Consider the following 246,329-nt stretch of genomic DNA (forward strand, 5'->3'; position numbering starts at 1 on the left):
CAGCACCCCATCACTCTCCTTCATGGTCAAATAGCCCTTACTTTCAAAGTTTTCCCAATTTTTCGGCTGACTGACTGACCTTCATTTCTTAAAGTAATGATGGCCACTAGTTTTTCTTTACTTAGCTGCTTTTTTCTTGCCATAATACAAATTCTAACAGTCTATTCAGTAGGACTATCAGCTGTGTATCCACCTGACTTCTCCTCAATGCAACTGATGGTCCCAACCCCATTTATAAGGCAAGAAATCCCACTTATTAAACCTGACAGGGCACACCTGTGAAGTGAAAACCATTCCAGGGGACTACTTCTTGAAGCTCATCAAGAGAATGCCAAGAGTGTGCAAAGCAGTAATCAAAGCAAAAGGTGGCTACTTTGAAGAACCTAGAATATGACATATTTTCAGTTGTTTCACACTTGTTTGTTATGTATATAATTTCACATGTGTTAATTCATAGTTTTGATGCCTTCATAGTCATGAAAATAAAGAAAACTATTTGAATGAGAAGGTGTGTCCAAACTTTTGGTCTGTACTGTATATCTCTCTCTCTCTATATATCTCTATATATCTCTATATATATCTCTCTACATATATATATATCTCTATATATATATCTCTCTCTCTCTACATATATATCTCTCTCTCTATATATCTCTCTCTATATATCTCTCTCTAAATATCTCTCTCTAAATATATCTCTCTAAATATATATCTCTATATATATATCTACATATATATCTCTCTACATATATATATATCTCTCTACATATACACTCACCTAAAGAATTATTAGGAACACCATACTAATACGGTGTTGGACCCCCTTTTGCCTTCAGAACTGCCTTAATTCTACGTGGCATTGATTCAACAAGGTGCTGATAGCATTCTTTAGAAATGTTGGCCCATATTGATAGGATAGCATCTTGCAGTTTATGGAGATTTGAGGGATGCACATCCAGGGCACAAAGCTCCCGTTCCACCACATCCCAAAGATGCTCTATTGGGTTGAGATCTGGTGACCGTGGGGGCCATTTTAGTACAGTGAACTGATTGTCATGTTCAAGAAACCAATTTGAAATTATTCGAGCTTTGTGACATGGTGCATTATCCTGCTGGAAGTAGCCATCAGAGGATGGATACATGTTCTCATTCTGTTTACGCCAAATTCGGACTCTACCATTTGAATGTCTCAACAGAAATCGAGACTCATCAGACCAGGCAACATTTTTCCAGTCTTCAACAGACATATATATATATATCTCTACATATATATATATATATATATATATATATATATCTCTATATATATCTCTACATATCTCTCTCTCTCATATATATATATATATAATATATATATATATATATATATATATATATATATATGATTTGGTTGGGAGACCTTTCTTTAGTTACTGGGGATCTCGTGGATATTGTGTGGGAACTACTGTCTGAATTCAAGGGTTGCTGCTGAGCGAGAGGTTTTTGATCAGTCACTGCAAAAAGGGCTTTGTGTGCTGTTCAGCTTGACTATATAGAGTAATATAGGCAAAGGAAAGTGAGTTGATGAGCTTTTTTTAAGGAGACAAGGTGATATATATATCACCCGGGCATACCAATAGCTGTGTGAGTAACCCTTTTTCCCACAGGAGTACTGTGTGTTTATTTCCTGTGCGCCCCTCGTCCCCACAGAATATACTGTATGTTCTCTGTGCACCCCTTTTTCCACTCCAGGTCAATTGGAAGCCCTATCCTGTGGTCAGGTCACTATTCAGAGCCAAAACCGAGGCTGGTATATCTAATTAAGGGACTCTGAGGGCCGCCGTGTGTCGGCGAGAGCCCTTTTCCTCACACTGTTACTCCTTTTCCTGAGGTCTAACTAGGGTGAACGGAGTCCGTGTGTCGGTGCCAGAAACCCTAGGGCAACTCAGAGGCGAACGAAGGGGAGTAGCAGCCGTCCAGGCGTTTGTCGCGGGACACTGGAGGTGGACGCACCTATTTTTAGAAGGCTCGAGCATGGGTTTAGGGAAATCTAGGAAACAGAAGGGTACCACTTCTGACTATAGGACAGCCAAGCAGCACATGAAATCCATCTATGGAGGAGGAGTTGTTAAGCCCCTCAAAGATTGGCACCAATGGACTGTAGGCTCAGAGTGGACCATCCCCAAAGAAGGGACCTTTGAGGTCTGGATTTGGGAAAAGTTTGTCCGTGAATTCCCCACTAGACTCCAAAGCCATGGTTCCCTCCAGAAGGCAGAACTGTGGCTGCACGAATCCATCGAGCTCCAGCAACAGGGCATTCAAAAGTCCCAGACAGTGCGAACTAACACTGTCATGTACTCCCGTCCAACTAAAACTACGGAGTCCAATAAAACCAGGGATGAGACCGAGCTGCAGGCAGGCTTAAACCTACTGGCTACACAGGCCATACCAGCAGCCTCAGCCGCTCTGTCTCCATCTCCACCACCAACTCAGGGACCGGCAACCGATGTCTCTGATAAAACAGATTACCGACACCTTGGGAAATCCGATTTAGTCACACTATGTGAAGCCAGAGGCATCTCCATAATCAATAAACCCAAACCAGAGTGCATAGCGCCTTTAGAAAGGAATGATTTCCAACAGAGCCCGGAGGGGGATAATAGGCGCTATCGAGAGGAACAGTTGAGGGCCAGACTCAGGGAGGTTTATGGAATCACGTTTGATGGTAGTCGGAGACTACTCATTACCAAATTGTGGCAATTAGATGCAAGCCTGAACAGGCAAACACCTCCAGTTGAACCGACTCCTAGAGCCCCGGACTCTGAGCCAACAGCTGTTAGCTAGTCCTCGAAAAAATAGAGCCTTTGTATCTGTCTTTAGCCAATCTGGGGGAAACGGTGACTGTGGCAGAGCCTCTCCAACCCCCTTCCAGCGACTTACCACCTTCTAATAGGCCTCCCGCTGAGGCTGTAACACCTCCCGGGGTGTTTCCAGTCCGGGTACAAGAATGTGAGAGACCCCCTGGACAAAACACTACGAGCCGTATCACCTGGCACGTACCTTTTACCGCAGGGGAGATCAGGGAGATCTTAAATGACCTCCCGGGTCACAGGACTAATCCGCGTGGGTTTGCCAAGAAAATGAATGTCAATCAGCTGAGCTATGGGATGAGTGAAGCAGATTGTGCACGCATCCTCAGAGCCGCTGTAGGTGAAGATGTTGCAGATGACATCATTTCCAGGTGTGGTATGACCACACATGAGCAACTCACGACGGGGGGTAAGGAATTTTGCAAACACTTCCACTCACTCATGGCAACGATCCAGGCCATAGAGCTGGACTTGCATGCAAGGAAGGAGACCAAGTCGGCCAAAATCATGACAGCGTTTGAGTTAATTGCCCAGAGTAGCCATCCTAGGCAAAGGAGAAACAAAGGGAAAAAATATCCTACTCCTGTCTGTTTCCTTTGCCGTCAGAGAGGTCATGTAGCATGCCACTGTCCAGAGGATGAGGATGAGGAGGACCAGGATTCTCCCAAACCTCATAAAACCACCGCTGACCGGCCCTATGCACATAAACCAAACCCAGGGAAATCGTACCGCAGTACGGATGGCCCTCCGGGAATCTACCATTTCATCCCCGATCCCGTACATACACAGAACATCAGAGCTGTTACACAGCCCAACAGCTCAGCCCGCTAGGGAAACGGCAAACCGGTGTCAGCTCATGTCTGTAATGACCGACGTCACGCACAGGGAGGATAAAAGGGAAAGCCCTGCCCAAGGGAGAGCGAAAGGTGGTGACCCCTAACTCACCTTGCGGCTGGCACCTGACTGCCCTGACGTCCCTAGACGGGTTCCTCATCCGTGCGGCGATCACGTGCCTAATCCCTGGCTTTCCCTAAAATGAGCCCTAGATAGTGAACGGGCCGGTGGGATCGCTAGTCCGCACCACTATCACTAAGAGGGAAACACCAGGGAGAGGACAGACAAAACAGACAAACAGATACACCCAGGTGGGCGATCACAATTGACCACAAAGGTCCAACAGGGATCCGGAGGGTAGCGTTCTGGACCAACTACCAGAGAACGCAGCAACACAGCTCCAGAAGGTCAGAATAGATGTCCAGGCAGGAAGTTCTATCTCTGGCAACCAGAGAAGTGTGAGAGAGGCATATAAGGAGGTTTGGGAGTGCTGGACAAGGAACAGCTGAGGAGAAGGAGCTACGGATCCCTGAGTGAGCCAAAAGGGTTTGCAAAGCAAACCCAGAAAGCTACCATAAGGAAAACAGCCCTATCTTAAATAGAGCGTGCAGCCAACCGCTGCGACTTCCTGACCCCAGGTATAACGGAGTCAGGCGTGGTTCTCGATACCCTCGTGAAAATGTCAATCTGTTTCTTGAGGAATTGCCATACCCTCTATCCTGCCTCATTGACACCAGCGCTGCCAGAACTGTCTTAAAAACCCAAGACCTCAGAGGCAGGATTCCACTTTCTGGCAAGACTACCCCCACCGTTGGAGTTACAGGTCAATCAGTGACTCTCAGAGAGACTAAACCATTGCACTGTAAGTTAGGCCAACACACAGAGGCAGTGATGCCCCGTTAGTGCCTAATCCTCACTCATTACTTGCTTCCATCCCCCTCCTAAGGCTTCGTACTTTAGTGTCATCGACTTGTCCAATGCTTTTTTCTCTGTACCACTGGATCCCCAGTGTCAATATCTCTTTGCTTTTTCATTCCAGGGTAAACAACTCACATGGACCCGGTTACCACAAGGGTCCATGACTAGCCCGTCGGAATACAGTTGTAAGCTAAAGGTGGTATTAGATCAGTGGGTGCCAGAGGATTCGGAGGTCGCCCTGTTGCAATATGTGGACGATTTGTTGCTCGCATAAGGAGTCATGCTATAGGCATACCATTTTGTTGCTTAACCATCTGGCATCCACTTGGAATAAGGCTAGCAAGGAGTAATTGCAGTTTGTTTGGAGAAGGTTACTTTTCTAGGCCACTGTATCTCAAAAGGAACCCGACATTTGACAATGCAACGGATACAGACTCTCAGAGACTTTAATCGACCTCGTAATGCCCGACAGTTGAGAGCCCTTCTAGATCTAATCAATTATAGCAGAGATTGGATCCCTAACATCTCATCCAAACTGGGTCCTCTCTATACTTTTCCGTCACAAACACCATTTCAATTAACTGCTGAAAACTGGTCAACCCTCCAGGATCTGATCCAGGAACTTTCTAGACCCCCGGCACTAGGTATTCCCAACTACAACCTACCCTTTTCCCTTTTCTGTCACAAAAGTAAAGGGCATGCCACTGGGGTACTGACCCAATTACACGGATCCAGGTATAGACCCATCATGTACATTTCAACTGAACTGGATCCGGTCATCAAAGGCTCACCTGGGTGCGCCCGAGCTGTAGCCGCCTGCGCTGTACTATTGCACAAAGTAGGTGATATCGTTTTAGATTCCCTTTTCACCCCACACTCTGTCCAAGAGATCCTTAACCAGGTCCAAACCAAACATCTTTCGGCCGCCCGTTTGACCAAATATAAAGTGGCTCTCCTCACCCTTACTAACCTTACACTAAGACGATGTACCATCCTCAATCCTGCATCTCTTCTCCCGAACTAATCAGACTCGGAAGAAGAGAGGGAGGACGAAAGGATTGCGACCGACGCTTACACGACCATGACTGAAAACTCAGAAGATCAAGGAGACATGTGAGGCTCTCCACATCAAATCAGGGTCTCCATAATCCTTACCATCCTCAAAGCAGTGGCAAGGTGGAGAGACTAAACGGTACTATCAAGAACAAGATTTCTAAGATCTCTGCCGACGCGGGTAAACCATGGCCCGATTGTCCATTGCTTTCTACTCTGTGCGCAATGCACCAAGATGGCCTCATGGGCTGTCCCCATATGAGATTCTGTTCGGGAGTACACCAAAGACAGGGTTGTACTTTCCCCAGCAACTGTCATCTTTACACTCTCAGCTGACAGGGTATGTGCAGTCTCTTCAACGGGAACTCCAAAAGATACACCAGAGAGTTTATGAATCTATTCCTGATCCAGAATCTATAACTGGTTTGCATTCCATACAAGCAGGCGATTGGGTGGTCGTTAAAAAAACATCAGCGCCAGGGACTGGAGGCGAGATATACCGGGCCGTACCAGGTTCTACTTACAACACCAACCTCCCTCAAGGTCGAGGAACATGACGGATGGATCCACGCCAGCCATTGCAAGAAACTACTGGACCACAAAGCGCAATGATCAGGTACCTCGTATTCCTTTATTCTTCCTGTCTAATGCACTTTGGAAAATGTTATGAGGAGTCACATCCGAATTTGTCATTCAGAATGCATTTGCAGTTAGCAAAGACTGCAAATAGATCCAACTTCTAGGTGTGCTCCAAACCACCTCTGGGTCAGAGCCTCCCGGCCATGGCGGCAGTTCATGCCCTTTATGACATCAGGGTGGGCATGAGAAAAATCAACCCTTTAGGTTAATCTATGGAGCGTCACCTATCCGTAGAGTTCAACCATGCATTCTTAGATGGTAACGTCACTTATGGTCTTGATTTCAGCCCTGAGACTTGTAGTAGGCTTAGTAGACCCGTGTGGGTATCCGGTCAATTAGGGCGACCCCAGATTTGTTTTAATATCAGCTCTGGATTTGCAGCTAAGTCCATGGGTCGAACGGAGTGCCCATCTGGGATTACTGTCCAGATCGACCATAGAATCCCTGATCGTAACAACCTAACCACCAGACACGACTATATCTGCTGGGGGGGAGGGTGTGACATTCAGGACGGTTCAGCAATCCCTTTATCCATCCAGCTGTTGCTCAACTCCCGTAACCGGAACCCTAATGACCTTTGTGTCTCTCTAACTGGGCCCTATTACTTCTTGTTTGGGCAGGCTGCTTACAGAGTCATTCCCACGAATGCTAGAGGGTCATGCTCCTTAGTCAGGTTAGTCCCCGCCTCCTACATTGCTGATGGCCACGAGGATCTGATGGTGCAGATGAGGGTGAGTATGTGAAGAAGGACTAGGAGGGAGATGTTCTCTGCAGGGGACCGTGCTTGGGCATGGTTTCCGGCATGGACCGGATGGGGTATAGAACTTATGAAGAGGCTGAACAAATTTTCTACCATAGTGGATGAGATGTTCAATAAGACAGTCGAAGCCATGAGAGAAGTCTCCTCCGAACAGCGACAGTTAAAAACTCTTCTCCTCCAGGAGAAGATGGCTCTCTAACTATCTTTTAGCTGAAAAGGGGGGTTTCTGTGAATTCATCGGGGAGGACTGCTGCACCTGGGTGGAAGATACTGGTGACAAGGTTCAGGCCCATCTAGATAGAGTTAAGGCGTTTCAGGGGCAAGCACGTGTGATTGCAGATGAAGGTTGGAACCCCTTTAAAGGTCTGGGGGGCTTCGGTGATATGTTGTTCTCTATAGGATCATGGCTTAAGGAAATAGGAGTGTATGTCCTGTTACTGCTGTGCTTTCTATTTTTTTTCTATGTGGCGGTGAGAATGACCTGCTGCTTGATGAATCGAGTCGCGAGGAGCCGTTCAGAGGACCACGTTATGATTGCAGAGAACCATCGCCTGGAGCAACCGGATTCTTACTCCAGGAGGACCAACCCAAGAAGAACCACCGCATTTTAAGGAACCGTCATGGAGAATCACCCTTCCTTTTGAAGGCATTTCTTTATTAGAGACACTTTAGAGACTTTTCTTTGTCACCACCCTTACCGGACGTCGCGGTCAAGCAACCGAAGAGGCCCAAGAATGATAGGCCAGGTTCTTCTTGTTAGTTCATCTGTAGTGTAGCATGTCCCCCTTTTACATGTTTATTCCCTTTAGAGGTCTAGTTTGAGTGATTGTAGTGTTAGGAAGCCGCTGAAATGACGACATATGGCGAAAAAGGGGGGAACTGTTGTGGAAAAATTATTGTTCGCCGTATGGTCGCCATCTATCCTATGGAGATGCGCAGATTCGTTCACATTCGCATCTTCGCAGAGACTTTCGCACAATGATCTGGTCGTCCCGACCTGTAGCTGATTTGTGCCAGGCCTGGTATTACTGCAGGATACCAGTGTCATGGCGCCGGCTGAGGAGGGAGGGATGGGGACCATCGAGCGGGGGTTTCTTCATCCACGAGGATAAGCGCGGCAATGGAAAGGGCGCGAATATGTGTGTGAACACGCGAACATAAGTTTGCGCGATCATTCACATCTTTGCCAGCCAATCACTTCATACCATAACCTGTCTCCTCATTGGTCATGATTGTAAGACCGCCTTCCAGCCAATCACTTCATACCATAACCTGTCTCCTCATTGGTCATGATTGTAAGACCGCCTTCCCGCCAATCACTTCATACCACCTGAAACATACTTGAGAACGTCTCTGTGATGTTATTTTGGAGGAATTGCGCACACATCGACGCACACTACACCAGGGATTTCCCGATTGTACTTCTGGCGGTCGTTTTCGGTGAGAACGAGACAAAGGAGCACACGGCAACATCAATATATATATATATACAATACACATGTGATCTGTATATATATATATTTTCAGGGATACCTATATTATTTATGAGTATTAAAAGTTACGTTTTAGACCTAACATATTCCATATGATCACCGTCCCAAGTTGTTTTGACAGATATTAGGTGATCCAAAGTGATTTCTCATCCCCTTTAAATTTTTATTTTGCCTTTTGTAGGACACACTGTACTTTTTATTGGTACTATTTTCGGGTACAGAAGACTTTTTGATGACTTGATATAATTTTTTGGGGTGGGTGAGGTGACAAAAAGAAGCTGTTTTGGCATAATTTTTATTTATTCATTTTTTACAGCATTCACCTGATGGGGTAGATCATGTAATATTTTTATAGAACCACTATATTTTTAAAAGTTTTATACCATAAGAGCATTTTAGGAAAAAAAATCATGTTTTGTGTTGCAATTTTTCTGGCTATGGTCTTGTGTGAGGCTTGTTTTTTGTGGAATGAGGTGATGTTTTCAATGGTACCATTTTGGGGTACATACGACTTTTTGATCGCTTGATATTATGTTTTTTGGGAAGCGAGGTGACAAAAAATAGCTGTTTCGGCATCATGTTTATTTTTTTTTTACACAGTTCACCTGATGAGATAACTGATATTTCTATAGAGCTGGTCGTTACGTTTTATTTTTTCTATTTTTCACAATTTTTTAATTAACTTAATTAGGGAAAAGGGTGCTTTTTACATGTAAAACCTTTATTTTTTATTTTACACTTTGTGTCCCCTATAAGGTCATACAAGACGTCTGGGGGACATTTAACATCACATTGTCTTTTTTTTTTACTATTGATTTCTCCTAAAACTGGGGCTGACATAGTAGTCCCAGTTACAGGGGGAATACAGCCCCCAGAGTCTTACAGCACTATACAGCGCTGTGCAGCCTTACTGCAGGGCTGATTGAGGAGCTCCTGCTTCTCCCGGCCCCTGCGGTCACATGACAGCCGGGCCGCAACAGGAAGTGGCATATTGCTTCCTGAGCTGTATACACAGCCTCGTTCAGCGCTGTGTATTCAGTGATCTAGAAGGCAAGGACATAGAGAAACGGTCCCTGCCTTCTCTCTGGGGAGCCATGCTCTCACGGACAGTAGGATACTGGTTGGCCTACATCTATTCCTAGAGGCCATTTTAACCTTCCGATGCATCTATAATAATAAACTGAATAGTCTAGCCAGTTTTATTTTATATTGATATAGGTTATTTGAGATGCTGAGCTGGTGGACTGGGTGCCCACCTTTCTCAGGGGCCCACCGGGGGATTCCCCTGTTCCCCTGTGGGTCAGTCCGAGCCTGCCTGTGATTCTATATCCGAAACTACATCCCCAAGGTATTTTGAGCCAACAGGTGTCTTCCAGAAATTAATAAGCAGGAGACTCTGCAAAAGTTTTCCACAGATAAGGCATTTCAGTGCCCATTATGTTGTGCCCAGAGCATGCCATCTGAGACACAAAAGCCTTTAAATTGTTAGGTGGGTTCTACTTGGGGCAGAAATGCTATAAATGTGAACATAAACTTCTGTTTGGGTACGCTGCAGCGTTCAGAAGAGAAAGATCACCAATTGGCATGGGTGCAGGCTCTTTTTTGTTAGATGAGTTGATACTTTTATTAATACCATTTTGATGTACTTAGTACTTTTTGATCACTCAGTATTACACTTTTTGTGAGGCACGGTGGCACTGTTATTAAGACGTTTACCTAATGGGTTAGATCATGTGATAATTTTATTGAGCTGCTCGTTACAGACACGGCAGTACCTAATATGTCTATTTTTTTTAATTAAAAACGGCTTGATAAGGTGAAAGGGGAACTTTCTTTTTACTGGAATATTTCTTTTTTTTATAAAACACTTTTTATTTCCTTTTTTCAGTTTTTATTTGTGTCCCCCTATGGGACTTCAACTTTTGGGCGTCTGATCCCTATTCCAATGCAATACAATACATGCTGTATTGTACTGCATTGAAACTGTCGGTTTTACACTGACAGTTGTCTATGAGAGGCAGCCTGGCCTCTTGTCTATGCCAGGCAGCCTGGCATGTTTAATATCTTCATAAGTGATATTGCAAAAGGCCTCGATGGTAAGGTTTGTCTTTTTGCTGATGACACAAAGATATGTAACAGGGTTGATGTTCCTGGAGGGAAACGCCAAATGGAAAAGGATTTAGGAAAACTAGAAGAATGGTCAGAACTCTGGCAACTGAAATTTAATGTGGATAAGTGCAAGATAATGCACCTGGGGCGTAAAAACCCAAGGGCAGAATATAGAATATTTGACACAGTCCTGACCTCAGTATCTGAGGAAAGGGATTTAGGAGTAATTATTTCAGAAGACTTAAAGGTGGGAAGACAATGTAATAGAGCAGCATGAAATGCCAGCAGAATGCTTGGATGTATAGGGAGAGGTATAAGCAGTAGAAAGAGTGAAGTGCTTATGCCGCTGTACAGAACACTGGTGAGACCTCACTTGTACGGCATACATATTAGGACATCGTCAGACATCATCCACAACTCCATCCTCCGTCAGGCAAAACTCCCTCCTACCTCAGACTTTAGACAAAACTCCGTCCTCCCTCATCCAAAACTCCATCAGACCTCAGACAAAACTCCGTTCCCCCTCATTCAAAACTCCGTCCTCCCTCAGACATCAGCCAAAACTCCATCAGACCTCAGACATCAGCCAAAACTCTGTCGTCCCTCATCCAAAACTCTGTCGTCCCTCATTCAAAACTCCATCGTCCCTCAGCCAAAACTCCATCGTCCCTCAGCCAAAACTGCGTCGTCCCTCAGCCAAAACTCTGTCGTCCCTCAGCCAAAACTCTGTCGTCCCTCAGCCAAAACTCAGTCATCCCTCAGCCAAAACTGCGTCAGACATCAGCCAAAACTGCGTCAGACATCAGCCAAAACTCCGTCAGACATCAGCCAAACCTCCGTCAGACATCAGCCAAAACTCCGTCAGACATCAGCCAAAACTCCGTCAGACATCAGCCAAAACTCCGTCCTCCCTAACTCAAAATATCCCCTACTACACACACTCTTCACCTGACAGAGCTGCTAGCTGCTGGAAAGGCAAAGGACCTATGATGATGTCATGACCATGTGACGAGTCACGTGTGTGGGAGGGGTCAGATGTGCACAGCAGCTGGTAGAGTGTACAGAACTGTAGCCATCAAATAGAGCTCTGTACTAGAGATGTGTGTGTAACCTGCATGTAGCAGTGTTGTGTACTGTGTAGCAGAGCTGTATGTGTAACCTGCATGTAGCAGAGCGGTGTACTGTGTAGCAGAGCTGTATGTGTAAGCTGCATGTAGCAGGGCTGTGTACTGTGTAGCAGAGCTGTATGTGTAAACTGCATGTCGTAGTGCTGTGTACTGTGTAGCAGAGCTGTATGTGTAACTTGCATGTTTCAGAGCTGTGTACTGTGTAGCAGGGCTGTATGTGTAACCTGCATGTAGCAGAGCTGTGTACTGTGTAGCAGAGCTGTATGTGTAACCTGCATGTAGCAGTGCTGTGTACTGTGTAGCAGAGCTGTATGTGTAAACTGCATGTCGCAGTGCTGTGTACTGTGTAGCAGAGCTGTATGTGTAACTTGCATGTTTCAGAGCTGTGTACTGTGTAGCAGGGCTGTATGTGTAACCTGCATGTAGCAGAGCTGTGTACTGTGTAGCAGAGCTGTATGTGTAACCTGCATGTAGCAGTGCTGTATGTGTAACCTGAATGTAGCAGAGTTGTGTACTGCGTAGCAGAGCTGTATGTGTAACCTGCATGTAGCAGAGATGTGTACTGTGTAGCAGTGCTGTATGTGTAACCTGCATGTAGCAGAGCTGTGTACTGTGTATTAGAGCTGTATGTGAAACCTGCATGTAGCAGAGCTGTATGTGTAACCTGCATGTAGCAGAGCTGTGTACTGTGTAGCAGAGCTGTATGTGTAATCTGCATGTAGCAGAGCTGTATGTGTAACCTGCTTGTAGCAGAGCTGTATGTGAAACCTGCATGTAGCAGTGCTGTGTACTGTGTAGCAGAGCTGTATGTGTAACCTGCATGTAGCAGTGCTGTGTACTGTGTAGCAGAGCTGTATGTGTAACCTACTTGTAGCAGAGCTGTATGTGAAACCTGCATGTAACAGTGCTGTGTACTGTGTAGCAGAGCTGTATGTGTAACCTGCATGTAGCAGAGCGGTGTACTGTGTAGCAGAGCTGTATGTGTAAGCTGCATGTAGCAGGGCTGTGTACTGTGTAGCAGAGCTGTATGTGTAAACTGCATGTCGTAGTGCTGTGTACTGTGTAGCAGAGCTGTATGTGTAACTTGCATGTTTCAGAGCTGTGTACTGTGTAGCAGGGCTGTATGTGTAACCTGCATGTAGCAGAGCTGTGTACTGTGTAGCAGAGCTGTATGTGTAACCTGCATGTAGCAGTGCTGTGTACTGTGTAGCAGAGCTGTATGTGTAAACTGCATGTCGCAGTGCTGTGTACTGTGTAGCAGAGCTGTATGTGTAACTTGCATGTTTCAGAGCTGTGTACTGTGTAGCAGGGCTGTATGTGTAACCTGCATGTAGCAGAGCTGTGTACTGTGTAGCAGAGCTGTATGTGTAACCTGCATGTAGCAGTGCTGTATGTGTAACCTGAATGTAGCAGAGTTGTGTACTGCGTAGCAGAGCTGTATGTGTAACCTGCATGTAGCAGAGATGTGTACTGTGTAGCAGTGCTGTATGTGTAACCTGCATGTAGCAGAGCTGTGTACTGTGTATTAGAGCTGTATGTGAAACCTGCATGTAGCAGAGCTGTATGTGTAATCTGCATGTAGCAGAGCTGTGTACTGTGTAGCAGAGCTGTATGTGTAATCTGCATGTAGCAGAGCTGTATGTGTAACCTGCTTGTAGCAGAGCTGTATGTGAAACCTGCATGTAGCAGTGCTGTGTACTGTGTAGCAGAGCTGTATGTGTAACCTGCATGTAGCAGTGCTGTGTACTGTGTAGCAGAGCTGTATGTGTAACCTACTTGTAGCAGAGCTGTATGTGAAACCTGCATGTAACAGTGCTGTGTACTGTGTAGCAGAGCTGTATGTGTAACCTGCATGTAGCAGAGCTGTATGTGTAACCTGCATGTAGCAGAGTTGTGTACTGTGTAGCAGAGCTGTATGTGTAACCTACATGTAGCAGAGATGTGTACTGTGTAGCAGAGCTGTATGTGTAACCTGCATGTAGCAGAGCTGTGTACTGTGTAGTAGAGCTGTATGTGTAACCTGCATGTAGCAGAGCTGTGTACTGTGTAGCAGTGCTGTATGTGTAACCTGCATGTAGCAGTGCTGTGTACTGTGTAGCAGAGCTGTATGTGTAACCTGCATGTAGCAGAGCTGTATGTGTAACCTGCATGTAGCAGAGCTGTGTACTGTGTAGCAGAGCTGTACACTGCATGCAGAATTATTAGGCAAATGAGTATTTTGACCACATCATCCTCTTTATGCATGTTGTCTTACTCCAAGCTGTATAGGCTCGAAAGCCTACTACCAATTAAGCATATTAGGTGATGTGCATCTCTGTAATGAGAAGGGGTGTGGTCTAATGACATCAACACCATATATTAGGTGTGCATAATTATTAGGCAACTTCCTTTCCTTTGGCAAAATGGGTCAAAAGAAGGACTTGACAGGCTCAGAAAAGTCAAAAATAGTGAGATATCTTGCAGAGGGATGCAGCACTCTTAAAATTGCAAGTGTGATCATCGAACAATCAAGCGTTTCATTCAAAATAGTCAACAGGGTCGCAAGAAGCGTGTGGAAAAACCAAGGCGCAAAATAACTGCCCATGAACTGAGAAAAGTCAAGTGTGCAGCTGCCAAGATGCCACTTGCCACCAGTTTGGCCATATTTCAGAGCTGCAACATCATTGGAGTGCCCAAAAGCACAAGGTGTGCAATACTCAGAGACATGGCCAAGGTAAGAAAGGCTGAAAGACGACCACCACTGAACAAGACACACAAGCTGAAACGTCAATACTGGGCCAAGAAATATCTCAAGACTGATTTTTCTAAGGTTTTATGGACTGATGAAATGAGAGTGAGTCTTGATGGGCCAGATGGATGGGCCCGAGGCTGGATTGGTAAAGGGCAGAGAGCTCCAGTCCGACTCAGACGCCAGCAAGGTGGAGGTGGAGTACTGGTTTGGGCTGGTATCATCAAAGATGAGCTTGTGGGGCCTTTTCGGGTTGAGGATGGAGTCAAGCTCAACTCCCAGTCCTACTGCCAGTTTCTGGAAGACACCTTCTTCAAGCAGTGGTACAGGAAGAAGTCTGCATCCTTCAAGAAAAACATGATTTTCATGCAGGACAATGCTCCATCACACGCGTCCAAGTACTCCACAGCGTGGCTGGCAAGGAAGGGTATAAAAGAAGAAAATCTAATGACATGGCCTCCTTGTTCACCTGATCTGAACCCCATTGAGAACCTGTGGTCCATCATCAAATGTGAGATTTACAAGGAGGGAAAACAGTACACCTCTCTGAACAGTGTCTGGGAGGCTGTGGTTGCTGCTGCACGCAATGTTGATGGTGAACAGATCAAAACACTGACAGAATCCATGGATGGCAGGCTTTTGAGTGTCCTTGCAAAGAAAGGTGGCTATATTGGTCACTGATTTGTTTTTGTTTTGTTTTTGAATGTCAGAAATGTATATTTGTGAATGTTGAGATGTTATATTGGTTTCACTGGTAAAAATAAATAATTGAAATGGGTATATATTAGTTTTTTGTTAAGTTGCCTAATAATTATGCACAGTAATAGTCACCTGCACACACAGATATCCCCCTAAAATAGCTAAAACTAAAAACAAACTAAAAACTACTTCCAAAAATATTCAGCTTTGATATTAATGAGTTTTTTGGGTTCATTGAGAACATGGTTGTTGTTCAATAATAAAATTAATCCTCAAAAATACAACTTGCCTAATAATTCTGCACTCCCTGTATGTGTAACCTGCATGTAGCAGAGCTGTATGTGTAACCTGCATGTAGCAGAGCTGTGTACTGTGTAGCAGAGCTGTATGTGTACCCTGCATGTAGCAGAGCTGTATGTGTACCCTGCATGTAGCAGAGCTGTGTACTGTGTAGCAGAGCTGTATGTGTAACCTGCATGTAGCAGAGCTGTATGTCACGGCCACGGTTTTGGCCGTGACTCCTTGGGAGCCACATACTGTTGCCCGCGGTTTTGGGTTGTAGTGTCAACCGCAGCTTGAGGCATAAGGTTGTTAGCCTCAAGTGCGGTTGCCGCGGACAACAGCTATGTGTGCGGTTCCCTCGGAGTTGTGTGCGCGTTTGTAAGCACTTTTGTATGTCTGTGTGCACTTTGTTTATGTTTGGTGTGCACTGACATTTTCCCTGCACTGTGGCTGTCCGTGGCAACGTTTGGTGGTATGATGTACATGTAATGGCAGTGTCCCGGCCTTCGGGCTGACTCCCAGGACACGCTTGCCACCCATGTCGTTGCCTGCGGCAACAGCCACAGTGTGTTTGTTGTTTGGACACTTCCCCTTTAAGTTATGTTTTCCCTTCTGTGGTTTTGGAAGGGTTAACTCCCTTTCAGTGTGTGTGAGTCACGGGGTGTGTCTGATTGTTGGGTGTGGCCTCTTGGCCCTATAAAGCCTCAGTTGTAGGCAGTAGCCAGAGAGGGTGTTTCAGCCATGCTGGCTGTAGACATCCTCCTGGTTACTTACCAACTGCCAGTGGGGGCCAACAATCTGGTCATAAGCTAAATATATGTCCTTTGGTGTCTGGAAGATGTGTTTGGTTTTATGTTTTTTTATTGCACCTGTGGTCCTGGGTTCCCGTGTGTTGTGTGTTTGTGTGCTGAGTCCTGCTGTCTGAGGGCAGTACATCCACATGGGTTCCAGGCTTGGTTGTCTGTGGTAGGTCTCTGCTATCTTTGTGGCAAGTACCTGCCATTGCCATAGGTTGCATTTGTTTCCCCTTGCTTGCAGCTTGGCCAGTGAGACTCCTGTTCCTCCGTATCCAGAAGGAACAGGATGTCTTACTCTGACTCCTAGCCCAGGGACCGGTCGGAGGGTAAGTTAGGGCTCCGAGGTTCCTGCGCATGGGTCCGCCTACCTTCAAGGTCGGCCCATGCAGGTAGGAGTTAGGGTCAGGTTAGGGACGCTGTAGGAGGTGACCTGCTCCCTAATCCTGTTTGTCCTGGTCAAGCAGCGACCATCATCCTTCGGCACACGGCTGAGGGTTTCCCCCATCCTCAGCCGTGACAGTATGACCAGAAGGTTGGCCCCCACTGGCAGTTGGTAAGTAACCAGGAGGATGTCTACAGCCAGCATGGCTGAAACACCCTCTCTGGCTACTGCCTACAACTGAGGCTTTATAGGGCCAAGAAGCCACACCCAACAATCAGACACACCCCGTGACTCACACACACTGAAAGGGAGTTAACCCTTCCAAAACCACAGAAGGGAAAACATAACTTAAAGGGGAAGTGTCCAAACAACAAACACACTGTGGCTGTTGCCGCAGGCAACGACATGGGTGGCAAGCGTGTCCTGGGAGTCAGCCCGAAGGCCGGGACACTGCCACCACATGTACATCATACCACCAAACGTTGCCACGGACAGCCACAGTGCAGGGAAAATGTCAGTGCACACCAAACATAAACAAAGTGCACACAGACATACAAAAGTGCTTACAAACGCGCACACAACTCAGAGGGAACCGCACACATAGCTGTTGTCCGCGGCAACCGCACTTGAGGCTAACAACCTTATGCCTCAAGCTGCGGTTGACACTACAACCCAAAACCGCGGGCAACAGTATGCGGCTCCCAAGGAGTCACGGCCAAAACCGTGGCCGTGACATACAGCTCTGCTACATGCAGGTTACACATACAGCTCTGCTACACAGTACACAGCTCTGCTACATGCAGGGTACACATACAGCTCTGCTACATGCAGGGTACACATACAGCTCTGCTACACAGTACACAGCACTGCTACATGCAGGTTACACATACAGCTCTGCTACATGCAGGTTACACATACAGCTCTGCTACACAGTACACAGCTCTGCTACATGCAGGTTACACATACAGCTCTGCTAAATGCAGGTTACACATACAGCTCTGCTACACAGTACACAGCTCTGCTACATGCAGGTTACACATACAGCTCTGCTACATGCAGGTTACACATACAGCTCTGCTACACAGTACACAGCACTGCTACATGCAGGTTACACATACAGCACTGCTACACAGTACACAGCTCTGCTACATGCAGGTTACACATACAGCTCTGCTACATGCAGGTTACACATACAGCTCTACTACACAGTACACAGCTCTGCTACATGCAGGTTACACATACAGCTCTGCTACACAGTACACATCTCTGCTACATGTAGGTTACACATACAGCTCTGCTACACAGTACACAACTCTGCTACATGCAGGTTACACATACAGCTCTGCTACACAGTACACAGCACTGCTACATGCAGGTTTCACATACAGCTCTGCTACAAGCAGGTTACACATACAGCTCTGCTACACAGTACACAGCACTGCTACATGCAGGTTATACATACAGCTCTGCTACATGCAGGTTACACATACAGCTCTGCTACACAGTACACAGCATGGCTACATGCAGGTTACACATACAGCTCTGCTACATGCAGGTTACACATACAGCCTGCTACACAGTACACAGCTCTGCTACATGCAGGTTACACATACAGCTCTGCTACACAGTACACAGTACTGCTACATGCAGGGTACACATACAGCTTTGCTACACAGTACACAACTCTGCTACATGCAGGGTACACATACAGCTCTACTACATGCAGGTTACACATACAGCTCTGCTACACAGCACTGCTACATGCAGGTTACGCATACACCTCTGCTACTCAGTACACAGCTCTGCTACATGCAGGTTACACATACAGCTCTGATACATGCAGGTTACACATACAGCTTTGCTACACAGTACACAGCTCTGCTACATGCAGGTTACACATACAGCTCTGCTACATGCAGATTACACATACAGCTCTTCTACACAGTACACAGCTCTGCTACATGCAGGTTACACATACAGCTTTGCTACATGCAGGTTTCACATACAGCTCTAATACACAGTACACAGCTCTGCTACATGCAGGTTACACATACAGCACTGCTACATGCAGGTTTCACATACAGCTCTAATACACAGTACACAGCTCTGCTACATGCAGGTTACACATACAGCACTGCTACACAGTACACATCTCTGCTACATGCAGGTTACACATACAGCTCTGCTACGCAGTACACAACTCTGCTACATTCAGGTTACACATACAGCTCTGCTACACAGTACACAGCTCTGCTACATGCAGATTACACATACAGCCCTGCTACACAGTACACAGCTCTGCTACATGCAAGTTACACATACAGCTCTGCTACACAGTACACAGCACTGCTACATGCAGTTTACACATACAGCTCTGCTACACAGTACACAGCCCTGCTACATGCAGCTTACACATACAGCTCTGCTACACAGTACACCGCTCTGCTACATGCAGGTTACACATACAGCTCTGCTACACAGTACACAACACTGCTACATGCAGGTTACACACACATCTCTAGTACAGAGCTCTATTTGATGGCTACAGTTCTGTACACTCTACCAGCTGCTGTGCACATCTGACCCCTCCCACACACGTGACTCGTCACATGGTCATGACATCATCATAGGTCCTTTGCCTCTCCAGCAGCTAGCAGCTCTGTCAGGTGAAGAGTGTGTGTAGTAGGGCATATTTTGAGTTAGGGAGGACGGAGTTTTGGCTGATGTCTGACGGAGTTTTGGCTGATGTCTGACTGAGTTTTGGCTGATGTCTGACGGAGTTTTGGCTGATGTCTGACGGAGTTTTGGCTGATGTCTGACGGAGTTTTGGCTAATGTCTGACGGAGTTTTGGCTGAGGACAGAGTTTTTGGCTGAGGGACGAGGGAGTTTTGGCTGAGGGACGAGGGAGTTTTGGCTGAGGGACGAGGGAGTTTTGGCTGAGGGACGAGGGAGTTTTGGTTGAGGGACGACGGAGTTTTGGCTGAGGGACGACGGAGTTTTGGCTGAGGGACGACGGAGTTTTGGCTGAGGGACGACGGAGTTTTGGCTGAGGGACGACGGAGTTTTGGCTGAGGGACGACGGAGTTTTGGCTGAGGGACGACGGAGTTTTGGCTGAGGGACGACGGAGTTTTGGATGAGGGACAACAGAGTTTTGGCTGATGTCTGAGGTCTGATGGAGTTTTGGCTGATGTCTGAGGGAGGACGGAGTTTTGGATGAGGGGGAACAGAGTTTTGTCTGAGGTCTGGTGGAGTTTTGGATGAGGGAGGATGGAGTTTTGTCTAAAGTCTGAGGTAGGAGGGAGTTTTACCTGATGGAGGATGGAGTTGTGGATGATGTCTGACGATGTCCTAATATGTATGCCGTACACTTGGAGTATTGTGCGCAGTACTGGAGGCCATATCTCCAGAAGGATATAGATACTCTAGAGAGAGTTCAGAGAAGAGCTACTAAACTAGTACATGGATTGCAGGATAAAACTTACCAGGAAAGGTTAAAGGACCTTAACATGTATAGCTTGGAAGAAAGAAGAGACAGAGGGGATATGATAGAAACTTTTAAATACATAAAGGGAATCAACTCGGTAAAGGAGGAGAGAATATTTAAAAGAAGAAAAACTACCACAAGAGGACACAGTTTTAAATTAGAGGGGCAAAGGTTTAAAAGTAATATAAGGAAGTATTACTTTACTGAGAGAGTAGTGGATGCATGGAATAGCCTTCCTGCAGAAGTGGTAGCTGCAAATACAGTGAAGGGGTTTAAGCATGCATGGGATAGGCATAAGGCCATCCTTCATATAAGATAGGGCCAGGGACTATCCATAGTATTCAGATATATTGGGCAGACTAGATGGGCCAAATGGTTCTTATCTGCCGACACATTCTATGTTTCTATGTTTCTATGTTTCTTTCTTGTTATGGGAAATTTACACACTTGGTCATTTCTTTGACTGTTTAAAATTCTTCACCAGGAAAACCAGTATGCCTATGTGGTCTCTGTTTGTCTCATTCTCCTTGGACTGCAGATTATGTCAGAGGTTCTGAATGCTCATTCCGATGCACAACTAGAGGCAGGAATGAATAGAGATACTATAGCAAAATGTGCTCGACAGGCTTGTGGCATGATATATCTTTCTCAGTTGTACCCACAGAACATCCTGCCAACCCCTTTTCTATGTAATGACGTTAGACAACGGGCTTTTCACATCAGCTTTTCAGCTGCTTGTGCCACTGCATGTTCTTCCTCTTTCTGTTCTGCTGAACAACAGAAACTCTCTGCAGAAGCTCTTCCTTCACATCTTCTTCAACAGACAAAGACGACTCCTTAAATCTTGGATCTAGGTGGGTGTCAATATTGAGAATGACCTGCAACTGTTACCTTTAATTTTTTTATTTAAACCCTTTGTTTTTCTCCGGCAAGGATGCTGTCAGATTCCTTCTCAGTTGTACAGCATATATTTTCCATGTCAGTGCAAGAACTGAAGACAGGATTAGGTCTTTCTCACCACTTAACGAATCAGGCATATAGTATGTACAGCAGTGTATTGACAGTTATGAGGCATAAATGACAGCTGCTGTATTACTATATATCTGTGCACACTGCATTTATTATACTTCGTACCTCACATATCAGTACACTGCTGTATATACTATATGCCTGGACACACTGCATCTATTATACGTCTTACCTAACATATCTGTACACTGCTGTATATAATATATATATATATATATATATATATATATATACACAGTACAGACCAAAAGTTTGGACACACCTTCTCATTCAAAGAGTTTTCTTTATTTTCATGACTATTTTCATCAAAACTATGAATTAACACATGTTGAATTATATACATAACAAACAAGTGTGAAACAACTGAAAATATGTCATATTCTAGGTTCTTCAAAGTAGCCACCTTTTGCTTTGATTACTGCTTTGCACACTCTTGGCATTCTCTTGATGAGCTTCAAGAGGTAGTCCCCTGAAATGGTCTTCCAACAGTCTTGAAGGAGTTACCAGAGATGCTTAGCACTTGTTGGCCCTTTTGCCTTCACTCTGCGGTACAGCTCACCCCAAACCATCTCGATTGGGTTCAGGTCCGGTGACTGTGGAGGCCAGGTCATCTGGTGCAGCACCCCATCACTCTCCTTCATGGTCAAATAGCCCTTACTTTCAAAGTATTCCCAATTTTTCGGCTGACTGACTGACCTTCATTTCTTAAAGTAATGATGGCCACTTGTTTTTCTTTACTTAGCTGCTTTTTTCTTGCCATAATACAAATTCTAACAGTCTATTCAGTAGGACTATCAGCTGTGTATCCACCTGACTTCTCCTCAACGCAACTGATGGTCCCAACCCCATTGATAAGGCAAGAAATCCCACTTATTAAACCTGATAGGGCATACCTGTGAAGTAAAAACCATTTCAGGGGACTACCTCTTGAAGCTCATCAAGAGAATGCCAAGAGTGTGCAAAGCAGTAATCAAAGCAAAAGGTGGCTACTTTGAAGAACCTAGAATATTACATATTTTCAGTTGTTTCACACTTGTTTGTTATTTATATAATCCCACATGTGTTAATTCATAGTTTTGATGCCTTCAGTGTGAATCTACAATTTTCATGGTCATGAAAATAAAGAAAATTCTTTGAATGAGAAGGTGTGTCCAAACTTTTGGTCTGTACTGTATATATATATATATATATATATATATATATATATATATATATATACACACACATTACAAGTATATGTAAAATGTATTGGGATGGCTCACCCTGCAAGTTGCAAGGAAAAGGGTGCTCCCCCTAAAAAGGTTACCCTGAACCTTTGGGGGGAAAAAAAATGTACGAATAAATAAGAGGGGCACACCTACACCTACATCTGAATTCACACTGGACACTAACCAATATTGCTAAAATATTTATTTATTATAATATATAACAGATAGGTACCTAATTTATCACACTAAAATAACATAATACATAATTAAAATATAACCATGCCAAAGGGTTAATATACTTGAATCTGGGATCTCAGTTGTAAATTCAATGTCTACTTCAAGATTTCTGAGGAGTCTCAGCCAATGGGTTAATAAGTGCAGTCTCTGTATTAGTCCGCGGTATGTCTGCGATTTATTCAATATAGGATGTTTTCACTATACTTAGTGATTACTGAATAGAAATGTTTTCCTTTTGCTTATGCTGCGTATGGTCTTTCACAGCTATAACTTTGTTTCACAGTTGTAGCTTTGCTAGTGCACGGTGATAAATTGTAACAAATTACTCACTGTTTGGAAGCGGTGGAGTGTTCGGATTTCTGTGCTTAGCATGGTGTCCCACATGTTTCAGCACAGGTGGTCTTACCTCCGGTCAGCTTTAGAGTGAGTGAAAATGAACTTGCAAGCAGGGAAACAGTCCGCTTATTTATAGTGGCTTGATGTCTATTGTGCAGGACAAGGCAGGACTTTCGTTTCTTTTCAGAGAATGTTCGGATGTTCTTGCAAATTCAAAGGAGATGCGCAGATGGTATGCTGCGGTTTTCTTCTTTCTGTAGAGACTTGTGTACACCAGACGCGTTTCGGAGTTAGCAGGACTCCTTCCTCAGTGGTCAAGTCTCGTCTGTTGTATGGGTGTTTATATAGGGCTGAATCCATTTACCCATTTAGGGCTACTACGTCATTTAATGAGAAACCAGAAAACCTGGATCTGGCTTGGCCAATCGTTTGACCTTTAGTCATGGTAATATACATATAGGGTTACTTAAAAATAATCTATAATATAGAATAAATATATATAAATAAAAAATAATAACAGCAGTAACAATGATTACTATATGTTGGCTAGATCTACTCAAATATATCTTTTTGACAGGTCTTATATAAATAAATTGCGGCATTTATGTATCTAATATTTTAGAACAATATAACCCTGCAGCTTAATTTCTGGGTAATATCTTCAATATACACATCAACAGCTTAAGGCCTCATGCACACAACCGTTGTGTGCACCCGTGGCCGTTGTTCCGTTTTCCGTGATTTTCTGAGGACCCATTGACTTTCAATGGGTCGGTTGAAAACTTGGAAAATGCACCGTTTGTCATCCGCCTCCGTGATCCGTGTATCCTGTCCGTCAAAAAAAATAGGACCTGTCCTATTTTTTTGACGGACAACGTTTAACGGACCCATTCAAGTCAATGGGTCCGTGAAAAAACACGGATGCACACAAGATTGGCATCCGTGTCCGTGATCCGTGTCCGTAGGCTACTTTCATACAGACGGATCCGAAGATCCGTCTGCATAAAAGCTTTTTCAGAGCTGAGTTTTCACTTCGTGAAAACTCAAATCCGACAGTATATTCTAACACAGAGGTGTTCCCATAGTGATGTAGGGGACGCTTCAAGTTAGAATATACTAAGAACTGTGTACATGACTGCCCCCTGCTGCCTGGCAGCACCCGATCTCTTACAGGGGGCTGTGATATGCACAATTAACCCCTCAGGTGCTGCACCTGAAGGGGTTAATTGTGCGTATCATAGCCCCCTGTAAGAGATCAGGGGCTGCCAGGCAGCAGGGGGCAGACCCCCCTCCCTCCCCAGTTTTAATTTCATTGGTGGCCAGTGCGGCCCCCCCGGCCCCCCTCCCTCTATTGTATTAATATCATTGGTGGCACAGTGTGCGCCGCCCCCCCTCCCTCCCTTTATTGTTTTTATCATTGGTAGCCAGTGTGCGGCCCCCCCCCGGGCCCCCCTCCCTCTATTGTATTAATATCATTGGTGGCACAGTGTGCGGGCCCCTCCCCCTGCCCCCCACTCCCTCCCTTTATTGTATTATCATTGGTAGCCAGTGTGCGGCCCCCCCCCCAGCCCCCCCTCCCTCTATTGTATTAATATCATTGGTGGCACAGTGTGCGCCCCCCCGGCCCCTCTCTATCTCTATTGTAATAATATCATTGGTGGCCAGTGTGCGGCCTCCCCTCCCCCCCCCCCCCCAATACTTAGCAATATTAGAAGCATCATACTTACCTGCTGCGCTGTCTGTGACCGGCCGGGAGCTCCTCCTACTGGTAAGTGACAGATCATTAAGCAATGCGCCGCGCAGGCCTGTCACTTACCAGTAGGAGGAGCTCCCGGCCGGTCACAGACAGAGCAGCAGGTAAGTATGATGCTTCTAATATTGCTAAGTAACCATGGCAACCAGAACTGCAGTAGCGTCCTGGTTGCCATGGTTACCGATCGGAGCCCCAGCGATTAAACTGGGACTCCGATCGGAACTCTCCGCTGCCACCAATGATCGGAGGGGGAGGGGAGAGGGGAGGCCGCACACTGGCTACCAATGATATTAATACAATAGAGGGGGGGCCGGGGGGGCGCACACTGGCTGCCAATGATAATACAATAAAGGGAGGGGGGGGCCGGGGGGGCGCACAATGGCTACCAATGATAATACAATAAAGGGAGGGAGGGGGGGCCGGCGGGGGCGCACAATGGCTACCAATGATAATACAATAGAGGGAGGGGGGCGGGGGGGGGGCGCACACTGGCTACCAATGATAATACAATAAAGGGAGGGAGGGGAGACTCCGATCGGAACTCTCCGCTGCCACCAATGATCGGAGGGGGAGGGGAGAGGGGAGGCCGCACACTGGCTACCAATGATATTAATACAATAGAGGGGGGGCCGGGGGGGCGCACACTGGCTGCCAATGATAATACAATAAAGGGAGGGGGGGGGCCGGGGGGGCGCACAATGGCTACCAATGATAATACAATAAAGGGAGGGAGGGGGGGCCGGCGGGGGCGCACACTGGCTACCAATGATAATACAATAGAGGGAGGGGGGCGGGGGGGGGGGCGCACACTGGCTACCAATGATAATACAATAAAGGGAGGGAGGGGGGGCCGGGGGGGGCCCTCACACTGGCCACCAATTATATTCAAACTGGGGAGGGAGGGGGGTCTGCCCCCTGCTGCCTGGCAGCCCCTGATTTGTTACAGGGGGCTATGATATGCACAATTAACCACTTCAGGTGCGGCACCTGAGGGGTTAATTGTGCGTATCACAGCCCCCTGTAAGAGATCGGGTGCTGCCAGGCAGCAGGGGGAAGTCATGTACACAGTTCGTAGTATATTCTAACTTGAAGCGTCCCCATCACCATGGGAACGCCTCTGTGTTAGAATATACTGTCGGATATGAGTTTTCACGATGTAACTCAAATCCGATGGTATATTCTAACATAGAGGCGTTCCCATGGTGATGGGACGCTTCAAGTTAAAATATACCATCGGATTGGAGAAAACTCTGATCCTATGGTATATTAACTCCTGACTTTACATTGAAAGTCAATGGGGGACGGATCCGTTTGTAATTGCACCATATTGTGTCAACGTCAAACGGATCCGTCCACATTGACTTGCATTGTAAATCAGGACGGATCCGTTTGGCTCCGCACGGCCAGGCGGACACCAAAACAACTTTTTTTTCATGTCCGTGGATCCTCCAAAAATCAAGGAAGACCCACGGATGAAAAAACGGTCACGGATCACGGACCAACGGAACCCCGTTTTGCGGACCATGAAAAAATACTGTCGTGTGCATGAGGCCTCACACTGAATTCTGTCTGCTTGTTCTGCACAGGCATCTTCCTGCCTGCTGCCACTCCTGATTGGCTGATGAGGTTGTTTTTCCGCCTCTGAGCCAATCAGGACAAGCCCTCCCCCCTCTACTTCCTCCCAGGGTCATGTGAGCATTGTGGTTTTGGCCACCATGTGCAGTAAAATGGCACTGCGAGCCATTTTACTCTATTTGTCTGAAGCGAAGCTGAAAAGCTTTAGGTTCATTTGACGGATTAATTTTTGTGTAATTTATAACGAAACCAATTACGAATCGAATCACTCATCCTCAAACTGCCCCCGCCCCCATTATAGTCAATGGGGATGAAACGGCAGTCCGGGGGCACACGTGAACTAGCGGCAGGACGGATACGACAGGCTGTTCACCCACCGGAACAGCCTGACAGACTCCCCTGCCGCTAATGTGAAAGTACCCTAACAGTAACAGCTCAATAACAAATCCCCCACCCCACCTCCCACCCTCCCAGGTGGTATTTTACACTGTAGTGTTTCATTTTAAATGTCTGAAAAACATGGAAAACAGGAAATTTCTTTCTGCAGATACTCTTTCCCAGTTGTACCTTTAAAAGGATTGCTTAAATCAGCTAAAAGATCCCAACAAATCTGCCTTATGATACCAAACATTCTCTCGAAAGTGGGTCATCACTTGTTGGATTTCCGTGTCCGAGAGAAAAAACACAAATAAAAGACAACCACTTCCAAAAAAAAAACATTTTTGTGTTTCCATCCGTCTTTCGACTTCAATTCTTTCCAAGGAATGGCAATTTTTCATCAGCGCACCTACATCTAAAAGAGTGGGGCTATCTGGCTTAAGCCACCTACCTAGTAAACAGTGTTTAGTTGTCAATATAAGCAAATGTATACCTATTGGGAGAGGTTGGTCATCAACAGTAAGAATTATTCTATGCATTTTATCTGATAAGAGTACACAGTTGTTTTCCAAAGTGTCTGGTTGCTGGGCATGTCCAGAGGCCATGGTATAAGTCGATGTTGCCTAGGCCGCATTTACAAAAAGTCAGTTTCTCTTGTCCCTCTCTACTCTTATAGAAACTATATATCGCTCTATTCATTTTCAAAACTGTGTCTCATGCCACCCATTCAACACAACTGCTGATCGGTCCATGTTTGAGAAATCCGTCTTCTACTTTTTGAACAAGGATGTTGACAAGGATATTTTATGTCAAAGGCTACTATAGAGGGTAGTCAAGGTTTTTCTTTCTGTATTTGAGGCAATGAGTAAGTGAAAATCATTGGGATGGAACTCGTTCTAGCAATTTTGTAATTCTGCTCACAATGCACTAGTTATCTGATAATACGTAAGAAATAAAGCCTCACTGACCCTATATTTAGCTCTGAATTCCTGGAAGGCGTAGTATTGTCTTTCCTGTGCATTCCAGAAGTCTTTAGCTAAACATATGTCCTTAAAGGGGTTGTCCAACTAAAAATATTTTGTAGTTTTCAAACTAGCACCTGAATTGGAATATTTTTGTAATGGCATGTAATTAAAAATGTATTGTAGCCACTAAGTGTTTCAATGAAATATATCTGTAGAGCACCACCTGCTTTTTGCTCTTTTTCCAATTTCTCTGTTCTGCTCACTGAGACAAAAGCACATGCTTAGTTTCATCCTTGGACTGCCAACAATTGCAGAAGGGCACATCCCCTAAACTGCCAGCTTGAATTAAATCTAGTAGAAAAATTGGAACAATGCATGAGAAGATCTCTGGATCTATGTGAGGTACAGGGCTGATTCTAGCTTTGTTAGAAAGAGGTTGCCATGTACTAGATTATGTATGTATTTTCATTTTTTACATTATTAATGGAATAACCCCTTTAAGTGCCCAGGAAGTGCACAATCTGGAATGCGACCCTCCATTCATATTAAGTAACGTCAGCAGTGTAGATATTTAAAGAACAGAAACAACAAACCGTAACGCCGTCGTACTGCTTTCCAAGTAGCCAAGGAGTCACAGCAAAAGCATTTTACAGCAATGACGTAATTTTTTTTACTAGTAAATGCAAAAAACACAGGAGACAGAAATCTTACCGGCCTTTCCTCTTATCGTTATAGTGGTGATTTTAGGGGGGAATAATTGCATTACAAGTTTGAAACATGTTTCTAAATAGTGAAGAAAGTTCTTTTTTTAAACCTGCGTTTTTAAACCCAAATAACACAGTAGACAGAAATCTTACTGAACTTTCCTGCATTGCTATATTGGTGTGTGACGAATACCGAACCTCACGTCGAGCTCACGAGATACGGTATAGTTACTGGTTACCAAGACGTGACGTTACGCCCTCCCGGAGGAGCAGGTAAGGTAAGCTTAGTACAGTTTACAGATTGGAAAATAAAAAATAATAATCTGGACTCCTTATATGCAGTACTACTCAGTTACACAGTTACAATCGGGGTGATAGATTCCCTTTAAGTTACAGAAAACACACTTTCAATTTTGCTGTAACAATTCAATACTTGTGCCTATGTTCCAAACTTTTAGATTTTTTATTTAGGAAAATCGTGAGTATTCATATATAGTATATGCAGCAGTGTACTGATATATGAGGTACAAGGAATATTGTAAGTTACAACTCATACCTCACTGCTGTATATACTATATATCTGTACACACTGCATTATACCTTGTACTTCACATATCAGTACGCTGCTGTATATATTCGGTATCTGTAGCCACTGCATCTATTATACCTCACATATCAGTACACTGTTGGATATACTATATATACAGTACAGACCAAAAGTTTGGACACACCTTCTCATTCAAAGAGTTTTCTTTATTTTCATGACTATGAAGGCATCAAAACTATGAATTAACACATGTGGAATTATATACATAACAAACAAGTGTGAAACAACTTAAAATATGTCATACTCTAGGTTCTTCAAAGTAGCCACCTTTTGCTTTGATTACTGCTTTGCACACTCTTGGCATTCTCTTGATGAGCTTCAAGAGGTAGTCCCCTGAAATGGTCTTCCAACAGTCTTGAAGGAGTTCCCAGAGATGCTTAGCACTTGTTGGCCCTTTTGCCTTCACTCTGCGGTCCAGCTCACCCCAAACCATCTCGATTGGGTTCAGGTCCGGTGACTGTGGAGGCCAGGTCATCTGGCGCAGCACCCCATCACTCTCCTTCATGGTCAAATAGCCCTTACTTTAAAAGTTTTCCCAATTTTTTGGCTGACTGACTGACCTTTATTTCTTAAAGGAATTGCTGGCCACTTGTTTTTCTTTACTTAGCTGCTTTTTCTTGCCATAATACAAATTCTAACAGTCTATTCAGTAGGACTATCAGCTGTGTATCCACCTGACTTCTCCTCAACGCAACTGATGGTCCCAACCCTATTTATAAGGCAAGAAATCCCACTTATTAAACCTGACAGGGCACATCTGTGAAGTGAAAACCATTTCAGGGGACTACCTCTTGAAGCTCATCAAGAGAATGCCAAGAGTGTGCAAAGCAGTAATCAAAGCAAAAGGTGGCTACTTTAAAGAACCTAGAATATGACATATTTTCAGTTGTTTCACACTTGTTTGTTATGTATATAATTCCACATGTGTTAATTCATAGTTTTGATGCCTTCAGTGTGAATCTACAATTTTCATAGTCATGAAAATAAAGAAAACTCTTTGAATGAGAAGGTGTGTCCAAACTTTTGGTCTGTACTGTATATATATATATATATATGGAAAAAATGGTGGCACCAATAAATAGGTAATACGTTGGGTGCCATGTCCAAGGGTGTAGCTCCTTACCCAATAAAATAATCCCAAAAACGGACAGCACATCCAGTAAAAAAAATGGTGGTTTATTCACCCATGTGGTACACTGAGGCAATGTTTCGGCTCAAACACAGAGCCTTTCTCAACCACTCAAACCACCATTTTTTCTACTGGATGTGCTGTCTGTTTTTTGGAATATATATATATATATATATATATATATATATATACCAACTGCATGTATTATACGGTATAATAGATGCAGTGTGTATATACGCATATAGTATACACAGTAGTGTACTAATGTGTGAGGTATGAGTTCTAATAGATGCAGTGGCTACAGATATGTAATATAAACATATGTAATCTGTGAGGTATGAGGTATGCTAGATGCAGTGTGTACAGATATATAGTATATACAGCATTGTAATATGTGAGGTACAAGGTATAATGCAGTGTGTACAGATATATAGTATATAAAGCAGTGAGGTATGATGTGTAACTTATACCTCTTACCTCATATATCAGTACACTGCTGTGTATACTATATATCCGTACACATTGCATCTATTATAGCTCATACCACGTAACCAGCAAAACTTGTGACCTGTTGCATCACATCTCCTTTTGCCCACTCCAGTCTACTTTCTACCAGAAGGCTCTCTCCCTCCAACTCCAGCCTCACTGTTCCTGTCCTGCAAGTCCCAATCAGAGGTGAGACATTTAAATAGGGATAATGCTGTTGCCAGTGGGTAAGAAGTGTTCAGGGGACAATAATGCTGGGTATTTTGTACTTCGTGGTGGTATTTATTTAGTGCTGTTGGGGACATATTTTGTGCTGCAATGTGGTATTTATATGGCAAAGTTGGGATGGTATTTTGCGCTACATGCTGGTATCAGACACTGCTGGGGGGATACTTTGGGCTGCACACTGATATTAGATGAAGTGTGTACAGATATATAGTATATACAGCAGTGTACTGATATGTGAGATACGAGATATAATAGATGTAGGGGATACAGATATATAGTATATACAGCAGAGTGCTTACATGTGAGGTACAAGGTATAATAGATGCAGTGTGTACAGATATATGTGGTCAGTTATACACTGTGAGGTACATAAGGTGTTGGAGGTTGTAGTTGTCTGCAGTACTATAAATGAGTGAGCTCTGAGGTACTTGTCAGTATACTACTGGTACTTTTTAGGTATGAGGATCAATTAGGCATGATGTACTATTACTGAGTAGAGAAGGGGCTGTGGGGCGCATGGAGAGAAAAGGGGAGGACCTCCTTTTACCCGCTTTATTGAAGACTCAATGAGGAACTTCTCTTGCAGTTCTTTTATATGCTGTCAGGGGTTTAAGGACACTGTAAATGACATTTGTCCGAGTTTTAGGGATGAAAGCACCCTCCTGACTCTACAAATTTTGGGCGTCCTGTGTCGGTGTAACGTTACATTACCCTACTTCGTCAGATTTCCCTACCTCGTAACTTCCGGTCACACCGGAAATGACGTGAGCAGGCGTGCCGGAGTTGTGCCGATCTGCACATGCGCAAAACGACGGTTTAGGGAAATCTCACAGTGGAGTTCAGCTGGACAACGGGACACTGCACATGCGCCGGAGAGCCTCACCAGCCTTAGAGTAGGGAAAAATTACGGCCCAGTGCGCAAACGCGGCTAACTACAGAACATCCATCCGATCTCCGCGCCTGCACAGTGTGGGGGTAGGGAGATCTGATGGCCATTTTTTCTGTTAAATAAATATTTATTTAACTGAAAAAATGGCCATCATATCTCCCTACCCCCACACTGCGCAGGCGCAGAGATAGGATGGATGTTCTTTAGTTAGCCCCGCTTGTGCACTGGGCCGTCATTTTTCCCTACCCTAAGGCTGGTGAGGCTCTCCGGCGCATGTGCAGTGTCCCGTTGTCCAGCTGAACTCCGCTGTGAGATTTCCCTAAACCGTCGTTTGGCGCATGCGCAGATCGGCACAACTCCGGCACGCCTCCTCACGTCATTTCCGGTGCGACCGGAAGTTACGAGGTAGGGAAATCTCACAAAGTAGGGTAATGTAACGTTACACCGGCCCTGGGTCAGATGATCATTAGTGCAATTGTTTGGGTACATTAAACTTTCATTATTACTTAATTACAAATTCTGTCACAGTGGTTCATGCTGTTATGCTGGATGATACATTTGGCACACCTTTAGACACTTTTGTCTAACTTTATACAACCTATAGGTTGGCTTAATTCTCAGCAAAATTGTGCTTCAAAATTTTGTTGCATATTGGCACTAGTGATGAGCGGCAGGTGTCATATTTAAATTCGTGATATTTCACTAATATTTTGTAGAATATTCATCATATATTTGCAAATTCGTATATTCGTTATATTCGACATTCTTTTTTTTTTTTACAAATAAATCGGCAATGTAATGATCACGTAATATGTGAATATTACGCAATCAATACAGGCATGGGTCAAAAACGAATATATAGCACTATAGAATATAGTGCTATATATAAATTTTTTGAATATTCGTCATTTTTTCCATCTGAACACATGATTCCTCCCTGCTTCTTGCCTGTGGGCCAATGACTCATTGGCCCACAAGCAACTTAAGCTTGGAGGAATCATGTGTTTAGGTGGAAAAAATGACGAATATTCTAAAAATGAATATATAGCACTATATTCAATATAGTGCTATATGTTCGTAATGACGAATATTCGTCATTTTTTTTCTATATGAAATGAACACATGATTCCTCCCTGCTTCTTACTTGTGGGCCAATGACGTCATTGTCAGGAATCATGTGTTCAGATGGAAAAAAAATTACAAATATTTGTCATTACGAATATATAGCTGTAATGACCGGCGTCACGCACAGGGAGGGAAAAGGGAAAGCCCTGCCCAAGGGAGAGGGTAAGGTGGTGACCCCTGACTCACCTTGCAGCTGGCACCTGACTGCCCTGACGTCCCTAGACGGGTTCCTCACCCGTGCGGCGATCACGTGCCTAAACCCTGGCTTTCCCTGAAATGAGCCCTAGATAGTGAACGGGTCGGTGGGATCGCTAGTCCGCACCACTGAACTAAGAGGGAAACACCAGGGAGAGGACAGACAATACAGACAAACACATACACCCAGGTGGGTGACCACAGCAGTCCACAAAGGTCCAACAGGGATCCGGAGGGTAGCGTTCTGGATCAACAACCAGAGAACGCAGCAACACAGCTCCAGAGGGTCAGAATAGATGTCCAGGCAGGAAGCTCTATATCTGCCAACCAGAGAAGTGTGAGAGGGGAATATAAGGAGGTTTGGGAGTGCTGGACAAGGAACAGCTGAGGAGAAGGAGCTACGGATCCCTGAGTGAGCCAAAAGGGTTTGCAAAGCAAACCCAGAAAGCTACCATAAGGAAACAGCCCTATCTTACATACAGCGCGCAGCCAACCGCTGCGACCTCCTGACCCCGGGTACAACGGAGTCAGGCGTGGCTCTTGACACCCTCGTGACAATAGCACTATATTCTGAATATTCTTGAATTCTCGAAGCGCCGATATTCGCGATTAAAATTCACTATTCGAATATTCGCGCTCAACACTAATTGGCACATCTTAAGCTACTCTCTTTCCCATCAGGCCTCATCCATTTTCCACTAAGCTTTATCTGGTGCAAAGCATGTACATAAGTTTTGGCAAATTTTAAAAGGATTGTCCAGCCTTTACTAAGTGATGGCCTATCCTCAGGATCCTATGCCTCACGCCCCTGCTGATCAGGTGTTAGAGTGTAGCTTCGGAGACGGAACTACACAGGACCAACAACCTCGTGGTTACTACAGTGCTGCTCCCACTGATCATTAAATGCCGGACAACCCTTTTGAGACAGAATTCTGGCACATTTACCTTAGTAAATATTCTAGATTTTTAACAATGACTATTATCTGTTATTTGAAATGTATAGGTATGGCTAATACATTTTATAAATTTGATTAATAGACTGCCCACAGCATTAAAGATGAGAGTGCTTATTTGATTAAAGAAAGTATCCCATAATAGGGAAAAGTAAGATACGGCAGCAGTCATGCGCCAGGATGAGATTGGGGGAATGAAGTACAGTAAATTGTCAAGCTCCAGTTTAGAGAGTCAAATCAGGGGTGCATCTAGCCTTTCTACTGCCTGAGGCGAAAATTAAAATGCCTCCCACGTGCCAATTTCTTAACCTAACCCCATTGCCACAATGAAAGTGTTCATTGCCCATGGCCCTTCTACCGCCCCTCTCTTGCCCCTACCTGGTGCTGTCTGAGGCAATCGCCTCACCCGTCCTCATTGGTGGTGCACCCCTGTGTAAAAAGACCAACATCTTGCAGCAGAAAGAGTGCAGAGAAGACATTAAATCAGGGTTGACAACCAGAATTTTTCTTTTTTCTGGAATCACAGACAAATTGAAAAACTATAAGGAATGATAATGATTAGTAATTCATGTCTATAGTTAAACTCATTACCATGAGTTACTGAGCTGTAAAATGATAGTTACCACCAAAATAATGCAGTCAAGTACACAGAAATTTTACCAAGTTTTACGGACTATCCAGAAATTTGGCCACCCTGTATCAAATACTTCTCTGCATTATGTTACATTGTAATCAGACTGGTCTTTTCAGTTTCCCTTTATGATCTTTTCCATACTTTTTCATTTCTTTTTATTTGCCCGTTGCTAGAACCCAGCAGTGTACGTGCAGCTGAACTGAAATTCTATATACATAGCTTGCGTGATACTTCTCCTACCCACATTCAGTCACATTGTCTCGAATTGTTCGGTTGGTCAACAGGTTTTTCATGACAGCCTGGTTTCTACATGTACCAACAAAATAGGAAGTTTCATGATCTCAGCTTTCACTATTGCCATGTTCACACAACTTTATTCCTCATAAAGGAGAGGTGTGGAGTGGGCTCGGCATTGATGTTGGTACCTGCATTCCCTGGATATAATGGAGGCCATTTTGGCACCAAAGATGATAAAAATTAAAGTGGGCCCAGCATGCATGTGGAACCTACACTCCCTGAATTGTATGGTAGCCGTCATGACACATAACAGGTAGAATTTAGTGTTAGGTTCCCGTCTTACAGAGATCGCCTTGACGTGCGGCAGACGGGCTCAAATAATTTTGTACAAAATGTATTTGCCAAGCATCTCTAATTTATAAGCATAGCATTAGCAATTATAATGCATTTTTGTACTTTATTTGGTTTGCAGAGAGCTGTGGCATTGTATGTTTTGTTCTATTTAGTGTTTTCAGCCATAGCAACGTGCACCTGCGCATTGGGATGTGCTGACTGACCCCCTGTTTCTTTGCAGTTTATACATAAAATAAAGTATTTTAACATTATCTAATTACTAAGGTAATAAGGTTTAGTAATAAAGATTTTTTTAATCTAATATTTTAGCTCCCAGAAGGTACTGATTCTCTTTGCAGAGATCCAGCTTCTAGGCTCCAGTTTTTTAGCCTAGCCACCTATAGGTGTCACTAGAGACACAGTTTTCTTCCTTCTGGAGGACAGCAGTTTTGCGTATGAAATATTATAGTTTTCACACTAGTCACGGATGAAAATTCAATAGGCTACGACGTAATGTAAAACTCACTCACTAAACTAAACAACCGGTCAACTCTGCAGACAATGATAGGCTGGGCGGGCACTGCAAGTTATTTCCTGTTATTTCAAGTCTCTTGACTGGAGCAGCGTTGGGACAGCAGCAGCGAGGCATCAGTGGAGGTGACCTTTTTTTTAATCCTTTTTTGATCCATTTTATTGTTTAATCTCCCTGGAAATCTTCTAACACCTTAAAAGGATTGTCCATGGATATTTGATGGGTGAGGGTCCGACACCCTGCACATCCACTGATCAGCTGTTTAGAAGTAGCTCCGGCGTTATTTACTGCAGTAACCAGCTCCATCTACTAAAATGGACGGAGCTGGGTAGTTTCAATATCTACTTATAGGGGCTGAGCTACTTTGAACGGCTTATCGGTCAGAGATCGGTAGATCAGGTCAGATCTCGATGGCATATCCTGAAGAAAGGCTATGAATATAAAAATCCTGGACATCCCTTTTAAAAAGCCTCCGTCAGCATGATCAACCCTATAAACCAAGCCTGGTAAGGTTCATCATGCTGATTAAAACAATACTTTTCTTTTGTCTCTATGATAAGCAGCTTCAGAGATATCCGCATGTTTATTTATATGCAAATGAGTACGTTCTGGCAAAAAGGGGCTGGACTGAGTCCTTGGAGCACTGCTTTTGTAAGACCACGGTTCTCTGCACTCTCTCCCTGATTGACAGGGTTAGACATCATGCAATCAAGCATGGTAAGTGAAGAAGCAGCAGATGCAATCATGTTTCTCATATCTGTGACACTCAGCTCTGGCTCAAACTTTGCCATTAGGGTATGTTCACACAATGGATTTTGAAAATCCACCTTCAAAATTCAGCACATTTTTTTCCGTGCTGTTTTTGACCCGGTTTTGGACACTTTTTTTTAAACAAGTGGGTGTTTCCTTCAATATAAAACTGCATTTTCAGCTTGATGTTTTTGGCGAGGATTCGTGCTAAAAACCGAACAGAAAATGGGGAGCTGTTTTTTTATGCTTCCTATTCATTTCAATAAGAGATTCAGCTTGGATTCTGCTCCGTGATAGGGCATGCTGCTAATTTTAATGCTGTTTCCCATTGAAATGAATGGGAGGCTGTTTTGAGGCGTTTTTAGAGCAGATTTTGAGGCAGAAACACTCCAAAATCAGCGCCCTTCGGCCTCATGCACACGACCTTAGTTCTGTTCCGCATCCGAGCCGCAGTTTTTGCGGCTCGGGTGCGGACTCATTCACTTCAATGGGACCGCAAAGGATGTGGACAGCACTCCCTGTGCTGTCCGCATCCGTTGCCCCGTTCTGTGGCCCCGCAAAAAAAATATAACATGTCCTATTCTTGTCCGTTTTGCGGACAAGAATAGGCATTTCTACAATGGGCCGCCCGTTCCGTTCCGCAAATTGCGGAAGGCCCACGGGCGGCTTCCGTTTATTGCGGATCCGCAATTTGCGGACCGCAAAAAACAGAATGGTCGTGTGCATGTAGCCTTACACTGAGAAACAAATCTTGCACTAGATATGGGGGTATTATGTATAGGTATCAGGAAAGAAGTAAAATTCATCCTAGAAATGTGTCACAGTATGATATCATATACACTACTTACAGCCTAGCATTACTACAGCATTACTTGCATTAGGCCATTTTGCCATATACATAGGATTTTAAAGGGGTTGTCTCACTTCAGCGACTAGCATTTATCACGAAAAGTTAAAGAGGTTGTACTTTTGGGGCTCTAGGGGGAAGGTGCTTGCTAATGACTGGCAGCACAGGCCAGCCGAGCTGGGACGCTGTAATTCCCTTTACTGGCCTGTGCATGTACACTCCCAAGGCTGCTAATAATTAACCCTTTCTACCCCGGAGTTGTTTTTGCAATTTCGCAGAGCCATGACTTTTTATTTTATTTCTCCGTTCACATAGCTGTATGAAGGCTTGTTTTTTTTTGCAGCACAAGTTGTACTTTCTAATGGCACCATTTAATTTCGCATGGGATCAGGGGCGTAGCTTAAGGCTCATAGGGCCTGGTGCAAGAGTTCAGCTTGAGCCCCCCCTTCCCTCAGTGCTTTGTGGCCAGGGGCAAGCAAAAATTGAAAAAAACGAGGTGTAACTTGACCAGCATGCACTTTTCTATAATACTGGTGTTTTCTTATGCACCACAAGGGTCCTGGTCCAGGTAGTGACTGCTACCTCTGCACCCCCATATAGCTATGCTTTTGCCTAGAATGTAGTAGGAATGGGGAAGAAAATTCCAAATGGGGTGGAATTGGAAAATAAACGCAAATCTACCACAGTTTTACAGGTTGTTTTATTTATAATGTTCACTATGTGGTAAAACTGCCTTTTGCTCTTCATTCTCCAGGTCAGTACGAATCCAGTAATACCACATAAAGTTGCAAGAAAAAGTATGTGAACCCTTTGGAATGATATGGATTTCTGCACAAATTGGTCATAAAATGTGATCTGATCTTCATCTAAGTCACAACAATAGACAATCACAGTCTGCTTAAACTAATAACACACAAAGAATTTTATAACCCTCCAGTTGGACTCCAGTTGGCCTACACCTCACTCCAATTAGCTCTTGGAGATGTCATTAGTCTAAGGGTTCACATACTTTTTCCACCTGCACTGTGAATGTTTACATGGTGTGTTCAATAAAAACATGGTAACATTCAATTCTTTGTGTGTGATTAGTTTAAGCAGACTGTGATTGTCTATTGTTGTGACTTAGATGAAGATCAGATCACATTTTATGACCAATTTGTGCAGAAATCCATATCATTCCAAATGGTTCACATACTTTTTCTTGCAACTGTATGTATAGTTTTTCTTGCTTTGATACAAAAAAAAAATTTGAATATAATTTATGTGTGCGGAGTGTGTACGACTTTTTATTGAATTTTTTGGTGGGAGGAGTAGAGACCAAAAAACTGCGAATTGGCCATTTTGACACTTTTTTTCCGTTTCGCCTTTTTCCGTATGGGATAAATACTTTTATATTTTGATAGTACAGGCGTTTTCTCACACGGCAATACCCATGATGTGTTCTTTACTTTTTTTTATTCTCATTTTGGGAAATGGGGTGATTTTCAATTTTTGGATTTACATTTATTTATTTTTAAAAACTTTTTTTTACACTTTTTTATGGTTCCCATAGGGAACTGTAATAAGCAATCATTAGATTGCTATTCTCATAGACTCCAATGCATTAGCGACGGCACCTAGAGTGAGAAGAAAAGGGCAGCAAGATCACTAACATGTTGTGGAAGAAATAGCCAGTCGAAGAGCTGCCATTTCTAAATAAAAGGTGCATGGCCTTGCCTGCAGGGTGTTTTTGCCATCTGATTTGGTTAGAATTTGGGTGTTGCAAAAGCTAGTGCAACTGAGTTAGCTGCTGCTAGATGGCAGTGCTCCCTCCAACATGACAGAGCAGATAACAGAGGATGCAGAGATATTACAGGGAGAACATTCCAGTGTTGTCCAGCTGCCCACCCTATAGTGAAAGCGAGCAGGCCGGCAGCCGAACAACAGTGATAAATCCTCCCTTAACAGTAACTGAGCTAGCGTATGGTTAATCAGCCTTTGAAGGAAGAGTGGTGCCCTCTGCAGTAGGATGCCGCCCACCCATGGGTTAGTAGGCTGAGAGGAGCACTGTACAGAGATATGGCCTGGGCCTGGAATTCATCAGGAAGAGAGAAGCGGCAAACATCTGGTGAGTATGTGTGTGTCTATATGTACTGTATAGTCTATGTATTAAATACCGTTAGTAAACATCAGTTCTCATACTCAGGAGTTGTTAACCCTTTTCTTTAGACTATACATTAAAGTATTCCTTACCACATACGTCCAAGGCCATACAGTGGAATACATCAACTACTGGTTAGAAAATAAGAATACTGTGCTGTATACATTGCCTGCAGTGGGCCGCTGTGAAAATAACCGGTATTCCAGAACATCGAAAAAAAGAATATATAATGATACAGAAACATTATTAACCTGGTGTCCCAATCTGAATATAAATCATATACTATTCCAGAACATAACACACTTTTGGTGCCCGTTCTCACAGCGGTTTTTGCCAGTGGAATTTTGGCGTGGACAAGTGCACTGAAACTTTGCAGATGGTCACGTGGTTTCAGACGCCCATTTATTTCAATGGGAGGCAGCATTGAAGATCACAGAGGAGTAGCTACGCTGAGAACAGACACGTCCCTTGTCAATGCTTTATACTAAATGGGGGCGCTATTTCAGTGTCCGCCTCAGGCAGCAGGCCTGTAGCTTCCGGCAGTGCCGAATACAGAGAAATTCAGTAGGCTGTTCCATGCCGGAACAACCTGGCAGAACTGACAAGCGCTAGTGTGAAAACTAGCCTTAGTGGAATGATAGAAACCTAGGTGCAGCACTGTGGTGGATCCATAGGACATATGAGGTGGCCAGTGAAAGGCGTATCAGATACAGGCAATACAAGGTGGGGGATAGGAGCTAATGTGCGGGAGACTATGCGCGTGTAAAGTGCAGGACACATTCAGGAAACTAGAAGTGTTTTTTCCTTAAGATAGGATTTTACAGTACAACTGGCAGTAAATAACAGTTAACACTTAGAACAGAGGAAAGTAATATTCGACAAATAACTATGGGTTAACCCTGTCTTTGGCCGCACTTCTGTATAAGGGGAGTCTCCAACACACGTAGTTTCTCAGGTTTTACAATAATCAGACATTTACCTTGCCTTCAGCCGCACGTCTATGTAAGGGATGTGTCCCTCTCCCTCACACAAAGTCTCTCAGGGTTTACAATAATCAGACATTTACCCTGTCTTCAGCCACACGCCTGTATAAGGGGAGTCTCCCTCTCCCTCACACGTAGTCTCTCAGGGTTTACAATAATTACACATTTACCCTGTCTTTGGCCGCACTCCTGTATAAGGTGAGTCTCCCTCACAGGTAGTCTCTCAGGGTTTACAATAAGACATTTATCCTGTCTTCAGCCGCACGCCTGTGTAAGGGATGTCTCCCTCTCCCTCACAGGTAGTCTCTCAGGGTTTACAATAAGACATTTATTCTGTCTTCAGCCATACGCCTGTATAAGCAGAGTCCCCCCACACGTAGTCTCTCAAGGTTTACAATAACCAGACATTTACCCTGTGTAAGGGAAGTCTTCCTCTCTCTCGGAAATTGTCTCTCAGGGTTTACAATCATTATTTACCCTGTCTTTGGCTGCACAGGTGTATAAGGGGAGTCTCCCTCTCCCTCACAGATAGTCTCTCAGGGTATAGCAATGAACAATGTCTCTTTAACAACAAGTAAGACACTAGGATCTGATTTTGAAATGACAGTGTGCCTAACAAACTTAAACAGCATATATTCCCTGTCCTGGGGAATGCTACGCTCACCGTTGCTGCCTGCACGTGCGTCTCACTATGGATGACGGCCCTTGTTAGGTCCTCTCATCTCAGGACTCCCTGGTAAACTGCGGTGCGCACTACACGGTTCACCTGGTGGCCTCTGTCCCTTTGCGGTAAACCAGCCTCGGAATCTGCTATTGCGGCTTTCAGCCACGTCTGTGGCCTGCTTTGCGGCTAACATAGCCAGAGCCCCTTGAGCCTGCTCATTCAGCAGCTCAGCTTCCACTGCCTTATACAGCACACATCTACCTCTCTCCGCTGAGTACTGGCTTCTTCTAGGTTACTGTATACATCTCACACAGCTCCCTCTGCTGGCTTGGGGGTAATCCTGTGGCATTACAGGCGCTCGTTCCCGCTATCCTGTAAACCAGAAAACACAGCTTTGTTTCCGTTTAGATCGCAAGCAAGGCTACCGTTGATTTCAGTAGTGGCTGTATCTCCTAGTGAAGAGCAGTTTACAAAAACATAGAAAATTAGGAGCAGTAAGAGCAGGAGGCATTATGGTATCATAGATTATATTGGTAAATTATTTATATTAGGTTATTACACAACATAAGTATCACTTTATGAGATGAGACAACCCCTTTAATACAGGGCACTTACTAATGTTTTATGATTGTCCATATTGCCTTCCTTGCTGGTTTGAAACCTACTTAAAACCTACTACAGACCTCTAAATCATCGTGTCTCTCACTACACTATGTTGCCCTCAGAGAGGGAAGCATGAGGGCATCACGGGTTTGCTTTAACCTGTGCAGATTGTCATAGGTACGGTAAATAGGATTCTTTTGGCAGGATCAGGACACTATGGGGCAACTTTGCTAAAGGTGTCGTACTTTACACTGTCTAAGGGCTCATGTACACAAACGTATTTTTGGTCTGTGTCTGTTCCGTATTTTTGAGTCCTGTATTTGGAATCCTTAACTGTAATGGGGCGGCAATAAGAAATGACTCTGTGTGCATTCTGTGTCCATAGGTCTGCATGTCCGTTCTGCAAAAAAATAGAATATGTCCTTTTATTATCTGCATTACGGACAAGAATAGGACTGTTCTATTATGCACCAGCTGTTCCGTTTTGCAAAACGCAGAATACACACAGCAATTCGGGCACAAGTGTACATGGTACCAACACATATGCCTTCAGCTGCCAAGCACACATATAACAGGTCAGCCACAGGGGCGTAGCTATAGGGCAGAGGAAGGCAACCTCTGGCATTCTAGGTGTTGTGAAACTACAACTCCCAGCATGCATACTTACTCTGCTCTTCTCCGAACTCCCATAAAAATGAATGGAGCATGCTGGGAATTGTAGTTTCACAGCAGCTGGAGTGCCGAAGGTTGCAGACCCCTGCTATAGGGGATGCAGGGGAAGCATCTGCTTTGGGGCCAGAACTCAGAAGGAGCCAACTTAGGAGGAGGACTAAAAGATTTTATTGTAAGGGCCCCCTCTATAGTATTATACAATGACATTATATACATTGACACTGTAGGAAACGGACAGAGCGGCTGCCGGGCCTCGTCTGAGAACGTGATCTTGACTAGCCTCAAGAGAGGTGTTGCACAGGAGTCATGAGTTGCGAAGAAGTTACTGGGGGAGAGGAGCCCTTTCAAAAATTTGCTGTGGGGCCCAGTCATTTCTAGTTATGCCACTGGTCAGCCAGTTTCATAGGTACAAATCTGCTGACATATGCCCTTTAATGTTACACCATTACTATTCTGACACATGGACCTTTGTAAATTTGGAGTATCATTAATACCGCACCAGATTTATGCTAGAATTTTGTCAATGCGCAAAAAAAAAACAGTCTTGTCTAACTTCACTCCACCTACAAGGTGTCGTAGTATTACTTACAAATGTGCCAGCATTTTGGCACACAGAGCCGCATTTAGGCCACACCCACTTTCCTTTGAAGCCACACCCCTTGTCCTACGAGGCATAAAAAGCTTAGATAAGTATGTAAAATGCAAAATACAAATGCAATAGCACTCTGCAACCAGCATTCTGCCCTGCCTCCATGCTGGATGAGGCATTGGTGTACATTTTGGCCAAAGCGTAATAAGCCACTCACCACGTCAAGGTCGCCTCCATGGAGTGGTCCCTAACACTAGCTCCTACCTGTTTATGGGCCATGACAGCCACACAAAGTCCAGGGAATGCAGGTGCAGCATGCACGCCAAGCACACTCTGCTTTTAACCCCGTCCGGTGCCATTACAGCTTTCATCGGATCCAGGGATGCAAGTAACAACATGCATGCTGAGCCCACTATATACTTCTCCTGGAGCCAAATGGCTACTGGTAGGTGCTATATAAGCAGACTCAGTTTTATACTGACTTTAAAACCAGCCTCCAGGACAGATTAACTGGTCAGGTGTGCATGACTGCATGGAGATCGCCACGCCTCCAATATATACTACAAAGAAAAAATGTGGGTGATTCAGTCAGCACAACCCTGTATGCAGGTGCACATCACTATGGCGAAATACATATACAAATGCAAAATACAAATGCAATAGCACTCTGCAACCAGCATTCTGCCCTGCCTCTATGCTGGATGAGGCATTGGTGTACATTTTGGCCAAAGCGTAATAAGCCACTCACCACGTCAAGGTCGCCTCCATGGAGTGGTCCCTAACACTAGCTCCTACCTGTTATGGGCCATGACAGCCACACAAAGTCCAGGGAATGCAGGTGCAGCATGCACGCCAAGCACACTCTGCTTTTAACCCCGTCCGGTGCCATTACAGCTTTCATCGGATCCAGGGATGCAAGTACCAACATGCATGCTGAGCCCACTATTTGTAGTATATATTGGAGGCGTGGCGATCTCCTTTGAGTCATGCACACCTGACCAGTTAATCTGTCCTGGAGGCTGGTTCTAAAGTCAGCATAAAACTGAGTCTGCTTATATAGCACCTACCAGTAGCCATTTGGCTCCAGGAGAAGTATATAGTTGGCTCAGCATGCATGTTGGTACTTGCATCCCTGGATCCGATGAAAGCTGTAATGGCACCGGACGGGGTTAAAAGCAGAGTGTGCTTGGCGTGCATGCTGCACCGTGTTTTGCGGATCTGCGGTTTGCAGACCGCAAAACACACAACGCTCGTGTGCATAAGGCCTTTGGCTAAAAAGTGTCCCTTTTAAACAAGCTGGCTGCTCAAACACTGGGTCATTCATACACAGCCTCGTGAGCTGGCCTTTAGGAATGTTACAGAACCAGTTTGAAAGAGACAACATGTCATGTACAGTATAAGAAACCTTAGTAGTCCAATAGTTTTTGGTGGGTCTAACCACTTCCCAACATCCACCGTACAAGTGCGGCTGATGTCGGGTCTTTAAATATGGCGCCCGTTCATGAGTGGAGTGAGCGTAGGGTTGGACGATATCAAAAATATTCCCACGATAACGATATTAAGAAATTTATCGTGATAACGATATATATCGCGATAAATGCCCATTTAGAAGAAAAAAACACTTGGGGCCACAAGGAGACATTATACTGTATGGGGTAGCCACAAGGAGACGTTACACTGTATTTGGGGGCAACAAGAAGACGTTACACTGTATGGGGGGGGCACAAGGAGACGTTACACTGTATGGGGGCAGCCACAAGGAGACGTTATACTGTATGGGGGCAGCCACAAGGAGATGTACACTGTATGGGGCAGCCACAAGGAGACGTTACACTGTATGGGGGCAGCCACAAGGAGACGTTATACTGTATGGGGGCAGCCACAAGGAGACATTATACTGTATGGGGCAGCCACAAGGAGACGTTATACTGTATGGGGCAGCCACAAGGAGACGTTATACTGTATGGGGCAGCCACAAGGAGACGTTATACTGTATGGGGGCAGCCACAAGGAGATGTACACTGTATGGGGGCAGCCACAAGGAGATGTACACTGTATGGGGGCAGCCACAAGGAGACGTTACACTGTATGGGGGCAGCCACAAGGAGACGTTATACTGTATGGGGGCAGCCACAAGGAGACGTTATACTGTATGGGGGCAGCCGGGCAGCCACAAGGAGACGTTACACTGTATGGGGGCAGCCACAAGGAGACGTTACACTGTATGGGGCAGCCACAAGGAGACGTTACACTGTATGCGGTCAGCCACAAGGAGACATTATACTGTATGGGGGCAGCCGGGCAGCCACAAGGAGACGTTACACTGTATGGGGGCAGCCACAAGGAGACGTTACACTGTATGGGGGCAACCGGGCAGTCACAAGGAGACGTTATACTGTATGGGGGCAGACGGGCAGTTCCCCAGCCTCTGATCAGCTCCCCCAGCCTCTGATCAGCCCCTCATGTGCCTCCCAGCCTCTCCCTCTTATCAGCCCCCTCTGGTAACCCCCCCCCCTAGTATTAATCATTGGTGGCAGTGGCCACAGGGTCCCCCTCCCCATCATTGGTGGCAGTGCCCCTTCCCCCCAGTATTAATCATTGCTGGCAGTCGCCACCGGGTCTCCCCCCCATCATTGGTGGCAGTGGGCAGTGCGCCCCCCCCCCCCCCAGTATTAATCATTGGTGGCAGTGGCCACAGGGTCCCCCTCCCATCATTGGTGGCAGTGGGCCCCCCCTCCCCAGTATTAATCATTGGAGGCCACAGGGTCATCCCCCCATCATTGGAGGCAGTGGGCCCCCCCTCCTTCCCCAGTATTAATCATTGGAAGCCGCAGGGTCTTCCCCCCCATCATCGGTGGCAGTCGGCCCCCCCTCCTCCCTCCCTCCCTCCCCAGTATTAATCATTGGAGGCCACAGGGTCCTCCCCCCATCATTGGTGGCAGTGGGCCCGGCCCCCCCCTCCTTCCCCAGTATTAATCATTGGAGGCCACAGGGTCGTCCCCCCATCATTGGTGGCAGTGGGCCCCCCCTCCTCTCTCCCTCCCCAGTATTAATCATTGGAGGCCACAGGGTCGTCGTCCCCATCATTGGTGGCAGTTTGCAGTTCCGATCGGAGTCCCAGCAGTGTAATGCTGGGGCTCCGATCGGTTACCATGGTAGCCAGGACGCTACTAAGGCTCTGGCTGCCATGGTATGTTAGTGAGCAGCATTATACTCACGTGCGTCGTGGCCGCCGGGCGCTCCTTCTTCTGTCTGTGCGGCGCATTGCTAAGGCTTATAGCATTAGCAATGCGCCGCACAGACCTATGAGAAGAAGGAGCGCCTGGCGGCCACGACGCACGTGAGTATAATGCTGCTCACTAACATACCATGGCAGCCAGGGCTCCAGTAGCGTCCTGGCTACCATGGTAACCGATCGGACCCCTAGCATTACACTGCTGGGACTCCGATCGGAACTGAAAACTGCCACCAATGATGGGCGGACGACCCTGTGGCCTCCAATGATTAATACTGGGGAGGGAGGGAGGAGGGGGCACTGCCCACATTCCCGGCACCCGACCTCTGAGAGGACGCTGTGATCACCTGAGGGGTTAATTGCGTGGATCACAGCGTCCTCTCAGAGGTCGGGTGCAGGAAATGCGAGTCACAGAATTCCTTCCCTCCCCCACGCTGGCCGAACTGCTGAGAGAGCCGCCGCAAGCGGCCAGCAGGTATCGGGGGCATTTGCACGAGTACAAGTACTCTGCAAATGTCCCGTATCGGTTCATGCTGGGGCGGGCGGCCGCAGATTTAGAAGCGGTCAGCGCCCATGACCGCTTCTATGACGTCACGAAATACCGCGGTATTTACGAAACGGCGATATCGCCATATCGCCGTTTTTTTAATACCGCGGTATATCGTGATACCGGTATATCGCTCAACCCTAAGTGAGCGCCATAGCCGCTGGGTGCCTGCTGTTTCATACAGCAGACACCCACGGCTAATGTCCGCGGGCGACATTTAACTCCTCAGATGCAGCGGTCAAACCATGTTATAAGGGAAAATAATAAAATTTACACTACACCGATCCCAAACCCGAACTTCTGTGAAGAAGTCCAGGTTCAGGTCTGGGTACCAAACATGCCGATTTTCCTCACGTGCGCGCAAAACGCATTAAAACGCTTTGCACTTGCGCGGAAAAATAGCGCATTTTCCTGCGACACACCCGCATCCTATCCGGCCCTCACACGCGACGCCCTTGCTGCACTAATTGGGGATCCAAATTGCACTATATGATAGCTCAGTAATTCCAGCAAACCTTGCTTGTTATTGGGATGAAAGTGCTCTGTGATACAACCAGTTTTGGGTTGTATTAATAGGAAATCTAAGTATGTCTTATTAGCCATTCTGCGGTGAACTTACATTGTTATACAGCCATTTTTGGGGTGTTTTTATAGGAAATACAAGTGCATCTTATTAGCTGTTCTGCGGTGAACTTACAATACATTGTTATACATCCATTTTTTGGGGTTTATTTATAGTAAATACAAGTGCGTCTTATTGGCTGTTCTGCAGTGAATTTAAATTGTTATACAGCCATTTTTGGGGTTTATTTATAGGAAATATAAGTATGTCTTATTAGCCGTTCTGCAGTGAATTTACATTGTGACAGCCATTTTTGGGGTTTATTTATAGTAAATACAAGTGCGTCTTATTAGCTGTTCTGCGGTGAACTTAGTCATTTTTGGAGTGTATTTATAGGAAATATAAGTACATCCATTCGCCATTTCTCTGGTGAAATTTTCTTGGGATATAGCCTGTTTTGCGCAAATTGCCCGGTGAATGCTGAGTTTCTTCCGTAGGAACTGACGAATCGTTTATTAGCCGTTCTGTGGTGAAATATTTGGGGGATACAGCCTGTTTTGGGGTTTAGTTATATAAAATCTAAGTACGACTAGTAGCCGTTATGCAGTGAACTTACATTGTTATACTGCCATTTTTGGGGTGTATTAATTTACTTCTAATTTAATTTAATTCATTTATTTTACAGTATGTCAGACAGACAAATGACAGGCCCTTCATAGGGAACGGGCAGTGGACAAAATGTTTCTGGCACAGGCAGAAGTAGTAGCAGAAGAAGGAGGGATGGCAGCAGTAGTCATAGCGACAGGCCTGAGCTCCCAGTGTCATCTAGTGGTTGTGTTTTTACCAGCAACCCAGCGGTCCTTGAATGGTTGACTTGGTCTTCGACTTCGTCACAAGTGACATCAGACAACTCCAGCCAAGAATCAGTGGGTTCATCTTACACGACGCTTAGTTGGCATGGCCCTGTGCCCCCACCTGTCCTTAACCTTCCTCATCCTTTTCAGTTCCCTCAGCTCGAGAAGTATTATATGTCGCAGGCTCTGCTCCACTTCAGCAAGGACGAGCTTCTAGAGGAAAGTCAGCAGCTACTGCCCAGCCAAGATCTGGAGGAGAGATCCGCCACTTCCTCCAGTAGGCAGGCAAGTAAAAATGATGAGAGACGCATGGGAGCTGGTGTTGCGAGCGGTAAGACTCCTGGCCCTGAGACCATTGAGGGGGACATCAGTGACATGCAGAGACAGGGGCGTACATAGAAATCACTGGGCCCCATGGCAAGAATCTGAATTGGTCCCCCTTGTGAGTGACCCATCGCACCCCTTAGGGTACGTGTACATCTACTGCCGAGGCTCCATCAAAAGCCTTAGTTGCAGATTCTGGCAAAAAAACAAGGCAAAACCATCTTGAATGACCCCATTATTGTGAATGGGATCCGGCAGGTGCCAGCAGTGTTTGGCATATGCTGGATCTGGCAATTCTGGAATTCTGCTGGTGGCTGGAACAGAATACCGAAATCTGATCGCAAGTCATTACCTAGTCTTACCCAATGAACTGTGCCCGCTGCTGCTTTTTATATAGTGTGTCATCCTTTCCCCATGGACTGTACCTGCTGCTGCTTCACCTTCTCCTCAATGCTGACTTACTGTGTGTGCTGCTGGTAGAGCACGATCAGGGCCTGGGGCAGATCTTCACCGAGCTGGACTGGAGTCTGGACTGGAGACGCTGCTGGATCTGGTCAGTCAGGTCACAGTGCGACGCGTGCTGGCAAAGGAACAGGACAGGGACATTTTACAGAGTGCAGACACAGAAATCTTAAGGATTTTATCTGGTCACGACTGATGTTTCTCTGACTGCTTCAGAACCTCCTAATACACACCTCAGCTGCTGCAGAACCTCCTAATACACACCTCAGCTGCTGCAAAACCTCCTAATACACACCTCAGCTGCTGCAGAACCTCCTAATACACACCTCAGCTTCTTCAGAACCTCCTAATACACATCTCAGCTGCTGCAAAACCTCCTAATACACACCTCAGCTTCTGCAGAACCTTCTAATACACAACTCAGCTGCTGCAGAACCTCTTAATACACACCTCAGCTGCTGAAGAACCTCCTAATACACACCTCAGCTGCTGCAGAACCTCCTAATACACACCTCAGCTGCTGCAAAACCTCATAATACACACCTCATCTGCTACAGAACCTCCTAATACACACCTCAACTGCTGCAGAACCTCCTAATACACACCTCATCTGCTACAGAACCTCCTTATACACACCTCATCTGCTGCAGAACCTCCTAATACACACCTCATCTGCGGCAGAACCTCCTAATACACACCTCAGCTGCTGCAGAACATCATAATCTGATGCTAGAACATAAAAGGCTTTGGTCATATCTGTGTTGGGGCCTCATTCGCAGATCAGGTCATAAATGCTGGACACAATTTTCTAGTCTGGCAGATGGAACTCATCAGATCTCATCATAGTCAGAGGAATCTGTCAGGTGTTGTCCTCCATGAAGTGCCAGATCCGGAACTACAGTGATTTTAGTTGATTTGCTCCTATGATGACAGAACAGCAACCGTCACCAGCACAGATGTGAACAAAGCCTAATACACACCTCAGCTGCTGCAGAACATTATAATAATGACAAGGGAACTACAAGTCTCATCATCACCAGATTGTTAATATTGGAAATTAGGGAGCAACACAGGGAGAGGTAAAATGGAGAGAACTACAACTCCCAGCATGCCCAGGCTGTTATTATCGGATACAAGTGGATATTACACAGAGAGAGTATATGGCCGGGTTCACATCACTGTTTAGTTTTCCGTACGTCTGATCCGTCAGAGGAACAGAAAAATAAAGAAAAAAAACGATCCTGTACTTCCAGCATCAGTTCAGCACATTTGGCATCTATTTATGCCCTTTCTGTCTGAGATCAGTTAATTTTAAAAGTCCTACACGCAAAACAGAAAACTAAACGGTGATCTGAACCCAGCCAAAGAAGAGAGAACTGCAACTCCCAGCTGTCACGACTGTGACTGATCCAGACAGGTCTGGGAGGAGAAGGTCGCAGCGACTTGCTACTTGCGATAGCTTGTGAGTTTGCTCCATGGTTCAGGGTATGTCATCCGGGTTTTGCCTTGTGAACCTTTTTGTCCTGACTGGGAGTTTGTAGGCATCCTTCTCAGGTGAGTCCTGTCTGCCACTCCCAGCTACTATATTAGTTTCAGTTTCACTTGCAGTCATTGCCAGATATAGTCCTTACTTCCAGTTCTATTCTGACCTTTGAAGGAGATCGTTTGATGGTGTTGCTGTGGAGCTCTTGTCCGGCGTGGACTGTCGTGATTGGGATCGCCTTCTCTGCTCGTGACTGGATAAGTCTATCTCTGCTATAGTTTGTTTGTTGCTGTCTTCCCCTGCTGTTCTCCTAGACATGAGTGATGGTGACTAGTGCTCCCATCGGCCTTTCCCCACTCTAGGCTTGTTAGGGTGACTGAGGGTTTAGGCATCCTGCTCGCCGCACGGGTTCACACCCCGTCTAGGGTATCAGGGCAGACAGGTGCCAGCTTAGGGATAGTCAGGGGTGGCCATACTATTCCCATCCGTAGATAAGGGTCCCCCTTCCCCTCCGTCTGGTGCGACACGACTGCTGCTGGGATAGCGGTCGTGACAGTATATCTGACCTTTAAAAAAAAAAAAAAAAAGTGACATTTCTTTTTTTTTGCTTGCTGTTTTGCTTTGTATTTTTCTGTTCCACTATGGATCCGGTTACGGTTTTGGCGAAACAATTACAGGGATTATCCCTTGAAGTGGCAGGATTAAAAGCAACAGTGCTGCAGCAGCAGCAGCAATCCTTGGGTTCCACCGTTGCTACGGGAAACCAAGGTACTCCTGAGCCAAAAGTGGCTTTACCTGATAGGTTCTCAGGAGGGAGAGACCAATTTGTAACCTTCAGAGAAGCTTGCAAATTGTTCTTCAGGTTACGCCCTAGATCCTCCGGCGGTGAGGAACAACGGGTGGGCATTGTAATTTCTCTCCTGCAAGGAGATCCGCAGGCTTGGGCTTTCTCCCTACCATCAGACTCTCTGGCCTTACGATCAGTGGAGGAGTTTTTTGAAGCCCTGGGTCTCGTATATGATGACCCGGACAGGGTCTCACTGGCTGAGTCTAAGTTACGTAGACTTCGGCAAGAGAACCGGTCTGCTGAACTATATTGTTCCGAATTCCGTAGGTGGGCTACTGATACGTTATGGAACGACTCGGCCCTTTGGAGTCAGTTCTGCCAGGGGTTGTCTGAAAAATTAAAAGACTCGCTGGCGGTATACGAGGTCCCTGGGTCTCTGGAGGCTGCTATGTCTCTGTCCATAAGAATCGACAGACGACTCAGGGAGAGACTATTAAATTTTACGGAGGCCTCTATAGGGCAGGGATCGGTTTGTTATGATCCAGTCGAACCAATGCAAATAGGGGGCGCCACTAGACGGGTGAATCCTCCTAAGTTCCGCCGTAGGTCAGAGGTTTGTTTTCGTTGTGGGGGGAGGGGTCATTTTGTAAAGGTTTGTCCCTCAGAACCCAAGAGACCACAAACAAAGGAGCCGCCGGAAAACTAGAGTCCCCAGATTGTGCGGAGGATAACAGTCTCCTTTCCTCCATACGCATGTCTCAGTTTTTGTTGTCCGCTACCGTTGAGGCGGGCAATAAGACTGAGATCTGTTCCGTCTTTTTGGACAGTGGGGCGGGGGTCAACTTGGTGGATTCACGGTTTGCTCAGGCTCTGGGTTTTACTCCGGAACCGATACGCAGAACTATTCCTGTTTTTGCCATCGACTCCTCCCCTCTTACTCAGAGAGAGTTAACTCAGATCATCCATAATATCCATCTGCAGGTAGGGGACCTCCATAAAGAGCATATCTCTTTTTATGTCCTGGACGGTCTTCCGGCTCCTATGGTATTGGGGCTTCCCTGGCTGGTGACTCACAATCCAGTGGTGGATTGGCAGGCCGGGGAGATTGTGGAGTGGAGTGAACATTGTAAGGACAACTGCTTGAGTAGTAGGTGCTCTACACTCTCTGTAACATCTTTACCTGCCTTTCTGTCAGATTTTATGGATGTGTTCTCTGAGAAGGGTTGTCAGGGGTTACCACCTCATCGTCCATATGATTGCCCGATTAATCTATTACCTGGGGCAAAACTACCTAAAACCCGGTTATACAATCTTTCCGGCCCGGAGAGGAAGGCTATGAAAGATTATATTTCGGAGAGTTTGGCTAAGGGACACATCAGACCCTCTTCTTCACCTGTGGCTGCAGGGTTCTTTTTTGTTAAAAAGAAAGATGGGGGCCTACGTCCTTGCCTGGATTTCCGGGAATTAAACCGGATAACTATCCGAGATCCCTATCCTCTTCCTCTCATTCCCGACCTCTTTAATCAGGTTGCTGGTGCTAAATGGTTCCCCAAAATGGATCTCAGAGGAGCCTATAACCTGGTTCGCATCAAAGAGGGGGATGAGTGGAAGACGGCTTTTAATACTCCGGAAGGGCATTATGAAAATCTGGTCATGCCATTTGGTCTTACTAATGCGCCTGCGGTATTCCAACATTTTGTCAACGATATTTTTAGTCACCTTATCGGGAGATTTGTTGTGATATATCTTGATGACATCCTGGTCTATTCCCCGGATCTGGATACACATAAGATCCATGTGAGACAAGTGCTGCAGATATTAAGGGCCAACAAATTGTTTGCTAAGTTAGAAAAATGTGTGTTCGCCGTAAAAGAACTGCCATTTCTGGGGTATGTGTTGTCAGATTCAGGTTTTCGCATGGATCCAGAGAAAGTCCGGGCAATTATAGACTGGGATCTGCCTGAGAACCTGAAGGCATTGCAACGCTTCCTGGGGTTTGCCAATTTTTATAGAAAGTTTATAAAGAACTATTCCTTGGTGGTCAAACCACTGACGGACATGACCCGAAAGGGATCCGATTTTTCCAAATGGTCACATGCAGCCTAAACTGCCTTTGCATCTCTGAAGGAGAGATTCACCTCGGCCCCTATTCTCGTACAGCCAGATGTCTCGCTTCCTTTTATTGTAGAGGTTGACGCATCAGAGGTGGGGGTGGGAGCGGTACTATCTCAGGGCCCGTCCCCTGGTGAATGGCGTCCGTGTGCTTTCTTTTCGAAGAAATTGTCTACTGCAGAAAGGAACTATGATATTGGCAACAGGGAACTTTTGGCTATTAAGTTGGCTTTTGAGGAGTGGCGTCATTTTTTGGAGGGGGCGGTTCATCCCGTCACGGTGATTACTGATCACAAAAACTTATTATATCTGGAGTCTGCTAAACGTCTCACCCCTAGACAGGCTCGGTGGTCGTTATTTTTTACTAGGTTTAATTTTGTAATAACCTATCGCCCGGGGGCAAAAAATACTAAGGCGGATGCATTGTCTCTAAGTTTTCCTGAAGGGGGTGATGTTGAGGTACCAGAGCCCATTTTGCAAAAGGGGGTGGTGGTCTCTGCATTACACTCAGGTTTAGAGGGGAGGGTGTTGGAAGCTCAGGGGGACGCCCCGGCCTCCTGCCCCTCGGGTAAACTGTTTGTGACAGAAAATTTACGCCTGGAGATACTAAAAGAACACCATAACTCCACACTGGCAGGACACCCAGGTAGTAGGGCAACCTCTGAATTAGTGTCTCGTCGGTTCTGGTGGCCTAAGTGGCGCCAGGAGGTGTTGAATTTTGTGTCTGCATGTGCTACCTGTGCTCGTTCTAAGGTAGATCATACTCGTCCGGCAGGGCGTCTTTTACCTCTAGCCATCCCCAACAGGCCTTGGACGCACCTATCAATGGATTTCATTACGGATCTACCAGTATCAGTGGGGAAGACTGTTATTCTTGTAGTTGTTGACAGATTCAGTAAAATGGTGCACTTTATTGCTCTTGCCGCATTGCCTAATGCTAACACACTGGCTCAGGTTTTTATTGACCACATCGTGAAGCTTCACGGGGTCCCTTCCAATATTGTTTCGGATCGTGGTACCCAATTCGTTTCTAAATTTTGGAAAGCTTTTTGTTCTCGTTTAGGGGTTCATCTGTCGTTTTCTTCATCTTTCCATCCACAGTCCAACGGTCAGACTGAACGTACCAATCAAAACCTAGAGACATATTTGAGATGCTTTGTTTCCGAAAATCAGGAGGAATGGTCATCTTATTTACCGTTAGCCGAGTTTGCCATTAATAATCGTCGTCAGGAATCCACCGATAAGTCACCATTTTTTGGTGCGTATGGTTTCCATCCTCAGTTTTGTACGTTTAGTGAGGGGGGGGCCGTCTGGGATTCCCGAGGAGGAACGATTTGCGTCTTCACTTTATTCAGTGTGGCAGAGTGTGCAAGAAAGTTTGAAGAGAATTGGTGGTAGATACAAACGTGTGGCTGATAGGAGGCGCTCTGAAGGTCCGGACCTTGGGGTGAATGACTTGGTGTGGTTGTCTACCAGAAATATCAAGTTGAAGGTTCCCTCGTGGAAATTAGGTCCGAGATTTATTGGTCCTTATAGGGTAATTAAGATCATTAACCCGGTGGCTTTTCGTCTGGAGCTACCTCAGACTCTAAGGATCCATAATGTCTTCCACAGATCTCTGCTTAAGAGATATGTAGAACCTCCTGAACCATTGCCACTACCGCCTCCACCGGTGGTTGTTGATGGCAGTCTTGAGTTTCAGGTAGAAAAGATTGTTGACTCACGATATGTTCGCCGCTCTCTTCAGTACCTGGTGCACTGGAGAGGTTATGGTTCCGAAGAGAGAATGTGGGTTCCAGCTTCAGAGATAAAAGCGGACAGACTCATTCGGGATTTTCATAGCTCCCATCCGGAGAGGCCTGGTCTTGAGGGTCCGGGGGCCCCTCGTAGAAGGGGGGGTACTGTCACGACTGTGACTGATCCAGACAGTTCTGGGAGGAGAAGGTCGCAGCGACTTGCTACTCGCGATAGCTTGTGAGTTTGCTCCATGGTTCAGGGTATGTCATCCGGGTTTTGCCTTGTGAACCTTTTTGTCCTGACTGGGAGTTTGTAGGCATCCTTCTCAGGTGAGTCCTGTCTGCCACTCCCAGCTACTATATTAGTTTCAGTTTCACTTGCAGTCATTGCCAGATATAGTCCTTACTTCCAGTTCTATTCTGACCTTTGAAGGAGATCGTTTGATGGTGTTGCTGTGGAGCTCTTGTCCGGCGTGGACTGTCGTGATTGGGATCGCCTTCTCTGCTCGTGACTGGATAAGTCTATCTCTGCTATAGTTTGTTTGTTGCTGTCTTCCCCTGCTGTTCTCCTAGACATGAGTGATGGTGACTAGTGCTCCCATCGGCCTTTCCCCACTCTAGGCTTGTTAGGGTGACTGAGGGTTTAGGCATCCTGCTCGCTGCACGGGTTCACACCCCGTCTAGGGTATCAGGGCAGACAGGTGCCAGCTTAGGGTTAGTCAGGGGTGGCCATACTATTCCCATCCGTAGATAAGGGTCCCCCTTCCCCTCCGTCTGGTGCGACACGACTGCTGCTGGGATAGCGGTCGTGACACCAGCATGTCCAGATTATTATAGGGCATCATCCAGTTGTACTAAGTGAGATCTATAAAAGGAAATAACTATAACCCCCAGCATGGCCAGACTTATTATGGGGCATCAGTATATATTACAGAGAGGAGGTACAAGAGGAGAGAACTACAACTCCCAGCATGTCCAGATTATTATAGGACATCATCTAGTTGTACTAGGTGATAGCTTTAAAAAGAAATAACTATAACCCCCAGTATGGCCAGACTTATTATGGGGCATCAGTATACATTACAGAGGAGGTATAAGAGGAGAGAACTACAACTCCCAGCATTACCAGACTGTACTAGGGCATACGTTTAATATACATAGAGAGGGATATAATAGGACAGAACCACAACTCCCAGCTTTTATAGGACGTTATATGGGCTATCCCAGGACACCACTAATCTCTCCTCTAGGCACCAAACAGAAGCTCCGCCCCCTCACTGTGACATCCCACAGGTCTTTTACCAGTCCTCTGCACTGGTCACATGATGATGACATCACCAAAGGTCCTTCAAACTTCTGCTGCTCTGCTATTCCTTTGCTTCCTGCACTGGTCACGTGGTTGATGACATCACCAAAGGTCCTTCTCCACTTCTTACATTCTCAGGTAGCCATACAAGTGTAATTAGTGGGCGGGGACTATACTCCACTGCAGGCCCCCTTCCCTATGGGCCCCATAGCAGCTGCGTGGTCTGCCTCTATTGGAGGTACGCTACTGTGCAGACAGTAGTGGATGGTGATGTAGCCGATCGCATTTGGAAGCCGGGTGAAGAAGGGGCTTTATCATCCTCAGGAGAGGAGGGTGGGAGCTTGCACATGAGACAGCGGCTGAGCCAGCAGGGTGGTAGCGTGTCCGTGAGTCAGCAGGGTGGCAGCAGTGCAAGGTCGGGAGCCAAACGTGCCCAGGGTAGAGTGTGCGCTTTGCAGGAGCCTACTTGCCTGGAAAGTAGCGGTGCAGGGGTTCACGGAGGCAATGGTAACAGGCAGTCAGCGTGGAGTGTTGGGGGGAAAATGCCATACTCAGTGGCGTAGCAGTTTCTCATCAAACCTCCGATGATGGTGAACATGGCTATTTGCTGATTCTGTGGGCAGACAGTGAAGCATGGCCAGGGTGACAATGTTGGCACCACGGCCCTGCGTCAACACATGCAGCGTCAACATAGAGTGGCCTGGGAGAACCATGGCTCTGATGAAGTGATGCAGCCTGCCACAGCAACCGCTGCATCACCCAGTGGCCTGCACCCCTTTTCCTGCAGTCAAGGCTCCAAAGGGAGCTGTGTTTCCTTCCCATCATCTCCTGGTCCTGATGCTCCTGCTCCTCCTACTCTCGGTCAGTCATTTCATCAGCAATTGATCACCAAAGCGATTGCAAAAAGACAGCAGTATGCATGCACTCATCCAAGGGCGCAGAAGCTGAACATACTCCTGACCAAGTTGCTGGTGCTAGTCCCTCCCTTTCCAAGTGGTGGACTCTGCACCTTTCAGAGAAATGATGGCTTGTGCCGAGCCAAAGTAGAGAGTCCCAAGTCGTAATTTTTTTGCGAAAAAGGCAGTACCAGCCCTACACATGTATGTTGAACAGAAAGTGGGCCACTCCTTGAGCATGTCGGTGTCTGCCAAAGTGCACGGCAGTGCTGACGTGTGTATCTGTAACTACGGTCAAGGACAATATATGTCCTTTACGGCCCACTGGGTAAATGTGGTTCTTGTCCAGCCACACCAGCAACTTGGTGTTCTCAAGCTGTGGGTCCTGCGCCAATGTCCGCCTCTGCTTCATCATCCTCCACCGTATCCTCAGCCTCCACTGCAAGGACAATTCACAGTGCTCCTCCAGCACACCACGTGTGCAGGGCACGGTGGTGTCACGCTGTTCTGCACCTAGTTTGCCTGGGCAAACGGAATCACACAGGGGAGGAACTGCTCTGCGTCCATCAAGAAATTGAATCCTGGCTTTCCTCTCGCCAATTCAAAATCGGAACCATGGTTACCGACAACAGGAGGAACATGGTGTCGGTGCTACGTCAGAGAGGATTGAGCCATGCGCCCTGCATGGCGCACGTGTTTAATCTGATTGTAAAGAGGTTCCTGAAGTCTTCCACCCATCTGCAAGATGGCCAGGAAACTTTGCATGCACTTCAGCCACTCTTACACTGCAAAGCACACCCTCCTTGAGCCGCAAATGCAGAATGCAACGTTTCCACCTGTTGGAACTCCACCCTCCATATGCTGGACCGACTATATGAACAGAGAAAGGCCATAAGCGATTTCTTGATGATACAGGCGGACAGTGGTACTCCCCTGTATAGCTTTGATGTTAGCCAGTGGCAGCTCATGTGTGACACCTTCCGTTTGCTCGGGCACTTTGAGGAGGCCACTTTATTTATCAGTCACCAGGACTACGGGATGAACAACGTCATTCCACTGCTTCATGTCCTGGAACAAATGCTGCTAAATCTGGCTGGCTAGGGGACAGGAGATGTGGCACCTACATCTCACTGCCACATGAGCCTTGTGGGGGCTGAACTGGAGGAGGAGGAGGACATTCGCGCACAAGCAATGCGTAGAGAAATGGGTGTTTTTTCTGCACAGGTGTCAGGAGAGGAGGAGCACGAGCAGCCGGAGGAGCTACAGGGCGATGAGGAAGACGAGGCAGATGACCCAGACACACCATGGTGATGGATCATGTGATGGACCATGTGATTAGCGCAGTGACATCACCACAGGTCCTTTTCCTCACAGATGAAGGCAGAAGAGAAGCCGGGCTGCGCAAACAAGTGGATTAAGGTGAGTTACATTTTTATTTTTTAACCCCTCCAGCCCTATTGTACTATGCATTCTGCATTAAGAATGCTATTATTTTCCCTTATAACCATGTTATAAGGGAAAATAATAATGATCGGGTCCCCATCCCGATCGTCTCCTAGCAACCGTGCGTGAAAATCGCACTGCATCCGCACTTGCTTGCAGATGATTGCAATTTTCACGCAGCCCCATTCACTTCTATGTGCGTGAAAAACGCACAAAATAGAGCTTGCTGTGATTTTCGCGCAACGCACAAGTGACGCGTGAAAATCACTGCTCGCGTGCACAGCCCCATAGAAATGAATGGGTCCGGATTCAGTGCGGGTGCAATGCGTTCACCTCATGCATTGCACCCGCGCAGAAAACTCACCTGTGTGAAAGGGGCCTAACGGTTTCTTTTTCTCACTGAACCCTGCTCTGTTCTACAACTCAAAAGAACCTTGCTAGGTTCTACAGCCCATCTACTACAGCCCAACTCACAGCTTGTAGCAGATCAACCAATGCACAACTGATAATATAATAACCTCCCCATAGATTATTTTCCTCCTGCAAATGCCAGAGATTCCTTTTGGAGTTGCAAGACCTCTACTATCCTCTCTATGTATCACCCTATCAATAATAAGTGCATTTTTGTTGTTCACATCACACATTTTAACATGAATTCGAAGATTTGAGGATAAATTATTATTATTTATTATTAAAGCGCCATTCATTCCATAGCGCTGTACATATGAGAAGAGGTATACATACATAATACAGACAATTGCACTAATCATAAACAAGACGAGTTACAAACTGGTACAGAAGGAGAGAGGGCCCTGCCCGTGAGGGCTTACAATCTACATGGTATGGGAGAAGGACATAGTAGGAGAGGGTGAAGATGGTCATGACGGTATGGAGGCAGCAGGGTCACTGGTTGTAGGCTTGTCTGAAGAGGTGGGTTTTCAGGTTTCTTTTGAAGGATTCCACTGTAGGTGAGAGTCTGATATGTTGGGGTAGCGAGTTCCAGAGTATGGGGGATGCACGGGAGAAATCTTGGAGTCGATTGTGGGAAGAGGCGATAAGAGGAGAGAAGGAGGTCTTGTGAGGATCGGAGAGTGCATGTGGGGGTGTATCGGGAAAGTAGCTCAGAGATGTTGGGAGGGGACAGGTTATGGACGGCCTTGTATGTATTTGTTAGTATAGGCTTACACATGCTAAGTGACAAACAGACAAATCACATACAGAGTAGTAAAGGTAAATAATAATCAATCACCTGGCCTGCAATACAATGGAGGAGCTCCTGTCGCCACGGTACCCACGTAGCACATAACCGACACTTCATGGTAAAACGAGAGAGAGATAGTGAACTACAACATCCTACTATTAATGGGAGACCAATGTTTTTTATCTTGACATGCTTGTTATCTTTTATAATTGTTTAAGTATAATAAATATGCAGGATAACGTTTCTGCATTCTATCTCCATCCAACTATTATAGAGTTGAGTATGGAGATTTGGGCAGAAGCATTTGTATATAGAGCAGTGATTGACTACACCACAAGAAAGATCTTGGAAGTTTATGTGGTATCTACCCTATTAAGACTTGTTCAGAATAACTAGGAGCAGCACGCTTTTTTCTTTTGGACAACATCCTACATGGATGATGTTCTCATATTGTAGCTGAGGTCTTTGTGCACAAAGGTTTATACTTTTCAGCCCCTCCTGTTAAGGATGTCCAGCGTGCAGTGCTCATGTCCTGTGAGTTAACCACTTTGGAATGTGGTCTGGAAGTCATCTAAACAGAACAATAGCTTTGTATATGTTAACTAACTATCCCTCACTAACTACATTACATGGAATATAGAAGCTAATATAATAATTAAAGGAGAAAAAAACACCCAGTACTTAAATAAGCATGTCAAATTCAAATTCCATTATTTCTTGTAAAATACCCTAACATCACAATGAAGAATGACTGCAACAACCGAGAAAGGATGCTTAGCTTTTTCCAGGTCTCACATACAGAAAACTACATTTTTGCTCTGCTGTTCCTTTTAACCTTCATAGACTCCTATTGAGAATGGCATAAATGCTATCCCTTTTCTCCCTCTTTAGCATGAATTCAGTGCAGCAACATAGGACACAGGACCATTGTTCTCCAGTACGGTGGTTGTCCCAGTGGTCTTACCCACACCAATCAGACATTTTGTTGGATTATCTATAGAATTTTTGTGTGCACAGGCTTTATAACTTTCTTGTCAGTCTATTTTGTATTGCTAAACTTTTTTATACATGCTGTCTTTTTCTTACAAGTACATTTTTGGATTCATATTTTTTTTATTGTAGTTAATGGCTGAAGGTTTCTCAAGAAGTCTTCAGTGAAATTCCAACAGAAAAATCTGAATATATAACAATTGTGATGTACCAGAACAATGGCACTGCAGCAGCCCAACCAATCTTATGATGAGATAATTACAAAAAGTCGAGAAATATTGGTCAACCTGATAACAAACACCCAGTGCTTACTTGAGAATTTAGTCAACCATAAATATTTTTCTCCTGAAGATTCCGAAAATGTTATGCAGGCTTCTACAATAAAAGAAAGGGCAAGTACTCCCATTCATGTAAAAATTTAATTTTTCCTCACCTTCTGTTTATATTCCCCAAATGAAGACTTTAGAAATTGCTTTAGATTTTGTGTCACTGCATATCTAGTATAACACTTATTATATAGTCCATTAATTTCAGTCTAACTATATTTAGAAATAACTACTGAGGAGGACTAGCCTAACCAATCCCAGCCTTTGCTGTTCAGCTGCTGCTTCAATCCCCGCTCCTCTCCACTTTCTCTTCTCAGGCTTAACACACTGTAAAAGGCTTGACCTGGCCGCTAAGACAGCCAGTGGCTGCAGTATTGACGTGCATCAGCCAGTGATTGTCTGTGCCAGCAGTCCAAGCCATTCCCGGTGTGTCGATCCCCAGAAGAGTAAGTAGAGAGAAGCAGGGCCCATTCCAGTGGCCGAACAGGAGCAGCAGGGGATAGGTAAGGTAGTCACTATTTGCAAAAAAATATTGGGGTCATTTATCAAACTGGTGTAAAGTAGAACTGGCTTAGTTCCCATAGCAACCAGCCAGATTCCACTTTTTATTTTCCAACAGAGCTGTCAAAAATGAAAGGTGAAATCTGATTGGTTGCTATGGACAACTAAGCCAGTTCAACTTTACACCAGTTTGATAAATGACCCCATATATTTTTATGTAATAAAATGTAGGCTACTCACCTCATTAATTATGGACTTTTGCTCTGTGTGAATTTTCTGAATCATCCAGGTCATGATATATCAGTAGTAATAAGTCAGAGCATCTCTACTTGTTTCTTGACTTTTCATTAGTCATCTGACTGGCTTTCTCCATAAGAGTTCGAATGGAGAAAGCCAGTTGGATGACTATTAAAACTTCTTCAAGAATTTTAGGTAGTGTATTGTACACTGCTTTTCTTTAAAGGGAATCTGTCACTTTGATTTTGGACTATTAGCTATAGTAATACTTGCATACTTGAGATGAAGACTCCATTTTTATTTTCCTACTGCCCCCCATTACTCAGCTGTCAGCACTCAAAGCTGTACTGAAATACACAGCCCGGACTGCTGTGTTGTTCTAACATAATGAGAGGACTCGTGCACATGCGCAGCAGTCCTGACAATGTATTTTAATGCATCTGTGAGCACCGACCGCGGGGGAATGGGGGCAGTAGGAAAATAAAAAAATATAGTTATCTAGCCACCTCCGGACCGCTGTACGCACAGACGCGTCCTGGAGGTGGTTGATTCATTCCTCCTGGACGCATATACGCGTCCTCTCGCGAGACGCGAGATTTCCTGTGAACGCGCGCACACAGGCGCGCGCGCTCACAGGAACGGAAGGTAAGAGAGTTGATCTCCAGCCTGCCAGCGGCGATCGTTCGCTGGCAGGCTGGAGATGTGTTTTTTTTAACCCCTAACAGGTATATTAGACGCTGTTTTGATAACAGCGTCTAATATACCTGCTACCTGGTCCTCTGGTGGTCCCATTTGTTTGGATCGACCACCAGAGGACACAGGTAGCTCAGTAAAGTCCCACCAAGCACCACTACACTACACTACACCCCCCCCCCGTCACTTATTAACCCCTTATTAGCCCCTGATCACCCCTGATCACCCCATATAGACTCCCTGATCACCCCCCTGTCATTGATTACCCCCCTGTCATTGATCAACCCCCTGTAAAGCTCCATTCAGATGTCCGCATGATTTTTACGGATCCACTGATAGATGGATCGGATCCGCAAAACGCATCCGGACGTCTGAATGAAGCCTTACAGGGGCATGATCAATGACTGTGGTTATCACCCCATATAGACTCCCTGATCACCCCCCTGTCATTGATCACCCCCCTGTCATTGATTACCCCCCTGTAAAGCTCCATTCAGACGTCCGCATGATTTTTACGGATCCACTGATAGATGGATCGGATCCGCAAAACGCATCCGGACGTCTGAATGAAGCCTTACAGGGGCATGATCAATGACTGTGGTGATCACCCCATATAGACTCCCTGATCACCCCCCTGTAAAGCTCCATTCAGATGTCCGCATGATTTTTACGGATCCACTGATAGATGGATCGGATCCGCAAAACGCATCCGGACGTCTGAATGAAGCCTTACAGGGGCATGATCAATGACTGTGGTTATCACCCCATATAGACTCCCTGATCACCCCCCTGTCATTGATCACCCCCCTGTCATTGATTACCCCCCTGTAAAGCTCCATTCAGACGTCCGCATGATTTTTACGGATCCACTGATAGATGGATCGGATCCGCAAAACGCATCCGGACGTCTGAATGAAGCCTTACAGGGGCATGATCAATGACTGTGGTGATCACCCCATATAGACTCCCTGATCACCCCCCTGTCATTGATTACCCCCCTGTCATTGATCACCCCCCTGTAAAGCTCCATTCAGATGTCCGCATGATTTTTACGGATCCACTGATAGATGGATCGGATCCGCAAAACGCATCCGGACGTCTGAATGAAGCCTTACAGGGGCATGATCAATGACTGTGGTGATCACCCCATATAGACTCCCTGATCACCCCCCTGTCATTGATTACCCCCCTGTCATTGATCACCCCCCTGTAAAGCTCCATTCAGACGTCCGCATGATTTTTACGGATCCACTGATAGATGGATCGGATCCGCAAAACGCATCCGGACGTCTGAATGAAGCCTTACACGGGCGTGATCAATGACTGTGGTTATCACCCCATATAGACTCCCTGATCACCCCCCTGTCATTGATCACCACCCCTGTCATTGATCACCCCCCCTGTCATTGATCACCCCCCCTGTCATTGATCACCCCCCCTGTCATTGATCACCCCCCTGTCATTGATCACCCCCCTGTAAGGCTCCATTCAGACATTTTTTTGGCCCAAGTTAGCGGAATTATTATTTTTTTTTCTTACAAAGTCTCATATTCCACTAACTTGTGACAAAAAATAAAATTTGACATGAACTCACCATACCCCTCACGGAATCCAAATGCGTAAAATTTTTTAGACATTTATATTCCAGACTTCTTCTCACGCTTTAGGGCCCCTAGAATGCCAGGGCAGTATAAATACCCCACATGTGACCCCATTTCGGAAAGAAGACACCCCCAGGTATTCAGTGAGGGGCATATTGAGTCCATGAAAGATTGAAATTTTTGTCCCAAGTTAGCGGAACGGGAGACTTTGTGAGAAAAAAATAAAAAATATCAATTTCCGCTAACTTGTGCCAAAAAAAAAAAATTTCTATGAACTCGCCATGCCCCTCATTGAATACCTTGGGGTGTCTTCTTTCCAAAATGGGGTCACATGTGGGGTATTTATACTGCCCTGGCATTCTAAGGGCCCCAAAGCGTGAGAAGAAGTCTGGTATCCAAATGTCTAAAAAGGCCCTCCTAAAAGGAATTTGGGCCCCTTTGCGCATCTAGGCTGCAAAAAAGTGTCACACATCTGGTATCGCCGTACTCAGGAGAAGTTGGGGAATGTGTTTTGGGGTGTCATTTTACATATACCCATGCTGGGTGAGATAAATATCTTGGTCAAATGCCAACTTTGTATAAAAAAATGGGAAAAGTTGTCTTTTGCCAAGATATTTCTCTCACCCAGCATGGGTATATGTAAAAAGACACCCCAAAACACATTCCCCAACTTCTCCCGAGTACGGAGATACCAGATGTGTGACACTTTTTTGCAGCCTAGGTGGGCAAAGGGGCCCATATTCCAAAGAGCACCTTTCTGATTTCACTGGTCATTTACCTACTTACCACACATTAGGGCCCCTGGAAAATGCCAGGGCAGTATAACTACCCCACAAGTGACCCCATTTTGGAAAGAAGACACCCCAAGGTATTCCGTGAGGGGCATGGCGAGTTCCTAGAATTTTTTATTTTTTGTCACAAGTTAGTGGAAAATGATGATTTTTTTTTTTTTTTTTTTTTCATACAAAGTCTCATATTCCACTAACTTGTGACAAAAAATAAAAACTTCCATGAACTCACTATGCCCATCAGCGAATACCTTGGGGTCTATTCTTTCCAAAATGGGGTCACTTGTGGGGTAGGTATAATGCCCTGGTATTTTAGGGGCCCAAATGTGTGGTAAGGAGTTTGAAATCAAATTCTGTAAAAAATGACGAGTGAAATCCGAAAGGTGCTCTTTGGAATATGGGCCCCTTTGCCCACCTAGGCTGCAAAAAAGTGTCACACATCTGGTATCTCCGTACTCAGGAGAAGGTGGGGAATGTGTTTTGGGGTGTCATTTTACATATACCCATGCTGGGTGAGAGAAATATCTTGGTCAAATGCCAACTTTGTATAAAAAAATGGGAAAAGTTGTCTTTTGCCAAGATATTTCTCTCACCCAACATGGGTATATGTAAAAAGACACCCCAAAACACATTCCCCAACTTCTCCCGAGTACGGAGATACCAGATGTGTGACACTTTTTTGCAGCCTAGGTGGGCAAAGGGGCCCATATTCCAAAGAGCACCTTTCGGATTTCACTGGTCATTTACCTACTTACCACACATTAGGGCCCCTGGAAAATGCCAGGGCAGTATAACTACCCCACAAGTGACCCCATTTTGGAAAGAAGACACCCCAAGGTATTCCGTGAGGGGCATGGCGAGTTCCTAGAATTTTTTATTTTTTGTCACAAGTTAGTGGAAAATGATGATTTTTTTTTTTTTTTTTTTTTTTCATACAAAGTCTCATATTCCACTAACTTGTGACAAAAAATAAAAACTTCTATGAACTCACTATGCCCATCAGCGAATACCTTGGGGTCTCTTCTTTCCAAAATGGGGTCACTTGTGGGGTAGTTATACTGCCCTGGCATTCTAGGGGCCCAAATGTGTGGTAAGGAGTTTGAAATCAAATTCTGTAAAAAATGACGAGTGAAATCCGAAAGGTGCTCTTTGGAATATGGGCCCCTTTGCCCACCTAGGCTGCAAAAAAGTGTCACACATCTGGTATCTCCGTATTCAGGAGAAGTTGGGGAATGTGTTTTGGGGTGTCATTTTACATATACCCATGCTGGGTGAGAGAAATATCTTGGCAAAAGACAACTTTTCCCATTTTTTTATACAAAGTTGGCATTTGACCAAGATATTTATCTCACCCAGCATGGGTATATGTAAAATGACACCCCAAAACACATTCCCCAACTTCTACTGAATACGGAGATACCAGATGTGTGACACTTTTTTGCAGCCTAGGTGGGCAAAGGGGCCCACATTCCAAAGAGCACCTTTCGGATTTCACTGGTCAGTTTTTACAGAATTTGATTTCAAACTCCTTACCACACATTTGGGCCCCTAGAATGCCAGGGCAGTATAACTACCCCACAAGTGACCCCATTTTGGAAAGAAGAGACCCCAAGGTATTTCGTGATGGGCATAGTGAGTTCATGGAAGTTTTTATTTTTTGTCACAAGTTAGTGGAATATGAGACTTTGTAAGAAAAAAAAAATAAAAATAAAAAATCATCATTTTCCGCTAACTTGTGACAAAAAATAAAAAGTTCTATGAACTCACTATGCCCATCAGCGAATACCTTAGGGTGTGTACTTTCCGAAATGGGGTCATTTGTGGGGTGTTTGTACTGTCTGGGCATTGTAGAACCTCAGGAAACATGACAGGTGCTCAGAAAGTCAGAGCTGCTTCAAAAAGCGGAAATTCACATTTTTGTACCATAGTTTGTAAACGCTATAACTTTTACCCAAACCATTTTTTTTTTACCCAAACATTTTTTTTTTATCAAAGACATGTAGAACAATAAATTTAGAGCAAAATTTATATATGGATGTCATTTTTTTTGCAAAATTTTACAACTGAAAGTGAAAAATGTCATTTTTTTGCAAAAAAATCGTTAAATTTCGATTAATAACAAAAAAAGTAAAAATGTCAGCAGCAATGAAATACCACCAAATGAAAGCTCTATTAGTGAGAAGAAAAGGAGGTAAAATTCATTTGGGTGGTAAGTTGCATGACCAAGCAATAAATGGTGAAAGTAGTGTAGGTCAGAAGTGTAAAAAGTGGCCTGGTCTTTCAGGGTGTTTAAGCACTGGGGGCTGAGGTGGCTAGACTCCATATCTGCGGCAATGCTCATTTATTAGTGTAGAAAAAGGTCCAAAATTGGGATGACAGATTCCCTTTAAGTTAGTTCTATAGATCCACATACTTTAAATGACATGAAATGTAATATTACAAAATATTTATTCTGTTACAGGTTCGTAAGATTATTGATCTGGTAGAAAGTAAGAAGGGGGAAGTTGCTGAGTTTTTCATATATGTCCTTTATAAAATTCCGGAAGCCTACTATGACCTGGACTCCTGGTTAACAGAAATTGATTTTCATCCCTCAGAACTAATACAGAGTTTACCTATTACGAACAATGACCCTGGTATGAATTCCTTCTTACCCACTTATGCCAGTTATTGTGTATGCTATAGTAGACAGAAATGGACTCTAATCTTTGTCTTATTGTTCAACGCAATGGATTGCATTTTCTGTAATCTAACGTAAAAACAAGAACATTTGCTCCACTATGAGTCTGCTTTTGAATGTAGTTCCATCGTTATACAGTCCTGATCAAAAGTTTAAGACCACTTGAAAAATGGCAAAAAATCATATTTTACATTGTTGGATCTTAACAAGGTTCCAAGTAGAGCTTCAACATGCAACAAGAAGAAATATGAGTGAGACAAAACATTTTTTGAGCATTCAATTAATAAAAAATAACGATTAAACTGAAACAGGCTGTTTTTCAGCTGATCAAAATTTTAGGACCACATGCCTTTAAAAGGCCAAATCTGTGCATATATGTGGATTCATTGTCATTTTCTGTCAGGTAGTCACACGTTGTGATGGCAAAAGCAAAAAAACTCTCCCTTTTTGAACGTGGTCAGGTTGTTGAACTGCATAAGCAGGGTCTCTCACAGCGCGCCATCGCTGCTGAGGTGGGACGCAGTAAGACAGTCATTTGGAATTTCTTAAATGATCCTGAGGGTTATGGAACTAAAAAGGCAAGTGGAAGACCCAAAAAAATTTCATCAGCACTGAGCCGGAGGTTTTATTCTCTGATAAGAAAAAAATTAACCTTGATGGTCCTGATGGTTTCCAATGTTACTGGCATGACAAGCAGATCCCACCTGAGATGTTTTCTACGAGCCACAGTGGAGGGGGCGCCATAATGGTCTGGGGTGCTTTTTCCTTCAGTGGAACAATGGAGATTCAGGAAGTGCAGGGGCGTCAAACGGCCGCTGGCTATGTCCAGATGTTGCAGAGAGCATTCCTCATGACTGAGGGCCCTCGTCTGTGTGGTAACGACTGGGTTTTTCAACAGGACAACGCTACAGTACTTAATGCCCGCAGGACAAGGGACTTCTTCCAGGAGAATAACATCAATCTTTTGGCCCATCCTGCGTGCTCCACTGATCTAAATCCAGTTTACAAAAATGGACAACAGTTGCAGACAGTAGATGGCCTTCGTGCGGCCGTCTTCACCACTTGGAGAAATGTTCCCACTCACCTCATGGAAACGCTTGCATCAAGCATGCCGAAACGAATTTTGGAAGTGATAAACAATAACGGCGGAGCTACTCATTACTGAGTTCATGTTTGGAAGTTGGATTTCTGTTTTGGGGGGGTTTAGTTTTTTTTTTGGAGGTGTGGTCCTAATCTTTTGATCAGCTGAAAAACAGCCTTTTTCAGTTTATTCGTTGTTTTCATTAAATTGAATGCTCAAAAAATGTTTTGTCTCACTCCCATTTCTTCTTGTTGCATGTTGAAGCTCTACTTGGAACCTTGTTAAGATCCAGTCATGCTAAATATGATTTTTTTTTGCCATTTTTCAAGTGGTCTTAAACTTTTGATCAGGACTGTATATAGGAGGCAAATTTAATGACCGGCAGTTAAATTTGCCCACCCAGTGTTATAGGATAATGGGATGTCATAAAGGCTTCTGTAGATGTAATGTGTAGGTGCCCCAACACTTTTGTCCATATAGTGTATATGGGACTAATGAAAAACAGTACAGTGCTTGGCTATCTCTGTCATTATTATTATTATTATTATTTATTATTAAAGCGCCATTCATTCCATAGAGCTGTACATATGAAAATGGGTATACATACATAATACAGACAATTGCACTAATCATAAACAAGACGAGTTACAAACTGGTACAGAAGCAGAAAGGGCCCTGCCCGTGAGGGCTTACAATCTACATGGTATGGGAGAAGGACACAGTAGGTGAGGGTGAAGCTGGTCATGGCGGTATAGAGGCAGCAGGGTCACTGGTTGTAGGCTTGTCTGAAGAGGGGGGTTTTCAGGTTTCTTTTGAAGGATTCCACTGTTGGTGAGAGTCTGATATGTTGGGGTAGCGAGTTCCAGAGTGTGGGGGATGCACGGGAGAAATCCTGGATGCGATTGTGGGAAGAGGCGATAAGAGGAGAAGAGAGAAGGAGGTCTTGTGAGGATCGGAGAGTGCGTGTGGGGGTGTATCGGGAAAGTAGCTCAGAGATGTAGGGAGGGGACAGGTTATGGACGGCATTGTACAGGGAGTGCAGAATTATTAGGCAAGTTGTATTTTTGAGGATTAATTTTATTATTGAACAACAACCATGTGTCATGGTCTTACCTTCTTGCTGTTCTCCTTCGTTTGACATGTGCTGGCGGCCATCTTGGTTTCTGGGTTTCTTGTAGCCTTCCACCCTGCGGCTCCTCCTTCCCACTGGGAGGAGCTGGATGCCTAGCTCATATATATAGGAGGTCTGTGGCTTCAGTTCCTTGCTTGGTCCTCTTGTGTTCACATGCTTCTAAGACTGCTGCTGCTTCTGGTTCTTGATCCTGGCTTCGTCTGACTACCCTGCTGGTTCCTGATCCTGGCTTCGTCTGACTACCCTGCTGGTTCCTGATCCTGGCTTCGTCTGACTACCCTTCTGGTTCCTGACCTCTGGCTTCGCAAAGACTCTGCTCGGTTTCACCATCCGTTTGGACTTTTGCTTTACAGCTTTATTTTCAATAAAGCCTTCTTATTTTCACTTATCTCTTGTTGTACGTCTGGTTCATGGTTCTGTGACATTAGGACCAAGCCATGAATTCTGACGGTACAGGGCCATCCTCGCTACCCACGCTGGTTGCCAGACTTGATCAGCAGGATCACCTGTTGGGTCGGTTCGCTGTGGCGTTGCAAACCCTGCTTGAACGCACGGCTCATTTCGCTCCCGTTGCCGATGGGTCGGTTGTCGCTCCTGGGCTCGCTCCTACTGCCGCTCCGGTTGTTGCGCCAGAGTCTACCCCGACACCTGTTGTTGCGCCTGCGGTGTTTCGGGGTATGACCGGTTCTGCCCCTCTTCCACAGCGCTTTGGGGGAGAGCCAACTCAGTGCCGAGGTTTCCTTAACCAGGTGGGCATTTATTTCGAGTTGCTGCGTCATGCCTTTCCCACTGAGAGATCAAAGGTGGGCTTCTTGATCTCGCTGCTCTCGGACAAGGCCTTGGCCTGGGCCAGCCCTTTATGGGAGAACAACAATCCGGTGGTTGCCGAGTTTTCCGGTTTTGTTGCTTCTCTTCGGAAGGTATTCGATGTGCCGGCTCGTGCTGCCTCTGCTGCGAAGCTCCTTATGTCCATCAGACAGGGTTCACGATCCGTAGCTAAATACGCCATTGAGTTTCGTACCCTGGCAGCAAAGGTGGGCTGGAATAATGAGGCTCTGGTCGCTGCTTTCTCTCATGGTCTCTCGGATGCCTTGAAGGATGAGGTTGCAGCTAAGGACCTACCAGTTGAGCTCGAGTCTCTTATTTCTTTCCTGATTTTGATTGACACCAGACTCAGGGAGAGACCTTCCTTTAAGGAGAACCTGCGGAGGTCTTCTAACAGATTGGTGCCTACGTTTGCTGTCCCACCCGTGCCTCCCTCTCCTCCCACGCCTCCTGGGGATGACTTGTCTGGGGGTGAACCCATGCAGCTGGGGTTTGCTCGCCTGTCCGAGGGGGAGAGGGCACTCCGGAGACGCGAGGGCCGATGCATGTACTGTGGTCTCGGTGGGCATTTTCGGTTGGCATGTCCGAACCGTCCGGGAAAACGCTCGTACCTGAGATCCTGTCGGGGGCAGATCTTGGGTGGAGTCTCCTCGTCCCCGGTTTCCCGTGTTGACAAACCACTGATCACTGTTGTCCTCTCCTGGGTCGGGGGCTCGGTGACGACCCAGGCGTTGGTGGACTCTGGTGCTGGTGGTTTGTTCATTGATAGTGTGTTCGCTGCCGCCAATTCCATTCCTCTGCAGGCTCGAGGTTCCCCACTGGCTCTTGAGGCGATAGACGGCAGACCCCTTCTGCCGCCACACGTGACTCATGAGACCCTTCCAGTGGGGATAGCCATTGGTGCCGTTCACAGAGAGTCGGTCTGCCTCCAGGTTATTTCGTCTCCACACTACTCGGTGGTCTTGGGGTACCCCTGGCTCCAGAAGCATAATCCGACTTTTGATTGGAGATCGGTCGAGATCCTCTCGTGGTCACCGCAGTGTGGGGCTAGTTGCGTCCATGGGTCTGTCAAGTTGCTGTGTACTTCCTCGGACTCTCTGTTGCCTCCTGAATACGAGGAGTACCGGGATGTATTCGATAAGGTGCGCGCGGTTGCCCTACCTCCGCACCGCCCATACGATTGTGCCATAGAGTTACAATCTGGTGCCGCTCCTCCTCGTGGCAAAGTCTATCCACTGTCGGTAGCGGAGAATGAGGCCATGGAGGAGTACGTGAGGGAGGCGCTTTCACGCGGACACATTCGCAAATCTTCGTCCCCGGCAGGGGCTGGATTTTTCTTTGTGAAAAAGAAGGGCGGTGAGTTGAGGCCTTGCATCGATTACAGGGGTCTCAATCGCATCACGATCAAGAACGCTTACCCTATACCCTTGATTTCCGAGCTGTTCGATCGCCTTAAAGGGGCCACGGTCTTTACCAAACTCGACCTGAGGGCGGCATATAACCTGGTAAGGATCAAGGCGGGCGATGAGTGGAAGACCGCGTTTAACACCAGGACCGGTCATTACGAATCCTTGGTTATACCCTTTGGGTTGTGCAATGCGCCCGCAGTCTTTCAGGAATTCATCAACGATGTTTTCCGTGACCTGTTGCAGCAGTGTGTGGTGGTCTATTTGGATGACATCTTGGTATATTCTGAATCCATGGAGGCCCACATTCTGGATGTCAGACGAGTGTTGCAACGGTTACGAGAGAACAAGCTGTTCGGTAAGCTTGAGAAATGCGAATTTCACCGATCCCAGGTAACCTTCTTAGGTTACATCATTTCCGCTGAGGGGTTCTCCATGGATCCTGAGAAGGTTTCGGCTGTCTTACAGTGGCCCCAGCCCAGTGGTCTTCGTTCCCTGCAGCGCTTTTTGGGCTTCGCCAATTATTATCGGAAGTTCATCAGGGACTTTTCCATGCTGGCCAAGCCTCTCACGGATCTGACCAGGAAGGGCAGTAATTCCCAGGTCTGGCCGCTCGAGGCCATCCGAGCTTTTGAGGCCCTAAAGTCCGCCTTTGTGTCGGCTCCGATTCTGTCGCATCCCAACCCTGGGTTGCCCTTTGTCCTCGAGGTGGACGCGTCTGAGACGGGAGTAGGCGCCCTTCTGTCTCAGCGTAGAACACCAGAGGGTCCTCTGCTTCCTTGTGGGTTTTACTCCCGGAAACTGTCTTCCGCGGAGTGCAACTATCAGATTGGTGACAGGGAGTTATTGGCCATCGTGCAGGCCCTTAAAGAATGGAGGCACTTGCTCGAGGGTTCGGTGGTTCCGGTTCTCATCCTGACGGACCACAAGAATCTGACCTACCTTTCTGAGGCCAAGAGATTGACACCACGTCAGGCCAGATGGGCTCTGTTCTTGTCACGTTTTAATTACGTGGTCTCCTACCTACCCGGTTCCAAGAACATCAGGGCGGATGCCTTATCACGGCAGTACTCCGAGCTGTCCAGGGAGGAGTCGATTCCGACTTCGGTCATACCTCCGAATCAGATCCTGGCCGCCATTCGCACCAGCCTGACCTCTCCCCTGGGTGAGCAGATTTTGGCGGCTCAATCTGGTGCTCCCTCTGGGAGACCCAACGGCAGATGTTTTGTGCCTGAGGAGTTGCGCACTCGGTTGTTGCGAACCTACCATAACTCCAAGACCGCGGGGCATCCTGGAAGGAATCAGCTGTCCTGGGCTGTTTCACGTCTGTTCTGGTGGCCTTCCCTACGTTCCGACATCGCCGCATATGTAGCGGCATGCTCCGTTTGTGCCCAGAGTAAGTCCCCTCGGCACCTTCCGTTGGGCCTTCTGCAACCCATAGCCACCGGGGAGCGCCCATGGTCACACCTGGGGATGGATTTCATTGTGGACCTCCCTGCATCCCGAGGCCATACGGTCATTCTCATGATTGTGGATCGGTTTTCCAAAATGTGCCACTGTGTTCCTCTCAAGAAGTTACCCTCTGCACAAGAGTTGGCCACGATTTTTGCCAGGGAGGTCTTCCGGTTGCACGGTTTGCCCAAGGAGATTGTGTCGGATCGGGGGAGTCAGTTTGTGTCCAGGTTCTGGCGCGCCTTTTGCTCCCAGTTGGGGATTCATCTCTCCTTCTCCTCGGCCTACCACCCTCAGTCCAATGGGGCCGCAGAACGATCCAATCAGGCCTTGGAGCAATTCCTTCGTTGCTATGTCTCCGATCACCAAGACAATTGGGTTGACCTCCTGCCTTGGGCTGAGTTTGCCAGGAACACGGCGGTGAACTCTTCCTCTGGGACGTCTCCCTTCATGGCCAATTATGGGTTCCAACCTGCCGTGTTACCGGAGGTATTCTCTCCCCAGGATATTCCGGCTGTGGAGGATCACCTTTCCGTCCTACGTGCTTCTTGGGTACAGATCCAGAAGTCCCTTGAGGTCTCTGCGCAGCGCCAGAGACTCCAGGCTGATCGCAGACGAGCGCCTGCTCCTTCCTACCAGGTCGGAGACCGTGTATGGTTGTCCACCCGCAACCTCAACCTTCGAGTGCCCACTCCCAAGCTGGCGCCTCGCTTTGTTGGTCCCTTCCGAGTGCTTCGCAGGGTAAACCCGGTAGCCTATGCCCTTGCGCTTCCTCCTGGCATGCGGATCTCCAACGTGTTTCATGTCTCCCTGTTGAAGCCACTGGTGTGTAATCGTTTCACTTCCTCGGTTCCTCGGCCTCGTCCGGTCCAAGTGGGCAATCGTGAGGAATATGAGGTGAGCAATATCCTGGACTCACGCCTGGTCCGCGGTCGGTTGCAGTTTTTGGTCCATTGGCGTGGTTATGGTCCAGAGGAGCGTTCCTGGGTTCCCTCCGCAGATGTCCATGCTCCTGCCTTGCTCCGAGCCTTCCACGCACGCTTCCCTCAGAAACCGTTTTGTGCTCCGCGGAGGAGGGGCCCTTGAGGGGGAGGTACTGTCATGGTCTTACCTTCTTGCTGTTCTCCTTCGTTTGACATGTGCTGGCGGCCATCTTGGTTTCTGGGTTTCTTGTAGCCTTCCACCCTGCGGCTCCTCCTTCCCACTGGGAGGAGCTGGATGCCTAGCTCATATATATAGGAGGTCTGTGGCTTCAGTTCCTTGCTTGGTCCTCTTGTGTTCACATGCTTCTAAGACTGCTGCTGCTTCTGGTTCTTGATCCTGGCTTCGTCTGACTACCCTGCTGGTTCCTGATCCTGGCTTCGTCTGACTACCCTGCTGGTTCCTGATCCTGGCTTCGTCTGACTACCCTTCTGGTTCCTGACCTCTGGCTTCGCAAAGACTCTGCTCGGTTTCACCATCCGTTTGGACTTTTGCTTTACAGCTTTATTTTCAATAAAGCCTTCTTATTTTCACTTATCTCTTGTTGTACGTCTGGTTCATGGTTCCGTGACACCATGTTCTCAATGAACCCAAAAAACTCATTAATATCAAAGCTGAATATTTTTGGAAGTAGTTTTTAGTTTGTTTTTAGTTTTAGCTATTTTAGGGGGATATCTGTGTGTGCAGGTGACTATTACTGTGCATAATTATTAGGCAACCTAACAAAAAACAAATATATACCCATTTAAATTATTTATTTTTACCAGTGAAACCAATATAACATCTCAACATTCACAAATATACATTTCTGACATTCAAAAACAAAACAAAAACAAATCAGTGACCAATATAGCCACCTTTCTTTGCAAGGACACTCAAAAGCCTGCCATCCATGGATTCTGTCAGTGTTTTGATCTGTTCACCATCAACATTGCGTGCAGCAGCAGCCACAGCCTCCCAGACACTGTTCAGAGAGGTGTACTGTTTTCCCTCCTTGTAAATCTCACATTTGATGATGGACCACAGGTTCTCAATGGGGTTCAGATCAGGTGAACAAGGAGGCCATGTCATTAGATTTTCTTCTTTTATACCCTTTCTTGCCAGCCACGCTGTGGAGTACTTGGACGCGTGTGATGGAGCATTGTCCTGCATGAAAATCATGTTTTTCTTGAAGGATGAAGACTTCTTCCTGTACCACTGCTTGAAGAAGGTGTCTTCCAGAAACTGGCAGTAGGACTGGGAGTTGAGCTTGACTCCATCCTCAACCCGAAAAGGCCCCACAAGCTCATCTTTGATGATACCAGCCCAAACCAGTACTCCACCTCCACCTTACTGGCGTCTGAGTCGGACTGGAGCTCTCTGCCCTTTACCAATCCAGCCACGGGCCCATCCATCTGGCCCATCAAGACTCACTCTCATTTCATCAGTCCATAAAACCTTAGAAAAATCAGTTTTGAGATATTTCTTGGCCCAGTCTTGACGTTTCAGCTTGTGTGTCTTGTTCAGTGGTGGTCGTCTTTCAGCCTTTCTTACCTTGGCCATGTCTCTGAGTATTGCACACCTTGTGCTTTTGGGCACTCCAGTGATGTTGCTGCTCTGAAATATGGCCAAACTGGTGGCAAGTGGCATCTTGGCAGCTGCACGCTTGACTTTTCTCAGTTCATGGGCAGTTATTTTGCGCCTTGGTTTTTCCACACGCTTCTTGCGACCCTGTTGACTATTTTGAATGAAACGCTTGATTGTTCGATGATCACGCTTCAGAAGCTTTGCAATTTTAAGAGTGCTGCATCCCTCTGCAAGATATCTCACTATTTTTGACTTTTCTGAGCCTGTCAAGTCCTTCTTTTGACCCATTTTGCCAACGGAAAGGAAGTTGCCTAATAATTATGCACACCTGATATAGGGTGTTGATGTCATTAGACCACACCCCTTCTCATTACAGAGATGCACATCACCTAATATGCTTAATTGGTAGTAGGCTTTCGAGCCTATACAGCTTGGAGTAAGACAACATGCATAAAGAGGATGATGTGGTCAAAATACTCATTTGCCTAATAATTCTGCACTCCCTGTATGTATTTGTTAGTACTTTGAAGTGAATTCGCTGGGTAATGGGGAGCCAGTGAAGGGATTGGGAGAGGGGAGAGGCAGAGGAGTAATAGGGTGAGAGGTGGATTAGTCGGGCAGCAGAGTTGAGGATAGATTGGAGGGGTGCGAGAGTGTCATTTCCATAGATACGAAGTAGAGAAGCAGGGCACATCCGTGACCACTGTTCTATTAAAATGCTTCCAAAATGGGGGGTTTTAGTGGAGGTCCTAGAGGTCACACCCACAGAGATCATACATTTACCTCCTATTCACAGGTGCTAACTGTTTGTTGTGGGATAACCACATTCACCCCTTATTGCTCAGCTCCGTAATATGTTGCTGCAAACAGGCAGTTAGTACTTACCAATGTACTATTATGACACTGTGATGGTGCAGGCTCAGTTGATTTATTATACAACTGGCACCTGATAACTCATATCCTAGCATATTAATCCTCCAGATGCTAGGGTCAATAGTGACCGTGGCACCTCAGATGCTAGACGTAGGAAGAGGGCTCCGTCTGTCCTCTGATTGGCATCCCACAAATGCAATTGTGGTATGCTGAGCAGTTGTCATGGCAGCGGAGGGCCTTCTGAAGAACCCTAGACCTACTTGTTACTGCCTTTATTACACCCTGCCTCTAAGAGGATGTAATAGAATGGTGGTAAAAATCCCTATCCAATGTAATACAGAAGTATTGCAGTGTATTGTACAAGTGGTCACAGTTTCAAGTCCCCTAAGAGAACAAAAAAAATGTAAAAAAATATAAATAAAAAAGCCAAAAAAAGAATAATGTTTTTAAAAATATTACAAAAAAATATTAATTTTTCCCCCCATTTCTTATATGTAAAAAAGCTAAATATAACTGGTATCTCTGCATGTGAAAATGTCCAAACTATTCAAAAATCATGTTTATCAACATGTCATTTTTACCTCACCTCCCCCACAAAAATGTAATAAAAATTATCAAAAGGCTACATTTATCCCTATCTCAAGTTTCATTGACAGAAAAAAGCAATGAAATATGGAGACACAAAGCAATTTTTTCTTTTGAAAACTACATACATTTGGTATCTCCATAATCGCACTGACCCATAGAATAAATGTAATATTATTTTTGAGTACAGATGATGGGATTGCTGTGTTTTTTCATGCTGATGTGCCAAACATTTTTAAAAATGTATACATTAGATGTACCCCAAAATATTGCCATTAAAAAATTCAGATAACCAATTCCTCCTTAGAGGGAGAAAAAAAGCCTCTCAGTGCACAGACAAACAGGTGAGCAGGCATCCCCGAAGGCATCCAGCACTTATGTGATTAAAATCCAATAACTTTATTTAGGACACATTTTAAATCCAAGTTGTCTACATATTTTAAACATGCAACCAGGACCGCCTTTAATATTGATTGGACCCTTGGCAAGAATTTACTTGGGGCCCCTGGATCCCGCCTTCCCACACCCTAGCATGCAATCACACCCTGCACCCCAACACACGCACACACACAAAAAAATCCACACACCTCGTAGAGTAGTAAACTTTAATAATGATGAGTGGCCAATAGAGGTGTTCCTTGGCAGTAATGTAAATACAGCCTTTTTTTTTCTGAAAAGGCAGTGTTTACATTAAAAAGCTTGCAGAGACATGCTATAGACACCAGAACTGCAACATTTAGCTGTTGTGGTTCTGGTGACTATAGTGTCCCTTAATATAGAGAGAGAAAAAAGAATCAGCACAAAAGTATCAAATAAAATGGCTGTACCAGTATTCTAAAAATTAAAAAAGCACAACTTCTGACACAAATATATAGTATTTTGCAGATTACTTTTTTTTTTTTTTTTTACAATGTGCAGATAGTACTGTCCTACTAACACCTCCATCCACCCCTACATACAGTGTAATACAGCGCCACATACCTCTTATATCCAGTGACATCTATTTGATGTAGATGTTCTCTTCTTCTTTCAGACCTTCAGACCAGACCACCATTTGTCAGCCATTTCTCATCTCTGCAGTTTGACAAACAAAATCTTAGTTTACTACTTTTCCATCATCCTCCCATCTTCTGGACAAATCATCCTACCACCCCCAATACTGTGCCGCTGTGCTCTTCAATACTATACTGCAGAAACAGATAAAACCCCTGATAATAGTAGTACCATGCAGATAGTGCCCTTCAATAATTATTGGCACACAGTGCTCTAAAATAACTGCGCCCAGCAAATAGTGCCCCTGACACTAATAGTGTAAACATAACATCCCCCAGAAATTATTGTGGTAAGCTGATACTGTGCCAAGGTGCCCCCACAGTAAAAGTGCTCCCAAAAGTCCCACCAATAGGAAAAATTCTCTGCTAGAGCACATATGGTAGTAATAGTGCTCCTACAGTGCCCCCAGCATGTCCCCACTGTGCCCCAGAAATTATAATGCTCCCATAGTACCGATACTAGTAATCATGTTTCCCATAGACCCCCAGTAGTAATAAAGCCCTTCATAATGCCCCCAGTAGTAATAATTCTCCTTATAATGTGCCAGTGCAAAAAATACTTCCTTTTAATGCCCCCAGTTGAGCTAATGTCCCCATAGTGTCCCCATAATGTGCCAGTATAAAATACCCCTATATAGTGCCCCCGGTAAATGCCCCATAGTGCTCCTCTCCCCCCTTCTTCCTAGTGCCCCCCATAATGTACCAGTATAAAATGCCCCATATATAGTGCCCCGGTAGATGCCCTCAGTGTCCCCCATAATTTGCAAGTATAAAATACCCCTTCTTAGTGCCCCTCATAGATGAGCCCTTAGTACTCCTCTCTCCCCTACCCCATACTACCCACCATAATGTGCCCCAGTATAAAATACCCCTATACAGAGCACCCCATATAAAATACCCCTTCTTTGTGGTCTCAGTAGAAGCCTCCATAGTGTTCCTCTGGCCCCTTCCCCCATATAAAATACCCCTTCTTTGTGGCCTCAGTAGATGCCCCCAATAATGTACCAGTAAGAAGTGCCCCCATAGAGCCACCCAATAATGTGCCAGTAAAAAGTGCCACCAATAATGTGCCAGTAAGAAGTGCCCCCATAGATGTCCCCACAGTGCCCCTCAATAATGTGCCAGTAATATGTGCCCCCATAGATGCCCCCCAATTATGTGCCAATAACAAATACCCCCATAGATGCCCCCCAATCATGTGCCAGTAACAAGTGCCCCGTAGATGCCCCCAATCATGTGCCAGTAACAAGTGCCACTAATGTGCCAGTAAGAAGTGCCCCCATATATGCCCCCACAGTGCCAACCAATAATGTGCCAGTAATATGTGCCCCCATAGATGCCCCCCAATCATGTGCAAATATCAAGTACCCCCATAGATGCCCCCCAATAATGTGCCCCCATAGATGCCCCCCAATCATGTGCAAATAACAAGTACCCCCATAGATGCCCCCCAATCATGTGCCAGTAACAAGTTCCCCCAATCATGTGCCAGTAACAAGTGCCACCATAGATGCCCCCCAATCATGTGCCAGTAACAGGTGCCTCCATAGATGCCCCCCTAATCATGTGCCAATAACAAGTGCCCCCATAGATGCCCCCCAATCATGTGCCAGTAACAAGTGCCCCATAGATACCCCCCAATCATGTGCCAGTAACAAGTGCCCCCATAGATGCCCCCCAATCATGTGCCAATAACAGGTGCCCCCATAGATGCCCCCCAAACATGTGCCAGTAACAGGTGCCCCCCAATCATGTGCCTGTATCAGGTGCCCCAATAGATGCCCCCCAATCATGTGCCAGTAGTAGTACCATATAAAAAAATAAACACATACTTACCTCCATCAGGCTAGCAGCGATGTGATGCAGGCCTCTTTTGGCCTGTGTCCCGCGCTGTACGGCTCAGGCGGTGCGATGACATCATCTTCCATCTGTATCGCTGTCGTGAGGACAGCGATACATAAGACTATAAAGATGAGCGCTTCCACAATGGAAGCGCTTATCTCCCTGCGCCATGTCACTAGCCTTAAAGATGGCCCTGGATGCAACACACTATTAGCCATGGCATAAACACATACAGAGGTTATGGTCCCATAATAAACATGATTATATGTCTCCTTCTGGTTAATACCAGCACACCAATTATGTCCCCCTTATTGTAGGAGAGAAAGGCAGCTGGTGAATCTCCCTTACTTACATTGCTGTCTATGGAAAGAGGAAGCCCTGTGCTGCTGAGAGGACATGGATGACACCATTTATAGGGAGCCATTAGAGCTACATGGCTTGACCTTATGATTCATACACCTATGGTTTCTCCTAAGGCATACTGTGTATAAGAATTGAGGAAAGTAATGAGTGTAAAATGCAGTGAACTTGGAAAGGCAGTTATATAAAACCTCTGTGCAAAAAAAACGCATATAACAGTAAAGCTATCTCCAACTCTCTAACTGGATAGTGCTAGTCCCAACAAGTTGGCGTGAACATTGATTACTTGAACTTTAATAATATTCCTCAAAATGCTAAAAATTATTTTATAGCTATCGCCTTAGTTTTCTGTATACTATAATTATTCATTAATTATAATTAATATTTTTCTTCTTGAATCTTTCAGTTACTTTATACAGCAAGAAGCTCAAACAAGTGTTGTGTAATGATTCCACATTTGTACCGTCTTACTCCCAGCGTGGGGAGTTGGTGCTCCCGGAGACTTATGTTAATAGTGCTATGGAACTTGTTAGTGACAAAAATGAAAATATGGGACGAGTAAATGATCTAAGTTCCTTGTTTGATGACACTGGGGTGATCAATGAAGAAGGAGAAACTACATTTATCTATGGGGATGCTGGCATGGGAAAGACCCTTCTGATCCAAAAATTGCAAAATATGTGGGCGAAAGGAGAATCTTACTCTGATACTAGATTTTTTTTTAGTTTTAGTTTTCGGAGATTTGTTCTTTCTAATGCCAACACTCAGCTCTCACTGAAGGACTTGCTGTTCAGATACAACTGCCATCCAGACAATGATCCAGAAGAAGTGTTTCATTATATTTTGAGGTTTCCAGAAACTGTAATGTTTACTTTTGATGGCTTTGATGAAATGCAGTCCAGTTTTGATTTAAACAACATTCCAGAAGTTTCCTTACCTACAGACACTGCCCACCCTGCGGCCTTGTTGATACATCTACTGAGTGGAAAATTGTTGAAAAGATCAAGGAAAGTCTTAACAGCAAGAACAGGTTGTCAGGTATCAGGGAAACTTGTGCGGAAGAGAATTATGCTACGTGGTTTTGGTACAGAAAACCTGATGGAGTATACTAACTTATTCTTCAGGGATCCTAGCGTTCAGATGCATGTAATAAACCAATTAGAAGCCAACCACAACATCAGCAGCCTATGTTCCATCCCATTGTTTTGCTGGATAATATTTAAGTCTTTTGAACATTTTCACTCCATAAATGAGAGTCATACTTTTTCCAGTAGTTCTGTAACACTTACAGATATATTTTTACTTATAATTGAAGTTTATTTGAACTCATCTAACAGAGGAACGACCAGAAGTCAGGCTGAAACTTACAAGAAGGGTAGGGAGACCTTGCTGTTTATAGGAAAGCTTGCCTACAGTGGAATGGACAATTCAGCCTTCCTTTTTGACTATGATACCATCACATCTCTAAACATCCCAGAACAATATCTCCAATTGGGTTTCTTCAGAACTGTGAAAAATTACGATGGATGTGGTGGAAATAGCTCTTTTGAATTTTTTCATGTGATACTTCAGTCATTCTTTACTGCCTTATTTCTTGTGATTGACAGTGGAACTAGCACTACAGAGTTACTTAAGTATTTCAGTCATTGTGCATACTCCCCACAACAGGAGCTTCTACCTAAGCTAATGATGAGTGTTTGTGCAAAGAAGCACAAGCAGGTCGATCCTTTTGCAAATAATGATCACTTACAGTTCATCAACCTCTTTCTTTGTGGGCTGCTTTCAAAACCAAAACAAGTTCTCCTTGAACATCTAGTGCCACCTTCAGTCTTAAAAGTTAAGAGAAAAGCTCTCAAGCAACAGCTTTTCAAAAGTGTCAAATTTCACTTAAAGCACCTGCCCCGGTCATTGTTTATGGGATATAATTGTGTCCATGCATTGACTCACTTTATCTGGATGGCACGATGTGTATGTGAGACTCAGTGTGAGAAGGTGGGGAAGTATGTAGCCAAAGGAATATGTGCAGATTACATTAAGCTAAGCTTCTGTGGGGCTTCTTCTTCAGATTGTGGTGCCATCTCCTTTCTTCTTAATCAGTACCAGAAAGAAATTGCTTTGGAGTTGGACAATAACAATATCAATGATTATGGAGTGAAAGAGCTTATACCATGCTTCAGAAAACTCACAGTGGTTAGGTACGAAGACTTACATTTCCTTGCTTACATTTTGTTGTAGGAAATCAGATAAGGATCCATTTTCAACATACAGATGTAGTAGGGTTAACACACATGCTTTATGAGACATGTTATCTAAATGCGACAAGTTAAGAAATTTGAGTTAAGAGTTTGTGTGTTAACCCTGCTACATCTGTATGTGGCCATACAGTTGGTACTATATAGCAGGATATGAGAAAAGTTCTCCCCTTTAGGCCTCATGCACACGACAGTATTTTTTCACGGTCCGCAAAACGGGGTTCCGTTGTTCCGTTATCCGTTTCCGTTTTTGTTTCCGTGTGTCTTCCGTGATTTTTGGAGGATCACCAGACATGAAGGAAAGTAAAAAAAAAAAGTTGCTTTGGTGTCCGCCTGGCCGTGCGGAGCCAAACGGATCCGTCCTGACTTACAATGCAAGTCAATGAGGACGGATCCGTTTGACGTTGACACAATATGGTGCAATTGCAAACGGATCCGTCCCCCATTGACTTTCAATGTAAAGTCAGGAGTCCCTATTATACCATTGGATCAGAGTTTTGTCCAATCCGATGGTATATTTTAACTTGAAGCGTCCCCATCACCATGGGAACGCCTCTATATTAGAATATACCATCGGATTTGAGTTAGATCGTCAAAACTCAGATCCGACAGTATATTCTAACACAGAGGCGTTCCCATAGTGATGGGGACGCTTCAAGTTAGAATATACTAAGAACTATGTACATGACTGCCCCCTGCTGCCTGGCAGCACCCGATCTCTTACAGGGGGCTGTGATCAGCACAATTAACCCCTCAGGTGCCTCCGCTCTCCCCCCCTCCTAATTAAAATCCCCCCCCCCCATCATTGGTGGCAGCGGAGAGTTCCGATCGGAGTCCCAGTTTAATCGCTGGGACTCCGATCGGTAACCATGGCAACCAGGACGCTACTGCAGTCTTGGCTGCCATGGTTACTTAGCAATTTTAGCAGCATTATACTTACCTTCGCTGTCTGTGGCCGGCCAGGCGCTCCTCCTACTGGTAAGTGAAAGGTCTGTGCGGCGCATTGCTTATAGCACAGACCTGTCACTTACCAGTAGGAGGAGCGCCCGGCCGGTCACAGACAGCGCAGGTAAGTATAATGCTTCTAAATGGCCACCAATGAATGTAATACAGGGGAGGGAGGGAGGGAGGGAGGGGGGGCTGTACTGGCCACCAATGAATTTAAAACTGGGGAGGGAGGGGGGTCTGCCCCCTCCTGCCTGGCAGCACCTGATCTCTTACAGGGGGCTATGATACGCACAATTAACCCCTCAGGTGGGGCACCTGAGGGGTTAATTGTGCGGATCACAGCCCCCTGTAAGAGATCGGGTGCTGCCAGGCAGCAGGGTGCAGTCATGTACACTGTTCTTAGTATATTCTAACTTGAAGCGTCCCCATCACTATGGGAACGCCTCTGTGTTAGAATATACTGTCGGATCTGAGTTTTCACGAAGTGAAAACTCAGATCTGAAAAAGCTTTTATGCAGACGGATCTGCGGATCCGTCTGTGTGAAAGTAGCCTACGGCCACGGATCACGGATGCAGATGACAATCTTGTGTGCATCCGTGTTTTTTCACGGACCCATTGACCTGAATGGGTCCGCAAACCGTTGTCCGTCAAAAAAATAGGACAGGTCATATTTTTTGGACGGACAGGAAACACGGATCACAGACGCGGATGAACAACGGTGCATTTTCTGAGTTTTCAACGGACCCATTAAAAGTCAAAGGGTCCGCAGAAAATCACGGAATACGGAACAACGGACACGGATGCGCACAACGGTCGTGTGCATGAGGCCTTAAAAAGCATACAGTATCAATTTTGTTTTAAGAATTTCTACGTACAGTAAAGGATCCATTGATGTGAAATTAATTCAAGCACAAATCATTCCAGGTTATATCCTGCTCTGTATAAATAGTTTCTTCTGTGCGACTATTGCTTATGTTGACAATTTAGTGTTGAAACCAACTGTAATTAGGCTCTGTTCACTCTGTTGAGCAATTATGAGCACGTATAAGACTGTACTCATTGACTTCAAAAGCCAAATATATACCAAAACACTATCCTTTAGGCAGTCACATGTTTGGATTACCTTTTTTTCAAAGGTTACGTACATATTGGCAAGCAAACCTACTTAGTGTATTTTAGGGATAGATGGAAGAATGTATAACAGCAGGATCAGACTACACAGGGTTTGTCTATTAACATGAAGACAGTTAGGTCAGCATAGATATTGTAGTCACAGCATGATAGAATATTTGTATTAAAGGGGTTTTTCAGTACTTTGGAATGTTCCTGCCGTCCTTGCTGGAGTGCCATGGCCCCTTTAATCAGCAGATTGTCAGAGGTGCCGAGAATCAGACTCCCACTGATGTGAAATTGGTGGCCTACCCTGTGGATAGGCCAATAATATCTAAATTCCGGAAAACCCCTTTAACCTGTTTGCAACATCCACTGTACATGGACGGCAGATGTTGGGACTTTAAAGGTGTTTCACACAGCAGACACCTGCTAGTAATTCATTCATGATCAGAAATATGTTTACAATTTCTATTTTACTCCATTGTGGCCACATCACCACTAAAGCCAGTCATTGACTGCAGGGGAGCATGTGACTAAGCCCATGCTGCACTGCATGTAAACACTGAGGACCAGAAGATGGGGACAATGGCGGCAAAGCAAAGGGCCGAAGCAGCAGGGAGCAGGTAAGTATGAATCCTTAGAATAGCGGGATAGGTTGCTGGCACGACTATATGTCATTATTACTGGAGAAACACATGTTTTCAAATTTTCAGGTATGGCTGGCTTTAGATGTTAGAGGGTACGTTTTATAATATGTAATATAACCATCAAACATTAACTATTCAAAGTCACTTTGTACAACATCAATATTTTAAAAGAAATACGTTTATAATTTTTGTTTTACTCGGATTACAGATTAAGTGTCAATCAGATCACAGATGAAGGTGTTAGAATTTTGGCTGAAGAGTTAACCAAGTATAAGATCATCATTTATCTTGGGTAAGTATTATTTTATACCATATCTTGTGGTGCACAGTAGCAGATTTAGCATGTCTGTGGCTCCAAGTAAAGGGTCAAGGGCCCCTGTCATACCTCTAAACTCTACCCTGTTGCATAACTAAACTCGGTCTAATTTCTGCTATGCTCTGCCTCCAGCAGCATGCCAAGCCCCACTCTGCTTAGCAGTGAAACCTGGGCACTTCCGCTGCTGCTAGTCTACAGTTGAGAACGGCCTCCTTCCCCACTGGGCTCCTGTGAGCTGAGCCACCTGCACACATGGTATGCCCACCTCTGATGTAGTCTTTTTTTGTCAGCCAAGGCCTGTGTCTAGCAGGGCACCCCCTGATCTTTCGAGCCCTAAGCATTTGAGTGGATTGTGTAGTGTAGTGTTGAGCAAATCGAGCTTTTGATCCAAGATCAGAAGTCGACTTGTTCAAAACATCATTTGGAGATTCGTCTCTGTAGAACATACAAATGTATGGTCTCGGGCAAAGGAAATTAGTTATGACCAAAGTCTCGCAGGACTTTGGTGAATAACTTCAGAGTTCCATTTTTAAACTTGAAAACCATTTTAAAACTTGGTTCGCCTTCAGTACCTTTCTCAAATATTGGTATATGCCATCCTCCAGTCCTGTGGCACTGACTCAAGAGAGTTACAAGGGAGTCCAAGAAGATGAAACAATGCCAGAAAAGGGCAGTAGCACAAAGGTTAAGAAATGACAAGCTCAGAGTCTTGTCTACAAATGCTCGCAGTCTAGGAAATAAGATCAATGAACTTGAGGCTATAATGGCATCTGAGAATATAGATGTAGTGGCTGTTACTGAGACGTGGTTCAAGGGGAGTAATGACTGGGATATATCAATACCAGGGTTCTCTCTATACAGGAAAGACAGAGAAGGCAAGAAGGGGGGAGGGGTGGCCCTGTATGTGAAAGATAACCTAAAATCTAATTTGATACAAGTTAGTGAGAACAATTTAGAGTCAGTTTGGGTTACCGTGCAGCTTGATAATCATAAGGCAACTCGTGTAGGTGTGATATATAGACCACCTAGCCAAGTCAAAGAATTAGATGATCTACTAGTTGAGGAAATAGCTAAAATGACATTGAAGGGGGAAGTTATCATTATGGGAGACTTCAATCTTCCAGATGTAAACTGGAAAACCAAAATAGCTAGTTCTGCCAGGAGTACAGATATTCTAAATTCCCTACTGGGATTATCTCTACAGCAAGTAGTGGAGGAGCCAACCCGGAAGGAGGCCATTTTAGATTTAGTATTCACAAATGGGAATTTGGTATCTGATATTACTGTAGGGGAAAGCTTGGGATCTAGTGATCACCAGTCAGTGTGGTTTACTATAAGTACAGTGACTGAGTCACACCACACAAAAACAAAAGTTTTAGATTTTAGAAAAACAGACTTTTCTAAAATTAGATTACTGGTATACAAGTCCCTATCAGACTGGAACAGTTTCATTGGAGTCCAGGAGAAATGGGACTACTTAAAAGTGGCACTATTGAAGGCAACAGAAAATTGCATTAGGCTTGTCAGTAAAAGCAAAAAAAGGAAGAGACCACTGTGGTACTCAGCAGAAGTGGCCAAAATCATTAAAAACAAAAAGATAGCATTTAGGAATTATAAAAAAAAACAAAACGAGGATGACAGACAAATTTATAAGATTAGGCAGAGAGAGGCCAAACAAGTTATAAGAGCTTCCAAAGCACAGGCAGAAGAGAAATTAGCTCAGTCAGGAAAAAAAGGCCAGAAGGCATTCTTCAGATACATAAATGAAAAAAGGAAACTAAAACAAGGAATTACCAAATTAAAAACAAAAGAAGGAATGTATATAGAAGAAGATAAAGAACTAGCTGACTGCCTCAATGAATATTTCTGTTCAGTTTTTACAAAGGAAAATGAAGGAGAAGGACCTCAGTTAGGAAAGAAGACTAATGAATCTTTTGATGCATGTGTCTTTACAGAGGAAGAGGTTCTAAGTCAGCTGTCTAAAATTAATACAAATAAGTCACAGGGGCCTGATGGGATACACCCAAAGCTATTAAAAGAGCTCAGCGTTGAACTAGCAAAACCATTAACAGATTTATTTAACCAATCGCTGGCAACAGGAGTCATCCCAGAAGATTGGAAATTAGCAAATGTTGTGCCCATTCATAAGAAAGGTAGTAGGGAGGAATCGGGCAACTATAGGCCAGTAAGCCTGACATCAATAGTGGGGAAATTAATGGAAACCATACTTAAGGAGAGGATTGTGGAACATCTAAAATCCCATGGATTGAAAGATGAAAAACAGCATGGGTTTACTTCAGGGAGATCATGTCAAACTAATCTTATTGATTTTTTCGATTGGGTGACTAAAATAATAGATGGAGGAGGTGCAGTAGACATCGCTTATCTAGACTTTAGTAAGGCTTTTGATACTGTCCCACATAGAAAGCTTATCAATAAAGTGCAGTCTTTGGGCTTGGACTCCCATATTGTTGAATGGATTAGGCAGTGGCTGAGGGACAGGCAACAGAGGGTTGTAGTCAATGGAGTATATTCAGACCAAGGTCTTGTTACCAGTGGGGTACCTCAGGGATCTGTTCTGGGACCCATATTGTTTAATATCTTTATCAGCGAAATTGCAGAAGGCCTCGATGGTAAGGTGTGTCTTTTTGCTGATGACACAAAGATTTGTAACAGGGTTGATGTTCCTGGAGGGATACACCAAATGGAAAAGGACTTAGGAAAACTAGAGGAATGGTCAAAAATATGGCAACTAAAATTTAATGTTGATAAGTGCAAGATAATGCACCTGGGCCGTAGAAACCCAAGAGCAGAATATAAAATCAGTGATACAGTCCTAACCTCAGTATCTGAGGAAAGGGATTTGGGGGTCATTATTTCAGAAGACTTAAAGGCAGGCAGACAATGTCATAGAGCAGCAGGAAATGCTAGCAGAATGCTGGGGTGTATAGGGAGAGGCATTACTAGTAGAAAGAGGGAGGTGCTCATGCCGCTCTACAGAGCACTAGTGAGACCTCATTTGGAGTATTGTGCTCAGTACTGGAGACCATATCTCCAGAAGGATATTGATACTTTGGAGAGAGTTCAGAGAAGAGCTACTAAACTGGTACATGGATTGCAGGATAAAACTTACCAGGAAAGATTAAAGGACCTTAACATGTATAGCTTGGAAGAAAGACGAGACAGAGGGGATATGATAGAAACTTTTAAATACATAAAGGGAATCAACAAAGTAAAAGAGGAGAGAATATTTAAAAGAAGAAAAACTGCTACAAGAGGACATAGTTTTAAATTAGAGGGGCAAAGGTTTAAAAGTAATATCAGGAAGTATTACTTTACTGAGAGAGTAGTGGATGCATGGAATAGCCTTCCTGCAGAAGTGGTAGCTGCAAATACAGTGGAGGAGTTTAAGCATGCATGGGATAGGCATAAGGCCATCCTTCATATAAGATAGGGCCAGGGGCTATCCATAGTATTTAGTATATTGGGCAGACTGGATGGGCCAAATGGTTCTTATCTGCCGACACATTCTATGTTTCTATGTTTCTATGAGATACAATGGTTTATCAGTTACTGAGCTCAATTCCCATAGAAACTGTGGATGAACGCCATATTGGTTGGGTTTTATCAGTATTTCATTTGCTCAGATGCAACGGATAAAAACTAAGGGGGTCATTTATTAAGACTGGCATTTTAGGCGCTGGTCTTAATACCCCTTTTGTCCTATTTAGAAATATCTAGGAGCCTTGCTTTATCCCATTATTTGGAGGTATGCCAGAAATTGTGATGGAGTCAACACAAATTTACAACACAATTCCTAGATAGTGAAAGGTCCTTTTCTCCAAGCCATGCCACAAATCCTGTACTTTGTGTATGACTCTGTCCCTCTACTTCTGTAACTGCTTATTACACAAGCCCTCCTGGAATTCTGGGTGACCCCAAAGATTTAAATGTTTGGATAGTAGAAACGGTAGATTATACATCTTTCTGGTGGCCTTCCACGTGACTATATTATCCTTAAAGAGGACCTTTCATCGGTCCAAACATTGTGAACTAAGTATCATGATCTGTACAGCGGCGCCCAGGGATCTCACTGCACTTTCTATTATCCCTGGGCGCCGCTTCGTTCTCCTGCTATGCCCTCCGGTATCTTCGGTCACTTGGTTATAGTAGGCGGAGGCTTAGGGGACTAAATTATAGTAGGAGGAGACTGCCCTTGTTCTCCTGGGCGTCTTCTTCTCCCAGGCTGTAGCGCTGGCCAATCGCAGCGCAGAGCTCACAGCCTGGGAGTTTTTTTCTCCCAGGCTGTGAGCTCTGCGCTGTGATTGGCCAGAGCTACAGCCGGGGAGAAGAAGACGCCCAGGAGAACAAGGGCAGTCTCCTCCTACTATAACCAAGTCCCCTAAGTCTCCGCCTACTATAACCAAGTGACCGAAGATACCGGAGGGCATAGCAGGAGAACGGAGCAGCGCCCTTTCACCGAGGGCGCTCCCAACACCTCCCCTACCCACATCTTGTGCATGCATGCGGGAGAAGTCCTTCTAGATTTTTTTTATTCATTTATTGTTTTTTTAATCTCCCTCATTTAGCCTTACTATATTGAGAATAAAGGTTTTCTATGCTAAGGAAGCTAATACATATTATTGGTTTATTCACCAGATTTTTTTTTCAGCTATTGTTTTTTTTTTCTTTCTCATTTAACTCATAATAAAATGCTATAGCCTGACTAAATTGGAAATAGGGTTTTTTTACTCTTAGAAAGCTAATACATACAGTATTACTGGTGTCGTTATAATAATATTTTGTTCCTGTGAATAAACCAGCAATATGTATTAGCTTTCTAACTATAGAAAACCTCTATTGTCAATAAAGTAAAGCTATAGACTCTTATTATGAGTTAGAGGGAGAGAAAAAAATAACTGAAGAAACAAGTTGCTGATTTCTTTATAGTTATATATTATGCCTGTGAATAAACCAATAATATGTATTAGCTTTCTAAGCATATAAAACATATATTCTCCACATGGTAAGGCTTTAGTAAGTACTCTATATGATATGTACATGCTAGGACACACATCTAGGACACAGCTCTGCCTTCAGCATGCTGATGTCTAGCCCAGTCAGCCCTGCCCCCTGGTACTCCAATGTACTCATTTGCATATGCATACAATTGCAGATATATCTGCAGATGTTTAACAATAAAAAGAAAGGTATTGTTTTAATCAGCATGATCAACCCTGCCAGACAGTGTACCTGGTTTAATAGGGTTGATAATAAATTCCTACTTATTCTGGACTTTGAAGTCAAGGAGGTGATCCTATCAGTTGTTGGCAGCTATCTCTGTATGCTGGTCATAAAAATAAAGCTGTCAATCACTGGTAAGACCGCCTCCTTGACTTCAAAGCACTTCCGGGTCCGCATTTCAATTCCCGAAAAAAATAGAACATGCCCTATTCTTGTCCGCAAGACAAAAATAGGCATGTTCTATTAGTGCCGGCAATGTGCGATCCGCAAAATGCGGAACGCACATTGCCAGTGTCCGTGTTTTGCGAATCTGTGGATCCGCAAAACACACACGGATGTGTGAATGGACCCTAAGAATGAGTTTAAATGAATAAAATACAAGTCAAACTTAATATTTTTCAATAAATGTATATCAATCTGTTTAGCTCCTCCTGCTCTATACCATGGTGCCTGCAGCTCAAACACCATGTTCAACGTGACAGGTTACTTTTAATGTCAGGATAGTAAAATCCCCCCTTGCTTTGCACCTTTCCTATTAGTTGCAGCAATTCATCCTCGACCAATTCAGCTATATTAAGTGGTTTATAAACAGACAAACCCATAACCCTCTTTTATATTTTCTGTCTTTTCTAAATACAGTATAATCCTACCCATTTGATACCCAGTACTAATCTAAGCTTCTTAAAGTTAATGTGTTGAAAGTAGAAAGATGGACACATGTAAGGAAATTGTGGAAATGATACTCTATAATGGCAGTGACCTCTTTTAGCTGGATAATGTGCCTTCCCACCCTATAAAATACTTACCTGACTGGGCTCCAGTGAAACGAGACCCAGCTCCGGCACCCGCACCCGGGAGAGATGTACTGCTGAGCCACACACCCCAGTGATGCAGTTGCGTCCCTAGCAACAGAGTGCAATGCTCTGTTTCCCCTACAATGTATGCATGTGCTGGTGGAGATTAGCAGTGGGATGAATGACAACCCAGCTGCCCAGTTACTGTGTAGTGTGTATCCTGTCCTATGGAGCGCCAAGCCCATGGACCTATCAGGTCCTGAACCAGAGACTTGGCATTCTATTTAATCCTCTCCTGGCCTTCCACCTTTGCCAGTGATAGTCTTTGGACTCACTAGCTGTGTTCCTGGTTCTTGTTCCTGTGCTTCATTGGATTGCTCATGCTTCGGATCCCGACTTGTCTTCTGACCTCTCTCTGCCTCTGGTTTGGTAGCCCGTCTGTTTATCACCCATTTACGTATGACTCTGGTATTGTGTTTGTCTGTCTTTGTTTGTTATTCCGTCTCTGTCCCTAAACATAGGGACCGTCGACCAGTTGCAGTTTAGCTATGTAGGGCTTGTACTTCAAGTAGGTAGGGAAAGCGGGCTGGGTTCTAGCCTTAGGACTTACTGTCCTAGTCTATTACTACCTACAGTTGTTACACACCCTGCACAAACTGTTCAAGAATGGTTTCTAAGACAAATAGTTCAAGGTGTTGGCTTGGACTACAAATTTTGCAAATCTTAATCCAATGGAGACCTCAATTTGCAGATTACAGTTTTAAAAGATCTGTTAATAAAGTCTTGGTTCCAGATACCACTGGTCACCATCAAAGGCCTTGAAGAGTCCTTGTCTCAAGGGACCAGAACTGTTTTAGCATCATGGGGGGGGGGGGGAAGGGGGCATGCATCATGAGGGGTTTTAATATTATGGCTAATTGCTAAATATACATAGAAGCACATTAATAAGAAATACATTTTTTTTGTAGATTATACAAAAATCTAATAACAGACAATGGAGCCAAACATGTGGCACAAATCATTCTAGGATGTCCTTTGTTACAGCAATTGAAGTAAGCATGCAACATATTTCTGTGTATGTATTTGTTTCTAACTTTGATTTGGCCATGAGCATGACACTCTTAAAAGGACACCAATATTGACATGTGTAATTGAATGCCACATACATTATACTATAGGAGCTGATAACTACTTCTATTATACTAATCTAATGCATCTCGGGAGCTCTTGTATAGAAAAGAGAGCCTCCCAAAGTACAGTACAATAGTTTAATATACACTGTGTGCAGAATTATTAGGCAAATGAGTATTTTGACCACATCATCCTCTTTATGCATGTTCTCTTACTCCAAGCTTTATAGGCTCGAAAGCCTACTACCAATTAAGCATATTAGGTGATGTGCATCTCTGTAATGAGAAGGGGTGTGGTCTAATGACATCAACACCCTATATCAGGTGTGCATAATTATTAGGCAATCCTTTCCTTTCCTTTGGCAAAATGGGTCAAAAGAAGGACTTGACAGGCTCAGAAAAGTCAAAAATAGTAAGATATCTTGCAGAGGGATGCAGCACTCTTAAAATTGCAAAGCTTCTGAAGCGTGATCATCGAACAATCAAGCGTTTCATTCAAAATAGTCAACAGGGTCGCAAGAAGCGTGTGGAAAAACCAAGGCGCAAAATAACTGCCCATGAACTGAGAAAAGTCAAGCGTGCAGCTGCCAAGATGCCACTTGCCACCAGTTTGGCCATATTTCAGAGCTGCAACATCACTGGAGTGCCCAAAAGCACAAGGTGTGCAATACTCAGAGACATGGCCAAGGTAAGAAAGGCTGAAAGACGACCACCACTGAACAAGACACACAAGCTGAAACGTCAAGACTGGGCCAAGAAATATCTCAAGACTGATTTTTCTAAGGTTTTATGGACTGATGAAATGAGAGTGAGTCTTGATGGGCCAGATGGATGGGCCCGTGGCTGGATTGGTAAAGGGCAGAGAGCTCCAGTCCGACTCAGACGCCAGCAAGGTGGAGGTGGAGTACTGGTTTGGGCTGGTATCATCAAAGATGAGCTTGTGGGGCCTTTTCGGGTTGAGGATGGAGTCAAGCTCAACTCCCAGTCCTACTGCCAGTTTCTGGAAGACACTTTCTTCAAGCAGTGGTACAGGAAGAAGTCTGCATCCTTCAAGAAAAACATGATTTTCATGCAGGACAATGCTCCATCACACGCGTCCAAGTACTCCACAGCGTGGCTTGCAAGAAAGGGTATAAAAGAAGAAAATCTAATGACATGGCCTCCTTGTTCACCTGATCTGAACCCCATTGAGAACCTGTGGTCCATCATCAAATGTGAGATTTACAAGGAGGGAAAACAGTACACCTCTCTGAACAGTGTCTGGGAGGCTGTGGCTGCTGCTGCACGCAATGTTGATGGTGAACAGATCAAAACACTGACAGAATCCATGGATGGCAGGCTTTTGAGTGTCCTTGCAAAGAAAGGTGGCTATATTGGTCACTGATTTGTTTTTGTTTTGTTTTTGAATGTCAGAAATGTATATTTGTGAATGTTGAGATGTTATATTGGTTTCACTGGTAAAAATTTATAATTGAAATGGGTATATATTTGTTTTTTGTTAAGTTGCCTAATAATTATGCACAGTAATAGTCACCTGCACACACAGATATCCCCCTAAAATAGCTAAAACTAAAAACAAACTAAAAACTACTTCCAAAAATATTCAGCTTTGATATTAATGAGTTTTTTGGGTTCATTGAGAACATGGTTGTTGTTCAATAATAAAATTAATCCTCAAAAATACAACTTGCCTAATAATTCTGCACTCCCTGTAATGTGAGGAGCCCTCAGCAATTCAATACATAGGAGCCGCATGTTACATCAAGTTCCTGTAGGCTGCAACCAAAATGCTACAATATATGATCTTCTAAACATGTTAGGAAAGCTCACATTTTTAACATCTGTTTTTCATCTATTTCTTTGGCTTTTTTTTTAACCCCAAACTCTGCAGAGCCTTTAGAATATATTATGTCCCCCTACAGTGCCTTCAGTATATATAATGCCCTACAAAGTTCCCCCAGTATGAATAATGCCCTACAAAGTTCCCCCAGTATAAATAATGCCCATCTATAGTGCTCCCAGTATATATAATGACACCCAAAGTGCCCTCAGTATCTATAATGTCCCTCATAGTGGCCTCTGTATCTATAATAACCCCCACAGAGCCCCTAGTATCTATAATGGCCCTCTATGGTGACAGCATTTTATGTCCTATTTTTGGACGTTTGTTATTCATGGGTCATTAAAAAAGCGGCCATGTGAATAGCTACATAGACCAAAATGGGCCTGAAAATGGCCATGTGACAACCATTACAAAAATGGCCATCACGCTGCCATTTTTCACTGTAGTGTGAATGAGGCCTTACTGCAATCTTTAGTCCCCTTAGAGCAGTGGTCCCCAACTCCAGTTCTCAGGGCCCACCAGCGGTCACGATTTGAGTATATCCCACAGAATGAATGCCTGTGGTAAGTCCTGATGCACTAACACTAATTATATCACCTGATCAATACTAAGGAAATCCTGAAAACGTGACTGGCAGGTGGGCCCTGAGGACTGGAGTTGAGGAACCCTGCCTTAGAGGACTTGTGTATGCAATCTTCTAATTGCTTGTACCATAGACTGCAACAAAATACTATTGCAGTTCATAGGATTTTGACAGGCTTCCTATTAAGCCCTGCCACAGATCACTGCTAGGAGGTGTCAGCTGTATTACACAGTCAACACCAGGGACAAATGGAAAAGGATCCCCTTATAAGCCTACTCTTTACAGTTACATCCTGGTGTGGCAAGGGATTAAAATTGGGGATGGTGGTGGCACCAGGGCAATTAACCCATTTGCTTTCCCTATAATGCAGCCTTCATATACGTACATTACACCATTTATTTTAAGGAAAGTATATTTGCTGTGCATAAGAATGCATAAGTATATGCCTAGATCAGTTGATATACTGAACTGAAATTTTTGGGACACTCGGACATTGATAATTTTCATGCTTATGGATTTTATTCTCTTGTATATACAATAAACATGTCTGAATTGTTGTCTGGCAAGGAATTTCTCTAATCACTCCAATCATCATTGTTATTATCGTTCAGGTTAGGATACAATCAGTTTACTGGTGTGGGTGGAAGAGAAATTGCAGAAGCCCTACAAAGGAACACCAGCCTTTGTGAAGTGGGGTAAATAAAAATGTATCCTAAATTAAAAAAAAAATCATTCTGCATTTCATACAAATTGTTTTGAAAAATGCTGTTCAGATTTATATAACTTATGAAGTACACAGCTGTGTACAGTTTTTTAGCCGTGCAGTTTAGGGTGAGAATTGCAACTTTCCACACACAAGATTAGCCATATGCAGTATAATAGGCTGTGTCTCTATGTTCTACTATTGAATTCCACATAGATATGAGCTACATTATGCTATTTAGTGTATTTTTATTGATCACTGCTTGGTGCTATTGTTTTATTTATTTTTTTACTATTCGCTGGGGATTTGCTTCATTTTGTTTATGTGCAATGTGCACAGTTGGACCTCTGTCCAGATACTTCAAGGAGTTGTCTCAAGTGGATGAGGTGAGTTACATATTTTATTTTAACCCCACAATGGACCTTTTACTTAATAATAATATATAAAATATACAGAACACCGATCCCAAACCCGAACTTCAGTGAAGAAGACCAGGTTCGGGTCTGGGTACCACAGTTAGTTTTTTATCATGCGCGTGCAAAACGCATTGCACCCGCGCGATAAAAACTGAACATCGGAACGCAATCGCAGTCAAAACTGACTGCAATTGCGTACCTACTCGCACGATTTTTCCTGATCCAGACGCAACGCATCCGGACCTAATCCGGACACACTCATCTGCAAGGGGCCTAACAGCACCCGTTTCATGGATCTAACAGAACCAGTTTTTTTGTCTGTTTTCCTGGACCAACAGCACCTGTTTTAATGGATGTTTTTCAGAAAGGCATCCGTTTTAGTAGACTTTTTTTGTCATGTGAATGTACCTTAAGTCCTGACAAAACTCCTAGGAGAGACAGAGAGAGTCCTGCTTACCCGACCTACCCACAACAATTGACAGCTCTCCCTGTATCAGTGGTTGGGCCCCCACTGATCACATACAGTACTTATCCCCTATGCAGTGGATATAAGATAAGTTTGTATCTTGGGATAACCCCTTCAAACTTATAAGCCCCTATTCAAAGAAAATAAAGTTTTACTGCAATTGCCTCATCTGTTACATGCTGTCTTACAAGGAAGCACTGAATGTATCTATTTGCAGGATGTGGGGAAATCATATTGGTGATGAAGGAGCACAAGCATTTGCGGAAGCAATAAGAAATCATTCCTGCCTGGAAGTTCTCAGGTTTGTTTTAAGGTTTACGTAACAAAATATTGTCATTCCCTATTTATATTTAAAGAGTCATTCCCTATTTATATGAAAATAAGATTAATCTTAGGCCTCATGCACAGGACCATTGTGTGTTTTGCGGATCCGCAAAACACGGATGGCGTCCATGTGCGTTCCGCAATTTTGCGGAACGGCCTGGACAGCCTTTAATATAACTGCCTATTCTTGTCTGCAAAGCGAGGACAAGAATAGGACATGTTATATTTTTTTTGCGGACCACGGAACGGAGCAACAGATGCGGACAGCACACGGAGTGCTGTCTGCATCTTTTGCGGCCCCATTGAAGCGAATGGGTCCGCATCCGAGTAGCCAAAACTGCGGCTCGGATGCGGACCAAAACAACGGCCGTGTGCATGAGGCCTTACAGTTACAAGAAAGAGTGAGTGAACCCTTTGGAATGAGGCTACTTTCACATCTGCATTTTTGCTGGATCTGGCAGGGGTCAGCAACAATTCTTCCATTAGGATAGTACAACCGGCTGCATCTGTTATGAAGGGATACAGTTGTATTATCTCTAAAATTGCCAAGACGAATACGCCACTAAAACCATTGGAAGTCAATAGGCGTCGGATGCTTTTTCTTTTGTGTCCAAGAAAATTGATCTTGCACCATTGACTTACACTGTTTCATGCCGGATCAGTCTTGCTCCGCAACCCATGACGCACTCAAAAACTCTTGCAGAGCTTGTGTGTGCATCATGGGAACGCAATGAAACAGAATGGAATGCATTCTGGTGCACTCCGTTCTGTTCAGTTTTTTCCCCATTGACAATGAAGTGTTTTCCTCTGGTTTTGAGATCCTTTGATGGATCTCGATACCAGAAAGGAAAATGCACTTTTTAGCAAGAAAAAAATCTTGCTAAAAAGTGCCTGTGTCTTATGGTCTGCAGTCAGGGTGGTCCAGCAGTGCCAGACCCCCTGACTGCTTCTACAATGACTTCCCTCTGCCTCCCTCACATACATCGGAACTGAAGCCTGCAACAACGCACCTGCCTACCTCGCTGTGAGTTTTAGCACAGTGGGTGCCGATCCTGGATGGTCTCTGGTATCCTGAAGTCTAGGCAGGCTTGGGGGAACAGTCCTTAGAAGATGCTTTGATCGTGAACACGGAGCTGCCCCAGCCGATGGCAAGCTTTGGAAGTGAGGCTTATTGAGTGATCGCTGACATCACCACCAATCCAATGCGCATCACTTCCAGAGCTTGCCATCGGCCGGGGAAGCTTCGTGATCATGATCTAAGCATCTTCTGAGGACTGCCTCCAAGCCTGCCTGGACTTCAGGATGCCAGAGACCATCCAGCATCGCCACCCCCTGGGCCAGGTAAGCAGGCACATTGATGCAGTCTTCAATTCAGGTGTATGCGAACGGGGCAGTAGGAGGCCAGTGTAAGTATGATGATTTAATAAAGATAATAGTGTGTGTGAGAGACGGATGTAGCAGTGATGTGTGTTTGTCATGAGGTGTATGCATTTGTGCTGTGTTTGTATGTCAGCTGTGTAGCGACGATGTGTTTGTCAGGTGTATATGCACCAGTGCTATGTGTGTAAGTTACTGACATTGGCCCCTCCACTTCATTAAACCACCAAGGAAGCTTTAATAAGTAGAGAATATTTTTTTCTAATCTTCTGTTGTCTAAACTTGGGGTGGTCCAGTGCGTCTTATAGTGCGGAAAATACGGTACCTGGATTTCTGCATGGATTACTAGTAAAATGTAGTCTGATTGTTATCTAAGTCCCAATTATAGGTAAACACAATTTGACCAAACTAGTAACACACAAACAATTGTACTGTTCATGCCTTTTATTGAGCACTTTGAGCAGACACCTACAGGGCAGGGACAAAAAGTAAGTGAAACTCTGTTAATTATTTGTCCACGAGCCGATTGGCCAAAGGTGCTCCACTTAAGAAGATGAGATTGAAAATATGAGTTTCACAGGTGCTTAGCCTATTAAAGGGAGAGTGTCATCAGAAAGTGACCTATTGTTTAAATCATGTTTTTATGTTAACTATATGTTTAAAGAGTTCTGTATTGAAATGCATTGGCTGTATGAGTAATACATTGTGTATTACTCATACAGCTTCCTGCCTGTGAGATCTAGGGGGCTGGATCTCACAGGCTCGTCACCGGAAGGCAGCGTCGATGCTGCCGTGATGACGGGATCACGCTCTTCTAGCGCATGCGCGGTACGCTGCCTGCTACAGCGTGACGGCCGGGCGCGCGATCGAACTGTCCGGCGCATCCGCAGTCAGAAAAATGCAGGCGGGTGAGTGAGGATCGCGCTGTAACAGGCAGCGCACCGCGCATGCGCTAGAAGAGCGTGATCCCGGCATCACGGCAGCATGTCCATCTAATTGTAGAGAGGAGGGGTAAGGGGCGGGCTTAGCTTTACTTGAAGCAAGGAGGCCGCTGCCCCCTTGACTTCAAGCCTGACTCGGGGACAGCACCAACCGACATTAAAACAGCGCTTTTAACAAGTATGAAGAAACAAAGAGGAAAGAAAATCATGATTAGCAACACACTGGGGGATACTGTAAGGTACTGTGGTCGGTTTAATATGCGTTTTGCAGGTGACAGGTTCCCTTTAAGTACAATCCAAGAACATAGCAAGCAATCCTAAAACAGGTGAGAAAGAACCACAAGGGAAACAGCTAAAACCTGCAGAAGTTTGTACAAGCTTCAAAAACCGCTGTTCATGTGTCCACTATTAGAAAAACGGTGAACAAGAATGAAGGACACCAAGAAGGAATGTACTGCCGTCCATGAGAAAAACATTATTGCTAGTCTCAAGTTTGCCCGAGACCACCTGGATGTTCCATAGTGCTTCTGGGGAAATATTCTATTGACAAAAGAGTCAAAAGTGGAAATTTTTTGCAAACATACACAATGCTGTTTGGAGATAAAATAACACTGCACACGAACACCAACGGTGAAGCTTGGTGGAGAAAGCATCATGGTTTGGGGCTGCTTTCCTGCCTCAGGGCCTGAACACCCTGTAATCATTGAGGGAACAATTAATTCAAATATGAAAATATAGGGGCACCAGCCCAAATCAAAAGATGATGCAACAAGACAGGAGGTGATGCAACAGGTAATGCAACAAGCCAGCACCCAAAGCACACAAGTAAATCTACTAAAGAATGGTGGAAAAAGATTATAGTTTTGGAATGGTCAAGTCAGAGTCCTGACCTTAGTAAGATGCTGTGGCATGACCTGAAGAGGGCTGTGCACGCAAGGCATCTCAGAAAGATTAATAAACTGAAACAGCCTTGAAGGAGGAATGGGCCAAAATTCATCCTCAAGGTTGCGCAAATTTTATTTGCAGCTATAGGTATGTGGTGAAGGTGATTGCTGGATGTTTACTCAATTTGCTCAATAAACAACTAAATGTTTCAACTGTCTGTGAGTTATGACTAGAGATTATGTTTTACTACAATCTTGACTTTTCTGAATTGTGATTGGTAATCATTGCAGATCTGTAAGTAATTCTAAACGATTTACTTACTTTTTCTTGCAACTATACAGTCGTGGCCAAAAGTTTTGAGAATGACAAAAATATTAGTTTTCACAAAGTTTGCTGCTAAACTGCTTTTAGATCTTTGTTTCAGTTGTTTCTGTGATGTAGTGAAATATAATTACATGCACTTCATACGTTTCAAAGGCTTTTATCAACAATTACATGACATTTATGCAAAGAGCCAGTATTTGCAGTGTTGGCCCTTCTTTTTGCAATTCGACTGGGCATGCTCTCAATCAACTTCTGGGCCAGTTCCTGACTGATAGCAACCCATTCTTTCATAATCACTTCTTGGAGTTTGTCAGAATTTGTGGGTTTTTGTTTGTCCACCCGCCTCTTGAGGATTGACCACAAGTTCTCAATGGGATTAAGATCTGGGGAGTTTCCAGGCCATGGACCCAAAATGTCAACGTTTTGGTCCCCGAGCCACTTAGTTATCACTTTTGCCTTATGGCACGGTGCTCCATCGTGCTGGAAAATGCATTGTTCTTCACCAAACTGTTGTTGGATTGTTGGAAGAAGTTGCTGTTGGAGGGTGTTTTGGTACCATTCTTTATTCATGGCTGTGTTTTTGGGCAAAATTGTGAGTGAGCCCACTCCCTTGGATGAGAAGCAACCCCACACATGAATGGTCTCAGGATGCTTTACTGTTGGCATGACACAGGATTGATGGTAGCGCTCACATTTTCTTCTCCGGACAAGCCTTTTTCAAGATGCCCCAAACAATCGGAAAGAGGCTTCATCGGAGAATATGACTTTGCCCCAGTCCTCAGCAGTCCATTCACCATACTTTCTGCAGAAGATCAATCTGTCCCTGATGGTTTTTTTGGAGAGAAGTGGCTTCTTTGCTGGCCTTCTTGACACCAGGCCATCTTCCAAAAGTCTTTGCCTCACTGTGCGTGCAGATGCGCTCACACCTGCCTGCTGCCATTCCTGAGCAAGCTCTGCACTGGTGGCACTCCGATCCCGCAGCTGAATCCTTTTTAGGAGACGATCCTGGGGCTTGCTGTACTTTCTTGGACACCCTGAAGCCTTTTTAACAAAAATTGAACCTCTTTCCTTGAAGTTCTTGATGATCCTATAATTTGTTGATTGAGGTGCAATCTTAGTAGCCACAATATCCTTGCCTGTGAAGCCATTTTTATGCAACGCAATGATGGCTGCACGCGTTTCTTTGCATGTCACCATGGATAACAATGGAAGAACAATGATTTCAAGCATCACCCTCCTTTTAACATGTCAAGTCTGTCATTTTAACCCAATCAGCCTGACATAATGATCTCCAGCCTTGTGCTCGTCAACATTCTCACCTGAGTTAACAAGACGATTACTGAAATGATCTCAGCAGGTCCTTTAATGACAGCAATGAAATGCAGTGGAAAGGTTTTTTTGGAATTAAGTTAATTTTCATGGCAAAGAAGGACTATGCAATTCATCTGATCACTCTTCATAACATTCTGGAGTATATGAAAATTGCTATTATAAAAACTTAAGCAGCAACTTTTCCAATTTCCAATATTTATGTAATTCTCAAAACTTTTGGCCACGACTGTAGCTTTCTTACAGCTTCTGGGCAAACCCAGGATATTTTACTGTGCCTGCTACAAGATAGGCAGAATGCAGCATGTTTCACATGGTGGACTGTATTCTGCTCACTGATCACTTCTTTTCATACTGATAATAGTAAATTGCTATCTCACTAAAGTTAAGGCTACTTTCACATCTGCGTTTTCCTTTCCGGTATTGAGAACCGTTATAGGATCTCAAAACTGGAGGAAAACACTTCAGATTTTTCCCCATTCATTGTCAATGGGGACAAAACTGAACTGAACGGAGTGCACCAGAATGCATTCTGTTCCATTTCGTTACGTTCCCATGCCTCACATAAAAACACTGCAAGCAACGTTTTTGTGTGCCGCATGATATACTGATCAAGACACGAAAGACACAAAAGAAAACGGATCCAGTGTCTATTGACTTACTGTACAATGTTTTTAGTGCCAGGTCCGTCTTGGTCATTTTAGAGATAATATAACCGGATCCATTCAGAACGGATGCAGATGGTTGTATTATCATGATGGAAATGTTTTTGCTGATCCTGCTGGATCCAGCAAAAATGCTGATGTGAAAGTAGCCTGACCTATGATTTCATGTCTACACAATATCTCCTTTATTTTAACTACTCCCTGCCTACCGCAAAATACATACGGTCATGTGCATGAGCCCTTACTCTGAAGTTTTCATTACCTCTGTTGGTTTAATTGTAGATAAAATGCATATGTATAGTGAAAACAGGGACGATAATCCTTTTATTAGTGAGAAGAAAGCCAATTGAAGAATTAGCAAACTTATTCTACTAACCATTACACTGAATTAACAGTATAATTTTATAATGCAAATTGTATAACTGTAATGTCGATAAAATGTACTATTATGTACCTTAATATTAGGTATCTTATGTATTTTTCTTTGTAGTCTGGCCTGCAATGAGATAACCTCAGTTGGGGGTAAATACCTTGCTGATGCATTACAGCACAACACATCTATCAAAACATTATGGTAAATATAGCTTCTCAAGGCTTTGTATTGTTACAAAAAGTTTAACTCAGCTTGTATTGCTTATACTCTTGCCTACCCTTTTTTCCAATATAACAATTGTATTTAGTTAAGCATATTGCAATTACATGTTCTAAAATAACCAGATGTTATCCATCTGTAGCATCTAAGCAGGGAGAGGTCATCTATTTGCCATTCGTGAGGGGTTGTTATGGCAGCTAGGGGATATCCTGCCATCTTAGTACTCCTATTATATCCTGCCAGGGCTTAATAGGATGCCACTACAGTCACCATACACTGCAAAGCAAAAGTACTGCAGTGTATTATACACAAAAAGCACAAATATAAAACACTCAAAAAAGAACCAATTTTTCCCATTTATCATATAAAAATATATACAATAAAACCATAAACTAATTTGGTATATCCGTGTCCAAATAAATCCAAAATATTATCATGTTATTGATCCCGCACAATGAACACCATGAATTGCAGAATGCAGGAATTGTATTTTTGTTACTTCACATATAATGAAAATGGAATGAAAAGTGATCAAAAAGTTGTAAAATGGTACCAATAAAAAATAAAGCTTGCCCCGCAAAAGAACTCTTGCATAGCTCTATATAGACAGTTGTGGTATGAAAGTTTGTGAACCATTCCAAATTTTCTATATTTCTGCACACATTTGACCAAAAACTTTATCAAACACGCCCTAAAAGTAGATCAAATAAAAAACAAGTGAGTCCAGAATATTACACTTCGTATGTTATTTATTGAGGAAAATGATTCAATATCACATGTCTGAGAGTGGCAAAAGTATGTGAATCTTTAGAATTAGCAGATAATTTGAAAGTGAGATTACAGTCAGGTGTTTTCCATCAATAGGATGACAATCAGGTGTGAGTGCTTGACCTGTTTTATGTAAAGATCAGGGATTTATCAAAATCTGGAAGTATATCATAGCACAAATAAAGGAAATTTCTGGGGACCTCAGAAGAAGAGCTGTTGATGTTCATCGAGCTGGAAAATGTTACAAAACCATCTCTAAATAGCATGGACTCCACCGACTCACAGGCAGACAGATTTTGTACAGATGGAAATTCAAGACCATTATTACCATCCCTAGGGGCCATCAACCAACAAAGATTAGGCCAAGAGCAAGGAGTGTAATAGTCTGTAATGTCACAAAGAAACCTAAAGTAACCTCAAAGTAACTAAAGGCCTTTCTCAGATTAGCTAATGTTAATGTTCATGTGTCCACCATTCGGAGGACCATCAACAACAATGGTGTGCATGGCAGGATTGCAAGGAAAAAGCCACTGCTGTCCTTCTGCAGTTTGCTAAAGATCACCTGGACAAGCCAGAAGGATTCTGGAACAATGTTCTGTGGACAGATAAGACCAAAATAGAACTTTTTGGTTTAAATAAGAAGCATTATGTTTGGACAAAGGAAAACTCTGGTTTCCAGTATAAAAACATCATCCTATTTGTGAAACTTGGTAGCGGGAGGATCATGATTTGGGCCTGTTTAGCTGCATCTGGGCAAGGGTGGTTTGCCATCACTGATAGAACAATGAATTCTGAATTATACCAGCAAATCGTAAAGGAAAATGTCAGAACATTGGTCCATGAGATCAATCTCAATAGAATGTGGGTCATGCAGCAAGACAATGACCCTAAGAACACAAGTCGTTCTATCAAAGAATGGTTAAAGAAGAACAAAGTTAAAGTTTTGGAATGGTGAAGTCAAAGGCATGATATTAATCTAATAGAAATGTGGAAGGACGGGAGGCAAGCAATTCATGGGGGGAAATCCAACAACATAACTGAGCTGTATCTGTTTTATACAGAGGAATGGGTTACAATGTCTCCAAGCCGATGCTCAGGACTAATCAACAATTACTGGAAACGTATAGTTGCAGTTATTGCTGAACATAGGGGTCACACCAGATACTAAAATCAAAGGTTCACATATTTTTTGCCACTCAAAGAGATCATTTTCCTTGAAGGGGTTCTCCAGGAATTAAAAAAAATTAAAATACTTAAATATTATTTTATAATAAATATATTCACAAATACCTTTCATTACTTAGAATGGCTTGTTTTGTCTAGGGAGCAATCATTAGGAGAAATAAAATGGCCACCGTCCTATCCAAATCACACAGGAGGACAAGTTACCTCACCACAATGAGCCATAGTGCTGCCTCATCCTCCTCTCTGCTCTGCTTGTCAGGAATCATGATCCTGAATACAGGTGAAACTCTGTGGGAATGTAGATGATGAGGAGACATGAGAGGAGGTGGGGATGTGGCTAATGAGCAGCAGCTCTTGTATGCAGCCTCCATTACCACAGCAACACATTACCACAGCCTGTCCTGTCCGTCCTCTCTGTACTTCATGTCTCCTCATGAACTAAATTCCCCAGAGATTCAGCTGAAGATCTTATCATCTGTATTCAGGATTATAATCCCTGACAAGTAGAGAGGAGGAGGAAAAGGAAGCAGCTCTTTACCTCAGTGTTGTAAAGTAACTTGTCCTCATGTGTGATCAGGACAGGTTTTGTGTGAACTAATGGGACAGCAGCCATTTTGTTTCCCCTGATGATTGCTCCCCAGACAAAACAAGCCATTATAAATAATAAAAGGTATTTGAGAATATACTGTATTTATAATAAAGTAATATTTAAGATTTTTTGAAGCAGAGACAAAAGTCTTGCATGCACTACTTTTGTCTCTGCTCCAAAATCTTCTTCTGAGAGGAAACCTAACGAACCCCATTATAGTCTATGGGGTCTTTAGGTTCCGTTCGGCTCAGTTATTTGCTTAATCCCTCCTTTCAATTTTCCTGCTCCTAAATAGAGCAGGAGAACGGAAAGGCTGAACGGTAATGTGAACGAGGCCTTACCCTACCCTTCATTAGTCCAGGCCTTGTTACTTGTAGTTTGAGCTATGATGCTGTTTGTGTTGAAATAAATGTTATTTTTTGTGATTTCTTAATGATTTTTGTAGGTTGACAGAGAACAGCATCACAGATGAGGCAACCAAGAGCTTTGCAGAAATGCTGAAAGTGAATAAGACTCTTAAACAACTGTGGTAAGATCATATATAGTAATGTCTGACATAGATGTTTCCACTGTTAGTGCCCCCCAGAGGCGGATTTGGATTAGCCATAGACCTTACAGGGAAATTTTCCCGCGGGCCGATGTCCAAGGGGCCACCCAAGCCCCCATCTCTGCTGCTGGCTGGGTACATACTAAGCTATCAGTGCTAGTTAACTCTGTGAGAATCAGGTACGTATGTACCCAGCCAGCGACATGCCCTCCTGAAATCAACTATGCCCCGCATCTCGCCTCCTAAGCACCCTGCTCCATATCATAATCAGAGACAACAGTAAGAAAAGGAGAGAAAATAGCCTTTTGGGGAAATATATTGTGTGGTAATGTGGTATGTGTTATTTTGCGCTATGGTATTAATGACCCCTCTACTTTTCTTGCCCTGCCTCCTATCAATTTAGACCCTCCTACAATATGGGGCTAATTATATATTTTTTTCCAGGGCTACTTTAGGTTCTCAATCCACCCCTGAGTGCCCCCATAACATGCACCATTTTACATATCACATTAGTGTGCACAGCAGGGCAGAAAATATGAAGATGGAGGTTCACGTGACCCCAGGCAGGGCCGTAGCAGGAGGGATGATATGAACCTATGTCCTAGGCTTCTCAGGGTAGTTATTTGTGTACTATGGGGGAGATTTATCATCTCCCTTGTGCCTGAAAAGTGGCATTAAAAAGTCCTAAACTATTGGAGTAATTTACTATCCAGAAATACGCCTATATTAGGTGTATTTCTGGCGCAGATTGCAGCGCAAAGGTTATTTGCGCCGCAATCTGTGACTTTCCCCCACTCAGGGGCCAGGTCTAAAAAAGTGGGTGTGGTGTGGGCAGAGAAGGGAAGGCTTACATTTAGACTGGCGCTGGATCCGCCGAAGTTATGTAGAGGCCGGGGCTTAGCAAGGGTAGGAAGGGGATAACAAAGTTATATTCCTTTACACCAGTTTTCTGGCGTAAATGAAACCAGAAATTGATAGCAAATCTGAGCTGTCGTAGATTGGAGCACAGACTGCACGTGGGTTTCACCTAATACTGTATATGACAAGGCCTGCACTTTGTCATAAGATATGCGGATTGTTCATCGGTGCAGGAGTACCGGTCTTGATAAATCTCCACCTATGTGTCTTTTACAGTCACATATATATGGACTCTGCTGCACTGCACATCATTTTAAAGAGAAAGCACTTTTTATGTGCAGTTTTTCCCCCAAAAAACTGTTGTACAGCTTCTTCAATTGATAAATGTACAAGTGTTTTTTTCCAGCATCAGCAGTAGCCTATATTTTGGCCACAGATGTTGTGCAATTGGGCCACTTTTTACAAAAACCTGTTGCAGAGTTTCTACAATTAAGGGTACTTTCACACTAGCGTTGTGAGAATCCGGCAGGCAGTTCCGTTGCTGCAAGCTGCAGTATTTACTCCGGTCAAATTCCGTACAAGGGACTGAATGGAAGACATCCTGCTGCATACTGAACGGATTGCTTTCCATTCAGAATGCATTGGGACAAAACTGATGCATTTTTTTTCCGGTATTGAGACCCTTTACTGGATTTCAATACCGGAAAAGAATAACGCTAGTGTGAAAGTACCCTAATAAGTGTACAATTGATGTAATTTCCAGTGTCATCGCCAGCGTACATATTTGCTACAGAATGTGACAAATTGCACATGGCAAAAAAACTGTTGAAAATGTTATTACAAAAAAATTATATTTAGAACAGACCTAAGGGGCTGTTCACATCACATTTTTGTTTACCATATACATTGGGGAAAAATGGATGTATAATTGTAGTACATTATGCTTTCCCATCCTGCAGAATCCAGCAAAAAACATTAACAGATAAGTTTTTTTTTTTTTTTTACAACTGAACCCTATAGTAGACTGTGAAAAAGATACAGCGGCTCACCCCTTCTCCGTATGGATAAGGTGCTCACCCTCCGGTCCTACCCTCAGGACCTACAAAGAGCAAATGAGGTGTAAGCAAATGTGAAGGGGCACACTCAGAAGGGAAACACAGTCGTGGATATAATATAGTAGTTTAATGCTTTAAAAACACACCCCTAAAAATAATATAAAACATACATAAAAACGCACATCAATCGTATAGATAACGTTGTGTGCACAATCCTGCACAATAAACATACAGTGGACACGTGCTAAATAGCTTGCATGATCTCTGAGACAATATCCCAATCAGAGTCCTAATTCCATATAGTATAAATGGTGCTGATATAGCAATGGCACTATGGCCAAATCCAGATAGAGCAGTAGTAGTAATAGTACAACCCAGTACCAGTGTCCGGTAATGTGAGCGTTCAATAGTGTATAGCAGTTACTATTGCTTCACAGTGGGACTGATGATGAGATTACTTACAGTCTCTTGCAACTTGTAATGCTCAAATACGAGCCCGATCTTACCCCTCTTCACTGCCTAACCGCAGCGCTGTTCCCAGGTAGCCGTACACTCGCAGCGTCCCACGTGGTGTACTCGGCCGTGCGTGGCGTCCCACGTGACCTGGTTGCCTAGGGTACCGGATGGACGCTCAGCTGACGTCACTGCTGTGCGACTATAACTCCAGTTCTATGATGAAAGTAAATCTCGTACGCTTGTATCCTTTGATGTCGGGCTTCCTTATTCTTTCTGTGAATCCACGCTCACTCTGCAATGCCAGACGCGTTTCAGGGTCTTACGCCCCTTCCTCAGTGGCCAACCGAGTGAGTGGATTCTCACTCCTTATAAATGGAATTTTCTTACCCACAATCCCAGTTTTCTGTGCATGTCCTAATATGCGGGATGGATTGGATTGCTATCTCTTTATGTTATCATGCATGCCATAAAAATTAAAATGTACTTAAATGAAGTTATAATAATAAATACATAAACCCACATACATAAATCAAGATAAAAACTGTTTGTGGAGAAGACTGCAAGGTCAGGCAATCATTATGAAGGCAACTGCATCAAAAACGCATCAATGTGAATTGCGTTTTATGTGCGGTTTATGGTCTGTTCGTCATAATCCATCATCTTTCCTCCAACAATCCCTTTGTAGATCAGTATAGTGTTCATCAGAACCCAGTGATGGATTATATCCTTTGACTGCTGTTATTGTGGCTCCGCTTAGCCACAATAACAGCAGTCAAAGGATATAATCCATCACTGGGTTCTGATGAACACTATACTGATCTACAAAGGGATTGTTGGAGGAAAGATGACGGATTATGATGAATTTGGCCATAGTGCCATTGCTATATCAGCACCATTTATACTATCTCGAATTAGGACTCTGATTGGGATATTGTCTCAGAGATCATGCAAGCTATTTAGCACGTGTCCACTGTATGTTTATTGTGCAGGATTGTGCACACAACGTTATCTATACGATTGATGTGCGTTTTTATGTATGTTTTATATTATTTTTAGGGGTGTGTTTTTAAAGCATTAAACTACTATATTATATCCACCACTGTGTTTCCCTTCTGAGTGTGCCCCTTCACATTTGCTTACACCTCATTTGCTATAGTAGACTGTGTTGATGCAGGCTCAAAAGCTGCCAGGCCTAAGGCAAGCTCAGGTGGTGGGAGTTGTGGTAGAAATGATGTGATTGTTGCTGGTGGGGGCTCTGTGTGGATATCTCCCTTGTGGTAATTATTCTCAACAGTGTCGGCTGTTATTGTATAGGACTCTGTCGTCGTTACGTACCTCGTACCATTTGCACTGGTACAATTATTAGATGCACAAATATATTTAGGCTTGCATAAATGCTGATATTAATCTCTGTATGTTGTATTGGAAGTTTATTATCATATGGGTAATGCTAGGTAGTAACAGCCTGTTACTGTGTGGACCCCGCAGTGGACATTTAGGAAGTGTCTTTTAATAGTAACTTCTGTAATTTATATATATATATATATATATATATATATATATATATATATATATATATATAGTTTTTATCAGTTCTATTAATTTTGAAATAAAATCTCAGTAATATATGCAAAATGTTGCGCTTTTTTTAGGATTAGCATGTTATTAAAATACTCTGTTCTGCATAATCTTTAACAGCCAGTCCTATTTGTTCACTCTTTAGATAGGAACTAAGAAGTACACATCTCTTATGTAGTTGATTTCTACATTGTTCCAAAATTTCTTATCATGTCCTTTGAAAACATTATAGAACAATGCAAAGTGAGAGGTTCTTGACATGGTATTAATGTATTATTGTGATCTGTAGGATATGAGCATGGACAGACTCTTTTCTGTACTTTTTTCATGTTTTTTTTCTGTGCTTTTCTTACCTATTTTTTTTTCCCTCTGAATATCTTCATTTGACAGCTGACCCCCCAAAAAATAAAAAATATATATATACTAGCAGAAGGACCCGGCTTCGCACGGGTACATTTAATCTATTTCATTTAATGTTTGTGTGTGTCATTAAAAGATATCGACAGTATCCACTATATCCCTTTAACAGTGACCTCCACAGCGGCCTGCCCCCTTAACAGTAACATCCACGGTGCCCTTCCCTTTAATATTGACCTCCACAGCGGCTGCCCCTTTATTAGTGACCTCCACAGTACCCAGTCTCGTTAACAGTGATTTCCACAATTACCCGCCCCTTAACAGTGACCTCCACAGAGCTCCGTTCCAATAAAAAGTGACCTCCGCAACACCCCACCCCCTTAACAGTGACTTCTACAGCACCCCGCCCCTTAACACTGACCTCCATAGCGGATCGTCCCCTTAACTGTGACCTCCACCATTTCCGGCCCCCTTAACAGAGACTTCCACAGCGCTCGCCCCTTTAACAGTGACCTCCACAGCATCCGGCCCCTTTAACAGTGACCTTCACAGCATCCTGCCCCCTTAACAGTGACCTCCACAGCAGCCCATCCTTTTAACAGTGACCTCCACAGCGGCCGCCCCTTTATTAGTGGTCACAGTACCCCATCTCCTTAACAGTGATTTCCACGACACCCCGTCCCCCTTAACACTGACCTCCATAGTGGACCGTCCCCTTAATTGTGACTTCCACAGTAGCCTGCCCCTAGGGTGGCCAGAGGTCTGGTTTTAGGCCGGATAGTCGGGCTTTCAGACTCCCTGTCCTCCGTCTGGCTCAGGGCCTAGACAGACACTGGGATGTCCTTTTGAACAGCTCACTCTCAGACAGCAGCAGTGTACTGTCTGAGCGTGAGCTGCAGGGAGAAAGTCCCCCCCCCCCCCCCCACCACTGCAGCTGACAGAAGTTGATCTTTACCTTCATTTTTTCAATCTTCGTCGGCTATGGTGTGGGAGGGCACGTGACCTAACCAGGTTGGGGGTGTGGCTTAGCGGGACCTGGGGGACGGGGTTTCTAAGTTCGTCTTTTGAGGGTGGCCTGAATGGCCACCCTACCTGCCTCTGAACTGGGACCTTTACAGCACTCCGCTCCCTTAACAGTGTCATCCACAGCACCCTGCCTCTTTAAAGGAAATCTGTCACCAGGATAATCACTATTGAAGTAAAGTCACGGCCTAATAGCACTTAGTACCTTATTTCCAGATGTTCCTTTGTTCCAGCAATAGATGTTTTCTATCTTCTGAAAATCCAGTTTATTTGGTATGCAAATGAGCCAGAAAGGTGCCCAGAGGGGCGTCACTCTTGCAGGAAGGAGCCCAGGCACGCCCTCATGCTGGGAGCAGGTAAAAGGGGGGCAGAGTTATGGCTTGAATGTGATGTAGGAGGGGTGGGTGGACACATTGTGGCAGGGGGCATGCTTCCTGCAAGAGTGATGCCCCTCTGGGCACCTTACTGGCTCATATGCATACCAAATAAACTGGATTTTCAGAGGATAAAAAACATCTGTTGCTGCAACAAAGGCACATCTGGAAATAAGGTACTAAGTGCTATTAGTTCAATAACGATTATCCTGATGACAGATTTCCCTAAGGCTCAGTTCAGACCTGAGCGTTTTACAGCGCGTTCCTACGCGCTGTAAAACGCTCAACAAGGAGAAACCAATGCTTCCCTATGGGAATGGTTCTCACCTGGGCGTTTTACAGCGCGCATGATCGCGCTGTAAAACGCCCGACGCTCAAACAAGTACAGGAGCGTTTTTTTGGGCGCTTGTCGCGCGTTCCCGTACATAGACTTTCGGGAACGCGCGACACTGTGTGTACGCTTGTCTCTGTATGCGCGATTGTAAACGCCCGTACAATCGCGCATACAGAGCGCTCCTTTCAGAACGCTCAGGTCTGAACTGAGCCTTAAGGCTGACCTACAGCAGTGAAGAAAAATAGCTGGGTTCTTATGGAAACCTGGTGTAAAACTGTGTGTATGTGGAGACTAAGGGCCTGCAAGCTTCTATTGGCTAATAAGTGTCATGTGACCAGGCTTCTATTGGCTAATTCATTTCTTGGGAATATCTCAGGAACTGCACGTGCTAGAGAGCTGAGACCCGGTCTAAAACCTTCCCGGACACCTGATGTACCTGTGTGCCAAATTTTGTGATTGTAAATGCGACTGTGCGGATTTCTTTAGTGGACATACATACACACACACATACATACTCAGCTTTATATATTAGATATTAGGACAATATTTTTCCATGTAGGAAAATTGACTTTTGTAGATGTTAGGCTACTTTCACACTAGCGTTGTCACGAGGGTATCAAGAGCCACGTCTGACTCCGTTATACCCGGGGTCAGGAAGTCGCAGCGGGTGGCTGCGCGCTCTATATCTAAAGATCACGGTGTTTCTTAGTTATTGTTTTCTGTGTTTGCCTTGCTATCCTTTTTGTCTCTCTCAGGGATCCGTAGCTTCTCCTCCTCAGCTGTTTCTTGTCTGCCACTCCCTACCTCCTTATATTCTCCCCTCACACTTCTCTAGTTGCCAGTTATAGAGCTTCCTGCCTGGACATCTATACTGACCCACTGGAGTGGTTAATCCTGGTTGTTGTTCCTGTGTGCTACCCTCCGGATCCCTGTTTGGCTTATTGTTGTCTCTTGTTGTCGCCCACCTTGGAATATATGTTGAGTCTGTGTTGTCTGTCCTCCCCTTGGTGTTTTCCCTTAGAGTTAGTGGTGCGGACTAGTGTTCCCATCGCCCTGTTCACTACCTAGGGCTCAGCTCAGGGAAAGCCAGGGCTTTAGGCACGTGATCGGCGTACGGGTGAGGAACCCGTCTAGGGACGTCAGGGCAGCCAGGTGCCAGCCGCCAGGTGAGTCAGGGGTCACCATCTTCCCTCTCACTTGGGCAGGGCCTTCCTCGTTCCCTCCCTCTGTGTCACGTATGTGATAGCCACGCCGACCGTGATAAGCGTTCGGGGCTCCGCTTGTGAGTTCCGTTTGAAGGCTCTCACAAGCGGCCCCGAACGGATCCGTCCAGCCCTAATGCATTCTGAGTGGATGCGGATCTGCTCAGAATGCATCAGTTTGGCACCGTTTGTCCTCCGCTCCGCTCAGCAGGCGGACACCTGAACGCCAGGGTGTCCGCCTGGCCGTGCGGACGCAAACGGATCCGTCCAGACTTACAATGTAAGTCAATGGGGACGGATCCGTTTGAAGTTGACACAGTATGGCTCAATTTTCAAACGGATCCGTCCCCCATTGACTTTCAATGTAAAGTCAAAACGGATCCGTTTGCATTATCATGAACAAAACAAAAAATATATATATATATATTTTTTTTTTGTTCATGGTAATGCAAACGGATCCGTTCTGAACGGATCCAAGCGTTTGCATTATAGGTGCGGATCCGTCTGTGCAGGTGTGAAACACAGGTGTGAAAGTAGCCTAAGTTCACCTAATTTAATGTCTTCCTCTTACTGTGTTCACCATTTTTGTGCACTACAGGCTAAATCAAAACCACATCACCAACTATGGAGCCAACATCCTGGCAGAAGCCCTGGGTTATAACACCAATATAGAGGAGATATGGCAAGTATTAAACGTGAAAACCTAACTAGACAAATGCTAAACAAGTTTTCTTCACTTTGATGTAACTGTCCTCCTTTTATAGGATATACATTCAAAAACATTTATGATTGATAATGGTCTGGTTGACTACATGTATCAGATACCATACTGCACAGGAGACATCCAAGTCTCATATCTGGCAGCAATTCGTGTATTTAGAAGATGACTACAGTTATTGGGGGTCATTTACTAAAGGCTGACATTTCACATGCCAGTCTTCGTAAAAACCCTGCTGGCAAAAGATCAGACCGATTTATTAAGAGGCACTTGCCTTCTATACATTTTGTCCCATTGTCTGCTGTCAATGTGCTTAAACAGAAATGTACTCTAGCCAGGAGCTAGGGTAGATTTCTGGGGTAATGTGCACATGTTTTCTGCTCTACATGTTGCTAAATGTGTCAGAAAAAGCCGCTTGTGTCAAACTTTGTGACTCTATGTCAGGTGACCAAATTTAAACTATTTAGATTCTGCTTACTTCTTATACTATGATGTGACACCCTCACCACTTTTCCAAAAAGTGGGCGGGGTGTGAATGGGAGGACACAGGCCATGGACGGAACTCCACGGCCTGCCTCAACAACATGTGCACCATAAACTGGGCCTATGGCCCACCTTCTCCCATCCACACCTTATCCACTTTTTGCAAATGTAGCAAGGATATCAGAATGAGCTAAAACAAAGTTGCAAATTTTGTCACAAAACATCACCCCCATTGTCTATTATGTTCTTATGGAATACCACATGTTCTTCTTATGGAATACCACATGTTCTTCTTATGGAATACCACATTTTAATACTTCAGTTTTTGCTTTCTTTTTATACTATGCTGTGGCTATTAAACCACTTCAGGATTAGGCCTGTTTTTTGGTTTTCACTTTTCTTCCTTCCTGCCTTCTAAGAGCCTTAACTTTTTTTACTTTTAAAATGACATGACATACCAATGATGTTTATTTTTTATTCTGTATTTTAGATGTAAAACTGGGAAAGGAGGATTATTTTAATTTTTTATGTAATTTTATTTTTATTAACGTTAACTTTTTTTTACTTTAATTTAATAAGATGCCATTTCTTTCAGTTTACAGAAAAACCTTCTCAACCTTGATAAGAAGGAACCTTTTCAGATGGACTCAAGGATAAGAATAAGAACCTGATTCCATAATGAAGAACCTGAAGATTGAAAGGGACAGAGGAAATTGCAGGCGCTCACTCCTGTTACACTTTACTAGTCATGAAAATATGCTATGCAGCATGATGCTTTTACAATGTTACATGAAAAACACTAAGGGGATCAGTTTTATGTCAGTTTAAAGTCTGGCTTTGCTTTGGGTGCCTACACCAAATGTATGAACTGGTGCACCTTATTATATGGCGTGAGTGTAAATTGTTATACACCTTTAGGCCTCATGCACACGACCGTATTTTTTTGCGGTCCGCAAAAACGGGTTCCGTTTTGCCGTGATCCGTGACCGTTTTTTCGTCTGTGGGTCTTCCTTGATTTTTGGAGGATCCACGGACATGAAAAAAAAGTCGTTTTGGTGTCTGCCTGGCCGTGCGGAGCCAAACGGATCCGTCCTGAATTACAATGCAAGTCAATGGGGACGGATCCGTTTGACGTTGACACAATATGGTGCCATTTCAAACGGATCCGTCCCTATTGACTTTCAATGTAAAGTCAGGAGTCCCTATTATACCATCGGATCGGAGTTTTCTCCAATCCGATGGTATATTTTAACTTGAAGCGTCCCCATCACCATGGGAACGCCTCTATGTTAGAATATACCGTCGGATTTGAGTTACATCGTGAAACTCAAATCCGACAGTATATTCTAACACAGAGGCGTTCCCATGGTGATGGGGACGCTTCAGGTTAGAATATACTAAAATAACTGTGTACACAGTGCAGTTTCTAGGTAAAATTTCTCTCAGGGCGAGTGTCAAAAAAACTCCCCCCCCCCCCGCCTCAAAACTGCTCGATGAAATAAGTGTCTCCCCATTGTAAAAAATGTGGAACCACATTGCACGGACGGTCACAGTGACGCACTGTCCCACAGACTCAGGCTCTCACTCACAGCAGGCTTCTTTCTCAGCACTGCTCCGGGCGGTAACAGGCATGCAGTGCGGGCGGCGGTGCTCACCTCACTACTGTACGTCACGCAGTGCGTGAGGTACAGTGAGTGAGCGCCGCCGCCCGCACTGCCTGCCTATGGGGGGACATTATTTTTAATAAGGATCACTATGGACATTATTTAGAATGGAGGCTGCTGTGGGTGTCATTATAACTGTATAATGTCTGATAGGCCTAGTCCTGAGCTGAGTTATATTACCCTGCCCTGTATAATAATGTACCCTGATACCCCTTAGTTATATTACTCCAGCGGGGTAATATAACTAAGGGGTATCAGGGATGGGTACATTATTATACAGGGCATGGGCAGGGTAATATAACTCAGCTCAGGACTAGGCCTATCAGACATTATACAGTTATAATGAGTAATGACACCAACAGCAACCTCCATTCTAAATAATGTCCATAGTGATCCTTATTAAACTTAATGTCCTCCACAGTGACAGTGGCCCCCATTTTCATGTCTCCCACAGTGGCCCCCCCATTGTAATTAATGCCCCCCCATTGTAATTAATTCCCCCCCCATTGTAATTAATGCCCCCCCAGACCATCACTCGCCTCACAGCAGGCATCAGCACTGCTCAGGGCGGGCGGTAACTGGCAGGCAGTGCGGCGCTCACTGTATGTCACGCGCCTGCGCCGCCTAGTGGGAGGAGCAAGCGCGTGACGTCACTCTGAAGAGTGAGAGGACTCGGCACTCGGGCGCAGGTCAGGCGAGATGTCAGAGGGAGGGAGCCAGGGCGCACGGCCGAGAAACTACAAGAGGGCGCCCCCCTTCTGACAGCGCCCCGGGCGGCCGCCCGTCCCTAGAAACGGCACTGTGTGTACATGACTGCCCCCTGCTGCCTGGCAGGTGCTGCCAGGCAGCAGGGGGCAGCCCAGCCCCCCTGTAGTTAACACATTGGTGGCCAGTGCGGCCGGCCCCACCCTCCCTCCCCTGTAGTTAACTCATTGGTGGCCAGTGGGCCCCCCTCCCTCCCCTGTAGTTAACTCATTGGTGGCCAGTGGGCCCCCCTCCCCTGTAGTTAACTCATTGGTGGCCAGTGCGGCCGGCCCCCCTCCCTCCCCTGTAGTTAACTCATTGGATGCTAGTGGGCCCCCCTCCCTCCCCTGTAGTTAACTCATTGGTGGCCAGTGCGGCCGGCCCCCTTCCCCTGTAGTTAACTCGGTGGTGGCCAGTGGGCCCCTCCTCCCTCCCCTGTAGTTAACTCGTTGGTGGCCAGTGGGCCTTCTCCCCTCCCAATTAAAATCTCCCCCCTATCATTGGTGGCAGCGGAGTGTACCGATCGGAGTCCCAGTTTAATCGCTGGGGCTCCGATCGGTAACCATGGCAACCAGGACGCTACTGCAGTCCCGGTTGCCATGGTTACTTAGCAATTTGTAGAACCGTTATACTTACCGTTATAGGTAAGTGACCGTTATAGAACCGTTATAGGTAAGTGACGTCCCGCCGGGAGCTCCTCCTACTGGTAAGTGACATGACCTGTCAGGCAGCAGGGTGCAGTCATGTACACAGTTCTTTTAGTATATTCTAACCTGAAGCGTCCCCATCACCATGGGAACGCCTCTGTGTTAGAATATACTGTCGGTTCTGAGTTTTCACGAAGTGAAAACTCAGCTATGAAAAAGCTTTTATGCAGACGGATCTTCGGATCCGTCTGTATAAAAACTAACCTACGGCCACGGATCACGGATGCCAATCTTGTGTGCATCCGTGTTCTTTCACGGACCCATTGACTTGAATGGGTCCGTGAACCGTTGTCCGTCAAAAAAATAGGACAGGTCATATTTTTTTGACGGACAGGATACACGGATCACGGTCTCGGCTGCAAAACGGTGCATTTTCCGATGGGTCCTCGAAAAAAAACGGAAAACGGCACAACGGCCACGGATGCACACAACGGTCGTGTGCAGGAGGCCTTAGGTGTAAAAGTAAACCAGGAGGTTGCCTGGCATGAGTTGCGACTTTTGCAAAAGTCACACATAGTAAATGATCCATAATCCAGGTCTAATCTCACTTTCAGCTGTTAAACATGGACCACTGTCAAAAGTGGCGAGGATCACAAAATATCGCAAAAATGTGTCAGTTGCCATGGAAATGTCGCAGTTTCCATGACTTTTTTACACCACAAAACTGATATATCTGATTTCATATGACCCCTTATATCCTTATTTTTAAAGATTATTAAAATAAACCTACTTGTGTATGGAAAAGTTCATTTATTGTTTCTTCCACTTTAAGGCTAATCACAACAGTTATGTAGCAGATACCAAAACTGTCTGGCACCTAGCACTGGCCTGAACTATTCCTTCTTAACTTAGTGCACTGCACACACTGGTTAAGCAATTTTAGGAACTATTCTGTGTGGATCCTAGTGTGGGCACTGGGCACAGGAGGGTATAAATACTTCCTACTTATTACATATTACAGAGAGTACGCTCTAAACAAGATGTCTTTTGAACATGTTACCCTGTCTCTTTTTTATCTACCATCTTGGAAATTGCCTAGAGTTTACCAAGATTTGATTGAAGCTAAGTGACTGTTTCTTTAATTTATATGCTTTTATATGATACAACTACTGCTGTATCTGTATATGTCTTTTATCACTGCCATTATTCAGTAAATCACTCAGCCATTGTTTAGGAGTATTCCTGTTTAACAGAATGCACAGTAAACACTACTAAATGCATACAGGACATGTTATATACTAGATGAGGGGTACTTTTTGTAAAGGTCCTCACACCTGGGTCTGCCATGGAGTAAGGCTAGGGCTACATGACGACATTTTGTCGCACCAATGTCGTGCAACAATTTTTATAATGATAGACTTTGGTGTCACGTGTCACACTGCAACATGCTGCGACTGTGACACGACAGTAGCAAAAAATCCATCCAAGATGGATTTTTCTGCGACTGTCACGTTGCAGTCACAGCATGTCTCATGTCGCAGGGCGACACCATAGGCTATCATTATAAAAATTGTCGTGCCACATTGGTGCAACAACAATGTCACACGACACATGTTGCAGTGTAGTTGTGCCTTAGCCCTAGCCTTAAGGTCCGTGCTGAAAAAATGTAAGGAGGGACAAGACCAGTGGCATGTAGAGAGCTGCAGTAATTTTATTTTTTAAACAAGCCACGCCTCTAATCCCGCCCAGTCCCTTTTGTGTCCCCTAAGGGAATAATGCTCCTTTAGTACCCCAACAATGTATGAATGTCCCCTTAGTGTCACCTCACAATAGTGATGCTCTTTAGAGCCCCATAGACAGTACGGATACCCTTTAGTGCCCCTGCGACTATAATGTCCACCAAAGTGCCCCTTCAGTATTTATGTCCCCCAGTGCCCCCTACAGTGCTCTCCTTCCTGCCAGTAATGCCCCCCAAGTGGGCACTGAAAAAAAAAGACAAAAACTAATACCTGTGTCCGTTTGCCACGTCATTGCACTGTGTCCCGGTAAAGGCGGGCGTGATGATGTCATCCTGCGGCTTGTGCCAGGATTTACTACCTCATAGGCCTCAGAGCTTGGTTCTGATGCTTTATTTATGTTATGAGCTTGGGATTGGAGGGGCAGGGAACTATCGGCTCCCATGTCCCGAAGCAGTATGCAACTGCAGAGCGACATAGAGTCTAGTCGCAAATAGCAACAAGACTAAAGTTTAAGTTGCATTGGCAACCATTTTGGTCACCATCCAGAGCACTGTAATGCGTACCAGTACAAAAAATCAGCCCCCCCAAAAAATCACCCCAAATTCTGTTAAACATTTTCTCGTGAAAACGGAAAAACCCCATGTGTGGTTGTAAACTGCTGTTTCGACACACGGCAGGGATCAGAAGGGAAAAAGCGCCATATTGTTTCTGGATGGCAGATTTTGCTGGAATGGTTTTCGGGCACCATGTCACATTTGAACAGACCCATATAGTGGAAACCCCCAAAAATTAACCGTATTTTGGAAACTGCACCCCTCAAGGAATTTATTGACGGGTGTAGTGAGTGCTTTAACTCCACAGGCAATTCATAAAATTTATAAACACTTGGCTGCTAAAATAAAAAATTTCCCAATTTTTCCAATAAAATGTTGCTTCAGCCTCAGATTTTTCATTTTAACAAGAGATAACAGGAGGAAAAAGACCCTACAATTTCTTATGTAATATCTACTGAATACAGCAACACAGCATGGCTCAGCAGGAAAAGAGCGTCATGTGCTTTTGGAGAGCAGATTTTGCTATAATGGTTTTCAGGTACCATGTCGCATTTGAAGAGACCCCTACAGTAGAAATCCCCAAAAAGTGATCCTATTTCGGAAACTACACCAATCCAATGAATTTTTCAAGAGGTGTAGTGAGCACTTTGACCCAACAGGGGTTTCATAAAATTTAGAAACATTTGGCTGTGGACATGAAACTTGTACAAGAAAAATTTGCCTTAGGCCTCATGCACACGACAGTATTTTTTCACGGTCCGCAAAACGGGGTTCCGTTGTTCCGTTTTTGTTTCCATGTGTCTTCCTTGATTTTTGGAGGATCACCAGACATGAAAAGTGAAAAAAAAATCTAAGTCAAGTTGCCTTGAAAATGATAGGAAAAAAACGGACACGGATCACGGACGCGGATGACAATCTTGTGTGCCTCCGTGTTTTTTCACGGACCCATTGACTTGAATGGGTCTGCGAACCGTTGTCCATGAAAAAAATAGGACAGGTCATATTTTTTTGACGGACTGGAAACACGGATCACGGACACGGATGACAAACTGTGAATTTTCCGAGTTTTCAACTGACCCATTGAAAGTCAATGGGTCCGCAGAAAATCACGGAAAATGGAACAACGGACACGGAACATAACAAGGGTCGTGTGCATGAGGCCTTAGGCCGAGGATTTTCGATTTTTAAGGGGTTACAGGAGAAAAAGGACTCCACAATGTGTTACTCATTTCTTCCTGAATATGGCAATACCCCATATATAGTTGTAAACTGCTGTTTGGGCACACTGCAGAGTTCAGAAGAGAAAGAGCACCATGTGCATTTAAGGCCTAGTTTAGTGATTTATACGGCACTGACCGACAACTGCAGAGGCTCTGAGGTGAAATAAGAAAAAAAAAAAAACTCCCAAGAAGTGACCCCATTATAGAAACCACACCCTCACAGTATTTACCAACGGGTGTAGTGTGTATTTTGACCCCACATGTGTTTTTCAAACATTAATTCACTGTAGGTGGTTTAAAGTAAAAATTGCAATTTTTATAGAGATATGCCACCTCAGTGCCCAAAATGTTGTGCCTATTGAGTGCCAGTGTGAAAAGGAAGTCCTCTTATTATTACGTCGTGCCTCCTGGTTTTAGAAACACTCTAAATGTTTCGATACGCTGCAGGGTTTAGAAGGCAAAGACCACCTTTTGGCTTTTGCAGCGCAGATTTTGAAGGATTGGTTTAAGGGCGCCATGTTGCTATTGAACACCCTCTGGGTACCATTACAGCCATTCTCTGAGAATCATATACTTTTTTCATTTTCTCTTGATGAGCTTATTTTTGTGGGATGAGTTGCCATCATCATTGGTTCTATTTTGAGGTACGGTGTACATACAACTTTTTGATCACTTTTTAATTTTGCTTTATGTGAAGCAGGATCAAGAAAAGACCGCAATTGTGCCATTGCTTTCTGGGTTATGTTATTGTGGTGAACACCGTGTAGGAAAAATGATGTTATCTTTATTCTGCTGGTCAGTATGACTACAGAGATATCAATTTTATATAGTTCTTTTTACGTTTTAGCTTTTTTATACAAGACATTCTTGAAAAAAAAATCCTATTTTTGTCTTGTATGAGGGCTCATTTTTGGCAGGGTGAGTTGACGTTTTCATTGGTACCATTTTAGGGTCCATAGTACTTTTTAATCGCTCACTATTATGCTTTTTGTGAGGCAAGGTGACACCATTTTATTTTTTTTACAATGTTCACCTGGTGGGGTAGATCATGTGATATTTTTATAGAGCCAGTTGTTACAGATGCGGCGATACCTAGTATTTAAAAAAAAAAAAAAAAAACCTTGGGGGCACACAAAAAATGAATGAACAAAAGGCAAACATACTGGAGTCATTTATCAAGACCAGCATTTCAAGCCCAGTCTTGATGTTCCCTCAGAGGATTCGCTTAATTTATGAAGAGGCACATGCCTCGTCATAAATTAAAGGGTTTCTGTCACCAGAATTAACCCTATTAAACTTGCTGACATTAGCGATGTGCTAATGTCAGCTGAACATAAATAGCCTATTCCTACTTTTATCTATGCCCCCGTTACTGCAGAAATATAACTTTTCTAATATGCTAATTAGCCTCTAGGTGCAGGGGGGCGTTACCCCTGCTCCTAGAGGCTCAGTTCTCCCACCTCTGGCCACTCCCTGCTACACTAGATTGACAGGGCAAGGCAGCCTTCACCTCCAACTGTCGGCCCTGTGCGCTGGGGAAATCAGTGCAGGCGCAGTGAGGAAGCCGGCGAGCACCCTTCACTCACTGCGCCTGCGCCGAATACTGAACGGGACGGCGCAGGCGCGAGATTTACACGGCAGACAGGGCCGGCAGTAGGAGACCAACGCTGCCTGGCCCTGTCAATCTAGTGTAGCAGGGCGTGGCCAGAGATGGGAGAATGGAGCCTCTAGGAGCAGGGGTAACGCCCCCCTGCACCTAGAGGCTAATTAGCATATTAGAAAAGTTATATTTCTGCAGTAACGGGGGCATAGATAAAATTATGAGTAGACTAGTTAGGTTTAGCTGACATTAGCACATCGATAATGTCAGCTAGTTTAATATGGTTAATTCTGGTGACATAAACCCTTTAAGCATATTCTCTGGCAGTCCATGCGCCTAGATTGAAATCTGCTCCAGATTGTAGCTGGGCGAACATTTCAGTCATCAGTTAGGGTATGGATACACATCTGTATGGATACACCTTTTACCAGTAAACGAAGTGTGAATGAATTTAGAAATATGAAATTCGCTCATCTCTAGTGGCGAGGGCAGCGTAAAAACTCCACTTACACCTATATTTAGGAGCGGTGGCGTTCAAAAAGCCGCAAACCAGCATTTTGCTACTTTTTTCTATGCCAAAAAACTGGCATAGTAAGGGCATAGCAAATGACCCCCACTATATGGACAAGAAGGCCTCTAAAAATGTTGCAGAAACTGCTGATCAAGTCTGGCATCTTTTGAGGCTTTTATTTTTTTGGCCCAAAAAACCCCAAACACTTTAAGGCTGAGTTCACACGACCGTGTCCGGATAAGGTCCGGATGCGTTGCGGCAAACCCACGCGAGTAGGTACCCAATTGCAGTCAGTTTTGACTGCGATTGCGTTCCGTTGTTCAGTTTTTATCGCGCGGGTGCAATGCGTTTTGCACGCACATGATAAAAAACAGACTGTGGTACCCAGACCCGAACTTCTTTAACTGAAGTTCAGGTTTGGGTTCGGTGATGGACCATGTGATTGGACCATGTGATGTGACGTCACCACAGGTCCTTTATTCGGCAGCTCATGATTAAAGAAGTAAGAAGAGACCAGAAGCTATGCGATCAAGAGGAGAAGGTGAGTTAATTATTTTTTTCCTTTTTACCCCTCAATTTACCACCTACTAAGCATTCTGTATTAAAGAATGCTATTATTTTCCCTTATAACCATGTTATAAGGGAAAATAATACAGTGAATAGACTGTCATCTTAGCAACCATGCGTGAAAATCGCACCGCATCCGCACTTGATTGCGGATGCTATGCGATTTTCACTCAGCCCCATTCACTTCTATGGGGCCTGCGTTGTGTGATAAACGCACAATATAGAGCATGCTGCGATTTTCACGCAACGCACAAGTGATGCGTGAAAATCACCACTCATGTGCACAGCCCCATAGAAATGAATGGGTCCGGATTCAGTGCGGGTGCGATGCGTTCACCTTCCGCATTGCGCCCGCGCGGAAATCTCGCCTGTGTGAGCTCAGCCTAAGGTTTAATGCACACGACCATGGGTTTGGTCCGCATCCTATAGACCCACTCATTTCAATGGGGCCGCAAAACATACGGGCAGCACACTGTGTGTTGTCCGCATCCATATGTCCGTTCTACGACCCCACCAAAAAAAATAGAACATGTCCTAGTCTTGTCCGTTTTGCAGACAAGAATAGACAATTCTAAGAGGGCAGGATGTAGCAATTTGCAAAATGCACAAAGCTGGTATCTGTGTTTTGCGGATCCACAATTTGCGAACCGCAAAAACTGCTATGATAGTGTGCATGAACTCTAAATGAAAGTATGTGTGAAGGAACACAAGGAAGCTCAAAAAATATGTTGCTTCTTCCTCGTGTACGGCCTTATTTAAACCTCTGTAATGATATCTGTGACAAGATGGTCAGTGGTTTATCCGTGAAGAATACGTGTTTGGTCAGTGCCCTCTGTACTCTATATCACTAGGATATGCCACTAATGTCAGGTAGGTGCAAGTCCCTATCTCTAGACCGCAGCTCCCAAAGTTACTAAGAATGCACCGCGCATGCATGCCTGCCCTCCATTCATTTCTATGGGAGTGCACCGAACTTCCATAGAAATTAATAGTGGGCTGCTGTGCACGTGCGGTGCCCTTCTTCAGCTTGGGCGCTCCGTTTTAGAGGTAGAGGTGGGTTCTGCACCTATCTGACATTGGTGGCATATCCCAGTAGTGCTGAGCGAAGTGAGCTTCGGATCAATTCAGTCAGGTTTAGTACCAGCTGGTACCCCAATACCAAACCAGTACATGTACGGCACTGGAGCGATGTGCGAACATGGCGCCCGCTTGCACGTGCAGCGGGCGTCATGGCCGGCAGATCTCTGCTGTTTTATACAGCAGAGACCCGCGGCTAATTACCGTGACCGGCAATAATGCAGATCGCGGTAATTAAATGCTTTAGATGATGTGATCAAGTGAGGTCACGGCATCTAAATGCACAAAAACCCGGAAGCGTCATGCTACCGATGCCCCGTGTGGCATCGGTACTTGCGCTGAACACGTTCAGCCTCGCTGATGAGGCTGAAAGTGTTCATGCTGCAATTCTTATTTTGGCCACCAGATGGCAGGCCAGGATAAGAAATGAGCAAAGTTGACTTTCAACAGCAATTTAAAAATCCCTGAAAGAACAAAATTAAAAATTAAAAAACATAATTAATAAGCTCATATGAGCCACAAAATGATCACAAAAATAAAAAAAAGTTACAAATATATAAAAAATAGAAAAAGTTAAAATCACCCCCCTTTCCATATAGTTAAAAAATAAATACCCTAAATAACAATAAATATAAATATCATGGGTACCAACGCAACCAAAAACGTCCATACTATTAAAATAGAAAAAAAAATTCCAATACGGCGAATGGCGCAATGGAAAAAAGGGTCAAAATGGCCGATTTGCCATTTTTTCATTGCTTCTTACCCAAATTTTTTTTTATAAAATATGATCAAAAAGTCAACCACACTCCAAAAAGTACAGACTGTTCCGCAAAAAATGACAGTAGTATAAAAAAGTTATGGGGGTCAGAATATGGTGATGTAAAAAAACGAATTTTTTCTCAAAGTTTAAATTTATTTTTACACTATTTAGACATAAAAATCTATACATATGTGGTATTGTTGTAATCGTACTGACCCAGAGAATGAAGGACATGGGTCAGTTTTGCTGTAAACAAAACTCTGTGGGAACAAAACCCGTAAAACGGTGGAGGGATTGCGTTTTTTTTTTTTTCCAATTCCACCCCATTTTGAATTTTTCTCCCGCTTCCCACTACATTGGCATTAGAAAGTACAACTTGTTCCGCAAAAAATAAGCCCTCATACAGCTATGTGACCGGAAACATAAAAAAGTTATGGCTCACGGAAAATAGGGAAGAAAAATGAAAAAGCAAAAACTGAAAAACCTCCGGTAGCAAAGGGGTTAAAGATGCAGAAATGAACACCGAATTCATTCATCAAAGTCTCGCACGAGTTTGGATGAAGCCATGTTTGTCTCCACAGAGCCAATACATTGTATTATTTACGGAGACAGCATTAAAATCGCAGTATTCGACTGTATCGATGATCCAAAGCTCGATTCGTTCAAAACTAGAGATGAGCGAACTTGTGTTTTTAAGTTCGGCGTACAAGGTTCAGGTTATCGAAGGATTCCGTGGAATCCATAATGGGATTCTTACATAACCCAAACGCTGTACGCCAAACTTGAAACACAAGTTCGCTCAACACTACTCTAGACTATATCCCAGCGATATGCCACCAATGTTTAATAAGGGCTCGGGCACACGGCTGTTGCTCGGCCGTTCCGTGCATTGGGGACCGCAATTTGCATTTCCCAATGCACGGGCAACATCCGTGCGGATTCCACAGATGGATCCAGATCCATTGTCCGTGATCCGTCCGAACATGTTCTATTATTTGCGGAGAGAACTCCATGTTGGCACTCCGTAGTGCTTCCGTGCCGCCGTTCCGCACCGGACCTTCTGGATTGCGGACCCATTCAAGTGAATATACCGTTAGCGGGCCGCAATATGGGCACGGCTGGCACACGTGCGTAAGCCCTAAGGGTCCTTACCATTAAAAAAAGAAAACGGACAGGAGAACAGCATGGTGTGGCAGCATTATTCATACTTTCCCGTAGTATAATTATTTGGTGACAATATGGGGGACTCTTTGGTCAGTGAAGAAGAAAGGGTCGCTTTTTCTTTCTTGTCAGTTAAATTCTGCTATAACCCTTTGCAATTCTCTTGAGTCTGTGGCGTAGGTTCATACTCAGCGGCATTTCCCCATCATTGTTTAGCCTACGACGCCAGAGTTTCTACTAGGCATGCGCAGTCGGCTGTCCTAACGGTGACGTCACAGCTGGAGGGCGGGGATAGGATGTTGGCTGTGTGGCAGTTCTCGTAGATGTACAGTGCTGCTGCGGTCGGTCCGTGGGGGTGATGGTGGTAGGTGGGCACTGTAACCTGATCCCTCGCTGCAGGTTTACTACGTTACTCACTGCGGAGACTGAGCCTCACATTTCTTTTCTTACTTTTGCTAAACTTTCTGAGCCTTGAGGTGACCACTGGCTGCCGGGCGATGCGGGACATGTGACCAGGGTAAGTGCGCAATGTCTGCTGTGGCGTTCACTTCACATGCCAGGCTTTCTCTGCAGAATGTGGTGTGACTAGTGTAAATGCCGCATGCGCTTATGCCATGAGATGCAAAGAATATGAACCAGGAGCTGCAGACCAGTGTTTATGGCTTGTGATCAGTTACAGAACAGTGATGAGAAGGCAGTGGTGGAACAGTCATTTTAACCTAGTAAGGGCTCGTTCACACCACCGCGGTTTTGGTCCGCGTCCGAGCCGCAAATGCGGCTCGGACGCGGACCCGTTTACTTCAATGGGGCCGCAAAAGATGTCCGCATCCGTTGCTCTGTTCCGTGGCCCGCAAAAATTATGAGGCATGTCCCATTCTTGTCTGTTTTGTGGACAAGAATAGGCATTTCTATAGCAGCCCTCCTGTTCCGTTCCGCAAATTGCGGAAGGCACACACGGGCGGCATCCGTGTTTTGCTGACCACCGCAAAACATGGCACGGTCGTGTGAACAAGCCCTAAGGCTGATTTCACACATGTGCGTTCGGTCCGGGAAATACGCTCCGTGCGATGGCTGCCTCTCCTGGACTGAACACACTTTGTATGAAATCAGTTTACAGTGACAGGTTTATTTCTTGTCTGTCATCACCTCATTAAATGGGTCTTAGAATCCCCACCCCGTCAAGTTGGGTATAACTGCCCTTTTTAGTGGTCGGGTGGTGCTTCTGTGGGGCCTTTCTTGTTTTAAAGGGATCTTCTAGTATACTGTAGGACTGAGAAGTTGATGGCTTTATGAGCCAGGCCACTTCAGCTTTATTCAGTTTCACTTCATGGGCACGACCACACGGCTCAGGCATGTTGCAGTAGGATCGCGCTATTTAGCCCTTTATTGTTAAGGCTACTTTCACAATAGCATTGTTTAAATCCGGCGTTCAATTCCGACACCGGAACTGCCCGCCGGATCCGGAAAAACGTGTGAAAACGGATTACATTTGAATCCTGATCAGAATTTTGATCACAATGAAAAAATGCATTGGAAAAAACGGATCCGGCATTTATGGACTTTAACTTTTTTTTCCACATTTTTCGGGTTTAACATGCAAAAGCCGGATCCGGTTTGACTGAACACTCTGTGCCGGATCCGGCGTTAATGCAAGTCAATGGGAAAAAGACTGGATCCGTCGTTCAGTCAAAGTGTACAGGATTTTTGGCCGGAGGTGAAAATACAACATGCTACGGTTTTCTGAAAAGCCTGATCAGTCAAAAAGACTGAACTGAAGACATCCTGATGCATAATAAACGGATTACTCTCCATTCAGAATGCATTAGGATAAAACTGATCAGTTCTTTTCCGGATTTGAGCCCCTAGGACGGAACTCTATGCCGGAAAAGAAAAACACTAGTGTGAAAGTACCCTAAGGCTACTTTCTAGTGTTGAGCGAAGCGAGCTTCGGATGCTTCATCCGAAGTCGCTTCGTTCGAAACTTTGGAATAATACTGTACGGAGATTCGTCTCCGTACAGTATTAGAATGTATGGGCTCCGATGAGCCGAAGTTATTTATTCACGAAGTCGCGAGTGACTTCATTGAATAACTTCGGTTATTGATTTTTAAAGTGGAAAAACACTTCCAGCTAGTACCTCGGAACCGGAGCAGAGTTCGGTTTCAAGTTTTAAAGTGGTTTTCCACTTTAAAATTCAACTACCAAATTTATTTAATGAAGTCATTTGCGACTTTGCGAATAACTTACTTCGGCTCATTGGAGCCCATACATTCTAATACTGCAGGGACATGGATCTCTGTACAGTATTAATCCGAAGTTTTGTACAAAGTGACTGAAGCATGGGAAGCTCGCTTTGCTCAACACTATTACTTTCACATCTCCAGTGTGAATAGCGGCAGTAGAGAACAGCCTGCCCGGAATTCACCCAAGTATAATGGGGTCTGGCGGAGATCCGTACACATTCCGGCAGACTGCTGCGGTTTGTGTCCGGCCGATTCTCCGTTTGTCTGCCGGAACAGCCATGCTGGAATTTCACTCCAGAGGAGTGAAGTAGTCTAAAGGGGCTTTCCGAGATGTGTTAACGGATGACCTACCCTCTGGGATACGTCATCAGTATCTGATCATTGGGGATCAGAAACCCCAACCCCATCAGCTGATTGAGAAGGCACTGGCGCCAGCAGTGACATCAGGTTCAATGGTCATATGGCGTAGAATTGGCTCAGCTCCATTGTGGTGAATGGGGCTGAGCTGTGATGCCAAGCACATCCTCTATACCTGCGGCCCTCCAGCTGTTGCAAAACTACAACTCCCATCATGCCCTCCTGTTGGCTGATGGCTTTAGGCTGTCCGGGCATGCTGGGAGTTGTAGTTTTGCAACAGCTGGAGGGCCACTGGTTGGACATCCCTGCTCTATACTATGTACAGCCTTGGTGAGCAGAGAGAAGGCCACGGTGCCACTGCGAGCGCAGGTGACTTCTCAAACAGGTGATTGGTGGGGGTCCAGAGGATAGCAAAAAGGGAATAAGGTTGTCCTTTGTGGGTGAGACGGTGCAGGCCGCACCTCTCCCCAAGGTACTGCTAGGAAGCGTAATAGGAAAATCAAAGGGGCAGCAACATTTAAAACATGGTATTTATTGATATAACTAAAACATATATATAATCCCCTTACAAACAAACAAAGACAAACAGACACAGTCGGGACCTGGGTACTATAGAGCCGCAGGAATGCGGGTCGCGGTACACTGAGTCCCTAGGGCGGGCCCTTAATAGGGCTGTGTGGACCCCAAGGGTCAAGAGGAGCCACAGAAGGTGCTGAGAAACACCCCAGCGTGGGCGTCCTGAACCCCAATTGGGAACAGGTAATGCCCAGTCAGGTTAAAATAAGGGTAGATCTTACCGGTGTGAGCTCAGACCATGCATGTGTCCAGCGGGCACAGGAGACACCCGGACAATGGATCTTTTCTCAGCACGTAGATAAGGTGTTCAAAATGCGGGGGAGGGATTCTTCATAGATTAGGTCATTCCTAGTCAGGGTCCGCAGGGAGAGTGAACTGTCCCTGTTGTACCCTGCTTGGCCTACTATGACCCTAATGCCCTAACACGGGATCCGTGCCCTGGAAGGGGTGGTCCCGTCCGGAACCTGACCCTGGTATAAGGTCCCTATGAGACCCTGCCAGGGTGGTGTGTAGAACACCTAATCTAGTGAGACTAGAATAAATGATGGAACCGTGGATAAAAGAAGGGTATGTTCATATGTCCCTACGCGTTTCTTCAGATAGAACATACACGGAAAATATATAGCACTACAGGCAACCCCTAGAATCATCAGGGGACGGGGGTGAGTACTAGTAGCTGCCTCCTAGACCACTTAGTGTCAGTGATGTACTACTGAACCTAGGTGGACATGGGCAGACTCGAAAGGCTTAGTCTATTTACACTAAGAGAGACCTTATAGCCACATAAGAGACTATGCTTATGTTAGGCAATTGGGAGGGAGGTGCTGGCTACCTCTAACCACTAATTGATAAGTAACGTGGTTACTGTAACTATGTACTTATTTTGAGCTGGAAATATTTTTTTTTGCGGTCCCCAATGCACAGAACGGCCGCACAATGGCCTTGTGCATGAGTCCTTAGCCTGTGATGTTTGGTCACTTGGTTATACTGAGTGACACACGACATGTACGTGGCAGCGCTCACCTGCCCGCTAGGCGCTTTCCACTGCACGCCTCATGTCCCGGGAGCGGCGCAGGTGACTACGGCGGGGTTTCTGTTTTCCTGTACGAAGACTCTAACAGCGTTTCCCAGACAGGAGCCGTCTCATCACCGTAAGGGCCCATTCACACATTCGTGTGTGTGTGTTTTGCGGATCCACGGATCCGCAAAACACAGACAGCGGCAATGTGCGTTCCGCATTTTGCGGACCGCACATTGCCGGCACTAATAGAATATGCCTATTCTTGTCCGCAACCTCACCGAAAACACTTGCAAGTCATCTCCATTGATTTCAGTGTGAAAACTGCTTGTTAATTTACCCAGCGCTTTGTTTTTTCCTTTTAAAAACTGTGGCGTGGAAAAAAAATGCTTACCAATAAGAATCTCAGAATATAACAATACTTTAAAAAGGGATCTAGCCTTACTATACCATCAACCTTTCAACAATAGCCCCAAGAAATAGGAAGCACTTAATATGTAAAAATATAAAATTTATTAAATGTCACATATATAAACATCATATAGAGTGATAGAGGCCAAGCTCCAGAATATTGCTGCAGAATCAAAGCATATTCAGGGTAGATAGACTGAACCAATATATATCAATATGCCTTTTAATTCAATGCCCCATAGATAGAAAGGATCTAAAATAATAAACAAATAGTTACTATAATATAATAAGATAATACACCAATAGTTACTATACAGCAAGTGCAACTAATATAAACCATCGATATAGAGTCCCACAATGCCTATTTGTCTGATTGTGATATAAATAAGGTACAATACCGTAACTCAGCGAACAGTGGTCACCATTAATAATATAATGGCCGCTATCCCAAATAAGTACAACGCTCAGACGGTATTGGCAAATTAGGGATCAATGGCCCCAATCTGAATGGCCAGTTCTAGATGATATATATATAGTAAAATATGGGCTAAACTAAATTAGTAGCCACCCTGAGGGTTTTGCTGTATACACGGTAGACCTGACCATCGCCATTATGGGTGTTTAATTATATTAATTCTTTACTATGCATTTTTTCTTGGTTCTATATTTGCTCCTGCAGCTGCAAGATTCTCTATGTATTTACAATATTTTCAGAATGGCTACTAATTTTGTTTAGTCCATATGTTATTATATATGGCTATTTAGAACTGGCTATTCAGATTGGGGCGATTGATCCCTAATTTGCCAATACCGTCTGAGCGTTGTACTTATTTGGGATAGCGGCCATTATATTAATGGTGACCACTGTTCACTGAGTTACGGTATTGTACCTTTTTTATATCACAGTCAGACAAATAGGCATTGTGGGACTATATATTAATGGTTTATATTTGTTGCACTCGCTGTATAGTAACTATTGATCTATTATCTCATTATATTATAGTAACTATTTATTATTTTACTATGTAATTTTTTTTTTTTCTATCTATGGGACATTGATTTAAAAGGCATATTGATATACCGGTATATTGGTTCAGTCTGTCTACCCTGTGTATCCTTTGATTCTGCAGCAATATAATGAAACTTCTTATTAAAACAGGCAGGATCAAAAAACACATGGGGGTAAAAACTTGATAAAAAACAAACCAACCACGAGGAATCCTGAAGCTCACTGTGCATCAGTTTCTTTTTCTGCACCCAAAAACTCAGTGCGAATATACCCTTAGATTTCTGATACTAAAATAAATTTCGCCCACAGGGGTGACACCAAATGACATCAGAATGTTTCTTGGAATCAGTGTTCGAGGGGCTTGGCCCTCAATTTAAATATTGAAAGTGAAAGGTGCAGCTTGAAGGTACTTTCCAATTCATGTCAGGCAATACAGTTTGGGGAATCTGATTCCTGTGGTTCCTGTACCTTGAGGGCCTTGAACGTGCACAAGACTTGGATTGCCACGCTACAGTAATCCTTTGTTCACAATAGCGGTCATTCATGAGGTTGCGTTTAGTGTTGAGCGAATCGAAGCATCTGAAGTGGAATTCGATATGAAGTTTAGGAAAAATTCTAATTGCCACGAATCCGAATTTCCTCACGTGGTGGCTGCACGTGTTACAAAGCGAAAATAAGAAGCCCGGGGACGTGAGATCACCCATAATGCCGTGCAGCCAGCCAATCTGCAGATAGCCATCCCCTGTGATGTCACAGCCTTTTAAAAGCCTCATCCCACGCGGTCTCCACCATTTCACTGTGAGTTGAGCATAGGGAGACACGTGGCAAACGCTTATGCGCTAGGGACAGTGTGGACAAGTGAGGAAAATTGGCCACTACCTAATACAGTTTTTTTTGCCTTCCTCTGGACCAACTTGCAGGATAACAGGCAGAACTGGATGGACAGATGTCTTTTTCCAGCCTTATGAACTATGTTATCTTACTGTGTTATGTAGTGTTGCTGAAAACTGTTTAAAAAAAAATATTGGATAGGGACAGTGTAGGGGGATCGTCGGGAGAGTTTTTGAGACTGTAGGGAGACAGCAGGGAGACTTCAGGTTAAAGGGGTTGTCCAAGTTATATTTATTGATGACCTATTCTCAGGATTGGTCATCAATATCAGCGCTGCCTCCTGCCAGCGCTGCCTCCTCTTCATTGTTTACCTGCTCGCCGTTGCATCTGCAGCGGTGAGCAGGTGTAATTACACCTAACCGTCCCATTCATTTCAGTGGTACGGATCGCTCCTATACAAGTGTATAGCAGCGATCTGTACCATTGAAATGAATGGGCCGGCTTGGGTGTAATTACACCTGCTCACCGCTGCAGATACAAAGGGCGAGCAGGTAAACAATGAAGGAGGCAGCGCTGGCACGGCGCACGCCTTCTCTTCAAACAGCTGATCGGCGGGGGTGCCGGACCCCAGCCGATCTGATATTGATGACCTATCCTGAGAATAGGTCATCAATAAATATAACTTGGACAACCACTTTAAGTGTAATCGCCGCATGCATCTTGTTCAACTGCTGTGATATTTATAGTTGATCTGTTATTTTATACATAGACTTAGTACGTCAGAGTCAGACTCGGCATCAACAGGCAGTCTAAGATATCGCCACATGCATCTTGTTCAGCCGCTGCGACATTCATAGTTAACTTGTTACATTACTGACAGTTACTGTACACTATGGCCAACAGACGGTTGCCTGGGCCCTCCAAAGGAACAGGCAGTGGCAAAAATGTTGCTGTAGCCGGCACAAGTAGCAGCAGAATAAGGCTACTTTCACACTAGCGTCGGGGCTCCGCTTGTGAGCTCCGTTTGAAGGGGCTCACAAGCGGCCCCGAACGCATCCGTACTGCCCTAATGCATTCTGAGTGGATGCGGATCCGCTCAGAATGCATCAGTCTGGCAGCGTTCAGCCTCCGCTCCGCTCAGCAAGTGGACACCTGAACGCTGCTTGCAGCGTTCGGGTGTCCGCCTGGCCGTGCGGAGGCAAGCGGATCCGTCCAGACTTACAATGTAAGTCAATGGGGACGGATCCGTTTGAAGTTGACACAGTATGGCTCAATTTTCAAACGGATCCGTCCCCCATTGACTTTCAATGTAAAGTCTGGACGGATCCGTCTGAAGCTACTTTCACACTTAGAATTTTTTCTACAATATAATGCAGACGGATCCGTTCTGAACGGATCCCAAGTCTGCATTATATGAGCGGATCCGTCTGGGCAGACATCAGACGGACCCGCTCTGAACGGTAGTGTGAAAGTAGCCTAAGGTGTGGATGTAGTAGCAGCCGCAGCACCAGGCCAGAGCTACCACTGTCATCCAGCGGTCGTGTTTTGACCAACAATCCAGGTGTACTGGAATGCTTGACTCGCTCCTCAACATCATCTCAAGTGACAACAGATACGGCCAGGAATCAGTGGGTTCCTCTGACACCATGCTTAGTTGGCATGGCCCAGGAACTAATTGTATGCACTCACCTGTCCTGAACCTGCCTCTTTCTTTTGCTGCACCTTTTGCTAGCCAAGTAATGTATGCTGCCCAGGGGCATAGCTAAAGGCTCATGGGCCCTGGTGCAAGGGTTCAGCTTGGGCCCCATCCTTCCCTCAATGCCTTGTCTTCTCATGTGGCACAAGGGTCTTGGGGCCCCCTCAGGCTCCTGGGCCCGATAGCGACTGCTACCTCTGCACCCTCTATATCTGCGCCTCTGATGCCGCCGGTTCTGCTCCGCTTATCAGCGAGGATGAGCTTTGTGAGGACAGTCAACAGTTACAGGCCAACACAGACCTGGAGGAGAGGTCCGCTGCGGACTCCTCTAGGCATGCAACTACTGATGATGACAGTCCGATGAGAGCACATGTTGCAAGAGGTTAGGGACGTGCGCACGAGACAGGTGAGGGTGACCCAAATGACGACCAAACAGATGTAGATAATGATGTAGACGATCGGACATGGGAAACGGATAATCATCATCATCATCATCATCAGGAGTGAAAGAGGCAGCAGAGTGGAAGCAGTGGGAGATCTGGGGTACACTGTCTGCTACTCAGGAGACTACCTGTGAGGAACACACTAGCAGTACACGGGTTTATAAAAGCAGCGGCAGGCATCATGCAGTGGTAGAAAATGCTATATCCCAATGTGGGAATTTTTTCACCAAGTCGCTGGGGGACGTTAGCGTAGCGGCATGCATAAAGTGTGGGCAGAAGGTGAGGTGCGGCCAGGGTGTTAATGTTGGCACGACGGCCCTGCATCAACACATGGAGTGTCACCATAAAGTGGCATGGGAAAACCATGCCACTCATTTAGTGTTGCAGCCTGATGTGGCAACCACTGCATCTCCCACCGGCCCGCACCCCCTCTCCAGCAATCAGGGCTGGACAGTGTCAGCAAAAGAAAGCAGTTGTTCCTTCCTACCGACTTCAGTGATGTCTGATGCTCCTCCTACTCCTTGTCAATTGTTTGACAGCGCTAAGAGAAGTGGGGCCCAAGCTGAACTATTGCACCAGGGCCCATGAGCCTTTAGATATGCCCCTGGTTGTACCTATGGTCAGGGCTTTTTTTCTGGCGGAACGCATCGGAACGGCGTTCCGCCACCTTTTGACATCGCAGCCTGCCATGCTCCAGCATCGCAGGCTGCGATGTATCAGCGGGGAGGGACTGGGAGGAGGAGCTGGGGGCCGAGGCGTTCACTGTGCTCCGGCCCCCAGCTCCAGTACAGTTATAGAATGTGTAAAATTAATAATGATTCTATTCATGAGGCCCCCTCTGTAGTAGAACATTCAATCTATCCATCCTACTCACAGGGCTGTTATCGTAATCCAGGCCGGCCGGGCAGACGAGCGGCAGCGTGACTGACTGACGTCACGTGCCTGCCTGGCCTACTTTATGAATGAAGCAGGCGGCGCAGGCATGTGACGTCAGTCAGTGACACTGCCGCTCGTCTGCCCGGCCGGCCTGGATTACGATAACAGCCCTGTGAGTAGGATGGATATATTGAATGTTCTACTACAGAGGGGGCCTCATGAATAGAATCATTATTAATTTTACACATTTTATAACTGTACTGGAGCGGCAATGGGGGGGTCTGTGGATGGCACTGTTATGGGGTGGGGGGGTGTCTGTGGATGGCACTGTTATGGGGTGGGGGGGGTGTCTGTGGATGGCACTGTTATGGGGTGGGGGGGGTGTCTGTGGATGGCACTGTTATGGGGTGTCTGTGGATGGCACTGTTATGGGGTGTCTGTGGATGGCACTGTTATGGGGTGTCTGTGGATGGCACTGTTATGGGGTGTCTGTGGATGGCACTGTTATGGGGTGTCTGTGGATGGCACTGTTATGGGGTGTCTGTGGATGGCACTGTTATGGGGTGTCTGTGGATGGCACTGTTATGGGGTGTCTGTGGATGGCACTGTTATGGGGTGTCTGTGGATGGCACTGTTATGGGGTGTCTGTGGATGGCACTGTTATGGGGTGTCTGTGGATGGCACTGTTATGGGGTGTCTGTGGATGGCACTGTTATGGGGTGTCTGTGGATGGCACTGTTATGGGGTGTCTGTGGATGGCACTGTTATGGGGTGTCTGTGGATGGCACTGTTATGGGGTGTCTGTGGATGGCACTGTTATGGGGTGTCTGTGGATGGCACTGTTATGGGGTGTCTGTGGATGGCACTGTTATGGGGTGTCTGTGGATGGCACTGTTATGGGGTGTCTGTGGATGGCACTGTTATGGGGTGTCTGTGGATGGCACTGTTATGGGGTGTCTGTGGATGGCACTGTTATGGGGTGTCTGTGGATGGCACTGTTATGGGGTGTCTGTGGATGGCACTGTTATGGGGTGTCTGTGGATGGCACTGTTATGGGGTGGGGGGGTCCCTGTTCTCTAAAGGGGCGGTTTTAGGGGGCGGTCCTAGGGGTGGGTAGGGGCGTGGCCAGGGGAGGGGGGCTGAGTTCCACCACCTTTTCTCTGAGAAAAAAAGCCCTGCCTATGGTCAAGGACAATATATGTCATTCACATCCCACTGGGTAAATGTTGTTTCTAGCCAGGTGATGGCAGTGCCGCGTCTGCATTATAAAGAACGCAGAAAAGCATTTTGTCTGCGCTGCATTGGGGTAGGCTGACCTATGCATCCTGCATGGCTCACCTCTTCACTCTCGATGTCACTCAGTTCCTCAAGTCTTCCACTGAACTGCAAGAGCTGTTACAAATGTCCAGGAAACTGTATGCACTTCAGCCACTCTTAGGCCCCTTTCAGACGAGCGAGTGTCACTCTCCGGACTCGCAGCGCAGCACCCGGCCTGAACTTTATGATGCTATGTAACCCTTAGGCCCCTTTCACATGAGCGAGTTTTCCGCATGGGTGCAATGCATGACGTGAATGCATAGCACCCGCACTGAATCCTGACCCATACATTTGAATGGGTCTGTGTACATGAGCTTTTTTTTTCACACAGTTCTGCAGCATGTTCTTTAGGCCTCATGCACACGAACGTTGTTTTGGTCCGCATCCGAGCCGCAGTTTTTGGGTTCACTTCAATGGGGCCGCAAAAGATGCTGACAGCACTCCATGTGGTGTCCGCATCCATTGCTCTGTTCGGTTGTCCGCAAAAAAAATATAAGGCAGTTATATTAATGGATATCCATGCCGTTCCTCAATTTGCGGACCGCAAAACACACAACGGTCGTGTGCATGAGGCCTTATCCTGCGTTTTTTACGCAGCCCTGGCCCCATAGAATTGAATGGGGCTTCAGTGAAAAACGCATTGCATTCGGAAGCAAGTGCGGATGCGATGCATTTTTCACTGATGGCTGCTAGGAGATGTTGTTTGTAAACCTCCAGTTTTTTATCACATGCGTGAAAAAACGCATTGCAGAAAAATCTGAACGAAATTGCCGACACAACTGATTGAACTTGCTTGCAAAATGGTGCGAGTTTCATTGAACGCACTCGTACCTAATCCGTCACGCTCGTGTGAAAGGGGCCTTACAGCTGGAATGTATTGGATAACATTGCTGACCATAGATCTATTATGACGGAATGCAATACGGAATGTCTCTTATAGAATTCCGTTATGGTCCGTGGTAACGGAATCCATTACTGGGCACGCAGACTTCAATTGTTGCCGTAACTGGCCAACTTTGCCATGGCCATGCTTTCCTGCCCGGCCGGTATTGTGGCATCAGAGCGCATTTTCAGGGAGGGGGGAGCATAGTTTCCTTTTAGAGAACTCGCCTTTCCTCTCAATATGTTGAGATTCTAACCTTCATAAAGATGAATCAGGCGAGGATCAACCAGGATTTCCAGACACCGGTGCCTGATGCATAATTCTGCCACTAATGATCATACTGTATTGTGCTGCTACACTGGGATATTATGCTGTATGGGCCATAACTTCTGGCCACGTGCTGCTGCCTCCATTTTGATGCTGCCACCCGCCCGCTGGCTCTACTGCCATTTCTACAATAGGGGCTTCTTGGCCTACTGATTTGTACATTTTTAAAAGGATATGCACCGGGTGGGGATAGCAGAAGGCACTGGGAAAGTGGAGCTGATGGCACTGGGGGGAATGACGGGTGTTGGGGACTGATGGCACTGGGGGGAATGACGGGTGTTGGGGACTGATGGCACTGGGGGGAATGACGGGTGTTGGGGACTGATGGCACTGGGGGGAATGACGGGTGTTGGGGACTGATGGCACTGGGGGGAATGACGGGTGTTGGGGACTGATGGCACTGGGGGGAATGACGGGTGTTGGGGACTGATGGCACTGGGGGGAATGACGGGTGTTGGGGACTGATGGCACTGGGGGGAATGACGGGTGTTGGGGACTGATGGCACTGGGGGGAATGAATGGTGTTGGGGACTGATGGCAGGGGGTCTGATTTTTTTATAAAGGAAAACAGTCTATTAGTTCATTTTTTCTTATTAGAGTACTCGATTAATCGTAAAAATAATCAGTAGAATACTTAATTACTAAAATAATCGTTTACTGCAGCCCTAATTGGGGGTCTGATTAATATTGGGGGTCTGAGCTGAGGTCTGATTAACAATGGGAGTCTGATTGGGGCTCTGAGCTAAGGTCTGCTTAAAGGGAGTCTTGTCAGCACATTTACCCCTTTTTAACAGTTCCCATAGCGCTGTAGCCGCAACACAGATGATTGAAACGGTACCTTTATATGCTTTTGTGGACTTGTAAAACTGGCAAAAACAAACTTTGATGCATATGTAAATGAGGGCTCGCAAGTGCCCAGGGGCGGCGTCCACCGCGTTGGTGACCAGGCAGCTCTGCCTCTTATCCCCGCCCAGCCTCTTCCTCTGCCCACCCATCTGTTTTCTCTCCCCCTCAGCGAGATCCCACGCCTGCGCGCTGACTTCCTTGGCCGGGGCATGCGCACTGCGATGCCCATTGCTGGCACGGCATCGCAGTAGCTTATGCGCATGCGCTGGCTAACGGCGCAAAAACTGCAGAAATGAGGCGGTCCATCGGCGCAGGAGAAGAGGAGGAAAGCCGAGCGAGCAGCTGTCACTGCAGACACAGAGAGCCAACAGAGGTACATTTATCTCTTTGATCCGTTAGCCGGCGCATGCGCATAAGCTACTGCGATGCCGTGCCAGCAATGGGCATCTGTGTTGCGGCTACAGCGCTATGGGAACTGTTAAAAAGGGGTAAATGTGCTGACAGACTCCCTTTAACATTGGGGGTCTGATCTGAGGTTTGATTAACATTGGGGGGAATTTCCTCCGCTAAAACCTAGGTGCGCGTTATGGGCAGGTTTGTCTTACAGGGTAAAAATACCTACATTTATTTGGCGATGTGAACATTGCATTGGAACACTTCATATATATTCCAGCTTCATTCTTTATTCTGTATTTGTATCTTCTTTGGACATATTTTTTACACCGTAGGCTGTAAGATGACACCAATGGACTAACAAAAGTAACATAACCGGTCAGGTTATCAGTAGGCAAATCTGTATAAAATGCAGAAACCAGTTAGATGAGACTATAAGCTTTCGAATACATGTTGTGGTAGACACACCTTTGTATATGTGACAAATAAAAGTAACAGCACTCACCTCACCTTTGTTATCGGTCTTTACTGCTGCAGTATTATGGACACGTGCCATAATACTGGAATCCCGGAGCAGCGCTCAGCAGTGATGCCACTGACCAGTCTTCTCTATCACTATTATTTCGTGTTTTTTAGTACCTGTATGTAGGAGTGGGTCGTGAGCTTATCTGCCGTGTACTTTGGTATAGTTGGGTCAGTGATGAAGCTGCTTTTTGGAAGACGTTCCTTTGTGTCCAGCAAGGACAGGAATGCTTCATCAGAAGTTCCATAGGAATAGATGTAAAGACTCTTGCGGCATCTTCTGGAAAATGATCTCTATATATTAGGACTCATACTAAAAACCAGTAGAACAATAAAAATACATAGTATCCAGTAATCCAAAATGACTGACAGTCTTCACTTTCTGCTCAGTCCTAAAGTACTGGCGCCTGTAACAAACGCCTGTGCTGAATATCTAGCAACGTCAAAGATAAAACTAAAAACATCCGGCATGAAATAATCTCACGGTCTCCAAGTAGCGCTGGACCCTTCCCTTCCGCACTTTCTCCATTACACCCATCCACAGGCAGAGATCTCCTCTCTTTCTCCCCTTCTACCACGTTCACTAGTGACCCTATTCCCTCACTCCTCCTCCAGTCTCTCTGTCACTACTTACCTAACTAAAATATTTGACCCCTCTCTCTTCTGATATCGTCCCCTCCTCTTTCAAATATGCTGTCATAACCCCATTACTGAAAAAAACATTTTTAACTCGCTATGTGCATCTAGTTACCGGCCTGTCTTTATCTCTAAACTTTTGGAACTCCTGGTCTACTCTTTCGTCATCCGCTATCTTTTTGTTAACTCTCTCCTTAACCCTATACAATCTGGTTTCCACACTGTACAAAAACTGTCCTTGCCAAAGTGTCATATGATCTCCTAATGGCTAAATACAATTGTGACTGCTCTCTAATGATTCTGCTTGGAATCTCTGCGGCATTTGACACTGTGGACCAAGAAGTCCTCTTCATCATGCTTCAATCAAGCATCTGGTTCCATACTGAAATGTTTTTATCTGCTCAGAATTCCCCATATTTTCGCCCCATATAGCTGTCAGCACTTTCCTTCCCCTGTTCACTGCATCCTATGTCCCTCAGGTTCCTGATGGGTTGGCTGACCACACTGTAACTCAGCAGGTGTCAATCCACTTTGCCATTAAACAGATGTGACTTTAAACTGCTCCTGAGGATCTTCTCGAGGCGATACCCTGGTATTTACCCTTGCACCCTGTATTGGGTTCTAGACTTCACTGCAGGGGCCACTAGGCCGCTCCCTCTCATAATAGGCTCTGTTCAGAGGCTGGTGTGTGGCACCAAGTGGACAGTCAGAGATGTGATCAGAGGGCACAGGAAGGGCAGAATGAGTTTGTGCAATAAGGTAAAACATGCAATAGGTCAGGACAGGTTATCAGGCAGAGGCCAGGCACGGGATGTCCGTACACACAATAGCAGCACACCTTAAAGGAACTAATCGAGCTAGGAAACATATTGAACAGGCTCATTCTGTAGCAGAGGCTGCCTTATATACCCCAAGGGCTGGGGAGAGAATAGCCCATGCACACAATGGCCTTTAATAGCCAGGGAGAGGGTGTGTGCCCCATGGGATTGTGCACAAGCAGGAAGGAGGAGATGGGGTGGCTATAAGCAGCAGGGAACACAGTGCGGGGGAGGGGGGGGGAATGTTTTTTAGGACTTGCTCCATCTGCTACACATTTCCTACTTTTAGTAGTCACGCCCCCTACACCTACCCCGCTCATATTAGGCTATTTTCACATCTGCATTTTCCTTTCCGGTTTTGAGATCCAGCAGAGGATCTCAAAACCGGAGGAAAACGCTTCAGTTTTGTCCCCATTCATTTTCAATGGGACAAAACTGAACGGAACGGAGTGCACCATAATAGATTCCGTTTCGGTTTGTTGCGTTCCCATGCCGGACACAAAACCAATGCAAGCAAACCATGTAAGTCAATGGTGCCGGATCCTTTTTTTTTTTTTTTTCAGACACAAAAAAATGGATCTGGCGCCTATTGACTTACAGTGGCTTTAGTGCCAATCCGGTATGTTCATTTCCAATATAATACAACCAGATCCGTTCTGAGCGGATGCAGCAGTTTGTATTATTCAAACAGATGCGTTTTGCTTTGGTTTTGAGATTCCATGCCGGATCTCAAAACCGGACAGCAGTAACACATATATGAAAGTAGCCCTGTGTAACAGAACAGGGTATGCTGGGTTAGCAAACCCAGCAAGAAGCTGGTGAAACCAGGAAGTGCTGCCTGTAAACATCCTGCCAGGATGCAGTGCAAGAACAGGGAAAGGAAAACAAGTATACGGGGCCAACCAGTGTTTGGGGTACTCTGAGCAAATAAAAAACATATTATGGTACTAGAGAACCCCATTAAGGACAGTGCACTCTCTTGGTTATCGGACAGGCTGTTGGTAGATTTGCCTTTCAGCATAACAACTCGCTATATACCTCATCCCATGTTATCTCCCCTTAACAGTTTTCACTGCTAGAGTTTTTCTTTCAGATATGGATTGAAAAACCTACTTTCTGTTTGGAAAGTAAGATTCTGGATCGCCCAGGGCAAGGGCTTTGTTATTTACAATAATACACTGCTTCCGCCCAGCCGTGTGTTCGGGGATGGCACTGGCTCTGATGGGCTGGCTTTAGCGCTGCCATAGCTGTTTTACAGGCTAGGGCAGCGTTAAAGCCCGGTCCGCCTGGCAGCCATAAGGAGAGCGCGGTACGTCACCGGATCTCCTGAAAAAATGCCTTTGCACTGCGCAGTTCAGCGCAGGGCAAAGGAGAGCATCGGAGCATGAAATGCTCCAATGCTCTTGTCAGGGGATGCCTGGGTGAAAATATGGGTATGTCCGGGTTCAGCTGTGAACCCGGACAACCCCTTTAATAGGGTATTGCTTTGTAGTTAGTAAATACGTTACATAGTTTTAGATCGCTTTCAAGTAAGAGTATTAATTCTGTATGATTTTTAACATGATATGGGAGTACATTGACAGTCAATTTATGTTTGCCAAAAGCTGTTCGCCATTTAAAGAAGGTGAATTCAGAGTAACAAACAATAGCTACTTCCCTGTCCATTAGAACAATGGCAAGAAGTTGTTTTGCTTCTTCCGATTCTTGTTTTTTCTCTGGGTCATTATGTTTTAAATTTAAAGGTGTTTTTCAGGCTTTTAATATTGATAACCTTTCCTCGGGAGAGGTTATCAATATCAGATCAGTTGTATGAAGAGAAGGCACGGGCCATGTGTGCGTGCCATCCCCTGTCTCTCTAGCTTTGAGTGACAGGACCAGGCAGTGGTGATGTAAGCTCACTTGGACTTGTTTTCTGTCTCATGTGCAGTTGCTTTTGCAATTGACAAAAGCACAGTACGGCCTTGATGCCTGCCAGGGCTGAAGTCTTCTGTACTGCACAGCCCTGCTAAACAGCAGGGCTGTACTGTGCCAATTGCCAAAGCAACAGCACATGCACGAGAATGCAGCATCAGGCCGGATTACATCTCCACTGCCGGGCCCTGTCCCTCAAAACTGGGGGTTGGCGCTGGCCTCAATAAGGAGTGAAGCTTAAAGGCTATGTACACATTCGAGGCAATTTTTGTTTATGATTGCATTATACACATTTTTGGCTACAAATCATTTTCAATTGGCCATTATTAAAATATTGAGCTGTTCTGTCACAAAGGGTTAACGGTTTTTCCATCTGTGTGACTGCTACTTTCACTTGTGCTGGTCATCTAATAACCCTTCTCTCTAAACTGTTAAGAGGTCATGAACACTTATTTAAGCCACATTCTTATCAGTAAGAAAACGACTGAGCTATAATGAGTGTTTATAGTGTCAGGGAGCAGAGATAAGGAGCCTGTCAGCTCCCCAACCGACTGAAAAGACAGAAAATCCACAGGCTGCTACTAGAGCATCTTACTTATGTACAGAAAAAGCGCTCCATATTTTTTATAAAGACCAATTGAAAAAAATTATTTTTAGCTCAAAATGAGTACAATGCAATAATAAAAGAAATTGCCCCCAGAGGTGTACATAGCCTTTAAAGGGGTTTCCTCACCTCATACACTGGTGGCATAGGATATGGGACCCACACCTGTCTCTAGACTGGAGCGCGCGAAGTGAAGGAGAGCAGACCGCACATGTGCAGCCGCCCTCCATTCATTTCTATGGGACTGAATAGCTCACTCGGCTATTTCCATCAACCTCATAGAAATGAATAATAAAAGCAGCCAAACTAGAGACCAAGAGATCAATTGCCAAAGAGAGTAAAACTAACCCTAAAATATTCTTCAATTATATAAATGGTCAAAAGCATAAATCTGAAGGGATCTGCCCTTTACAGAGTAATGAGGGGGAGTTGCAGAGAGCGATGAGGAGAAAGCAAAGCTATTAAATATTTTTTTTCTCCACTGTATTCACTGAAGAAAATAAACTGTCAGATGAAATGCAGAATGTAAAAGTGCCCTGTCTAACCCAGGAAGAAGTACAGCGGCGTCTTAAAAAGATTAAAATAGACAAATCGCCGGGACCAGATGGTATTACCCCCCCCCCCCCTTTCCGTATCCTAAGAGAATTAAGCAATATCATCACCAGAGGACTCTATACTGACAGGAAGTGTTCTACAGGATTGGTGCATAGCAATCCCATCATCTATTTATTACCAGATCTGTGACTGTTATGAGGGGACATCCTCTGCGTCTGGAGGAAAGAAGGTTTGTACACAAACATAGAAGAGGATTCTTTACGGTAAGAGCAGTGAGACTATGGAACTCTCTGCCTAAAGGAGGTGGTGATGGCGAGTTCACTAAAAGAGTTCAAGAGGGGCCTGGATGTATTTCTGGAGTGTAATAATATTACAGGCTATAGCTACTAGAGATGGGTCGTTGATATAGAGAGTTATTCTGATTGCCTGATTGGAGTCGGGAAGGAATTTTTTGGGGGCTAAAGTGAGGAGAATTGGCTTCTACCTCACAGGTTTTTTTTTTCCTTCCTCTGGATCAACTCGCAGGATAACAGACTGAACTGGATGGACAGATGTCTTTTTTCAGCCTTATAAGCTATGTTACTATGTTACTTCTTTGAATTACATTGTAACCAGACTGGTCTTTTCAGCTTCCCTTTGTGACTTTTTTTGTTACTGTTTCGCTTACTTTTATTTGGCCGTGTACGTGCAGCTGAATGGATAGTGAAAGTTCTAGATAAGTAGATTTCATAATTGTGCAGTCACATTGCCTTGAATTGTTGAGCTGCGTAACTGTTTTTTCTTGGTAGATGTTATGACTGTGATTTCTACATATACTGCTCTCATAGAATGGGAAGTTGCATAACCTTGACTTACACGAATGGCCCTTTTACACATGATGATTTAAAGAGGATCGGTCACAAATAAATGAAATGCAATCTGCGGACAGCATGTTATAGATATATAATTTTGTGGAAAAAGATTTGGCTAAATATAATTTATACTTTTAAAGAGTCAGCATGATCAACGCCATTAAACGAGGCATGCTGCCTGGTAGGGTTGATCTTGCCAATTAAAATGATACCTCTCTTTTGTCTGTTAAATATCTGAAGAGATATCTGCTTTTTTATTTATATGCCAATTTTCACATTGGAGCATCAGGGGGCGGGGCTGAATCCTTGTAGCACTGCTTTTGTAACACCCCTGTGCCTTGCACATGCCGCCTCCCCTTGATTGACAGGCCTAGACATCAGCATGCTGAGGGCAGAGCTGTGTCCTAGCATGTACACAGGGCTGCCATCAGAAATTTTGGGGCCCCTTACACAGCTCAAGGCCTGGGCCCCCCGCCCTCCTACCCCGCCCCTTTAGAATCTGTCCTGACTCTGCCTCCCGGCCCCCCTCCACCGCCAAGGACCCACCCCCAATTTTATTATTTTTTTACAACTACAGGTAACGAGTGACATCATAGCGCAGCGGACATACCTCCCGGCGGCCACTGCTGTTTTAAAGTGGCAGCGGCCGCCGGACCCAGAGGTATGACAGGGTGCTGCATGAAAGTGTATGATGTCAGTGTGTGTGAGTGTGACTGATCGATTGACTGCACTGAGTACAAATTGCAATCAGTCAGTCAGGTCAGTAGCGACTCTAGGAACAATATATAGGGGGGGGGGGGGCGGCACATAAGATACCACAGTCAAAATGGTGGGGGGCACTAATAATTTTCACCACTTAATCATACTACTGAAAAAAACTAAATAAGTATATATAAATAAGATATCAAAATTTGAGCATATTGCAGTATGCAGGGATGCCACATTATAGCACCACTACATTTACATTTATTTATTATCAAAAAGCATCATGCATAACAAAAAAAAACATTTTTACTGTCCCTTTAAGCAAAAGCCAGAATATAATAAAAGACAAAAACCGAGATTAAACTGCATTTATAATAAAGCAATTTACTTACAAAAGAAGCTATTCAGTCGTCTGCTGTGCCGTCCTCTGCTTGCATTCGCGGATTCTTTCCCCTCCTTTCTCTCTCTTCCTCAGTGCTCAGGCGCACTGTTATGGGGGATCTGTGGATGACACACTGTTATGGGGGATCTGTGGATGACACACTGTTATGGGGGATCTGTGGATGACACACTTATGGGGGATCTGTGGATGACACACTTATGGGGGATCTGTGGATGACACACTGTTATGGGGGATCTGTGGATGACACTCAACCACTCTCAGACCCAACTGGTCAAACTTGTTAAATGGATTCCAAACACAATATGCACAATAATAACACCCCCACCCCCTCCAACACTTAATTAACCCCTTCATGGCCTAAACATTTTTTTTCCAAAGCAGAACACACAGCTAAATGGGGCTGGGTGGGCTGGCAAGGGAGGGGTTAATAACAATAAGTGATGGAGGATCATGGCCCTGTGGGATAATCCAGAAAACGGCTTAGCATTTTACCACCGAGCAAAGACCACACAACATTATCCCACAGGGCCATGATCCTCCATCACTTATTGTTATTAACCCCTCCATTGCCAGCCCACCCAGCCCCTTATGGAAACAAGTAATAACCTAATGGACCTTAATGAATCATTGGGGTCCGTCCAAGTGGTCCAACATGTTTGTGATGGAGTGGAGGCTGGAGCATGGAGCCGGCACTGACTCCTTCCTGGGCTGGCTAAGTGGGGCGAGGGCACTAGGGCAGCTGGGCAGGCCTCCACAATTCTTTCCAGTCCCACTCAGTCCCAGAACAGAAGTTCCCACCTCTGTGCCTGGCTGCAAGCCTGCAAACCAGAATTGACTGTCTGGCAGTGGCAGGCAGGCGGCGGCGCGCTCAGCAGGCAGCGGGCAGCGTCTGACGTCACCTGCGTAGCTGTGTTCCTCTGCGCAGCGGCTCAGAGAGTCATAGCCCTTTAAAGGGGAATGCAGCCGGTATACCAGGTATACGGGAATCAGCGGAGGGGGGTCGGGCAAGGAATAATCAATTGCCCCCCTCTAGCGACGCAATGAAGTTCAAGTCACTGACAAATGGGAGAAAGAAAAAATTGGAACTGGCCGGGACCCTTACTGGGGTATCGGTTGTACCTCCCTGACTGATGGCGGCCCTGCATGTACATATCATATACACTACTTACTATATAGCCTTACCATGTTGAGAATATAGGTTTTCTGTGCTTAGAAAGCTAATGCATATTACGGCTTTAACATACAGACAAAAGAAAGGTATCATTTTAATCAGCATAATCAACCCTACCAGGCAGTATGCCTGGTTTAATAGGCATTTTATACTTACAGAGGCTCTTTAAATCTCAGCAATTTCTGATCTCCGTATTCGGGGGAGGTGTTATCAGTGACTGACAGCTATGTCTGTATACACACTTACACAGATGATGCTATCAAACTGTAATAACACCTTCGCTGTGAACAATCGAGTTAGAAATAGCAGAGATACGGATGTAGTAGAGTTAACACTCATGATTTATGAGACGTGTTATCTAAACTAAATGAGTTAAGCAAACACCTTAATTGCTTTTCAATGGCTTTTGTCTCAAGATAACGCGATGAGTTAGAAATTTGAGTTAAGAGCTTGAGTGCTAACCCTGCTACAAAAATTACAGGTTTTACTGAATCTTTTCTAACAAAATTCTATATCAATCTGCTCAGCTCCTCCTGCTCTATAACATGCTGCCTCCAGACTGCACTGAATTTTGTGCTGACCGATATCTTGAACAACCTAAACCTTGGCAGTAATCACTGTATTGGGAACAAGAGATCGCTACTGCAATCTTTTATTCTCATCCAGTTTCATTTTTTTTCTGGGCAACAGAACCCAGAAACAATGATTTTTGCTGACGGCTAAAAGAGACTATCACCTGATGAATGAGCGTTTTTGAATACCGGACATGATCACCAGTTATGGTGCATAGTACCTGCAGCCGCTAAAACATAAGAGTAGACTGATTGGTATATAGTGTCATGGTAGAATTGTATTATCTAACCATGTTGTTTGTAATGCTCCAAATCTTACATTTAGTGTAAGGGTAAAATACTGAGAAGACATGACTCATGGTGGTATGAGAGTCTTCCTCCACCTCTGCCCCCTGCCAAATGCCAGAAGACTCTATTTATTAGTGCAAACCCTGGGTGTGACCCGTACAACCTAGAAATACAAATAAGCCAATAGGAATGTGACATGTGGTTTAGCAAAGTGTGACGTATAGATCCTGATTAGGGATGAGTGAATCAACGTCGGATGAAACATCCGAAGTTGATTCGCATAATACTTTGTTTGAATACTGTACGGAGCGAGCGCCCCGTACAGTATTAGGCTACTTTCACACTCGCGTTTTGGCTTTCCGTTTGTGAGATCCGTTCAGGGCTCTGACAAGCGGTCCAAAACGGATCAGTTTTGCCCTAATGCATTCTGAATGGAAAAGGATCCGCTCAGAATGCATCAGTTTGCCTCCGATCAGTCACCATTCCGCTCTGGAGGTGGACACCAAAACGCTGCCTGCAGCGTTTTGCTGTCGGCTTGACGAAACTGAGCTAAACGGTTCCGTCCTGGCACACAATGTAAGTCAATGGGGACGGATCAGTTTTCTCTGACACAATCTGGCACAATAGAAAATGGATCCGTCCCCTATTGACTTTCAATGGAGTTAATGACGGATGGACGTCTTGGCTATGTTACAGATGATACAAACGGATCCGTTCATGACAGATGCATACGGTTGTATTATTGTAACAGATCCGTTTTTGAAGATCCATGACTGATCTGCCCAAAACACGAGTGTGAAAGTAGCCTTAGAATGTATTGGCTCCTACGAGACGAAGTTATTACTTCGCATAATAACTTCATAAATCAATTTGTACTGTAAAAAAACATTTCCCGAACTCGGGTTCACTTCCAAGTTGGGAAATGTTTTTTTTACAGTACAAATTGATTTATGAAGTTATTATGCGAAGTCTCGCGAGACTTCACAAAGTAATAACTTCAGCTCATAGGAGCCAATACATTCTAATACTGTACGGAGTGCTCGCTCCGTACAGTATTCAAACAAAGTATTATGCTAATCAACTTCGGATGTTTCATCCCTAATCCTGATAGTCTATATCTGGACACAATTAGGATACTACAGCTCTGGGAAAATCTAAACACTGAATTTCCTTATCCAAATACATGAGGTCCCCTCTATTGCCATCTAGCTTTTATACCAAGTATTGCACCCTAGATATATTTAAAATTTAATTATGTTAAAATTAATCCTACCGTATCAATAGTATGAATGTCATAGGAACATAATGTGATCTATGAAAAGATTTTGCAGCAGCTTCCATTTGTGAAGCTTGCCAACCTTTATCTGATGTTTCACAGCAAACTTAGGCTACTTTCACACTTGCGGCAGGACGGATCCGACAGGCTGTTCACCATGTCGGATCCGTCCTGCGGTTATTTCGCCGTGCCGCCGCTCCGTCCCCATTGACCATAATGGGGACGCGGGCGGAGCTCCGGCGCAGCACGGCGAAAGTTGCAGGACTAAAAAGCCTGACATGCAGTAATTTTAGTCCGGCGGCCTTTCGCCGTGCTGCGCCGGAGCTCCGCCCCCGTCCCCATTATAGTCAATGGGGGCGGATCGGCGGGACAGGGAAATAGCCGCAGGATGGATCCGACATGGTGAACAGCATGTCGGATCCGTCCTGCCGCAAGTGTGAAAGTACCCTTACGAAATTTTGAACCAACAGTATAGAATAAATTTTAAAGCAAACATACACTGAACAAAAATATAAACGCAACACTTTCGGTTTTGCTCCCATTGTGGGCAGTCTAAGGCACACCTGTGCAATATTCATGCTGTCTAATCAGCACCTTGATATGCCACACCTGTGAGGTGGGATGGATTATCTCGGCAATGGAGAAGTGCTCACTAACACGGATTTAGACAGATTTGTGAACAATATTTGAGAGTATCGGGTCTTTTGTGTATGTAGAACATGTTTCAGATCTTTGAGTTCAGCTCATGCAAAATGGGAGCAAAACCGAAAGTGTTGCGTTTATATTTTTGTTCAGTGTAATTCAACAGCACTCTGCAAACATAGAATATATGAATTAATGCTATATTCAGGGGCGGACTGACCATAGACCCTACAGGGGAATTTCCTGGTGGGCCAATGCCCAGGGGGCCGTCCGTGTCCTCTTCATGGCTGCCAACCAGGTACATATCGATCTGCTGCTCTCAGCATTAATTAAAGGGGTTATCTAACCCCTATAATGCCCCCCCCCCCCCCCTTCCCAAAATACCAAGGCTGCTCATATTGGTTATACTTACTCCGCTCTCCGGCACCCGCGTTTCTCCTGATGCCCGCGCGGCTACCGCTGCATCTCCCCATCGCGAGGATCAAAACATCCGGCGATGTGGTGGCAGCCAAGGGCATGGGGCCACTTTTAGTTTTTTCCAGGGCCACTTTAAGTTCACATTCCACCCTTGGCTATATTCACTAAAATGTATATGAGGTAGTTAGCAAATATATTTTGATCAAAATCATTTGTGCCCATTTTAATGCGAACCTACTCTATATGATATTTTTCCTTGTGCCAGCTGCCCTCAATTGAATTCAAGAAGAGCTGGCTACACATATATACTGCACTAAATAAAACCGCTTGTGGAAAAGATGGGTCTGTTATGTACGACCAAAAAAGAGACGACCACATCTCAAAATGCATGCTGCAAAAAGCCTGCTCTTCCTGAGTTCAGTTGAGGCCAGTTGGCACAAGGAGAGGTTGTCATCCAAAAGAGGTCACCCTGCCCAGTAAATGGGCACAAATTTTGATCAAAATATATTTGCTAAGTACCTCATATAAATTTTATATAGTGAATATAGCTGTAGTTCATATATTCTATGTTAAAGGGCTGATGTCCGCAGTACATAACAGTATGCTTTATAACTCCCGCCTTTCTCTTAAAATAAAGACTTTTAAAATTTGCTAACTTCGCTAATGTCAGTCAGCTACGTTATTTCTCATGACAGAAACACTTTAAGTAAGGCGACCCCCCACCTACTCATTCACTTCATTTTACAGGATGTGCGGACTAGCTTGACGCGTTGAGTGAGTGAGGGACACTAGTACGGTAGATATTAGGGCTGCATGATATGGGAATTTTGATGCACTGTTATGGGAGATCTGTGGATGGCACTGTTATGGGAGATCTGTGGATGGCACTGTTGTGGTGGGTCTGTGGAGGACGCTGTCGCGGGGTGGGTCTGTGGAGGACGCTGTCGCGGGGTGGGTCTGTGGAGGACGCTGTCGCGGGGTGGGTCTGTGGAGGACGCTGTCGCGGGGTGGGTCTGTGGAGGACGCTGTCGCGGGGTGGGTCTGTGGAGGACGCTGTCGCGGGGTGGGTCTGTGGAGGACGCTGTCGCGGGGTGGGTCTGTGGAGGACGCTGTCGCGGGGTGGGTCTGTGGAGGCAGCATAAGACATATAGCATCTTATGCTGGTCCCCCTCATGGCCCTATGTGTCCCCTCATGTGTCCTAAACTGTGCACATAACTGGCTTTGTGTTAAGTATTTTACTAGTGTGTAAAAGAATCTCTCTCCTATTGATAACATGGCCGCCTCTGTACTCACTGTCACTATGAATGCACTACAGCGAGCGGGAGCGAGCTGACCGGCTGGCGCGTGACTGACGTCACTTAGTAACGCTCCTCCCACTTCAGGAAGCAGGAGCGTTACTAAGTGACGTCAGTCACGCGCCGGCTGGCCTGCTCGCTGCCGTTCGCTGCAGTGCATTCATCGTGAAAGTGAGTACAGAGGCTGGCCATGTTATCAATAGGAGAGAGATTGTTTCACACACTAGTAAAATACTTTACACACTAAGCCAGTTATGTGAGCGGGGCCCCTTCATATATAATCACGGCATTTTCGGGTCGGCCAAATCGCCATATCGCATTTGCCGATTATCGCGATTCGATAATTTTTTCGATTTATCGTGCAGCCCTAGTAGATATATCTATTGGCTTGCATATGGTCTTATTTTTTAGACTTATGGTTGGACAAGTGTTAGAACTTTTTTGTATTTTAGCCTACTTTGTTTGTAGTGGGTATCTATCATCATGTTATATGGTGTTTGCCTTTCTTCAATGTGGATGTAATTGCAGCTAAGCTTTTTCTAGTGATCCCTCACTTATGTATTTTACCAATGTTTGGTGGACTCCCCCTTATATGTTTTTACTGTGATCATGAAATAAAGTAATTAAAATTGTTTTATGATTATTTGGGATTTTGAGTGATTCGTGGGTATACATACTTTTGCTGTAGGAATTGTGTTTGATGTATGTGGCCGTTTTAGGTCGATTTATTATAGGTATTCTTTTTGTATTTTCAGCCAAGGCGACCCCCACCTACTTATTCACTTCATTTTACAGCATGTGACTAACTTTTTATTTTGTTAGTGTACTGTACACTGTAGAATAAATGTTCTCTTTCTGTTGTACTGTAACTTGAATGGCATCTTTGTGTCTGTAGATAACTGACAAATATATAACAATTCTGTTTGTAAAGGGTTATACAACGCTGTAGATTCGAAAACAGAGTATGAGATCTCTTTTCTGGGGTGGACTAATGAATAAAATAAAAAAAAGATAAAACATCTCAGAGGGTTAAAACTGAGATTTAATGGGGTTTTCTGGGATTTTAATATTGATGACCTAGCCTCAAGATAGGTCATCAATATCAGTAGGGATGTCCCGATACCATTTTTTTAAGACTGAGTACGAGTACCGATACTTTTATTTAAGTACTCACCGATACCAATTACCGATACTAATTTTAACAATAAAATACACACATGTATTTTCTGACCACTGACCAACCAAAAGGCCCAAAAACAGAACTATAACATTCCAAGGAGACGTTATACTGTATGGGGCAGCCACAAGGAGACGTTATACTGTATGGGGCAGCCACAAGGGGACGTTATACTGTATGGGGCAGCCACAAGGAGACGTTATACTGTATGGGGGCAGCCACAAGGAGACGTTATACTGTATGGGGCAGCCACAAGGAGACGTTATACTGTATGGGGCAGCCACAAGGAGACGTTATACTGTATGGGGCCAGCCACAAGGAGACGTTATACTGTATGGGGCAGCTACAAGGAGACGTTACACTGTATGGGGGCAGCCACAAGGAGACGTTACACTGTATGGGGGCAGCCACAAGGAGACGTTATACTGTATGGGGGCATCCACAAAGAGACGTTGCACAGTATGGGGCGGTGGGCCATAAGGAGACATTATACTGTATGGGGCGGCCACAAGGAGACGTTATACTGTATGGGGGCGGCCACAAGGAGACGTTATACTGTATGGGGGCAGCCACAAGGAGACGTTATACTGTATGGGGGCAGCCACAAGGAGACGTTATACTGTATGGGGGCAGCCACAAGGAGACGTTATACTGTATGGGGGCAGCCACAAGGAGACGTTACACTGTATGGGGGCAGCCACAAGGAGACGTTATACTGTATGGGGCGGCCACAAGGAGACGTTATACTGTATGGGGCGGCCACAAGGAGACGTTATACTGTATGGGGGCAGCCACAAGGAGACGTTATACTGTATGGGGGCAGCCACAAGGAGACGTTATACTGTATGGGGGCAGCCACAAGGAGACGTTATACTGTATGGGGGCAGCCACAAGGAGACGTTATACTGTATGGGGGCAGCCACAAGGAGACGTTATACTGTATGGGGGCAGCCACAAGGAGACGTTATACTGTATGGGGGCAGCCACAAGGAGACGTTATACTGTATGGGGGGCAGCTACAAGGAGACGTTATACTGTATGGGGGGCAGCTACAAGGAGACGTTATACTGTATGGGGGCCACAAGGAGACGTTATATTGTATGGGGGCAGCCACAAGGAGACGTTATACTGTATGGGGGCAGCCACAAGGAGAAGTTACACTGTATGGGGCCAGCCACAATGAGACGTTACACTGTATGGGGGCAGCCACAAGGAGACGTTATACTGTATGGGGGCAGCCACAAGGAGACGTTATACTGTATGGGGGCAGCCACAAGGAGACGTTATACTGTATGGGGGCAGCCACAAGGAGACGTTATACTGTATGGGGGCAGCCACAAGGAGACGTTATACTGTATGGGGGCCACAAGGAGACGTTATACTGTATGGGGGCAGCCACAAGGAGACGCTACTGTAAGGAGTCAGGACAACAATTTTTGAAGCCCCCCCCTCCTCAGTATAATAGTCTTGTGGCCATCATACAGTAATGTATATTTCTTCTTGCCCTAATGCCTGCTTTTAGAGATCAATGTGCAGCTTGCAGGCAGGAAGGGAAGGACCAGGGCCATAGAAGACAGACACTATCACCTTTAGAGGGACTCGCTCCTGGCAAACACAGCTCTGCTGCAGTGAATGCAGTGGAGCAGACTGTGATGTAATTATAGTTATTGCAGGGACTCAGAGAATCGTCTGAGAGTTTATTAGTTAAAACGAATCGAATGAGTCAGAGACTGTGTCACCCCAGACTTCCTGCTCTGCTACATGCACCCTGTACACACACAGCTCCACTACATGCTCGTGCAAATGCCCGGTATCGGTCCCGATACCGATACTGGTATCGGTATCGGGACATCCCTAAATATCAGATCAGTGGGGGTCCGACACCCCGATCAGCAGTTTGAAGAGAAGGCTGCGTTTGTACAAGCGCTGCCTTCCCTTCATTGTTTACCTGCTCATCTTCCTATTCAAGTGTATAGGAATGAGCCTTCCCATAGAAGTGAATGGGACAGCTTCTTGTAATTGCACATGCTCGCTGCAGCGATGTCGACAGCGAGAAGGTAAACAATGAAAGGAAGGCTGCGCTGGTATGGCATGTGGCCTTCTCTTCAACCCCATTGATCTGATCTTGATGACCTATCCTGGGGATAGGTCATCAATATTAAAATACAGGAAAACCCCTCTAAGGGCTCTTTCACACCTGCGTTCTTGTCTTCCGGCATAGAGTTCCGTCGTCGGGGCTCTATGCCGGAAGAATGGAAGAATCCTGATCAGGATTATCCTAATGCATTCTGAATGGAGAGAAATCCGTTCAGGATGCATCAGGATGTCTTCAGTTCCGGAACGGAACGTTTTTTGGCCGGAGAAAATACCGCAGCATGCTGCGCTTTTTGCTCCGGCCAAAAATCCGGAACACTTGCCGCAAGGCCGGATCCGGAATTAATGCCCATTGAAAGGCATTGATCCGGATCCGGCCTTAAGCTAAACGTCGTTTCGGCGCATTGCCGGAGCCGACATTTAGCTTTTTCAGAGTGGTTACCATGGCTGCCGGGACGCTAAAGTCCTGGCAGCCATGGTAAAGTGTAGCGGGGAGCGGGGGAGCAGCATACTTACCGTCCGTGCGGCTCCCCGGGCGCTCCAGAGTGACGTCAGAGCGCCCCAAGCGCATGGATCATGTGATCACATGGATCACGTCATCCATGCGCATGGGGCGCTCTGACGTCATTCTGGAGCGCCCCGGGAGCCGCACGGACTGTAAGTATACTGCTCCCCCGCTCCCCGCTCCTACTATGGCAACCAGGACTTTAATAGCGTCCTGGGTGCCATAGTAACACTGAACGCATTTGGAAGACGGTTCCGTCTTCAAATGCTTTCAGTACACTTGCGTTTTTCCGGATCCGGAGTGTAATTCCGGCAAGTGGAGTACACGCCGGATCCGGACAACGCAAGTGTGAAAGAGGCCTTAAGGTAGATATTGCAATGAGTTACAGTGCCTTGAAAAAAATATTCATCCCCCTTGAACTTTTCCACATTTTTTTTTTTACGTTACACTATGTATTTTATTGGGATTTTATGTGATATTGTCACGGATGATGTTGCAGAAAGCTGGAACTTATAAACATCTGACTGGCTTGATCCCAAACTAAGGAGCATATGGGTGAGCCCTATAAAACCCCTAGAGCTCTCCCTGACTGCTATGCCCATGCAAGGGTCTCGATGGTAGACGATTGCATGCCCACGTACCTAATACTGTGTGACACCTGAAAACCCTATAATAGTGAGGGGACACTACCACCGGCTCCCTGCACTTAATATGGACGGAGTCAGGGTCACCTAGAATGAAGCCAGCAAGGAAACACAAATAAAGGAAAAAGACTTATCTGAGCAAACAGCAGCAGCAGCCTCCAGCAGTGAACACCTCATCCAGGAAGTAGTATAAACTGCAAAGTGAGGCAGTATGGGAGGGAATATAAAGGGAGACAATTAGTCTAAATAGGTGACACCTGGGAGAAGGAAAGGAGATGACAAAGTGAAACCAAAACAAAAAACGTCATGCAAGAGGTAGAGAAGAACGTCTGCCAGACCTTCTCACAGAACTGGCGGTGACAGATATGACATCACGAAGCAGCAAGTATGTGTAAAGTAAAAAGAAAATGATACATGGTTTTAATTTTTTTTTTATAAATATAAATGTGGAAAGTGTGCCGTGAATTTGTATTCAGCTCCCTTGAATCAATACTTTTTAGGACCGCCTTTAGCTGCAATTACAGCTGCAAGTCTTTTAGTTGGTCTCTACCAGCCTTGCACATCTAGAGGTTGAAATTTTTGCACATTCTTCTTTACAAAATAGCTCAATGGAGAGTGTCTGTGAACAGCAATGTTCAAGTCTTGCCACAGATTCTCAAGGGGATTTAGGTCTGGACTTTGACACATGAATATGCTTTGATCTAAACCACTCCATTGTAGCTCTGGCTATATGATTAGGGTAGTTGTCCTGCTGGAAGATTAACCTCAGCCCCAGTCTCAAGTCTTTTGCAGCCTCTAACAGGTTTTCCTCCAGAATTGCCCTGTATTTAGCTCCATCTATCTTCCCATCACCTCTGGCCAGCTTCCCTGTCCCTGCTGTAGAAAGCATCCCCACAGCATGATGCTGTCACCACCATGTTTTACAGTGAGGATGGTGTGTAGTTTTATTTTTCCATCACACATAGCGTTTTGCATTTAGGACAGAAAGTTCAACTTTGGTCTCCTCTGATTAGAGCACTTTCTTCCACATGTTTGCTTAATCCCCTACATGGTTTATGGCAAACTGCAAAATGGGCTTCTTACGACTTGCTTTAAAAAATGACTTTTTTGTTGCCACTCCTCCATAAAGGCCAGATTTGTGGACAACAAATAGTTATCCCGTGGACAGATTCTAAGCCGTGGATCTCTGCAGCTCCTCCAGAGTGACCATGGGCCTCTTGGCTGCTTTTTTAATTAGTGCTCTCCTAGCCTGCGCTGTCAGTTTAGGTGGACGACCATGTCTTTGTAGGTTTGCAGCTGTCAGAGTTATATCTCTCTAAAGTGTGATAATGTCTCTACTTTCTGTTGGTATGGGTAAAGTACTAAATAAATATAGCCTAGGAATAATTATCATTTTGAGGGTATTGATCCTGCATGTCCGTGAAAAATTGGCTGATGCAGTTTTGTAAGACCATCTTTTATGGATTTATAACGCATCGGGTAATTAACACTGTAGAGTGTATCTAAGGAACTGGGCAGAGTAACCACAAAGTAATGTACCATATAAGTTTGGCTGACTTCTGAAAGGAAAAGTTCATATCTGTAAGTTCTTGTATATATTGTGAGAAAAAGCACCTTAAGGGGATATGTCATTAGAAAATGAAGCATTGTTTAAATCATGTTTTTTTTCATATTTTTTTTATTTATTTATTTTTAGCATTTTTGGTGAGGTTTGTAAATGTTTCATGTCAATATCTACACAGGCCACTGGGGGGGGGCGGCTTATTTCTTAGGGCATGAAATCTGATTGGACAAGTAGGAAATCTCAGCATATGTAGTGCTGGCAGACTTCAGAGCTGTTGTCTTGCCCCCGTAACTCCAGTGAATTGCAAGTGAGGATGCTGCATGAACAGAGCTGTGAGACAGAAACTAGAAAAGGTTGGAGCACAAGAACACCTTTCTCGGCCCAGGGGACCATATATAGTAAAAGCCAATGACTATTTCATATTTTGAGGAAAATACTTTAAGATATGAAAATGTAAAGAAAGAGACAACTTAGTAAGGGCGACCAAAGAAAGACTCTCCTTGCCTTGTTGTGATGTTATAGACACCTCCATTATATCAGAATTATTTCTAAGGGTACTTTAGTTCCTGCAACGCAGCATGCCGCGGTATTTTGGCCAATCAAATACCGTACAAGGGATGGAACGGAAGACCTCCTGATGCACACTGAACGGATTGCTTTCCATTTAGAATGCATTAGGACAAAACTGATGCGTTCTTTTCTGGTATTAAGACCTTTTACCGGATTTTAATACCGGAAAAGAATAACGCTAGTGTGAAAGTACCCTTATAAATGTGGGTACTGGCAAATAAGGCTGAAAAACTTTTCCAGTGCCGCTGCTGATAGCGATAGGTCGGGGATCAGGCCAATTCTAACTTTTCTGCTGTCTGAGGTGAAAATTTAAATGGCACCCCCACCCCCAGGGCCAAATTCTCAATCCATCCCCTCCCCCCAACTCTAGTATTAAAGACATATTTGGAAGTACAGCACATTCAGCGCTACCAAACATACAGGAGAATACAGCACTGCATACCTTTCACATCCAGTGAGGTCTCTTATGCAGACATTCTCTTTCATCATCTTCTCCATTCGATACATGCTACGTCTCATCTCTGCAGATTTTGCCACACAGATATCTTCGATTTCCAACTTTTCCATCAATCTCCCCCTTTTAGGACTTCAACAGTGTTATCCTGCTGCTACTGTGCCCACTGGGACCCCAAGGCCCTCCAAACACTATACTACAGACATAATAGTGCTATAAAGATAATCCCCCCCTCCATAGTAAAAGTGTTTCCCAAAGTCTCACCAATAGTAATAATTCTCTCCCAGAGTGCCCTTACTAGTAGTAGTGCCCCCAATTGTCATAATGCTCCCTAAGAATGCCCCCATTAGTAGTTGTTTCCTCCATGTGCCCAGTAATAATGCCCCACAGTACCCCCAGTAGTAATAGTGCTCCCAGTATAAATAAGGCTCCACTATAGTGCCTGCAGCAGTATAATGCTCCCTATATAGTGCCCTCAGTATTAATGATGACTCACCTGTAGTGCTCCCAGTAGTTATAAAGCCCCACCTGTAGTGCATTCAGTAGTTATAATGCCCCCTGTAGTTATAATGTCCCCTGTATTGCCCTCAGCAGATACAATGCCCTGTATATTGCCCCATAGTTATAATTACCCCTGTAGTGCCCTCAGCAGATATAAACCGCTTTAACTCCTTCAAATTGCCATCTTACAAGTACGGAGGAAGTCAGGTCTTTAAATATGGTGTCCGCTCAGGAGCATAGCAGGTGCCATAGCGCCAGGTTTCTGCTGTTTTAAACAGCAGACATATGGAGACAATGTCTGCAATCAACAGTTATGCCAATCGCAGATATATAAAGGGAATCTGTCACTTGCTACCTCCATATCCAACTTGCATAGACACATAGTTGTGGTTCAGCCTTGGATCAACAAAAGAAAAGCAGTTTTAATCAGGAGAGCCACAACTATGTGTATCACCTCTGGTAGGGCAGGTACCAGACGTGTAGCGCAGAGGGAAGGGAGACCGGGTGCCCTAACACAAGGGAGAGGGAGGAGTGGTAACCCCTAACTCGCCTAGCACTGGCACCTGGCTACCCTGACGTCCCTAGACGGGTTGCTCACCCGTACGCCAATCATGTGCCTCGTCCCTGGCTTATCCTGAAATAAGCCCTAGGTATTGAGTAGGGTGGTGGAAGCACTAGTCCTCACCACTGACACCTAGGGTAACAACAGGGAGTGGACAAACAACACAAACTCCACATATAATCCCAGAAGGGAGACTACAAACAGTAGGAAACAAACTGGAGAGAACTGGAGATCCAACTGCACTGGTTCCAACAGCTCCAGCAGGCTCCACAGTGACGCCACCTGAGGTCAGAATAGATAACCTGAAAGGAAGGTCTATATTTGGCAACAAGGGAAGTAGGAAGAGACAATATATAGTGGCTGGAAGAGGCAGACAAAGAACAGCTGAAAGAAAAACTACTGATAGGACAAAAAGGTTCGCAAACCAAAACATGGAGCGATCCCTTGAAATCGGGCGAGTAGCCACCTACTGCGACCTTCTGACCCCAGACACCACAGGGTCAGCGATAGGTCGTGACACCCTCGTGACAATGTGTCTATGCAAACAGTTTGAGAAGATGGTACATGGTGACAGATTCCCTTTAATCCCTCAGAGGCTGTGGTCATAATTGGAACCCACGACATAGAAGGTGTTTTTTCCTGAGGAGATCGGGGAAGCTGTTCATTCTCTGTGGTTGCATCGAGCCTTAGGGAGGTTTGAGGCTACCACAGCATTACATTCCTGTGGCAGGGTTCTAAAGAAATGTATTAAATCTCCCATAGATTTCAATGGTTATTCATTGCAGTCTATGGGAAAAGTGATCTGAAGATAATTTCAAGTCCCCTGTGGTGGGAATTTTTTTTATTATTTATTTATTTATTTATTTATTTATTTCAAATCACCCCTCCTTTTCCCTATAATAAAGAAAATAAACATTATAGGCATTGCTGCTTCCAAAAACACCTGAACTATTAAAATATAAACGCTGTAACGGAAAAAAACGAAATGATTGATTCACTTTTTTTTTTTTTTTTGCTTCACCTTAACCACAAAAAATGTAATAAAAATTATTTTAAAAAGTCATACACACTGCAAAATGATATGAATAAAAACTACAGATTGCCCCCAAAAAATGAGCTCTCACACAGCTCCGTAGACATAGCCATAAAAAAGAAAAAGAATACATTGATGAAAAGAAAAAAAAATTTTTTGATAAGTTTTTATAATTTTTTCAGTATACAAATGTGATATTATTGTAATCATACTGACCCAGACAATGAAGAATGCTGTAAAAACAAAATCCATAAACTGTGGCGGAATTGCATCCAGTTCCACCCCATTTGGAATTTGTTTCCAGCTTCCCACTACACCATATTTAATATTAAATGGGGCCATTCGAAAGTACAACTTGTCCCGCAAAAAAATAAGTCCTCATACAGGTATGTAAATGGAAAAAGGAAAGGTTTAACCTGCAGTTAATAGAAATGTATTACATTTTGCTTGAGGAAGGCAAATTAGCTCTTAGGATACTTTACTCTTGCGGCAGAGTGATCTGGCAAGCAGTTCCGCCGCCTGAACTGCCTGACGGATCCGGCAATCTGCGTGCAAATGGACAGCATTTGTAGACTGATCCGGATGAGGATCCGTCTCACAAATGCATTGCAAGAACGGATCTGTCTGTTTGTCATACGGACAAACGGATTTGTTTCTATTTTTTTTTTTCACATTTTTACCGGTCTGCGCATGCGCAGACCAGAAGGACGGTTTCGGCATTGCAGGATTTTGAATGCCGGATCCGGCACTAATACATTTCTATGGGGGAAAAAAAGTGTTCCGGATTTTCTGCCGGAGATGAAACCGTAGCATGCTGCGGTATTTGCTCCGTCCTGAACAGTCAAAAAGACTGAACTGAAGACGTCCTGATGCATCCTGAAAGGATTTCTCTCCATTCAGAATGCATGGGGATAAAACTGATCCGTTCTTCTCCGGTATAGAGCCCCTAGGACGGAACTCAGTGCCGGAAAAGAAAAACGCTAGTGTGAAAGTACCCTTACAAAGACGTACATACAAGTGCGCCTGTGTCTGGTACATGAATTAACCTGAGCTGTAAACAATAAAGAATACAATTATATAATCAAGGAAAAACATTCAAAACAAGGATTTTACAGGAAGGATCAGAAAGTGGGGCCTTTATAATGCCTGAGAGGGTATTATAATGGGTTTAAATATCTATTATACCGTGTTTTTATCCAAATGATTCTTACATTGACCAAAGTTGTAGTTAGGGGAATCATCTCAATTGTTCATATCCTATGCTAACATCTCTAAAACTCCATTATGCCTCATATAGGGTTTCGATCAGGTGGACTGGAACTTTCTGGAGAAAATTCTTAAACCATATTGGCTTGGGCCCTAAGTCATGTCCCTTTATACTAATTGACTACTGATGATGTGGGGCACGTAGACATATTTTAAAATATGGAATCCTTCGAGCATGTTCAAGGATTTATTGGTGCTTTCGAAGTGGCTGGCATCCAGGGACATTCAGGAAGCTTCCTCATTACCCTAATTCTTTATCTTAAGCTTTTCAGTGCCCACTTTTTTACTTTCCTTACCCTCCCCTCCCTTTTTTATACTCCTCGTATCACTCCTCTTGTACCTTATGTTGTCAGATTGTTTCTCCTGTTTGTTTTATGGTTGCATTTCTCTACTCGGATACCATTTGTGGCTATTTGATGCATGTTCATTTGCTATAGCTGGTATCTGTACAATAAAGGTGATTGAACAACATAGCACTTGTATGTCTAGAAGTTCTCCTTCAAAGTTCTTGTCATTCCTATATATAGTTTAGAGTATAGGCATCTAGTAGGCCTGCACGATAAAATGGCCAAAGCAATTGTATCGCGATAATCGCCGATTACGATATGGCGATTTGGCCGACCCAAAAATGCTGCGATTATTTTTCGCTTTATAAGACACACTTTTTTTCCCCCCAAAAGGGGGGGGGGAAATGGCAGTGCGTCTCATAAAGCGATGGTTGACTTTTTACGTGGCTGACACTGATGTATCGCCGGCCGCTATGCTGCACTGCGCGGCCGGCGATACATCAGTTACAGTGCGGGGAGGGGCTGGAGGCAAGTCGCGGCAGGCCCCGCGCACCTAACTGTCTTTGTATGCAAAGTCTATCTTTACTGCTGAAACAATCGCCTTTACTCTCCTATTGATAAAATCACCAGCCTCTGTACTCACTATGAATGCACTGCAGCGAGCGGGCCGGCCGGTGCATGACTTTAGTCAGTCGCGCTTCTGCTTCATTAATGAAGTGGGAGGAGCGTGACTGACTGCCGTCAGTCATGCGCCGGCCGGCCCGCTCGCTGCAGTGCATTCATAGTGAGTACAGAGGCTGGTGATTTTATCAATAGGAGAGCGATTGTTTCAGCAGTAAGGAAAGACTTTGCATACAAAGACAGTTATGTGCGGGGTTTAGGACACATGAGGGGACATTAATAAAGTAATGCTGTGACACATAGGGCCATGAGGGGGACCAGCATAATATGCTATATGTGTGTCATTCACACATATAGCATCTTATGCTGGCCCCCCTCATGGCCCTATGTGTCATAGCACACATCCCCCATAACAGTGCATCATCCACAGATTCCCCCCCATAACAGTACTTCATCCATATGTCCCCCATAACAGTGCCAACCACAGATCCCCCCCATAACAGTGCCATCCACAGATCCCCCCCATAACAGTGCCATCCACAGATCCCCCCCATAACAGTGCCATCCACAGATCCCCCCCCCCCCCCACATAACAGTACTTCATCCATAGGTCCCCTATAACAGTGCCAGCCACAGATTCCCCCTCCCCCCATAACAGTGCCAGCCACAGATCCCCCCCCCATAACAGTGCCATCCACAGATCCCCCCCATAACAGTGCGTCATCCATAGGTCCCCCCCATAACAGTGCGTCATCCATAGGTCCCCCATAACAATGTCATACCCAGTCCACCAAAAGCACACCTTCTGGTTCAAAATCTTTTTTTTTTCTTATTTTCCTCCTCAAAAACCTAGGTGCGTCTTATAAAGCAAAAAATACGGTACCTGGGTGACGGGTCACGGCAGGGGCTCCAGTGGCGGCGTCAGCGGCTCATACAGGAAAATCCAAGTAAATAGACCTCGAGCATAATTCCCTTTAAAATATTGCATCGCATATCGTTATCGCAACTTTTAGGGCCCTAATCGCAATCGCACAAAATTCCCATATCGTGCAGCCCTAGAATCTAGTTACAAATATAACTTCTGATGTATTGTAGTTTATAAATTCCTGAGTTTTGTATTCATGGCTGTTAACTGGATTTGCGAAAGTGTAAGGCTATATGCACACGACCGTTGTGTGTGTTTTGCGGTCTGCAAATTGTGGATCCACAAAACACGGATGGCGTCCGTGTGCGTTCTGTAATTTGCGGAACGGCACAAACAGCCTTTAATAGAACTGCCTATTTTTGTCCGCAAAGCGCGGACAAGAATAGGACTTGTTATATATTTTTTTTAGGTCCACGGAATGGAGCCACGGATATGCATCTTTTGCGGCCCCATTGAAGTGAATGGGTCCGCTTCCAAGCCACAAAAACTGCGGCTCGGATGTGGACCAAAACAACGGCCGTGTGCGTGAGGCCTAAAAGACATAACAAAAGTCACACGATGGCCTTCTTGTTTTTGGTAATTGCAGCAGGCACTTATGAGAGGGATGGCGTGACTGGGTATAAAGGAGGAAGTGCTAGATGTGTCCTGCTAACAGTTATGATTTTAGAAATGTACTTCAGTGAGTACAGTGCGCAAGAATATTTAGTGCAAAGTATACATTTAGATTAAATAGGTATTTTAAATAGGTATGAAGTTGCATAGGTAGAAAAGGCTTCAATTTCCACTGCACTTTCGGAATTGGACCTCCAAAGGGTTGCCTTTTCCGATGAATCGAACGGATGGACGTTGGCGTGTCAGGCAAGAATCCTCCGAGAACAAACACCCTGAACCATTGCTGGAAGAACAGAGGATAGGTCATCAGTATTACAATCTTGGAAAACCCTTTTAATGTAATTAAAATACCCCTTTAAACAAATGTATTACAAGTGTTTGGGGTATATTGGCTTCCTATGAAATTGTCGCTAGTGGGTGTTGGGAATGAGCTCCTATGGTAGAGATGACTCCCCTGCTCCACAACGTTCCCGGCGCTGAGCTACTTCAGTAGTAGTTTGGCCCCCTGTAAGATCCCAAGTCCATGCTGGAAGCTCCGCTCACTCCAGCATTAGCAGTCCTTCAAAAATACACTTGTATTATTAATTAACCTCATAACGTAGATGACATGTTCCGATGAGCAATGTAATTCCTACACTCAAACCAAAGGTGAAAAAACCTTCAATTTCTTTCATTGCTTGATCCATTTCATAATCCTATAAGAACATTCATCATGAGGGACGCTGAGACAGACATCGTTCACACCTCTGCTTGTTGTGTTTAGGCATAGTAGCCCTCATCAGTGTGCACTTGGTAGCATTTCAGACTGAGACACCCTTTGGCCCCTTTCACACGGGCGAGTTTTCCGCGCGGATGCAATGCGTGAGTTGAACGCATTGCACCCGCACTGAATCTGGACCCATTCATTTCTATGGGGCTGTGCACACGAGCGGTGATTTTCACGCATCACTTGTGCGTTGCATGAAAATCGCAGCAAGCTCTATTTTGTGCGTTTTTCACGCAACGCAGGCCCCATAGAAGTGAATGGGACTGCGTGAAAATCGCAAGCATCCGCAAGCAAGTGCGGATGCGGTGCGATTTTCACGCACGATTGCTAGGTGACGATCGGGATGGAGACCCGATCATTATTATTTTCCCTTATAACATGGTTATAAAGGTAAAGGTAAAATAATAGCATTCTGAATACAGAATGCATAGTACAATAGCGCTGGAGGGGTTAAAAAAATAATAATTTAACTCACCTTAATCCACTTGCTCGCGCAGCCGGCATCTCTTCTGTCTTCATCTTAGCTGTGTGCAGGAAAAGGACCTTTGATGACGTCACTCCGGTCCATGGTGATTGGATCATGTGATGGACCATGTGATGACCGGAGTGACGTCACCACAGGTCCTGTTCCTACACACAGCAAAGAAGAAGACAGAAGAGAAGCCGGGCTGCGCGATCAAGTGGATTAAGGTGAGTTAAATATTTTTTATTTTTTTTTTACCCCTCGAGCCCTATTTTACTATGCATTCTGTATTCAGATTGTATTATTTTCCCTTATAACCATGTTATAAGAGAAAATAATACAATCTACAGAACACCGATCCCAAGCCCGAACTTCTGTGAAGAAGTTTGGGTCTGGGTACTAAACATGCGTGATTTTTCTCACGCGAGTGCAAAACGCATTACAATGTTTTTGACTCGCGCGGAAAAATTGCGCATGTTCCCGCAACGCACGCGGACCTTTTCTCGCAACACCCGTGTGAAAGAGGCCTTTCTCTTGCCTATGCTTTAGGGCTCATGCACAAAAATGTATTTTCTTTCCGCATCTGTTCCATATTTTTTATTTATTTTGTGGGCTGTATGCGGAACCATTCATTTCAATTAGTCAGCAAAAAAAAAACGGAAGTTACTCCGTGTGCATTCTGTTTCTGTATGTCCGTTCCGCAAAAAAAATAGAACATGCCCTATTATTGTCCGCATTACGGACAAGGATAGTCCTGTTCTATTAGGGACCAGCTGTTCCGTTCTGCAAAATACAAAATGCACACAGACGTCATCCGGGTTTTTTGCGGACCGCAAAATACATAGTCATGTGCATGAGCCCTTAGGCTGCTTTTACATCAGAATTTTTTATTCAGGTTTTGAGATCCAGCAGAGGATCTCAAAACCTGAATAATACAGATCAGTTTCATTTAATGCAACGCTACGCATCCGTTCCATTCGTATGCGATAGTATTAGAGGGTTTCTGTCACCAGAATTAACCCTATTAAACTGTCTGACTTTAGCGATGTTCTAATGTCACCAGAATTAACCCTATTAAACTGTCTGACTTTAGCGATGTTCTAATGTCAGCAGACCCTAACTGTACTATTTTTTTATGCATATGGATGCCCCGGTTACTGTACAATTGTAACTTTGATATATGGAAATTGGCCTCTAGGAGCGGGAGGGGGAAGGGGGGGGTATTACGTTACTCCTGCTCCTAGAGGCTCTGTTATCCCACCTCAAGTCACGCCCTGCCGTCCTTGATTGACAGGGCCAGGCAACGTTCGTCTCCTCCTGCTGGCCCTGTGTGCTGGGACTGCGCAGGCGCGATATTTATCCAGCTCACAGGGCCGGCAGAGGAAGACGAACGCTGGCCCTGTCAATCAAGGACGGCAGGGCGTGACTTGAGGTGGGAGAACAGAGCCTCTAGGAGCAGGAGTAACGTAATACCCCCCCCCCCCCCCTTCCCCCTCCCGCTCCTAGAGGCTAATTTCCATATCATCAAAGTTAAAATTGTGCAGTAACCGGGGCATCCATAAGCATAAAAATAGTACAGTTAGCGTCTGCTGACATTAGCACATCGCTAAAGTCAGCCAGTTTAATAGGGTTAATTCTGGTGACAGAAACCCATTAAATAGAAACGGAATAAATCATAAGTTGATGAGTGACAGATCAGTTTTTTTTCGGTAACTAAAAAAGCGGATTTGGCACAATTGACTTGCATAAATTTTCATGCTGGATCCTTTTTGTTCCATTTTGAACCGTTGGCCCAGTTTTGAAATCCTCTGCCGGATGTCGAAACCATAAAGCCAAAACACTGATGTGAATATAGCCTTAGGCTCCATTCACACGTCCGCATCCTTTCCGCAATTTTGTGGAATGGATGCGGACCCATTCATTCTCTATGGGGACGGAATAGATGCGGACAGCACACAGTGTGCTGTCTGCAGCCGCAATTGCGGAGCGCGGCCCCGATTTTGGGTCCGCAGCTCCGCAAAAAGATAGAGCATGTCCTATTCTTGTCCGCAGCTTGCGGACAAGAATAGGCATTTCAATGGGGGTGCCGGGCTGGTGTGTTGCGGACCCGCAATTTGCGGGTCCGCAACACACCACGGACGTGTGAATGCAGCCTTAGGATACTTTCACACTTGCGGCAGAGTGATCCGGCAAGCAGTTACGTCGCCAGAACTGCCTGCCGGATCAGACAATCTGCATGCAAACGGGCAGCATTTGTAGACTGATCCGGATGCGGATCTGTCTCACAAATGCATTGCAAGAACGGATCCGTCTCTCCATTTGTCATACGGACAAATGGATCCGTTTCTATTTATTTCACATTTTTACCGGTCTGCGCAGACCGGAAGGACGGATCCGGCATTCCAGTATTTTTAATGTTTTAATTTCAATGTAAATTAATGCCGGATTCGGCATTCCGGCAACTGATCCGGAATTTTGGACGGAGAGAATACCCCAGCATGCTGCTGTATTTCCTCCGTCCAAAACTTTGTTCAGTGACTGAACTGAAGACGTCCTGATGCATCCTGAACGGATTGCTCTCCATTCAGAATACATGGGGATGAAACCGATCCGTTCTTTTCCGGTATTGAGCCCCTAGGACGGAACTTAGTGCCGGAAAAGAAAAACGCTAGTGTGAAAGTACCCTTACTTGTGTAGACTGACGTTTGCAATCCGAAGTTAATGTTTATAAAAGGTGTTACATGGAATGAAAATGACAGAATGAAAATATACAAAATCTAATTTGTTTTGATACAATGTCATCGATTTGGTTAAGGACTGTCCTGGGCCATAATATATTTACAGCATGGGCAGAGGCATGCGCAATTTGCAAAGGGTCCCATTGCCAGATTTAGTATGGGCCCCCTGCCCTACCAAGCTTCCCAGTACGCGTGCATCAAACACTCCTAGGCAAACTTTGTTTTGCAAGGGGTATTTATTATTGTTGGTTAACCCTTTCACTACTGTTTTTTTTTTTTTTTGTTTTTTTAGTTTTTGCGTTTTCATTTTTATTCCCTATCTTCCTTGAGCCATAACATTTTTATATTTCCGTTCACATAGCTGTATGAGTGCTTATTTTTTGCGGGACAAGTACTTTTTAATGCCACCATTAAATATGGCATAAAATGTAGTGGGAAGTGGTAAAAAAATTCCAAATGGGGTGGAATTGGAAAAAATATGCAATTTCTTCACCGTTTTACTGGTTTTGTTCCCACGGCGTTGCGTTTGCGGCAAAACTGACCCATGCCCTTTATTCTCTGGGTCAGTACGTTTTTATGTCTAAATAGTGTAAAAATAAATTTACTGTAAACTTTGATAGAAATTATTATTTTTTACATCACCATATTCTGACCCCCATAACTTTTTTATACTTATGTCTACTGAGCTGTTTAGGGGCTAATTTTTTGTGGGACAATTCGTAGTTTTTATTGATACCATTTTGGGGTGTGCGTGACATTTTTTATCACATTTTATAAATTTTTGTTGGGTAAGAGAAGCAATGAAAAAATGGCAAATCGGCCATTTTGATCCTTTTTTCGTTACGCTATTTGCCGTATTGGAATTTGGAATGGCATGAGCGTTTTTGGTCGTGGTGATACCCAGGATGTTTATTTTTATTGTTATTTACGATTTTTTTTTTAATTATATGGAAAGGGGGGGTGATTTAAACTTACATTTTTTTTTATATACCGGTATTGTTTTACATTTTTTTTAATTTTTTGTGATTATTTTGAAGCTCATATTTGAGCTTATAAATTACTGTATGTTTTTTAATTTTGTACTATCAGCGATTTTTAAAATGGGTTTTGGATTGAAATTTCTCATTTCTTATCCTGGCCGGCCATCTGGTGGCCAAAATAAGAATTGCAGCATTAACGCTATCAGCCTCCTCAGTGAGGCTCATAGTGTTCAGTGCAACTATCGATGCCCTCATTGGCCGCAGGGCGCGTCAATAGGTTTTTCTGCATTTAGATGCCGTGATCTCACTTGATCACAGCATCTAAAGCCTTTAATTACCACGATCAGCATTATTGCTGGTCACAGTAATTAGCCGCAGGTCTCTGCTGTTTGAAACAGAGACTTGCCGGCCATGACGCCTGCTGCACGTGCGAGCAGGCACCATATTCCTACATCGCTCCAGAGCTGGTAGAGAAAGGGTTAAGGAGATGTTATTGATATATTTAAATTATATCACAGGGTATATACTTCCCAAGGCTTCCTCCCCTCTCCCCTGATATCACATTGTTGTAGGGGGAGGAGCAGATAGCGGGGAAGGTGGGTGGACTTGGGCACTTGAAAGCCTGCCCAGTTGGGCACTCGAGAGACGTTTTTCATGGGAATAAAAGTGCTTTTCCAGATCACAAATGCATGGTTATAATGTTCTGATGGCCATTGCTGGCAATTATATTAGTGAAATTTACATGACAGACTCCCTTCAAGGCTTTTCTTTGCGCCTGTGCATAATAGTCGTGTGATTTTTGAATAATATGTCACTCCTGTTATTTGCTCCAGCGCATAATTAGGTATGGGTTATTTATTTTAATAAATTATATTGTTATGATCAATATCTTTTGTATGACGGATTATATATAATATTGGTATTTGGCATATTTTGGTTTTAATTAATTATTCGTTGTCTGTATACAGTACAGACCAAAAGTTTGGACACACCTTCTCATTCAAATAGTTTTCTTTATTTTCATGACTATGAAGGCATCGAAACTATGAATTAACACATGTGGAATTATATACATAACAAAAAAGTGTGAAACAACTGAAAATATGTCATATTCTAGGTTCTTCAAAGTAGCCACCTTTTTGCTTTGATTACTGCTTTGCACACTCTTGGCATTCTCTTGATGAGCTTCAAGAGGTAGTCCCCTGAAATGGTCTTCCAACAGTCTTGAAGGAGTTCCCAGAGATGCTTAGCACTTGTTGGCCCTTTTGCCTTCACTCTGTGGTCCAGCTCACCCCAAACCATCTCGATTGGGTTCAGGTCCGGTGACTGTGGAGGCCAGGTCATCTGGCGCAGCACCCCATCACTCTCCTTCATGGTCAAATAGCCCTTACTTTCAAAGTTATCCCAATTGTTCAGCTGACTGACTGACCTTCATTTCTTAAAGTAATGATGGCCACTCGTTTTTCTTTACTTAGCTGCTTTTTTCTTGCCATAATACAAATTCTAACAGTCTATTCAGTAGGACTAGCAGCTGTGTATCCACTTGACTTCTCCTCAACGCAACTGATGGTCCCAACCCCATTTATAAGGCAAGAAATCCCACTTATTAAACCTGACAGGGCACACCTGTGAAGTGAAAACCATTTCAGGGGACTACCTCTTGAAGCTCATCAAGAGAATGCCAAGAGTGTGCAAAGCAGTAATCAAAGCAAAAGGTGGCTACTTTGAAGAACCTAGAATATGACATATTTTCAGTTGTTTCACACTTGTTTGTTATGTATATAATTCCACATGTGTTAATTCATAGTTTTGATGCCTTCAGTGTGAATCTACAATTTTCATAGTCATGAAAATAAAGAAAACTCTTTGAATGAGAAGGTGTGTCCAAACTTTTGGTCTGTACTGTGTGTGTGTGTGTGTATATGTGTATATATTAGTCCTGCAACTTCTGCTATGCACTTTGCAGTAAATGATAATTACAAATTCAAATCACCTCCATTGCACTATTTTAAATGTAAAAGTAAATGAACAATAAAAAAATGTATAACATTGATATGCCCTAAAATACTATTAAAATATAAAACTATTTATCCGTTACAGAGAACACTATAATGGAAAAAAAATCTAAATGACCAATTTGCCATTTTTACATCACTTAACCTCCCCCCAAAAATAGAATAAAAAGGGATCAAAAAGTCATACACACTCCAAAATAGTATCAAATAAAACTACAGATCACTCTGCAAAAAATGAGCCCTTGAACTGCTCTGTAGACATAATTATGAAGAAAAAATTAGATTTTTCAAAGTTTCTATTTTTTTTGTTGTATTAAAACGTATTCGTACTGACCTGGATAATGAAGATTGCAGGTCAGGTTTACAGCATTGGGAACGCCGTAAAAACTAAGCCATAAAGCTATGGCGGAATCCTGGGGTTGTTTTTTCAATCCCATTTGGATTTTTTTTCCTAGCTTCCCACTACATTGTATGCAGTTTTAAGTGGTACGACTAGAATGTGCAAGTTGTCCTGCAAAAAAAAAAGCCCTAATACAGTTATGTGAATTGAAAAAAAAAACCTCATGGCTCTGGGAAGGCAGGGAGTAAAAAATGAAAACGGAAAAAAAAAGGAATATCACCAGCTCATGAAGGAGTTAAAGGTGTTGGCTGATCTGGAAATTTATGGCATACCCACATGTCCTGTAGGTGCAGTTCTCACCTCTGGTACCCGCTCCCGTCTCAACAATGGGGCTATGTTGTGTGCTTCCGGTTTATCTTCTGATGACACATGTACGTCACTCTCCATTTGCTGCTGTGGGATTTTGGAAAATAGCCGTGTAAGCACTCTGTTATTTTTTGGGAAATCCAGTAGCAATGAATGGCGAGAATTGCGTGTGCATAACATCCTCTCTATTGCAGCGGGATCCATTGTTGACTTGACATAGGAGTTAGGTCCCAGAGGTGGAACCCGCACATACTGCACATTCATGGCATATTTTGTAAATATGCCTGACTCCTTTAACCGTGCCCACAAGACCTACCTACCCGCCGCTCCATATTTTATCAGTACTGTACTGCACTTTTTTGGCAATAAGGATGGTATTGTATACATGGTTTATTTATCTTTGCACTGAATGATACTTTCAGGAGCACGTATGCATCATGTATTTGGGCAGTGAAGATTTGATGTCACTGGTTGTCTAGGCACTAAAGGCTACCAACAATTGTGCATTTGTACGGCACTACTATTGGCATTGTTCATTTGGTAACTGGTACAGATGACCAAATCGATTGGACTCAAATCGGAGAGAGAAAGAGGCCAATCAACACAACTTTGATTGGGGGGAATTGATTCAGGCACGAATCGAATTGGTCGACCAATTTGGCCAAATTGAAGCCAAACCAAATTTTGAGTGATTTGCTAGTTATTAGTGCACTCACTATATTACACACATAGACAAACAACAATTTTATTTAATTTTTTATAAAAATGTCTTTTGAAGATTTTGAGGAAGATTTATAAAGACTGGCGCTTTCTCAGCTTCTCCCTTTTTAGAAATGTGGTAAGGGCGTTGTAAAAAAAGCCACCTGCGACAATTTTTTACATTGCATGTGAAAAGTCACAAATATACTTTTTACCTTTTTACTTTTCTGGTGCAAAGTGAATGATAAATCTCCCCTTTTGTGTTGGATTCTGAGATCCCAGTATCAGGCCCTCTGAAGCCTTCCGTGAAATGTTATATTTCAGTGTCATTCTCGTCACCCTACAAGATGTTCATTGTCTACATGCTCTGAAACCATGTTTGGTTGTAGTGTCCACTAGATCCTATTGTTTTGGCTCTTCTTGGCACAAATTAAGGTTTATATTGAAGTAAATATCTTATATTTTTATGTTTTCATGAAGGGCATTATATAAAAATGATTTTGCCTTGATTACCCCTAATAATGCATTACTCTCTCTCAACAACTGTTTCCTAGATATAGCTACCAAATCACTTTTTGGCATGCTAGCTGCTCAAACATTGTGACGGTAACATAATCGTCCAATTGAATGCCGTACCTATATGGACAGCGATCCCCTTTCTGCCCTATGGTCACATGACCTTTGTCTGCTTATCATGTGATGTCCCCTCTTTGTTGCTTCGCCCCCTTAGAGCTCGCCAGACATTTGTTCTGTTTGTTCTATTGCCACTCCAACAAATGTGAACATTGATTGGAGTGGAGGAGCACATGGATTCAGTGTAACAAAGGGCACAGGACTTCCCCCCCCCCTTCTCCAGTTTGGTGGCAGTTCCAGTGGTCTTAAGCTGGCCATACATTTGAGAAAATGATGCGGCCGATCAGCCGTCCATGGGTTTTAATAAAAACGGACTCCCTGGTGCTTTACCTCAATGGCAAGTGCTGTTTGTTCCGATGAATGGCCAGAGTTTTCCAGCACAGCAGATTACATTTTCGGCAGACAAGGACGTTGGCGATCGCGAACGCTTGTTCATTTTAATGTTTGTGTGTGTCGTCAAAAGATATCAACACTATCCACTATAACAGTGACCTCTACAGCACCTCGCTCCCTTAACACTGACCCCCGCCCACCCACAGTGCCCCGTCCCTTAAAATTGGACCTCCACAGTAGCCCACCCCCCTAAACTTTGACCTTTTTAAAGCAGCCTTCCCCTTTAACAATGAGTTTTACAGCACACCACCCCCTTGACAGTAACCTCCACAGGGGCCCGCCCCCTTAACAGTGGCCTTTACAGCAATCTGCCCCTTAACACTGACCTCCATAGCGGACCATCCCCTTAACTGTGCCCTCCACAGCAGCCTGCCCCTAGGGTGGCCAAAGCCCCAGTTTTAGACCGGACAGTCCGGCTTTCAGATTCCCTGTCCTCCGTCTGGTGCAGGGCCTGGACGGATACAAGGATGTCCTTTTGAACAGCTCACTCTCAGACAGCAGCACTGTGCTGTCTGAGTGTGAGCTGCAGGGAGAAAGTCACTCTCCCTCCCACCTCTGCAGCTGACAGAAGTTGATTTTTAACTTCATTTTTTTAATCCCTGTCGGCTGGGTGGGAGGGGGCATGGCCTAATCAGATCAAGGCGTGGCTTAGTGGGACCTTGAAGTTGATTTTTAACTTCATTTTTTTCAATCTCTGTCGGCTGAGGTGTGGGAGGGGGCATTGCCTAACCGGATCTGGGGCGTGTTCTTTTGAACAGCTCACTCTACCCTCCCTCCCACCCCTGCAGCTAACAGAAGTTGATTTTTACCTTCATTTTTTCAATCCCCGTCGGCTGAGGAGTGGGAGGGTGTGTGGCCTAACTGGATCAGGGGCGTGGCTTAGCAGGACCCGGGGGTGGGGTTTTAAGTTCGTCTTTTGAGGGTGTACACATTGTGGCAGGGGGCGTGTCTGGGCTACTTCCTGCAAGAGTGACGCCCCTCCATGCACCTTACTGGCTCATTTGCATACCAAATAAACTGGATTTTCAGAGGATAAAAACATCCATTTCTGGAACAAAGGCACATCTTGAAATAAGGTACTAAGTGCTATTAGGCCATGGCTTTACTTCAATAGCGATTTTCCTGGTGACAGATTTCCTTTAAAGCTCTCCTACAGCAGTGAAGAAAAATGGATGGGTTGTTATGGAAACCTGGAGTAAAACTGTGTATGTGGAGGCTAACGGCCTGCGAGCTTCTATTGGCTCATAAGGGTCATGTGACCAAGCTTCTATTGGCTAATGCATTTTTTGGGAATATCTCTGGAACGGTAAATCCTAGAGAGCTGAGACCTGGTCTAAAACCTTCCCGGACACCTGATGTACCTTTGTGCCATATTTCGTGATTGTAAATGCGACGTTGCGATTCCTTTAGCGGACATACATACAAACACACACATACACTCAGCTTTATATATTAGATTACCCCTTTAATGTTTATTTATTCATTAACCCCTTCACGCATTTGGACTGTAACTGTACGTCTAAATCGTAAGTAACTTGACACATTTGGACGTACAGTCACGTCCAATATGCTTACCGGGGCTGTGACACTTTATAGAGAGCAGAGACACCGGACAGGCCGGCAAGAAACCAATCAGAGTAGTCCCTTGCCAGCAAGCACTTCGAATGGTTAATCTCTGCAGACTAAACAATCGAAGCGCTTCATTGTTAAAATGCCTGTTTCAGGCTGTGATCTCCCCCCCATAGTCTACCATTGTCCCCCAGATGCTGCCATTGTCTTTCAGATTGCCCCAATTGTCCCCCTGCAGCCTGTTCCTATGTGCCGGCTGTGAACTTACAGCTGACACTCTGCTGCTACGGCCGAAATCAGTGCTGGCACCGATCTCGTCCGTTTAACCCCATAGATGCCGCAGTCAGTAGTCGCCCGCGGCATCCATGGGGTTGAGAGGGAGGGAGCTCCCTCTTTCTTCCATCGGGCCGCCGCTGCTGCGATGGCAGCGGCCCGATGGTTACAATGGCAACCGGTCGCCTTGCAAAGGCATCTGGGCTGCAATCTACCTAAATCACTGAGAAAAATGCACCAAGAGGATATGCTACTGACTATACTAGCTGGTCATACAAGCAGATATTAAAAGCTGAGACTTTCGCCAATATATTCCTGTCGGGAAAATATCGGAGCCCATCATTGCACCACGTCACGGTCACTCAGCATGGCAAAGGGTCCTACCACTACGCTAACTGTGGTGTGAACACGGTCTGAAGGTGATGTAATCCAGCTCACAGCCCAGCCTGCACACAAATGCCTAGCAGGACAACCAGTCTGCTGGCTGTCCTGCTAGGCATTTGTGTGCAGGCTGGGCTGTGAGCTGGATTACATCACCTTCAGACCGTGTTCACACCACAGTTAGCGTAGTGGTAGGACCCTTTGCCATGCTGAGTGACCGTGACGTGGTGCAATGATGGGCTCCGATATTTTCCTGACAGGAATATATTGGCGAAAGTCTCAGCTTTTAATATCTGCTTGTATGACCAGCTAGTATAGTCAGTAGCATATCCTCTTGGTGCATTTTTCTCAGTGATTTATATAATTGTATTTTCATCCGCACAATGCTATGGCCTGTGCAGGATGCTTTTGTGGTGCATGTGGACCGCGCTGGCGTCCTCCTTTGTACGCATTAATTGCTCGGGATGTTCGTTTGCTGCGGTCCACATGCGGTGGGACTGCTCCCCCAATGAGAAACACGCTACAGTGTTTGGGGTTTGAGCAGCTCCTCCATATCTGCCACGATATTTCTGTGGTTCACATGCGATGGGACTGCTCGCCAAATGAGAAACACGCTACAGTGTTTGGGGTTTGAGCAGTTCCGCCATATTGGCCACTGCAATTCTACAGTGATTCTGCAATCTACCTAAGCCTGATAAGACCCTGAAGGTCTGATCAGCCTTAGGGCTTATGCACACGAACGTATTTTCTTTCCGTGTCCGTTCCGTGTTTTTTTTTTTTTTTTGCGGACCGTATACGGAACCATTAATTTCAATGGGTCGGCAAAAAAAAATGGAAGTTACTCTGTGTACATTCCGTTTCCGTATGTCCGTTCCGCAAAAAAATAGAACATGTCCTATTATTGTCCACATTATGAACAAGGATAGGACTGTTCTATTAGGGGCCAGCTGTGCCGTTCCGCAAAATATGAAATGCACACAGACGTCATCCGTATTTTTAGCGGATCTGTTTTTTGCGGACCGCAAAATACATACAGTTATGTTCATGAGCCCTTAGTGTAAGGCCTCATGTACACGACTGTTGTTTTATTCCGTGTCTGTTTTGTTTTTCGTGATTTTCTGCGGACCTATTGACTTTCAATAGGTCAGTTGAAAACTCGGCTAATGCACCGTTTCTCGTCCGTGATCCGTGGTTCCAGTCCGTCAAAAATATATAACCTGTCCTATTTTTTCCACGGAAAACTGTTCGCGGACCCATTCAAGTCAATGGGACCGTGAAAAAACGCGGAGGCACCCAAGATTGTCATCCGCATCCGTTTTTTTCCTATCATTTGCATGGCAAACTTGACTTAGATTTTTTCTTTACTTTCCTTCATGTCTGGTGATCCTCCAAAAATAAAGGAAGACACACGGAAACAAAAACGGAACAACGGAACCCCATTTTGCGGAACGGAACACAACAACGGTCGTGTGCATGAGGCCTAAGTGTAACACTGACAATAGAGTGCATTGCAATAGATTGCGCTGTATAGCCATCAGGCCCACTGGAACTTCAAGATCCAACTGGGTCTTGATAAAAAAACTAAAAAAGTGAAAAAAAAAATACAAAATAAATTAATTATAAAATAAAAAGGTAAATGAAAATTGTCTTTTCCCATATCCGCTCATTTATAAGTCATTACAAAATAAAAAATAAATAAAAAATGCACATAATTGGCGGCGTCCGTAATGACCTGATCTATTAAAGTATCATGTTACCAATCCCGTGCAGTGAACTCCGTTAAAAAATTGTTAAAAACAGACAGAATTGCTGTTTTTGTCACCACACCTCCACAAAAAAAAAAATAACAAGTGATCAAAAAGTCGTATGTACCCCAGAATGATACCAATAAAATCTACAGCTTGTCCCGCAAAAAACAAGCCCCTACACATCTACATTGGTGAAAAAATAAAAATGTTATAGACTTTAGTATATGGCGATGTAAAATATCATTTACTTTTAACACAAAAGGGATTTTATGTTGAAAAAGTAGTAAAACATTAAAAAACAATATAAATTTGGTATCCCCATAACCATATCAACCCACAGAATAAAATCACATAATATTTACTGCAAGAGAAACCCTATTAAAAATAAAAAAACACTGACAGAATTGCCATTTTTGCCCACTTCAACTTCACAAAAAATGTTATAAAAAGAGATAAAAAAAGACATAAGTACCCAAAAATGATACCAATAAAAACTACAGCCTGTTCCGCCAAAAAAATAAGCCCCTACACAGCTACATTGGTGAAAAAATAAAAATGTTATGGGCCGTAAAAAATGTCAGCAAATTACATGTTAGAAAATCCTGATGCTGCTCCTTCCCTTCTGAATGCTGCTGTGCCCCCAAACAGCGGTTTACAACCACATATATGGTGTTGCATATTCAGGAAAAATGCATAACAAATTGTGGGGTGTATTTTCTCCTGTTACCTCTTGTGAAAATGAAAAAGTATGGGCTAAAGCAACTTTATATTTGAAATATAAGTTACATTTTCATTTTCACAGCCATTTGTTTCTAAATTCTATGAAATGCTTGTTGGGTCACCACTAGATTTATTTCTTGAGGGGGGTAGTTTCCAAAATGGGGTAACTTTTTGGGGTTTACTTTGTAGGAGTTCCTCAGGATCTCTTCAAATGTGACATGGCACCTGAAAACCATTCCAGCAAAATCTGCCCTGTTAAGGCTACTTTCACACCTGCGTTCGGGTGTCCGCTTGTGAGCTCCGTTTGAAGGCTCTCACAAGCGGCCCCGAATGCATCCGTACGGCCCCAATGCATTCTGAGTGGACGCGGATCCGCTCAGAATGCATCAGTCTGGCAGCGTTCAGCCTCCGCTCCGCTCAGCAAGCGGACACCTGAACGCTGCTTGCAGCGTTCGGGTGTCCGCCTGGCTGTGCGGAGGCAAGCGGATCCATCCAGACTTACAATGTAAGTCAATGGGGACGGATCCGCTTGAAGATGACACAATATGGCGCAATTTTCAAACGGATCCGTCCCCCATTGACTTTCAATGTAAAGTCTGGATGGATCCGTCTGAAGCTACTTTCACACTTAGAATTTTTTTTAAACTATAATGCAGACGGATCTGTTCTGAACGGATACCATCGTTTGCATTATAGGAGCGGATCCGTCTGTGCAGACAGCAGACGGATCCGCTCAGAACGCAAGTGTGAAAGTAGCCTAACAATATGGTGCGCCTTTCCTTCTGTGCCCTGCCCTTTGCCCATACAGCAGATTACGACCACATATGGGGTGTTTCTGTAAACTGCAGAATCAGGGTAATAAATGTTGAGTTTTGTTTGGCTGTCAACCCTTGATGTTTTACAGAAAAAATGTATTTAAATGAAAATTCTGCGCAAAAAAAAATGTATTTAAAAATTTCCCCTCCATTTTGCTTTAATTATTGTGGAACACCTAAAGGGTTAATAAAGGTTGTAAAATCAGTTTTGAATAACTTGAGGGGTGTAGTTTCTAAAATGGGGTTATTTATGGGCAGTTTCTGTAAGCCACACAAAGTGACTCCATAACTGAAAAAAGTGGGTTTGGGAAATTTTCTTCAAAATGTAAATATTTGCTTCTAAGCCTTTTAACTTTCTGAAAAAATAAAATGACATTTACAAAATGATGCCAACATGAAGTAGACATATGGGGAATGTAAAGTAATAACTATTTAATGAAGTATCACTATCCTTCCTAAAAGCAGAGAAATTCTAATTTAAAAAAATGGCAAATGTTTCCAAATATAATTTTTTTTATGCATAAAAGGTAAAACATATCAACTCAAATTCGCTACTAACATGAAGTATGATGTGTCATGAGAAAACAGTCAAGAATGGCTTTTTTATAAGTTAAAGCGTTCCAAAGCTATTACCAGATAAACTGATGTCAGATTTGAAAAATGGGGCTCTGGCATTTGGTCCAAACTGGCTGTCGCTTGATGGGGTTAAACTTTCTTGTCCGTGTATTCTTGGTTTGTATTTTTCGCCGTAATACCCTGTAATTTAAATGCTGCCTTTTTTCTTATCGGTACATTTTTAGATTTATACTATTATTTATTGTAGTTCATGACTGAACGTGTCTCAAGAAGTCTTCGGTGAACTCACTGCAGGACAATGGAACTACAGCAGCCCGGACAACAGTCTTATGTTTGGTTAATTACAACGAACCGGGAAACATTGGTCAATCTGATAAGAAACACAGAGTGCTTACTTGAGAATTTGGTCGACCATGGATATTGTTCCACCGAAGAATCAGAAATTGTTCAGAATTATTCAACAACAGCAGACAAGGCAAGTCCCACTCATGTAAAAACTATTAGATCGGTGGGTGTCCTACTGCAGGGATCCCCACAATCATGAGAACGGGGGCCCCATACCCCCCCCCCTGAAATGTAAGGAGCAGCCATTCCCATATGCGCGTAGCTGCTCCTTTAATTTCTACGGGAATTCGGGAGACAGCGCTTAGCTATCTCTGGAAATTCCCATAGAAATTAATGGGGCAGCCGCACGCATGCCCAACCGGCAGTGCCGGTCATTTCAGGGGGGCTGTAGTCGGTACAGGGCTCCCGTTCTCGATCTAATAGATTATTCCCTATACTGCGGAGAGAGGATCTTAATCAAACTGGAATACCCCTTTAATTAATGTGACCTGCAGATATTTTAGAATATGACATCATTAGTAGGCATAGGTTAGGTACATCAGTGTTTCTACAAATTAAGGGAATTTTTGCTTCTTTATTACTTTTATTTATGTTCCCAAAATGATTGCTTTTTAATTTCTGTCACTGGAAATTCCTTATAACATTTGCAAGGGAGGTCATTCATTTCAGTCTAAATAAATTTAGATAGAATTTACCTTGAAGGAAGATTCCTTTTTTTTAACCTATTTTGTAAAAATAGATTCTTTAAATGACCTAAGGCTTTTTTCACACTCGCGTTTTGAGCGGATCCGTTTGTATTATCTGTAACTTAGCCAACACGGATCCGTCATGAACTCCATTGAAAGTCAATGAGAGACGGATCCATTTTCTATTGTGTCAGAGAAAACGGATCCGTCCCCATTGACTCACATTGTGTGCCAGGACAGATCTGTTTGGCTCCGCATCGTCAAGCAGACAGCAAAACACGGCAGGCAGCGTTTTGGTGTCCGCTTCCAGAGCAGAATGGAGACTGATCGGAGGCAAACTGATGCACTCTGAGCGGATCCTTTTCCATTCAGAATGCATTAGGGCAAAACTGATCCGTTTTGGACCGCTTGTGAGAGCCCTGAACGGATCTCACAAACGGAAAGCCAAAACGCCAGTGTGAAAGTAGCCTAAAAAGAAAAAAATGTTACCTATTCTTGACTTTTCCTGTGTCACCAGTGACAATGTCCTCCTTCACTTCTTAATCTGAAGTTATGATTTTAAGTCACAATGGCAGGCAATGATTTCATGTAACGTGTAGTCAATATGATTATGTGATCACATTAGATTGTCTTCCAGAAGAGGGCTATAGACAACAAAATGTATGTGGTATTGGAAACAGTACAGGCTGCAGTATTGCCTTAGGAGATGCATAGCTTGCCTTGTCCATCTGTTTTTTTATTAATAAAACCTGTAGTAGCCTAGATATTTGAGTTAGTGTATCATACACTTCTTTTCCTTAAAGGGGTTGTCCAGGTTCAGCGCTGAACCTGGACATACACATAATTTCACCAAGGCAGCCCCCCTGACTTGAGCATTCGAGCAGTTGATGCTCCGATGCTCTCCCTTGCCCTGCGCAGGGCAAGGGCTCTTTTATCTACTACAACACACTGCTGGACGATGGCTTCCGCCCAGCAGTGTGTTCGCTGACGTCACTGGCTCTGATGGCCTGGGCGGCCCATCAGTGCCGGTGACGTCACCGTGCTCACTGCTGGGCAGAAGCCTCCGCCTGGCAGCCCTAAGGAGAGCCCGGTGTGTCACTGGAACTCCACAAAATGTCTTTGCCCTGCGCAATTCAGCAGAGGTCAAAGGAGAGCATCGGAGCATGAACTGCTTAAGTCAGGGGGGCTACCTGGGTGAAAATGGGGATATGTCCGGGTACAGCTCTGAACCTGGACAGCCCCTTTTTAACGCAGTTTTATAGATGTCAGCCATATGGACCAAGTGACATGAAATGTAAAATGGCAGATATTTCTTCTCTTCCAGGTTCGTCAGATTATTGATCTGGTACAATGTAAAGGAGAAGAAGTTGCTGAGTTTTTCATACATATCCTTAATAAAGTGCCAGAAGCCTACTATGACCTGAACTCCTGGTTAACAGGAATCAATTTTCAACCGTCAGAACAAATAAAGAATTTACAAGTTACAAACAATGACCCTGGTATGAATTCCTTCTTCTTATTGACTTGAGCCTATTGTGTATGTTATAATAGACGGAAACTAGACTCTGATCTTTGTGTTTCCTGTAATCTACTGTAAAAACAAGAACATTTCCATGCAGCGATCTCCTCCACAGTATTATTTCTGGGCAGCCCAGTTCTGTGTAGACCGCACAATCTGCTGCCCAGAAACAATAATTTAGGTTTCCACATGAACGATAGTTTCACATGACGAGTGAGCGCTTTGCTCGTTCATCGGGTGATCTGTGGCACCTTTAAACGGGTAGATAATCAGGAACGAGCGTTGGTAGAAATGGTCGTCCCCGATAATCTGCCAATCAGGCGGTGTAAACCCCCCTTTAAGGCCTCATGCACACGACAGTATTTTTTCACGGTCCGCAAAACGGGGTTCCGTTGGTTGTGATCCGTGACCGATTTTTCGTCCGTGGGTCTTCCTTGATTTTTGGAGGATCCACGGACATGAAAAAAAAGTCGTTTTGGTGTCCGCCTGGCCGTGCGGAGCCAAACGGATCCGTCCTGACTTACAATGCAAGTCAATGGGGACGGATCCGTTTGACATTGACACAATATGGTGCAATTGCAAACGGATCCGTCCCCCATTGACTTTCAATGTAAAGTCAGGAGTTAATATACCATAGGATCGTAGTTTTCTCCAATCCGATGGTATATTTTAAGTTGAAGCGTCCCCATCACCATGGGAACGCCTCTTTGTTAGAATATACCATCGAATTTGAGTTAGATCGTGAAACTAATTTCCGACAGTATATTCTAACACAGAGGCGTTCCCATAGAGATGGGGATGCTTCAAGTTAGAATATACTGAGAACTGTGTACGTGACTGCCCCCTGCTGCCTGGCAGCACCCGATCTCTTACAGGGGGCTGTGATCAGCACAATTAACCCCTCAGGTGCCGCACCTGAAGGGGTTATTGTGCGTATCATAGCCCCCTGTAAGAGATCAGGTGCTGCCAGGCAGCAGGGGGCAGACCCCCCTCCCTCCCCAGTTTGAATATCATTGGTGGCCAGTGTGCGGCCCGGCCCCCCCTCACTCCCTCTATTGTATTATCATTGGTGGCCAGTGTGCGCCCCCCCCCCCTCTATTGTATTAATATCATTGGTGGCCAGTGTGCGGCCTCCCCTCCACCCCCAGCCCCCGCCCGATCATTGGTGGCAGCGGAGAGTTCCGATCGGAGTCCCAGTTTAATCGCTGGGGCTCCGATCGGTAACCATGGCAACCAGGACGCTACTGCAGTCCACCAATGATATTAAAACAATAGAGGGCGGGCCGGGGAGGGGGGGGCGCATTCTGGCCACCAATGATAATACAATAAAGGGAGGGGGGGGGGCGCACTGGTCACCAATGAAATTAAAACTGGGGAGGGAGGGGGGGTCTGCCCCCTGCTGCCTGGCAGCCCCTGATCTCTTACAGGGGGCTATGATACGCACAATTAACCCCTTAGGTGCAGCACCTGAGGGGTTAATTGTGCTGATCACAGCCCCCTGTAAGAGATCGCGGGCTGCCAGGCAGCAGGGGGCAGTCATGTACACAGTTCGTAGTATATTCTAACTAGAAGCGTCCCCATCACTATGGGAACACCTCTGTGTTAGAATATACTGTCGGATCCGTCTGTATGAAAGTAGCCTACGGACACTGATGCCAATCTTGTGAGCATCCGTGTTTTTTCACGGACCCGTTGACTTGAATGGGTCCGTGAACCGTTGTCCGTCAAAAAAATAGGACAGGTCATATTTTTTTGACGGACAGGATGCATGGATCACGGAGACGGATGACAAACGGTGCATTTTCCGAGTTTTCAACGGACCCATTGAAAGTCAATGGGTCCGCAGAAAATCACGGAAAACGGAACAACGGCCACGGGTGCACACAACGGTCGTGTGCATGAGGCCTAATATAGAGATTAATATTTGATACAGCAGTAGATGGTTGTTAAATTGGGAAGGCCAGTGTTCGTATATGTTATGTAGGGTTTTAAAATAAAATCCATAGAAAGTGCTTTAAAAAAAGGCTGCCCGCCTTCCTCCCTCCATTGGCACAGTCCTCCTTTGTTTTGAGTCCTACTTAGTTTTTTGTGCCCCTCTGTTTCTCAGCTTTTGGGGGCTATACTTCTGGCACATGTATGCTTTTGAGGCATGGGAGCAGCCACCAGCCCTCATTTTCCAAGTGGCAGTGAACTTCACTGGTTTCTGATGCTGCCCAGACAACGCAGACTTCATCAGAGTGGCAAGTACAACGTTCTGGCTTTGTTTCATTAGCATATGGAGTGCCAGAACTAGCGGCGGGATAACCTCTTTAACCCTTATTCTATCTTATTCTTATTCTATTCTTATCCAAGGAGTGTTTGGACATTTTGTATCTCTAGTAGCCATTAACATTTTTGCAGTTTCGACATGTAGAAATAAAAGCTAAATGGCAAAATTAAAAATCATACTAATCCCCCATACCCATTTATTTTCTGAAAGTAGAAATGCCGCTCAGCACTTTATACACACAAACGCCTTCATGCAATTTTGATTCAGTGTAATTTTTCATAAAACTATATATATATATATATATATATATATATATATATATATATATATATATATATATATATATATATACAGTCAGTCGGGTCCATAAATATTGGGACATCGACACAATTCTAACATTTTAGGATCTATACACCACCACAATGGATTTGAAATGAAAAAAATAAGATGTGATTTAACTGCAGACTGTCAGCTTTCATTTGAGGGTATTTACATCCAAATCAGGTGAACGGTGTAGGAATTACAACAGTTTGCATATGTGCCTCCCACTTGTTAAGGAACCAAAAGTAATGGGACAATTGGCTTCTCAGCTGTTCCATGGCCAGGTGTGTGTTATTCCCTCATTATCCCAATTACAATGAGCAGATAAAAGGTCCAGAGTTTATTTCAAGTGTGCTATTTGCATTTGGAATCAAGATGAGATCCAAAGAGCTGTCACTATCAGTGAAGCAATTAAACCTACAACAACCCACAATTGCAACACATCAATCCTCAGAAAAAAACATAAATGAACACCAAAAAACGAGGATGCTGTTTATGTAAAAATAAATACTTTTATTGGATAACATAGAACAATAAATATCACTGTTAGTCAAGAGGGATAGGGCATAAACAAATGGGCTCAACAATGCGGAGAATCGCATTTGAGGAGAATTGCACTTTGAGCAGCCACAGTTGCCAAAATAATAAAGAGTCAGGTGACAGTGAACTAAATGATGGATAGTAATAACAATAACCTGTCACATCAAACATCTAACATAACCATCCAGAATGTCCTTACACCCTCCTCAATCTAAGACTCAGATTGGATGTCAGACTGCGGCATTATGTGACAATATAACTGATGGATAATGACTGCTAAACACTGAATAGTTCCGTCAGTCCAAACAAAAAATTAGTCTCACATTACATACCCATATTGCTGCTGCTCGCGGTGACAATGGATCCCCAAATGCCTCAACCTCGACACGTGTTTCGCCACGTAGGCTTTCCTTCCTTTCCTCAAATGCGATTCTCCGCATTGTTGAGCCCATTTTTTAGAGGCTCGCTTCTTCATGCCCTATCCGTGACCAAAACAACTGTTTGGAACATTCTTAAAAAGAAGGAACGCACCGGTGAGCTCAGCAACACCAAAAGACCCCAAAGACCACGGAAAACAACTGTGGTGGATGACCGAAGAATTCTTTCCCTGGTAAAGAAAACACCCTTCACAACAGTTGGCCAGATCAAGAACACTCTCCAGGACGTAGGTGTATGTGTGTCAAAGTCAACAATCAAGAGAAGACTTCACCAGAGTGAATACAGAGGGTTCACCACAAGATGTAAACCATTGGTGAGCCTCAAAAACAGGAAGGCAGGATTAGAGTTTTTGTAAAACGACATCTAAAAAAGCCTTCACAGTTCTGGAACAACATCCTATGGACAGATGAGACCAAGATCAACTTGTACCAGAGTGATGGGAAGAGAAGAGTATGGAGAAGGAAAGGAACTGCTCATGATCCTAAGCATACCACCTCATCAGTGAAGCATGGTGGTGGTAGTGTCATGGCGTGGGCATGTATGGCTGCCAATGGAACTGGTTCTCTTGTATTTATTGATGATGTGACTGCTGACAAAAGCAGCAGGATAAATGAAGTGTTTCGGGCAATATTATCTGCTCATATTCAGCCAAATGCTTCAGAACTCATTGGACGGCGCTTCACAGTGCATATGGATAATGACCCAAAGCATACTGCAAAAGCAACCAAAGAGTTTTTTTAAGGGAAAGAAGTGGAATGTTATGCAATGGCCAAGTCAATCACCTGACCTGAATCCGATTGAGCATGCATTTCACTTTCTGAAGACAAAACTGAAGGGAACATGCCCCAAGAACAAGCAGGAACTGAAGACAGTTGCAGTAGAGGCCTGGCAGAGCATCACCAGGGATGAAACCCAGCGTCTGGTGATGTCTATGCGTTCAAGACTTCAGGCTGTAATCGACTGCAAAGGATTTGCAACCAAGTATTAAAAAGTGAAAGTTTGATTTATGATTATTATTCTGTCTAATTACTTTTAGTCCCTTAACAAGTGGGAGGCACATATGCAAACGGTTGTAATTCCTACACCGTTCACCTGATTTGGATGTAAATACCCTCAAATTAAAGCTGGCAGTCTGCAGTTAAAGCACATTTTGTTTGTTTCATATATATATATATATATATATATATATATATATATATATATATATATATATATATATATATTATAATGCATCTGGGTTTTAGAAGAGGAAAATAAAAAAATATTTTTTATCAGACCTCAGATCAGACCCGCAATCTTTATCAGACCTCAGATCAGACCCCCAGTCTTCATCATACCCTTAAATTAGACCCCCAATCCTCATCAGACCTCAGATAAGACCCCCAAATTAGACCTCAATCTGCATTACACCTCAGATCAGACATAATATAAAAATAATTTACTTCTCCTGCTCCGGACGGTGCAGCCACTTGGGATAACCAGCTTGCTTTTCCTGCAGCACTGCACTGTGACGTCAGGTCATAGTGCGCACTTATTACCGGAGAAGACCAGGGAGCAGTGAGTAAAGCCAGCAGCAGGAGCACTGTATTCACCGGTTTTTCACCTTATGGGGGGGGGGGGGGGGGGAGAAAGTGCATCTTATGGAGTGAAAAATACTATAATATATACACTGCTCAAAAAAATAAAGGGAACACTTAACCACTTCCCGCAACTGTAACGCCGAAAGGCGTCATTGCGGCGGCTCCCCCAGGCTACGCTAACGCCAATAGGCGTCATCTCGCGTGAGCCGAGATTTCCTGTGAACGCGCGCACACAGGCGCGCGCGCTCACAGGAACGGAAGGTAAGAGAGTTGATCTCCAGCCTGCCAGCGGCGATCGTTCGCTGGCAGGCTGGAGATGTGTTTTTTTAACCCCTAACAGGTATATTAGACGCTGTTTTGATAACAGCGTCTAATATACCTGCTACCTGGTCCTCTGGTGGTCCCCTTTGTTTGGATCGACCACCAGAGGACACAGGTAGCTCAGTAAAGTAGCACCAAGCACCACTACAGTACACTACACCCCCCCCCCGTCACTTATTAACCCCTTATTAGCCCCTGATCACCCCATATAGACTCCCTGATCACCCCCCTGTCATTGATCACCCCCCTGTCATTGATCACCCCCCTGTAAAGCTCCATTCAGACGTCCGCATGATTTTTACGGATCCACTGATAGATGGATCGGATCCGCAAAACGCATCCGGACGTCTGAATGAAGCCTTACAGGGGCATGATCAATGATTGTGGTGATCACCCCATATAGACTCCCTGATCACCCCCCTGTCATTGATTACACCCCTGTCATTGATCACACCCCTGTCATTGATCACCCCCCTGTAAAGCTCCATTCAGATGTCCGCATGATTTTTACGGATGCACTGATAGATGGATCGGATCCGCAAAACGCATACGGACGTCTGAATGAAGCCTTACAGGGGCATGATCAATGACTGTGGTGATCACCCCCCTGTCATTGATTACCCCCCTGTAAAGCTCCATTCAGATGTCCGCATGATTTTTACGGATGCACTGATAGATGGATCGGATCCGCAAAACGCATCCGGACGTCTGAATGAAGCCTTACAGGGGCATGATCAATGACTGTGGTGATCACCCCCCTGTCATTGATTACCCCCCTGTAAAGCTCCATTCAGATGTCCGCATGATTTTTACGGATGCACTGATAGATGGATCGGATCCGCAAAACGCATCCGGACGTCTGAATGAAGCCTTACAGGGGCGTGATCAATGACTGTGGTGATCACCCCATATAGACTCCCTGATCACCCCCCTGTCATTGATTACCCTCCTGTCATTGATTACCCCCCTGTAAAGCTCCATTCAGACGTCCGCATGATTTTTACGGATCCACTGATAGATGGATCGGATCCGCAAAACGCATCCGGACGTCTGAATGAAGCCTTACAGGGGCATGATCAATGACTGTGGTGATCACCCCATATAGACTCCCTGATCACCCCCCTGTCATTGATTACCCCCCTGTAAAGCTCCATTCAGATGTCCGCATGATTTTTACGGATGCACTGATAGATGGATCGGATCCGCAAAACGCATACGGACGTCTGAATGAAGCCTTACAGGGGCGTGATCAATGACTGTGGTTATCACCCCATATAGACTCCCTGATCACCCCCCTGTCATTGATCACCCCCCCTGTCATTGATCACCCCCCCTGTCATTGATCACCCCTCTGTAAGGCTCCATTCAGACATTTTTTTGGCCCAAGTTAGCGGAATTATTATTTTTTTTTCTTACAAAGTCTCATATTCCACTAACTTGTGTCAAAAAATAAAATCTCACATGAACTCACCATACCCCTCACGGAAACCAAATGCGTAAAAATTTTTAGACATTTATATTCCAGACTTCTTCTCACGCTTTAGGGCCCCTAGAATGCCAGGGCAGTATAAATACCCCACATGTGACCCCATTTCGGAAAGAAGACACCCCCAGGTATTCCGTGAGGGGCATATTGAGTCCATGAAAGATTGAAATTTTTGTCCCAAGTTAGCGGAACGGGAGACTTTGTGAGAAAAAAATTAAAAATATCAATTTCCGCTAACTTGTGCCAAAAAAAAAAAATTTCTATGAACTCGCCATGCCCCTCATTGAATACCTTGGGGTGTCTTCTTTCCAAAATGGGGTCACATGTGGGGTATTTATACTGCCCTGGCATTCTAGGGGCCCCAAAGCGTGAGAAGAAGTCTGGTATCCAAATGTCTAAAAATGCCCTCCTAAAAGGAATTTGGGCACCTTTGCGCATCTAGGCTGCAATAAAGTGTCACACATCTGGTATCGCCGTACTCAGGAGAAGTTGGGGAATGTGTTTTGGGGTGTCGTTTTACATATACCCATGCTGGGTGAGAGAAATATCTTGGTCAAATGCCAACTTTGTATAAAAAAATGGGAAAAGTTGTCTTTTGCCAAGATATTTCTCTCACCCAGCAAGGGTATATGTAAAATGACACCCCAAAACACATTCCCCAACTTCTCCTGAATACGGCGATACCACATGTGTGACACTTTTTTGCAGCCTAGGTGGGCAAAGGGGCCCATATTCCAAAGAGCACCTTTAGGATTTCACAGGTCATTTACCTACTTACCACACATTAGGGCCCCTGGAAAATGCCAGGGCAGTATAACTACCCCACAAGTGACCCCATTTTGGAAAGAAGACACCCCAAGGTATTCCGTGAGGGGCATGGCAAGTTCCTAGAATCTTTTATTTTTTGTCACAAGTTAATGGAAAATGCAGATTTTTTTTTTTTTTTTTTTTTTTTCATACAAAGTCTCATATTCCACTAACTTGTGACAAAAAATAAAAACTTCCATGAACTCACTATGCCCATCAGCGAATACCTTGGGGTCTCTTCTTTCCAAAATGGGGTCACTTGTGGGGTAGTTATACTGCCCTGGCATTCTAGGGGCCCAAATGTGTGGTAAGGAGTTTGAAATCAAATTCTGTAAAAAATGACGAGTGAAATCCGAAAGGTGCTCTTTGGAATATGGGCCCCTTTGCCCACCTAGGCTGCAAAAAAGTGTCACACATCTGGTATCCCCGTACTCAGGAGAAGGTGGGGAATGTGTTTTGGGGTGTCATTTTACATATACCCATGCTGGGTGAGAGAAATATCTTGGCAAAAGACAACTTTTCCCATTTTTTTATACAAAGTTGGCATTTGACCAAGATATTTATCTCACCCAGCATGGGTATATGTAAAAAGACACCCCAAAACACATTCCTCAACTTCTCCTGAATACAGAGATACCAGATGTGTGACACTTTTTTGCAGCCTAGGTGGGCAAAGGGGCCCATATTCCAAAGAGCACCTTTCGGATTTCACAGGTCATTTTTTACAGAATTTGATTTCAAACTCCTTACCACACATTTGGGCCCCTAGAATGCCAGGGCAGTATAACTACCCCACAAGTGACCCCATTTTGGAAAGAAGAGACCCCAAGGTATTTCGTGATGGGCATAGTGAGTTCATAGAAGTTTTTATTTTTTGTCACAAGTTAGTGGAATATGAGACTTTGTAGGAAAAAAAATAAAATAAAAAAAAATCATCATTTTCCGCTAACTTGTGACAAAAAATAAAAAGTTCTATGAACTCACTATGCCCATCAGCGAATACCTTAGGGTGTGTACTTTCCGAAATGGGGTCATTTGTGGGGTGTTTGTACTGTCTGGGCATTGTAGAACCTCAGGAAACATGACAGGTGCTCAGAAAGTCAGAGCTGCTTCAAAAAGCGGAAATTCACATTTTTGTACCATAGTTTGTAAACGCTATAACTTTTACCCAAACCATTTTTTTTTTACCCAAACATTTTTTTTTTATCAAAGACATGTAGAACTATAAATTTAGAGCAAAATTTCTATATGGATCTCGTTTTTTTTGCAAAATTTTACAACTGAAAGTGAAAAATGTCATTTTTTTGCAAAAAAAATCGTTAAATTTCGATTAATAACAAAAAAAGTAAAAATGTCAGCAGCAATGAAATACCACCAAATGAAAGCTCTATTAGTGAGAAGAAAAGGAGGTAAAATTCATTTGGGTGGTAAGTTGCATGACCGAGCAATAAACGGTGAAAGTAGTGTAGTGCCGATTTGTAAAAAAGGGCCTGGTCTTTAGGGGGGTATAAACCTGTGGTCCTTAAGTGGTTAAACAACACAATGTAACTCCAAGTCAATCACACTTCTGTGAAATCAAACTGTCCACTTAGAAAGCAACACTGAGTGGCAATCAATTTCACATGCTGTTGTGTAAATGGGATAGACAACAGGTGGAAATTATAAGCAATTAGCAAGACACCCCCAATAAAGGAGTGGTTCTGCAGGTGGTGATCACAGACCACTTCTCAGTTCCTATGCTTCCTGGATGATGTTTTGGTCACTTTTGAATGCTGGCGGTGCTTTCACTCTAGTGGTAGCATGAGACGGAGTCTACAACCCACACAAGTGGCTCAGGTAGTGCAGCTTATCCAGGATGGCACATCAATGCGAGCTGTGGCAAGAAGGTTTGCTGTATCTGTCAGCTTAGTGTCCAGAGCATGGAGGCGCTACCAGGAGACAGGCCAGTACATCATCAGACGTGGAGGAGGCCGTAGGAGGGCAACAACCCAGCAGCAGGACCACTACCTCCGCCTTTGTGCAAGGAACAGGAGGAGCACTGCCAGAGCCCTGCAAAATGACCTCCAGCAGGCCACAAATGTGCATGTGTCTGCTCAAACGGTCAGAAACAGACTCCATGAGGGCCCGACGTCCACAGGTGGGGGTTGTGCTTACAGCCCAACACCGTGCAGGACGTTTGGCATTTGCCAGAGAACACCAAGATTGGCAAATTTGCCACTGGCGCCCTGTGCTCTTCACAGATGAAAGCAGGTTCACACTGAGCACATGTGACAGACGTGACCGAGTCTGGAGACGCCGTGGAGAACGTTCTGCTGCCTGCAACATCCTCCAGCATGACCGGTTTGGCATTGGGTCATTAATGGTGTGGGGTGGCATTTCTTTGGAGGGCCGCACAGCCCTCCATGTGCTCGCCAGAGGTAGCCTGACTGCCATTAGGTACCGAGATGAGATCCTCAGACCCCTTGTGAGACCATATGCTGGTGCGGTTGGCCCTGGGTTCCTCCTAATGCAAGACAATGCTAGACCTCATGTGGCTGGAGTGTGTCAGCAGTTCCTGCAAGACGAAGGCATTGATGCTATGGACTGGCCCGCCCGTTCCCCAGACCTGAATCCAATTGAGCACATCTGGGACATCATGTCTCGCTCTATCCACCAACGTCACGTTGTACCACAGACTGTCCAGGAGTTGGCAGATGCTTTAGTCCAGGTCTGGGAGGAGATCCCTCAGGAGACCATCCGCCACCTCATCAGGAGCATACACAGGTGTTGTAGGGAGGTCATACAGGCACGTGGAGGCCACACACACTACTGAGCCTCATTTTGACTTGTTTTAAGGACATTACATCAAAGTTGGATCAGCCTGTAGTGTGTTTTTCCACTTTAATTTTGAGTGTGACTCCAAATCCAGACCTCCATGGGTTGAAAAATTTGATTTCCATTTATTTATTTTTTGTGTGATTTTGTTGTCAGCACATTCAACTATGTAAAGAACAAAGTATTTCAGAAGAATATTTAATTAATTCAGATCTAGGATGTGTTATTTTTGTGTTCCCTTTATTTTTTTGAGCAGTGTGTATATGTGTGTGTATGTATGTGTGTGTGTGTGTGTGTATGTGTGTATGTATATATATATAACACACACACACACACACACACACACACACACACATATACATACATACATGAAAAGTAGGGCAGCACTCCTTTACAGTTGGCAAAGTGGGTGCCAGCGGTAACCCCTCGATTCTGGGTAGTAGACAAGTCGCAAAAATCCATGGCACTCCTTAACCCCTTTAGGACACCTTAACCCTTTCATGACCAAGGGTCATTGATGCCCCAGTGTCCAGGTCAAAATTAACAAATCTGACATGCGTCATGTGGTAATTACTTTGGAACACTTTTAGTTATCCAAGCCATTCTGAGATTGTTTTCTCGTGACATATTGTACTTCATGATAGTCATAAATTTGAATCAATATATTTCACCTTTTTATTTATGAAAAAATCCCAAATTTAGCCAAAATTTTGAAAAATTCACAATTTTCTAAATTTCATTTTCTCTGCTTCTAAAACAGAAAATCATACCTAATAAAATATTTATTACTTAACATTTCCCATATGTCTACTTTATGTTGGCATCATTTTGGAAATGTCATTTTATTTTTTTAGGACGTTAGAAGGCTTAGAATTTTAGAAGCAATTCTTAAAATTTTAACGAAACTTTCCAAAACCCACTTTTTAAGGACCAGTTCAGGTTTGAAGTCACTTTGTGGGGCTTACATAGTGGAAACCCACCATAAATGACCCCATTGTAGAAACTACACCCCTCAAGGTATTCAAAACTGATTTTACAAACGTCCTTAACCCTTTAGGTGTTCCACAAGAATTAATGGAAAATAGAGATACAATTTCAAAATTTCACTTTTTTGGCAGATTTTCCATTTTAATATTTTTTTTTTTACTTTTACAAAGCAAGGGTTAAAAGCCAAACAAAACTCAATAAAATTTTGGCCCTGATTCTGTAGTTTACAGAAACACCCCATATGTGGTTGTAAACTACCGTACGGGCACATGGCAGGGTGCAGAAGGAAAGGAATGCCATACGGTTTTTGGAAGACAGATTTTGCTGGACTGGTTTTTTGGACACCATGTCCCATTTGAAGCCCCCCTGATGCACCCCTAGAGTAGAAACTCCAAAAAAGTGACCCTATTTTAGAAACTACGGCATAGGGTGGAAGTTTTGTTGGTACTAGTTTAGGGTACATATGATTTTTGGTTGCTCTATATTACACTTTTTGTTAGGCAAGGTAACAAGAAATAGCTGTTTTGGCACCGTTTTTATTTTTTGTTTACAACATTCATCTGACAAGTTAGATCATGTGGTATTTTTATAGACCAGGTTGTCACGGACGCGGTGATACCTAATATGTATACTTTTTTTTAATTTTATATACGTTTTACACAATGATTTCATTTTTGAAGTAAAAAAAATAATGTTTTTGTGTTTCCATAGTCTGAGAGCCAGTTTTTGGGCGATTACCTTGGGTAGGGTATGATTTTTGCGGGATGAGATGACTGTTTGGCACTATTTTGGGGTGCATATGACTTTTTGATCGCTTGCTATTAAACTTTTTGTGATGTAAGGTGACAAAAAATGGTTTATTTAGCACATTTTTTTTTTTCTTCTTTTTTTTTTTTTACGGTGTTCATTTGAGGGGTTAGGTCATGTGATATTTTATAGAGCCGGTCGATACGGACGCGGCGATACCTAATATGTATACTTTTTTTTATTTATGTAAGTTTTACACAATAACAGCTTTTTTAAAACCAAAAAAATGATGTTTTAGTGTCTCCATATTCTGAGCCATAGTTTTTTTTTATTTTTTGGGTGATTGTCTCAGGTAGGGGCTAATTTTTTCAGAGATGAGGTGACTGTTAGATTGGTACTATTTTGGTGGGCAAACGCTTTTTTGATCGCTCGCTGTTGTACTTTGTGATGTAAGGTGACAAAAAAATTGTTTATTTGGCACAGTTTTTTTTTTTTAAGACTGCACAGCTACATAAGAAGCTTATAGGTCAGCACAAGTGCATCATTCACAAGCATACAGGTCCATACTTTTCTGTAATGTCCTCCCTTATCCTGGGGCTGCTTCTGAGTGACTGTAAAAAAGTAAGGAAGTAGATTCTTCTCTACTCTCTGTGTGCACCACATGGAAACTGTCTTCGGGAACTTCAAACTAGATATTTAGCAAGCACAGAGGAAAACGGCAAAAAAAAAAATACCATATACAAGTGATATAGTGGCCAGAAATAGTGTTATTCCTCTTGTACACACACTGTGCTATTGATCAGTGCAAAGTATGTTGAAAGCTCGGTGATAAATAATAGTGACATTTTCCATATTGAGGATTACTTAGAGGTAGAGGTGGTTCAATTGGAAACATTGCTATAGCCCACCTTCTGGTTAACATGACCATACCAATGATGTTTTAAAGGGGTTATCCAATAGTACAAATACCCCCCACAATGCCTGGGCCCATCCTATAGATGATACTTACCCGGCACCTGCATCCCTGCACGGCCACCGCTTCATCTCCTCCCCGTCGTGTGGATCAAAACATCCCGTGACAGGGGGGAGCAGTCAATAGCAGGCCGCAATGGTGCCCAGCCTCCCTAGCATTGCGGGTGACGCTAAGGAGACTAGTCACCATTGCGGCCTGCTATTGGCTGCTAAGCCCCTCTTCCGGCCTGGTGTCGGATGTTTTGATCCACGCGACAGGTAGCTGCAGCGGTGGCCGTGCAGGGATCCGGAGGGACGCAGGTGCCAGGTAAGTACTGTCTATAGGAGATGCACATGCATTGTGGGGGGAATTTGTACTATTGGGTAACCCCTTTAAGAGAGAAGGCCAGCTGGTGTATCTTCCTTATTTGCAAATATTGCTGTATATGTGAAGGAGAAGCCCTGTGCTGAAGGAAGGACAAAGGTTACTCCTTTTTAAAGGGAGTCTTTACAGTTGCTTGGGCTGCCATACACTTATGGTTTTACCTTGGCATTAAAATGAGAAAAGTAATTATTGTAAAATTAAAAAATGCTGTGATAACATGAAAATACTTTTTTTCAACATCAAAGTAATAAACAATGTACAGTAGTATAACTACCATGTGAAAACATATAAAGCAGTAAAGATAATTACGATATATCTCTCAATCTCAGCATTTGCCCCAACAATTTACATGAACATTCAATCCTTGAAATGTAGACATTTTCACTCAAAATGCTAAAGTGAATTATGTTATGGCTATTAGCATAGTCTTGACATTACTTTTGATTAATATTTGTTTTCTTAAATCTTTTAGTTACTTTATACAGCAAGAAGCTCAAACAAGAACTTTGTTGTGATTCCAATTTTGTAAAGTCTTACTCTCAGAGAGAAGAGATGAAGCTCCAGGAGACTTATGTTAATAGTGTTATGGAACTTGTTAATGACAAAAATGAAACCATGGGACGAATAAATGATGTAAATTCCTTGTTCGATGACACTGGTGTGATCAATGTAGAAGGAGGAACTATATTTATCTATGGGGATGCTGGCATGGGAAAGACACTTCTGATCCAAAAAATGCAAAATATGTGGGCGAAAGGAGAATCTTTCTCTGATGTTAAATTTTTGTTTAGTTTTAGTTGTCGGAGATTTATCATTTTTGATGCAAACACTCAGCTCTCTCTGAAGGACTTGCTCTTCAGATACAACTGCCACCCAGACCATTATCCAGAAGAAGTGTTTCATTATATTTTGAGATTTCCAGAAACTGTAATGTTCACTTTTGATGGCTTTGATGAAATGCACTCCAATTTTGACTTAAACAACGTTCCAGAAGTTTCCTTACCTACAGACACTGCCCACCCTGCGGCCTTGTTTATGCATCTACTGAGTGGAAAATTGTTGAAAGGATCAAGAAAAGTCTTAACAGCAAGAACAGGTTGTCAGGTACCAAAGAAATTTGTGCGGAAGAGAATTATGCTACGTGGTTTTGGGACAGAGAACCTGAAGGAGTATACTAACTTATTCTTTAGAGAACCCAGTGTTCAGATGCATGTATTAAATCACTTAGAAGCCAACCACAATATCAGCAGCTTATGTTCCATCCCATTGTTTTGCTGGATAATATTTAAGTGTTATGAACATTTTCACTCCATAAATGAGAGTCATACTTTTTCCAGTAGTTCTGTAACACTTACAGATATATTTTTACTCATAATTGAAGTTTATTTGAACTCTTCTAACAGTGGAACCACCAGAAGTCAGGTTGACACTTACAAGAAGGGTAGGGAGACCTTGCAGTTGATAGGAAAGCTTGCCTACAGTGGAATGGACAATTCAGCCTTTGTTTTCGACTATGATACCATCACATCTCTAAACATCTCAGAGCAATATCTCAAATTGGGATTCCTCAGAACTGTGAAAAATTACGATGGATGTGGTGGAAATAGCTCTTTTGAATTTTTTCATGTGACACTTCAGTCATTCTTTACTGCCTTATTTCTTGTGATTGACAGAGAAGCTGACACTACAGAGCTACTGAAGTATTTCGGTCATTGGGCACAGTCCCCACAACAGGAGCTTCAACTCAATCTGATGATGTGTTTTTGTGCAAAGAATGACAATCAGATTGATTCTTTTTCAAATATTGATCATTTACAGTTCATCAACCTCTTTCTTTGTGGGCTGCTTTCAAAACCAAAACAAGTTCTCCTTGAACATCTAGTGCCACCTTCAGTCTTGAAAGTTAAAAGAAAAGCTCTCAAGCAACAGCTTTTCAGAAGTGTCAAATTTCACTTAAAACACCTACCCCGGTCACGTTATTTGGAATATAACCGTGTTCATGCATTGACTCACTTTATCTGGATGGCACGATGTGTATGTGAGACTCAGTGTGAGAAGGTGGGGAAAAAGGTAGCCAAAGGAATATGTGCAGATTACATTCAGCTAAGCTTCTGTGGGGCTTCTTCTTCTGATTGTGGTGCCATCTCCTTTCTTCTGAATCTGTACAAGAAAGAAATTGCTTTGGAGTTGGACAATAACAATATCAATGATTATGGAGTAAAAGAGCTTATACCATGCTTCAGAAAACTCACAGTGGTTAGGTACGAAGTCTTACATTTCCTTGTTTAGATCTTGTTGTAGGAAATCAGATGAGGTTCCGTTTTCAGCATGTTTGGCCATACATTTGGCTTCTGTGTCTCAAGCTGATGTCACGTGCCATTTTGGTTAACACTTGCCAGGTTTACATCTGTTGACAAAAAAAAACATGTAAAAAGTGTGGTAATTGATTTCCCCCTTAAAGGTAACCTGTCATCTACTTTATGCTGCCCATACTAACGGCAGAACAAAGTAGAGACAGGTGAGTTGATTTCAGCGGTCGGTCATTTATAAGTTAAAAGTAAGTGGTTGCCGAGAACCAACATCACAATCATTGCAGACTAGGCCTGGAAAAGAGTCATGGCCACCTGAGAAGAGTCATGGTCATTTAAAAAATTCATGCTCTTCCTGCCCACCTTCTGATGATTGACAGGTTTCTACCTAGTTTTCTCCCTTTCTCTATAGGAGAGAACTGCCAATCATCAGCAGATGGGCGGGAGAGCAGTAATTATGAATAACCATGACTCTTCTCAGGTAGATTTGACTCTTTTTAAGGCCTGGGCTGCAATGATTATGATGCTGGTTCTCGGGAACCACTTACTTTTAGCTCATGAGTGACACACCACTGAAATCAGCATTTCTGTCACTAATTTATGCTGCCTTCAGTGAGGTCAGTATAAAGTGGATGACCGGTTCCCTTTAACATGGTACATTGGTATTGGACCGACTGTGGTACCCCTCTTTCTCCTGTCCGAAGTTCTTGGACACCGGAGTAGCCCTACTGGCATTCTTCTCCACAAAGGCAAAGAACTTTCTCTGTGGTGCCTGTAGGGTGCATGCACACTCTGTCTCTCGCTCTTTAGGGCCAGCACTTGTGCACCTTAGGCCTCTTTCACACGGGCGTCATGTTTTTTGCCTGGATAAGATGCGGGTGCGTTGCGGGAAAATGCGTGATTTTTCAGCGCGAGTGCAAAACATTGTAATGCGTTTTGCACGCACGTGAGAAAAATCGGCATGTTTGGTACCGAAACCCGAACTTCTTCACAGAAGTTCGGGTTTGGGTTAGGTGTTCTGTAGATTCTATTATTTCCCCTTATAACATGGTTATAAGGGAAAATAATAGCATTCCTAATACAGAATGCATAGTACAATAGGGCTGGAGGGGTTAAAAAATAAAATAAAAATTTAACTCACCTTAATCCACTTGTTCACGCAGCCCGGCTTCTCTTCTGTCTTCTTTCTTCAGGACCTGGGTAAAGGACCTGTGGTGACGTCACTGCGCTCATCACATGGTCCATCACATGATCTTTTACCATTGTACTATGCATTCTGTATTTAGAATGCTATTATTTTCCCTTATAACCATGTTATAAGGGAAAATAATAATGATCGGGTCTCCATACCGATCGTCTCCTAGCAACCGTGCGTGAAAATCGCACCGCATCCGCACTTGCTTGCGGATGCTTGCGATTTTCACGCAGTCCCATTCACTTCTATGGGGCCTGCGTTGTGTGAAAAACGCACAAAATAGAGCTTGCTGCGATTTTCATGCAACACACAAGTGATGCGTGAAAATCACCGCTCATGTGCACAGCCCCATAGAAATGAATGGGTCCGGATTCAGCGCGGGTGCAATGCGTTCACCTCACGCATTGCACCCGCGTGGAAAACTCGCCCGTCTGAAAGGGGCCTTAATCTTTATCAGCCAATAGCTGGCCACCTAGAGGTACTCAAATTGGTTGTTCAACCCAGAAAGCCTCTCGGGCAGACCCCCTAGCTTGGACCTGTAGGTAATCATACTTACCTGATCCCTGCCACTTCGCTCTTTCCCTACAGGCGACTGCAGCTCTCAGATCTCCATGCGTCAACATCCAGTTTGACGTGGCCCTCATTGGACATGTCTTACATGAGTCAAGTGATCCGGTGACATGACAAGAACAAAGGAGCCAGAAGCCAGGGGCAGCGATCAGTTAAATATGATTCCCTTCGCAGATTGCTAGGGAGCTCTGCCTGAGAGGCTTCCAGGGGTGAACTGCCCCTTAAAGGCACTTTCCCTGTTTTTCCATTTCCATTCCGTTTTTTTGCATTCTGTATACGGACTGTATACGAAACCATTCATTTCAATGGATCCGCAAAAAAAAAACACGGAAGGTACTCCATATGCCTTCCGTTTCCGTATTTCCGTTCAAACATAGAACATGTCCTATTATTGTCCGCATAACGGACAAGGATAGTACTGTTCTATTAGGGGCCAGATGTTCCCTTCCGCAAAAAACGGAATGTACACGGATGTCATCTGTACTTTTTGCGGACCTCAAAATACTGAAAAAGCCATACGGTTGTGTGAAGGAGGCCTAACAGGTTCTAGTCTGCTGTTTTCTTGTTCTGAGTACCACCTTCTGCCTGAGCTGCCTGCCTTGACCTCGGACTGTTTATCAGATTGCATGTACTGTGCCTGCCCTAACTTCAGCCTGTCCCTAAATATGGTTTTCTCTCTTTCCTACACTGGTGTCTCCTGACCCCAGAGGATTAGCAGTCACTTGAACAGAAACAAATCCAAGAGGTACTGGCCTGGAGGTTCCCCTGTGGTGGAATCCAGATCATTGTATGGGGGTTAAAGGGTAAATACCGGAGGGGGCACTTAGATAATTTCCTGTCCCTGCCAAATCTGTTCTAGTGACACAGCGGATCTACATCCACTTCATAACCGTTTGTACCCTGTTACCTTGTTGACTCCTGTGTCAGCACATGAATTATAGATGCAAAATTATAGCCCATATTGAGTTAGGCCATCAATATCAGATCGGTGGGCGTCCAACTCCCAGCACTACCGTTAATTTTTCCTGTCCAGTTATTGTCATGTCCTCTTCATTGTTTATTACCAGAGATACAGAACCACTCCACATAAAACATAACCTTTATTTCTTATTCAATAGGGTAGCCGAAAAAAAGTGTAATATCAGGCTACAGGGGGAGATCAGTCATAAAAAAAGACACTCACCCTATAGAGTCTCCCTGTCTTATGAAGCCCTACCTAAAAGTGGAAAAGCTTCCCCTGAACAGCACAACCATTACGCATTTTAGGCGCTGGTCTTAATAAAGCCCTACGCTGGCGGTGGATTGCCGAAGTTACGAAGAGGCGCTGGCCTCTTCATAACCTTGGCGGATCCTGCGCCAGTTCTAAATGTAAGACAGCTTCCTAGCTGTCTTACGTTTAGACCTTTTTCTACACCTGAAACAGGCGTAGAAAATGGTAAATGAGATGGGCCTGCCTGCCAGTCCCCTTCCCCTCCCACTTTTTTAGACCTGCCATGAGCAGGGAGAAGTCGCAGATTGCGGCGCAACTAGCTATTGCAAGGCAATCTGTGCCTGAAATACGCCTAATATAAGCGTATTTCAGCTTAATAAATGACCCCCGTAGGTCCCACGTACATCTATAAAGCCTCATTCACACATCAGTGTTTTGGTCACTGATTTCCATCAGTGATTGTGAGCCAAAACCAGGATTGGAGCCTCCACAGACATAAGGTATAAGGGAAAGATCTGCACCTGTTCTATGTTTTTAGAGCCGCACCTGGTTTTGGCTCACAATAACTGATAGAAATCACTGACGTGAATTAGGCATAAATCTGATCTTTATTATTTTATCTGGGACTTTTGAGCTATTTGGTTTGAGATCTATCTGGTTTACTGTGTATTATAATAATATACAGGCATTTTGCTACATCTGCATATGTGGTTTAAATTTTTAGACCTAATCTAGTGTTGAGCGAGCACCAAAGTGTTCGGGTGTTCGGTCCGAACACATCGCGATATTCGTGTGCTAGGCCGAGCACCCGAGTATAATGTAAGTCAATGGGAGACAACCAGGCACCCCCTGCTCGGATGAGGGGAGGGTGCCTGGACCATAGGAAAAGGTCTGAAAGTGATGGAAACACCTCTGAAAATCGATCAGGAACAGCAGGGGGACCATGTCTGGATGCATCTTGGACACCAAATTCGCTGCTGGGAACCATATTGTCCAAGTTGTACGCCACTTTTACAGACTGAAAAAAAAAATGCCCAAAACCCTGCCCCCACAAAAAAAATCTTTTTTAGAGGAAAAATTGTTAGGAAACTTTCTTTCCTGTAGATTTAATTGTATTTACAGTGTAAGTGCTGCGAAAAATTACAAGGAAGAGGCACTCCGATACAACCTGTATATCACATAAAGGAGGGCCTCATTTACATTGTGGTACAATTGTTCAGGTAGTGGGACTCCTACACTCATACAGCCTATGCACTGAGGGAAAGGGCTGCCAAAAATCACAAGGAACCGCCACTCCAATGCACCTTTTATTACACATAAAAGCGGGCATCATACACACCCTTTAAAAATTATAATTAATGGCCTGCTGGTGACCCTCAAAAAACATTAGGAGCAAGGGCCTGCTGGTTACCCTCTAAAACATTACGGGTGAGGGCCTGCTGCTGAGCTGACCCTCTTAAACATTATGGTTGAGGGCCTGCTGGTGAGCTGACCCTGGAAAACATTAGCGGTAAGGGCCTGAAGGTGAGCCAACCCCATAAAACATTGTAGTGAGGGCCTACAGGTGAGCAGACTGTATAAAACATTGGAGGTGAGGGCCTGAAGGTGAGCGAACCCCATACAACATTGTAATGAGGGCCAACAGGTGAGCAGACCGTATGAAACATTGGAGGTGAGGGCCTGAAGGTGAGCGAACCCCATAAAACATTGTACTGAGGGCCTACAGGTGAGCAAACCGTATGAAACATTGGAGGTGAGGGCCTGAAGGTGAGCGAACCCCATACAACATTGTACTGAGGGCATATATACTGTATGGAAAAGGAGGAGGAGGAGCATGAGAAAACAAGATTAAAACATATACCCTTTTTTGGAGGTGAAAAGAGTGCATCTGAATCTTGTGGATTGAGTACATTGTAAAGCATACATTTAAATTGCGTGTTTGTTCCTCATTAGCTCAGCGTTCCTCTGGTGGAGTGGAGAAGTCAGGGGCAGTCCAGGCCTTGTTCATTTTTATCTGAGTCAACCTGTCAGCATTGCCAGTGGACAAGCGGATACGCTTATCTGTTATAATGCCACCAGCAGCACTAAATACACTCTCAGACAATACGCTGTCGGCAGGGCAGGCCAGCACCTCCAAGGCATAGAGCGCAAGTCCGGTCCACGTGTCCAGCTTGGATCCCCAGTAGTTGTAAGGCACCGAGGGATTATTCAGGACGCTGACATGGTCTGCTATGTATTCTATCACCATCTTCCAAAATTTGTCCCTCCGTGAGCCACTAGTCCGCGCTTCAGGGTGAGGTTGCTGGCGGGGTGTCATAAAAGTATCCCATGCCTTGGACCATGTTGCCCTGCATTTGTTGGAACTGGTGTGTGTTCCCCTTGTCTCCCTTCCTCGGTTGCCAAAGGAAGTACGAACTCTGCCGCCAGCATTGTCAGATGTAAATGTTTGGAGCAATTTCTCAACAAGGACCTTCTGGTATTGCACCATTTTACTTGCCCTCTCCACCGCAGGAATGAGAGATGAGAAGTTATCTTTGTAGCGGGGGTCGAGAAGAGTGAACACTCAGTAATCTGTTTTGTCTAAAATGCGTCTAACGAGAGGGTTTCGGGAAAGGCAGCCTAACATAAGGTCAGCCATGTGTGCCAGAGTACCAACAGGCAAGACGATTGTCGACGTCAGCATGACACTCCATCTCCTCATCCTCCTCTCCAATTTGCGATGAGAACACGAAATGTGGGTGGTCTGGCTATCACCCACACTAAAGTCCTCCCCCATTTCCACGTCTGACACATTCAGAGCGTTGTCCTTAATTGTGAGCAGCGATAGTTTGAGTCGACACAGAAGTGGGATGCTTACGCTGATTATAGCGTTATCGCCACTAACCATCTGTGTGGATTCCTCAAAGTTTCTTAACACCTCACAGATGTCTGCCATCAATGCCCACTCCTCGCTTGTGAATAGTGGAAGTTGACTCGAAAGGTGACTACTATGTTGCAGATGGTCTTCCACAACTGCCCTCTGCTGCTCACAAAGCCTGGAGAACATGTAGAACGTAGAGTTCCAGCGCATGCTCACGTCGCACAACAGTCGGTGAGCTGGAAGCCCCAAGCGCTGCTGCAGCGTTGACAGAGCGCCTGAAGCTGTGGACAACTTGCGGAAATGGGCACCCACGTGGCGCGCCTTTACTAGTAGCTCTGTCAAATTTGGGTTTGTTTTAATAAAGCGCTGAACCACTAAGTTTAATACGTGCACTAGGCATGGCACGTGCATCAGGTTGCCCAGCTCCAAAGCCACCACCAAGTTACGGCCATTGTCCGACACAACCATGCCTGGTTGTAGGTTGAGTGGCCACAGCTCGGTCTGGTCCCTTATACCCTGCCACAGCTCTGCAGCAGTGTGCTGTTTGTCCCCTAGGCAGATCAGCTTCAGCACGGCCTGTTGTCGTTTCCCCACAGCAGTGCTACACTGCTTCCAGCTACCGACTGATGGCTGACTGCTGGAGGTAGAAGTGGTGGAGGTAGCGGAGGAGGAGAAGTGGGCGTTGGAGCCAGTAACATAACTGCTGGCGGAGACCCTGATGGACGTAGGGCCCGCAATCCTGGGCGTGGGTAGCACCTGTGCCATCCCAGCGTACGACTCACTCCCGGCCTCCACAACATTCACCCAGTGTGCAGTCAGGGAAATGTAGCGTGCCTGGCCACCAGCACTTGTCCGTGGTGAAGTGGACCTTCCCAGTAACTACATTGGTCAGGGCACGGGTGATGTTCTGGGACACATGTTGGTGTAAGGCGAGCATGGCACACCGTGAAAAATAGTAGCAGCTGGGGACCGCGTACATCAGGCTGCGGAAAGCCTCAGTCTCCACAAGCCTATATGGCAACATTTCAAGGGCCAGTAATTTTGAAAGTTGCGCATTTAGAGCTATGGACAGTGGGTGGGTGGCTGGGTATTTCCGCTTGTGTTCAAATGCCTTGGGTAAGGACAATTGGATGCTGTGCTGGGACAGGGAAATGTATGTATTTGCTGATGGTGCATGCGAAGGCCCAGTTGCAGGGCAAGGGACATCCGGACCTGCGCCTTTGACAGGGGATTGGCCAGCAGTGCGTAACACAGGGGAAGAGGAGGCAGTGGGGTGGCCGGCAGACCCAGATTGTGGACCCAGGCATTCGGCCCACTGATTAGGGTGCTTGGATGTCATGTGGCGGATCATGCTGGTGGTGGTGAGGTTGCTGGTGTTCGCGCCCCGGCTCATTTTGGTACGGCACAGGTTGCAAACTACCACTCTTTTGTCGTCTGCACTTTCCGCAAAAAAGCGCCGTACTGCGGAACACCTACCCCTTGGCAAGGGAGACTTACGCATGTGGGTGCTCGGTGTAACGGTTGCGGGCCTGTTGGATGTGGGCCGACTTCTCCCTTTTGCCACCCCACTGCCTCTTACAGCTTGTTGTGGTGCTTCAGATCCCTCCCCGTCTGTACTGCTTTCCTCGCTCAGCTTTTGACCTTCCCAAGTTGGGTCAGTGACCTCATCGTCCACCACTTCCTCTTCCACATCCTCATCCTCCTGACTTGACCTAATCACAACCTCAGTGATTGACAACTGTGTCTCATCTTCATCCACCTCGTGAACAAATAATTGACGTTTAGCACCCTCATCTTCTTGACCCTGTGATAGGTTAAGAGGTTGTGAATCGGGGCACAAGATCTGTGCCTCTTCAAGCGTGCTTGGCGAGAGGGCCAAATTTAGTAAAGGCGATGAAAATAGGTCCTGGGAATGTCCGAGTGTGTTATCAACGGTTTGTCCGACTCCTGACTCTACATGGTGGGAGGAAGGAGGATGAGGGTGAGGATTCTGTGGACCAGACTCTTTGCTAATTAGACTGGTCTTGGTGGAAGAGGGGGTGGAAGAATAATCTTCTGTCATCCAACCGACCACCTGGTCGCACTGGTCCGACTTGGACAGTGTTGTCCTGCGACGCCAAGTTAACTGTGAAATGAAACTGGGTACAGTGTTTTTTCTTTCTTTTTTCCAGTTTTACCGTCAGCCGGCACAGTTTCGTTGCGCCCAGGGCCACGGCCTCTGCCTGAACCGTCAGCAACACGCCCACTTCCCCGTCCCTTAGTGCTCGCCTTCTTCACAATAAAAGTTTTATCGTATAGATGTTGGACAACTTTGTTAAATTTGCCACCAGCAAAATTTCTTCTCTGCTGGATTACTGTATATATGGTTACAGCCTAAATGCAGACACAGATGTGACCTAAACCAGTGTAATTTGTCACAAATATAAATAATTCTCTGAATTACTGTATATAACGGTTACGGCCTAAATTTACGCACAGATGTGACCAAAACCAGTGAAACTTGTCACAAATAGAAATAGTTCTCTGTTGACTAACTGTATATATGGTTGCGGCCTAAATTCACGCACAGATGTGAACCAGTGAAACTTGTTACAAATAGAAATAATTCTCTGGTGAATAACTATATATACAGGTGAAACTCGAAAAATTAGAATATCGTGCAAAGTTCATTTATTTCAGTAATGCAACTTAAAAGGTGAAACTAACATATGAGATAGACTCATTACATGCAAAGCGAGATATTTCAAGCCTTTATTTGTTTTAATTTTGATAATTATGGCTTATAGCTTATGAAACCCCAAAGTCACAATTTTGAGGTACCCTTTGCTCAGGCGGTATGGATTAATTAGCTGACTATAGTGTGACACTTTGAGCCTAGAATTTTGAACCTTTTCACAAAATTCTAATTTTAAGCTGCATTAATGCAATTTCTTTTAATTTGTATTACTGAAATAAATGGAATTTTGCATGATATTCTAATTTTTCGAGTTTCACCTGTAGTTGCGGACTAAATTCACGCACAGAAGGGAAATTTGTCACAAATAGAAATAATTCTCTGGTGAATAACTGTATATATGGTTGCGGCCTAAATTCACGCACAGATGTGACCAAAAGTAGTGAAATTTGTCACAAATAGAAATAATTCTCAGTTGAGTAACTGTATATATAGTTGCGGACTAAATTCACACACCGAAGTTACACAAACTAGTGACATTTGTCCCAAATAGAAATGAATCTAGGCTGGAATACTGTATATAACGTTTGTGGATTGAGCACGCACACAGATGTGGCACAAATTAGGTTAATTTCCCCAGAAAAATAAATTTCTATGATGGAGCAATGTGTATCTCACTAGCAGGTGCACTGTAGTGAATAAGCCCCCTTTTTAGAATTTCTGCTAAACACACTGCTTTCTGATGGTGTACTGTAGATCTCACTGATATGTAATATTTCTTTCTTTTGAAAGCTTTTTAGTACTGTACACAGCGATTTTCCAGCCCTGCACTATCTGTCCCTTCCTGCGGACGCCACTCCCTAATACTGCTGAATTTAACCCTTGTTAAAAAAAAAATGCTGCACTGCTTTTAAACACACACTTTAGTCCTGAAGAGGACTGTTTTGTCTTTCAAGAGCTTTTTGGGAGTTCAATCGTTGTAATTTCAGCAAACCGCTATATGTCCCTGCCTACTGTCGGCTCTCCCTGACGCTGAATGATCCGAGCGCGGGACGTCTGCTCCTATATAAACTAGTACCACGTGTTCCGGCCAGCCAACCAGTGTAAGGTTTATAGCTATCATGGCTATGGCATTAAACTGGAGGGAATTACTTACCTGAACGCTGATTGGATGCTTCATGAGGCGCCAAACGTGCAGGACGGAGACTCGAGCAATGCGACGAGCACACGTGGTATTTGGCCGAGTACCGACACGTGCAGAGCATATCGATGCTCGAGCCGAACCAGTACTCGGCCGAGCATGCTCACTAATCGCTAACCTAATCGTCCAATATCTGCATGTGGGATTTATACTACACTGCGTGCAGAATTATTAGGCAAATGAGTATTTTGACCACATCATCCTCCTTATGCATGTTGTCTTACTCCAAGCTGTATAGGCTCGAAACCCTACTACCAATTAAGCATATTAGGTGATGTGCATCTCTGTAATGAGAAGGGGCGTGGTCTAATGACATCAACACCCTATATTAGGTGTGCATAATTATTAGGCAACTTCCTTTCCTTTGGCAAAATGGGTCAAAAGAAGGACTTGACAGGCTCAGAAAAGTCAAAAATAGTGAGATATCTTGCAGAGGGATGCAGCACTCTTAAAATTGCAAAGCTTCTGAAGCGTGATCATCGAACAATCAAGCGTTTCATTCAAAATAGTCAACAGGGTCGCAAGAAGCGTGTGGAAAAACCAAGGCGCAAAATAACTGCCCATGAACTGAGAAAAGTCAAGCGTGCAGCTGCCAAGATGCCACTTGCCACCAGTTTGGCCATATTTCAGAGCTGCAACATCACTGGAGTGCCCAAAAGCACAAGGTGTGCAATACTCAGAGACATGGCCAGGGTAAGAAAGGCTGAAAGACGACCACCACTGAACAAGACACACAAGCTGAAACGTCAAGACTGGGCCAAGAAATATCTCAAGACTGATTTTTCTAAGGTTTTATGGACTGATGAAATGAGAGTGAGTCTTGATGGGCCAGATGGATGGGCCCGTGGCTGGATTGGTAAAGGGCAGAGAGCTCCAGTCCGACTCAGACGCCAGCAAGGTGGAGATGGAGTACTGCTTTGGGCTGGTATCATCAAAGATGAGCTTGTGGGGCCTTTTCGGGTTGAGGATGGAGTCAAGCTCAACTCCCAGTCCTACTGCCAGTTTCTGGAAGACACCTTCTTCAAGCAGTGGTACAGGAAGAAGTCTGCATCCTTCAAGAAAAACATGATTTTCATGCAGGACAATGCTCCATCACACGCGTCCAAGTACTCCACAGCGTGGCTGGCAAGAAAGGGTATAAAAGAAGAAAATCTAATGACATGGCCTCCTTGTTCACCTGATCTGAACCCCATTGAGAACCTGTGGTCCATCATCAAATGTGAGATTTACAAGGAGGGAAAACAGTACACCTCTCTGAACAGTGTCTTGGAGGCTGTGGTTGCTGCTGCACGCAATGTTGATGGTGAACAGATCAAAACACTGACAGAATCCATGGATGGCAGGCTTTTGAGTGTCCTTGCAAAGAAAGGTGGCTATATTGGTCACTGATTTGTTTTTGTTTTGTTTTTGAATGTCAGAAATGTATATTTGTGAATGTTGAGATGTTATATTGGTTTCACTGGTAAAAATAAACAATTGAAATGGGTATATATTTGTTTTTTGTTAAGTTGCCTAATAATTATGCACAGTAATAGTCACCTGCACACACAGATATCCCCCTAAAATAGCTAAAACTAAAAACAAACTAAAAACTACTTCCAAAAATATTCAGCTTTGATATTAATGAGTTTTTTGGGTTCATTGAGAACATGGTTGTTGTTCAATAATAAAATTAATCCTCAAAAATACAACTTGCCTAATAATTCTGCACTCCCTGTATTATACCTGAACATCTATACTATTTTTTTGTGTCGTTTGGCACTACAACTTTTCTTTGGATGACTGATGTTGACTGACGGTGGTTTCTATAGAATCACTTTTATTGGAGTGACTATTCCGTTTTAGGTAGGGCTTCATAGGACAGGGACAGTCTATAGGGTGAGTGACCTACCCCTGTTGCCTGATGATGCCCTTTTTGGGGGTTACCTTATTGAATAAAAAATAAAGGTTACTTTATATGTGCTGATGGTTCTGTGACTTTGATCTTGACTGCACTACTACCATTATCAGACTCCCTGACTGGTTGGACCTGTGATATATTGTTTATTACCAGGCACATCTCCATATTTTTGTAGTGGCTGTGCCTTGGATTGCAGCTCATTACCACTCACTCCAGTATAAGTGAACGGCAGCAAAGCTGCAATAACCCAATACTGACAGTTCACTGTGTACAGAGCTGTGCTTCCAGCTCCATTCAAAGTGCTATGTCTAGCGACCGCGGCTGCAAGGAACAGCTGATTTGGTGGGGGCGCCAGGTATCAGACTCTGATAGGATTCCATGAGGATAGATCATCAATATCTGGAAATCTCCTTTAGCCTCCTATAACATCTTTGTTATGCTTGGATTACAGATTAAGTGTAAACCAGATCACAGATGAAGGTGTCAAAGTCTTGGCTGAAGAGGTAACCAAGTATAGGATCATCAAATTTCTTGGGCAAGTATTAATATTTCAAACCTTGGGGTGCATGTGCAGATTCTGCAATGGGATATGGGTTTGTGACAAATAAATTATATTTTATTTATTTTATTCATTTATATAGCATTACATATTCCTCAGTAGCAGTACAAAGATTATCACTCAATCAGACCTTCTCTCTTTTGGGGCTTGCAGATTCTATTTTGTGGTAAGGAGCCAACGCACCCAGAAGAGACTGCGTAAACCACTGCCAGGGTATATATAGTATTATTAAGGGAACAAACCAATATTACATAAGTACCCTGGCTATCAATGTGTTGGCTGATCAACTGGAAGGCCACAGTGTTCCTGATCGCAATCCCTCTAGATTTAGAGACCTAATGATACTGATATATTTCCGGGAAACCACAATGTTTAATGTGGTGTGCTTCATTAGAGACGATGTGGGTTTTTTGAGTGCAAAAAATGTTGCATTTCAAGATTAGGGCCTCAGACCACATTTGCGCTCGTTTGTGAGGGCTATTAAGTCCATTAACATTCAAAGAGGCGAGACGATTTGGAAAGTGATAAGTTATCGGGGTCTCCTCTGTTTCCAGTCCCATACTGTCTACCAAGGGTGGGCCTGTAAGGCCAGCGTACGAGTACATGAAAGCGTAGCTAAACAATAAACCTGTAGTAGAAATGTCAAAAAAGAAACAATTACAATGCAACCAATAAGTCAAACACAAAATAATCCCGCTCCATAGAGATAAGAGGTTGTCAAGACTTATCCTGTAAGCCGGATAGTATGCGTCCCTCTTTTCAGTAACCATCCCGCAGGAGTGGAGGGAAAAGTTCAGCTTAAGCTGGATCATACATGTGCCATACAGCACCTGAAAAAGAAACTAACTGTGCCAGTTAATGAAGTCAGCGGGAAGCTGTTTGCCAATCCACGGCAGTATGCTCGGGAGGAGAGTCTCCCCGTGTAGCCAAAGGGATCTTGATCTGAAACTTTCGGAGGAGAGTGGCTCCCTCTGCTGATGTTTTGATCACATGCAAGGCGTTGTCATGCTTGATAAGTAAGCGTGTAGGAAATCCCCAGCGGTACATGATGTGATGTTCCTTTAGTGGCGCAGTGATGGGGGCAAATTATCTGTGTAATTGTAAAGTGGCCGCCGACAGGTCAGAATAAAGTGTGACCATTTGGTGCGGTTCAGGTAGAGGGGTATGTTTTCTTGCTGCCTGTAATAGTTTCTCTTTGACATGGAAAAAGTTCACTTGGGCGAGGACGTCTCTTGGCACCGAGTCTGCAAGGTGTTTAGGCTTCGCCACTCTATGGATCCTGTCTATGATGAGGTATGCTGGTGTGCAGTGTGGCAGAAGAGACTTAATAATAGACTGGGAGGTGTGGTGGTAGTACGGATTCAGGCACTCCTCTTAACATTGTTGCAGTGTGATCTGTCTTCTAGGTCGGCCATCTTTGTAGCAGTTTGATCTCACTCTCTAGGCCAGGAATGGACAACCTGCGGCTCTCCAGCTGTTTCAAAACTACAACTCCCAGCATGCCCAGGCTGCCTACAGCTATCAACCTACAGCAGGGCATGTGGAAGTTGTAGTTTTGCAACAGCTGGAGAGCCGCAGGTTGACCATCCCTGCTCTAGGCCATAATGTGCGTCTATCAAGTCGTTATGGGAGGAGACCAGTTCCCCCATCTTGTTTTTCACATGATTGACCCGGGTTTCCACCTCTCTTATAGCGGCATTAACTGGTAATATGAGTTGCCTTCTTGTTTCATGTAGCGAGAATCTAAGGGCCTGCAGCATCAGTTTAAGGGCTCGTTCACACGAATGGTTTTTTTGCGGTCCGTATACGGAACCATTCACTTTAATGGTTCCGCAAAAAAAACGGAATGTACTCTGTATGCATTCCGTTTCCGTATTTCCGTTACGTTTAAAGATAGAACATGTCCTATTTTTGCCTGCAAATCACGTTCTGTGCCTCCATTCAAGTCAATGGGTCTGCCAAAACACAGAACACATACGGAATGAACCATCTATTGAAAATTGCGGAAAAATGAAACGGAACCAGAAACACTACTGAAACAAAAAACGGAAAAACAGATCCGTTAAAAACTGCCCGCAAAACACTGAAAAAGCCATACAGTCGTGTGAATGAGCCCTAAGGCCTCCTGCATACGAACTTGTGCTGCCCTTTGCCGTATTGGGGACCGCATTTGAGGATCCGCAATACACGGGCGCCGATCCGTTGGCATTCCACATCACTTCAATGGGTCCGGAGATGCGGAATTGTGCGGAACGAAACCCTACGGAAGCACTATGGAGTGCTTCCGTGGGGGTTTTGTCCCGTACTTCCGTTCTGCAAAAAGATAGAACATGTCCTATCTTTTTGCGGAACGGCCGGATCGCGGACCCATTAAAGTCAATGGGTCCGCGATCCTCTGCGGCTGCCCCACGGTCGGTGTTTGTGCATTGCGGAGGCCTTAGTGAGGCCTTAGTGAGAGTTCAGTTGCCGTCTTTTGGGACACAGGCAGGTCATCAAATACTGCAGAGGGGTCTGAGTCAGTAGAAGGAAAAGATAGTCTCACCCTCCCATCTTTCATCCGGCTCCACGGTGGATAGCGCGCTATGGGGCCTGGGTGTTGTCGAGCTCTGCATTTCAGGGGGAAAGGCTCGTGGTGAGGGATCTCTGAGTGGGCTCGGCAGTAGGCCTCTCGGGTCGTCCGTCTCTGCGACCTCGCTCCTGTGGCATCCTGGAGATACTGACCCGCTGCGGCGGTGTGGTGAAAGGTGAGAGTCTCCCCTGTCTCCAGTCGGGGCTGGTTTGGATGCCAGGGAGGAAGGAGGCGAGTCCACGCCATCTGGCTCTTGGTCTTGTTGCTGGGAGAAGTAGAAGTCCAGTATTTTCTTCGGACCAGTCGTGTTTTTCCTTCTCTTGGGCATCTTAATAAGTTGTAGGGCCATTGCTGGTGAAGTGTAGACAGTAGTATGCAGGGGTTCAGTCTCTTTATAGGCACTGGTCTGGCGGAGCTGCAAACTCAAGTGGCCATCTTCCTCACGTGTAGGCCACACACCCCCATATGAATACTTTTTCAAGGCACTGTACATTGTGATGTTTTTTTTGTATGTATTTTTGTTATAATTATAATTATTAATATGTATTGATTCTATGTATATTCACACACTATATAAGGACCTTCATTATGAGATTAGGTGAGGCATATTAAAGAAGAGTCATGTGAAACGCAAAACGGCCTTTGCTCCAGTCCATGTTAAGGAACCTTGCTGTGTTATACCCATGTGTCTGTGGAAACTTTTAATGGACCACCAGTTAATGTGTTGAGTGGTTTCTAGGATATGCCATAAATATCTCATTGGTACACATCCTGCCTTTAAGCATACACAGCAATTTTTTGGGGATGTGCCATAGACGTAAATGGAGAGAACCATGCATGTGCAGCCACCTCTACATTCTCAAGAAGGGACTTGCACCTATCGGACATTTATGACATAGCACTTGGATATTAACAAATAGATGGGCTCACCTGTGCACAGAAAATAGATAAGCGTGTAGTCAAGTGTACAAAAAGTTCTAGATTCTTAGAACCAATATCAAATTTGGCATAAATATCCCTTTTTGGCACGCAAGACTACACTCTGTTGAATAATGGTTAATTGATTGACTAACATCATTTGACCATTATTCAACATCATGTAGTCTTGCGTGTCAATTATTGATATTTATAGCCTGTGCATATGCCATAAATATCCAGTTGGTAATACCCATTTAAGTAGATACATTATATGGACAAATAAATTGGGACAGCTACTTTACACCTACAGGAGCTTTTATGACACCCTATTCTAAATCCATAGGCATTAATATGGAGTTGGTCACTCTTCTGGGTAGTCTTTCTACAACATTTGTGGGAATTCTTGCCCATTCAGAAAATTTGGGAGGTCAGACACTGATGTTGGACGAAAGAGTCTGGCTGGCAATCTCCTTTCTAGTTTATCCCAAAGGTGTTCAGTGAGATTAATGTCAGGTCTATGTAGAGCAGTCGTTTTTCCACACCACATCATCCACAGGACACCATCAGAGGTCTTGTGGAGTCCTTGCCTCATTGGCTCAGAAATGTTTTAGTGACATGAGGGGTCATACACAATATTAGGCAGGTGGTTTTAATGTTACGACTGAATGGCTTATAGACATAGAAACACAAAATAAGAAACTTTTTGTTGTGTTTTTGTAGATTGTACAAAAATCGAATAACAGACTTTGGAGCCAAATATGTGGCACAAATCATTCGAGAATGCCCCTTGTTACACCACGTGATGTGAGTATGCATTTTTTTTTTGGCCATTAGCCAGATTCTCTTAAAGGGATACATCATCTTTTGTTTCAAATGTTAACATGCTACAGTAGAAGTGACTGTTATATGTAATTTTATTATATGTGACTTAAAGAAGTTCTCCAGGACTAGAAGAAGATGGTTGCTTTGTTCCAAAAACCGCACCACATCTGTCCGCAGTTTTTTTGTGGTATTACAGCTTTTCGCGGAACAGGTGCAGACCCATTAATTTCAATGGGGCCACACTGTGTGCTGTCCACATCCATAGATCCATTCCGCGGCCCCGCAAAAAAGATAGAGCATGTCCTATTCTTGTCCGCAATAGCAGTTCTATCATAGGGCCGGCTACATTCACACGGCCGATTATCTGTGTTTTGCTGATCCGCAATTTGTGGACCATAAAACACATACGGTTGTGTGAATCTAGCCTAAACAGGGACCTGCCCATGTACTCCTGCTGGCCTGGTGATCCTCCCCTTAATCAAGACCTATACATAAAAGCCCAGCGCCTGGCACTGGATAGGTTTCTGTCCTGGCTGGAGAGATCCTGAGGCGGTCCTGAGGCGCTGCAGGTATTCCTACAGTATAAAAAGGCACCAGGTTCCTGTCCTGGCTGGCGAGATCCTAAACGGATGTGGAGGCCCTGCTGCATTCAGGAGACTGGCTCCTACAGGGAAGTCTCATGGCCGCAACCAACATTTTATAGAATATGATCTTCTACATGCATTATGAAGGGTCACATTTATTGTATGTATATATAAAAGTTCAGATGAAAAGGCAACATGAGAAATGCCTGATGCATATGGACCAATATTTCAATTGGTAAAATTGGTGCATATAAGCTCCTCCCCTGGGATTGCCAAAACCGCTTGGAAACTCCCATTTTTGGCCAGTGTTTGCTTTAGCCCCGCCCATTTTCATCCCTGGACAGCGCAAATTTGTCAGGACTGTCTCTAAAAATCAGGGACAGTTCTGGCAAATTCTGGACCGTTGGCAACTATGCTGTTGCATCATCATGGTCACATAGCTTGCAACAGTTACATAAGTGACCAATACTAATACAACTATTACAACAGATGATGTGGAGAGCTTAAACACTTCAAACATTAATTCCTTGACTAACAGCACCGTAACTGTACAGCGCTGTATTGATGGGCAAACATGGCATGACTGGTGGGTCTCTGCTGTTTCAAACTGCTGTTTGCTAATTACCGCGACAGGCAATAATGCCGATCGTGGTAATTAAAGCCTTTAGATGCCGTGATCAAGTGAGATCACAGGATCTAAAGGGTGAAAAACCTGGACGCTCGTGCTTCCGGCTTCTTACCAGCAGCCTCTGCGGCCAACAAGGATGCCGGTAATTCATTTAAATGTGCTAGGTCTCGCTGAAAAGACCTAGTGCATTTAAGCTACAATTCTTATTTTGGCCAGCAGATTGCAGACCAACATAAGAAATTAGCAATTCTGACATCTAAATGGAAATAAAAAATCCATACATTTTCTGAATTAAAAATAAACAATTGGATTTTGTAGGCTCAAAAATGAGCTTCAAAATCATAACAAACAAGTAAAAAAAACTTTAAAAATATATTTAAAAAAATAAAAAAATATGATAGTTTAAATCTCCCTCTTTCCATATAATAAAAATAAATAAATACATAAATAACAAAAAATATAAACATAATGGGTATCACCGCCCCTACTATTAAAATATTTTTCCCATACGGCAAATGTCGTAACGGACAAAAGGGTCAAAATGGCTAATTTGCCATTTTTTCATTGCTTATCTTACCCATAAAAATGTATTAAAATGTGATCAAAAAGTCACGCTCCAAAATGGTGTCAATAAAAACTACAGATTGTCCTGCAAACAGTGAGCCCCCACACAGCTCAGTAGATATAACTATAAAAAAGTTAATGGGGGTAGGAATATGGTGATGTAAAAAAAAAAAATCCTATACATATGTGGTATCGTTGTAATCATACTGACGCAGAGAATGAAGGGCATGGGTCAGTTTTGCCACAAACGGAACGCCATGGGAACAAAACCCGTAAAACGGTGGAGTAATTGCGTATTTTTTTTCCAATTACACCCCATTTGGAATTTTTTTCCAGTTTCCCACTACATTGTATGCCATAATAAATGGTGGCATTAGTAAGTACAACTTGTCCAGCACAAAATAAGACCTCATACAGCTATGTGAACGGAAAAATAAAAAAGGTTATGGCTTAAGGAAGATAGGGAAGAAAAATGAAAACGCAAAAACAAAAAAACTCCGGTATCCTAAGGGTTAAAGGGGTTGTGTCACTTCAGCAAGTGGCATTTATTGTGTAGAGATACAAGGTACTTATTAAAGGGGTTATCCGAGTTATGGGAAAAAAAATAAAACCTAACAAAATTAATCAGGATATACATATACATAAGGGCTCTTTCACACCTGCGTTATTGTCTTCCGGCATAGAGTTCCGTCGCCGGGGCTCTATGCCGGAAGAATCCTGATCAGGATTATCCTAATGCATTCTGAATGGAGAGTAATCCGTTCAGGATGCATCAGGATGTCTTCAGTTCCGGTACGGAACGTTTGTTGGCCGGAGAAAATACCGCAGCATGCTGCGCTTTTTGCTCCGGCCAAAAATCCGGAACACTTGCCGCAAGGCCGGATCCGGAATTAATGCCCATTGGAAGGCATTGATCCGGATCCGGCCTTAAGCTAACCGTCGTTTCGGCGCATTGCCGGAGCCGACATTTAGCTTTTTCAGAGTGGTTACCATGGCTGCCGGGACGCTAAAGTCCTGACAGCCATGGTAAGTGTAGTGGGGAGCGGGGGAGCAGTATACTTACCGTCCGTGCGGCTCCCCGGGCGCTCCAGAGTGACGTCAGGGCGCCCCAAGCGCATGGATCACGTGATCCATGTGATCACGTCATCCATGCGCATGGGGCGCTCTGACGTCATTCTGGAGCGCCCCGGGAGCCGCACGGACTGTAAGTATACTGCTCCCCCGCTCCCCGCTCCTACTATGGCAACCAGGACTTTAATAGCGTCCTGGGTGCCATAGTAACACTGAAAGCATTTGGAAGACGGTTCCGTCTTCAAATGCTTTCAGTACACTTGCGTTTTTCCGGATCCGGCAGGCACCTCCGGCAACGGAAGTGCATGCCGGATCCCAACAACGCAAGTGTGAAAGAGGCCTTAGTCAAGCTTGATTTTTGGAAAAAAAAGAAGATCTTTACACCTTTTCTAGGTTCTGTTATTGCTGTGTTTACATGCAGCAGTAACAACAATGACTCATCTCTCCCTCATGAATATTTGTGGGAGGGGTTGATCTGACCTTCTCCTCACCCTGCTCTGCACATACTGACCTTGCATAAACGTCAACATCTTATATCTCACACAGGCAAAAGATTATGGGGGAGATCTGTGGATGGCACTGTTTAGGGGAGGGGGGATCTGTGGATGGCACTGTAGGGGGATCTGTGGATGGCACTGCCATACACAGATCCCCCCTAAACAGTGCCATCCACAGATCCCCCCCCTAAACAGTGCCATCCACAGATCCCCCCCTAAACAGTGCCATTATGATGATCATGGCACTGTTTAGGGGAGGGGGGATCAGTGGATGGCACTGTTTACGGGGGATCTGTAGATGGCAGTGTTTATGGGGGAGATCTGTGGATGGCACTGTTTAGGGGAGGGGGGATCAGTGGATGGCACTGTTTACGGGGGATCTGTAGATGGCACTGTTTATGGGGGAGATCTGCGGATGGCACTGTTTAGGGGGGATCTGTGTATGGCAGTGCCATCCACAGATCCCCCCCCCTAAACAGTGCCATCCACAGATCCCCCCTAAACAGTGCCATCATGATGATCATGGCACTGTTTAGGGGAGGGGGGGATCAGTGGATGGCACTGTTTACGGGGGATCTGTAGATGGCAGTGTTTATGGGGGAGATCTGTGGATGGCACTGTTTAGGGGAGGGGGGATCAGTGGGTGGCAATGTTTAGGGGGGATCTGTAGATGGCACTGTTTATGGGGGAGATCTGCGGATGGCACTGTTTAGGGGGGATCTGTGTATGGCAGTGCCATCCACAGATCCCCCTACAGTGCCATCCACAGATCCCCCCTCCCCTAAACAGTGCCATCATGATGATCATGGCACTGTTTAGGGGAGGGGGGATCTGTGGATGGCACTGTTTAGGGGGGAGATCTGTGTGGATGGCACTGTTTAGGGGAGGGGGATCTGTGGTCTGTGGATGGCACTGTAGGGGGATCTGTGGATGGCACTGTAGGGGGATCTGTGGATGGCACTGTTTAGGGGGGAGATCTGTGTGGATTGCACTGTTTAGGGGAGGGGGGATCTGTGGATGGCACTGTAGGGGGATCTGTGGATGGCACTGCCTGCTTTATACCATTGGATGGATCTTCTGACTGTCACTATGCTTGGCCAGCTCGGGGCCCCAACCAGTTCGGGGCCCCAAGCTATTGCTGGTTTTGCCTGACCTATTAGCCGAAGGGAGGAACTTTGAGGTAGCCGCGGCACAAGTGAGGATCGCGCATGCGCGATCAACTCACAGCCGCACGGACTGTAATCCAGAGAGGTGGGGGCGTGGCCAAGGCTGATGACGTTCCGTTTACATGGCTTAGTCACTCCGACAAGCAGAGAGCTCCATGTAAACGGAACGTCACAGCTGATGACGTGGGCGGTCACATGACTCTTTAGTGTAGCAGAGAAACGGCACAAGATAGGTACTGCAAGTTATTTAGGAAAACTAATGTATAGGGGAAATAAAGCCATAGAGAGAAATTAAGTTAACTCGGATAACCCCTTTAATGTATTGCGATTATCCATATCCTTTGCTGGCTGGATTCATTTTTCCATCACATTATACACTGCTTGTTTCCATGGTTACGACTGCCCTGCAATCCAGCAGCAGTGGTCGTGCTTGCACACTATAGGAAAAAGTACTGGTCTCTCTGGTGGCCGAGACCATGGAGCGTGCATAGGCTGGTGCTTTTTCTTATATTTCGCAAGCATGGCCACTGCTGCTGGATTGCAGGTTATCAGTGACTCACTGCTATGTATACATACTTACACAGTAATGCTATCACTTACTGATAACACAGTATGTACAATGAAGTGAGAACCGCAGATCCTCAAAATACAGATACCAGTGTGCATGCCAAATTTTTCTTGGCTCCAATAGTAGAATTAGCTATTCTTATCCGCAAAACAGACAAGAATAGGACATGTTCTTTAATTTTCAGGATAGACACACAACTGCGGACCGCACACAAATGACATGCACACAGATGACATCTGTGTGCTGTCTGCATTTTCTGAGATCCCAAATGGGTCCGTGTCCAAACCAGACCAAACGGACACAGACCAAAATTATGGCCCCCTTACCTTTCAGATCAGAACCCCATATCAGACCTTCATATCAAACTTCAAATCAGAACACTATATCAGACCTCAAATCAGAACACCATATCATACCCCCATATGAGACCTCAAATCAGACCACCACAGACCCCCATATCAGACCTCAAATCAGAACCCCAAATAAGACCCCCATCAGTTCTCTATGTTAAACCCCCCATATCAGACTTCAGATCAGACACCCTGTATATCTCCATGTCAGACCCCCATATCAGACCTCAGATCAGACCCCCTTTAGACCTCCATGTCAGACCCCCATATCAGACCCCCTTCAGACCTCAGATCAGACCCCCTTCAGACCTCAGATCAGACCCTCTTAAGACCTCCATGTCAGATTCCCTTTAGACCTCCATGTTAGTCCCCCGTCAGACCCCTATATTAGACTTCAGATCAGAGCCCCTTTAGACCACCATTTCAGACCTTCGATCAGACCCTCTTTAGACCTGCATGCCAGATCCCCCATATCAGACCCCCTTTAGACCTCCATGTCAGACCCCCATTTCAGACCTCAGATCAGAACCCCTTTAGACCTCCATGTTAGACCCTCAACAGTCAATCTGTGCTGTAATCTGAACGCCACTGAATGAATCTAGGTAACAGGATAGGCAGCAGGCAGCAGGCAGCAAATGCAGCACTTGCATCATCACCTATGTTACAATACAGTGCCAATAGGCATACTGAACAGCCTGCTGACAATGTTGCAATAAATGTCGCAGAATAGTGGATACTGATATCCAATTCAGCATATAAAGAGGCAAATAGCCAGCTGAATTAAGCTACAGTTACCATTGCCAAACGGCTGTCAGTAGATCAATATATCTAGTGCAGCACCGCCAAGGCCCACTGGTGAGAGTTTTAAATTTATAATTTAAGTAGGCTAGTTATAAGTTTTCACCATTTATTAAACCTAATATAATAAAAGTTTATTTTTACTAAAAACAAGATCACAAATTAAACAAGCGCACGTCAAGAGCAGGCAACCAATAGTCTCACGACTAAATGTAAAACACAAAAATAAGTGCCTCTACGTGTGCTGGGTATACATTAATGTCATATTGAGACCCTCAACAGAGCACATATCAAACCCAAAATAAATAAATTCACTGACCTCTCCTTCTCTGCTGCTGCTCTGCAGGTCTAGTGGTCTCTCCTCCAGGCGCTCTCCCTGGTCTCCAGGCCCATGCTGCACTGTGACTTGACTGCGTCAGGTCATAGTGCGCGCCCTACATCGTGACGCTATATGCAGTCAGGACTGTGCAGCGCGGACCTGGAGACCCGGAGAAGAGCAGGGACAGTGAGTACATCGCTAGCAGTGCTTCACTCCCCCACCTCCTGGATACTAGTGAGCGCTTCCATAATGGAATTGCTCACTAGTATTTGCTTTATAAGACACATTGCATCTTATAGATTGAAAATACAGTAATTGGTGGTGTGCCACTGGCAAGGGGAGGGACGGACCTGTGAGCCCCTGTGGCTTGGAAGCCCAGTCCCAGTTGTGACTGCTGCAACCCCTAGAACTACGTCGCTGGCTGTGTCTGCCATAATGGAGCACATGTCATGTCAGCAGCCCTACAAGTGGGGCTCTGTGCACACAATGTTGGAGCCCTAAATATAGTGTATACTCCAAGCAAAGTTATATGCTAAAGGGGTTTTCTGAGACATTTTTCAAAACTACTATGTGGGATTACTTGTGGAAAGATTACTTACCCATATGAAGTTCTGCTGATGCCTCTGTGGCTGTTCCCTGGTTTGGGCATGTCCACTGACGTGTTGTTCCGCAAACAAACCTCTTTCTTTCCAGTCCTGGCAATGTATGGGCATCATTAATGACGTCACATACTTTGTGGCTGGAAGCTTAGTCCAGACCAGCACTTCCCCGACACATGACTGTCTGTCTGTACTGCGCATGCATCCCGAATAATGCGAATAATGCAAAATAGAAGTCCCAATATAACTATGGACAGTGCAGGGGGCAGCTTTTAGAGGAGGCATTGCTTTAGTTGGTGTATGTAGACTGGAAGGCATGATTGGGTGGGTTGGAAATGAGTGCAGAAAGCAGCAGATCCTGGAAGTTAAGGGTGTCAGCAATTGGGACCGCATCCGTGAGATTGGTAACAGTGGGAGTTATGGGTACTAGAGAACCTCTGTCAATGCATCAGAAGTGCTCCATTCACCCAACAGAGATCAAAACACTTTCTATTAGGGCTTCGATTTGGGTGGTATATAATGGCAAACCATGTTTCTAACCGTATAAGAAAGTGCAACAGAGGGCCACTGAGGGCCATATTGAGTATGAGGGGGTGGCAGGTGATGACAGAGCACAGGAGCCTATGGCTTTCATCCCCCTGTTCAAACTGGTATGCCCCAGGACACTAGGCCTGAAGCCTATGAGGCAGTATAACGGCACAAGCAGGCGTGATAATATCATCGGGACCTTCTGTCCTGGGTCTCAGGTGGTGCGATGACATCTTGTCGATCTGTGTCCTGGCGCAGGCGGATGTGACGACATCATCTTGTCTCCTGAGACTCGATGCACAAGTTCGTAAAGAGATCATAACGACTGCCTGCGCCGGGACGCAGGCAACACACGTCACAGGCCGGAAGAGACCTGTGGCCTGCATTGTAGATGCTGGCGAGCAGTGGGAGTAAGGTATGTATTTCTTTTCCTTTCTTGGCACTACTGGGCACTACAGAGGGGGCTATTATAAATACTAGAACCACTCCTGAGGGCCACACTAGACTACAGGCCTTTACAAATACTAGGTCCACTGCAGGGGGCATTATAAATATGGGGGGCCCTATTCAGGGGAATTATAATTATAGGTGGCATTATAATTACTGACAGCACTATAGGGGGCCCTACTACTACGGAGGGTACTATAGGAGGGTTTATTTCTACTAGGTCCAAATGTGTTAATAGATGTAAATATAAAAAAAGTTATAGGGGTCAGAATATGGCGATACAAAGAAACAAACATTATTTTTTTTTTTTAAGTTTTCTATTTTCAGTATGAAAACACAAGAAAAAAATGATACATTTGGTATTAATGTATCCTGCTGCCAGAATGAAGTTAGCATGTCATTTTATACTGCATAGGGAACACAATAAAAACGAAACTCAACTAAAACTAAAACAATGTCAAAAATGCATATTTTTTTTCTTTCCAGTTCCACCCTAATTAGATTTTTGTTTCCAGATTCCCACTACATACAAAAAACAAAAATGACTACATAACTTTGGCGCATCCACCGGGGGGCGGATTGGCCATAGACCTTACAGGGACATTTCCCGGTGGGCCGATGCCCATAGAGCCACCCAGGTCCTCCTCTCTGCTGTTGGCCGTATACATAATGAGCTCTCAGCAGTAATTAACCCTGTGAGAACCAGGAACCCATGTACCCGACCATCGACCACACATGCCCCCCTGAATTCAACTGTTCTGGCCCACGTCACCTCTTAAGCCCACTGCTCCATATCTTAATCAGTGAGGAGGGGGAAGACAGAAAATGGCAGCTATTGGTGGCGTTTGGGACAGTATATTGTGCTGCACTGTGGTAAATGGTTATGATGGGATGGTATTATGCGCTATGGTATTGCTAACCCCCCCCCCCCTTACCTGTGTTGCCCGCCTTCTGTCAATTAGGACCCGCCTACAACATGGGGCCACTTTTAGTTTTTTTCCAGAGCCACTTCAAGCTCCTAGTCCGTCCCTGCATCCACAGCCGGTCTGAATCTACACCAGCTTCCTTGCTGCCTTAAATTTAGACAGTTTTTTACAACAGGCGTAGAAAATGATGAATGAGATGGACCTACTGGCCCGTCCCCTTCCCCACCCACAACGCATCCACTTTTTTAGACCTGGAGTGAGCGGGGAAAAGTTGCAGATTGCTGTGCAAATAACCACAATCTGTGCCAGAAATATACGCCAAAAATAGGCGAATTTCTGTTAATAAATGACCCTCATAATGTCTTGATGATGACGGCGTATTTCTCTATCTTAGGCCTTAAGTCATTTATGATATTACTGACCTGTTAATCACAGTGCAGAAGTAAACTGTTGTGGGACAGAGAGCTGCTTTTGTGGTTAGCACCCTGCCCCTAGCTGAGACAGCAAGTGTCTAAACTGAGGACAGATCATTGGTGCTCGTATAGAATGTACTCCAGTGCCTGGTTCTGCTACAGCTGCTCAAATACCGATTTTAATGCCTTTTAACATTATTGATGTTGATTTTAACAGCTGGGTCATTTCAAGTAAGTGACCCAGCGTTTTGCTCAGGGTCCCATTCACTTTAAAATGAGGGATTCTGGTGGCCATTGCACCATTTGACCTCTATATAATGCGGCCATTCATACATTATACATACTGTTCATCCTACATACATTCGTCCAATTTAGAAAAATATAATTTAAATAAAATATCTTTGCTGTGTGTAAAACAGAGGAGTATATGCCTAACTTAGAAGAATACTGAAATTTTGGGACTCGTGTTTATGAGTTTTATTCTAGTGCATATGGAATAAATATGGTCTAAAATCTTATTGAATTGTTATCTGCAATTTCTTAAATCATCTTTTTTTGTAACTTGCTGTTTGTGCAGGTTGGGGTACAATAAGTTTACTGGTGTGGGTGGAAGACAAATTGCAGAAGCTTTACAAACCAGCACCCACATTTATGAAGTGGGGTAAGTAGAACTTTGCCATAAAACAATTTCTGAAAAATACTTTTCAGTTTTATATCTTTATGAATTATTTTTGCCATTGATTTCTACTTCTAGAAATCTGTGAGTTACTCCAAAGAAAGATGATGGTGTTGCTCCTTCAATTAGAGAATCAGTCAGGTTTATAGCTGGTGGTCCCCCAACAATTTTCAGGTTCATAGCTGATGCTTCCCAACCAATAGTGTTTTTTGTGCTTATCTTGTAACAGATGTATTGAAATGGTCTTCCATGTTCAGGATAGGTCATCGATATTAGATGGGTGGGTGTTCTCAGCAGCTGCCCACCTCTCTTGTGGAGTTCCCTTTTTCACCCAGGCAGCCCCTCTGAGATGAGCATTGGAGCATTTCAGATCATTAATACCACAGTACTGTATACCGTAAGCTCCCTCTAGTGGTAGCTGCAAGTAATCAGAGTTATATCATTTAAACTAAGTAACCCTGTCAGGTGATTTCTGCATATGATATGTGTATATGATTTTTAGCAGAATTTTTAAGTAAAAAGGATAGTAAATCCTGACAGGACTCCAAGGACAATTGTTTCGTGAAGTTGTGTGACTCCAATTTGGTGTGCTAGGATTAGGGTTCCAACCCCGTTAGAATACAATAGGAATAACTCCAGCACGAAATGGAACTTGTGCAATTCAAATGGTATTTATTGAAAGGCGGCTGAACAAATTGTAACATTTCGGCCAACGAGGCCTTTTTCAAGCTACAGCAAAACAGTAGGATAAATAATATCAGAAGTCTGAAATACAGAGCCTACTGTAGTGCATAGAGAACATGAGTATACAAGAGGACTCCAAGGACAGACTGTGAGACTCCTGACTATCCCACCCGCTCCCCCTGTATCAGGATTTACCCAGAAGGCTGTCTATCAAGGTTTGTGGCGGTGTAATAGGGGCTCTCGCTGCCTCCTGGGAGTCCTGTAAGGATTTACTCAGAGTAGAGCGGTCCTGTGGATACACAATAAGTTTGAGACAACTCTTTTAAGTGTATGAACCACCGTTGTGAAGAAAATAAAAAAATTTCTGTTTTTACTGCAATCATATCATTCAAGTATTTTCTATTTGCAGGATGTGGGGAAATCACATTGGTGACGAAGGTGCACAGGCATTTGCGGAAACAATAAGAAATCATCCCTGCCTGGAAATTCTCAGGTTTATTTTAATCTTTATGTAATAAGGAATGACAATATTACTACTTTATTTTCATGTAAAGGTTCACACTTTGAAATAATATTCATATTACAGTTGCAAGAAAGATGACTGCATGCAGTGCTGTTTTGTCTGCCAGAATGCCATATCTCATATCAGAAACCCAATTATAGCTAATGAAATCCGCTGGGCACCAGTGGTATCCAGCATATGCTGGATCTGTTGATTTCAGTTTTCATTTCTTATGCTGTTACAGAAAACTGTATTTTTATCAATGATGTGAACCCAGGCTATTACTGTAGCATGTAATGGGGGTCACTAGAGAAGCGGTCTGCATATTTAACTTTTTTAAGGATTGGGTATGGACAGGATAGGGATAGTTTAAAATGTAAACTTTATTGATGTTTGTATGTTTGTGGTAAGTTTGTGCAGCTTTTTTAGTGCTATGTAAATGTTTGGCTAATGACAACAGTAATCGGCCTAATCAGGCTCAGAGGGGTGATTAGATGAGCAAGTGTTCATCTTCTTACACCTTTTAAAAATAAAAAGACCGTCCATATGTGACAGTCAAAGAGCAAGTATGCTCTCTGATTGATGGGGGAAGGGGGATTGACAACATGCACAGATTCCTCCCCCTCTCCCTTCATGTACAGATAGACAGGGACAGAGAAGTATCTGTGTGTGTGTCTCTCTCTTCCTGCAGCCTGTCTTTCACTGCCCCCCTCCTTTTCCTCCTCTTTCAGGCTGGTTGAGATCACAGCTGGCTGAAGAAGAGGTTGTGTTGCAGCTAGAGATGTGAGCCTGGTCTTGTTTTAAAGCTGACACTCTAAGATACCCTAAGGGTACTTTCACACTTGGGGCAGAGGATTCCAGCTGGCAGTTCCGTCGTCGGAACTGCCTGCCGGTGTAACGTTATACTTCCCTACTTCGTGAGATTTCCCTACCCTCGTCACTTCCGGTCGCACCGTACATGACGTGAGGAGGTGTGCAGCGCTGCGCAGGCGCACAACGACGGGTTAGGGAAATTTCACAGCAGAGTGCACATGCGCCGGGAGCCTCGCCGGCGGTTAGGGTAGGGAAAAAATTATGGGCCAGTGCGCAGGCGCGGCGATCGGATGGATGTTCTCAGCTGGACACCGGCCGACACTGCGCATGCGCCAGGAGCCTCACCAGCGCTTAGGGAAAAGAAAAATTACTTATGGGCCAGTGCTTTTTCCCTACCCTAACCTCCAGCGAGGCTCCAGGCACATGCGCACTCTGCTGTGAAATTTCCCTAACCCGTCGTTGTCCGCCTGCGTGGCGCTGCACACCTCCTCACGTCATGTCCGTTGCGACCGGAAGTGACGAGGGTAGGGAAATCTCACGAAGTAGTGAAGTATAATGTTACAAAGGATCCGGCAATCCGGACGCAAACGGATGGCATTTGTCAGACGGCTCCGGATGCGGATCCGTCTGACAAATGCATTGAAATACCGGACCCGTCTCTCTGATGTCATCCGGAAAAACGGATCTGGTATTATTATTTTTTTCACAGATTTAAAGGTCTGCGCGATTCGGCAATTTTAATGCCGGATCTGACACTAATACATTTCAATGGAAATGAATGCCGGCAAGTGTTGCTGCGGTATTATCTCTGTCCTGAAAAGGCAAAAAGACTGAACTGAAGACGTCCTGATGCATCCTGAACGGAATGCTCTCCTTTCAGAATGCATTAGGATAAAACTGATCATTTTTTTAACGGTATTGAGCTCCTGTGACGGAACTCAATACCGGAAAAGAAAAACGCAAGTGTGAAAGTACCCTGAGCTGCTCTACATTGAGAGCCTTTAGAAATTAGGTCAGCAAACAGCTGCAAATAAATGCACCTCTCAGTGAGACCTTTTTCTAAGCATTGTAACTCATGATGTATAGTGTCTTGGTTTGTATTGTAGCGTAGCTTGCTGGCTTTAAAACAAGTCTTGGTATTTCTAGTTGCTACACATTCTTAGATCCATAGTAGCAAGGATGTTTGAGGTATGTCCTTGGCAGGAAAAGGGTTAAAGCATACTATAGAACTGTAAATGTCACTAACACAGACTACCGCCCTAATAAAACGTAGCCTTTAATGAATGTACCATTAATGTAACTCACAAACATATAGAACATCTGAAAAAAAATAAAGAAAAGAAGGAGAAAACTCCACAATGGTAGATAGGGTAATTTTGTAGGTGCAGGTGTTGGTCACTATATGGGAACTATCCCTAATTCTGACCCTGTCCTGCCTCCCTAACAGACGCGTCATGCGGCCACTGACCCCTTTGCGTCACCTTACCCGACTGAAATCTTCGGGCAAGCGCCTCCAGTGGACCCTCATTATCATAGGGGTTACGCAAGTATCTCAGGGTTATTCCTTATGGCAGCATTATTTATTTTATCATCTTGTTATATGTGATGTGAGGAGGTCAGATGGCCGATTTGATTATCGGCCACAGCAACCAGGGACTCCTATCTCTAACCAGTACTGCTTGTTTGACTGTTTAATTCTATGCTTCTTTTTATACTTGATGTGAGGGGGTCAGGAGGCATATTGATTCATTGGCCACAGTAATCAGTGATTCCTTATCACAACTAGTATTGGCTATTTTGGCAGTAGCATCTTGTCGGATTAATTTGGTGATTTATACAAGTTGTACTATAATTGCCGGTTGGCAGTGCCACTTTTAGTGATATTTTTTTTTTTGGTCCCCTGTTGAGCCCTTAGATTGTACTGGGTGAAACGCGTTGGAACTAAGGGACCTGTACATCTAACTAAATGACTACTTGATAAAGGGTCATCATTTGGTGACTAGGTGTATCTTGTATTGCAAATATTGATAGGATCCGACATTTTATATATGTATAAGCTGACAACCTTTATGTATGTAACATTTATTATTTTTGGTACTTATGGTAGGTCATTGATGAGACCCATCTTCAGGCCACCTTATAAAATGGGGCCACTCTCTCTCCCCCCTAGGACCATCCAAGGGCATATAGGAGGTTCCTGAACACGGGATCGCCCCTATTGCGGCAGCTATTCCGTTTTGTAGGCAGGGTCTACGTTACAGGGTCAGAAATTGCCCTATCTACCATTGTGGAGTTTTCTCCTTTTCTTTATTTTTTTCAGATGTTCTATATGTTTGTGGGTTACTTTTAATGGTACATTTATTAAAGGCTACGTTTTAATTAGGGTGGTAGTCTGTGAATTGCTCATTTGATATATACTACCTTCAGTAATTTTACCCTCTGACGGGTTATTGTCTTAGCTGTGATTTTTCACTAACACTTATGTCATATTGTGTATCTGTATTTTTCTTTGTAGTTTGGCCTGCAATGGGATAACCTCAGTTGGAGGTAGATGCATTGCTGATGCATTACAACACAACACATCAATCAAAACATTATGGTAAATATAGCTTTATACATGGTTTTATATGGCCACAATAAGTTTACCTGCCCATGTATTGCCCTTATCCTTACATAGCTTATTCCCCAGTATATAGATTGTATGTATAAACATATTGTAATTATAGGTTGTAAAATAACCAGCATTTTCCATCTATAGCAGATAATTAGACACAGGGAGGAGGCCCCCTTTCTCGCCTGCTCTCCTACTCCTCCCACCACCAACCTTGATACATAAATGCAGGGTTCTGAGAAGTTGTCATGGCAACCGGGGGCCCCGTGAAGGGGCCTAGTCCTGGCATCTTAGCACTCCTATTACACTCTGCCTGAGGTAGGGCTTAATATGATGCCTCTACAGGCACAAAATACTGCAATACAGAAGGATTGCAGTGTATTATACAAAAATATTTTTTTAAAAATAGTACACATTAAAACACTATGGTCTTCCGGTTCCGGCGCTGACATTTAAGCACGGGGAAAGTGGAGCTCCGTGCCCACCCCGCATATCTAGCAGAATCTCCGCTTCCGAGATCAAATTTTTCATCTGATTTGCGAAAGACTGCCACAGCAATCTATTCTTAAGCAACCTGCGTTTTAGGAGACACAATACTCACCTGCAGACCTGCTATGTCCCCCATCATGCGCAAAGACAAGATGCACTGGGCCGTGCTTCACCAACAAGAGAGAAAACACATGCTCTACCGCTTTGCTCAGACGACGAAGGGGATTCGGACTCCAGTACACAGCACCTTCGCATGGATTATAAAAAACTGCCCGTGGCGGTAGCAAAGAGGATCACGCCCGATATACAATCCATTCTCACCTCCATGGTACAGGCCTCACTGAAGTCCTTGCAAAAGGAGGTGGCCTCCAATACGTCTAGACTGGGGGAAGCCGAGCAGCGCCTATCAGCCATTGCAGATGACGTGGCAAGGACTCACTCCCATATTAGAGACTTACTACAGTCCCAGGCCCGCATGGCCGAAAAAATAGACTACCTAGAAAATAGATCGCGCTGTAGCACCTTTGCATAATAGGAGTCCCGGAGTTGGTCCCCCCTACAGAGTAACACAAGCTATGCTCGAAAGATATTCCAGCGGCCTTGGGACTTGCTTCCGCCCACACGGTTGAGAGGGCCCATTGCTTAGGACTAGAACGTGCGAAATTCAAGCCCGCCGAGGGTCGCAATGAACCAGCTAGACCCCATCAAGTCATAGCGAAATACCTTGCCCACGCTGAAAAAGAGGCTATTCTGCACGCGTACAAACGGGCCCAAACCCCGGTTCTCGTTTCCACCTACAAGATCCTTATGTTTGCTGACTGTTCGGCCAAGCTCACTAAACACAGGAGAGAGTTCAGCCATGTGTGCACAGAGCACACAGTGGCCATCAAATACCCACTGCTGCAAATCTGGCACATATTATAGTTCTCCCAAAACCAGATAAAGATCCTCAAAAACCCAAATCCTACCGCCCTATCTTCATCATAAACCAGGACCTCAAGATAATAGCCAAAATCATGGCAGACAGATTAGCGGTTCATCTGCCTAATCTCATTGGCCCTGCCCAAGTTGGTTTTGTTAAAAGAAGGGCGGCTGTGTCCAACATTCTCAAAGTTCTTGCTGTGCTGGATGCCACGGCTGGACGTCCCACCCTCAATACCCAAGCTGCCTTAATAGCTCTTCATGCCGAAAAGGCGTTCGACAATGTACAATGGAAATGGCTAGATCTCACAATGGATGCCTTCGGCATCACAGGAGCTTTCCGAGGATTCCTCACAAACCTGTACACTTCCCTAGGAGCAGTCATTTCATTCCCGAGATTTTGCTCTGAGCCGTTTCCCCTACAAAAGTCCCGGATTGCAGTGGCTGTCCCGGTACAGAAAGGTATGTCACGCTTTCTGGCATCTGTCTCTGCTTCCATAGGAAGCAGAGACAGTTGCCTGTATTATGATGATTGGCTCGCTGCTTTATCATTCCTCCCCCCTTCCGGCTCTCCATACCTCTTGTCTTTGTGGGGGGCAGGGCCGGATGGCAGAGCCTCGGCTCCACCTCTTCCACAGACCAGAGCAGGCGATGTTCTGCTGCTAGGAACAAAGTAAGGCTCCATTCAGACGTCCGTAGTGCATTGCGGATCTGCAATACACCCGGCCAGCACCCCCATAGAAATGCCTATTATTGTCCGAAATTGCGGAGAAGAATAGGACATGCTCTATTTTCTTGCGGAGCTGCGGACCAGAAGATCGGGGCTGCGCTCCGGAAATGCGGATGCGGAGAGCACATAGTGTGCTCTCCGCATCTCTTCCGCCCCCATAGAGAATGAATGGCTCCACACCCGTTCCGGATAATTGTGGAACGGATGCGGACCCATTCTACGGACATTTGAATGGAGCCGAAGTATGTGAGACATCTCTAACAGTGTGAGATACAATGGGGGAGTGGAAGGAGCTTAGCAACATGTGGAATTTCAAGTGGGCCACCAGAGCAAACTGTTTGTATCATGGAGAACTGCTGGCATCCACAGAGTGGAGCAGATTCTCCATGAGTCCAAGCCTCGTTTAAAACCCCTTGAGAAATTAACACGTTTTCCAACTACCTTCAAACCAAAGCTTTCAATATATGCAACTGAAGGTTTTCTGTCTAACTAGACTCAAAGACTATTCTATGGAGATAGAAGACCAGCCTTTTGACGCTTTCCTAGGGGCAGACAAAAAGAAAAGATCTCTTTCCAGTATATATGAATTGATTAGAGACGTGTTTAGCGACCCCACACAACTTCCAGAGGTGGGCCCACGGATACTAGAAGGATGGCGCGAAACACACTTCAAGTTAATGCCATCGGCTTACTATGGCTTCAACATACATGTCTCTCCTACTAACCCTAACAGGATGGTGGCGTGTCCTAAATGCCAGAAGGAAGGTACAGATTTGTTCCATGGGATGTGGACATGACCAATGGTACAAACATTTTGGCGCAAGGTGGTGGGCTAAATAAACAGCATGTGGTCAGGGTCCATTCAAGTAGCTCCACTGCCGCTCCTTTTCCATTCCTTTTCACCCATTGATGATCTGACCCAAAAACCTGGGAATACACCAACAATAGTTCATATTGCTCTGATAGTAGCTAAACGCTGCTTGTTGTATGACTGGCTCAATCCATCTGTACCCACTATGTCGGACATTACTCAGCAACTAAAATACTATCTATTGATGGACATGGTGGAGACGGAAAGGGTCAGAGATTGTGGAACGAACTGGTTCCTAAAAAAAATGGTACTGGTTTATGAATACCTACCTCTAGCCAGATGAATTTCGGGATTTATCTCTTCCTACTCATTTGCCACAAGAACACCGTCCACCCTCGTAGAGCCCCGTGAAGGTGCGATAATGCGATTGTTGTGGGGGACGCAGTCCATCCCCACCACAACCGGTTGCCGGTCCATGAGAAAATGACACCTTGACTCTCCACGCCCCAACACTAAAGGTCTTTCCGTCCTCATTTAGATGTGGTATAAAGGTTATTGGATGATATGTTGCTGTTTCTTTAATGCGATGTAAATCCTCATATATCAATGTACATTTGGTCTTCCTGGACTATCTTAAGCTTATTGTTATTTGTGAATATTTAAATAAAGATGTTTTAAAACAAAAAAAAAACACTATGGGGCACATTTATTAAGATCGGCGTTTTAGATGCTTAATAAGGCCCTGCGTTAGTGATGGATCCGCCAGATTTATGAAGAGGTGCAGGCCTCTTGATAACTTTGGCGGATCCACCGCCGCTTCAAAATGTAAGAGAGCTTCAGAACTGTCTTACATTTAGACCATTTTCTACTCCTAAAACAGGTGTAGAAAATAGTAAATGAGACCGGCCTGTCTGCCAGTCCCCTTCCCCGCCCACTTTTTTAGACCTGGCGTGAGCAGGGAGAAGTCACAGATTGCGGCGCAAAGGACCATTGCTCTGCAGTCTGCGCCATAAATATGCCTAATCTAGAATTGCTGTTTAATAAATGACCCCCTATTTTCCCATTTTACCATCTAAAAACAGAGACATAAAAAAATATATATATATTTTGTATGTTATTTACACAGGTCCATACTAGTAGTAGCCAAAATGGCACAAGATAATCTTGTGTGGTTTAGATTCCAGCAACTCAGAAAGAATACACCACACATATAGTTTGTCCGACTGTATTCAGAGTAAAGTGCTCATCCCACCTCCCGAGCCCCTCAGATTGGTGATGAACAGGCTGCTGTGTATAATTGGCCAATTTGGCTTCTAGTGGTATAGACCTGTAATATGCTTTCTGTAAATAAACTCACCAGCCCAAGGCATAGGGCCATTTTGTCTCCCCAGTTTCCCCACAATGATATACTAGATCCTGCAACAGGACTTCACAGCCTACCAATCTTTGGGAGTGGATGCACCAGCACTTAATTATATGCCACGTGCTATAGTCAGGAAGTGTCATAGTGCTACTATGGCTACTACTTCTGGCACAAAATTCTTGTACCAAGTATGCCAACTAATAGGTGGTATAAACTTAGAATATCCACTTTTACATTGCTGAGGATTGGGACAGTTAACATTTATACTTTGGCCCGTCTTTGGACTGTCTAGTCTAGGTTTACACTTAAACAGTATTAGTAAATCTGTCCTAACTCCCCCAGCCCATCTGATGTTTTTCTTAACCAACCCTTCATCAGTCCAAGCCTTGTAGTTTGAACAGTGATGCAATTTTTGTTGTAATAAATGCTATGTTTTTTGTGGGATTTCTCAATGATTATTGTAGGTTGACAGAAAACAACATCACAGATGAAGCAACCGAGAGCTTTGCTGAAATGCTGAAAGTGAATAAGACTCTTAAAACCCTGTGGTGAGATCATATATAGTAATGGCTGATATTAGATGTTTCCACAGTTTAGCTCCCAGCATCAGACTGGCCCATCAGAGTACCAGAGGATCCTCCAGTGGGTCCAGGCTCTGATTCCATACTGGGTCCTAAAGGTCCAAGAGAAAAAATAATTTGGGGCCAATAAATGCAACTAGGATCTATTCTTTAAGTCCAAACCTTTTAGACTTTATTAATAATAAAGGGTTTGGGCCCCGAGAATTAATTCATTTGGTGGGCCCAAGGAACCCAAATCTGACTCTTAGCACCCTACTCTTTTATAAGCCTGAAACATCCTGATCTGCTAATTTTCACACACTTTAAATGTGATTAAAGAATACAGTGTTCAGAAATTATAATGTCTCTGGAAATAATCTGTAGTCTTTACATACATTTATTTTTGTAAATATGTCTTTATTTCACAGTTATGACAAGATCTGAACTATTAGAACATTTTCCTTCCAGGACAGCTGACATTTTGTAGATATTGGTCCAGACAGTAAGATGTCTTCCTCTCACTACCTTCCCCATTTCTGTGCTCTGCAGGCTAAATAATAACCACATCACCAACATGGGAGCCAACATAATGGCAGAAGCCCTAGATCATAACACTGTTTTGGAGGACCTTAGGTAAGTATTAAATGTGAAAACCCCACTAGACAAGTGTTGAACAGTTTTCTTCTGCTTTGTTATAATTGACCTCATGTTGTAGGATACATGTTTACAGACCATTGTGTTCAATAATGGTCTAGTAGGCCACAAACCACATGATCAGTAATTTGGCTACATGTTGACATATTGCACAAAAGACACCCAAGTCTGGTATATGTGGCAGCTAGTTGTGCGGTTAGAAAATGACTAGACATTGGGGCACATTTACAAATCCCAAAATTACGTCATCAGTATTTGATCAGTGGGGGTCTGATACCCGGAACCCCCACCAATCAGCTGTTTGAGAAGGCATTTTTGACAGTTCCTTTGAAAAATGAAAGGTAGAATCTGATTGGTTGCTATGGGCAACTAAGCCAGTTCTACTTTTCACCAGTTTGATAAATGACCCCATAACTGTTTTGAGTTCAGCAAGTCTATATGAATCTTGGTGGTACTTGTATCGCTCTTCACAGTGCCGCACTGCCTTATATCTCCTCCCTCATATCTGTCTACCACCCTATTCATATTCTCTGTTCTCTCCTTAATCTAAGACTAACATCCTCCATTATTTATACCTCAAACTCTCATGTCCAAGACGTTTCTCAAACTGCACCACTTCTATGGAATGCACTATCCAGACAATAACTTTAATTTCCAACATCCATATTTTTAAGTATTCCCTAAAAAGCATATTTTTAAGAAGGCTTTTAACATTCCCTAATTTGATTCTTCTCCTATATAAAGACTTTAAGTATGATATCATTATTAGATATTGCACCAATATACAATCTTTAGGTGAATAATGTATCTATTGAGTTACTTATAGAATGCACTTTTTTTCAGTTTACATAAAAACCCTCTCACCCTTGATGAGAAGGAACCTTTTCATATGACGTCAAGGATTAGAACCTGATTCCAGAATAAAAAAAAACTGAAGATCAAGAGGAACAGAGGAAACTACAAGCACTGGGTCCTGTTACACGTTACTGGTCATGGCAATATGCTATGCATATTACTTATTATGACATATTACTATGTTACATTCTCAACACTGTGAAAGCCATTTACAATCTATACATTTTATGTTTAAACACAAATTTCTTATTTCTAAAGAATATTAAGTAAATACCTACAGCGCATAACATGTTAAATAATAGATGATAATTTCCTAGGAAATCAAAGGGTTTCATGTATAAATAAGAGTGTACTTGTATACAGTTCATGGTTTTTCAGCACGCAAAACATATACTCCCGAAAAAGCTTATACGATGTTCACAGAGACTGCAAGTGATGGAGGATCAGAATTTGTTCTGTCATGATCCTCTAGCTCAAGTGATAATGATAAACCTCCTCAGATGCGGCAGGAGCATGAGGGTACGGCCACATGGTCAGGCTTCCTAATGCAGTTTTGGAAGCCAGAATCAGAATTTTTGAATTCACAGTATTGTGTATCATGTATTATAGCCAGCATGTTAGGGGCACTTTGAGGTTTTCTGCATAAAGGGATGAGAAAATTACAGATAACATACAGATAAATTATTTTGGTGTAGTTTTAAAAATGGGGTCACTACTGGGGGTTTGCCATCTTTCTGTAGGTTTAGAGCTTCTTCAAGCATCAACCAATCATGCAAAAATTGGGCCCCAAAAGTATTACACTGCTCCTTCATTTCCAGGCAATGCCACGTGTACAGACAGCAGATTTAAGGAACACTGGAGGTACTTCAGAACTTAGAAATATCTTGATAAAATTGGAAGTGCCTTTCTTCACTCAAAAATATACCTTCTAAATTAGGGCATTTGTGACAAAACAAAAAAAATGTAATTTTACACTTTTGAGGCCTGATTTGCACTAATTTCAGCAGAAAAAGGGCCAAAATATTCATTATAGGGCATGAAGACATAGGAAACCCCAATGTTGACAACACCAGTGTGTACATAAAATGCATACATTGATATAATACAGGTGATGCTTACTATTACATTACATCATTAGCTTAAAGGGGTTGTCTCATCACAGACAATGGGGGCATATCGCTAGGATATGCCCCTATTGCCTTATAGGTGTGGTCCCACCACTGGGCCCTGCTAGGTGGTGGTTGGAGTACTCCGGTCCGGCCACCACTAAGCACGCTCCCTATAAAAGTGAGCATGACCGGCCACCGCTCCCATTCACTTCTATGGGCCCAACTGAAATAGTCGAGCCAGCACTCGGCTATTTTCCGCTGCCCCATAGAAAATCAATGGAGGGTGGCTGTGCATGCGTAGTGTGCCCTCCAACACTTTCGGGGCTCCATTCTCGATATAGGTGTGGGTCCCAGCGATGGGACCCGCATCTATAAGACAATGGGGGCATATCCTAGCGCTATGCCCCCATTGTCTGTGATGAGACAACCCCTTTAAGGAAACTTTTATATGGTCAGTATTTCAGTATTTGAAACCAAAACCAGGAGTTGATCCTACAGAGAAAAAGTATAATGAAAATATTTGTGTCTCCTTTGTGTTTGGAATCAACTCCTGTTTTTGGCTCATGAAATATACTGACCGTTTGAAAGTGCCCTTATACAGAGGTGTCATCCTATAAAAACTGTCAGGCTTATAATGTATGAGGAGGTAGTTGGCAGTCCCCACAGTTTGTGTAATATTTCTTGGTGTGGACTTGAAAATAAAGTACATACTTCCCAACCATCCCGGATCTGGCAGGACAGCCCTGGATTTCAGGGAGCTTTCCTGTGGTCCCAGGAGGGCCGAGGTATGTCCCGCTCTCAACTGTTGACAGTTGATTGCAGTGGTGAAGCAGGAGCTGTCCGCTCCTTGCTTCTCCTTTCAACTTTACCACCAGCTCTCCCGAGCAGGCATGATGCACTCGCCCATAGCACTGCTGGGCTGTGTAGGAGGAGCGTGCAGGCCGATTCCCGAGCCGTCACGCTCCTTCTACACAGCCCAGCAGGGTGATGTGTAACTGTATCGTGCCTGGTTGAGAGCACAGGATGTGTTCTAATTATCAGGGGAGCTCCTAGGTGAGTAGTATTTTTTTATTTTATTAACTGACGTGGCACTACTGAAAAGGGGGCATGGCTACTGTGAGGGGACAGTTTGGGCATATCTACAGTAGGGGCACAATGTGGGCATATCCACTGTGTGGGCACAATGTGGGCATAACTAATGTGAGGGGGCGCAATGTGGGCATAACTACTATGATGGAGCACAATGTGGGCATAACTGCTGTGAGGGGGACAATGTGGGCATTAATACTGTGAGCAGGCGCAATGTAGATTTAACTTCTGTGTGAGGGCATTAAGGGGATGTATAGATATTGGGTATGTATAGACATGCATTGAGCTTTGTCAGAGGCGTGGCTTAATATAAAAAAAAATGGCTGTGGTCTACGCTGCTATTGTCCCCCTGATTTTCAAAAGTTGGTAGGTGTGCAGGTACTATAATAAATATGACTAGATTTTAGACTGAAAAATCCATAGGTATTTTCTGCAACAAATCCAAAAGTTATCACTGTTGCTCAGGCTGGATGTTAAATTTGGTGTATGTCTAAACAGTTTATTTATACCAAATATTGGTTGGCTTAGTGTAATAGTAGTGCAGAATTTTGATGGGATTTTGGCGCATAATAGACAACAACCTCTTTTCCTTGAAGCCACTCCTATTTCCTGTTAAGCCACACTACCTTATTGGACTAGGCACAGATAATTTTTCTAAACCTAGATGAACCAAGCTGCGCTAAAAGTAGCATTTCTACTGACTTCAGAAAGATCCATCATGATACTCCATACCCAACCCGAGTTTTTTTCTGTGTTTTTGTGTGTTTGTGTTTCAACATCTGCTCTAAATGTTAGCTGTCAAAATATTACACTTGGACATTTATTTATTGAGGAAAATGATCCAATATCAAATTTCTGAGACTAGCAAAGGTATGTGAACGTATACTTTCAGTACCCTTGAGCAGCAATAACTGCAACTAAATGTTGCAGCTGTACCAAACAGCTTTAAAGAGACCCTGTCACCACAGAGTATGCCAAGTTATATTACAGTAGGGAGGAGGTACAAATAATTAACCCCTTAAGGACCTGTGCTGTACATGTACGGCACTGGTGGACGCGACTTAAGGACCAGCGCCGTACACCCGCCCGATCAGCGGCAGGGGTCCGACAGTCACTGACAGCCGGACCCCTGCTGCATATGCCGCTGGAAACACAGATGGCGGCGTATTTACCCCTTGTATACCGCGGTCAAAGCCGACCACAGCATGCATCGGGTCCCGGTGTTGGTACAGTGACGGGGACCCGATAGCAGAGAAGCCAGCCTGATGCCTTCCATAGGCATCGGGGCTTGCCCTCTACAGAAGCCTGTGAGATCCAGCCCTTAGGCTGGGTCTCACAGGCAGGCTGTCAGCATACAAGCTGACATGCAATGCATTACAATACACAATGTATTGTAATGCATTGCAGAGGCGATCAGACCCCCAGAAGTTGTGTGTATATGTATGTGTGTGTGTATATATGTGTATATATATATATATATATATTATACCATAAATATATATATATATATATAAATACCCATATTAATTGCATTTTCTTGGGGGGGGGGGGTTATTTGAATGGCATCACAGTCATTTATTGAAATAAATTTACTGTGATGCCATTCAACTATTCAAGAAACCACTCTTTTTTTTCTATTTTTACGGCAGAGGATTCTGGCAGGCAGTTCCGTCGCCTGCCTGCCGGTTTGCAATCCGGATGCAAACTGATGGCATTTGTCAGACAGATCCAGATGCGGATCCGTCTGACAAATGCATTGAAATACCAGATCCATCTCCGGTGTCATCCGGAAAAACGGATCCGATATTATTATTTTTTTGCATTTTTAAAGGTCTGCGCATGCGCAGACTGGGAAGCCAGCACTAATACACTTCAATGTAAATTAATGCCGGATCCGACATGCTGCGGTATTTTCTTCGTCCAAAAAACGTAAGAGGGGACTGAACTGATGCATCCTGAACGGATTGCTCTCGATTCAGAATGCATTAGGATAAAACTGATCAGTTATTTCTCGGTATTGAGCTCCTGTGACAGAACTCAATACCGGAAAACAAAAACGCTAGTGTGAAAGTACCCTTACATTTATTTATTTTTTACTAACCTGATCTAGCCCTTTTATACATCTGTCCCTGATCTGCTTTGCTGTGAAGTTAATTGTGGTGGGAAGATGCTGGGGAAGCTCAGGTTGCTCCAGCGATCTTCACTGGCTTCAATTCACAGTTTTGGTGTTAAACTGTGAGCTCTCGAAAATTATCTCAAGATCTCGCATTATAGCACACATTATGGTATTATTTTCTCGGATAGTGACATCACACCACAAGGCATGTCGATAACTTCCTGGCGGCGACTTTTTTGAAGGAGTCGGGAAATATAATGGGGCGCGTGCGATCTTTACTCTTCATTATTATTAAAATACATTTTTTTAAATTATTTATATTTAGAATTATTATTGAGGTGGAAACATTTTAAAACTTTATTTAATTTGGGTAGTTTGTTTGGTGATAGGGTATGTTTAAGGTCTGGACTTCCACTTGTTCATTTCAAAACCTTAAATTTCCTCTTTAACCATTCTTTGGTAAAATTACTTGTGGGCTTAGGGTCTTTATCTTGCTGCATGACCCAAATTCTCTTGAGATTCAGCTCACTGAAAGATGTACTGACATTTTCCTTTAGAATTCGCTGGTATAATTCAGAATTTGTTGTTCCGTCAATAATGGCAAGATGTCCTGGCCCAAACTTTGATACAACTGTGTTTCACAAACGGGATGAGGTTTTTATGCTTGGATGCAGTGTTTTCTGTTTTATTGTCTAAAATTTCCTCCATTTGTACACAGTCTGACTATGGATTGGTGGAGTCCAAACTGTTTAGAGATGGTTTTGTAACCTTTTCCAGCCTGATGAGCATCAACAACTCTTCTTCTGAAGTTCTTAGAAATCTCAGTTCATCTCGTGATAAACTTTGTCAAACATGTGTTGTGAAAATCATACTTTGATAGAACCCTGTTCACACCTGACTCTAATTTCATCATCAAATTATCTGCTAATTCTAAAGGATAACTCACAGATGTGATATTGCATCATTTTCTTCAATAAATAATATGTTTGATTTGGTTATCTTTATCTACTTGTAGGACTTGTGTGAATCTGATATAGTTTACGTCAAATTTATGCAGAAATATAGAAAATTCTGAAGGGTTAACAAACTTTCAAGCACCAATGTATGTGATGTGTACATCCTATGACTTCACACGGCTGTAACTAATGCAGTTTCACTCTGCTTTTGTTAATGTTTAATTTGAAAATGTCAATAAACACTTTAAAAAAAATTAAAAGGGAGGTTATTTGTCACATAAAAATATACCCCACAGTTGCCTTTTTCCACTTATGTAAAATGTTGACGTCTGTATTATAGGTTTATTTCTTTATGTACTGGAATGCAATAAATGCTAACATTTTACAATGAATATATGATCTTCATTTCTACTCATTGACAAAAAAAATAACGCACCAAGTAACATAGAATGTGTCGGCAGATAAGAACCATTTGGCCCATCTAGTCTGCCCAATATACTGAGTACTATGGATAGCCCCTGGCCCTATCTTATATGAAGGATAGCCTTATGCCTATCCCAGGCATGCTTAAACTCCTTCACTGTATTTGCAGCTACCACTTCTGCAGGAAGGCTATTCCATGCATTCACTACTCTCTCAGTAAAGTAATACTTCCTGATATTACTTTTAAACCTTTGCCCTTAGTAGGAGTTGGAATGGAACACACTTTATATGTGTGCATGCAATGATGATATATGTAAGTGATTACAATCTTAGAGCAAAAGGATAATTTTATTGGGTTAAATTGAACAACTGAAAGGAGGATCTAGTACCCTATTGGGATGCCTCTAGCCTGGATACAAGATGAGATACAGTTGGACATGGAGGCATAAAGGTTCCGTATGGTATCCTGAAGCACATTTGCCCCCAGATGTTTTAGCTGGTCCTGTAAATCCTCAGATTGCTGAAGCTGGCATCTCAACTGGCTCCATAAATGCTCGATTGGTAAATCTGGCGACTGGACAGGCCTAATGCAATGGCTTCCCTGATCATCAAACAGCTCCTCAGCGAAGGCAGAATTGGAGCGCTCACCACGAGGCCTTCATACCCAAACCCGATCATGATCAGATCCCAAACAGAACCTGGATTCATCTCTACATTCTATAGCAGTCCAGGTTTCTGCTGTGGTGTTAACGACAACAGTGTATCTCCTGAAAATTAACTTATAGCGTTATCACTCCTCCATTGTACTGTACAATTGGCACAATTAAGTCAGGCAGGTAGTGTTCTCCTCTCCATTCACCAAACCCAGTCTCATCCATCAGACTGCCAGTTAGAGAAGTGCGATTCATCATTCCACAAAACACACTTCCATTGCTCCAATGTGCTTTGCACCACTCCATCTGATGCTTGGTAATGTAAGGCTTGCATGCAGCTGCTTGGCCATACAAACCAATGCCATGAACATCACAGCGCACAGTTTTTGTGCTGATGTTAATGTCAGAGGAGGTTTGTAATGGATTGTTGGTGATTTTTATATCCTATGCACCTTAAAGGGGTTGGCTACTCTTTAAATACTCTCCACTACAGTGTGGCAGGCAGGGAAAAAATGAAGTCCCTAATATACTTCATTAAACACACCTGCCTGCTTCTCTTTCAGTTATAAGCCACTCCCCCTTAGTCCTGCTCTACCTTGCAGCTGAGTTCGTCCATGGCTGCACGCGACATGGAGGAGCTTGAGAGGAAGCTCGTCCATGCGCATGTGCAGTCTGCTCCTGTCATTGGTCGGCTCCCCCGCTGCCCGCTCCAACTGTGACAGGAATCAGCTGCTTGTTCCCTCTACAAACAGCTGATTCCTGTCAGAAGCTGGCTGTGATAAAAACCTTCCGAGTCCCTACTGCAGAAGCTACTTAGTCAATCCCCATCCCCCCCTGCACTATCACCACACAGCCGACCCGCTAAGCCACGCCCACCGGTTCCGTTATGCCATGCCCCCTGCAACCAACAGGCAAAGCAGGACATCTAGCCAGGAACTATGATTTTTGTGTATATATGTATGTATATATATATATACAGTCATGTGAAAAAATTAGGACACCCTTTGAAAGCATGTGGTTTTTTGTAACATTTTTAATAAATGGTTATTTCATCTCCGTTTCAACAATACAGAGAGATTAAAGTAATCCAACTAAACAAAGAAAACTGAAGAAAAGTCTTTTCAAGATCTTCTGTAAATGTCATTCTACAAAAATGCCTATTCTAACTGAGGAAAAAGATAGGACACCCTCACATGTATTCCCTCTTAAATTGGCTCAGATCTCACACAGGTATATCACACCAGGTGCACATAATTAGTAGATCGTTACTCTGCATGTTGAATGAGGCTTGCACTATTTAAACCTCAGACATTTAGTTTGGTGTGCTCCTGACTGTTGAAGTGAGAGTGAGCACCATGGTGAGAGCAAAAGAGCTGTCAGAGGACTTCAGAAAAAAGATTGTAGCAGCCTATGAGTCTGGGAAGGGATTTAAAAAGATCTCAAAAGATTTTGAAATCAGCCATTCCACTGTCCGGAAGATAGTCTACAAGTGGAGGGCTTTCAAAACAACTGCCAACATGCCCAGGACTGGTCGCCCCAGCAAGTTCACCCCAAGAGCAGACCGCAAGATGCTAAAAGAGGTATCCAAAAACCCTAAAGTGTCATCTCGAGAACTACAGCAGGCTCTGGCTACTGTTGATGTAGAAGTACATGCCTCTACAATCAGAAAGAGACTGTACAAGTTTAACTTGCATGGGAGGTGTGCAAGGAGGAAACCTTTGCTTTCCAAGAGAAACATCGAGGCCAGACTGACATTTGCCAGCGATAAAGTTGACAAAGACCAGGACTTCTGGAATAATGTTCTTTGGACAGATGAGTCCAAAATTGAATTATTTGGACACAACAGCAGAGGACATGTTTGGCGTAAACCAAACACAGCATTCCAAGAAAAGAACCTCATACCAACTGTGAAGCATGGAGGTGGAAGTGTCATGGTTTGGGGCTGCTTTGCTGCAGCAGGACCTGGTCAGCTCACCATCATAGAATCCACGATGAATTCTACTGTGTATCAGAAGGTGCTTGAAGAACATGTGAGACCATCAGTTAGAAAATTAAAGCTGAAGCGGAACTGGACCATGCAACATGACAATGACCCAAAACATACTAGTAAATCAACCAAAGATTGGCTGAAAAAGAAGAAATGGAGAGTCCTGGAATGGCCAAGTCA

The 246,329-nt window shown here is 44.4% G+C and overlaps 2 protein-coding genes and 1 long non-coding RNA gene across 13 annotated transcripts; 2 read left to right on the forward strand and 1 right to left on the reverse strand.

The window, feature by feature from the left end:
- Positions 1–20,905: 20,905 nt before the first annotated feature.
- LOC121002128 (nucleotide-binding oligomerization domain-containing protein 1-like) lies at positions 20,906–116,189 on the forward strand. 7 transcript variants are annotated; one of them, XM_040433451.1, is made up of 13 exons: positions 20,919–21,010; positions 48,286–48,420; positions 61,008–61,267; positions 67,483–67,657; positions 81,263–83,051; positions 86,026–86,109; positions 93,140–93,223; positions 96,339–96,422; positions 97,530–97,613; positions 103,648–103,731; positions 106,737–106,820; positions 114,674–114,757; positions 115,872–116,189. In XM_040433451.1, the coding sequence occupies exons 3-13, from the start codon at positions 61,094–61,096 to the stop codon at positions 115,945–115,947; spliced, it is 2,802 nt and encodes a 933-aa protein (XP_040289385.1). In that variant the 5' UTR covers positions 20,919–21,010; positions 48,286–48,420; positions 61,008–61,093; the 3' UTR covers positions 115,948–116,189. The 7 variants fall into 7 exon arrangements, with proteins under 7 accessions (XP_040289387.1, XP_040289385.1, XP_040289384.1 ...); XM_040433452.1 differs by lacking the exon at positions 20,919–21,010 and adding an exon at positions 35,770–35,814; XM_040433449.1 differs by lacking the exon at positions 20,919–21,010 and adding an exon at positions 39,126–39,393.
- Positions 116,190–127,809: 11,620 nt separating this feature from the next.
- Positions 127,810–239,206, forward strand: LOC121002129 (nucleotide-binding oligomerization domain-containing protein 1-like). 5 transcript variants are annotated; one of them, XM_040433457.1, is made up of 13 exons: positions 127,850–127,887; positions 133,447–133,543; positions 181,954–182,181; positions 184,062–184,236; positions 198,375–200,163; positions 212,273–212,356; positions 216,588–216,671; positions 226,725–226,808; positions 227,917–228,000; positions 231,338–231,421; positions 236,212–236,295; positions 236,857–236,940; positions 237,805–239,206. In XM_040433457.1, the coding sequence occupies exons 3-13, from the start codon at positions 182,005–182,007 to the stop codon at positions 237,872–237,874; spliced, it is 2,799 nt and encodes a 932-aa protein (XP_040289391.1). In that variant the 5' UTR covers positions 127,850–127,887; positions 133,447–133,543; positions 181,954–182,004; the 3' UTR covers positions 237,875–239,206. The 5 variants fall into 5 exon arrangements, with proteins under 5 accessions (XP_040289392.1, XP_040289390.1, XP_040289391.1 ...); XM_040433458.1 differs by lacking the exon at positions 133,447–133,543 and having other exon boundaries at positions 127,810–127,868; XM_040433456.1 differs by lacking the exon at positions 133,447–133,543 and having other exon boundaries at positions 127,815–127,887.
- Positions 237,525–243,459, reverse strand: LOC121002130. Its single transcript, XR_005779226.1, has 3 exons — positions 242,487–243,459; positions 242,095–242,110; positions 237,525–237,536 (listed from the first exon to the last, which is right to left on the reverse strand). It is a non-coding gene; the product is annotated as an uncharacterized LOC121002130 (long non-coding RNA).
- Between the last annotated feature and the right edge of the window lie 2,870 nt (positions 243,460–246,329).

The sequence above is a fragment of the Bufo bufo genome, chromosome 5 (assembly GCF_905171765.1).
Source record: "Bufo bufo chromosome 5, aBufBuf1.1, whole genome shotgun sequence".
NCBI lineage: Eukaryota > Metazoa > Chordata > Amphibia > Anura > Bufonidae > Bufo > Bufo bufo.

Excerpts from the sequence above, each read along its gene's own strand:
- LOC121002129 (XM_040433458.1), top strand. The coding sequence starts at position 182,005 with ATGGAACTACAGCAGCCCGGACAACAGTCTTATGTTTGGTTAATTACA. Across the intron at positions 184,237-198,374 it reads AGTTACAAACAATGACCCTG|TTACTTTATACAGCAAGAAG; the intron begins GTATGAATTCCT and ends TAAATCTTTTAG. Across the intron at positions 236,941-237,804 it reads ACTGTTTTGGAGGACCTTAG|TTTACATAAAAACCCTCTCA; the intron begins GTAAGTATTAAA and ends ACTTTTTTTCAG.
- LOC121002128 (XM_040433453.1), top strand. The coding sequence starts at position 61,094 with ATGGCACTGCAGCAGCCCAACCAATCTTATGATGAGATAATTACAAAA. Across the intron at positions 86,110-93,139 it reads AAGATCATCATTTATCTTGG|ATTATACAAAAATCTAATAA; the intron begins GTAAGTATTATT and ends TTTTTTTTGTAG. Across the intron at positions 106,821-114,673 it reads AAGACTCTTAAACAACTGTG|GCTAAATCAAAACCACATCA; the intron begins GTAAGATCATAT and ends TGTGCACTACAG.